The sequence below is a fragment of the Hyla sarda genome, chromosome 4 (assembly GCF_029499605.1).
Source record: "Hyla sarda isolate aHylSar1 chromosome 4, aHylSar1.hap1, whole genome shotgun sequence".
NCBI lineage: Eukaryota > Metazoa > Chordata > Amphibia > Anura > Hylidae > Hyla > Hyla sarda.
The window spans coordinates 362,225,333-362,513,690 of NC_079192.1; the positions used below are offsets into that span (position 1 = coordinate 362,225,333).

Consider the following 288,358-nt stretch of genomic DNA (forward strand, 5'->3'; position numbering starts at 1 on the left):
CATCCATCTTGGATCTCCGAATTCTCACTTGCACCACCGAACCAGCCAGAAAAACATCTTCCTTCAGCAGATATTAAGATCGAGACAGCGAAGGACCAGGCGACATAGCAAAGAAAGAACAGGTAAAGAAGAGGAGGATAAATGGTTAACACAATGCACCACACTGAGATTATCAGTCCAGAAATAAACCTTACAATTCTGGAACCGATCACCCCACAACTCCAGGGCCACTAGTATGGGGAAAAGCTCAAGCAAAGTTAAGTTCTGACAAAAACCATTCTCTCCTCATGAGACCGGCCATCACTCAGCACACCATTCCCCACCAAAGTAATCCCCAAAACCAACGTAGCCAGCCGCATTCCATGAACAGGGACAATTCCACACTAGAAGCCATTTGCTCTTGCTAACAAGTGCAACCGTTATATTGCCTGAGGAAGTCCAGCCAAACCGAGCGATACGCTTTCATTGACGAGAAGACACCTATCCGGTGCTCCGGCCTAGGGACGCCCCAGGTGGCAAGCGACAAGCGTCTGGAAAAATCCCGCCCCATGGGCATGATCACACAAAAACAAGCAAACCCAGCAAGTACTGCATCTGCAACAGGGTAACCTTACCAGAAGCACAAAACCCCTCCAGGAGATCTCAAAGCCGGGTCAGTTTATCCGCAGGCAAACGAAAGACCATGTCAACTGTGTCAATTTCAATACTTAGGAAGGACAACACACATAACCGAGCCCTCCATTTTGTCCGAGGACAAAGGAACTCCAAATGTGCTCATAAGTGAAATGAAACTGTCCAACTAGTAACGACACTGAGGGGAGCCCTCTGGAGCAACGAACAGGAAATCATCTAGGTAATGTATGATGGATTCAGGCCCAGTCTCAAAATGGACAGCCCATTCCAAGAAAGAGCTGGACAGTTCAAAGTAATGACAACAAATGGAGCAGCCCATAGGCAGACAAATGTCAAAATAATAGGACCCATCCTCCATACAACCCAACAGATGATAACACTGGGTGAACAGGCAGCAACCGAAAAGCCGATTCAATATCGGACTTAGCCAACAGGGCATTCTGGCCTGCCTGACTAACCAACATGACAGCCCAATCAAAGAACATGTAGGAAACTACATTTCACTCTTGGGGGTTTGAACTTTTGGGCGAACAGAGCGGTATGCTTGTTATCTTGTGTGTAAAATTTTAACCTGGATTTTTGCAGGGTAGATTCAAATTGGTAGAGTAGTAGTTGTCTGAGATGAGTGCGGGCCTGCATAAGTTGGGCAAAGAGCTCAGGAGTAGGGGCGGATTTATGTAAGGATTCCAACACAGCGATCTTGTCTGTAGCTTCCTGTACATCTTTCTGCCTTTGCTTTTTAAGAAAGGAGCCCAATCTTACAAATTCACCCCTGATTACCGCCTTGTGGGCCAGCCACAAGGAGGTATTGGATACATCCGAAGTCGAATTTAGAGTCAAATAATCTATTAAGCGGTTTTCTATTTCCTGGCTATGAATCGTATGTGCAATAATATGCTGGTTAGCCCTCCAGACAAAGTCGCTGTGTTGAGAATGGAAGTCCATCAAGGACAGGAAAGTGGGGGCGTGGTCAGACCATGTAATTTCCCCAATCCCTGAAGACTTAACCCCCTCCAGCAAGCCCCGGGACACCAGTATCAGGTCAATCCTAGAGTATGTATGGTACCTTGGGGAGAAATAGGTATAGTCGCGCTCTGATGTGTGGTATGTCCGCCACGCGTCAAATAGGTCATATTCGGTCAGTGGGTCCTGCAAGGCGCAATATCGTCGCCTAGACGAACCGGACAGGTCAAGGAACTGGTCTGGAACCGAATTAAAGTCACCACAGACGACAAGCTCCCCAGAGCGGACACTGTGCATCCTTCTAAGGACCCGTTTCAGAAAACGGCCTTGTCCACTATTTGGGGCATACAAATTGACAAATGTAAATGGGACATTGTCAACTGTGGCCACCAAAATTATATAGCGACTCTGGGGGTCAACAATTTGATGGGAAATATTAACCGCTAAATCATTCCTAAACGCGATCAGGACTCCCCTTTTCTTTTTACGGAAAGATGAGGAAACAATCGTGGAGAAATTCCTGTGTGAGAGAGGAGGCGGGTTATCAACAGCTATATGGGTCGCTTGAAGGCAAATCACCAAAGTTGCACGCCGCTCCACCTCCCTCCAGAGGAAGTGTCGTTTTTGGGGGCTATTGAGGCCTTTTACATTTAGGGACAATACATCTAACCCCATCTTTGGTAGTGCCAGGGGGGGGGGGGGGGGAGTTAGAAGCCCAGGCTAAAAACTCGACTGATCCCCAGGGGAATCAGACGAGGATGTCACAATTATAAACAATGTGGGTACTTACTATGGTAATGGCCGAGGAATGACTAGACTTGGCCCAGGAGAACACAGGTGAGGAGTGCACACCACCACCAAGCAGCTGGCTAAGACCAGGAATAGACTGAACAGAAAATTTGAAAACCCGACTGAGCTCCGGGAGCCCTAGACGGGGATGTCACACAGGCAGACTATATCCGGAGGACAGAATGTAAAACAGGCGGTGATGAATACAGCCCCAGCCAGTAAACAGCCAGTCAGCAGGAGGGAGAGATAGTAAGGAGCCAAAGAAGGGATAGAGGTAAGTAGGAGAAAGAGTAGGGGAAAAAAGTGAGGGGAGAGGAAGCAAAAGCAGAAGTCTCACAAGATTCGGTGAAAACCAGAGTTGGAGTCACCGGTAATATGGGGGCAGGAACAAGAAACTATGCAAAAAATCAAAACAGTATCACTCAGCGCCAACATGAGCTCCAACACTCGAAACAGCAGACAAGTCTGTCAAGTTCACAAGGCAGGCGTCCATCAATCAGGGTCTGCATCGGCGGTCTCGCTCCGCTCCGGGGGACGTACACAGGAGCTCAACACATCTTCGGCTGACGAGATCATCCCCCACTCCTGCAGGGTGGCAAGGCCATGAGCAGTGTTGAGAAGGGCATGCACTCTGCCCTGACGGGCGATGAGAACTTTGGCCGGGAACCCCCAGCAATATGGAACCCCCAGATCCCGCAAAGTTCCAGTAAGCGGTCCAAAAGTGCGTCTAGCCCGCAGATTGTCCGCAGAGAGATCAACATACATCTTTACTTCACCATACGGGTCGGGCAAGATCGGTTGTCTGCGGGAATACTGAAGCAGTTGTTCTTTGATACGAAAGAAAGTAAAACGTGCCAACACATCACGAGGCATGGCCTTCTGGCAGTGCTCGGGGCTTGGGTACCTTATGCGCCCTGTCTATGCAGTACTCATAAGCTTCTAAATCGGGGAGCAAGTGTTTAGTCAGATGCTGTACATAATGAAGTAGCTGAGGACCTGGCACGTCCTCGGGGATGCCCCGGAACTTCACATTATTACGCCTGTTGCGGTCTTCATAATCAAACAGCTTAACATGCAAAGCGTCCACTTTCTCATCCAAGGCGTTATGGGCCTCCTGAAGGTCATTGTGGGCTCGGGCGAAGGAGACTAGTTTAGCCTCCGCTCTCCCTCTGCTCCAAGACAACCGCGGACTGCTGGATGGGGGAGAGTAACTTGGCAAAGTCCTTCTGGAGAGAGCTCCGGAGCACCAGTAGCATGTCCTTTAGGACCGTGTCAGACACCGCCGTGTCATTGGTTTTGTATTCCGTAAACAGGTCAGTTGTGAGTGGCACATCTACGGCTGCGGAGGCCTCCACGTCTCCGTATGGGGCAGCCAGACGGGACCGTTGCTTGAGGGGACTGACCTGTGGTGATGCAGTGCGGGAGTGCGGGAACTCTCCGGAGCCTGCATCTGCGAAAAAAGTAGGTAAGGTGATGCGATCCACCCGCCCTGTTATTTATTTTCCTGCCCGGAGTCGTCATGGTCCTTTGCTGAGCTATTAGCAGTAAGCTCGGAGTCGCTGGCAGGTTAAAGCAGTCCGCTATCTCTTAGTCAGAGCAGGAGCGCTCGCTTCACGCGGCCATTTCGTTCAGTGGCCAGGCCACGCCCCCCAACATGTAGGAAACTGGCGCATCCTCCTTTGAGATGTCATCATTAACCGACGTGCCCCTAGGATAAGACAAATGATGTATCAACCGGAAACTGCCTACCTCCTTTTTTGGGACCACTCCAAGAGGGGACACCCGCAGATTCTCAAAAGGAGGGACACAAAAGGGGTCCATAAATCAGCCCAAATTCACCTCCTTCTGCACCTTGTCCCTGAGAACCTGAGGGTGCTCCCTCACCGACTTCAAGTTGTTAGCAGTTTGGGGGACCTGGTAGGAACAAAAGGAACGAAAAAACCATAATAAAAACCATCAAACTACTGAGAAGCTTCCTCCCGATCAGGGTACCGATTTAACCACAACAGCATCCCGTCCACCGACACTGGAGTTCTTGCCCTCAACCGAACCCGGGGGCCTAGTGGCTGACTTATTTTGTTTTGTGCATCGGACATGTGTGGAGCACTCGTGCTTAAATTTGCGGAGGCCAAAGAATTTACAGTGGCCCTCATTGAACAACCAGCAGGCTCCCGGGCGCCGCACAGCCACTGAACCCTGGGAAGCCTGCTGCCCTCCAGTGGCCCCGGACAGAAAGGGAGGAACCCTCTGATACATCATTAGCTGCAACCAGACATCCATGGCCTTAACCCCCCACCCCAAGTCAGGCTGCGGTGCAAGGAGGAGGCAGAACTCCTCATCATATCACCACCATGCGCTGCCCCCATAAGATTTATGAGCATTGTAAATCATGTCCAAATACATGAACAGCTCAGAACAACCCTCTGGATGTCGTTGTCCCATAATGCAATCCAAAACCGCAAAAGCCTGTAGCCAGTTACCCATAGTCTTAGCCACTGGCCATTTCTGGTCCACTACCCTTGTCCACAGACACCAGAGACCAAATGTCCACATATTGGTTAGCCCAAACCTTCTCCCTTACCCCCTCCTCAATATGAGCCCCCCAAGGACTGATGCCACAAAAGACAGACTTTATGCAAGCCGGCCCGTACGGACGAAACGTTATAAGAATGCAAAAACTCACTCCAAATCAGCTTTCATGGCTCTGGAGACCCGAATGTAGTGGTTGGCCCGCAGGGTGCCCCTCATGGCAGGAGACAACCTGCAGGAAAAACCCTGCCCATAGGCATAATATGGCATGCAAAATTAAGCAAACCCAACAGGGACTGCAGCTGAAGCAAAGTAACCTTGCGAGAGAACAAAAAACCCGTCAATCAAGGCCATCAACTGTTCAACCTTGTCTAAGGGAAGATGGCAAACCATCACAGACATATCAATTTCAATGCCCAAAAAGGACAAAACAGAACAAGTTTTGACCGTCTTTTCCTCGGACAAGGTGACGCCGAAGCAACCTGCAAAAAAGTTTTTGACAATGCACCACCCATTCCAAAAAGGAGCCAAAAAGCTTGAAATAGTGGCAAGAAATCGAACACCCCATTGGGAGGCAGGCATCATAATAATACCTCCCGTCAAAACAGCAACCCAAAAGATGGTAACAGTCAGGGTGTACGGAAAGGATGCGAAAGGCCGACTCAACATCAGATTTAGCAAGCAGCGGCCCGCTTGGCAAACTTAGTGGACGACCCTATCAAAGGATGCATAGGATACAGAGGAGTCCTCCACAGGGATCCCATCATTCACCGAAGATCCCTCCGGATACGATAAATGATGGCTCAGGCGACCTTCCCCGCCTCCTTCTTAGGCACCAAACCGAAAGGGAAAACCCGCAAATTATAAAAGGGCAACTCAGGGAAGACACCTCCTGCTCCAATTTAACTCTGAACTGCAAAAACGGAAAGAGATAAAAAATAAATAAACTAAACAAATGTAAAACCAAATCTCAATTGCCCTGCCGCCTCCTTATCAGGGTAAAGGTCTGGCCACGGCCCCATCTCATCGGATGCACCTGGCTTGGTGGGCAACTTAGAGGAAGGGCAGGGGCTTTTGACTGCTGCATGGGAACCTCCGCAAGCTCTCATGCTTATACTTACAAAGACTGAAGAAATGACAGAGCCAACAGGCCCCTGGGCATCGCATGGCTGCTGCCCCCTGCCCAACAGCAGCTCCACCGACAGCGGCCACGGACTGAAAGGGAGGTGGCCTAGGAGACATCATCAAATGGAGCCAAACATCAGTGGCCTTAACTTCCCACCGACATTAGGCTGCAGCGCCAGATGCCTGCGGAACTCCTCATCGTACCTCCACCAGGCGGAACCACCGTGGGATTTAAAGGAGAAGTACATGGCATCCTGATATACAAACAACTCCGAACACCGTTCCGCATGCTTCTGGCCCATAGCACAGCCCAATACACTAAATGCCTGTAACCAGTTAGAAATGGTCTTAGCCACCCTGGGCCTCCTATCAAATGGCTTATCGCCGTCCCTGCACTCATCAATTGTGTGCTTATCCGTGGAGACCAGGGACCAGATATCCACGTATTTATTGTCCCAAATCGTCTGTCTAGTGTCCTCGTCCAAATGAGACCCTAGAGGACTAACCCCACAAAAGAAAAATTCATTGTGATTGCTAGCCCGGGCGAGAGGGGACTGTCGAGGGGGTTAACGGGACCAGAGAGGCTAACTGATCCGCTAAGGCTCTAAGGGCAGGAACCAAACAAGGACCCAAACCCGCCCCCCCAAACCCCTGAATAAGAAGACTCACCAAATCCAGAAGCGTACAGCTGAGATGAGGAAGGAATGCCAGTGGCGTGGGGAACGGCTAAACTCGCGGCCGGCTGAACAGGAACACGCTCACATCTTCTGTGGTGATGATTGTAACGCCCACTGGAGCAGCTGGAGGCACGGTTGGACCCCAAAGTGGAGGGGGATCGCCATCTGGATGAACGGGAATGCCGACAACGCTGGGTTAATAAAATCTCTTGGATTGCCACCTAGACCGCCTGCGAGACCCACCAGCGGAATGTCAGCTGCTATAACCGCGACCACTGGAAGACATTGAGGAGGATAGCGGGCAAGCCCCAGAACGGGACCGCTTCCTGCTTAGTCTGGGAACCACAGGAGGAGGAAAAGGGGCAACTGGAGCAGCAGATGGTGGAGGAAGGCTAGGAGGAGGCATAAGGAAAGGAGAGACTTGTGAGAGATGAGAGACCGGAGCTGGACCTTCCTGGGGAGCAGGCATGTCAGAAAGGCCTGGGAACAGAAGGGGAGAGAGGGACCCAGGGGGAGGGGGGGGGGGGCGCTGCGGCCAAGATTGGAGCTGCTGCAGGAGGCTGTGAGGAGGGAATCACAGACTCACCAGAGGAGCCTGAGCACCCATCTCAGTATGGGGAAGCGCAGGCTGGAAAGCAGGAGCTGGAGCTGAAGCAGGATCACCTGACACCCGACCCCCCACCTGGCCCGCTCGCCACAGCAACAATGTTAATGACAGGACCAGGGCTGTAATGGGAGGGAGGGCAGGTGCTCCAGGCTGAGCGTCGGACTGCAGCGTCCTGTGGAGCAGCAGTACTGAACGCAGGAGGGGAGCTGATATAGCCAGCCAGAACCCTCCTGCACGATCTGGGAGCATACCCGGGCATCCAAATCCATCTACAGCCAGAAAGAAAACCTCCGGCTCCCAGTGGGAGAGTGAGGTGAAGAATGGAGGGGGGGGGGGGGGGGGGTTAATACAGTGAGGAACTTGGAGCGTGGGAAAAACTAAAGATGTGAATTGGCCTGCTCCTTTGTAATGCCCAGTAGATGACCCAGGACCCCAGGAAAGGGGGGGGGGGGGAGGGTGAGGTGCCTCACTGTCTGTTTGCTGAAGCTATGGCATACACTGTGTATAGTATGTACATATGTATAGTTGTACACTGCTTGCCCCTTCAGACACACACACACACAGCTCTGCTTCATAACCGAAAGACACACACACACACCTCTGCTTCATCACACATCAAGATCTCTCCTGCTTCCCCTACATTTGACACTTCCTCCAAACATAGCATCCTCTTCTGTCTCTCCCCTGCTCAGCTAAAGATTTCTGCAGCCAAGACCCAGGCCACTAAGCTCACTCCCTCAGAGTTATCAGATCTTTCTTCTGTGCAGATGCTTCTAGGTGGTGTGGCTTACATGGACTCAGACAAAACTGCAAGCCAGGCCCTATAGACAGAATAAAAGTCACATTGTCTCTGTCTCCAAGGGTGGAGGCCAGAGGCAAATAGGGGAAGAAAACTGAGACAGAGGGAATGCAGAATAGCTCATTTTGCTGCATTTCGCCTGATTAGTGCTTTATGAAGCTCTGCAACGGTGTATTACTTTTAAATACTTGCTTGGGAAGATATATTTATCATTACATGAGGGAATTAAATAAATTATATTTTACTTAACTTGACTACCCCTTTACCATGTATCTGTCCACTGTGTTCTCTCTCCTGAAGAGAAATGGGGGGATTTTTCAAAACTTGTGGTGGAGTTGCCCATAGCAAATCAAAAATCATGTTGATCTTAAGGCTGCATTTTAGCAGTTTCTTGTAAATTGACAGGTGACCTGCGGGAATAATGTCTAAGTCTCTAACAGAAGTATAAAAGTAAGAATTCAAGTCACATTTGCAGTGGCCAGAAACATGAATTTGGCAATTAATCATGTCAGGTGAAAGCATTTTGTAGGTCATTTACCATTCGCTATGCTAATATCAGGCTCATTGGTCAGACAGCAATAGTTATCTTCACACGCTATCGTTAGAAGCGGGTTTCGGGAGTTACGCTATCATTGATTTGAATGGGTCTACAGACAGTCCGCAATAGTGTCAGATTTCTGGACTGTCCACGGACCCATTCAAAACAATATAAGGGTGCGTTCACACGCAAGGAAACCTGCTGCTAGCTACTAGCATGTGAACACACACTTATACAGTGGTCCTTCAACATACGATGGTAATTCGTTCCAAATGAACCATCGTTTGTTGAAACCATTGTATGTTGAGGGATCTGTGCAATGTTAAACATAGGAAGGTATACTCACCTGTCCCCGCCACTCCGGACCGTCACTGCTGCCCTGGATGTCGCCATCCAGCGCTGTTGCTGTGTCCCCATGGTGTCCCTGCCGCTCCAGACCGTCTCCAGTGCCCGGGATCGTCGTTCCTTATCGCAGTCATCACGTCACGGCGACGTGATGACGACGATGATGAGCGACGGCGATGCAGGGGATCCCGAAGAGGATGGTCCGGAGCACCGGGGACATGTAAGTAATCATCACCGGACCACACGGGGCACCGTAAACGGCTATCCGGCGGCAGCTGAAGCAGTCTGCGCTGCCGGATAGCCATTTATGCAATGGCCCCAACATACAAAAGCATGGTATGTTAATGCTGCCTTCAACATGCGATGGCCTCTGAGAGAAATTATCGTATGTTGGGGCCATCTTAGGTCGGGGGGGGGGGGGGGTCACTGTATTGTTTTCAACAGAAAGTATTTCTGCTTCATTCCCTTATTTAAACTAATCTTGCTGACATTTGCAAATACTGCCTAGAAGGGAGTCACGTATGCTGGCATTAAGCCAGCACTCAGCATAGTTAATTTAGCAACGTGTCCTAAATAAACTTACATAGAAACTGCTTTGTCAGATGTAATATTATCTTACCTGAAAACTGTACAAATGGAAATGTTTTTTAATGTTTTGAAGATTATCTTAAAATATTTATATATATTAACATTATTATCTCAAATCATCAATGTGAATAGAATGGTTGGAGATACTATAATTTACATTGTAATTGAAAGGGTTAAAGTGCATTAATAAAAATGTTTTAAATAAAAGATGGCCAGGTGACTAGCTGATCGTCAAAGCGCCTGTCCATTGAGCAACAACCCCTTTGGCCTGATGTGTGGTCAATCCAAAAAAAATTATAGTTTGTTCAATCACGTTGTAGCCTTTGGTCCTCTCATTTTAAAACAGTGTTTGTGCTTTCTTGTTTCGCTCCTGGTTTCCGAGTGGCTTTAGGGGTTTTACTATTTGGTTTACTATATATACTTTTCACAGAATTATCAGATGGGTGGTAACTTTATTAAGTAAAATAAGGTGCAAATACTAGGCTCTGTGGGTGTGATTAAGAGCTTTATAACCTTACACTCTCAGCCTTCTAATCATACCCCTTTTTACATTAAAGTTTCCGCCCATATAACTATTCAAAGAAAAGTACATGTATTATTATTATTATTATATTTTTGGAACGAGTAGGGTGTCATAGCAAGAAAGTAAAAAAAACTGAGGGCAACTGAGGCTACAAAGTTGAATAAAAACAAAAATTTAATGGGCTGTCCACAGGCCGCTTTTAACCTCTTAAGGACCCATGACGTATGCGTACGTCATGAGTCCCGGTCCTGCGATATAACGCGGGGTCACACGGTGACCCCGCATCATATCGCGGCGGGCCCGGCGTCATAGTGAAGCCGGGACCCGCCTCTAATAGCGAGCGGCACTGATCGCTGTGCCGCGCGCTAGTAACCCTTTAGCCGCGCGCTCAAAGCTGAGCCGCGCGGCTAAAAACGAAAGTAAAATGTGCCGGTTAGCTCAGGGAGCTGTTCGGGATCGCCGCGGTATAATCAGCTGTGCTGTAGCACAGGAGGAGGTCTTCTTACCTTCTCCTGTGCTGTCCGATCGCCGAATGAATGCTTCAAGCCTGAGATCCATGCTTGAGCATTCAATCGCCGAAAACACTGATTGATCCATTCCTATGGAGATGGATCAATCAGTGTAAAAGATCAGTACATGCAATGTTATAGCCCCCTATAGGAGCTATAATATTGCATAAGAAAAATGTAAAAAAAATCATTAACCCTTTCAATTATCCCTTCCCCTAATAAAAGTTTGAATCACCCGGCATTTCCAAAAATAAAAAAAACATTATGTAAATAATAATAAAAATAAACATATGTGGTATCGCCACGTGCGGAAATGTCCGAATTATAAAAATATACCACTTTTTAAACCGCTCGTTCAATGGCGTACGCACAAAAAAATTCCAAAGTCACAAATAGCGCATTTTTGATCACTTTATATACCACAAAAAAGTGAATAAAAAGTGATCAAAAAGTCTGATCAGAACAAAAATGGTACTGCTAAAAACTTCAGATGACGGCGCAAAAAATGAGTCCTCAAAGCGCCCTGAACACAGAAAAATAAAAAAGTTATAGGGGTCAAAAGATTACCATTTTAAACATATAAATTTTCCTGCAAGTATTCATGATTTTTTTCGGAAGTGATACAAATTCAAACCTATACAAGTAGGGTATCATTTTAACCGTATGGACCTACAGAATAAAGATAAGGTGTCATTTTTGACAAAAAATGTACTGCGTAAAAACAGAAGCCCCCAAAACTTACAAAATAGTGTTTTTTCATCAATTTTGTCGCACATTGATTTTTTTTCCCGTTTCACTGTAGATTTTTGGGTAAAATGACTAATGTCATTACAAAGTAGAATTAGTGACGCAAAAATTAAGCCATTATATATAATATTAGGTGAAAATTTTTAGGAGTTATGATTTTTTAAAGTTAAGGAGGAAAAATTTAAAATGAAAAAACGGAAAAAGATCGGGTCCTTACGGGGTTAACCTACACTGTTATGACACAAATAGCCCCAAATGTTGCTGCAATAAGATGTATATATACAGTCTCTTCATCAAAGCAATGGCAACACTGAGGAACACTGCATATATAAACTAAAATTGGCTCCCACTTTCGTAGTCATGGCATGTCCAAGTATTACATGCCTTGCCGTTCATTTGAAAGTCAATGATAGCAAAGTATTAGTGGGAGAATACCTGAGGACATCCAAGGTTCAATGCTTTAGGCCACAGTTTCTTATGGAATTTGACAAACAAACCCTGTGCATACCTTTGTAAAAAATCAAAACCATATAAAATACACAACAAAAATTGTATAGTTAGCGCCTTGCTCCTCTGTACTGGTGGTCCAGATTCACATAAAATGAGCAAAGCAAGATGTCTACAAAGAAAATATTCAAAATATGCAATATTCCACTTTGATGCTGAACCTCTTAGCAGTGGCACATAGAGGTATAGTGGACAGCTCAAGAACTTCTTTGGAAACAATATTTAGGTTTTCAGCGCTCCAATGTGAAGGACTTTTGGACATGTAGGAAGCCTTTAGGTTGAATTTGTGCAGGGGGGGGGGGGGGGCGTGAATTCCCACGCCCCCCCTGCACCTACAGGCGGGGTCATGCAGGAGGCACCGCTATATAACGCCCCCGCAACTTACAGGCGAGGCGTACGTGGTTTTCAGGTAGAACGGCGGTTGTCCAGTGTGTAGAGGTCCCACCACGGTAAACCCGGTCTCTGGCCTCATGTCCTTTAATCATGTTCCCACCCGCGCACCAGGTCCCTCCCCGCCACACTCCACTGCACAGCGGCTCGGGCAGAGGATCGGAGCACTCCGTCCCCGGTTTCCCCCATCCCGGACTCCCCGCTCCCCTACAGTTGCTGTTGCATTCAATACACATGCCCAGTCGCACACAGTGGGTCCAGTTGTAGTATCACACACAGTACACACGCTCATACTGTTACATACAGGGAGTACAGTCACATTGTTGCATACAGCACACACGCTCATAATGTTATATGCAGCGAGTTCAGCTATAGTACTGTTACAGTTCATATGATAGTTTCCATGCAGTGGGTACAGTTCCATTATTACACATAGTACATACGGGCATCACGCCACATACTGGGAGTACAGTCATAGTACAGAACGCTCATACCTTTAGCACCGCATTGTGCCCGTCATGGTCATATCGCACTCACATGTGCCGCTGCATCAATACATGTGCGCATACGGGTTGCACTGAATGTACACTCACAACTGTCGTCGTATCTAGCTCCTCACCGTGTTACCGCACACTTGCTCATAGTTAGTACAGTTCACATGCATAACCTTACTCTGCATACCATACACACGCTCGTAACTTTTCACTGTACAGATATTCTCAGGTTGTACGGTACAATCACAAATAGTTACCCTGCACACACGTCGGTACTGGCGGTTGGTCCCTGTAGCTGACATACCACACTCACGTTACCATAGTAATTGCGCAGTCACAGATTAAGCATCCATATCTTGCCATACGCTCACCAGTTACCTAACTTGTCCTACAGCATGCACTATATTGTTTTCTCTGACACGTCATTCTGCACATTCATACCACGACACAAGTGGTGTACACCCACTCCACCTGCCACGTCCTGCAGGGAGACGCGCTACTTATTCGTTGTTACTGACTTGTCTTCTGAATAACAACATCACGACACATAGGTGGTTGTTTCCCCATCATACCTGCCAGGTCTGCAGGGGGCAGCACTGCGTAGTTGTTGCTACTGACACTTCTTCAGAGCTACGACATCACGAAACACAGATGGTTAGCGTAACCCTCATATGCCATGCACAGTGGATTACACAGAGTAACTGTGGTTCTAGACTCCTTCAGATCTTACACATAAATAAAAAAATAACAGTTAATGTACACGCTTATGTATGTACTTCACAACACGTGCCCACTGTTCCATGTTACTTTCACCACTCTTGTTTGCTTACCACAGTTACTCGTTTCACACACCGACGCTGCTACTGACATGTCTTCAGAGCCTCACGCGTCCTCTCACCCACCAAGTTCCTCAGGTCGGACTCGCTCCAGTCGGGGTCCTAGGGAAGTCTGTTGTTCCTGACTCTGCTTCAGCGCAATATGGCTCGATACACATAGGCAGTGGATCAGCCGTCTGGCTGACGCGTCTTCAGTGGGGGCCCCTGCGTATGCTGTTCTGACTCTTCTTCAGCGCCACAGCATACACTTAGTCTCATCTCACGACACCATGCATACATCATGTCAGGCACTCAGCTGCCATTCACTCCCGCATTACCGAGAAAAAATAAATAAAAATTTATGGAAAATATGCACACTCTTATGCATGCACTTCACAACGCGTACCCAATGATCCATGTCACTTTCACCACTTTGTTTGCTTACCACAGTTACTCGCTTCACACACTGACGCTGCTACTAACACGGCTTCAGAGCCTCGCGTGTCCTCTCACCCACCAAGTTCCTCATGTCGGACTCGCTTCAGTCGGGGTCCTGGTGAAGTCTGTTGTTCCTGACTCTGCTTCAGTGCAATATGACTCGATGCAGTGGGTCAACTGTCTGGCTGACACGTCTTCAGTGGGGGCCCCTGCGTATGCTGTTCTGACTCTTCTTCAGCGCAACAGCATACACTTAGTCTCATCTCACGACACCACGCATACATTATGTCAGGCACTCCGCTGCCATTTACTCCCGCATTACCGAGAGAGAAAAAAAATAATAATAATAATAAAAAAAATTATTATTATGAACCCAGGGGTTGCATACCATCTCCACCTGCCACGCCTGCAGGGAGATTCACAGCTTAGTCATCATTTCCCTAACACAGGTCATAGAGTTACAATTTCACGACTCATAGGCGGTTATTTCACGCATTAATCTGTCTTGTCCACTCTTGTCAGCGTCACGCTAACAGCTATCACTTCCACAGACACGAGGGTTACTCAAAAACCTGTCACGCCTACAGGTACGAGGTTTGAGTCAGACTGCCATTCCAGGCACAGCGGTTATGCAAAGACCTGTCACATCCACAGGCACAAGGGTATGCGAGACCTGTCAGTCTACAGGTACGTTAGTCACATAGAGGCCTTCCACATCCACAGGCATGAGGGCATGCAAGACCTTTCAGAACCTACAGACTCGATAGTCACGGAGAGGTCGGTCATGTCTGCTGACACAGTGGTTCTGTTGATGCCTGTCTGCAAGCATGATAGTCCTTTGGCTTAATTTGTTACTGAGATCTGTCGAGTCTTCAGGCATGGTCAGGATGAGGAGCTACCACAAGCTCGAATGTAAGCCCTGAGCACTAATAGTAATAGGATAAAACTCACTGGATAATTTTGTGCAATCCAAAAGGCACAACGCTCAGAAGGCTTACTTGGAGGAAGTAGTCGTTCCCCAGCAGACTGCAGCTCTATCGCTTGTTCACTGGACTTGCGAGCAATACAATGGTGAAAGGAGATTTTACAATAATTAGTGCACAAATAGGGATATAAATAGTGCTATCATAAACCAGGATGTTGTTTAAACAGCGGTCTCCTGCTTCTGTATGTACAGTACACAAATTGTATGCATAATGTACATAGTTACATATAGTTCTTAACCCCTTACGGACCCTTGACCTACGCGTACGTCATGACACCCTGGTACTTAAGGACCCATGACGTATGCGTACGTCATGGAGAATTCCGGTCTGCGCCAGGCGGGGATCGGACTGGGATGCCTGCTGAAATCATTCAGCAGGCATGCAGTGCAAACGCCCAGGGGGATCATTAGACCCCCCTATGTCGGCGATCACGGCAAATCGCAAGTGAATTCACACTTGCGATTTGCGCGTTTACGGGCCATTACGGGTCTATGGTGACCCGGAATATAAAGGGGATCACGGTTGTCTAAGTCACCCACGATCCCCCTGTAGGCATAGGAGTGAGGTGGCAGGGGTGCCACCCCTCCTATCCCTGCTATTGGTGGTCTAGACGCGACCACCAATAGCAGATCGGGGGCGGGGGGTTAACTTCCGTTTTCCCCATCCTGCCCACCCATAGTAGGGGCGGCAGAACGGGGAACGTAAGGAGACCGGCGCCGAAGATCCACTTACCGATCCGGGCGGGCGTCTGAGGCTGTGGGCGACGGAGATCGGCAGGCGGCGATGATGTGCGTCTGGATCCGACGTAAGACGGTGAGTTGCCTAGCAACATCCGGAGGGTACAGTTTGAGACCATTATACAGTGGTCTCTAACTGTAGCCCTCCAAATGTTGCAAAACTACAACTCCCAGCATGCCCAGGCAGCTGTTTGGTCATGCTGGAATATGTAGTTTTGCAACAGCTGGAGGGCTATGACGTGCGGCTGGATCCGACGGAAGCCGGTGAGTTGCCTAGCAACATCCGGAGGGTACAGTTTGAGACCACTATACAGTGATCTCTAAACTGTATTCCTCCAGATCTTGCAAAACTACAACTCCTAGCATGCCCAAACAACTGTTTGCTGTTTGGGCATGCTGGGATTTGTAGTTTTGCAACAGCTGGAGGACCACAGTTTTGAGATCACTTTGCAGTGTTCTCTAAAACTGTAGCCCTCTAGATGTTGCAAAACTGCAAATCCCAGCATGCACAGACAGCAAACAGCTGTCTCAACATGCTGGGAGTTGTAGTTGCGTACCTCCAGCTATTGCATAACTACATCTCCCAGCATGCCCTTCGGCAATCAGTACATGCTCGGAGTTGTAGTTTTGCAACAGCTGGAGGCACACTGGTTGGAAAATACTGAGTTTGGTTGGAAAACCTTCAGTTAGGTTCTGTTACCTGTGTGCCTCCAGCTGTTGCAAAAGTACAACTCCCAGCATGCACGGTCTGTCAGTACATGGGAGTTGTAGTTTTGAAACAGCTGGAGGTTTGCCCCCCCAGGTGAATGTACAGGGTACATTCACACGGGCAGGTTTACAGTAAGTTTCCTGCTTCAAGTTTGGGCTGCGGGACTCCTAGCGGGAAACTCACCGTAACACGCCAGTGCGAATGTACCTTAAAAACACTACACTACACTACACTAACACATAATAAAGAGTAAAACACAACATATATACCCCTTTACACTGTCCCCCCCCCCAATAAAAATTAAAAACATATTGTATGGCAGTGTTTCCAAAACAGAGCCTCCAGCTGTTGCAAAACAACAGCTCAAAGCATTTCCGGACAGCCACTGAGTGTCCAGGCATGTTTGGAATTTAGCAACAGCTGGAGGCACCCTGTTTGGGAATCACTGGCGTAGAATACCCCTGTCCACCCCTATGCAATCCCTAATTTAGTCCTCAAATGCGCATGGCTCTCTCTCAATTCAGAGCCCTGTCGTATTTCAAGGAAACAGTTTAGGGCCACATATAGGGCCACATACTCGGGAGAAATTGCACTACAAATTTTGGGGGGCTTTTACTCCTTTTACCCCTTATCAAAAGGAAAAGTTGGGGGTTGCACCAGCTTGTTAGTGTAAAAAAAAAAAAACATTTTACACTAACATGCTGGTGTTGCCCCATACTTTTTATTTTCACAAGCGGTAAAAGGAAAAAAAGACCCCCAAAATTTGTAACGCAATTTCTCGTGAGTATGGAAATACCCCATATGTGGGCGTAAAATGCTCGGCGGGCGCACAACAAGGCTCAGGAGTGAGAGCGCACCATGTAAATTTGAGGCCTAAATTGGTGATTTGCACAGGGGTGGCTGATTTTACAGCGGTTCTGACAGACGCAAAAAAAGAAATACCCACATGTGACCCCATTTTGGAAACTACACCCCTCATGTAATGTAATAAGGGGTACAGTGAGCATTTACGCCCCATAGGGGTCTGACAGATTTTTGAAACAGTGGTCCGTGAAAATGAAAAATGTAATGGGGGGTGTAAATACTCACTGCACCCCTTATTAAATTCTGTGAGGGGTGTAGTTTCCAAAATGGGGTCACATGTGGGGGGTCCACTGTTATGGCACCATGGGGGGCTTTGTAAAAAAAAATGTCCCAGAAGCTCAATGGCGCTCCTTCTCTTCTGAGCATTGTAGTGCGCCCGCAGTGCACTTGACATCCACACATGGGGTATTTCCATACTCAGAAGAGATGGGGTTACAAATTTTGGGGGGCATTTTGTCCTATTACCCCTTGTAAAAAAAAATATTTGAGGGAAAACTAGAATTTTAGTGAAAAATATAAAAATAATTTACACATCCAACTTTCACGAAAAGTCGTCAAACACCTGTGGGGGGTTAAGGCTCACTGGACCCCTTGTTACGTGCCTTGAGGGGTGTAGTTTCCAAAAAAGTATGCCATGTGGGCTTTCCTGGCACCATAGTGGCTTCTTAAATGGGACATGCCCCTAAAAAAACCATTTGAGAAAAACTCACTCTCCAAAATCCCACTGTCGCTCCTTCCCTTCTGAGCCCTCTACTGCGCCCGCCGAACACTTGACATACACATATGAGGTATTTTATTACTCGAGAGAAATTGGGTTACACATTTTAGGAAGATTTCTCTCCTTTTACCCCTTGTAAAAATTCAATAACTGGGTCTACAAGAACATGCAAATGTAAAAAATGAAGATTTTGAATTTTCTCCTTCAATTTGCTGCTATTCCTGTGAAACACCTAAAGGGTTAACAAACCTTTTGAATGCTTTGAGGGGTGCAGTTTTTATAATGGGGTCATTTGTTGGGTGTTTCTAATAAGAAGGCCCTTCAAATCCACTTCAAAACAGAACTGGTCCCTGACAAATTTCGATTTTGAAAATTTGGAGGAAAAATTGGAAAATTGCTGCTGAACTTTGAAGCCCTCTGGTGTCTTCCAAAAGTAAAAACATGTCAACTTTATGATGCAAACATAAAGTAGACATATTGTATATGTGAATCAATATATAATTTATTTGGAATATTCATTTTCCTTGTAAGTAGAGAGTTTCAAAGTAAAAAAAAAAATGCAAAATTTTCAATTTTTTCATCAAATTTTGGAATTTTTCACCAAGAAATGATGCAAGTTCCTGACTATCTTTTCTCTTTATTTTCCCTAATTGCCGCTTAAAGTTATGTATTACGTTTTACTGGGTTGTGTAAAAACTTATGTGTACGAGTTCACTGTTTATTTCTTGATGATTAAGGCACTCCTCTCACTACGAGATCCCAGAACTTTCTCCCAGACTAGCCATGGAGCTAGACTTTTCCTAAGAGGAGTGGAGTTGTGATACTCTGGACTACAGTTGCTCACCTTCAACCTCAAGGGCTTGTATTAAGTGTTCCCTTAAAGTGAATTTCTTTTTGTTCTGATGTGCTTTTCTGACGAAAACAATAAAAAAATTTGAATTGAAAAAAAAAAAAAAAAAAAAAAGAAATGATGCAAGTATCGACAAAATTTTACCACTAACATAAAGTAGAAAATGTCATGAAAAAACTGTCTCAGAATCAGAATGAAAGGTAAAAGCATCCCAGAGTTATTAATGCTTAAAGTGAAAGTGGTCAGATGTGCAAAAAATGGCCTTGTCCTACAGTGAAAATTAGCTGGGTCCTTAAGGGGTTAAGGTTGAAAAAAGACCAGAGTCCACCAAGTTGAACCCATAACCCTATTTGTCCCTACTGTGTTGATCCAGAAAAAGGCAAACATTGCTCCATTAAAGGGGTATTCCAGGAAAAAAACTTTTTTATATATATCAACTGGCTCCAGAAAGTTAAACAGATTTGTTCTTTTCTGTCTAAATCCTCTCTGATGACACCTGTCTCGGGAAACGCCCAGTTTAGAAGAGGTTTGCTATGGGGATTTGCTTCTAAACTGGGCATTTCCCGAGACAGGGGTCATCAGAGAGGATTTAGACAGAAAAGAACAACCTTAACTTCAGAAGCTCATAAGTACTGAAAGGATTAAGATTTTTTAATAGAAGTAATTTACAAATCTGTTTAACTTTCTGGAGCCAGTTGATATATAAAAAAAAAGCTTTTTCCTGGAATATTTATTCATCCACGTTTTCCCTTATTCCTGAATTTATTTTCCCATACAATATGTACTGTACCTTTCACGTTGAGAATTTAAGATATTTTTAAAAGTCTTCCATTTAGTGTCATTACTCGTTTTTTTTTTTTTTTTAGAAAATGTTTCCAATAGATAGTGTTAAGGGCTTGAGCTGATCAAACTTTGCCTACCTAAAGTTCTTTGTTCTTGTGGCTCCTAGAGAGGGGCCCAAAATTTCTGATAGAAGCCCTGTTTCTGGCATCCTCAAATAAAAGGTGTGTGGGTGTGTGGGGGGGAGAATCTCTAACATCAACCAGCTCCATGATGTCATTAAAGGAAATCTGTCATCAGTATCGCCCGCACTAACAGGCTTGTAGTGCGGGTGATACTGATCTAAACGATACTTACCATATCCCGAACCGTCCAGCCGTTCCGCCATTATTTAGCTTTTTCATATGTAAATGAGGTCCTTGGGGCATGGGCGGAACTACGACAGGAGATCCGGGCACCCCTACTTCATCTTCAGCCGAATGGGTGCTCTGCCCGGCTTATCCATATGCATAATCCCCCTCCCTCCTTGCATGCGCCACTTCCAGGGTAAAGCGGCACATGCGCTATAGAGTAAACCTGCTGTGCGAGCAGGAAGGAAGATTATGCATATGGCTGAGCCAGGCGGAGCGTCCGCCCAGACGAAGGTGACGTATGGGTGCCCAGAGCTCCGGTCGTAGCTCATGCTTCAAGGACTTCTTTAACATATGAAGAAAAAGCTAAATAACGGCGGAACGGCTGGACGGTTCAGGACATGGTAAATATAATTTTGATCAGTATCCCCCACACTACAAGCCCATATAACAGGTTAGTGCAGGTTATACTGTTGACAGATTTCCTTTAAAGAGAAGTGGAAGAGAAATTGGCAACCTGTGAAGCTCAGGTGAACTCCATGCCTTAAGTCTTCAGGCAGTGCTGTAAAATAATGGCAGCCACACAAACACTTTGCATTTAATTTTGACACTTCCACTTGTACTCACTTTGTTGCCAAGGTTTTGACAAGTGTTGGTGTTTTTTTAAGTTGACTGCAACATTAATCACTGTTATACCGACTGTGCAGTTACTACTTAACATTGGAGCAGAGTGTCATTTCTTCAGTGTGGGCACATGAAAAAATAAAATAAAATTATATATTTTTTTTTAAATGTGAGAGGTGTACTCACTTGTGAGATACTAGAGGGTGGGCCATTTATATGGATACACCTTAATAAAATGGGAATGGTTGGTGATATTAACTTCCTGTTTGTGGCACATTAGTATATGTGAGGGGGGAAACTTTTCAAGATGGGTGGTGACCATGGCGGCCATTTTGAAGTTGGCCATTTTGAATCCAACTTTTGTTTTTTCAATAGGAAGAGGGTCATGTGACACATCAAACTTATTGGGAATTTCACAAAAAAAAAAAAACTATGATGTGCTTGGTTTTAACGTAACTTTATTCTTTCATGAGTTATTTACAAGTTTCTGACCACTTATAAAATGTGTTCAATGTGCTGCCCATTGTGTTGGATTGTCAATGCAACCCTATTCTCCCACTCTTCACACACTGAAAGCAACACCGCAGGAGAAATGCTAGCACAGGCTTCCAGTATCCATAGTTTGAGGTGCTGCAGAATGGGAAAAACAAAAATTGGAACAAGACCCTCAGTTTACGCTTACGATTTTGTTCGGTGATGAGGCAAACTTTTATGCGAATGGTGAAGTTAACAAACAAAACCACCGCTATTGGTCGGACACTAACCCAAATTGGATACATCCCTCCAAGACTGTTGGAACACAAAAATTGATGGTATGGTGTGGTTTATGGGGTACGAAGATAGTGGGGCCATTCTTCATCAATGGAAACCTCAAGGCAACTGTATATGCGAAATTGCTACATGATTATGTGTTTCCCTCTTTATGCACTGAAGCTGGCACATTCCCTGAGTTTTTCCAGCAAGATGGTGCACCACCACATTATGGGTGTCAGGTTCGAGCATTCCTAGATGAACAGTTTCCTGGAAAGTGGATTGGTCATCATGGGCCAGTTGAATGGCCCCCAAGGTCTCCCGATCTGACCCCCTTAGACTTTTATCTTTGGGGTCATCTGAAGGCAATTGTCTATGCTGTGAAGATACAACATGTGCAGCACCTGAAACTACTGATACTGGAAGTTTGTGCTAGCATTTCTCCTTCGGTGTTGCTATCAGTGTGTGAAGAGTGGGAGAAGAGGGTTGCATTGACAATCCAACACATTGGGCAGCACATTGAACACATTTTATAAGTGGTGAGAAACTTGTAAATAACTCATGAAAGAATAAAGTTATGTTAAGACCAAGCACATCATTGTTTTTCCTTGTGAAATTCCCAATAAGTTTGATGTGTTACATGACCCTCTTCCTATTGAAAAAACAAAAGTTGGGTTCAAAATGGCCGACTTCAAAATGGCCACCATGGTCACTACCCATCTTGAAAAGTTTCCCCCCTCACATATACTGATGTGCCACAAACAGGAAGTTAATATCACCAACCATTCCCATTTTATTAAGGTGTATCCATATAAATGGCCCCCTGTACATGCACACACATACATACATACATACATACATACATACATACACACATCATACATGCTTACACACACATCATCATACATGCATACACACATAATACATGCATACACTCATCACACACCATGCATGCACACATCATACATGCATACACACATCATACATGCACACACACACTCACACACCCAACATACACACACATCATACATGCATATTCACATCATCATACATGCATACAGACATCATCATACATGCATACACACATCATCATCAGGGGCGTGGAAATAAAAAAAAAAACTACTTGTCCAAGGGACTAAAGCGGAAAACAATCTACTTATCTACTTGTCCCTCTAGAAAATCCACTTGTCCTGGTAGATAAAATAATTTCACCCAAAATAGTACGATCCCCCCCACTAGACCACCAAGGATGGATATAAGATCCCTTTAGACACTGCTGTCAACTTTGACAGCAGTGATCTAATGGTTTAATAGAGGCCACGGCGATCGCAGCATGCCAGGCTATTAGCGGCGGGAGAGCTGTAGCTCCTTTTACGCCCGAGGCAAGCCCAGAAAAGTCCAGATGTAACTTTTTGATCACCTTATAAAAAATTTCTCATATGAAGTGACCAAAAATGAGCAATTCTGGACTATTTGTTACATTTACATCGTTCACCGTACGGTTTAATTAACATTATATTTTAATAGTCTGGATATTTCCACATGCAGTTATACCACTTATGTTTATTTTTGTACATTATGTTTATTTAAAGCAAATCGGAAACTTTTATTAGGAAAGGGGCTTATTCACATATATATGCACTTTTTTAAAATATTTTAATCACTATTTTTCAGTCTCAATAGGGACTGTATAGTAGTACACTTAAGGTTATTGTGTAACATGCTGGGAGTTGTAGTTTTGGTTTGTGTCAGCTGCAGAGCCATAGGATGTGTCAAGGAATACTGGGAATTGCAGTTAGTAACTACAACTCCCAGCATGCCCTGATGCAGCCTATAGCTCTGCAGCTGACCCGAACCAAAACTACAACTCCCAGCATGTTGCACTTTATAGTTCTACAGTTACAGTTTAGGTTATGGTGTAACATGCTGGAAGTTGTAGTTTTGGTTCGGCATGTTTGCGTGCATCTGTGGGGCTCTTGGTCGGAGGGTGAGTATGAAGGGAGGTGGAATTCTGGGGGTACAATTTAGTGCGGGAGGCTAGAAGCCACTTAAAATAAATAAAATTAGATGGCACAACTGGCGGCAGCAGCAGATTTCCGTCCTCCCCCTCACCCCCCCCCCACTGCTCTATGTTTTCCCCATGCAAACTTGCAACCTCCCCGTGGTAGATCAGGTCCTGTGGAGACAGAGCAGGGGGAGGGGATGGAGCTGTGTACAGGGGAGGGAAGGAGCTGTGTACCGAGCTGTGGACGTCTCTCCCCCTGTCTTCTTGTGTAATGTACAGCTGCGTCCTCCATCCCGGAGATAAGGGGGCGTGGCTTAATTGTGTCATGCAAACGTGCGACCTCGGGCTCTGCGGTCAGCTGGTGGCCGCCACCCCCTCCATACACTCTGAGCGCCGGTGTGAGGTGCAGACTTGCATCGGCTCCTGCTCCTCACACCGGCATTAAAGAAAAAGAAGGGGGAAGTCCGTCTGTCCCTGCTAGCCCGATACAGGGCTAAATCATTGACAAATTCACCTGCCCGGCGCCCAAAACTACTTGTCCTGGGCGTCGGGCGAAAGGATTTCCACATCCCTGATCATACATACACACACACATCATCATACATGCATACACACATCATCATACATACATGCATACACACATCATCATATATGCATACACACATCATCATACATGCATGCACACATCATCCCCGACACCCCAACCATCCACCCCCTGCAGAGCCCTGCTGCCTGTCGCTGCCAGTCCACCACAGCCACACACAGCTGAGACACACACCCCCTCCAGCCGCCCCTTCCTGGCTCAGCAGTGTTGGCGCCTAATGGACTGGTTCTGTCTATCATACACACACTCATTATACATGCACACACATACATACATAGAAACACATCATCATACATGCATACACACATCATCATACATGCATACCCACATCAACATACATGCATACACACACATCATACTTCTACATACACACATCATACTTGAATACACACATCATACACCATGCATGCACACATCATACATGAATACACACACATCATACATGCGCACACACACCCAACATACACACATCATACATGCATACACACAGCATCCCGGACACCCCAACCACCGCCTCCCCCCCCCCCATGCAGAGCCCTGCTGCCTGTCGCTGCCAGTCCACCAAAGCCACACACAGCTGCGATGTCCCCCCTTCAGCCGCGCCTTCCTGGCTCGGTAGCGTTGTTGCCTAAGGGACCGGTCCTGTTTATCATACACACACACTCATTGTAGATGCACACACATACATACACACACATCATACATGCATACACACATCATACACCATGCACGCACACATCATACATGAATACACACATCATACATGCACACACACTCAAAATACACACACATCATACATCCATACACACGTCATCATACATGCATACACACACATCATCATACATATACATACACACATCATACATGCATACACACACATAATACATGCACACACATCCAACATACCCACACACATCATACAAGCATACACACACATCATACATGCATACACACATCGTACATGTATACACATCATACATGCATTCACACATCATCATACATGCAAACACACATCATCATACATGCATACACACATCATCATACCACCGCCCCCCCCCCAGCCACTCACCAGGAGCCGAGAATGCGAGTCGGAGGCTGCTGCAGACATTAGGTCAGGTGTATGAGTTCTCACAGGGGTGAAAGAAGCTAGCTGGGTCGGAGGCAAGGATGCGTCAGGGGCTTTACATGCGTGCCTGTGTGGGGCACGGTCTGCTCCCATCAGCCCCTGACCTTTCCAGTCTGGTACTGACTGAAAGGGGCTGGGCCAGCATGAAAACAATCTGAAGAAAAGGGCATGCAGCAATGGGCCTCCAGCTCAAGCCTGGGCCCTCGGACAATGCCCGAGGGCCCTCCTGTCGGCTTGCCTGCAGTAGTGCATAGCCCCCCAGGCTATAATGCCCGGTCGCGGCTGCAACCTTTGCGACCTCTATAGCTACGCCACTGGATAGTGGTCTAATGGTCAGATGGACCCATTGAGGCGCCAGGCAATTCAAGACCAGTGGCTGGTTTAGCCCCACAAGAAACACCCTTGTAGACTGTGGCAAAGGGTAGCCTTCCAGAGACTCACAGCTGCACCGGTGGTATAAGAAGAAGCCAGCAGCCATCATGGGCACAACCTGGCCCTCTGGGGACTAGTGAAATTTCTCACAGCCCACTGGGCCCAATAAGATCCCAGCAAGTCAGCACTTTTGCAAATTTCAACCAATAAGTTTGCTGTGAAAACCTCTAAAAACTGGAAATGGAATGGAAATGGAAAGTGTATCCCAGCATGGAGCTAACCCCTCACACTGCTTAGATTGGCAGCAATAATTGAATGAAAGGTTCATATTACACCAACATAACCAGAAAGTACTAAAGCCTGCAAACTGTTCTAGGATTACCTTGATTTGTGTAACAACATGTTTCCTAGGCAATACATTACATAGATAATCATATGTTTGCACCTAGCCTGAAGGCTTTCATATTATTGTGTAATAACTCAAAAACTTTTTATATATCAAGCTTCTTTAATGTAAAATTACAGTCTTTATAGAAGACTGTGTAGGGTAAACTATTGAAATATGTATTTTTTTTCCGGATAAAAGGAAACATCAAAATATTCACAATAATAAATTATAAGTGTGACTATATCTTGCGTTTGATGTTGTCATGACAGGTACGGCAGATAACTTCAGGGCATTAAATGTATAGAATATTTTTAATAAGCCTGGTTCTATTACCAAATACAAGTCAAAATATTTTAGGGAAAAAAATCAAGTATCAAGACAAGACAGTACCCGTGTCCTTTGTAAGGCTTCAGGCTTTCAATGCATACAGCCAAATGTACAGACTAAAAATATAAAGGGAGACCCATCTCTTTGTTGATATGGCTAATGTATAACTACTATGCTTACCCTCCAGGCTTTAAGGTCTGAGGTCTCCTTTTAAGTATTTTGCTTGTTTTCCCCCTAGGGGATGGGAGGGTATCTCACTGCCTGTATGTCTGGACACTACTATGTGTTGCTGGTCTAAATTAGCTACCCATAAACCTTTTGGTTTTAGGAGAAAGAAGCATTTGGTCACTAGCCACTGTCCATTTAAGGATTGTGCGTGATATGCAAAGTTTGCAGTTCTGGCACTTTTAGTTCTGCTTTGGTACTTTTTTGGTACTTATTTTTCTTATGTTTCTTGTGAATGTCTACTCCAGTACTCTCTCTGTACCTGGACCTAGGTATGTAGACTAAGGATGTAGACTGACTGGTCCGCTGTGTTGGGACACCTCACACTCCTTAAAGGGGTACTCCGGTGGTCAACGTGTTTTTCCGTTTTTGACTTACCCTATTTGTTTTGTTTCATTTCTATTCTTGTTGTTTAGGCTACTCTATTTCTGTTATTTGTTGTCTTTTTATCCCCCACTTTGTTTTCCTATCTTTGCTTCTATTTACTGTTTCTTGCTTTGCTGAAAACTACAAATCCCAGCATGCCACATGCCTTGCTGGTTTGGGGTGGCTCCTTTTTTTTGTTTTTTTTGTTCCACCCTTTACCCACCCTACTATTTTCCCGGGTCAGCCCCCTTATACACAGCACACTAATATAATCAGCCCTGGTTGGGATACACTGGCATACAAACACAAAAGGGACTACAACTCCCAGCATGTGTCATTCAGGAGTCTTCAGTCTGTGGTATAACACCAGCATGCTGCCTCTGTAGTCTCCTGGGGGTTGTAGTTCACCACACCTCTATAGGGCATACACCAGTGTTTCCCAACCAGGGTGCCTCCAGGTGTTGCAAAACTACTACTACCAGCATGCCTGGACAGTCAAAAGCTGTCCAAGCATGCTGGGAGTTGTAGTTTTGATACAGCTGAAGACACCCTGGTTGGGAAACAATGCACTTTGTTTATAATATACTGAATAGGCTAGGCCAGTGTTTCTGAATCAGTGTGCCTCCAGCTGTTGCAAAACTACAATTCCCAGCATGCCCTGACAGCCTTTGGGCATGCTGGGAATTGTAGTTTTACAACAGCTGGAGGCACACTGGTTTGGAAACACTGGTGTAACGTGATGTGTATGCTGAATAAGCTAGGACAGTGTTTGCCAACCAGTGTGCATTCAGCTGTTGCAAAACTACAACTCCCAGCATGCCCAAAGTCTGTCCAGGCATGCTGGGAGTTGTAGTTTTGCAACAGCTGGAGGCGCACTGGTTTGTAAACACTAGCATACACACACATAATAGGGGCTACAACTCCCAGCATGTCATTCAGGAGTCCCCCCCCCCCCCCCCTTCACACATAGAAATCATCCCCAGTCCGAGATTTATTCCCTTGCAGTCTATACAACCCCAGCCCGTGCACTTTGTTGTCCTCCCCTTCAGATAACACTCTTATCTTCTCTGTCTTCTTTCAGTGCAGACCTGCGTCCTCAGAAGTATGTCCTTTCTCTCCCCCTGCTCTGGCTTCTTTCTCTCATGCACACCTGCTTCCTCCAGGAGGGGGAGATGAGGGGCGTGGCTTCTTTCTCTCATGCAGTTCTGAAAGAACAGAGAAAAAAAAAAGCCATGACATGTTGTCCACAGCCTAATCCAAACATGGCCAACGTTGTGGACAAGACAACAGTAAGAGATCCAACACAGAACTACAGAACTTCCTGGCCCACAAACAGGTAAGAAAAAAAGACACATGCTACACAAACATATAATACATGTCAATTGCAAAAAACATGAACATTAAAAGAAGATGCAATATAACCAAAAATCTTAACCACCGGAGTACCCCTTTAAGGGCAGGACTGTTTGTCTTTTTTCGTTTCACCCAATGACTGCTGCCCCAACTTTATCCTGTGCTGTGATATACCTTTGAATTTAGTGATTGCAGGGTGTCCAGACCCTAAGTAGAATACAGTTAGGATAAGGTTTTTGGTGTTGGAGTGCAGTGTTTTATTTCAGCCAAACATAGCCTTGTGCATTTGTGCTAAAAAGTGTTTGTCTCTTTTTCCAGAGAGCATAGTAAAAGCATTGGAAAGCATACAAGTGGTCTCAAGTAAACTCAAGATAAGCTGCAATGAAAACAGCACACAGCTCTAGCCTCCACCAGATCTCTACTTTACAAATAAAGCAGTGCACACTTGATACAGCTGTATTGCTTTCCTGCTGGGAATGACAGGAAAGTGTTTGTCCTGTTAAAATCTTTATACTGTAAAATAATGAAATCAAGTATTGGGATTTCTGAGGAAATCCTGAATTTTTTTTTTTATCTGAGCATGAATCACAGATTTTGGTCTAAAAGGTAGGCTGTCAAAGTACTGGGTGGGCCATTTATATGGATACACCTTAATAAAATGGGAATGGTTGGTGATATTAACTTCCTGTTTGTGTCACATTAGTATATATGAGGGGGGAAACTTTTCAAGATGGGTGGTGGCCATGGCGGCCATTTTGAAGTCGGACATTTTGAATCCAACTTTTGTTTTTGCAATAGGGAATTTAGGCAATATTGGGAATTTCACAAGAAAAACAATGATGTGCTTGGTTTTAACGTAACTTTATTCTTTCATGAGTTATTTACAAGTGACCACTTATAAAATGTGTTCAATGTGCTGCCCATTGTATTGGATTGTCAATGCAACCCTCTTCTCCCAATCTTCACACACTGATAGCAACACTGCAGGAGAAATGCTAGCACAGGCTTCCTGTATCCATTGTTTCAGGTGCTGCACATGTTGTATCTTCACAGCATAGACAATTGCCTTCAAATGACCCCAAAGATAAAAGTCTAAGGGGGTCAGATCGGGAGACCTTGGGGGCCATTCAACTGGCCCACAACAACCAATCCACTTTCCAGGAAACTGTTCATCTAGGAATGCTCGGACCTGACACCCGTAATGAGGACACCCATAACCTGCTACTACCTAATGTGGGGAACCTGCTACTACCTAATGTGGGGAACCTGCTACTACCTAATGTGGGGAACCTGCTGCCTACCTAATGTGGGGAACCTGCTGCCTACCTAATGTGGGGAACCCCCAGAAGTAGCACCCCCATCATCTGTCAGCTCATGCTATTACCACGCGGGGTAGGTGGAATGGGGGGGGGTTGCTGGTGGATGATGGGGGTGCTACTGCTGGTGGTGGGTGTTGCTGGTGGATGATGAGGGGCATTATATGTAATGGGCGCATGCTGCCCAGCCTCACCCAGCTGCTACCTCCAGTGTCCCCCGGATAATTTGAGTTTGAGAACCCTGCCTTAAGGGGTTAAAACATGTGTTTTGAGTTCTTCTAAAAGTTGATCTAATCAAGGCATTCACTTTCAGAAGTCTTGTTTGAGAAAAACAAATTTGTCAGTAACCATGCTTTATGTGTCTTTATTTAATGGACAATGCATAAAAAACCCATTTCCAAACTCATCTCCTTAATTGAAATCCTTGTTGCCAATTACCAAAATCCCAAATCATGTGTAAGACAAGCCACTTCACTTGTTTCATGCTAAAATGGTCAGGCTTCACCCTCACAGAGCTGCGACTTGCAGTAACCTGGACCAGTTATGTGACATGTCTTGCAGCCCAAGCGTGCAAGGAAGCAGTGTTGTCTGATATCAGTGGGCCTTCCACAAGTGCAACTACTCAAAAAAAATTTAATTCATTATCAATATTTTTTTATTTAATATTACATAATTCTTTAAATTTATACCGAACATATTGGACATTCCACAGGGCCTATGTTGTAATTTGGCACTGTTTACACCACTTGTACTGTGGAATTAATATTGACACTTCTGACACACTTCTGAGTGAGCTTTAAAAATATGTAGCAGAATGCACACAATTATAGACCATGTCCCTTTTTTGAGATTAGGTAGCATGGGGCAAAGAAAACAGCATTTGAGAGCAATCTATTTAACCCCTTAGGGACTCAGCCTATTTCCGTTTTTGCATTTTCGTTTTTTGCTCCTTGCCTTTAAAAAATCATAACTCTTTCAATTTTGCACCAAAAAATCCATATGATGGCTTATTTTTTGCGCCACCAATTCTACTTTGTAATGACATCAGTCATTTTGCCCAAAAATCTACGGTGAAATGGAAAAAAAAATCATTGTGCGACAAAATTGAAAACAAACCGCCATTTTGTAAATTTTGGGGGCTTCCGTTTCTACGTAGTACATTTTTCGGTAAAAATGACACCTTATCTTTATTTTGTAGGTCCATACAATTAAAATGATACCCTATTTATATAGGTTTGATTTTGTTGGACTTCTGGAAAAAATCATAACTACATGCAGGAAAATTAATACGTTTAAAATTGTCATCTTCTGACCCACTATAACTTTTTATTTTTCCGTGTATGGGGCGCTATGAGGGCTAATTTTTTGCGCCGTGATCTGAAGTTTTTAACGGTACCATTTTTGCATTGATAGGACTTATTGATCATTTTATAAATGATATAAAAAGTGACCAAAAATGCACAATTTTGGACTTTGGAATTTTTTTGCGCGCACGCCATTGACCGAGCGGTTTAATTAATGATATATTTTTATAATTCGGACATTTCGGCACGCGGTGATACCATATATGTTTATTTTTATTTTTATTTACACTGTTTTTTTTTTATGGGAAAAGGTGGGTGATTCAAACTTTTAATAGGGGAGGAGTTAAATGATCTTTATTCACTTTTTTTTTTCACTTTTTTTTTGCAGTGTTATAGGTGTTTTTGCAGTGTTATAGATTCTGCCGCATGACCGCTCATGCCTGGATCTCAGGCAATAACAACCTATAAGGGGTGACCCCCTTATGGGGACAACCCTCACTAGAACCCTCCCTATAAAATATTTACTTTATTGGTATTGGTTAAAATATGTGACCCCAAAGAAAAAGTTAAAATCTGCAGTGGAAGGGGAATGTATATGATCAAGTGTGAAGGAATTCACACACTAGAGGGTGTTCGGGGCAGCTGCGCATGTATTCAACTCCACTCTATGGACCACTGGTGATTCCAGTGTCCACTGGTGCTCAGCTGTCCCTCACTCCTTTATTCCTAAAGATGCCACGCTAACTAAAACTCGGACCGTAGGCCTCCCCGACGTTTCGGTGACGAATCACCTTTGTCAAGGGTTGTGAGGCTACTGTGCTTCCAAACGCCCGACAGGTATTTATAAAAGCTCTGGTGGCCGGTACTTCCTGTCCCTGGAGTGGCCAATCGGCGAGCGGGACGTCATAGTCGCGCTTCTCGCGATATTACCGCGGCCAATCCCATGCCAATCTTGGCATGTGGCCGTTGTTTACCTCCTAATTATCGCGGGAGCTCAATGCTTAGTCCCGTACTTGCGCATTATTTCGCGCATGCGGGAAAACTTCACCGATAGCCAAAGTTCCAACCCTCTCTGCGCATGTCAGAGGGCCCCACTCCCGTGACGAGGTGAGTAGATCTGGGTTGTTTACTGTTACCATGTGAACCTGCTAAGTTGCCTCTATGTGTGCCGATCGCGCTGATCTCTAAGGCTATGTCTGATGTAGGGTGGTGGTCAGTTCTATATGTGACTGTCTGGCTGTTGTTGAAACCTGTAACTAATGCAGGGTGGTAACTGTAGGCATCCGAGTAAAGATCATCAGGAGGATACTCCATAACTCAGCCCTTTGGCTTGTTTTAACACAGGAAAAGCCAGTGTATAGTGTTGTAATAGTGATATGGGAGGGAAATGGGGTATATATATTACTGTTCTACAAACAGAATATGAAATGTAGTCAGCGGGCTCCTGGTATCTAAACAGGCTACACTCATTTGTTGTTCACACGGTTGAATCAGATGGGTACGTGGTCCTGATGATATGTCCTCACGATAAGTGTATACCTACATATGTCTCCTGTTTATATAATAGGTTGCCAGTCTATCAATTTTAAATCCTTGATTCTTATGGTGATCCAAGATTGCTAATCTCCTACGTGCTCTTTTCCTTACAGTCTACCTAATGCTCCGGCGGACTCCATCTCCACCCCATCCCCCAGCGTCCCACCCCCAAGGACAACCAGGGTAAATATTAATCAGCCATTATTAGGCTCCTTTATTCGCTCCAAGATTCTTTAGCCAGTCGGTGATATTGTCTCTACAAGTATAAGAGCAGCCAACTATGTTCTAACCACGACACTTCACTCCAACCCGCCACACTACCACACGGACAGCCACCCCCAGGTAAGTAACTACATTGTTATCAATGTCATGAGGTTTATTTGACTAAAAGAGAATTTTATCCATTAAGGTTATCCAACCTATATACCCAAGCATTGTTGGGGCGTCTGGAAGCATCCATCAGATGGGGTTCCTAAATAATACAGTGTAATACATTATCACTCAAGGAACGCAGTATATGTAAAGTCCTCATTTAAACCACGTGGGTTCTTAGTATTGAGGCGATAAATCCACCTTGCCTCCTCTTGTAACAATAGTCTGTCTATGTTCCCCTTGCGTGGGCCCAACGTAAGTTGGCGAAGGCCCCAAAATTTCACTATGTCAGGTTTGTTCGCATGTCTCAGCCTGATGTGGCGGGCTAATGGGGTATCAGCCTCCGTCCTAATTGTATTTATGTGTTTGCCGACTCTTTTTCTTAGCTCTTGTGTAGTTTTCCCTACATATAACATGGGGCAAGTGCACGTGGCTACATAGATAACATTGCGGCTACTGCAATTTAAAAACTGCCTTACATCATATTCTCTACCATCGCTTGGGTTGCGAAATTTCTTAATCCTGGGCATATATCTGCACATGGTACAATGGCCACATGGGTATGAACCGGGGGCGGACTTGGTAGCCAGGTTTGACCTGTTGTTGTCTCCTCTTTTTTGTGATGACTGTGTACTAATATGTCCTTGATGTTAGCCCCTCTCCTATACGTAATACTAGGTCTACTGCCAATGACCTATTGTAGGTCGGCATCGAGCCTTAGTACATGCCAGTGCCGATTGAGTATCTCTGTTACCCGTGAGGCGTAGCCATCAAAGGTGCCAATGCATCTTATGACTTTGTCTGTCCGATCAGCATTCTTCTGTGAGTTTAACAGTTCAGTCCTGTCCAGAGCTCTGACTCTATTATATGCTCGTCGCATGTGTTTCTTGGGATAACCCCTATCAACGAACCGTTGCATAAGGTTCCTGCTCTCAGCCTGAAAGTCTGCCTCTCGTGAGCAGTTCCTTTTTGCTCGTAAGTACTGGCCATACGGTATACTCCGCTTAAGAGGTCCCGGATGCCAGCTATTCCACTGAAGGAAACTGTTGGTTGAGGTAGGCTTCCTATATATGTTAGTCTTGATCTTCCAATTGTCATCAATGGATATCGTAATGTCCAAAAAATTTATACTTTTGCCACCCTCCTCTGAGGTGAACCTCATTCCAATGTTGTTCTCATTGAGTTTGCTTACAAATTCCCTAAACAAAGTAATGTCCCCATACCAAAAAATCAAAATATCATCACTATACCTCCCCCAAAATAATATGTGCTCAGTGTAATGTTGGTGAAGTTCCCCAAAAACAATGGTGCGTTCCCACCACCCCAAAAAAAGGTTAGCAAAAGAAGGTGCACACGTGGTCCCCATGGCGGTACCCTTCACCTGACGGTAAAGGGTACCCCCAAAGAGAAAAAAGTTGAGTGAGTACAAAATCTAGAAGTGAAGGGACAAAATCATTATGCCTCTGAAAGTGAGTACTACGTGTGGTTAGGAAAGTGCTAACTGCTGTGATACCTAATTGGTGCTCAATATTAGTGTATAAACTTTCAACGTCGAGGCTCATTAATAAGGTGCCTGGTGTGACACTCAAACCATTAATCTTAGTCACTGTGTCCTTCGTGTCCTTCAGATACGATGGGAGGATCCTGTCTACATAAACACTGGCTCCCTGTGTAAGATTGTTCGTGCCCGAGACTATCGGGCGTCCTTTTACTGGATTAATTGGTTTATGGGTTTTAGGGAGGGCGTAAAAAGTAGAGATCACAGGATGAGGATTAAAGATGTATTTCATCTCCTTCTCAGTGATCAGTTGCTCAGCTCTGGCTCTATCGAGCAAGGACTTCAGGTCCAAAAGGTATAGTTGTGACGGATCACTGGGTAGAATTTTATATGTATCCCGATCGTCTAACAGACGATGGACCATGTCCTCATAGGTCTCTCTATCTAGCAATACAACATTACCGCCCTTATCCGATGATTTAATAATCAGATTATCATTCCTTTGCAGGTTCTGCAGGGCTTCCTGTTCTTCAAAGGTAAGGTTGGAATTAATGCGTCTACTCTGTGGTCTAATACACTGAATCATTGGTCACTAGGTTAACAAACGTGGCAATGTTGGGGTATTGTGCCAGAGATGGAGTCATCGCTGATCTCGGTCTCAAATTTGTAAATGGTGCATTTACCGACACCTCTTCTCCTTCGTTCTCACATAAGAGATCATACAAGGTCTCAACCGTGGCTGAATCTCTTCTTCTCTCTTCACTAAGAGGATTCTCATGTCCCAAATGCCACTTGTGGAGGGCCAATTTCCTCGCGAAGAGGTTAATATCCTTCACCCACCCAAATTCATCGAACCTGGGTGTGGGGGTGAAGGACAATCCCCTCAACAGGAGGCTCATCTCTGCTGCTGATAAGATGTGGGTTGATAGATTGAAAATCTGCATCCCCATAGTGTTATTAACTATGGTCGTGACCTGGGATGTTATAGCATCTGTGGTTGGGGGGGAGGTTGGTGAGAGGGTGGTGGTGTGGGAGCTCCTGATACCACATGTGGGAGTGTGTGCATACCCACTGGTGGTTGCAGCCCCACTAGTTTACCTCCCATAGTCCCCATCTGTGGTCCTAAAAAAGGCGGAGTAGAGGTTGAAACCTGCATTGGTGTCATATGTCTCAAAAGGCCCGATTGGGTCTCCATGTGAGGACCCTGTGACTGTCCTAAACACATATTTCTGTGCGTCGGACCACCCTGTGTGGCAGGGCCAGATCCTCCCTGCAAGTGTGGTCTCTGTATTATATTGGCAGAAATGTGTGGCCCTGATGCTGTCTGGGTGACTCCCCCCTGATGTGAGGAGGCTGCAGAGAAGGAAGAACCATGTCCAGGGTTCATTTCCCATCCTTGTGTATGTTTATTAGGTCTAGGATTATGTGGGCGTTGGTAGGGATTTTTCTTGTTGCCTGTACTGTTGTAATTACCCTTTTTGAATTTCCTTTTGGTACCAGCACCCCGGTTACTGGAGTCTGACAAGTATCCCTCTGTTCCTGAAGTATCTGTTTCTGAGTTATCCCTCATCTCTATGTTGTACGGTGAATACCTAGTTCTAAGGTTCCGTTCTTTATATATATAAATCTTCCCTGTGGAAAAGTCGGTATAATCCCGAATATACTTTTTGTGTTTCCTTTCCTTAATCTCGTTCTTATAGGTTTCTAAATTCTTCTGTAGTTTGACTTCCAGGTTTTGGTACTCCTGGTTACTCGTGAACCTTTGGATCTGTTGTATTTCTGATTCTAACTGGGTACTCGTTTTTTGCAGAAAACCTTTTTCGTATTCTAATAGATATCTGATGAGACGTAGGGAATTCTCTGTCTGGAGGGCCTCCCACCCTCTCATAAAAATCTCATCCTCTCTATGGGAGTTAGGGATTAACGGGGACCTCAGACCCCTGTACACCAGGTTCTGTTGTACGTATGTCTCAAGGCTAGAAACCTCCCACCATGGATCTCAGGCACTGAGCAGTCATTCGGCGATCGGACAGCGAGGAGGCAAGTAGGGGCCCTCCCGCTGTCCTGTAAGCTGTTCGGGATGCTGCGATTTCGCCGCGGCTATCCCGAACAGCCCACTGAGTTAACCGGCAGCTTTCACTTTCTGTTTTAGGCGCGCGGCTCAGCTCTGAGCGCGCGGCTAAAGGGTTAATAGCGTGCGGCGCCGCAATCGGCGCTGCGCGCTATTAGAGGCGGGTCCCGGCTTCACTATGACGCCGGGCCCGCCGTGATATGATGTGGGGTTACCGTGTAACCCCGCGTTATATCAGGAGAGCAGGACCAAGGACATACCGGTACGTCCTTGGTCCTTAAGGGGTTAAGGACTCAGCGTTTTTCCATTTTTGCATTTTCATTTTTTCCTCATCACCTTCTAAAAATCATAACGCTTTCAACTTTGAACATAAAATTCCATATGATGGCTTATTTGTTGCGCCACCAATTCTACTTTGCAGTGACTTTAGTCATTTTACCCAAAAATCCACGGCGAAACGTAAAAAAAAATTAATTGTGCGACGAAATTGAAGAAAAAATTTCATTTTGTAACTTTTGGGGGCTTCCGTTTCTACGCAGTGCATTTCTCGGTAAAAATAACACCTTATCTTTATTCTGTATGTCCATACGGTTAAAATGGTAACCTACTTATATTGGTTGGATATTGTCGTGCTTCGGAAAAAAAATCACAACTACATGCAGGAAAATTTATATGTTAAAAATTCTCATCTTCTAACCCCTATAACTTTTTTCTTTTTAAAACGAGTTTTATTAGAAGGTCATAGAAATAGTACACAATACCAAAGCGGTGGTACATGAGGTATACATAGGTTGTCTACATCAAGAACAAATAACGGAAAATGCAGCACAATAATGAAATATAAGAAGATAGACAATCTCGTAGTAACTGAAGAGGGCGCTGGCTGCAAGCTATGACCCTCGCTGTGGAGACCGTCTAACAGTATTGAGCATGAGGGATAAAAAGGTCTAGAAACAGATATAGAGGAAACAGGAAGGAGTGGGAGCAGGAAAATAGAGACAAGAGGGAGAAATAAAAAGGAGGGGGAGGGGGAGAGAGGGGAGAGTTAGGGGCAAGGGGTGTAGATGGTAGGAAGAAAACAAAGAAGAGAAGGAGCACTCACCTCAAGACCTCCGAACGCCTCCTCCCCCGCATCCCTGCCATCCTCCACCGAGTTGTCCAGTAGTCAGGTCAATATATCACTAAGCCAGCCGTCAGTAGGGAGAGGGGGGCGTAGGGACGAGTACAGACAGGAGTCAGGGCCGGGGGGGAGCACAATGGTCAATCCGTCCTATAAAGGGGCATCTCGATAAAAGTCAACCAGGGTTGCCAAATGGCCACAAACTTATCATTACGTCCCGAGGAGTCGGCCATCAATTCCTCCATTCGAAAAAGGAAAAGAATCTCTGCATACCAGTCAGTGAGGGTGGGAGGGTGTATGTCTTTCCACCTACTCGGTATAACCGTTCGGGCTGCCATCAACAGGAAATTGGCCAGCAATCTAGAGGGGTTCCTACGGGAAACCGGGAGTATGGAGAGGAGAAGAACCTTTGGGTCATTGTGAAATGATACTCCTGTAATGGTCTCAATTCGGGAAACAACCGTTGCCCAGAAGGAGGCAAGACTGGGACAAGACCACCAAACATGGGTCATGGTGCCCACCTCCGTCCCACCATGCCAGCACAGGTTCGAAGTTGTGGGGTAAATCTTGTGTAACAAGGAGGGCACCCTGTACCATCTGGAGAGAATTTTGAAGTTAGTCTCTTGAGATCTGCATGAGATGGACAGCTTATGACACATGCTGAAGGCCATGACCCAGTCCGCCGGGGTGATGGTCGTATGCAGTTCCCTCTCCCACGCCCTGGTATATGTCGGTAACTCTCCAGCCATCTCTGTTTGCAGCAGGCCATAGATTTGGGACACAGGTTTGATGGGCGGGGAGGAGGATGCGTATAATTCCTCAAATGGGAGGAGAGGTCTATGTAAATGAAGGTGTCTACCCTCTGTTTCCACAAAATGTTTAAGCTGCAGGTATTGAAGGTATTTGGTCGCAGTGCGGAGGGGGGGAGAGACCAACTCTTCATATGGTTGGAGTAGTGTCCCTTCTAGAAGGCCTCGCAGGGGCAGGGCGGGAGGGTGGGAGAGGCCTAAGAAGGAGGAGCATGCCATTCCCGGGGGGAATCTGGGATTGTTTAGTACTGGCATCAAAGGACAGTCAGGGGAGAAGAGAGTTGTGCTACGAAGATATCTCTTGAACACAACTAAAAGCTCCCTAGACACCCAGGGGAGTTTATGTGCGTCCCACCCAGCCAGAGCAGTCGGCGACAACCAGGGCAGTGACAATATCTCAGAGTCCGTATGAATGAGGTCCAAAAACCGCGCCAGAGAGAACGCAACATAATATGCTTTACAATCAGGGACCGCCAGACCTCCTGACTGTTTTAGCCTGGTCAGTATCCGTTTGGCCGTCCTCGATGGCCGCCCCGCCCACACGAAGAATCAAATTTTTTGAAAAAGGACAAGGGTAGGGCCAGGGGGATAGTTTGGAAAAGGTAAAGCAAGCGGGGCAGCACATTCATTTTTAGGATGTTAGCCCTACCCAACCAGGAAAAGGTCCCCTTAGACCATTTAGCTAAATCTCTTTCTATAGTCGACAGCAAGGGCTTAAAGTTAAGGGAGTACATGTCAGTCAGAACGGCTGGTTATTTGACGGAGGAAGAGCAGGACCATTTAAAAGGATGGGTGCTACGTATAACCTGCAGCTCCTCTGGGGGGAGGGTGATGTTCACTGCAACACTCTTTTCCATGTTCACTTGATGGTTGCTTAGATAGGAGTATCTACGAAGGGGGTCATCGAGTGCGGGTAGGGAGGAAGTGGGAGAGGTGAGAAACAATAATAGGTCGTCAGCAAACGCAGAACAGAGGTGCTCGCTACTCCCCACCGGGAAACCCTGAATATTAGGGTCGTTCCTCAAGGTGATCAGAAGATGTTCCATGCATAAAACATAGAGTAGGGGGGAGAGCGGGCACCCCTGTCTCGTTCCGTTACGGATGGGGATTGGGGAGGAAAGGGACCCATTAATCTTTATTTGCGCACTAGGGTTATTATATAAGGGTTTAATTCTACCCAACATCAGTGGGCCCAGTCCAACCTGCTTCAAGGCGGCCTCCATGAACCCCCAGCTCACCCGGTCGAAAACCTTTTCGGCATCCAGAGATAGCAGCATCAGCGGTTGATTCCGAGAGATCGCACGATGCACTATGGAAAAGCCTGGACAGTATTGTCACGGGTCTCCCGGAAGCGTATAAAACCTGACTGATCCGGGTGAACCAGGGGCCCAAGGACCACCACCAGCCTCTCCGCTAAGAGCTTAGCAAACAACTTGGTGTCTACGTTAATCAGTGAGATGGGTCGGTAACTCGCACAAAGATTGGGGTCACGACCCTCCTTCGGGATCACCGTAATATGTGCACGCAGGGAATCAATGGGAAAGGTTATGTCCTGCGTGATAACGTTAAACGAGCGGCATAAGAGTGGGGTCAGCTCAGCCTTCAGGGTTTTGAAGAACTTCCCTGTATACCCATCCGGGCCTGGGCTCTTGCCTGCGGGCAAGAGGCCTATGACTCTCTCCACCTCCTCTACAGAGAATGGGGCCTCCAGAGATTCAATGGTTTCTGAAGAAAGGCAAGGCAGTGCCGTCTGTGCAATATAGTCACGTAGTGAGGGTGGGGTGGGGGGGAGAAGAGTGGGGACCAGGTGGTGGGGTGGGGATGTTGTATAAATCAGTATAGTAATGCTCAAAGGCCTTCAAAATGTCCTCTGTGAGGAAGCTCCTCCCACCCCCTGGACTAGAGATAGATGGGATATATGAGGTGGCACAGGTATCCCTAAGAGCGCTGGCTAAATATTTACCCGGCTTATTGCCCCACTCATAAAAGGTTTTGGAACACTTTTGTTTGTAGCAGCGGTATGAGTCGTTCAAAAGTGAGCAGATATCATATCGCGTTTTGACGAGGTCTCTCAGAGTGGATTCATAGTTACATAGTTACATAGTTAGTATGGTTGAAAAAAGACATACGTCCATCAAGTCCAACCAGGGGATTGAAGGGAAGGATGTAAGGGGATAAGGGAAAGGGATGTAGTTTTATAATTCTGCATAAGCATTAATGTTATTTTGTTCCAGGAATGTATCTAACCCTGTTTTAAAGCTGTTAATTGTTCCTGCTGTGACCACTTCCTGAGTTAGACCGTTCCATAAATTCACAGTCCTCACGGTAAAGAAGGCGTGCCGCCCCTTTAGACTAAACCTTTTCTTCTCCAGACGGAGGGAGTGCCCCCTCGTCCTTTGGGGGGGGGTTTAACCTGGAACAGTTTTTCTCCATATTTTTTGTATGGGCCATTTATATACTTATATACGTTTATCATATCCCCCCTTAAACGTCTCTTCTCAAGACTAAACAATTGTAACTCCTTTAATCGCTCCTCATAGCTAAGATGTTCCATGCCCCATATTAGTTTAGTCGCGCGTCTCTGCACCCTTTCCAACTCCGCAGTGTCCCTTTTATGAACAGGCGACCAAAACTGAACAGCATATTCCAGGTGAGGCCGTACCAATGCTTTATAAAGGGGGAGTATTATGTCCCTGTCCCTTGAGTCCATGCCTCTTTTGATACATGACAATATCCTGCCGGCTTTGGAAGCAGCAAAGTTTTCTTGTGCAGAGCCTCTAATGACTGCAGAGTGTCAAGGAGGCGGCTCAAGTTAACTCGTTTCTCTTTTTTGAGGCGCGAGCCGTGTTTAATTAACACTCCCCGAAAAACACATTTGAGCGCTTCCCATTGATAAGGGAGAGGGGTTAGATCAGCAGCATGATCAGTCTGAAATTGGGCGATCGTGGATTTCAACTCTGAGAGACACAACACATTGAGAAGAAGTGACTCGTTCAAACGCCACTGAAATCTAGGGCATAGTCTGAGAGATACAAGTTCCCGATTTTAGTGGAAGAAAGCCTGGGAAGGTAAAAGTGTGGTATGAATATATAGTCCAGTCTACTATACATCCTATGTGGGCTCGAGAAAAAGGTATAATCCCTATCTGCAGGGTGCTGGAGCCGCCACACATCGCAAAGCTGCATGGAGTGGAGAGAGCGACGTAAATTACTAAGTTGCCGGTACGGGATTGCAGTTCGCTGTGTGGTCGTTTCCAGCAGGGGCTGCAGCGGGATGTTGAAGTCCCCACAGAGTAGTAACATAGTTACATAGTTAGTACGGTCGAAAAAAGACATATGTCCATCAAGTTCAACCAGGGAATTAAGGGGTAGGGGTGTGGCGCGATATTGGGGAAGGGATGAGATTTTATATTTCTTCATAAGCATTAATGTTATTTTGTTCCAGGAATGTATCTAATCCTGTTTTAAAGCCCTAGGAAAAGTCAGATAACCTCTCCAACGTGTGGGTCAGAAAGGGGATCTGGGCCTTGTTGGGCATGTAGATGGTAGCTACCGTCACCACCTGGTCCAGGACCCGACCACTGACAAACAGGAAGCGTGCCTCGGTCGGAGCAGACCTCCTGCATCTCAAATGGCAGAGAGCGATGAAAGACGATCGAGACCCCTCTAGAGCGGGAGTCCGGGTTGGGGCAATGGAACCAGGTGGGGAAGTATCGGCTAAGTCTGTCAGGAATGTGGTCAGTTTTGAAGTGCGTTTCCTGTAGGCAGAGGATGTGGGTTTTCAATTTGTGCATATGATAAAGGATTTTAGACTGTTTTTCAGGGACGTTAAAGCCTTGAACATTGAGCGTGGCAAGGGTTATGGCAGTCATACTCACAGTCAGTCGGGAGGAGGACCGGTGAAGTGATGGGGTATGCGGTGGCAGAGAGACGGCCAGAGGATTCCCGTAGCGGAGAGCGCACACTAGAAAAGAGAAAGAGAAAGGAAATCAATAGGAATACACACAAAAAATCTAATCAGAACAGGATAACTGAAAAAGCAAGAAAAAAAACTTGCTAGGGGAATCTACGTGCAGGTAACAATCTGCAGAAGGGGCGTACAGAACGCACACCCGCCCTAATCGGGGGTAGGCAAAACAATTAACAGTACAATCAGAAAGGTCTGAGCCAACTAAGTAACTAAGGGGTCGGATCGCTGGATCCGCTCACGGTCATGGTATCACATGTAGAAACCTGGATCCCCCTTGGCGGTCAGGAATCAGCAGCAGTACTAGGGGAGTCAAAATGGAAAACAAGGAGCCATGTCTAACTGGAACAATGTCCTAGGAAAGTCTCCTTTCGGAGGCCCAGAAGACAAAAATTAGAAACTAGTCCAGGACTTATGACCGTCAGCCCTGGGGACTATCAGGAGAACAGTGGGGCGGTCAGTTCTCAGCAGAGGTGCCATCCGAGCGTCGCCTCGGTCTGCGTTGTCTCTGCGGCATTGGCCAGTCCGGATGAGGACGTCTGACCGCCTGCCTTTGGGATCCGGCTCCAGCCGGAGCAGAAGCGTAGGGGGCTTGTAGGAAAGCAGTCCATTTCGGGAGGTCCATCTGTGGAAGTTCAAGTGAGGCAAGAAACCGTGGCAGGTCATCTGGGGATCTCAGGGTTGCAGTAGTGTCACCCTGAGACACATGCAGGGCGAACGGGAAGCCCCAGCGGTAGGGCACCCGTCGATCTTGAAGGACTCGGAGCAAGGGTCTCAGCAAGGCACGTTGGCGCAGGGTACACCTAGACAGGTCAGGGTAGATCTGAATATTCGCCCCATCAAAATCAAAGTCGCCCCTCTGGCGTACTTTCATCATCAACTGTTCCTTTAAGACATAACGGTGGATCCTACAGATGACATCCCGCGGGCGTGACGGGTCAGTGCTGGGAGCCCGAAGGGCCCTATGGACTCTGTCTATTTCAATAGAGGAGCCAGGAGGGTGACCTAAAATCAGATTGAAGATGTCCGTGACCGTCGGGAGGAGGTCTGGCGTACGGGTAGCTTCTGGAAGCCCTCTCAGTCTCACATTGTTACGGCGATTCCTATTCTCTATATCGTCCATGTGATCAGCAAGGGCTCGATGAGTATGGGAATGAGAGGAGACAGTGGACTACAGGTCAGTGATAGTATGAAGAACCGTAGACTTGAACTCCTCTAGTGCACCAACCCTCTCCTGCAGGGTAGAAATGTCATCCTTGACCGGCTGTAGGTCCTGTCGCCAGCTATATTTCATATCAAGGGCCAGGGCCGCCATGTCCGCTTTGGTGGGAAGTAGCGCCAGAAGGGCCTGTAATTCTGGATGACCCTTCAACAGAGCCACAGCCTGAGCAGGAGGAGGCAAGTCAGGAGCGAGCATGGCTGGTGTCATAGTTGGACCCTTTTCAGTGGCAGGCGCTCGCCCAGGTGAGGTGTTAGGCCCCACAGGTAATATCCCTCCTCCCCTGCTCGCTGGTGAGGGAGAGGGCAGGGTATGAGTTGAGCAGTGGGAAAACCCATGGCCAGTACCAGACAGTGCATGCTGGGCAGATGGGAGAACAGGGGTGGTTGTCCCGTTAAACAGGTCCTCCACAGCGTGCTCCCCCTCTGAGGAAGATATATACAGTCCCGGAGAGTCTGGGGGGCTTCTGAGGATCGGGGGGAAGCTCTGTGATAATGTGGGCGACAAGGCCCCTCCTCCGGTCCCAGAGATGGTGGGGAGGGCCCCCCAAGAGGCTGCCCCGCAGAGAGGTCCCCTACACCTCCTACCTCAGTTGACATGGCCGTCTGCGTTGAGGGCTGCTCCAGGGTCGCGGCGGCAGTGGGAGAGTGTGCTGCACGGAGCTGCGTCTGTGAGGGAGCTGACGGCAGAGACGGGACTCCTCCACCAGACTCTGGTGCAGAGCTGTGTGGGCCTTCCATTCCGGGGCGCAGAGAGGATGGGTCCCCTCTTGCCGAGATTCCAGCCGCAGCAGGGGAAGAGGGCTCACTCAGCTGGGATCTCCTGGGTAAGTCCAATAGTGCCGGGAGATGGTTCAGGTGCGGTCCGGCAGTGGTACCGCTCCCTTTCTTGTCAGCACGAGGGGGTTGGTGGGCGGGCGTCTTGTCCGGGTGAGGCGTCCGCGCCATCTTGGAAAGACCCGCCATCTCCCCGTGCGGTTCTTCAAGCTCCTGTAGAGGGCTAAAAAAGTTGGAGATGGTCACCGTAGGTTGCTGGGGTGATCCCCTGTTCTTGCGGTTCCTCCCCGACCTCCGTGTGCTCATGGGTGCAGAATAATTCCCCTAGAATAGCGGCCGTGTAGCGGAGCTCAGTAATCCTGCTGCTGGCGTCTCACATGGCTAGCCACGCCCCCCCCGTGTTCTGAAGTTTTTATCGGTACCATTTCTGTATTGATAGGACTTTTTTTTATCGCTTTTTATTTATTTTTTCATTATATAAAAAGTGACCAAAAATACGCTATTTTGGATTTTGGAATTTTTTGCGCGTACGCCATTGACTGTGCGATTTAATTAACGATATATATTTTTATAGTTCGGACATTTCCGGCGATACCACATATGTTAATTTATTTTATTTTTTTATGGGAAAACGGGGGTGATTCAAACTTTTATTAGGGATGGGGTTAAATGACCTTTGTTACCTTTTTTTTCACTTTTTTTTGCAGTGCTATAGCTCCCATAGGGACCTATAGCACTGCACACACTGATCTCTTATGCTGATCCCTGCAAAGCCATAGCTTTGCACGGATCAGTGAGATAGGGGCTCGATTGCTCAAGTCTGTAGCTCAGGCTTGGAGCAATCTAACCCCAATCGGACGCTGCGGAGAGAGGTAAGGAGACCTCCGCCTGCGTCCCAGCTGATCGGAACATCACGATTTTATCGCAATGTCCTGATCAGCCCGACTGAGCTGCCGGGAACCGTTTACTTTCACTTTCAGACACGTCTGAAGGGTTAATAGAGCGCGGCACAACGATCGGTGCCGCGCACTGTTAGCCCAGGGTCCCGTCTTTGACTAGCAGCCGGGACTGACCCGGTGTGATGCGGGGTCACGGCGTGACCCCGTTTTAAACACCGGTACCGGGCTCAGGGCGTACAGGTACGCCCTGAGTCCTTAAGGATCGGGGTTGCAGGGCGTATGCATACGCCATGCGTCCCCAAGAGGTTAAAAATGTGGTGTAAACAGCATGTTTCATTTTTTAATCAAATTTTGTGGAAAATTCACCAAACAATATGCTAAATCCTATGATTATCTCCATCTATGGGCTCAATATAACTATTTATGCATTAGTTTTGTAAGATTGTGCTTGTCTATAATCAGAAAAACACCAAAAACTCATGGAGTCATTCAATTGTAGTTTAAAAATTATTATTTATTTTTGACATGATTAAAACAATGTGCAGCAAAAATATTAAAAAAGGGGAAAGGGAGAGAAAACCAATACGGGGGGGGGGGGGGGGGGGGGAATTGAGACAAAGAGGCATCACCACCTGCAAACACTGATATTATCATACAATATTAATGTAAACAAAGGACTATAATGGAAAGTGCATAGCATAGTACATAAAGGCATCAGCCTAAAAATATGACTCAAAGCAGTTCCCTATCATTCTCTGATACCTACATCACAAAGTGCAAACAGTGCAGACAGCAGGAGTGACTCCACCCTAACGTACGTTTCGGTATGGTCCTTCGTCCTGGGGGTCCTGTTTTTTTTTTAAATATTTTTGCTACACATTGTTTTAATCATGTCAAAAATAAATAATAATTTTTAAACTACAATTGAATGACTCCATGAGTTTTTGGTGTTTTTGTGAAATAACAAAGGAGTTCATTATGAAGCTCATATAGTTGGTATGAACCATTCTCCTCCATTTTTACGTGGTACACATATTTATGTATAGAAGATTTTCCTTTCATGTAACTATTTATTAATATATTGAGTACCTTTTAGATGGAGGTTTAACACAGTTTTATTGCTATCTATGTTAATATTTGTCTATAATCAGGCCTGGACTGGGACCAAAAATAGGCCTGGGCATTTTAGATTAAGCAGCCCATTTTTTATGTAGGGATTTGTTTGCTTGGACCTCCACCAATCACCTTGGTTCAAGTGGCACCCCATCTGTTGCAATCGCTCTGCACGTAATGACGGGCAATACAGGGGCCGGAGCATCGTTACGTCACGGCTCCGCCCCTCGTTACGTAACAAGGGGTACAGTGGGAAATAACACTTCACAGGTTTTTTGAAAAGTGGGCCATAAATTGAAAAATTTTATTTTTTTACACTAAAATGCTGGGGTTACCCAATTTTTAACATTTTCACATGGGGTAATATGAGGAATTGGGTTACAAATTTTGGAGGACTTTTTCCCCTGACTATAAAAATACATCCACATATGGGGTAACATGCTGGGCAGGCGCACAACAAGGCTCAGAAGTCATAGAGGTCACTTTGTATTTGTGGCCTATGGCATATCAGTAGCTGACGGTTACATACATTCCGAGGAAAATACAAAAATGAAACACCCACATGTGACACCATTACAGAAAGTACCCACCCTGAGGAATGGGTTTAGGGGTAAAGAGGACATTTTGAACGCACAGGTGTTTCCTAAATTTATTTTCCAGCAATGGATGAAGGGTAGCTTTTTGAAAATTGCAATTTTCAACCTAAGCAACTGCAAACCTCCAATGCTGTTGACTCTGTGTCCCATGACCCATTTTTTAGGGGGAAGAAGAAAAAAAAAAGATATTGGGGTATTGGGAAAAAGGTTTTGTTTTTTGGGAGGGTGTTTTGGTTTAAAATTTGGAAGTCAATGTACCCTGGACTGGTACATTGGAGCCAAATTCTGGGGAATGAAAATTAGGGCAAAGGATGGAAAATGTAGTACTCCATGGAAGTGTGATACTCTCTAAAGCAGCCTATGCAGAGGCCCGGATGATTGGGGCAAGTGTCACATTGGTACGTGGTGTCCTTCCGTCTCCCCTTCTTGTGACGCATTCTGCATTTCTTCAGGGTTCGTCCCGTCCTTCCAGTGTTGGGGATCACACCTGGAAAGTGTTGGCCGGGGACGATCCGGGGACCTAAAGTTCCAGAGGTGCTCTGACCTGCTCTTTGGCGGTCACCATAGATGAGGGCCTTTAGAACTACCTCTTGGAACTCCAGGTATGTCCCTGTGTTGCCAGCGTACTTGTACAGTATAAAAGAGTTGTACATGGCAACCTGTACCATGTAGAATGCAACCTTTTTATACCATACACATGTTTTCCGCATGGCATTATATGGCTTGAGGACTTGATCAGAAAGATCAACTCCCCCATATACCGATTGTAGTCCAGAATACAATCAGGCTTGAGGACCGGTTCCGCGGTACCTCACTCAGGGACAGGGGTGCTGCCATTCCCATGAATTGTGGTGAGCATAAGGACATCCCTCTTGTCCTTATACCGGACCAACAACAGGTTCTCATGGGAAAAGGCACGGGACTCCCCCCGGGGGATAGGAGCATGTAGGGGAGGGGGCGGAAGGCCTCTTTGATTCTTCCGGACTGTCCCACAAGTGACCGTGGATCTGGCGGTGAGGGATGTGAAGAGAGGGATACTAGTATAAAAGTTATCCACGTAAAGGTGGTAACCTTTATCTAGCAATGGGTGCAAAAGGCCCCAAACGATTTTCCCGCTAACACCCAGAGTGGGGGGACATTCTGAGGGTTCAAAACGGGAATCTCGTCCCTCATACACTATAAACTTGCAAGTGTACCTGTAGGTACTCTCGCAAAGTTTATACATCTTCACGCCATACCGCGCCCGCTTGGTAGGGATGTATTGCCGGAAGCTGAGTCTCCCCTTGAAGCTGATGAGAGACTCATCAATAGCGACCTCCCACCCGGGACATAGGCTTCCATATGCAGGATCAGTTCGGGGGGGGACATGCCGCATTATCAGCATAATGCAAACATCTCCGAATGGCCTCGAACCGGAAACGTGCCATGGCCATACTGTAGAGGGGTGTCTGGTAAAAGACGTCCCCACTCCAATATTGCCTGACACTGGATTTTTTAACTATACCCATATGCAGCACGAGGCCCCAAAAGGTCCTCATTTCGGCTGCATCGACTGGAATCCAGCCGCCGGGTCTAGCTAAAAGTGAGCCCGGGTTAGCGGCGACGAACTGTTGGGCATACAGATTCGTCTGTGTAACCATCAAATTAACAAAGTCGTCACTGAAAAAATTACCAAAAAAGTCCTTTTCAGTGAACCCGGCGATGTTAATTTTGATTCCTGAGTCGCCAACAAACTCAGGAATCACGAGCTCGTGGTCCGCTGGCTGAGTCCAGACAAGTTCTCCGGTACGATGTACCAGTGATCTTGGCTGGGGGGCTTCACTAGTATGAGCGCCAGGGGGACTCATACTAGCATGGGGCACAGGGTCAAGGACAGAGGAGGTTCGCGGCGCCGCAAGGCGGCGTCTCTGCCGCCTTGGTGGCTCATCATCAGAACTAGATGATGAGGAGGACGATGAAATAAGGAAGGTGGGGTCTTCATCGTTCTCTGAGCCGCTCTTGGTGTCGGAGGCAATTATGTCATATGCCTCCTCCGCCGAAAACACTCTGCGGGCCATTTCCCTACTCTAATGGGGATACGGGTATGTGTGTGTGGGGGGGGAAACTTTATTGAAGCGTGTGCTGTGTGTGGTGTGGTGCGAGACTACCTCCCTAACCCGCCCTAACCCTCCCTAACCTAACTTAACTAACCCGCCCTAACAGAAAAAAATATAAAATAAAAAGGGGACTTTTTTTTTTTTAAAAAGGGGACTTCTAGCGCAAAAAAGCCCTGCGCCAAAAAAAGGTGTTTATCTAATCAGTGGTGTGCGCACTGATTAGCGCTTGTGGCGGCAGGGGGTGCAGAAGTCAGTGGGGGGTCTGGCCACTCAGCCCAGAACAGTGGCTGTTGGCTTGTACACAGACCCCCACACAAGAAAAACCCGAAAAATAAAATAAAAAAACGCTTTACCCCCAAAAAATGCACCCACCTGAACCTCCAAAAAAACGCTGATAAGTGATAAATCACTGACAGCGGTGGGACAGGCTGCACTCACAGGTACGGTCCGTCCACACAGTACTCGCCTGCTACTTGTGGCACGGACCGCCTATGGGTGCAAAAAAAAAAAAAAACACGTTAACCGAAAAAAATGCCTTTACCACAAAAAAAAACGCTGATCAGTGATAAATTACTTACTGACAGCGGTGAGGCACGCCGCACACACACAGGTAAGGTCCGGCCACACAGTACATTACTGCTACTGGTGACACGGACCGCCTATGGGTGCAAAAAAAAACTAGAAAACGCGAAAAAAAAGCACAGGCACCACAAAAAAAACGCTGATCAGTACTACGGGACTGAGCAGCGGCAGGTGGGCTTTAATAAATGGTGGTGGACCGCTCTTTTATAACTAAGAAGGTCCGCACACACGCTTAGGTGAAAAGAAGAAAAAAAAAAAGATCTGCGCCAAAAAAAAAACGCTGGCGACAGACCGCAGCGACCCAGCAGGGCCGGGGTCACACAGCTAAAGGTGCTACGGACCCACGGACACCCACTGAGGTACGCTGGAAAAATAAAAAATAAAACTTTTTTTTTTTAACCCTAACCTGTCCCTACCTAATCTAAAGCTATCCCTGGGGATTTCTGTGGCCCACAGAAAGGGGGCAAGGGGCACTTTTTTTTTACTGAGGGGATGGTGGGCAGCACGGGGCTCCGTCCTGCTCGCCAGATCTATGTGGAATGGTGGGCAGAACCTAGCCCCCACCATCCCCTCCCATTACACTGTGATTGGTGTGGCCACTTTGGCCACCCAATCACAAATGTACTGAGAGGGGTGGCCACAATGCCAGCCCCCAGTACAGCACGGATGGTGATTGGTGGTGTATACTACACCACCAGTCACCATCTATATCCGGGTCACAGGGTCACACTTGACCCTTATGACCCGGAACCGCTGCAGAACGCCGGTAAGTAGTTACCGGCGTCCTGCAGCGATCGCAGGTATAGGAGGTCCTCCGGACCTCCTCCTGCACACTGCCGGAATGTCTACTGATTGAAATCAGTAGACATCCGGCTCCGATCCCCGCCCGGCGAGCAGCGGGAAACGGAATCGCAGCACAACGCTCGTCTGAATTGACGAGCGATGCACTGCCATCGCCGACATGGGGGGTCATCATGACCCCCCTGGGCGATATGCCGCGATGCCTGCTGAACGATTTCAGCAGGCATCGCATACCGGCTCCCCTCCGGCTAGCGGCGGGGGGCCGGGAATGGACAGGACGTACTCCTACGTCCTCGGTCCTTAAGGACTCGGAAACGGGGGCGTAGGAGTACGTCCATTGTCCTTAAGGGGTTAACAAAAAGTCGTCAAACACCTGTGAGGTGTTAAAGCAAAGGTTTTTTCTACTGTTCTGGCACCATAGGGGCTTCCTAAATGTGACATGCCCCCAAAAACCATTTCAGAAAAACTCACTCTCCAAAATCCCATTGTTGCTCCTTTCCTTCTGAGCCCTTTACTGCGCCCACCAAACACTTGACTTACACATGAGGTATTTCCTTACTCGAGAGAAATTGGGTTACAAATTTTGAGAGGATTTTTCTTCTTTTACCCCTTGTAAAAATTCAAAAACTGGGTCTACAAGAACATGCGAGTGTAAAAAATGAAGATTTTGAATTTTCTCCTTCACTTTGCTGCTGTTCCTGTGAAACACCTAAAGAGTTAACACACTTACTGAATGCCATTTTGAATACTTTGATACTTTCTAATATAACGGCCCTTCAAATCTACTTCAAAACTGAACTGGTCCCTGAAAAATTCCTATTTCAAATATTTGGTGAAAAATTTGAAAATGCTGCTGAACTTTGAAGCCCTCTGATGTCTTCCAAAAGTAAAAACATGTCAACTTTATGATGCAGTCATAAAGTAGACATGTTGTATATGTGAATCAAAATATAATTCATTTGGGAATGTCTATTTTCCTTACAAGCAGAGAGGTTCAAAGTTAGAAAAATGCTAAATTTTCAATTATTTCATCAGATTTTGGAATTTTTCACCAAGAAAAGATGCAAAATTTACCACTATCATACAGTAGAATATGTCATGAAAAAACAATCTCGGAATCCAAATGAAAAGTAAAAGCATGCCAGAGTTATTAATGCTTAAAGTGACAGTGTTCAGATGTGCAAAAAATGCTCTGGTCCTTAAAGGGGTATTCTAGGAAAAACTTATTTTTTACATATCAACTGGCTCCAGAAAGTTAAACAGATTTGTAAATTACTTCTATTAAAAAATCTTAATCCTTTCAATAGTTATTAGCTTCTGAAGTTTTCTGTCTAACTGCTCAATGATGATGTCACGTCCCGGGAGCTGTGCATGAAGGGAGAATATCCCCATAGGAACTGCACAGCTCCCGGGACGTGAGTCATCAGAAAGCAGTTAGACAGAAAAAAACAACTCAACTTGAGAAGCTAATAACTATTGCAAGGATTAAGATTTTTTAATCAAAGTAATTTACAAATTTTGTTAACTTTCCGAAGCCAGTTAATATATAAAAAAAAGTTTTGGCCTGGAATACCACTTTAATGTGAAAATAGGCTTGGTCCTTAAGGGGTTAAACTCCATTTAGTGCGGTCCAGGCTCCATGGCATCTAAAATGGCAGATCCACATGTGAGGACATGGGGCAAGGAACTCTGGGAAGGCAGCAAGGCGGGATGACCCTGAATCTCATGCAGCATGCATCCTATCAGCAGCCAGCCACCCCTGTGATGACACAGACCTATATAATGGGCAGCCATCTTGCTGCCAGTCACTTAAGCGTTTTATTTGAGAGAGATTGTTTCATGGCAGGGAGAGATAGAGCAGTATGTGCGTTGCACAGAAAGGCAGGTTGACAGCAGCGATTCACCACAAGCCCAATTCACTGCATAAAAGCACTGACAGAGAGAGAGAGAGAGAGAGAGAAAGTACACTTTTGAGTGTAATACACAGCGACCCCACTGCTGCAGTGGTGTACAGCAACTCTAAAGCTCATAGAGGCCAGTTAGGCAGAGCACTAAAAGCAATTGTCACCTGCTATTAGTGCCTAATAATACTGTCCTGGGCTCTACTACAAAGCGATTCTGTACTGCTGCAGTTGGTTGTACAACAACTCTAAAGCTAACAGGGGCCAGTTAGGGTGAGCACAAAAAGCCATAGTCACCTGAATACAGTGCCTAACACAGGTTGCATAGCGGAGCTTATTGTCCTCTAATAAGTGTAACCTGTGCTTACATAGGTGGTTCATGTTTTTTTTTTCCTGAAAAACTAATTTGGGCCAAGTTAGTGTGAAAGGCCAGCCAAAGCTACACCCTTGTTTCTGTAGCCTTATACAGTTTCAAGCGGAGCGTATTGTCCAGCTCTCACAGTTGTAAACTGTATGTGCACCTACGTTGTGTACCGTATATCCCGGCGTATAAGACGACTTTTTAACCCCGAATTTTCTTCTGAAAAGTCGGGGGTCGTCTTATACGCCAGGTATTGAGGTCCGGGATAGGAAAACTTCTGATTATCTGCCCAGGCCGACTTCCGTGTGTGGCTGCAGGCGGGGGCCGGCCAGAGCAAGTAAAAACGAATACTGTATACTAAAAACCAGGGTGCCTCCAGCTGTTGTGAAACTACAACTCCCAGCACGGCAAAGGCTGTCCGGGCATGCTGGGAGTTGTAGTTTTACAACAGCTGGAGGCCTCCTGATTTTTAGTATACAGTATTAGTTTTTACTTGCTCTTGCCGGCCCCCGCCTGCAGCCACACACGGGAGCCGTCCCAGGCAGATAATCATAGTTATTCCTATGCCGGACATCCCTGTGTCCCGAAAAATCTTTTCGGGACATGAGGATGTCCGCGGGTCACTTACCATTCCCCGGCGTCCTCCTGCGATCCTCCTTCGGTCCTCCTGAGGTCTGGTCCTCCGTCTCTATGGTTGTACGCACGGGACGTCAGTGACATCACGTGCCTACAACCATAGAGGCAGAGGAGCGCAGGACCAGGAGGACCGCAGGAGGACGTGCCGGCCGGGGCCTGGTGAGTGACCGGCCGTGCTATCTTAAGTGATCTGGTCACCGCTCCCCGGTCCCGGCACCTACTGCTATGGTCCATAGGCCATAGCAGTAGATGGTGACCCGGGCCGGAGGAGCGGTGATCGGAACACTGTGGGGGCAGTACAGACATACAGCCTGCAGCCATACACTCTATATGGCTGGAAGCTGTATGTCTGTTGGGGGGAGCTGCCTACTATTGTGGGGGAACTGCTGACCTAATGTGGGGGGAGCTGCCTACAAATGTGGGGGGAGCTGCCTACAAATGTGGGGGGAGCTGCCTACTATTGTGGGGGAGCTGCCTACTGTTGTGGGGGAGCTGCCTACAAATGTGGGGGGAGCTGCCTACTATTGTGGGGGAACTGCATACTATTGTGGGGGAAATGCTGACCTAATGTGGGGGAATTGCCTACAAATGTGGGGGGAGCTTCCTTCTATTGTGGGGGAACTGCTGATCTAATGTGGGGGGAGCTGCCTACAAATGTGGGGGGAGCTGCATACAAATGTGGGGGAGCTGCCTACTATTGTGGGGGAACTGCTACTAATGTGGGGGAGCTGCCTATTAATGTGGGGTAACTGCTGACCTAAAGTGAGGTAACTCCCGACCTATTGTGGGGGAACTGCCGACCTAATGTGGGGGAACTGCCGACCTAATGTGGGGGAGCTGGCAATCTAATGTGGGGGAACTGGCAACCTAATGTGGGGGAACTGCCAATTTAATGTGGGGGGAACTATACTGCCTACCTAATGTGGGGGGGGGGGGGACTATACTGCCTACCTAATGTGGGGGGAACTATACTGCCTACCTAATGTGGGGGAACATGATGCCTACCTAATGTGGGGGGAACTACAAGGTACCGTACATCGCGGTAGGAGGGGTAGTCTTATATGGCGAGTATATCCCAAACTCTATATTTTAACTGTAAAAGTTGGGGGTCGTCTTATACACCAAGTCGTCTTATACGCCGGCATATACGGTAGGTTTTATTTTCTTCCTGAAAAACTAATTTGGGCCTAATTACTTTGAAAGGCCAGCCAAAGCTACCCACTTGTTTCTGTAGCCTTATATAGTTTGTAGTGGAGCACATAGTCCTCTTATAAGTTTAAACTGTACGTACACCTACACGGTGTCCTTTATATATTTTCCTGTTAAACTAATTTGGGCCTAGTTATTGTGAAAAGCCAGCCAAAGCTACACACTTGTTTCTGTAGTCTAATACAGTTTTAAGGGTAGTGGAGTGTATTGTCCTTCTCTCATAAGTGTAACATATACGCATTCAGCTTGTGTAAAACTGTGCACGCCTGGTACTTCTCTGCTTGGCATAGAGGAGTGGCAGAGGCCTAAATTCATCAGGCAGAGATCGCAGCAGACTAGGGGCGAGTGGCAGCAGGAGTCACAGCAAGAGGCCTGAGGCCCCAGTATCAGCTAACGGTCATGTTGTCAAGGATGGCTTGAGGTGAGGCCTTAAACTGTGAGTGATTGCTGCTGTATACTGCTGAGTGTCCACATAAGCAAATTCACACCAGACAATGTTGGTATAAATCCCCTTCTCAGCACTGGCTCCCAAGGAGTTCTGCCCAAGCAGTGATATGTTTATAAAAAAAATCACATTAGTTTTTACACATGACAAATGAGGAGGTTTAGTTATTATGTGAAAATCATCATGCTACATTTTGATTGGTTGTTTGAGTATTGCATCTGTATATATTAGCATATCTAGCATCCATTTCTTTCTTGGCAGAAGTTCTTCTACCAGGAAATTCCAGAGTTCTCTGTCCTTCAGATATTTTATCTTTTGACTTCTTATCTTGGTCCTCCTGACATCATCTCAAGGTTTCCATCTTAGTGACGAGCAAATTGCAAGCTGATTCATGGGTTAAGGGTAGTTAACAAATATCTTTCTCCAGCATCAGCAATGGCATATCAGTATTTATATATTGATCAGTCATCAGAAACATAAGGGTCATCCTTATCAGTGCCTCGACCAGCAACCCATCTGCCATCATCGATTGGTTAGCTCGGTCATCCACTTCATCACAAGGGACATCCAACACCCCCAGTCTACAGTCAGTGGGTTCCTCAGACACAACACTCAGTTGGCATGGCCTGGGAGCAGTCCCTGTCCTCCCATTGCCTCTGTCCTATGCTGTTCCCTCACTCCCTCCCCCACAGAAGTATTGTATGCTGTGGGTTCAGCTCCACTATTTAGTGAGGACAATCTACTAGAGGACAGTCAGCAGCTACTGCCCAGCCAAGAAGTGGAGGAGACATCCGCTGCTTCCTCCGCTAGGCAGGCAAGTAGTGATGAGGAGAGTGGCGTGGGAGGTGGTGTTGCGAGTGTTCAGGCTCCTGAAGCAAACACTGTTGAGGAACCTGAGGAGGGCATCAGTGATGTGATGTGTGAGACAAATCGATGATGATGAAGCGAATCGCACTTGGGAGCCGGATGCAGAAGGGGCTTCATCATCATCATCATCAGGAGAAGAGGGTTACAGGTTGCCCAGTGAGGCAGCAGCTGAGCCAGCAAGGGGGTAGCATGGTTGGCAGTCGGCAGTGGCAGAAGTGGAAAGTCTGGAGCCAAACGTGCCCGGGGTAGACTACCTGCTTCTCAGCAGCCTACGTTACAGAGAGGTAGAGGAACAGGGGTTCCTGGAGTCAGTGGCAGTAGCAGTCAATCAGTGACTGTTGGGGGGAAAATCAGCTACTTGGCGGTGTGGCAGTTTTTCATCAATTATCTGGAGGATGTTAACCTGTTGGCAATGTTGGCACCATGGCCCTGCGTCAATATATGCAGCGTCGCCATAAAACAGCCTGGGAGAACTGTGGCTATGATGCGGTGGACCAGCCTGCTGCATCACCCAGTGGCACGCTGCTCCCTGTTTCAGCCATCCAAGGCTCCACCACCTCAGCCGAAGGGAGCTGTCTGTCATACCCATCTTCTGTCCCTCCAGATGCTCCTGCTGCTCCAACTTTTAGTTAGTCATTCCGCCAGAAATCCGTCAGCGATGCCATGTCCAAAAGACAACACTATGCGCCCACTCATCCAACGGCACAGAAGCTGAATGTGCTCCTGTCAAAGTTGCTGGTGCTGCAGTCCTTCCCTTTTCAAGTAGTGGACTCTGCACCTTTCAGAGAACTGATGGCTGGTGCCGAGCCGAGGTGGAGAGTCCCAAGCCGTCATTTCTTTGCAAAAAAGGCAGTACCAGCTCTGCACAATTTTGTGAAACAGAAGGTGGGCTAGTCCTTGAGCCTGTCGGTGTGCACCAAAGTGTGGAGCTGTAACTACGGTCAGGGAAAATACATGTCCTTTACAACCCACTGGGTAAATGTGGTTCCTGCACAGCAACAACAGCAACTTGGACAGGTCACGCCGTTTCCGCCTCCACGCTCTCAGGCCGTTGGTCCTATGACAGTGTGTGACTCCGCCTCCTCATCCTCCACCGTGTCCTCAGCCTCCACTGCACGGACAAGTCTCAGTGCCCCTCCAGCATACCATGTGTGCAGGGCACGGCGGGTGTCACGCTGTTCTTCACACGGTTTGCCTTGGCAAATGGAGTCACACAGGGGAGGAACTTCCAAAAATCAAATCATGGCTTACTCCACAAAAACTGGAATGGGGAACCATGGTGACTGACAATGGAAAGAACATCTTGTCTGCGCTGCAACAAGGAAGCCTGAGCCATGAGGCCCTATGGTCTTGTTAAGCTGTTGCAGCTGTGTCATTAAACCAGTATTTGGACTCATCAGGCTGTTGCCAACTCCAGGCTGTGTCATTCTGCCAGATTATGGTCTCTTCATGCTGCTGCCACCTCCAGGCTGTGTCACTGTGCCGCCATGTGGTCTGCTCATGCTGCTGGCACATTAAATAAAACTTTTTAGGTTCATCTATTTGTAATCTTCAATTTAAATGTTAAAAAATATCTTTAATCTTTTCAATTGTGAGGCCCTATAGTCTCGCCAGGCTGTTGCCACCTCCAGGCTGGGTCATTCAGTCACTACATGGTCTTCTCATGCTTCCGCCACTTCCAGGCTGTGTCATTCAGCCACCATATGGTCTCCTCATGCTGCCGCCACCTTCACGCTGTGTCATCCAGCCACTATATGGTCTCCTCATGCTTCCGCCACCTCTAAGCTGTGTCATTCAGCTACTATATGGTCTCCTCATGCTGCCGCCACCTCCAGGCTGTGTCATTCTGCCACCATATGGTCTCCTCATACTGATGCCACCTCCAGGCTTTGTCATTGTGCCGCTCTACGACAGTGATTCTAATAGCTACACCTGTAATCTGCATGTAATACTAAATAACAGTATTGTTTTACTAACACAGCACACTCCCTATGAGTGTTACAACAAGGCATAGTGTTCAACACCCCTATTGAGGCTCTCTGTAGCCCAGAAATAACCGTTTTTAATAGCGATTCGCCATGAATAATTTTGGACAAAACCGATTTTTTTCAAAAAATTCAGTGAATCGGTCGAATCGAATTTTTCAAAAATTTGCTCATCTCTAATTGTAACATCAGGAGAGCCACTTGAGCCAAGGTCATCAGTGGAGGTCCCAGCAGAGAGATACAGTTAGGATACAGTTTTACCCATCATCCCTGCAGAACTTACAGCAGTGATGGGTCAGTCAGGCAGAATACACAATGATATTAGTGACTCGCAGGTGACGTCTTGTCTGTAGTCTTCATATTGTCCAAGGACCATGACTTCTTCCAGTTACATCTTCCCTCTGCAGAATTAGATGCTCAGACATCACTGGCTTGATAAAATGACAATAATCATTATAACCCTACCAGACATTGTGCCCTGAAAATAATACTACTACACACGATGCCCCTGAAAATAACTCTGCCACACACTGTGCACTGAAAATAATACTGCTACCCTTATATGGTCCTCCTTCACATCCCTCTGTCATTGTCCACCCCAGACCCCTATGTCCTTCTCCAGACCCCTCTGTCCTCCTCCTCCAGACACCTGTGCCCCCCCCAGATACCTCTTTCCTCTATGCCCTCCCGTAACCCTTCTGCCTCCTCCTCCTCCAGATCCCTATGCCCCCTGACCTCTCTGTCCTTTCCTCAAGACCCTTATGCCCCTCCTCAGACCCCTTTGTCCTCCTCTTTAAGGTCTCTCAGTCCTCCTCCTCCAAGTCCCTCCGACCCCAGTGCTGTAAGTACACACAAGCATGGTGGGTTGTAGACTACCGACAATATTCTTCTGGCCAAGGTGTTGAGTTGTAGACTACCGACAATATTCTATGGCGTATAAAGGGAGACGCTTCTGTGCGGAAGAGCTCTTAAAATGGCAATTGCCAGTCCTTCTGTCTATAATTGTCCCTTTTATCACAACCAGACACCATTTCATTAGTAATCACTGCAGAAATCTAAATAAATTATTTACTTTTCCTTGAAGCTGTATATGTGCACACAAGTATGTCTGTATATTTTTATAACCAGGACAACACATTCATACTAACAGCATCAGAACAAATATATAGTTAAGACTATAAAACTATTTCTATTAATAATGTGCGATAATGTAGAGTCGATAATGTAGATATCAGTCTTCTGACCTATTTTGTTAGTACAGTAATGCAAAAAAATGTTGTTAACATTCACCTGGGTGTTCCCAAAAGCCGGAGGCCATGCTGACAAATTGTGTACATTTTAAACGCCTACACACACACAGAGGATTTCTATGCTTTGTCAAGACACATTATTGAAGCTTTTAAGAGTAGTAGGAATCACTCATAAGTGGGTCATGATGGGATTGAGTTTCTAAGTATTTATTCTCAGTGTCTTAAACACTGACGTCAAGGATTACTATATGGCTTTACATTTTTATATCTTAGGAAATGAGTGCAACAATATCTACTTTTGTATCTCTGAGAACACTTTTTTTTCAAATTGTCCTGTGTGGAAAAAATGGTTAGTGTAAAAAAAAGATTTGGGTCACTGAATCACCATGGTAATCTTTTCTCTAAGTAGGTGAATCATCTAATTACTTTGGTTTTTACAGATGTAAAGAGCTATAAAGTTATCTAAAGTCAACTATAAATTGTATAGTCAGTATATAAACTCCACTACAGGATCAAATTCCACTGGGGACCTGTGGCTAAAACTGATCATATTTGTATCTCTGACATCTGTATTACTGTATTTGGTGGCACAGAAAAGCATCCACAGGCAATGTTTTGTTTAGGTGCACCTGATGCTTCTCTCTACTACCGCATGCAGTGACAAGACATCACAGGAACAGAGGATGACATACCAGGATACTTATTTTTGGCTAAATGTCTGTCCACACTTAAACCCTAGGCTGCCTAACTTTTACAGTAAGAGTTTTCACAAATTGTTCTGGCTGGTAAGTGGTAGCAAATCAGTGGAGGGTGCAGAACATACAATTCTAGTGTACCCACAAGTGAAACAGGAATGTCATAACTAAATATGAGCAAGCCGAATCCGGTGAGCCCAGATTTGACCCGAACTTTAGGATTTTTCTGTCTCATGGAGATGGTAAATTGCATGGAAAACCTGAAAGCAGTTTTTTGGCAGACGGAAAAAGCAGGGTGTGCAGGGGCAGTGAGATGACGTAGGGAAAGCAGCAGGTCTATCATGTGATTTGCTGCTTACTGTGGCAATGAAGTACAAAGGCCAATAGGACACAGCCAGGGACACAGATAAAAGGGCAGTGATGTCATCCACAGCATTCAGAGAGATGGAACTTGTGCAGAGAGCAGACAGAGAGAGGGAGAGAGCCAGACATAGGGACATGTAGTAATAGACATTGGGACAAAGCGTAATCGCCTATGCCTTTCGGCAGCAGTCAAGGGCACTGCAGCCCGAAAGGCGTAGGCGACTATGCTTTGCCTGTATGAAGTCTTTTATTCCTCAAAAAAGTCTGATGTTTTACCTGCTAACATGGTGCTGGGCATATCTATTGCTATCTGTGCATGTGGAGGGGAACGCTACCTGTTAGCCCGGGCTCTGGTGCAGTGGAAAGGATTTAAGCGGTCTGCTACGGCTTGTGAGTGACTAGGAACAGTAAGTGGTTAGAAAGATAGAGACTGAGATACAGATTACAAAAAAGAGGAGAAATAGGGACAGATATTGATGAGAAAGAGAGCGATAAAGATTAGAATGAGAAACTGTTTGTGTATGTGTGTGAACAGGATTCAATTTCTATACAAGAAGAATCCTATAGGGGCTACTATACAACAAATCAGCATATAAGGGGGGGGGGGGGGCATCCAAATCACAGCCTCTGAAGGAAGGGCTCATCTTTTTCTTCCACAAATCCACAGCCTTTTTCATGGCTCATACCTGCATATACCTGAATTGAATAGTGTTCCTGAACCAGCTTCGGTGAGGTGTATTGATCGGTGACACCCACAAAGCGAATTCAAGTGGCACCTATATACCTATAGGGCCTGTCAACACAGTAGTGAATATAACAGAATTCCACAAACACCGTCAGTACACATTGTGCTTTCATCCCTGCCACCCAAAAAGCGTGTTGAAGTTACACGTATCTAGCCTGTAGTGTTATATGGTTCTGGTGCATTTAATATTGTTCCGCAAACACCTTTAGTACTCATTGTGCTGTCTCCTCTGCCACCCAAAAAGCGTGTTGAAGTTACACATTTCTAGCCTGTAGTATTATATGGTTCTGGTGTATTTGATATTGTTCCGCAAACATCTTTAGTACTCATTGTGCTGTCATCTCTGCAAGTCAAAAAGCATGTTAAAGTTATACATATCGAGCCTCTGGTGTCAATACAGTTGTGGAGCATTTCATATTGTTCCGCAAATATCTTTTTCAGAACCCGTAGGTTTAATCTGCATTGAGAGCCTTTTGTTTTCATAGTTGCTGTGGTTACGCGTAGCTCTCTGGAAAAGTCAGCTGACCTTGTTGGCTTTTCACCTGTCCAGCTGGCTATTTAAAGGGGTTATCCACCATAAGGTGATTTTAGTACGTACCTGCCAGACAGTACGTAACTGCCGGACATGCTTAGGAAGTATCTGCGCTTGTCTTGGGGCTAAATGGCTATGTTGTGAAATTACCATAATACTGTGGCTAGCTTTTTGTGAACTGGTATTTCCTGTTTGAGTTTTCTTCGTTTGCCTACAAATTCCATAATTCCATTTCCCTCCCTCCCACACATCAGCCACCCCACCCATTGAAACATAAATGAGCTGCATTCATTCAAAAGACCTGTGGTTTTCAATCAGGGTGCCTACAGCTGTGGCATTAGTTGCAGTTTTATCTCTCTCTCACCAAGCGATCGCTCCATTGAAGCAGGACAGGCTGTCTGTCATCAGCTGACTAGTGAGTCAGGTCTCGGCCGCATTGCAACCTGGGAAAAATCTGAGACAACAGTAATTTTGTATGCTGTTAAATATTGGGGTGAAAAATCCCATAATAATTGTGAGAAAACCGTCACACACAGGTACAGAAACTAAATTATGAACTACACTAACTTTACAGCCCCTGTAGCATAGTCAATTAAAAATAATTCCTGGAATACCCCTTTAAGCCTGCACGGTACTATCAGACTTCTCCTGCAAAAGGAGAGTTCAACCTATATCCCTAATGAGTCCCTACCGATGTTGATCCAGAGGAAGGCAAAAAACCCTCATACTAGATAGATACCTTCCCGACTCCAAATATGGCAGTCAGAATAAATCCCTGGATTAACTTTCTGTGCCTATAAATCTAGTATCCATAACCTGTAATGTTATTACTCTCCAAAAATGCTTCCACCTTCCCCGGGAGAGAGTTCCACAGTGTCACTGTTCTTACAGTAAAGAACCCCCATCTCTGCTGGTGTAGAAACCTTTTTTCCTCTGCCCTCTTATTATAGATACAGTCCTGGGTATAAATAGATCATGGGAGAGATCTCTGTACTGCCCCTGATATCTTATATATAAAAGGAGAAGACCTGACTCACTGGCTCATCAACGCCCAGCCTAAACCCTTGGACCTAGAAACCTGAATTTTTACACAGGTGTTGTTTTTAAGACGTAGACAAGGAATAAGAAAGGATTTTTCGAAATTCCACCCTAAAGGGGGTGAAAAAGGTTTTTTTTTTTTTTTTTTAACGTCCCATACAAGTCTATGGGAAATATATGTTACTGCATAACTTCCAAACGGCTGGAGATATTTTGATAATACTTGGTCACATGTTACTTATATGTCCACCTAAAATATAGGATAGTTAATTTAACCTTTAACTAACCCCATTTGTGAGGGTCAGGGTTTTTGTTTAAAGTCCCATGCAAATCAATGGGGAATGTTCATACATAACTTCCGTACGGCTGGGGATATTTCTATACCTGGTACACATATTACAGGTCGGGATATTCAGACAGGATAGGAGGTCGGGATAGGAGGTCGAGATAGTAGGTCGAAATAGGAGTTCGAGATAGGAGGATGGGATGATCGGGATAGGAGGTCGGGATAGGAGATCAAGATAGGAGGTCGAGTTAGGAGGATGGGATATGAGGTAGAGATAGGAGGACAGGATAGGAGGTCGGGATAGGAGGTAGAGATATGAGGACGGGATAGGAGGTCGGGATAGGAGGACGGGATAGGAGGTCGGGATAGGAGGTCGAGATAGGAGGACGGGATAGGAAGTCGGGATAGGAGGTCGAGATAGGAGGACAGGATAGGAGGACGGGATAGGAGGTCGAGATAGGAGATCGGGATAGGAGGTCGGGATAGGAGGACGGGATAGGAGGTCAGGATAGGAGGTCGAGATAGGAGGACGGGATAGGAGGTCAAGATAGGAAGATTGGGATAGGAGGACGGGATAGGAGGTCGAGATAGGAGGTCGGGATAGGAGGACGGTGTAGGAGGTCGAGATAGGAGGTCGGGATAGAAAGTCAGGATAGGAGGTAAAGATAGGAGGTCGAGATAGGAGGAAGGGATAGGAGGTCGTGGTAGGAGGTCGGGATATGAGGAGGGGATAGGAGGAAGGGATAGGAGGTCAGGATAGGAGGTAAAGATAGAAGGTCGAGATAGGAGGGCGGGATAAGAGGTCGAGATAGGAGGACGGGATATTAGGATGGGATATGAGGACTGTTGGCGGTATATAAGTAGCGCGAGAAGGCAGGTTCGCCTCAAAGGATGTCGATCTTCAATTCCATGAAACAGCAGATGTAATGTTTTGGGTTGTTTGGATGCCCGTAGACTTTACCCAGAGCGGCCTCATTACTATAGGATCGTAAAAGGTAAATCTATGTTACCCCAAATTTAACGTTAGCGAAGCCGCGGGCAAAAGCTAGTATTTATATATAGTTATTAGGTCTCCCCTAAGCCTTCTTTTTTCTAAACTAAATAACCCTAATTCTGATAATCTTTCTGGGTACTGTTGTCCTCCCATTCCCCTTATTATTCTGGTTGCCCATCTTTGAACCCTCTCCAGCTCCACTATATCTTTCTTGTACACTGGTGCCCAGTACTGTACACAGTATTCCATGTGTGGTCTGACTAGTGATTTGTACAGTGGTGGAATTATTTCCTTGTCGCGGGCATCTATGCCCCTATTGATGCACCCCATGATTTTATTTGCCTTAGCAGCTGCCTGACACTGGTCAAAACAGCTAAATTTACTGTTAACTAAGACCCCTAAATCCTTTTCCATTTCAGTCGTCCAAAGTGTTCTCCCATTTAATACATAATCCCAGCCTGGATTTTTCCTCCCCATGTGCATTATCTTACATTTATCAGTGTTAAACCTCATCTGCCACTTCCCAGCCTAAACCTCCAACCTATCCAGATCCATTTGTAACAGTGCACAGTCCTCTATTGTGTTGACCACTTTACAGAATTTTGTATCATCTGCAAAGATTGCTACTTTACTATTCAACCCCTCTACAAGGTCATTAATGAATATATTAAAGGGTACCTCTCATCAAATAAACTTTTGATATATTTTAGATTAATGAATGTTGAATAACTTTCCAATAGCATGTTAATGAAAAATATGCTTCTTTCTATTGTATTTTTCCCTATCAGTCCTGCCAGCAAACATTTCTGACTCATGCTGGAGTCCTAAACACTCAGAGCTGCCAGCCTGCTTTGTTCACAGCCAAACAGGCTGTGAACAAAGCAGGCTGGCAGCTCTGAGTGTTCTCCTTTGTGAACAAAGCAGACTGGCAGCTCGTAGTGTTTAGGACTCCAGCATGAGTCTGAAATGCTTGCTCCCAGGACTGGTAGGGAGACCCCTAGTGGTCATTTCTTCAAAGTGGAAAATTAAATAGAAAGAAGCATATTTTTTTAATAACATGCAATTGTAAAGTTATTCTGCATACATTAATCTATAATATATCAAAAGTTTTTTTATGAGCGGTACCCTTTAAATAGAATAGAACCCAAGACTGACCCCTGTGGTACCCCACTAGTAACAGTCACCCAACCAGAATAAGTACCATTAATAACCACCCTCTGTTTCTTATCACTGAGCCAGTAACTTACCCACTTGCACACATTTTCCGCCAGCCCCATCCTTCTAATTTTATGCATCAACCTTTTATGTGGCACTGTCTCAAATGCTTTGGAAAAATCAAGATATACAACATCCAGCTGTTCCCCCTGGTCAAGTCTGTTCCCCCTGGTCAGGAGCTCACCTCCCCATAAAAGATGATCAGCTTAGTTTGACAGGACTGATCCCTCATAAATCCATGATGATATGGGGTCATACATTTATTTTTATCAAGATACTCCAAAATAGCATCTCTTAGAAAACCCTCAAACAATTTACATGCAACGGAGGTTAAACTAACAGGCTTATAATTCCCGGGTCGCTTTTTGACCCCTTTTTAAATATTGGCAGTGGCACCACATTTGCTATTCGTCAGTCATGGGGAACAGACCCTTTCACTATAGAGTCCTTGAATATTGATCCCTTGCCGCAAATGGACGTTCAGTAACGTTCATTTGTGGCTCCTGAGGTATGATGCGCGCTCAGCAGGTGAGCGCGCATCATGGCAACCAGGACCCACGGCTAATGCCGGACATTGCCGATCCGACTGATGTCCGGCATTAACCTGTAACACTAACGGAGGTAGTGGATCCGCTGTACCTGTGTGAAAGATGACGTGGGCCGTACCAGGGAGCGGAGTCTAAGGTGCCACTGGTTTTCACCTGAGCCTTCCGCAAAGCAGGATGGACTTTATGTGGCAGGCGGCTCCCAGGTCGTTAACCCTGGTATGACTCGTCCACACAGGCTGCTGAGATAAAATGTAGCACAATCCAACTTGGAGAAGACCTTGGCACCCCGTAGACGATCAAATAGTTCAGAAATTAAAGGAAGAGGATAGCGATTTTTGATCGTAATGTTGTTTAGACCCATGTAGTCAGTACAAGGATGGAGAGAACCATCCTTCTTCCCTACAAAGAAGAATCCAGCTCCGGCAGGAGAGGAGGACTTTCGGATAAAGCCCTTTTTGGAGGTTCTCTTGGATATATTTTGCCATGGCTTGTGTCTCAGTAACAGACAATGGATAGATTCTTCCATGGGGAGGAGTGGTCCCAGGCTATAAGTCAATAGGACAGTCGTAGGGACAATGTGGTGGAAGAGTCTCAGCCTGCTTTTCGCTGAATACATCTGAAAAATCTTGATATGGAAGAGGCAGGTTTGGCATAGAAGGAGGTGAAGAGACAGCCTTAGACTGGATAGGCACAAGACAGTGGTTTTGGCAAAACAATCCCCAGCGTATTACTTCACCAGTTTTCCAGTTGCGATGCGGAGAGTGACGTTGAAGCCAAGGAAGACCGAGAAGAAGCTCCGAAGTACAATGTGGAAGCACATAGAACTCAATTTTTTCCTTCTGCAATACTCCTACTTGCATGATGAGAGGTTCTGTGCGGAATAACACTGTACAATTCAGATTTTCTCCATTGACAGAGGAAATGAATAATGGCTTAGCAAGCCGAGTCACAGGAAGACGGTATTTATGGACCAAAGAGGCATCAAAAAAATCTCCTGCGGAACCAGAGTCCAAAAAGCCAGAAGAAGGAAGTCTTGATAGGAGTGTAGACTTGGACCATCAAGGTCAAATGAGGAGAGCTAACCCAGGGATGCCTCTCTCACATACCCTAGGTGCGAGTGTTTCCCTGAGGCTGTGGACGTAAAGGACAATCTTTGAGAAAATGCGCTAGACTGGCACAATAGAGGCACAAGTTCCCATTGCGTCGACATGATCTCTCCTGCTGAGTCAGCCAAGAACGATCCACCTGCATAGCTTCTTCGGCAGGAGACAAAGGAGGTGGCAGAAGAGAATATTGGAACACAGGTGCCAGACGAGGTAGTAACCGTGTGCGGACAGAATCTCTTTCCTGGCAAAGTTCTTCCCGTCTCTCAGTAAAACGCACGACAATACGAGTGGCCAAGTGGATAAGGTCACTCAGGGTAGAAGGAGGATCACGTGCAGCAAGAACATCCTTAATTCCATTCGAAATACCTTTTTTGAAAGTAGCACACAAAGCTTCATCATTCCAGGCCAATTCAGAAGCCAAGGTGCAGAACTGAACCACGTACTCACCAACAGAAGAATCCCCCTGGCGGACATTCAGCAGAGCCGTCTCGGCTGAGGAAGACCATGCGGGTTCTTCAAAGACACTGCGGAGCTCCACAAGGAAGGCCTGCAAGTTAGAGGAGAAGGGGTCATTATGATCCCAGTGAGAAGTAGCCCATGCCAGAGTTTTATCACTTTACCAGACAGTAAACTGACCACGATCGCCACTTTAGCTCGCTCCGTCGGGAAATGATCCGCCATGAGTTCTAAATGTATAGAACACTGTGTCATGAAGCCTCTACACAGCTTGGGATTTCCCTCATACTGCGAAGGTAAGGATAAGCAAAGCTTGGACCCAGAAGAAGCTGCTGGTACCTGGAGGAGACACTGGAGCTGGTTGTGGCTGCTCTTGCTGTTGTCGCTGCTGAGCAGCAAGAAGCTGTTGCATCATGGCTGACAACTGGTTCAACTGTTGAGCCTGACGTGCCAACTGTTGTGACTGTTGAGCCACGATGGTGGAAAGGTCAGAGAAATCAGGTAGAGGCACCCAGCGGGATCTATGGCCGGATCTTACTGTAACACTCACGGAGGTAGTGGATCCGCTGTACATGTGTGGAAGGTTTTCACCAGAGCCCGCCGCAAAGCGGGATGGACTAGCTGCAGCAGGTGGCACCCAGTTCGCTACCCTGGTATGACTCGTCCACACAGGCTGCTGACACTGGAAGGATGAGGCAACTCGTAGTCAGAACTAGCAAAAGGTCAGGGCAGGTGGCACAAATGCGGTCAGGAAACGTAACAGGAGGTCAACAGGCAGGCGCCACAGAAGCAAGGTCAGGTCATGGAGCGTTAGGTCAGAACACAAGTTAGGCTATACACAGTAGTGCTTTCTATTGGGCACAGAGCACACAAAGATCCGGCACAGGAAATAGGAAGTGCTGACATTATAGAGTCAGTACAGGTGGAAAACAATTAAGGGCGTACTGGCCCTTTAATTGACAAGGTGTCGGCGCACCCTGGAAGACGGTGGCGTGCACCGGGGAACAGAACCAGTGGAGAGGCCAGCAGGTGCAAAGGTGACGGCCCGAGATTCGCATGCGGGTGTGTCCAGCGATGCGAATCCCGGATTGTATGCATTAAAATACACCAAAGGAAATACCGTAAATGTGATTCCCAAATAAACATATAAATTAAATTTGCCATGTCTCACATGTAATAATGTGATACGAAACTTCCACAATTCGTCCTGCGAAGCTCACATAGCAAGATGCTATTATGCAGTATGTATCAGAACATGAAATATACAGCATCCGTGTGATAAGATGCCACCATATAGTATTTCCTCAAAAAAGCCTATAAGTATACCGTGCAGTATAATGGTGATCACACCAAAGCAATATTAATATAGAATATCCCAACGTGCGTTTCTGTCCACCTGTGCAATACCTGCACCCAGGGGATGTCCTCAGGGGATCCAATAATATTAGATAATAAGATCTCATGTATGGGGTATACCAATAATAGTAATCAATACAGTCACTATGAAGTATCATGCCTCGTCATCATAGCGATACTGTGATAAGACGCAATATTGAAACAGAAATCAATAAAAGCACCCTGATGCCATACAATTCACCGTAATCATCAGGTAGGCTCCAATCTGTAAACAAAACACACATATAGGGACGTATTCATTTTGGTGCATGTAGTTATAATTTTTTTTTAGTAATAAAATAAAATCAAACCTGCATAAATTTGGTATCCTTGTGACTGTATGGACCTACAGAATAAATATAAGGTGCAATTTTTACCGAAAACTGCACTACGCAGAAACGGAAGCCGCTAAAATTACAAAATGTCTTCTTTTTTTTATACTTTGCCCCACAAATAAAAAACGTTCCGACTTCCCTTAGATTTAATTGTGAAATTGTTAATTGTATTACAAAGTAAAATTGTTGGCGCAAAGATCAAGCCCTCATATGGATTTTTAGGCGAAAAATTTAAAGTGTTATGATTTTTAGAAGGTGAGGAGGAAAAAGCAAAAGGGCAAAAATGAAAAATCGCCAAGGGGGAAAAGAATTAAAAATAGGGGACTGTCTATTACATTGCTTAATTCCTTTAGAACATGGGGATGAATGCCATCTGGACCTGGTGATTTATCTTTTTTGATTTTTTGTATGCGGCACTGTACTTCTTCCTGGGTTAGACAGGTGACCTGTACTGGGGAGTTTACCATATCTCGCTGTATTTCACCTGGCATTTCATTTTCCTCTATGAATATAGTGGAGAAGAATGTGTTTAATATATTTGCTTTTTCCTGATCCTCTTCTATAATTTCTTCCACATCATTTTTTAAAGGGCCAACATTTTCATTTTTAACCTTTTTGTTATTTATATAGTTAAAGAACATTATGGGGTTATTTTTACTCTCTTTGGAAATGGGACTTTGTCTCTAATTTTGCCGCTTTTATCTGTTGTTTACATATTCTACTTTTTTCTCTCTGTCTTTTTAATGCTTCTTCACTGCTGTCCTGTTTTTTGTAGTTTAAATTATTTATTTTTGTCATTTATTGCCCCCTTAACATTCTTATTCATCCACATTGGTTTTCTTCTATTCTTTACCCTTTTATTTCCATAAGGTATATGTGGCGTTGGAGTGTGAGGTGCAGGGTAGATGTTATATCCCAAGGGTAAAATGGTAAGGGGGAGTGAGCTAAAACTTAACTTTTAATAAATATGCTGTTAAGAAACATAGATAATAGTGCAAGATATATTACCGTATTTATCGGCATATAACACGCACTTTTTAGGCTAAAATTTTTAGCCTAAAGTCTATGTGAGTGTTATACGCCGATGCACTCCCAGGAAAGGCAGGGGGAGAGAGGCCGTCGCTGCCCGCTTCTCTCCCCCTGCCTTTCCTGGGGTCTAGAGCGCTTCTGCCGGCCCTTCTCTTCCCCCTAGCTATCGGCGCCGCTGCCCGTTCTGTCCCCCTGACTATCGGTACCGGCGCCCCATTGCCGGCGCCGATAGCCAGGGGGAGAGAAGCGTCGCCGACAGCCAGGGGGAGAGAAGGGGCAGCGGCACCCATTGCCGGCGCCGCTGCCCCGTTGCCTCCCCCCATCCCTGGTGGCATAGTTACCTGGGTCGGATCCGCGCTGCTGCAGGCCTCCGGCGTGCGTCCCCTGCGTCGTTGCTATGCACGGCGCGGCGCACTGACGTCATGCGCCGCGCAGTGCAGCGCATAGCAACGACGCCGGGGACGCACGCCGGAGGCCTGCAGCAGCGCGGACCCGACCCAGGTAATTATGCCACCGGGGATGGGGGGAGGCAACAGGGCAGCGGCGCCGGCAATCGGTGCCGCTGCCCCTTCTCTCCGCCTGGCTATCGGCGCCGGCAATGGGGCACCGGCACCGATAGTCAGGGGGACAGAATGACCAGCGGTGCCGATAGCTAGGGGGAGAGAAGGGCCGGCAGCAGTGCTCTAGACCCCAGGAAAGGCAGGGGGAGAGAAGCCGGCAGCGACGGCCTCTCTCCCCCTGCCTTTCCTGGGGGTATATATCGGGGTATACACGCGCACACACGCACCCTCATTTTACCATGGATATTTGGGTAAAAAACTTTTTTTACCCAAATATCCTTGGTAAAATGAGGGTGCGTGTTATAGGCTGGTTCGTGGTATACCCCGATAAATACGGTATATACAGTCATATCACAGGCCGTCAAGCATATCAATTATGCAAAATGCCCTGCCCCTCCACCTGAATAGGTGACCTCATCAGGGGCTGTTTAAAAATGCGTGCACAGAAACATAGGACCGTATGCCTTCATATCCAGACAATAATACAGTACTGGGGTTGCAGATACATTTGCAGCCCCATTATAAATGCTGACAGTATATAATGTATTCCACAGTCAAGTTTACTTTTCTCAATCCTGTAGAAAAAAGGTTCAGGAAAACATCTGATGGTCCCTGCAATAAAACACAAAACAGACAGACATCAGCCTGTGGTCCAAACTAGGAGCAGTACCTATAAAGAGAAAGGACAATCCACTTATGTTACAGATGTCCTGACAGTTTCACCATGTGCGCCCCCACAGTGGCGGCGAGCCGTGCGATACTGCCAGCTACCAGCGCACATGTGGAACAGTAGCGGTGTCTGTTGACATATCCGGTTCCGGGAGCAGTGGGCGGCGCTGTGTGACAGTTGCCTCAACCAACCCGGACACTCAGGTAAGGAGGCATGCCCGCTCGCATCATATTCACATTGCGTCGCGGTGAGCACAGCGCATTAACCCCCACTGCCCCGTACCATTAGTCCTAAGGAAACCCATTGACAAAATGATTTAAATATATAAAAAGGCTTTAGAAGGCTAAAGTTTGTGGCACATTCAGATGACTGGCTCCCTTTATGGCAGTGACAATCTCATTTAAAAATCTCGAATGAATAAAGGCTTACAGGTATTAGATATTTATAAACCCAAGTAAATATCAATTTTTAACCTTAGAGTCTATTCATAATTTGTAGGTCTGGGTCGGAGAACCCAGGGGTTATTGATCTCAGGGTAAGAGAGGGGAAGGGGGGGGGGGGGCTTAGCTGTGATGAGATAGATATAATAAGGGTAATGAGATTCTGTCTTTTCACATCTGACAAAGGATGGGGGTAACTGGTCAGGGAGGGAGCAGAAAAAAATTTCATGGGCCTAGTGAGCCTACATGCCACCCTAGACCACCCTAGGTTAAGCCCTATTCCTAGACGAGGTGGCCGCCCTAAAAAGTGCGGTCCTGCTCTGGAACCTAGCCTAGATACCACTGAAATTCCCTATCTAGAGGGTGAGCTGACTGAAGAGCTGACTACAGCTCCCACTAGCTGCCAATCTAGCACCCTTGTCGGATGAACACTACAAGAAACTAGTGAAACACAGTTGTTCATTCATTCCCTTCGGAGTTACAGTATCCAGCAAATATATCCATCTCGCCTCATGCTGTAATAAGAATCAATCCACGTTCCCACCTCGTATGGAGGGCTTGATCTGTTCAATCCCTTAAAAAAAATATTTGTTGTGTATCCCCTCCATGCTTCTCATTAATATGCCATGCCACTGCCGTGTCCCGTTGGTTTCTTATGTCGCCTATGTGCTCAAGCACCCTTCTCCGCACTTCGCGGATTGTTTTTCCTACTAAGGTTGCACGAGCACTCCGCGACATAGATTACCGCCCCCGAACTACAGTTGATAAATCCCTTGATGTTATGTTTGCGGGCGGGAGTGTCAATATCAATGTTCATTGCTTTCTTCATGAACGCACATGCACGGCAGTGGCCACATTTATGTGAGCCTGTGATCCTGTTTCTGTCTAGCCACGTGCCTGGTGTTTGGGGTGCTGGAAGGTGGCTGCTCATAACCATGTCCCCAATGCTCCTCCCTTTCCGGTGTGTTACCTGGGGGTAGTCTCCAACTAGGGGGCCCAGGTCCTTGTCCATTTGAAGGATGCTCCAATATCTTTGGAGTATCTGCCTCACAGGGCCCAACATATTGTCAAACTTATCTATCACTCTACACTGCATGATCTCAGTGTTTCATTGCTTTGGTACCAAAAGGTTGTCCCTTGGGGTGGATTTGGCATTTTTGAAAGCTGGAATAAGGCTCCGATCTAGGTAGCCCCTCTCCCTGAATCTCGCCCTGAGATCAACAGGCCTGGGTTATTAAAGTCTCCTCCTTCGAACAGTTTCTCCTGAGGCAGAAATGTTGCCCATTGGGATCCCCCCTTTCAGGGGTCCCGGGTGGCAACTCTCCCACCTCAGGAGACTGTTCGTTGATGTTGGCTTCCTGAAAACATTAGTGGCAAGGCCCCCGTGTCCATCCTTGAAGATGGTGACATCAAGGAAGTCCAGGGATGTCTTATCGTTAATATTAATAGAATTTATGAACTCTCTAAACTCCTCAGGGGTCCCTGTCCATAAGATAAAGACATTGTCAATATAACGTGCCCAAAGGGGGATCATGTCGCTGAACTTTTCTCTCTCTTCGAGGAACGCTATTATCTATGTTTCTTAACAGCATATTTATTAAAAGTTAATAAATATTACCATTCTATTATAATTTCCTTGGGAGTCTGTATCATTTTAGTGAGTAGACACTTAATATATCTACCCCATTTCTATTTAATTATTTCTTTGGCTATGGCGAGCTTGGTAACAGGCACTCCTAATGTGGATGACTGGCTGAGTGAAGCATGTGATGTAGTTTCCAATAAAACACTCATTCAAGCCAAGTATACGCCGTCCCTCAAAGCTTCCTTTCGCAAGCTAATTCAGTGTCACAATCTCTATATTACCATCAACGAGACTCCGCTGCCCTGAGGTCCTAAAGAGGTGGGAAGAGGAAGCAACCTCTTGCTTGGTTAGATTCCTCCAGGTGTTACTTGAGGAGGAGATCTCTGGCAAAAAATGTAAGGAACAACAAGAAATTTTAGCTAGATTCAAAAGTTACCCTGAGTTTGCTACAAAAGAATCTCAGTTGCAGGGCACTATTGATAGATTTTGCTACTACCTTAAAGAGCGTAAGCATACACTATTTGTGAGAGATCTCCAGGAATTCCTTGATAACAGAGCATATTTGGTCTTAGAAAAAGGCTACCCCCCTAAAGAGATGGAAACAGAGCCATTGTCCTTGGAAATTGATTTCTTAGATAGAGAAAGAACAAAAGGGGAAAGAGGCAGGGGACACATATACAGAGGAAGGGCTAGAGCGAGAGCCAGAGTGAGAAACCAAGGACAGACACAAACATGTGTAAACTCCTCAGTACGATACTCCACTGCGGCCTCTGCATCAGCACCTACTCCTTTTTTAGATGGAGAGAACACATACCTCCTGCGACCGACAGTGGGCCGGCGAAAATCATAACGCCTATAAATACATCTGTAAGTGCATCACAAATCATCAATCTGACAGATTTTATGCTCTCTGATGCTCAGAAGCTTGCTTTAGGTAAGGGCCTCTACTTTGTTCCCACAGTGAAATATGACCCCTTCATGTGGACCAAAGATATTTACTTATTCACACGGAAGTTGGGTTGGCATAAGTTTCATAAAGAGCAGGAAAGAAGGAGATGCCAAGACACTGGGATATCACTAGACAATTTGTTTGTTATTAGGGACTTGACAGAGCTTCTTGAAACTAATGAGAGAGATAGGGGTGAAGGGCCTTTCACCGACCTTAAACCCAAGAGCAAAGCTCAACCCCCTGTAAGTGAATTTTCATGCATTGAGGTATTTTGACAATTTGTCACGAGGGATCTAAGAGAACTGACGAAGCAAGATAGCTGTATGAGGGACAATCTGTCACGCAATGAGAGATTAGCCATTAAAGAACTAGAGAGCAATAACAACTTGGTAATAAAACCCTCCGATAAAGGGAGAAACATGGTGATCATGGGCCGTGATCAGAGAAATGTGCTACAAGATCTTACGGGACAGAAAGTCTTATGATGTCCTATCAGGAGACCCCACTAGCAGCTATAGACAGACCCCTGTGATAATTCTGGAGAATTCCAGAGCTAATAAACTCATTAATGATAAGGAATTGGAATTTCTTACTCCCATAACTCCAACTAACCCCACGCTTTGCCCAAGATACATAAGGGGACGGTTCCCCTTATGGGACGTCCCATTGTCTCGGGCATCTGGAGTATTACGCAGAACGTGGGGGTATATGTGGACAAAGTATTGAGACAATTTGTTACATCCTTGCCAGCCTACATACAAGATACCATGGACCTTTTGTCCAAATTGAATGGCATTGAGATTGAAGAAAACATGCTACTGTGTGGGATAGATACTATCCCACATTATAATTATAGGGGCCTGAGAGCCGTCTCATACTACCTGTCCACAAGGGGGACCTTTATGCGGAATCACAATGCCTTTGTCCTGACCTTATTAGAGTTTATACTCAATCATAATTATTTTCCCTTTCTCCTCTTCCCTGTGTGCCTACCTATGCGAACATCTGTTTGGGCTGGTGGGAATCCACCATAGTGTTCGTCGAAGAGAGAGAAACGTTCAGCGACATGATCCCCCTTTGGGCACGTTATATTGACGTTGTCTTTTTCTTCTGGACAGGGACCCCTGAGGAGTTTAGAGTTCATAAATTCTATTAATGTTAACGAAATTGGCCTCAAATTCACATTCACTATGGATAAGAGATCCCTGGACTTCCTTGATGTCACCATCTTCAAGGATGGAGAGGGGTCTTGCCATTAATGTTTTCAGGAAGCCAACATCAACGAACAGTCTCCTGAGGTGGGAGAGTTGCCACCCGGGACCCCTGAAAGGGGGATCCCCAAGGGGCAATATCTCCGCCTCAGGAGAAACTGTTCGTGGGAGGAGACTTTTATAACCCAGGCTGGCTATCTAATTGCGGGATTCAAGGAGAGGGGCTACCCAGATCGGGTCCTTATTCCAGCTTTCAAAAATGCTCAATCCACCCCAATGGACAACTTTTTGGTACCAAAGCAACGAAACACTCAGATCATGCAGTGTAGAGTGATAGGTACATTTGACAATATGTCGGGCCCTGTGAGGCAGATACTCCAAAGATATTGGAGCATCCTTCAAATGGACAAGGACCTGGGCCACCTAGTTGGAGACTACCCCCAGGTAACACAACAGAAAGGTAGGAGCATTGGGGACATGGTTATGAGCAGCCACCTTCAAGCGCCCCAAACACCAGGCACGTGGCTAGACAGAAACAGGATCACAGGCTCAAATAAATGTGGCCACTGCTGTGCATGTGCATTCATGAAGAAAGCATTGAACATTGATATAGACACGCCCGCCCGCAAACATAACATCAAGGTATTTATCAACTGTAGTTCAAGGGCAGTCATCTATGTCGCGGAGTGCTCGTGCAACCTTAGATACGTAGGAAAAACAATCCGCGAATTGCGGAGAAGGGTGCTCGAGCACATAGGCAACATAAGAAACCAACGGGACATGGCAGTGGCATGGCATATTAATGAGAAGCATGGAGAGGATACACAACAAATATTTTTGCTAGGGATTGAACAGATCAAGCCCTCCATACGAGGTGGGGACCTGGCTAAATTTATATTACAGCGTGAGGCGAGATGGATATATTTGCTGGATACTGTAACTCCGAAGGGAATGAATGAACAACTGTGTTTCACTAGCTTTTTGTAGTGTTCATCTGACGAGGGATTGTAAACGAAGGTGCCAGTTGGGCAGCTAGTGGGAGCTGTAGTCAGCTCTCCAGTCAGCTCACCCTCTAGTTAGGGAATTTCAGGGGTATCTAGGCTAGGTTCCAGAGCGGGACCACCCTTTTTAGGGCGGCCACCCCACCTAGGAATAGAGCTTAACCTAGGGTGGTCTAGGGTGCAATGTAGGCTCACTAGGCCCATGTCATTTTCCCTCCCTCCCTGACTAGTTACCCCCTATCCCTTGTCTGATGTGAAAGCACAGAATCTCATTCCCCTTTTATATCTATCTCATCACAGTCACCTGGTCACTAGTGCCTCCTGGGTAACAATCAAATGGTATAACTGTTACGCCGAGCGCGCCGGGACCCCCTCATCCTATGGAGCGCTCGCTGCATCTTCTGCCCTGCAGCGCTCCGGTCAGCAGCGCTGACCGGAGACGCTGCTCTGTTGTGCCCGGCGGGGATGCGATCCGCCTAGCGGGACGTACCCGTCCGTGGATCGCATCCCTTCCCACTCACGTGTCCCAATCGCCTGCTGGGTCCCGCTGGGTCCCCCGCTCTCTTGGGCGCGCGCGCCGGGGCTCTCAGATTTAAAGGGCCAGAGCACCGCTAATTGGTGCCTGGCCCAGTCTAATCAGCTTCCATCTGTTCCATGTGCATAAAAGTCTGCTTCCCCTTCTGTTCCGTGCCGGATCTTGTTGCCTTGTGCCCTGTGAAAGCATTATAGTGTGTTCCCAAGCCTGTGTACCCAGACATTCTGCTGTTGCCCCTGACTACGAACCTCGCTGCCTGCCCTGACCTTCTTCTACGTCTGACCTCGCCTCTGTCTAGTCCTTGTGTACCGCGCCTTTCTCAGCTGTCAGTGAGGTTGAGTCGCTATCGGGTGGAACGACCTGGGGGTTACCTGCCGCTGCAAGTCCATCCCGCTTTGCGGCGGGCTCTGGTGAAAACCAGTAACCCCTTAGATTCCATTCCCCTGGTACGGCCCACGCCATCACCTCACTGACACAGAGGATCCACCACCAGTGTCCTCTCTGCATTCCAGTCCAGATCCTGACAATAACAATTAAAGAAACAGTACATTATTAATATCACAATTTATATACACAGTGGATAATACATAAAGGGGGCCCTGGGGACATGGAGAGACTCTGCCTGACAGGGCAGGAGAAGTATGGGAAAACACCGTCCCGTACTGGGACACCACAGTATATACATCTTACAGTGAGAATTTAAGATATTTTTTAAAGTCTCCCATTTAGTGTCAGTATTCTTGTTTTTCAGGACATTCTCCCAATTTATGTTGTTAAGGGCTTCTCTGAGTTGATCAAACTTTGCCTTCATCATTTTAGTGACCCCTCAAGAGATTCCTTTTTTGCAGGACGAGTTATAGTGTATTATATTATGATCACTATTTCCTAGGTATTCTTCTACCTGCACATTAGTTACTCTATCAGATCTGTTGGGTAATATTAACCCCTTGGGGATGGAGCCCATTATAATCCTAAGGACGGGAGCATTTTCTGCACATCTGACCACTGTCACTTTAAGCATTAATAACTCTGAGATGCTTTTACTTTCATTCTGATTCCCAGATTGTTTTTTCGTGACATATTCTACTTTATGTTAGTGGTAAATTTTCGGCGTTACTTGCATCATTTCTTGGTGAAAAATTCCAAACCCCATTATGAAAAGTGCTCCCCTCAAAGTATTCAAAATGACATTTAGAAACTTTGTTAACCATTTAGGTGTCTCACATGAATAGCAGCAAAGTGGAGGAAAAAATTTAAATCTAATTTTTTTACACTAACATGTTCTTGTAGCCCCATTTTTTGACTTTTTACAAGGGGTAAAAGGAGAAAAAGACTCCTAAAATGTGTAGGCCAATTTCTCTCGAGTATGGCAATACCTCATATGTGGATGTTAAGTGCTCTGCGGACGCACAACATGGCTAAGAAGGGAAGGAGCAGCTTTGCGATTTTGGAGAGAGAATTTAGTTGGAATGGTTTTTGGGTGGCATGTCGCATTTAGGAAGCCCCCATGGTGCCAGAACAGCAAAGAAAACCCACATGGCATACTATTTTGGAAACTACACCCCTCAATGAATGTAACAAGGGGTATAGTGAGCCTTAACACCTCACGGGTGATTGACGACTTTGCGTTGAAGTTGGACATGAAAATGGAAAATTAGATTTTTAACACTAAAATGATTGTGTTACCCAAAATTTTTCTTTTTCACAAGGGGTAATAGAAGAAAATGGACCCCAAAATGTAAAGCCCAATTTCTCCCGATTAAGAAAACACCCCATATGTGGACGTTAAATGCTCTAATGGCGCACTACAATGCTCAGAAGACAAGGAGCAAAATTTGGCTTTTTGAAAGAGAATTTAGCTGAAATGGTTTTTGGGGGGCATGTTGCATTTAGGAAGCCCCCATGGTACCAGAACAGCAAAAAAAAAAAAAAAAAAAAAGAAAAACACATGGCACACTATTTTGGAAACTACACCCCTCAAGGAACATAATAAACATTACAGCAAGAACTTATACCCCACAGATTTATTGAACAGTGGGTTGTAAAAGGGAAATATTTGATTTTTAACACTAACATTTTTGTGTTTCCCCAAATTTTTCACTTTAACAAGGTGTAATTGAACAAAAATCCCCCCCAAAATTTGTAGTCCAATTTCTCATGAATAAGTAAATACCTCTTATGTGGACGTAAGAGAAGGAGCGCTGTTTGGCTGTAGGAGAGAGAATTTTGCTGTAATTGAAGTTGGGGGCCATGTGCATTTACAAAGCCCCCATGGTGCCAGAACAGCGGAAACGCCCCACATGTGACACCATTTTGGAAACTGCACCCCTCAAGGAACGTAATAAGCATTACAGTAAGAACTTATACCTCACAGGTTTATTGAACAGTGGGTTGTAAAAGTGAAAAATTTAATTTTTAACACAAAAATTCTTGTGTTACCCCAAATTTTTCAATTTGTAGCCCAATTTCTCATGAATAAGTAAATACTTCATATGTGGACGTAAATTGCTCGGCGAGCGCACTACAGGTCTCAGAAGAGAAGGAGCGCTGTTTGGCTGTAGGAGAGAGAATTTTGCTGGAATTGAAGTTTGGGGCCATGTGCATTTATAAAGCCCCCATGGTGCCAGAACAGCGGAAACCCCCCACATGTGACACCATTTTGGAAACTACACCCCTCAAGGAACGTAATAAGCATTACAGTAAGAACTTATACCTCACTGGTTTATTGAACAGTGGGTTGTAAAAGTGAAAAATTTTATTTTTAACACTAAAATTCTTGTGTTACCCCAAATTTTTCATTTTAACAAGGTGTAATTGAACAATATTTGTAGCCCAATTTCTCATGATTAAGTAAATACCTTTATATGTTGACGTAAATTGCTTTGTGACCGCACTTCAGGTCTCTGAAGAGAAGGAGCTCTGTTTTGGCTGGAATTGTGGTTGGGGGTCATGTGCATTTTCAAAGCCCCCATGGGGGCAGAACAGAGGATCCCCCCAACTGTGCCATCTTTTTGGAAAGTACACCCCTAAAGGAACGTAAAAAGGGGTACAGTGAGTATTTACAATTCACTTTTTTTGAACAGTGGGCCGTAATAATAAAAAATCTGATTTTTAATAGTGAATTGCTACTGTTACACAAAATTTTTCATTTTTAACTGGGATTATAGGAGAAAAAAAAAAGTTTGGAGCCCAATTTGTCCCGAGTAAGGAAATACCACATATGTAGATGTAACGTGCTGTGCGGGTGCACAACTGGGCTAATGAGTGAGAGAGCACCGAGCACCTTTGAGGCCTAAGGTGGGGATTTGCCCTGCAATAGCAGAGGTTAAAAAAAATAAAAATAATATGGCAAGTGACCTGAATTTTCAGATGATACCCCTCAAGGAACGTAACAAGGGGTACAGTGAGTATTTACACCTCATAGGTTTTTGGATCAGTGGGCTGTAAAACCGAAAGGTGTGTTATTTTTCACAAAAATGCTGTTGTTACCAAAAATGTTGCTAATTTACAAGGGTTAATCGGAGAAAAATCCCCCAAAAAATGTAACCCAATTTCTCCTGAGTAAAAAAATACCCCATATGTGGACGTAACATGCTGTGCAGGCACATAACAGAGATCAAGACTCATAGATCTATGTTCACATTTGAGGCCTATGGCAAATCAGTAGCTGATGGTTACATACATTCAGAGGAATATAAAAGAAAGGAACACCCACATGTGACACCATTAAATAAAGTACAACCCCTGAGGAATCTTTATAGGGGTAAAGTGGACATTTGGAACGGTCGGGTGTTTCTTAAATTTATTTTCCAGGTATGGATGAAATGTATTTTTTTGGAAAAATGAAAATTGCAATTTTCCAACTGATATGCCCTCCCCAAACCCTATGTATGAAGTATGATGACCCAGAGCATATGCAAAAGTAAAGCGTGTGCCCGCCACAAACCCTATGCTCTGCTTCATCATTATGGGAATGTTTTTTTTGGGTGGCCATCCCTAAACTGTTACCAGAAAATGCGCACACCGCTCAGGGGAGGAGAGAGCACTGCGCATTTGAGGCCTGACGGTTACATACATTCAGAGGAGAATAAAAAAAAAAAAGAAACAGCCATATGTGACCATATTTTGAATGGACGGGCGTTTCCTAGATTTATTTTCCAGGAATGGATGAAGGGTAGTTTTTTGAAAAACAAAAATTGCAATTTTCATGATAATTAGCAAATTGGGTACCCAGAATGATGCCCCAGTGTAGTCAAAAGTAAAAAATTATGCCCTCCCCTATACTCTGATTCATCATTCTGGGAATGTGATGTGTGTGTGGCCCTATTCTGTTACCCCAAATGCATACCCCGCTCAGGTGTAGAGAGAGTGCTGCGCATTTGAGGCAACCTGAAAACCCTGATGCTTATGACTTTGACACATTACCCAATACCACCAGAGGTCTTATCAGGGGTATTATGTTATTGGGTTTGTTTTTTTTGTGGGGGGGGGGGGTAAAATTTGGAGGACAATGTACTCTGGACAGGTACATTGGGGTTAAATCAAGGGGAATTAAAATGGGGAAAAATTATTTTAAAATTTAGCACTCCATGGAAGTGTGATACTCCCTGAAGCAGTTTCTATTGCAGAGGCCCGGATGATCGGGGCAAGTGTCCTTCCTAATCCCCCTCCTGCGACACACTCTGCACTTTTTCTGGGATTGTCCCTTATTTCCAGTGTGTGGGATCTCACCTGGAACGTGTTGGCCAGGGACGATCCTGGCACCTCCAGTTCCGGAAGTGCTCGGGGCTGCTCCCCCCCCCCCCCCCCCCCCCGACAGCCAAAGATCAGGGCCTTTATGAGCACCTCCTGGAACTTGAAAAATCTCCCTGTGTTGCCAGCGCTCCGGTATAGTACAAATGCATTGTACATGGAAACCTGGACCATGTAGATTGCAACCTTTTTGTACCATGCCCGAGTTTTGCGCATGGCATTATATGGCTTGAGGACTTGATCAGAAAGATCAACTCCCCCCCATATACTGATTGTAGTCCAATCAGGCTTGCACAAAGACAGATGTGCTGCTGTTCCCATGAATTGTGGGGACCATACGGACATCCCTCTTGTCCTTATACCTGACTAGCAACAGGTTTTCATGGGAAAAGGCATGGGACTCACCCCTGGGGATTGGTGCCTGGAGGGGACAGGTCGGGAGGCCTCTTCTGATTTTTCCGCACGGTCCCACAAGCGGACGTAGATCTGGCGGCGAGGGATTTGAACAGAGGGATACTAGAATATAAGTTATCCACGTAAAGGTGATAACTCCTATCTAGTAGTGGGTGCAAAAGGTCCCACGCGATCTTCCCGTTGACACACAGAATGGGGGGACATTATGGGGGTTCAATACGGGAATCTCGACCCTCATATATTCTAAACTTGTAAGTGTGCCCGGAGGTACTCTCATAGAGTTTATACATCTTCACGCCATATCTTGCACGCTTGGATGGGATGTATTGGCAGAACATGAGTCTCCCCTTAAAACTGATAAGAGACTCATCATTTGAGACCTCCATTTTGGGAACGTAGGCCTCCAAAAACTTGGCCCCAAAGTGATCTATGACCAGCCGTATCTTATTCAGGCAGTCTGAGCACAATCAACTTGGGGAGGACATGCTGCATTGTCATTGAAATGCAAACCTTTCCTTATTGCCTCAAAACGTTCCTGTGCCATGGCCATACTGTAGAGCGTGGTCTGGTAGAGGACGTCCCCGCTCCAGTACTGCCTGACACTAGGCTTTTTGACCAGGTCCATATGCAGCACGTGGCCCCAAAAGGTCCTCATTTCGGCTGCATCGACTGGAGACCAGCCATTGGGCCTGGCCAAAATCGAGCCCGGGTAAGCGCTGACAAACTGTTTGGCATACAGATTTGTCTTTGTCACCATCATGTTTACAAAGTCGGCACTGAAATATTGACTAAAAAAGTCTATTTCAGTGAATCCGGCGATGTCAATTTGGATTCCTGGATTGCCAACAAACCCAGGAATCACGGGCTCAAAGTTCTCTGGGGTAGTCCAGACAGGTTCTCCGGTAGATGGTACCGGTGGACTTGCCTGGTGGTCTGCCATACTAGTACTGGCGACAGGATAGCTAGTACTAGTATGGGGCACAGGGTCAGTTGCATGGGGGGTTGTGGTCTCGCACGGCAGCGGCTCCGCCGCCTTGGGGGCTCATCATCAGAAAGCAGGAAAGTGGGGTGTTCCTCGCTCTCACTGACACTTTCAGAGTCGGAGGCAAGTAAGGCATATGCCTCCTCCGCTGAAAACGCCCTGCGAGCCATTGCCTAACACTTATGGGAAGGGGGGGGGGGGAGTGTATATGTGTGTGTGAGTGTTTTACTTTGTGTATATGTGTGGGGGGGGTTCTACTTTATACCAAACCTAACAAAGAAAAGAAAAAAAAATGGTGTGCTTCTAACGCAAAAAAACCTGCGCCAAAGAGAGTATACCTAATCAGTTCTGTGCACCACTGATTAGGGCTCAGTGGCAGCAGGGGGCGCAGAAGACACCAAAAAGGGGCGGGGAATAAAAAAGCACCTGCCTGAACCCTAAAAAAAATGCTGATCAGTTATATATTACTGTCAGCGGTCAGTGCAGGCGCACACAGCGGTACGGTCTGTCCACACAGCACGGACCTGCTGCTGGTGGCGCGGACCGCAAATCCCCAAAAAAGGTGCTGAATTGACCGGCGATTTGCAGTGATCGCCGATATGGGGTGGTCTCATGACCCCCTGGGCGATGTCACGGGATGCCTGCTGAATGATTTCAGCAGGCATCCCATTCCGATCACTCCCCGGTGAGCTGCGGTGATCGGAAATGCGGAGGGCTTACAGGTATGCCCTCCATCCTTAAGTGATAAGACGCGAGGGCGTATCCATATGCCCTCCGTCCCCAACAAGTTAAGTCCAGTAGGGCGCCCCCTCTGGTCGGGCCCTGCACCATTTGGGACAGATAATTGTCTTTAGCTATAGTCAGAAACCGGTTTCCTTTGTGAGATTCACATGTCTCAGTCTCCCAGTTTATATCAGGATAGTTAAAGCCTCCCATTATTATTACATCCTTTTGATTTGCTGCCTTGTCTATTTGCCTCAGTAATTGATCTTCTGCCTCTTCCATTATGTTTGGTGGCTTATAGCAAACCTCTATCAGAATTTTTTTTTTAATCTCCATATAATTCTTCCCATAATGACTCCACATTATCGATTCCCTCCCGTATATCCTCCCGCAGTGCGGCCTTCAGGCTTTACTTTACATAAAGACAAACTCCTCCCCCTTTAGGTTTTGTCCAATTCTTCCTGAATTGACTATAACCCTGTATGTTGACCACCCAATCATAGCTATCATCCAACCAAGTCTCTGTTATACCCACTTTGTCATAATTCTCCTCAGACATTATCAACTCCAGTTCCTCAGTTTTATTGGTGTATGTTTTTTTCCCCTATGAAGCCTATCCCTATTAACTGTTCTAACCCCTCCCTCCGCTCCACCCCAATGTACAATAACCCCTTCCTGACCCATCCCGGCACTAGCAACGGACAGGACCCATGGCTAATAGCGTGCGGCACTGATCGCTGTGCCAAGCGCTAGTAACAGGTTCAAAGTTGATCATCGCATCTAATGTGAAAGCTAATAAGTACCAGTTAGCTCAATGGGCTGTTCGGGACCGCCGCGGTGAAATCGCAGCGTTCAGAACAGTTGGAGGACACGAGGAGGGTGCCTTCCTCCGTGTCTGATCGCCAAATGATTGCTATGTGCCTTAGATCCAGGCATGAGCAGTCAAGCGGCAGAAACACTGACCAATGCAATACTACCCTGTTTCCCCGAAAATACACCCTACCCCGAAAATAAGCCCTAGCTGGATTATCGGGGTGGGCTGCAATATAAGCCCTACCCGAAAATAAGACCTAGGCCAGGGGTACTCAACTGGTGGTCCAGATCCGGACCGTGGCCGCCAGTAATGCGGACCGGAACGCTGTGTGAAGGATGGGGGGCAGCAGAAGTGTGGAGGATGGGGGGCTGCGGGAGAGTGGAGGATGGGGGGCTGTGGCAGGATGGGGGGCTGTAGCAGTGTGCAAGATGGGGGGGTGCAGCATCCTCCACACTGCTACAGCCCCCCATCCTCCACAGCCCCCCATCCTCCACACTGCTACAGCCCCCCATCCTCCCACAGCCCCCCATCCTCCACACTGTTACAGCCCCCCATCCTCCCACAGCCCCCCATCCTCCACACTGCTACAGCCCCCCATCCTCCCACAGCCCCCCATCCTCCACACTCCCACAGCCCCCCATAAATAAATAAGCCCTACCCTGTAAATTAGCCCTAGTGTGTTTTTTGTGACTAAAATTAATATAAGACCCTGTCTCATTTTCGGAGAAACACGGTATGTCGCATGCGGAAATGTCCAAATTATAAAAATGTATCGTTAATTAAACTGCGCGGTCAATACCGTACGTGCAAAAAAATTCCAAAGTACAAAATAGCGTATTTTTGGTCACTTTTTATGTCATGAAAGGCGATCAGAAAAGTCCAATCAATTCAAAAAGAAGGGTATCATTTTAATCGTATGGACAAAATAAAATGAAGGTGTCATTTTTACCGAAAAATGTACTGCGTAGAAATGGAAGCCCCAAAATTACAAAATTGTGTTTTTTCTTCAATTTCGTCGCACAATGATTTTTTTTTCCATTTCACCTTAGATTTTTGGGTAAATTGACTGATGTCATTACAAAGTAGAATTGGTGGCGCAAGAAATAAGCCATCATATGGATTTTTAGGTGCAAAATTGAAAGAGTGAAAAAACCCAGGTCATGAAGGGGTTAATAAGTCCGACCTCTCTATCTACACTATCTTCCCCCTCTCTGTTGTATGTTCCCTCCCCCCCTGTCCCTAGTATAAACACTCCTAAACCCTTCTGGCCATCTTCTCCTCAAGCACAGCTGCACCCTCCCCATTGAGGTCCAGCCCGTCCCTACCGGAGACCCGGCATCCGACAGAGAAATCAGCCCAGGTCTCCATGAACCCAAACCCCTCCTTCCTACACCAGCTTCTGAGCACCTTGTTTACCTCACTAATCTCCCACTGCCTCTATGGTGGGGCTCGTGGTACAGGTAATATTTCAGAAAATATTACATTGGAGGTCTTTGCCTTAAACTTTTAGCCTAAGTCCCTGAAATCATTTTTAAGGACACTCCACCTACCTCTTACTTTTTCATTGGTGCCAATATGTACCATGACTGCTTGGTTTTCACCAGCCCCACCCAGCAACCTGTCAACCCGATCCGCGATGTGCCAAACTCAAGCACCAGGAAGACAACACACTGTTCGATAATCCCAGTCTTCGTGACAGATTGCCCTGTCTCTACCCCTAATAATAGTGTCTCCCACTACCAGTACCTGTCTTTCCTGCCCTGCACTCCTCCTTCCCTCCTTACTGGAGCAGACACCCCCCTGGCAGTTAGAGGCAGAGTCCTGCTGCAGTACTACTAGCTCTGAAATGGGATCCCCCTCATCTGCCAATTGGGTAAACTTGTTGGGGTGTGCCCATTCAGGACTAGCCTCCCTGACACTTTTCCCTCTACCTCGTTTCTAACTGTAATCCAGCTAGCTGCCTGACTGTCCTGCACCTCCGTCCCACTATCCTCCCCCACCTCTACCCTCGAGAGTGCTTGCTCAGTGAGCAGGAGAATCCTCTCCAAGTTGTTAATGCATCTCAGTGTTGCCAGTTGCTCCTCTAGATCTGGGATCTGGGCTCGCACACATCTCTCACAACAATATGCACCCTCAATCTGCTGTTCAAGGATTGCATACATCATGCAAGATGTACATTGGACTCTGCATTTTCCAACATGGAGGCCATCTTGGTTTTGGATATTGTAAAAATAAATTGTAAAAAACAGAAGCAAAAATGTCAATTAAACTTCCTGATTTTAAAGTCCCTTAATTTTAAGTCCCACTCACTTTTATACTTACACCCACTTGTATACTTTCACATAATTGTATACTTTCATACTATCGCTAGCTCACAAAATCACTTAGGCCCAGATTTATCAAACTGTATGAGAGAAAAAAAGGAGGGATTTTCCCACAGCAGCCAATCACAGCTCAGCTCTCACTTTACCAGCGATCATTAGCTGAGCTGTGATTGGCTGCTATGGGAAAATCCCTCCACTTTTTCTCTCACACAGTTTGATAAATCTGGGCCTTATTGTACTTGCTTTTATAGTTACCAACTCTCTGTTGCACTGCCTGGAAGTGAATGCAAACAGCTGCAATTTATCAGCTGCTAATTACTACTCCACCTGTATTCCTCCTAGACAGAAAAAGAGAGAAGAAAGAACTTCTAAACTTTCTGTGAGAGCTGCAAATTGTACTTTAGGTTAAGGCCTTACACATCTTGTACTGAGACCCAGAGAGTGGGTATTATTATGTCTCTTTTGCAAGGGGGACCCCAGGAATGGGTATTTTCCGTTAATCCCGATGCTCCGGAGTTGTCCTCAGTTGACGCCTTATTTTCGGGATTGGGTCTCTTGTACGCTGAACCACTGCGTATGCTGTGTCTCAAGTGCGTACATTACAGCAAGGTCGGAGACCAGTAGAGGAGTACTGTGCAGATTTTAGAAAGTGGTGTGTGGCCAAACAAGAGTGTTCTTCATCCTCCATCTCTCCTTTCCTGCTTGATTCCTTTCCTGTCTCTAAATCTGTGGATGAACCTTTGCAGATAGGGTCCATTCATACCCCAGAAGAACGCTGGAGATTTTACTGTGGAGAGGACACTCATTTAACTTGATCCTGTGTCAAGTGTTCGCATCCAAGTGGTAATCGGGGAGGCCACTTGGGCGCACAGGTATGCCATGTCACTCAGAGAACTACGACTGGCAAAGTTCTTCCAGGGGGCATTGTTCCATCTACAGTCCAATCTGATTTAAAATCTAACAATGTCTCAAGGCAAGTTTTGCAGCAGCCTCTGACTGATTCTGGTTGTTTTGATGGCATGGGAAATAAGTGTTTGGAGAGTGTGCATGCGGACTTGGGAGTCAGAAAGGAGTAGGGAAGATCTGGAGGATGATTGTGAGGACACTATTGAGTGGTGTGACATAGAGGACGAGGATACTGATGAGGATATTGATTTTCCATCTGTGTCCAAGCCCGTACCTCTGTACTCTCGGGTGGTTAAGGGTCCAGTGGCCCCTCTTAAAAGGGGTGGGGGGATACTGTCAGAACCCGTAGGGTCAATCTGCATTGAAAGTCTTTTGTTTTCATGGTTTCTGTGGTTACCCCTAGCTCTCTGGGATGGTCAGCTGACCTCATTGACTTTTCACCTGTCCAGCTGGCTATTTAAGCCTGCACTGTGCTATCAAACTTCACCTGCAAAAGAAGTTTCCTCCTGTAGCTAGCGTATTTACCCTGTATTCCGTTTTCCTGGTATTTGTGACTTTCTGGCTTGGTTTCTTGACTCTTCTCTTGTATTTGCGACTTGGCTAGTGGACTTTGACTAATTGTGTGAGTTTATTTAGTATATTATTTCTGTCAGTTTGTGTGCTTCCTGACTGTTTCCTGACCTGTGTATATTTAGTAGTTTATTTTGTTGACAGTGACTTCCATCACTTATTCAGGAAGGGACCGTCACTGTGGTTGTAGATCCGATGTTTAGGGCGGATAGACAAGTAGGCAGGGTCAGAGAGAGTAGGTGAGATCAGGGCTGCACTCCTTCCCTGCCCATACGTGACAATCTTCATTACTGATTGTGCTGTCATCTCCTGCCACGCAAAAAGTCTTGCCACGCAAACTTAGAATTGACAAGTAGTTTGGTGAAAAATCATCCAAAAAGGATAAAAATAACCCAAAAACATGTCTGGAAAAGGAGTTGGTGGACAGGGTAGAGGACAGAAGAATCCCCCCCCCCATGACATGTTCTCTGCCAGTAAGAATAGTCGTGAAGTCCTAGTAAAGGTAGTGGCAACAGCAGGCAGGTGTCATTTGGTAGTAGTGGCAGCCGTGTTAGCCATTCCAAGTTCTCACTGCCTAAGAGAGGTGATGTGGTTTCACAGGATGATCCAGCGTTATTGGAATATTTCTGTCATACGACTTCTGAGGAGGAATACTCTGACAATATGAAGGTGAGCCACCGGTCAGTGGATTCCTTCGTGTCTACCTCATCTCTTCCTAATCTCTGGGTTTGCCTCCCCCACCCCCTACTGCTACATAGAAGGATAGCACTAGACATGAGGAGGTGTTGAGTGGGGACAGCCAAGCTTTGGAGTGTGTTGGCGAGTTGGTGACGGTCAACAGTGGTCAAGTCCAACACAAGCGGGACTGGTGGGAGTGGGCATAGTGTGGAAACTGTAAGGTGTCAAAGTACCTATGCTGATGGGGAGCAAGGAGCCCAAGAAGTCCATGCAGAAAGTAGTGGCGTGGAGGATGAGGTGTTTGACATTGACGATGATGTGGTGTTGAATAGTATGTGGGAACCACCTGGGCATGAGCTGACGTGTTCAGAGAATGAGAGTAGTGGCAGTGTCATCGAAGAAGAGCGTAGCCGAGGTAGGGGAAGAAAACCTGTGAAACATAACAGGCGTAGGGCAGTTGGTCTGATGGGCTCGGGTGACAACGATGCTTCTGCATGTTCGGGTTCTGATAAAAAACCAACCCTTCCCAAGGAGGGGCACAGTCAGGTGATGCAGTCTCTGTCCGATATTCTGACGTGTGGAACTTCTCCCCATTACGTGATGCAGAGAACGTGGCAATATGTCATCTCTGCAAACAGAAAGTAAGCTGTGGCAAGGGTCCGAATGTAGGGATTACGTCTATACGCAGGCATATGGAGCATCACCACAAGGCTACATGGGACAGTTGAGATGCCCCACAACATGAGGAAAACACTGCTACTTCCACTGTTGCTGCTACTGATGATCCTCCAGATCATCCCAACTGTCTAACAACATATCATTCTTCCACAGGCAGCAGAGTTTTCGGGATTTGCCTCATCTGTGTTGTGTCCTCCTCCCCAATACCATCAATTATCCATTGGGGAATCCATATCCTCCAGACAACAGTATTCTCACAGTCACCCTGTTGAAGTGCGCCTCAATTCCTATCTGGCCAAGTTGTTGGTAGCATAGGCCCTCCCATACCATCTTGTGGACTCCACAGCCTTCAGGCAACTAATGGGGTGTGGCTAGCCCAGGTGACGCCATTATTTAGCAAAGAAAGCCTTCCCTGCTTTGAACAAATCATATGGCAGACAGGTGGGACACTCTATGAACTTGTCTGTGTGCAGAACGGTGCATGCCATGGTTGATACCTATGGCCAGGGGCAATACATGTATTTTATGGCCCACTGGGTCAACATCCTGCAGAATGAGGCCCCACCGCAATGAGGCCAGAAAATTGTTGTTACACCTCTAAGGTTGCAACGACCGGGTTCAACTGCTGACACCCCCCCCCCCCCCCCCCCAGTCTATCATCCTCCACCACAGACATCTTGCACCCCATGGGGAGGAGCTTAGCTTATTCTCCTCATCCCCTTCTTCCATGGCTGCAAAATCAAGATCTGCCATGCTGTGTTACACCTGCTGAGCCTGGGCAAGAAAAGCCACACAGCAGAGGAGCTGCTGCCCTGTCTGCAAAAAGAGGTTTCACACTGGTTCACAGGTCGTGAGCTGAAACTGCGTGAAGGTGGCATGACAAACTCTCCATGTTTGGAACATGTGCTAAACCTTGTGCTCAAATGCTTCTTGACAACTTGTCCAGGTATCAAGCCAGTGGTGTCTACGTGCCAGAAAATTTGCGTTCAGCTTAGCCGTTCGTATGCTTTAAAACATGACTGAAATGGTCTTCCCCAACACCGCCTTATTTGTGACCTTCCAACACGGTGGAACGGTTGTCAACACATGTTTGATCACCAGTCTCCGCAGAGTCAACACTCCACTATCTCTGTTAGCACTTCTCTAGCAATAGGCAGAAGGGAAAGCAGCAGAAGTGGTGGCATCTTAACGTTTGAGCACATGATGGCAACGTTTCTGCATCCTGAATGCTCCCTTGACCTGAGCCATGAAAGAGATGTAAACCACCACCTTAACAACTAGGTTGAGGCCTCTCTCAGCAGTGCCCTTTCTCTGACAGACACCATGAGCCCAGGCACCATGGTCTTCTGTCTCACCAGGTTAGACCCAGTTTGCCATGAGTGTTCTGTCTTGTCCACCCTCCAGTGTAGCTTCCAGTGACATCTGTCTGCCATCTAATGCTGTACAATAATAACACCAGCCCACCACCTTCCTGCCACTACTATGGTGACAAGGGGTTGCAAGGTATCCTTGCCAATTCGTGACACCAGTCCACCATTAGCCTATACACGGTACAAGGTGGAGAGCTTCTCCTGGACCAGATGATGAGAAACACACCGATGTTGGGTTACGGACAACTGTCTTTTACTGAGCAGGTGTAGATGGTACAACACACAGTACGCAGCAGAGTAGGGATGCAGTGTAACCCTTGGGAACACTGTTGCCTTGCTGGGATTTATGGTGCTTTTCACCCACTTGAATTTTATAGATTTGAGACTTTAAGATATCCATCACTGACCAGGGCTCTGACAAGGTCCAAGGTTTGACTCCCCAACTGTTGGGGGAACACTTGCAGAATGGCGGGGCTGACTTGAGAAGATACGTTCTTTAGGCTTCCCTCAGTATTCACCACACACGTCTTCCACCACCTTTCCACACTGTAGCTCAGCATAAACTAAAATCTGAACACAGTAAGCATTTTAAGTGGGCCCAGCACTAGAGCAGCAGGCATGCTCGAGGAGATCCGCAGCCCACAGGACAGCCTTTGGTGCTGGGACACCACACTACCAGTCCACCATGTTATGCTGTATGCTAGTGACATCTGTCCGCCATCTCATGCTGTACACTGGTGACATTTGTCTGCCATCTCATGCTGTATGCTAGTTTCATCTGTCCGCCATCTCATGCTGTACGCTGGTGACAACTGTCTGCCATCTCATGCTGTACGCAATAAACATCTGTCTTCCATCGCATGCTGTACACTATTAACATCAGTCAGCCACCAACTGCTGTACGCGGGCTACTACTTGTAATCCACCATCACCCTACTTCTAGACAGAACTACACATACACAAACCATCAACCCTTGAAAAGGGATAATTTTTTTTGGCTTTTCATACAAGAGCTCTTTCTTCTCCAGTCTTCATTATTTTAGAATGCCAATTCTGTACTACTTCCAAAAAAAGGGATCATTTTTGGAAAACTTGTAATAATCTATGCCATCTTCTTCATTTGCTAGACTAAGTACCTGTTACTACTAACAAAAAATTGATAGTTTGATAACGCTTGGAGAAATCTTTGCCATCTTCTTCACTTGCTAGACTAAGAACCTGCTGCTACTCCCAAACAACGGATAATTTTATGAATGCTTGGAATAATCAATGCCGTCTTTTTCACTTGCTAGATTAAGAACCTGTTACTGCTCCCAAAAAGGGATAATATTCAGAATGCTGGAAGAAATCCATGCAGTCTTCTTCACTTGCTAGACTAAGAACCTGTTACTACTCCCAAAAAAGGGATGATTTTTTGAACGCTTGGAATAATCCATGCCGTCTTCTTCACTTGCTAGACTAAGAATCTGTTGCTACTACAAAAAAAGGGATAATTTTTGGCAAGCTGGGATAAAACCAAGGTGTCTTCCCATGCCTCCCTGTAAATAATAACACTGGCAGGAATCTACTGACAAACAGGGATACTTTATGCCACTTTATTTTGGTGTGAATAAGCCTAAAAAATGTGCAAGCTGAAATATTTACCATGGGTTACCACATGTCATCATAACTGAGCCGTAAAAACATTTTACAACTACTTGAATACACTCCTAACAGTGTTAGATAGGGGTTTAGATGTGTTAGGCAGTGTTATAAACGTGTTTAGGTGCTTATTTCATTACCGGTTCGAGACGAACAAAGCCGAACCAAACTCTTGATTTCCGAAAAGTTTGACGAGTCCGGCGAACCGAACTTTTAAAAAGTTCGCTCAACTCTAGTCATAACTAAATAATGAGAAGACACATTGGGATGCATTAGACCACCTAAGGACATGTTCTTGTTAATGCCAATATCGACAGAATTCTATGAGGGTTTGTTTTATTGAAAGATGACTACTGAATTGTCAATAATAAAGCATTGCATTTCCCAGTAATTTTTGCCAAAATGTTATCTTTTTTTTTATAATTGAGCAAAATATTTACGCAAAAACTAACTGCACAAAAATTTTGCACCAAATTTCAGCCAATAAAATGTCACGAAGGCAATGATAGTGTTCATGTTGCTCAGCATGCAGAGCAGATTCAATCAATGTGCATCCCTGGCCTTTACACATACCCTGTTACTTCCACTTTTTATTTTTGGTGGGGACAAAAACGAGTAGCAGGTATTTTGCAAGCAGTGGAAAATATCCTTTGGTGACTTTTTACTTCCTTACTGATAGATTAACCTTTTGGGGATCAAGAGCATACCTGTATGCCCTAGTCCCGCTCTCCTTCTATGACGTGGGGTCACGGGCTGACCCTGCATCAAAGCGGGCTGGTCCCGGCAGCTATCAATGGCCAGGACCTGTGTCTAATGCCGGGCATCACCATCACCAATGTTGCAGGGCATTAACCCCTTAGACTTTGATCGTTGCGTCTAAAATGGAAAAAAAAAAAAAAGCATCCCCGGCAAAACCTCTGTGTCCCAATGAGCTTACAGGTACCCTCCGTACCTTCCTCCTCGCCGTCTTATCCCTTCTACGATCCTCTAGCCTGGCTCACCAGGCTGGAGCAATCAAGCTCAGATAACACTTAGCAATGCTATGCTACAGCATAGCATTGAACAGTGTATGCAATCAGAAGATTGCATGTAATAGTTCCCTGTGGGGACCAAAAAATTGTGTAAAAAAGTTAATGAATATGAATTAACCACTTCCATAATAAAAGTTTTAATCAACCCCCTTTTCCCAAATTACATATAAAAATATGTAAACATAATAAAAATAAACATATGTGATATAAATGTCTGAACTATAAAAATATTATATTTTTGTTCATTTTGTATACACTAAAAAACTAATAAAAAGGGATCAAAAAGTCCCATTAAAACAAAAATGGTACCGATAAAAACTTCAGATCACAGTGCAAAAAATTAGCCCCCATGCATCCCCTTATGCTGAAAAATAAAAAAGTTATAGGGGTCAGAAGATGGCTATTTTAAACAAACTAATTTTGGTGCATGTAGTTATAATTTTTAAAAGTAGTAAAAATAAATAAAATAAAACCTATATAAGGCTGGGTGTACACGATGTTTGTGTGAACATTTTTTCGATTTTCTGACTGGACCTAAAACCACGGTTAGAGAATGTATACGGGTCAAAAATTAGCTGACCGGAGTCAGTGTTTCACTCTGGTTGGCTCATTGAAATGAATGGGGTTACGGCGGGATCCGGCTGGGGTACGGGAGCAGCCGGTTTTCGCTCCTCCCAACCGGATCCGGCACCCGTAGTTTAAACCTGCCCTAAATTAGGTATCCTTGTGACTGTATGGACCTACAAAATAAAGATACAATATCATTTTTACCAAAAAGTTACAAAATGAATGTTTGCCCCACAAATATTTTTTTTTTCTGCTTTTGCTGTAGATTTTGTGGTGAAATGATTAATGGTATTACAAAGTAAAATTGGTGGGGCAAAAACAAGCCCTCATATGGCTTTGTAGGGGGAAAATTGAAAGTGCAAAAATGAGAAAACCTGAAAAAGGGTTAAAGTTGCTGTGGAGTATCATGTTTCCGACAATTAAGGCTGAAATATGGACAAGAGGTCTTATTGAAAATGAGCATGCTCAACTTGACCACTTTGAAGCTTTCTTAGTATCTGTGAGCCAAATATTTGATGTTTCTAAATGGCAAAAGCAAAATGACCTAGCCTTGTTACATAGTTACATAGTTTATAAGGGTGAAAAAAATACAAAAGTCTATATACCAGTACAAGAGTCTATAATACAAGTTAAGCCTATATACCTATTGTGTTGATCCAGAGGAAGGCAATAAAACTCTTATGAGGCAGATGTCAATTGCCCCATACTAGGGAAAAAAATCAGAATAAATCTCAAGATCAATGCTCTATCCCATAAATTCTTAACTTGCAATATTATTACCCTGAAACAAAGCATCCAGGCCTCTTTTGAACTCTGTTTTTGTGTACACTATGATAACTTCCTCTGTCAGAGAAGTCCATAGTGTCACTGCTCTTACAGTAAAGAACCTCTGTCTGTTCCACTTGTAGAAACCTTTTTTCCTCTAGACGTAGAGGATGCCCCCTTTGTAATATATACAGTCTTGGGTACAAATAGATTATAGGAAGTATCTTTGTACTGCCCCCCTGATATATTTATACATAGTTGTTTTTTTTTTTTGTTTTTTTTTTAGCATGGAAGTGGTGCAGCTTGATGCTTTATCCTTATAATTTACAAATCTGTTTAACTTTCCGGAGCCAGTTGATTTAAAAGAAAAAAGGTTTTCACCGGAGTACCCCTTTAAGGTTGGTTCACACAGTGTAAAATTTGCTGGCATATTTTATTTGAATTTATTTTTAAGCCTGTAATCAACAAAAATTAGTTTAAAATAAAATTTATGCTGTGTATTCTTATAGTGATAATTGTATTCCCTTAAAAAAAAATTCCCTCAGTAGTGAAGGTATCCCTCTCTATATACTCTTTTTTTGAGAATGGTAACTCATCTATGGATATGGAATGGGGAAACTATTTGGAAAACAACTGAAAACCAACCATTTGGAGAAAATGTTAATCAATATTGCAAAAATATGAAAAACGACACATTTTCCACTAGCTAGTTTTAATATAAAAGGCTCATAAAAGAGTTAATGTGAAAACAAAAAATTACTTTAAATTACTAAAATATTATGCAATTCGAGGGAGCAAACAATTAGACAATTGGCTACAATATATATTTTTTATTAATCCAAATTTATGAATTCTTACTCTTGGACAGGAAAAGTATAGGAAAAGAAGTTTGCTAATCATAAACAGATGGCCCAACATAATATGTTACAACTTTAGAAGAAGACTGGCCAAGAATGTCCAGGAAAACACACAGTAGTCTAGTCTCGTCTGCATGGAATTTTATCAGTAAATTCCTGCACTATTTAGGTCGACTAAAGGAAATTGTATAATGGTTGGGACGTCAACATGTAATCATCAACAGACAATGTCATATGGTAGGTATGCACTGTTCATGGCGTAACATTCAGCTGTTCTAATTGTCTCTTTTGGGAGGTCATTTGCAGAGGTCACTGAGAATGAACTTTTCATGGTGACATGGTAAGATATATTTTAATTAAAACAACAAAAATGGATTTCCCTAGCTGACGTTATTTCTTGAAAGTACAGAGATCAGTTTTCAGAAATATAGTATTATTAAAATTCCACATTTACCGTAAACCTCACATCACCTAGCTCATTCTGTAATTTTTTTCCCCAAAAAGCTTGTGCTGGGTTATGGTTTTGGTTCTAGACAAAATAACTACATAGTAAAATTATTATCTCTGAAGCTCTGGAGTTTAGAGTATTATGTAGTCATATTATGTAAAGGATAAGGATAATGTCTACTGCCATTTAACAGATATTGTCATTTCTATATCGGTATTGGATGTAATGATAAACTTCTAAAATAATATCAGAACTAAATATAAAGCATTATTTATCTGGAAAATATCTGGACACTGTAGATAACTATTTCATAAAAGTTTACCATTTTGTATGTACCCATTTTTTATCTTTGCATTGCATTAACTAGTTATTAGGCAATCATATTTCTATTGTTTATTCAATTTATTTTATGAAACTTTTTAGGCACTGTATGACAATTTAAAGATAGGTTATGGATAGATTTTTATCTGGGCACTGCATGACACAATCTGGTAGTAATATATCTCTGTATTATTCATCTGCTCCATGCTTGACATTATCTAGCAACATATTAGGGTATATCCTCAGGAAAATTCCGCAGCAGCAGAGTCCCATAGATTTTAATGGGATTCTGCTCCGCTGTGCACATGGTAGAATTCCTGCAGAAGATGTTTCTGCTGCGGAAATTCCGATTCTGGAGTCTGCAAGGAAATGCATTGCTGTCTATGATCTGCCGGCTCTCCATTGTTGGGAAAATGTCTGCACACAAATTTTCCATGCAGACATTTTCCCGTGTGAACATAGCTTGATAGTGGTATGAAAAAGTATTCGCCCCTTCATCATTCACCTTTTAAAGAATCACTCCATTTATTAAAGATAATGCATATTAGATCTTTTAGAAAAGTACTACTTCTAAGCCTAATAACTATATGTAAAAAGACAAGAAGTGCTCCATAGTGCATTAAAAGCCGATATTAGCGGATGCGCTTACCCAATAGGTTGTGCAAAGTCAGGCACAACACTGTAAAAGGTATTCCACAATGCAGCCAGTCCCACCACCGCAACGGTGTAGCAAATGTAGCAAAAACCTCCAAACTCCACAAGGACTTGAATCGGCGCAGAATGGATGAGGAACAAGAAGATCACTAGGCGATTTCTTTGGAACAACGCGTTTCGACGCCAGGACAGGCGTCTTTTTCAAGTTCACAGACGCCTGTCCTGGCGTCGAAACACGTTGTTCCAAATAAATCGCCTAGTGATCTTCTTGTTCCTCATCCATTCTGCGCCGATAAAGTCCTTGTGGAGTTTGTTTTTTTTTGCTACAAGCCTAATAACTAGAGATGAGCGAATCGATGCAGACGAACCCGAATTCTTTACGAATTTCAGGATTTATTGGATTCGCAATGAATGTGAATATCGCCGCGATTCTATCGCTTCATTATACTCCATTTTACAGCGTTCCAGGCTCCAGGACACCTAAAATGGTGGATCCAGATGTCTGTACATGGGGCAGGGGATGCTGGGAAGGCAGGAAGGGAGGTATGCGGGATGACCCTGAATCACATGCAAGATGCAGCCTATCAGCATTCATTGACCCCTGTGATGTCACAGCCCTATATAATCGGCAGCAATTTTGTCTGTAGATGGTATAATAATTAGCAGTTCACACCATTCTTAATACTCTGTGACAGAGTGTAATTTTGTGTTTAATACACAATTCATTTTTTTTGGTGCTGCACTGCTGTGTCCTGCTGCTGTGCAAAAATACTTTTTTCAGCGGACTGTAGTGCATTTTTCTGCCCTCATATGTGCATACCACATACCCACATCAAAGCAGTCTACTATTTTGTATCTGTAAATTTGTAACAAGTCTAGATACTGGGAAAGTCCAGGCAAAAGTAATCACCCACTGGTGTTTTACGAAAATACGTTTTCCAAGTGTACTGTGTAAGACTCACCGCAGATGACAGGTACCCAGGGAGTAGTAGATCCATAGTTCCACGGTAGTCTGGAGTGGGTGATGTAGTGCATCCGCTGGACCTGTGTGGCAGATGACGCGGACCTTGCCAGGGAGTCCAAGGTGCCGCTGGTTTTCACCAGAGCCCGCCGAAAAGCGGGTTGGACTTGCTGCGGCAGGCGACACCCAGATCGCTACCCCTGGCATGACTCGACCACACAGGCGGCTGAGGTGATGCGTGGCACCGAAGGAATAGGCAGGACATAGTCAGGCTGGCTAGAGGTCAGGGCAGGCGTCACAGGAGCGTAGTCAGTAGGGTAGGAGAAGGTCAATAGGGTGGCGGCTAGAAACACGGTCGGGTTACGGAATACAAAGGTCTGGTATACAGTAAGGAAACACTAGGACTGCTTTCTCTAAGGCGCAAGGCAAAACAAAGATCCGGCAAGGATACTAGGGAGGTGCTAAAACTTATAATAATGGTGCAGGTGTTAATACTAATTACGGGCGCACTTGTCCTTTAAATTTTAAAGCTCCGGCGCGCGCGCTAGGAGGCGGAGGCGTGCGCATCGGAGCTGAGAGACAGAGGCCCGGGGTCGGAAGTGAGTGACAGGCTGGGACTCGCATGCGGGCGCGTCCCGCGATGCGAATCCCAGCCCCGCCGGGAGCCGACATACGGGGAGAGATGCGCTCACAGCCGCTATGTCTGGCCGGAGCGCTTGCAAACCACATACCTACATCTAAGTAGTGCACTTTTTTGTACCTGTTAATCTGTATCAAGCCTACATACAGTGAAAGGCCAGGGAAAACTAAACACTGGCTGTTGTTTTATGAAAATACGTTTTCCAAGTGTACTGTAGCGCATACGTGCATACCACATACCTGCATCTAAGTAGTGTACCATATTGTACCTGTTAATCTGTCAAGGGCCTACATACTGTGAAAGTCAAAGCAAAAGTACTCACAAGTACTCACCGGCTGGTGTTTTAAAAAAATATAGAGTTTTTAGGCGTATTGTAGTGAATTTTTCTGCCCTCATCAGTGCATACCGCATACATACATCTGTGTAGGGTACCATTTTGTGCCTATTAATCTGTCAAGGGCCTACATACTGTGAAAATCCAAGCAATAGCACTCACCGGCTGGTGTTTTACAAAAATACAGAGTTTTTAGGCGTATTGTAGCTAGAGATGAGCGAACTTTTCAAAAATTCGGTTCGGCAGATTCGCAGAATTTTTCTGAAAAGTTAATTTTGGGTTGATAAATTTGCGGCAAAACTGTATTAAAAATGGATATTTCTGGCCTAAAGAGAGCCCCAATAGGGGTGTAGAACACTTTGCCTTGCTGTAACATGCATAGGGAGTGTGCTAGGTTAGTGAAATCATACTGTTATTCACTTTCGCATGCAGAGTACAGGCATTGCCATTAGAATCATTGCTGCAGAGCGTCTATGTGGTAGCAGGGAGACCATAAGGTGTCAAAATTGAAAGGATAAAGAGATCTTTTATGTCATATTTGTTGTAATTTGATGTGAAGATAAAATTTTTACATTACCCATTCTGGCGAGTATCGAGCTGGCGGTCCTCCGCCAGGCAAGATACCACATGTTCCAACCCCTGCCTCTCAGTGCCCCCCAGATTATGAAGGTACGAATGTTTCATTTAATCAGTTATGGTTCATTGCTGTTGCTCCAACATGTTTCATTGGATTCTTGTGATAATTCCACAGGTCATATGACGTCGAGGGTCAAAGGGCCTCAGTCTTGAAAAAATTACAACCCCTCAGATTAAAAGATGAATGTTGAAATCTCTATTGAAGATGAATGTTAGCTAGTGCTACCATCAAAACATGTTTTGGCCCAGGCCAGCAGCAACAGTAAGCCAACTAGTTCCTGAAACACACAGAGTGGAGCAGGAAGCAGCATGAGTTCACAAGAGGGGTTCACAACCCATAACATTCAAAGGTGAATGTTGAAATCTCTATTGAAGATGCATGTTAGCTAGTGCTACCATCCGAAAATTTAAGGCCCAAGCCCAGAAGCATCAGTAAGCCAAGTAGTTCCTGAAAGACACAGGAGCAGTCAGGTGCAGGCATCAGCAGTACACCCAGGGTTTCATAACCCCTTACATTGAAATATCAATGTTGAAATCTCAATTAAGCATTTATGTTAGCTAGTGCCACCGTAACATATATTGAGTTAATGTCCCAGCAGCATCAGAAAACGATATATTGACTGAATGACACAGCCTGGAGGTGGGGAAAGCATAAGTAGCCCATATAGTGTCTGAATGGTACAGCCTGAAGGTGACTGAAGCATGAGGAGACCATATAGTGGCTGAATGGCACAGCCAGGAGTTGACACTAGGTCTTCACAATCCTTAAGATTAAAAGATGAATTCAGAAATTGAAACCAAAGATTTTGGATAGCTAGTGCTACCTACCATAACAAAATTTTTATTCCCAGACCCAGGCCAAGCAGTGGTATCAGTAAACCATATATTGCCTGAATGACACAGCCTGGAGTTGGCTGAAGCATGAAGAGACCCCAGGGCTTCACAATCCCCAAGAAAAAACACAAGAATTTTTGAAATTTAAAATGAAGATTTTGGATAGCTGGTGCTACCTACCATAACAACATTTTTATTCCCAGACTCAGGCCCAGCAGTGGTATCAGTAAACCATATATTACCTGAATGACACAGCCTGGAGTTGGCTGAAGCATGAAGAGACCCCAGGGCTTCACAATCCCCAAGAAAAAACACAAGAATTTTTGAAATTTAAAATGAAGATTTTAGATAACTAGTGCTACCTACCATAACAAAATGTTTATTCCCAGAACCAGGCCCAGTAGCGGTATCAGTAAACCATATATTGCCTGAATGACACAGACTGGAGTTGGCTTAAGCATGAGAACACACCAGGGCTTCACAAGCCCCAAGAAAAAAAACAAGAATTTTTTAAATTTAAAAGGAAGATTTTGGATAGCTAGTGCTACCTACCATAACACATTTTTATTCCCAGGCCCAGCAGCAGTATCAGTAAACCATATATTGCCTGAATGATAGCCTGGAGTTGGCTGAAGCACGAGTACTCACCAGGGCTTCACAATCCCCAAGAAAAAACACAAGAATTTTTGAAATTTTTGAAAGCATGAGGAGACCATTGAATGTATGATTTTTTTATTTAAATTTAAGATTTTGAAATTTAAACTAATGATTTTGAAATTGAACTTTTAACTTCCAAGTTTTAGTGTCCCGGACCCCGGCGTGTGGGTATAAAGGGCCAAATTTAAGAAGCCCCCACAGGGCTTATGTGGACGTGAGATGTAGGCGCAACATCTCCATTGCCCTGACCAGCTATTGTTTCTAACACTTTTCGCCAAGGCATACTATGTGAAGAACAGCGTGACACCGCCTTGCCCTGCACACATTGTATGCTGAAGGGCCACTGAGACTTGTCCGGGCAGTGGAGGCTGAGGACATGGTGGACTATGAGTAGGCGGAGTTGTACACTGTCACAGGACCAAGGGGCTGATAGAGTGGAGCAGGAAGCAGCATGAGTACACAAGAGGGCTTCACAACCCCTAAAATTAAAAGGTGAATGTTGAAATCTCTTTTGAAGATGCATGTTAGGTAGTGTTACCATCCAAAAATTTAAGGCCCAAGTCCAGAAGCATCAGTAAGCCAAGTAGTTCCTGAAAAACACAGTCAGGAAAAGGCATCAGCAGAACACTAGAGGATTTCATAACCCCTAAGATTGAAAGATCACTGTTGAAATCTCAATTAACCCTTTAACGACAATGGACGTAAATGTACGTCATGGTGACGTGGTACTTAGCGCACCATGACGTACATTTACACACCGCAATGATCGCAAGCACCGGAGCGGTGCTCACGTCATGCCTGGCAGGTCCCGGCTGCTATCAGCCAGGGACCCGCAGGTAATAGCGGACATCAGCAATCACGTGGATGTCCCCCATTAACCCTTCAGATGCAATCATCAATATAGATCACGGCACCTGCGGCAGTGCGGTACTTTGAATGGATGATCGGATCGCCCGCAGTGTTGCCGCGGGGATCCGATCATCCAGCACGGCGGCCGGAGGTCCCCTCACCTTGCTCCGGCCGTCTCCTGGGGTCTTCTGCTCTGGTCTGAGATCGAGCAGACCAGAGCAGAAGATCACCGATAATACTGAGCAGTGCAGTGTCCTATACATAGTACTGAACAGTATTAGCAATTAACTGATTGCAATGAATAGTCCCCTATGGGGACATAAAAAGTGGAAAAAAAATGTAAAAAAAATTTAAATGAAAAGTAAAAAAATGTGAAAAATCCCCTCCCCCAATAAAAAAGTAAAACGGCCGTTTTTCCCATTTACCCCCCAAAAAGCGTAAAAAAAAATAATGAATACACATATTTGGTATCGCCGCGTACGTAAAAGTCTGAAGGCAAAAAAACTGGATGTCCAGCGCCAAGATTCGTGCAAAACAGATTATTTAATGCTTAAAATGCCATAGCAGGGGTCATAAGGTGACGCGTTTCAGGTGCGTTAGCACCCTAAATCGTACATAAGATAAAACCACATTTGTCTAGGTATATATAGAGGAAATGACATGGTTCTCCCAGGTGGAAGGATGGGGTGATTGCTCACATGACCAACCTCCTGGAGTCCAGGCATTAACCCCTTACAACCACAAACTAAAATATACATAGTATAACATACAAAAGTATCAGTTAAGACAAAAAGTACACATTTGAGGGCATACATATATTGCAAGGAGTAAAGAACTTATTTAATGTGGAAAAATTATTCAATTCTTAAATATGCATTCATATGTATGCAACCTAAAGTGTGTAAAAACACACACATGTCAAGGAAACCTGTGTGAATAGGTCACAATCACTTCAAAAAGGATTTTGAGGAAAGATATGCATGGTTATATAGATGTATTAAATAGAATTTCTGTTAAATTAACAAAATCTATATATAGAAAAAATATATTTTATATAATACAAAAATAAACACAGATGCATCTCCCACTATTATTTAAGCCCGATTTTTGGACTCCAAAATGCTGCTATATTAGACATGGTATGTCTGTAGTGTATGTAGAAAATTATCTATTAAATTGTAGCAAAAAAGTATAGCAAAAATAGTAACAGATGAATAACGAAACCATATATGAATATATGGATACAGATATAATATCTGCTACTTCCAAAATTGTAAGGGTAAAAACTGCAGAAAACTATAGCAAAAAGAACTATCAACAAAAGATTGTCTAAATATAATATTTAATACTGATTTGATATTCAATAATATAGAATAACATCTTGTCTTTTGTTTAAACCCTGAGGCGCCCTGGTCCCCAATTTGATGATCCAGTATACCTCACGGTTCAACAATTTCTGTCTATGATTACCGCCGCGTTTGGGCAAGAAAACTTTTTCAATGGCAGATAAACTCCGGGGCCCCGATGGGCGCACGTTTCTCCCCCTCCATAGCTAATATATACATGGCATACTGGGAAAGTATGTATTTATATTCATCTACTAATGTGTTCAAGTCCAATATATATTGGTATGGCAGGTATATTGATGATTTGCTATTTATATGGAGGGGTGATGCTAAAGATTTAGACTGTTTTAAAGATTTTTTGAACTCCAATATGCTGAACTTACGCTTTACAGTCAATCATTGTATTTTTAACATGTCTTTTTTGGATGTGACCATGAGGGGTGACACGGATTCTCAAAAAATTATATCTACCACCTATCGCAAAGATACTGCTGTAAATTCCATCTTACATGCACGTTCGTGTCACCCCCCACATGTCATCCATAACCTCCCAATTGGAGAAGCTATTCGAACCAGACGGAATTGCACTAGGGATATGGATTTTTCTGTTGAAATGAATGCGTTATCTGAACGCCTTCGCCATAGAGGGTATCCGCAGTGGTCACTGGATCGTGCAGACAACATTGCCCGATCCAGGAACCGAGATCGTCTTCTTAAAAGCCAACACCCCAGAATAACAGATAATAGCACCTCTAAACCAATAGTTTTTTCCACGCAATATAGTCTTCAATTTCCACAGATTTGTAACATCATAAAAAAATACATCCCATTGATTTCATCTGACCCTCAGCTTTCAGATACTATGCATGCAGGTTTTCGGTGTGTGGCTAAACGTGCTCCCACACTCGGCCAGACTATTTCACCATCACTTTTTTCCTCCCAAAATACAATCTCACCTACCTGGTTGAAAACTGTAGGTATTTACAGATGCGGGCACATCCGTTGCATCTGCTGTAACATTTTGTCCCCCACATCTGTAGTTACGTCATACGCGACAGGAGCGACATATAATATCAGACAATATATCAACTGTAATACTAAATACGTGGTGTATCTCCTGTCGTGTGTGACGTGCAAAGTACAGTATGTGGGGTGCACTACTAATAGTCTCAAAACCCGTATCAGGAAACATTTATCAGATATACCTCACTTTAATTCTAGAAGTGTTTCATCTGTATCACTGCATTGTGCCCAACACCACAATGGAGATTGTTCCTCTATTAGTTTATCTGCCATTGAAAAAGTTTTCTTGCCCAAACGCGGCGGTAATCATAGACAGAAATTGTTGAACCGTGAGGTATACTGGATCATCAAATTGGGGACCAGGGCGCTTCAGGGTTTAAACAAAAGACAAGATGTTATTCTATATTATTGAATATCAAATCAGTATTAAATATTATATTTAGACAATCTTTTGTTGATAGTTCTTTTTGCTATAGTTTTCTGCAGTTTTTGCCCTTACGATTTTGGAAGTAGCAGATATTATATCTGTATCCATATATTCATATATGGTTTTGTTATTCATCTGTTACTATTTTTGCTATACTTTTTTGCTACAATTTAATAGATAATTTTCTACATACACTACAGACATACCATGTCTAATATAGCAGCATTTTGGAGTCCAAAATTCGGGCTTAAATAATAGTGGGAAATGCATCTGTGTTTATTTTTGTATTATATAAAATATATTTTTTCTATATATAGATTTTGTTAATTTAACAGAAATTCTATTTAATACATCTATATAACCATGCATATCTTTCCTCAAAATCCTTTTTGAAGTGATTGTGACCTATTCACACAGGTTTCCTTGACATGTGTGCGTTTTTACACACTTTAGGTTGCATACATATGAATGCATATTTAAGAATTGAATAATTTTTCCACATTAAATAAGTTCTTTACTCCTTTCAATATATGTATGCCCTCAAATGTGTACTTTTTGTCTTAACTAATACTTTTGTATGTTATACTATGTATATTTTAGTTTGTGGTTGTAAGGGGTTAATGCCTGGACTCCAGGAGGTTGGTCATGTGAGCAATCACCCCATCCTTCCACCTGGGAGAACCATGTCATTTCCTCTATATATACCTAGACAAATGTGGTTTTATCTTATGTACGATTAAGGGTGCTAACGCACCTGAAACGCGTCACCTTATGACCCCTGCTATGGCATTTTAAGCATTAAAGAATCTGTTTTGCACGAATCTTGGCGCTGGACATCCAGTTTTTTTGTTTTGCTAAAGTGGTGCTGCCTCGCACAGTCCGTGCGCCTGGGGCCCTGGAGGGTGAGCTGAGAATTCCATTACTTCTTCTGTAAAAGTCTGAACTATTAAATATATTGTTAATTATCCCATATGGTGAACGGCGTAAACGTAAAAAATTTCCAAAAGTGCAGCTTTTTGTCACATTTTATTCCAAAAAAATTAATAAAAAATTAATAAAAAGTAAAACCTAAGCAAAAGTGGTACTGATAAAAACTACAGATCATGGCGCAAAAAATGAGCTCTCATATACCCCATATAGGGAAAAATTTGAAAGTTATAGGTGGTCAAAATAGGGCAATTTCAAACATACTAATTTTGTTAAAATGGTTCGAGATTTTTTTTTAAACGGTACAATTATAGAAAAGCATATAACATGGTTATCATTTTAATCGTATTGACCCACAGAATAAAGAAAACATGTAATGTTACCAGAAAGTGTACAGCGTGAAAACAAAACCTTCCAAAATTTGCTAAATTGCGGTTTTCGTTTAATTTTTCCCACATAAATAATATTTGTTTGGTTGTGCCGTACATTTTATGGTAAAATAAGTAATGATATTACAAAGTACAATTGGTGAAGCAAAAAACAATCCCTCATATGGGTCTGTGGATGGAAATATAAGAGAGTTATGATTTTTAGAAGGCGAGGAGGAAAAAACCGAAAATGCAAAAATAAAATTGGTCTGGTCCTTAACCTCTTAAGGACGGCTGGCGTATGCATAGGCCCCCGTTTTAAAGTCCATAAGGACTGAGGGCGTATGGATACGCCTGTGGGAATTCTGGTCCCCGCCGGGCGGGGACCGGACCGGGGTGACTGCTGATATCTATCCTGGGACCCCCCCATGTCAGACCAACGATTTGCAGCTTTTCCGGGTCAATCAGGTCTCTGGTGACCCGGAAAAAAATGGTGAATGGGGCTGTCCGAGACAGCCCCATTCACCATTATCCAGGAGGAGTGAGGTGGCACAGGTGCCGCCTCACGATCACGTGATTGATCGGTCGGAACAACAGATCAATCACGACCCTGCTGGGCGGCGATCGGGGCGGCGGAGATCGGTGTCGGCAGGGGTCTCCTACCTTGCCCTGGTCCGGCGGGGGTCCCCTCGGGATCGGTGGCGGTGACAGGAGCAGCAGGATTCGCGGCAGCAACGGGGGCGGTCCCAGCGGAAGTATACAGCAGGCAGTGAAGCCTGATCACTTCCTGCTGTTGCTTAGCAACAAATCGCAGCATGCACAGGCAAAGGGCATGCTGGGAGTTGTAGTTTTGCAACAGCTGTAGTTCCAAATACAACTCCCAGCATGCCCTTTGGTAGTCTGTGCATACTGGGGGTTGTAGTTTTGCAACAGATGGAGACACTTTTTTTCCATGAAAAAGTGTGCAGCCAGCTGTTGCAAAACTACAACTCCCGGCATGCAGAGACTACCAAAGGGCATGCTGGGAGTTGTAGCAGTGTGCCTCCAGCTGTTGCAAAACTACAACTCCCAGCATGTCCTTCGGCTGTCAATGCATGCTGATTGTTGCAGTTTTGCAACAGCTGGACACACATTGGTTGTGAAACTGAGTTTGTTAGCTAACTCAGTGTTTTGCAACCAGTGGGCCTCCATCTGTTGCAAAAATACAACTCCAAGCATGCACTGAGAGATTGTACATGCTGGGAGTTCTAGTTTTGCAACAGCTGGAGGCACACTGGTTGCGAAACACTGAGTTAAGTAACAAACTCTGTGATTTGCAACCAACGTGCCACCATCCACCATCCGTTGCATAACTACAACTCCCAGAATGTATGGTCTGTCAGTGCATGCTGGGAGTTGTAGTTTTGCAACAACTGAAGGTTTGCCCCCCCCCCCCAAGTGAATGTACAGGGTAAAAGGTAAAAGGAAAAAAAGATCCCCAAAATTTGTAACACAATTTCTCCTGAGTACAGAACTTCCCCATATGTGGGCGTTAAGTGCTCTGCGAGCGCACAACATGGCTCAGAAGTGAGAGCGTGCCATTTGAGGTCTAAATTGGTGATTTGCACAGGGGTGGCTGATTTTACAGCGGTTCTGACATAAACGCAAAACAAAAAATACCCAGATGTTACCCCAGTTTGGAAACTACACCCCTCACGGAATGTAACAAGGTGTATAGTGAGCCCTAACACCCCACAGGTGTTTGACAAATTTCCGTTTAAGTTGGATGTGAAAATGAGAAAAAAAAAATTCACAAAAATGCTGGTGTTACCCTACATTTTTCATTTTCACAAGGGAGAATAGGAAAAAACAGCCCCCCGAAATGTGTAGCCCCATTTCTTCTGAGTAAGAACATACCCCATATGTGGATGTAAAGTGCTCTCCGGGCGAACTACAATGCTCAGAAGAGAATGAGCGCCATTGGGCTTTGTAAACGCACATGGCCCCTGACTTCCAAACAAACAAATTATCTCGCCATAAGTTCAATGGCGCTCCTTCGCTTCTGAGCATTGTAGTTCGCCCACAGAACTCTTTACATCCATATATAAGGTATTTCCATACTCAGAAGAAATGGGGTTACAAATTTTGGGAGGCTTTTTCTCCAATTACCCCTTGTGAAAATGAAAAAATTTGGGGTAAAACCAGCATTTCAGTGAAAAAAATCAAATTTTTCATTTTCAGGTCCAATTTTAGCGGAAATTTGTCAAGCATCTGTGGGGTGTTAAGGCTCACTGTACCCCTTGTTACGTTCCTTGAGCGGTGTAGTTTCCAAAATAGTATGCCATGTGTGGTTTTTTTTTTTTTGCAGTTCTGGCAACATAGGGGCTTCCTAAATGTGACATGCCCCCCCAAAACCATTTCAGCAAAATTTGCTTTCCAAAAGCCAAATGTGACTTTTTCTCTTCTGAGCATTGTAGTGCGCCCGCAGTGCACTTGACGTCCACACATGGGGTATGTCCATACTCAGAAGAGATGGGGTTACAAATTTTGGGGGGCATTTTCTCCTATAACCCCTTGTAAAAATTTAAAAGTTGGGGGAAAACCAGCATTTTTGTGAAAAAAAAAATTCAATTACACATCCAACTTTAACGAAAAGTCGCCAAACACCTGTGGGATGTTAAGGCTCACTGGACCCCTTGTTACGTGCCTTGAGGGTTGTAGTTTCCAAAATGGTATGCCATGTGTGGTTTTCTGCAGTTCTGGCACCATCGGGGCTTCCTAAATGTGACATGCCCCCCAAAAACCATTTCAGCAAAATTCACTCTGCAAAATCCCATTGTTGCTCCTTCCCTTCTGAGCCCTCTACTGCGCCCGCCGAACACTTGACATACACATATGAGGTATTTCCTTACTCGAGAGAAATTGGGTTACAAATTTTGAGGGAAGAACAGGGACCAGCAAGCCTGACAAGGATTGAGACGATGAGCAGACTGAAGATAAAGCAAGATCTTGAGATCCGTATAGATGGTTATTGGATGCACAGAGCCCTCTAAGAGATGACACCATTCTTCCAAGGCCAACTTATTAGCCAGGAGCTCTCGATCTCGTATAGTATAATTTCTCTCCGCTGGAAAGAAGGTGTTCGAGAAGAATCCGCAAGTAACAGTCTTACCCTTGCAAGATTTTTGTTTCAAGACTGCTCCTGCACCAACGGAAGACGCATCCACCTCTCAAGTAAAAGGTGTGTTTGGATCAGGTCTTGACAACACCTTTGCAGATGCAAAGGCAGACTTTAACTTTTGAAGGCTTCTTCGGCCTCTGAAGACCAGATCTTAGGATTGGCAGCTTTTTTGCTTAAAGACACGATGGGGGCAAGCAAGGTGGAGTAGTGGGGAATAAACTGTCGATAGTAGTTGGTAAAGCCAAGGAAGCGCTGAACCGCCTTCAGTCCAGTTTGGTTGAGGCCACACCAGTACAGCGAATAACTTGTTAGGACCTATTAGTAGTCCTTGGCTGGTAACAATATATCCCAGAAACGGAAGGCTGGACTTTTCAAAGGTACACTTTTCTAGTTTTGCGTAGAGTTGGTTGTCTGGGAGACGCTGCAGAACTTGACGGAGATGGAGACGGTGAGTGTGGAAATCGGGTGAATAAATGAGGATGTCATCCAAATGGACAATGACACAGGAGTAAGAAGGTCCCGAAAAATGTCGTTGACAAACTCCTGGAAGACTGCTGGAGCATTACATAGTCCGAATGGCATAACAAGATATTCAAAACGTCCATCTCGAGTATTGAACGCGGTCTTCCACTTGTCCCCTTCTCTTATGCAAATTAAATTATAGGCACCACGAAGATCCAAGTTGGAGAAAATCCTGGCACCTCGCAGACGGTCAAACAACTCCAAGATTATAGGAAGGGGATAACGTTTATTAACTGTAATTTTACTCAGTCCCCGGTAGTCGATGCAAGGACGCAACAACCCATCTTTCTTTTACACGAAGAAGAACCCAGCTCCGGCAGGAGAAGAGGACTTCCTGACAAATCCTTTCTGTACCTTCTCCTGGATATAGGTTGACATGGCCTGGGTTTCTGGAACAGACAAAGGGTAGAGAGGGCTCATGGGAGGTTTGGTGCCGGGCAGCAAGTCAATTGGACAATCGTATGGACCATGTGGAGGCAAAACTTCAGCTTGTTTTTTGCTGAAGACATCAGCAAAATCCTGGAGAAAAGAAGGTAACCCGGATAGAGGTCTAGACGAAGGTTCGAATGCAAGATAGGTGAATGCAAGGATTGTTGCAGTGTGGACCCCAGCGAAGGACTTCTCCGGTTTTCCAATCCAGCTGTGGGGCATAGAGCTGCAGCCAAGGTCGACCAAGCAAGAGAGGTGAAGTACAGTGTGGGAGTACGTAGAAGGACAAGTTCTCCCTATGGGAAACTCTGACCTGCATCAACAGGGGTTCAGTGCGGTATAGCACAGTACAGTACAGTTTTTCTCCATTGACCGTAGAGATGAACAGTGGTTTCAGGTGGCGGAAAACTGGCAGATGATACTTATGCACTAGAGAAGCATCAATAAAGTTTCCAGCAGAGCCAGAGTCCAGGAAGGCCAGAACTGAGAGTTTCACTTTGGAGGGAAGAAGAAGCTGAACCGTCATATTTAAGCATGGAGAGGAAGAATTCACACCTAGGGAGGTCTCTTCAACAAACCCTAGGTGCGAGCGTTTCCCTGTGGCTGAGGACGCAGAGGACAGCCCTTAAGAAAGTGGTCTGCACTGGCACAGTATAGACAAAGATTTTCGGTTCGTCGGCGAGTCCTTTCCTGCTGGGTTAGGCGAGACCGATCCACTTGCATAGCCTCCACTGCGGGGGGCAATGTAGAAGATTGCTGTGGTTGCTGAAAGACTGACGCCAACCGAGGGAAGCGCCGAGGTCGTGAAGATTCCCTTTCTTGACGTAGCTCCTCTGGTCGCTCTGAGAAACGGATATTAATCCGGGATGCCAATTGTATAAGCTCATTCAAGGTAGATGCCAATTCCCGGGTAGCAAGGACATCCTTAATTTGACTCGATAATCCTCTCTTGAAGGTAGCGCAGAGAGGTTCATTATTCCAGGCCAACTCTGACGCCAGGGTTCGAAACCGATACTCGCCAACAGTGGAGTTGCCCTGAGACATGTGACTAGCAGTTGGCAGTGGAACGCTGCGGTATGATCAATTCAGCGTGTCTGTGTAACACACAGAGACGCAGTCGTCCTCTTTCTCTCTGCAGTGTATGGCATGAAATGAGCAGCCGCAAAATGGCTGCCGATTTAGGGCTGTGACATCACAGGGGTCAATGAATGTTGATAGGCTGCATCCCGCATGTGATTCAGGTTCATCACGCCTACCTCCCATACCTGCCTTGCCTTCCCAGCATCCCCAGCCCCATGTACTGACATGTGGATCCGCCATTTTAGGTGTCCTGGAGCCTGGAACGCTGTTAAATGGAGTTTATTGAAGTGACTCCAGCGATTGAATCGCGGCGATATTTGCATTAGTTGCAAATCGAATAAATCATGAAATTCGTAACGAACTTGGGTTCGTCTGCTTCGATTCGCTCATGTGGCGCATTTTTCTGCCCTCATTAGTGCATATCGCATACGTCCATCTAAGTAGTGTACTATTTTGTACCTGTTAATTAGTGTTGCTCGCGAATATTCGCAATGCAAATTTTATTTGCGAATATCGCATATTCGCAAATATTCGGGAATATAGCACTATATATTCGCAATTACGAATATTCTTTTTTTTTTCACAGTACATGTCACAGTGATCATCCCTCTCTTCTTCCAGCATGTGTGGTGTAAAGAAGGCTCTAATACTACTGTGTGAACCTGGCGTGCGAATTTTCGCATATGCGAAAATTTGCAAATGCAAATTTTCACATTCAAATTTTCGCATATGCGATTTTTTGTATATGCTAATTTTCTCTTACGCAAATTTTCGCATATGCGAATTTTAGCATATGCGAAAAAAACGAAATATTGCGAATTCGAATATGGCCTATGCCGCTCAACACTACTGTTAAATCTGGCAAGGGCCTACATACTGTGAAAGGAAAGCCGAAAGTAATCGCCGACTGGTGTTTTACAAAAATTACAGAGTTTTTAGGCTTATTGTAGCACATTTTTCTGCCCTAATCAGTGCTGCATACGTACATCTAAATAGTGTACTATTTTGTACGTGTTAATCTGTCAAGGGCCTAGATACTGTGAAAGGGCAGCCAATAGTACACACCTGCTGCTGTTCTAGACAAATATTGTTTTAAGTGTAGTGAAGTGTATTGTACTCCCCTCATATACGCAATAAGTATGTCAGGAAGAGTATTGCCAGGACGTGCACAGAGGAGTGGAAGAGGCTAAAATTCATCAGGCGCAGGCAGAGGTCGCAGCAGAGTAGGTGTGTGTGACAGCCGGAGTCGCAGCGAGAGGTCTGAGCTCCCGGTGTCAGCTAGCAGTCGTGTCGCTACCAGCAACCCAGCAGCCGTAATTGATTGGTCCACTCGGTCATCCGACACCCCCAGTCAACAGTCGGTGGGTTCCTCACACTCAACCCTCAGTTGGCATGGCCACCATGCTGCTGCTGCCACCTCCAGGCTCTGTCATTGTGCTTCTCTAGGGTCTTCTCATGCTATTGCTACCACCTCCAGGCTCTGTCATTGTGCCGCAATATGGTCTCCTCATGCTGATGCTGCCACCTCCAGGCTCTCTAATTCTGCTGCTCTATGGTCTCCTCATGCTAATGCTACCACCTCCACGCTCTGTCATTGTGCCACCATATGGTCCCTCATGCTAATGCTACCCCCTCCAGGCTTTGTCGTTGTGCCACCATATGGTCTCCTCATGTTGATGCTCCCACCTCCAGGCACTGTCATTGTGCCGACATATGTTCTCCTCATGTTGATGCTGCCACCTCCAGGCTCTATAATTGTGCTGCTCTATGGTCTCATGCTGATGCTGCCACCTCCAGGCTCTATAATTGTGCTGTTCTATGGTCTCCTCATGCTGATGCTACCACCTCTAGGCTCTGTCATTGTGCTGCCATGGATACCGCAAAACATAATTAAGGTGCTGGTCCCCAGTTTCTGAAATTCCTTGCATTAGGGTCACTTTCAGGACTCCTGGTGCAACCTCCAGGCTGTGCCATTCAGCCACTATATGGTATCCTCATGCTTCAGCCACCTCCAGGCTGTGTCATTCAGACACTATGGCCCTCATTTACTAACATGATTCCGACTCTTTTTGTCGGGTTTTGCGCACGGAATGTGTGACAGAATGTGCGACAGAGAAAACCCAACAGAATCTGAATCACTCAGAGTGAAAAAAAGACCCCTACAAAATGGGCATTGATTTCAGGAAAAGGGGGTGTGTTCCCTACATTTCAGACAAAATCACTCGTCTTTTCCTAAAACCACTCTGAAATGCATGTGAATTATCTGGGAAGAAACCCGACACTTTAAAGCATGTATAAAGTTTCAGAAAGTGGAGTAAATTCTCTGGCTGTTGGCTCCTTTGCCTGCCTCGTCTTTTTCAAGCAATACTTACTTGTAATTTTACATTTTTTTTGCATAATTAACAAGGTTTTAGCTTTATTAACACATTTTTTATTCAACACTTTTTTTTTCCTATCGTTTTAGTAATGATTGTGATTAGAGATAAGCGAATCAAAGCTGACGAACCCGAATTTGTTACGAATTTCATGAAATATTCGATTTGCAACGAATGTGAATATCGCCGTGATTCGATCGCGCAAATCGCTTCTTTAAACTTTATTTTACAGCGTTTCAGGCTATTGGAGACCTAAAATTGTGGATCCACGTGTGAGTACATGGGGCAGGGGATTATGGGAGGGCGGGAAACAGCGGCGGGAATGAAGGTAGGTGGGATGACCCTGAATCACATGTGAGATGCAGTCTATAAGCATTCATTGACCCCTGTGATGTCACAGCCCTATATAATCGGCAGCCATCTAGCCTCTCTTCATTTCGTCTATGCACTCAGAGATAGAGAGAACGGGACTGCGTGTGTCTGACTAGCTTGTACCACAGCGTTACACTGCAACTGCTAGTCACATCAGCATCGGGGAAAGACAGGAGTGCAGAGTGCTTTGCTGTTCACACTGAGAAGGATCATTGATAGCTAAACCTCCTATTCACATTATTGAACATTGCAGCAGAGAGGGGCAGATAGCTGTTAGCTGCCTCATACAGATCAACAAGCTGCCTGAACTTTATCAACCATCTTACCACATAATTTTTCAGCGCATTTCAGTAATTTTTTTGCTCCACAAATCATCTGCTGCTCAGAATTGTGTGACAGAGTGCAATTTAGGGTTTAATCTCTGTATTTTTTTTTATTGTGGTGCTGCACTGTTGGGTCGTGCTGCTGTTCACAAATACGTTATTTTTCAGCAGACTGTAGTGCATTTGTCTGCCCTCATACGTTCTTAACACACGGCTACATCAAAGCAGTCTACTATTCTGTATCTGTAACAAGTCTAGATACAGGGAAAGACCTGACTCCTGGCAAAAGTAATCACCTGCTGGTGTTTTTAAAAAGAATACTTATTTTTTCTGCGTATTGTTGCGCATATTATTGCCCTCATCAGTGCATACCGCATAGGGACATCCAAGTATTGTACCATTTTTTACCTCTTAATCTGTCAAGGGGCTACATACTGTCAAAGTCCAAACAATAGTATTCACCGGCTGGTGTTTTACAAAAATACAGAGTTTTTTCTGCATATAGTTGCGCATATTACTGCCCTCATCAGTGCAAACCGCATAGGTACATCCAAGTATTGTACCATTTTTTACCTGTTAATCTGTCAAGGGACTACATACTGTCAAAGTCCAAACAATAGTATTCACCGGCTGGTGTTTTAAAAAAAAAAAAAAAAGTTTTTTTTCTGCGTATAGTTGCGCATATTACTGCCCTCATCAGTGCATACCGCATAGGTACATCCAAGTATTGTACCATTTTTTACCTGTTAATCTGTCAAAGGGCTACATACTGTCAAAGTCCAAACAATAGTATTCACTGGCTGGTGTTTAAAAAAATAAACAGTTTTTTCTGCATATGGTTGCGCATATTACTGCACTCATCAGTGCATACCGCATATGTACATCCAAGTATTGTACCATTTTGTACCTGTTAATCGGTCAAGGGGCTAGGTACTGTCAAAGTCCAAACAATAGTATTCACCGGCTGTTGTATTAAAAAAAATAATAATACAGAGTTTTTTCTGCTAATAGTTAGGCATATTACTGCCCTCACCAGTGCATACCGCATACGTACATCCAAGTAGTGTACCATCTTGTACCTGTTAATCTGTCAAGGGCCTACATACTGTGAAAGGACAGCCATAAGTAATCACCTGCTGCTGTTCTAGACAAATACTGTTTAAAGAGTAGTGTAGCGTATTGTAATACCTACCATCATATATGCACTAAGTATGTCAGGCAGATAAGTGCCAGGACGTGCACAGAGGAGTGCCAGAGGCCTAAATACTTCAGGCAGAGTTGGCAGAAGACTAGGGGCGAGTGGCAGCAGGAGTCGCAGCGAGAGGCCTGAGCTCCTGTTATCAGCCAGCGGTTGTGTCTCGACCAGCAACCCATCTGCCGTCGTCGATTGGTTAACACGCTCATCCACATCATCACAATTGACATCTGACACCCGGCAGCAGTCCCTGTCCTCCCATTGCCTTTGTCCTATGCTGTTCCCTCTCCTAGAGAAGTATCTTACGCTGTGTGTTCAGCTCCACTATTTACTGAGGACGATCTAATAGAGGACAGTCAGCAGCTACTGCCCAGCCAAGAAGGGGAGGAGACATGTGCCGCTTGCTCTGCTAGGCGGCCAAGTAGTGATGCGGAGAGTGACGTGGGAGGTGGTGTTGCAAGGGTTCAGGGTCCTGAAGCAGACACTGTTGGGGAACCTGAGGAGGACATCAGTGACGTGCACACACCTATTTATGATGATGAAGCCGATCGCAATTGGGAGCCGGGTGCAGAAGGGGCTTCATCATCATCAGGGGAAGAGAGTTGCAGGTTGCCCTTGAGGCAGCAAGGCGGTAGCACGGTTGGCAGTCAGCGTGGTGGCATGAGTGGAAATTCAGGAGCCAAACGTGCCCAGGGGAGACCACCTGCTTTGCTGCAGCGTTCCCCAGGTAGTGGAACAGGGGTTCCTGGAGACGGCGCCAGTAGCAGTCAATTCGGCGGTGTGGAAGTTTTTCATCAGGCATCCGGAGGAGGTTCACATAGCCACATGCAAGATCTGTCGGCAGAAGGTGAAGCGTGCCAGGGTCCCAATGTCGGCACCACATCCCTGTGTCAACACATGCTTCACCACCATAAAGCGGCCTGGGAGAACCGTGGCTCTCATGTAGTGGTCCAGCCTGCTGCATCACCCAGTGGCCATCCGCTCCCTCCTTCATCCAGCCAAGGCTCAACCACCTCAGCTGGAGGGAGCTGTGTGTCAAACCCTCCTTCTGTCGCTCCTGCTTCTCCCGCTTTTAATCAGCCATTCCGCCAACAATCCATTGGCGAAGTCATGTCCAAGAGACAACAGTATGCGCCCACTCATCCAATGGCACAGAGGTTGAATGTGCTCCTGTCCAAGTTGCTGGTGTTGCAGTCCCTCCCTTTTCAAGTGGTGGACTCTGCACCTTTCAGAGAATTGATGGCTTTTGCCGAGCCGAGGTGGAGAGTCCCAAGCAGTCATTTCTTTGCGAAAAAGGCAGCACCAGCCCTGCATAAGTTTGTACAAGAGAAGGTGGGCCAGTCCTTGAGCCTGTCGGTGTGTTCAACAGTGCACGGCATTGCCGACGTGTGGAGCTGTAACTACGGGCAGGGACACTGGGTAAATGTGGTTCCTGCACAGCCACAACAGCAACTTGGACCGGTCACACCGCTTCCTCCTCCACGCTCTCGCTCTCAGGCAGTTGGTCCTGTTACAGTGTGCGACGCCGCCTCCTCATCCTCCACCGTGTCTTCGGCCTCCACTGCACGTCCAAATCTTGGTGGTCCTTCATCGTACCATGTGTGTAAGGCACGGCAGTGTCAAGCTGTTCTTCACATGGTTTGCCTTGGTGAACGGAGTCACACAGGGGAGTAACTGCTAAAGTTCATTCGTAAAGAAATCCGAGTATGGCTTAGGCTGGGTTCACACTACGCTTTCTCCCATACGGGAGCGCATACGGCAGGGGAGAGCTAAAAGCCACGGTTTTAGGTCCGGTTGTAAAAGCGCATACGGCGCAAAAATGAGCCGACCGGACCGAACGTTTCACTCCGGTCGGCTCATTGAAATGAATGACATACGGGAGCGCATACGGTGACATACGGGAGCGCGAGCTTTTAGCTCTCCCCTGCCGTATGCGCTCCCGTATGGGAGAAAACGTAGTGTGAACCCAGCCTTACTCCACGAAATCTGGAAATGGGAACCATGGGGACCGACAACAGGAAGAACATTGTGTCCGCGCTGCGACAAGAAAGTGTGAGACATGCGCCCTGCATGGCACACATGTTGAATCTGGTTGTCAAGCACTTCCTCAAGTCTTCACCCCATTTGCAAAGCATCCTGAAAATGGCAAGGAAACTGTGCATGCACTTCAGCCATTCATACACCGCCAAGCACACCTTCCTTGAGCTGCAGCGTCAGAACGGTATCCCACAACATAGTCTTACTTGTGACGTTGCCACACGTTGGAATTCCACCCTCCATATGTTGGACAGACTATACGAACAAAGAAAAGCCATCACCGATTTCTTGATGATCCAAGCAGATAGGAGTACTCCCCTGTGTAACTTCAATGTGAACCAGTGGTAGCTCATGCGTAACACCTGCTGTTTGCTGAGGCCCTTTGAGGAACCCACATTATTTGTAAGTCACCTGGATTACGCCATGAACAACGCAATTCCACTCCTACATTTCCTACAACAAATGATTGAAACCATGGCTGGTCATGGCAATGGAGACGTTGCGCCTACATCTCAAGGCTACATGAGCCCTGTGGGGGCTGAACTGGAGGAGGAGGAGGATGAGGGGCAGAGCGGAGCACAGTTTAGGTTGGATGAGATGGCCGGTTTTTCTAGTCATCGGACTCTAGAGGAGGAGCAGGAGCAGTCAGAGGAGCTTTATGGAGGGTTATGAGGAAGGCGAGACAGAGGACCCAGACACACCGTGGCAGTATGCAGTGGAGATGCAGGTAGTCCAAGTCACTGGCGCAAATGGCACGATGCATGCTCAGTTGCTTGCGTAGTGACCACCCGAATTGTCAAAATTCGTCAGCGGGAGGACTTCTGGATCTCCACCTTATTAGACCCTCGCTACCGTCCCAGAATGGGGGCCTTTTTACACCCACTGAGAGGGAGGACAAACTGACCTGCTACAGAGAGATTCTACGTAGTCAGAGAGAGTCTGAGAGACTGACGTTTGTCAAGATGAATCAGGGATGGATCAGCCAGGATTTCCAGCCACCAATGCCAGATGCTTCAGAGTAGATTGACCATGCTGCTACACCAACACTTCCCAATTATGGTTGGTTATGAAACCCACTTGGGTTATCAATTAGGGTTATGAAACCCTCTGGTACTGTGATTGCCTGCTCCTGGCTCATCCTGTGTCTTTCAGGAACTACTTGCCTCACTGATGCTTCTGGCCTTGAGCCTTTAATTTTTGGAAGTTTAGCAGTAGCTAAATACATGCTTAATGCAAATTTCAACATTGATCTTTTAAATGTAATAGGTTATGAAACCCTCTTGGGTACTGCGAATGTCTGCTCCTGGCTCATCCTGTGTCTTTCAGGAACTACTTGCCTTACTGATGCTTCTGGCCTTGGGCCTTTAATTTTTGGATATTTAGCAGTAGCTTAATATATGCTTAATGCAAATGTCAACATTGATCTTTAAATGTAAGGGGTTATGAAACCCTCTTGGGTACTGCGAATGCCTGCTCCTGACTCATCCTGTGTCTTTCAGGAACTACTTGCCTCACGAGTGCTTCTGGCCTTGAGCCTTTAATTTTGAATGTTTAGCACTAGCTAAATACATGCTTTATGCAAATTTCAACATTGATCTTTAAATGTAAGGGGTTATGAAACCCTCTTGGGTAATGCGAATGCCTGCTCCTGACTCATTCTGTGTCTTTCCAGAACTACTTGCCTCCCTGATGCTTCTGGCCTTGGGCCTTTAATTTTTGGATGTTTAGCAGTAGCTAAATACATGCTTAATGTAAATTTCAACATTGATCTTTAAATGTAAGGGGTTATGAAACCCTCTTGGGTACTGCGAATGACTGCTCCTGACTCATTCTGTTTCTTTCCGGAACAACTTGCCTCCCTGATGCCTCGGGCCTTTAATTTTTGGATGTTTAGCAGTAGCTAAATACATGCTTAATATAAATTTCAACATTGATCTTTAAATGTAAGGGGTTATGAAACCCTCTTAGGTACTGCGAATGACTGCTCCTTACTCATTCTGTGTCTTTCCGGAACTACTTGCCTTTCTGATGCATTGGACCTTGGGCCTTTAATTTTTGGATGTTTAGCAGTAGCTGAATATATGCTTAATGCAAATGTCAACATTGATCTTTAAATTTAAGGGGTTATGAAACTCTCTTGGGTACTGCGAATGCCTGCTCCTGACTCATCCTGTGTCTTTCAGGAAGTACTTGCCTCACGTGTGCTTCTGGCCTTGGGCCTTTAATTTTTGGATGTTTAGCACTAGCTAAATAGATGCTTAATGTAAATTTCAACATTGATCTTTAAATGTAAGGGGCTATGAAACCCTCTTGGGTACTGCGAATGCCTGCTCCTGGCTCATACTGTGTCTTTCCAGAACTACTTGCCTCCCTGATGCTTCTGGCCTTGGGCCTTTAATTTTTGGATGTTTAGCAGTAGCTAAATACATGCTTAATGTAAATTTCAACATTGATCTTTAAATGTAAGGGGTTATGAAACCCTCTTGGGTACTGCGAATGCCTGCTCCTGACTCATCCTGTATCTTTCAGGAACTACTTGCCTCACGGGTGCTTCTGGCCTTGGGCCTTTAATTTTTGGATGTTTAGCACTAGCTAAATACATGCTTAATGTAAATTTCAACATTGATCTTTAAATGTAAGGGGTTATGAAACCCTCTTGGGTACTGCGAATGACTGCTCCTGACTCATTCTCTGTCTTTTCGGAACTACTTGCCTTTCTGATGCATTGGGCCTTGGGCCTTTAATTTTTGGATGTTTAGCAGTAGCTAAATATATGCTTAATGCAAATTTCAACATTGATCTTTAAATGTAAGGGTTATGAAACCCTTTTGGGTACAGCGAATGCTTGCTCCTGACTCATCCTGTGTCTTTCAGGAACTTCTTGCCTTACTGATGCTTCTGGCCTTGGGCCTTTAATTTTTGGATGTTTAGCAGAAGCTAAATATATGCTTAATGCAAATGTCAACATTGATCTTTAAATGTAAGGGGTTATGAAACCCTCTTGGGTACAGTGAATGCCTGCTCCTGACTCATCCTGTGTCTTTCAGGAACTACTTGCCTCACGGGTGCTTCTGGCCTTGGGCCTTAAATTTTTGGATGTTTAGCACTAGCTAAATACATGCTTAATGCAAATTTCAACACTGATCTTTAAATGTAAGGGGTTATGAAATCCTCTTGGGTACTGCGAATGACTGCTCCTGACTCATTCTGTTTCTTTCCGGAAAACTTGCCTCCCTGATGCCTCGGGCCTTTAATTTTTGGATGTTTAGCAGTAGCTAAATACATGCTTAATATAAATTTCAACATTGATCTTTAAATGTAAGGGGTTATGAAACCCTCTTGGGTACTGCGAATGACTGCTCCTTACTCATTCTGTGTCCTTCCAGAACTACTTGCCTTTCTGATGCATTGGACCTTGGGCCTTTAATTTTTGGATGTTTAGCAGTAGCTAAATATATGCTTAATGCAAATGTCAACATTGATCTTTAAATGTAAGGGGTTATGAAACTCTCTTGGGTACTGCGAATGCCTGCTCCTGGCTCATACTGTGTCTTTCAGGAACTACTTGCCTCACTGATGCTTCTGGCCTTTTGGGCCTTTAATTTTTGGATGTTTAGCAGTAGCTACATACGTTCTTAATGCAAATTTCAACATTGATCTTTAAATGTAAGGGTTTATGAAACCCTCTTGGGTACTGCGAATGCCTGCTCCTGACTCATCCTGTGTCTTTCAGGAACTACTTGCCTCACGTGTGCTTCTGGCCTTGGGCCTTTAATTTTTTGATGTTTAGCACTAGCTAAATACATGCTTAATGTAAATTTCAACATTGATCTTTAAATGTAAGGGGTTATGAAACCCTCTTGGGTACAGCGAATGCTTGCTCCTGACTCATCCTGTGTCTTTCAGGAACGTCTTGCCTTACTGATGCTTCTGGCCTTGGGCCTTTAATTTTTGGATGTTTAGCAGTAGCTAAATACATGCTTAATGCAAATTTCAACAATGATCTTTAAATTCTCGGCACTCTGTCAGGGCCTTCTCCTACCCTGCCGGGGCCGATCCGAGGACCTCACTATACCATCCAATCGGTAGTAGAGACATGCGGTGTGTACAAAGGGCAGGGACTTAATGAACCTGAGCTTATGAACCGCACTTAGTTGGGATTCTTCTTTCCTGGCAAATAATTGCAATCCTCTATCCCTATCACGAACGGGGTTCAGCGGGTTACCCGCACCTGTCGGTGAAGGATAGACACACGCTGGTCAGTTCAGTGTAGCGCGCGTGCAGCCCCGGACATCTGAGGGCATAACACACCTGTTATTGCTTGATCTTGCGATTGATCGTGCAATGTAAGGGGTTATGATAGCCTCTTGGGTACTGCTGATGCCTACTCCTGACTGCTCCTGTGTCTTTCAGGAACTACTTGACTTCATGATGCTTCTGGGCTTGGGCCTTTAATTTTTGGATTTTTGAAATACATACATACATGCTTAATGAAAATTTCAACATTTATGAAGCAATGTATGGGGTTATTGAACACTCTTGGGTAGCGTTTTTTTAAAATTTTCTGATAATTTTCACAGTAATAAACTTGAATTTTCCAGAATAATAACCATTACACCATTGAACGCTTGTTGTGTGTGATTTTTTTAATTAAAATTTTCAAAAATAATACGGAGAGGGATGAACTCTACTTCTTTATATCAGAAAAAAATATTTTAGAGAAGAATATCTTTTGGTGGTCCACCGTCCTGCATTATGGAGTCTTCTCGACTCTTGGATATACACTTGTTCTTAAACAAAGGTACAAAAACAAAAAATGGCCGGTCAGGGCTATGGAGACGTTGCGCCTACATCTCATTTGTAACCACACGGCGAGGTCCGGGACACAAATTTTGATTTAAATTTCAAATAAAAAAAATCAGACATTTCAATGGTCTCCTCATGCTGCAGCCAACTCCAGGCTGAGTCATTCAGGTAATATATAGGTAGCACCCGTTGTCCGAAATTTTCACCAAAATTTTTGTCAAAAATGTTTGTCTTTTTTATTAGGGATTGTGAAGCTTTGGTGCGTACTCATGCATCAGCCAACTCCAGGCTGCGTCATTCAGGCAGTATATGGTTTACTGATGGTGCTACTGGGTCAGGGTCTGGGAATTTCAAATTTTCTCATAGGTAGCACCTGCTATCCAAAAGTCTTCTTCATAAATTTCTACAATTGTTGTGTTTTTTTGGAGGGATTTTGAAGCCCTGGTGTGTACTCATGCATCAGCCAACTACAGGCTGTGTCATTCAGGCAATATATGGTTTACTGATGCCGCTGCTGGGCCTGGGAATGTAAAATGTTCTCATAGGTAGCACCCGCTATCCAAAATCTTCATAAATTTCTACAATTGTTGTGTTTTTTCTTAGGGATTGTGAAGCCCTGGTGTGTACTTATGCATCAGCCAACTCCTGGCTGTGTCATTCAGGCAATATATGGTTTACTGATGGCACTGCTGGGCCAGGATCAGGGAATTTCAAATTTTCTCATAGGTAGCACCTGCTATCCAAAAGTCTTCTTCATAAATTTCTACAATTGTTGTGTTTTTTTGGTGGGATTGTGAAGCCCTGGTGTGTACTCATGCATCAGCCAACTCCAGGCTGTGTCATTCAGGCAATATATAGGTAGCACCCGCTGTCCTAAATCTTCTTCAAAAATTTAAAAAATGGTTGTTTTTTCTTTGGGATTGTGAAGCCCTGGTGTGTACTCCATGCTGCTTCCTGCTACACTCTGTCAGCCCATTGGTCCTGTGACAGTGTGCTACTCCGCCTCCACATACTCCACTGTGTCTTAAGCCTCCACTGCCCGGACAAGTCTCAGTGGCCCTTCAGCATACCATGTGTGCAGGGCACAGCGGTGTCACGCTGTTCTTCACATGGTTTGCCTTGGCAAAAAGTCTTGGAAACAATGGCCAGTCAGGGCAATGGAGACGTTGCGCCTACATCTCACGGCCACATGAGCCCTGTGGGGGCTTGTTATATTTGATCCTTCTTACCCACACACTGGGGTCTGGGACACTCAAAGTGTGATTTCAATTTCAAATCAAAAAATCATGGCGCTGCTGGGTCTGGGAATATCAAATTTTCTCATAGGTAGCACCTGCTATCCAAAATTTTTTTCAAAAATTTCTAAAATTGTTGTGTTTTTTTTTTTGGGGGGGGGGGGGGATTGTGAAGCCCTGCTGTGTACTCGTGCATCAGCCAACTCCAGGCTGTGTCATCCAGGCAATATATGGTTTACTGATGCTGCTGTGGGGCCTGGGTCGGGAATTTCAAATTTTCTCATAGGTAGCACCCGCTACCCAAAATCCTTTTCAAAAATTTCTAAAATTGTGGTGTTTTGGGGGGGGGGGGGGATTGTGAATAGAGATGTCGTGAATTATTCGCCGGCGAACAGTTCCCGGCAAACTTAGCATGTTCACATTCGCATCGCCGGGCGAACATATGTGAAGTTCGATTCGCCCCCTATACTTTAACATTGCAAGTAAACTTTGACCCTTTGAGTCAGGAGACACTTTACAGCCAATCAGCAGCAGTCCCTCACTTCCAGACCCTCCTACCTCTTGCACGGATGCCATTTTACCCTCATTCGGCATGCTGCAGGCTTAGGAAGTGGAGGGACAGAGAAGCTGCCCCTGCTGTATAGGGAAAGCGATAGCTAGGTTGCTGCTAAGTGGTGTATTCAAGGTCCAGTTTACTCCTTAAGCACTAGTGTAACATCTGCTTTAAGGATAGCACCCAAAAAGCCCTTTTTAGGGCTCAAATATCAGCCCGTGTGTCTTGCAACAGCTGGAGGCACCCTGGTTGCGAGGGAATCGCTGGTTAAAAGGGGTAGTCCAGTGTAAAACTTAAGTTCCTTCAAGCAACTAACTACAGTATTAAAAGGGCTATAAGTTTAGTCCATGTGTCTTGCAACTGCTGGAGGTACCCTGGTTGGGGACCTCTGCTTAAAAGGGGAACTCCGCTGGCAACCTTTTTTGCTCATTGTCACACTAGTGCAAATCACATTTGGTGTGACAGTTGTTCAAATAAAATAAAAAATACCTTTTTTGGCTGTGAAATAAAACCAGTGCTGCCTAAAGAGGGGCTCTAACTATGTGCTGCCTAATATGGGGGAATCTATGTGCTGCCTAAAGGGGGTTCTAACTATTTGCTGCCTAATATGGGGGAATCTATGTGCTGCTTAAAGGGGGATCTAAATATGTGCTGCCTAAAGGGGGGCTCTAACTATGTGCTGCCTTATATGGGGGAATCTATGGGCTGCCTAAAGGGGGGCTCTAACTATGTGCTGCCTAACATGGGGGAATCTATGTGCTGCCTAAAGGGGGGATCTAAATATGTGATGCCTAAAGGGGCTCTATATGCTGCCTAAAGGGGGGCTCTAACTATGTGCTGCCTAACATGGGGGAATCTATGTGCTGCCTAAAGGGGGATCTAACTATGTGCTGCCTAAAGGGGGCTCTATGTGCTGCCTAAAGGGAGGCTCTAACTATGTGCTGCCTAAAGGGGGGCTCTAACTATGTGCTGCCTAAAGGAGGGCTCTATGTGCTGCCTAAAGGGGGGCTCTATGTGCTGCCTAAATGGGGCTCTGTGCTGCCTAAAGGGAGGCTCTAACTATGTTCTGCCTAATATGGGGGAATCTATGTGCTGCCTAAAGGGGGGATCTAACTATGTGATGCCTAAAGGGGGGCTGTATGTGCTGCTGAAAGGGGGCTAAAGCATGTTATTCCAAAGAATTTAGGAATAATAGGTGTTTTATGTCCTTTATGGATTAAAACCAGACTCTGCATCAACTATGTAATTTTCCATGGGAGTTTTGCCAAGGATCCCCCTCCAGCCCACCACAGTCCAGGTATTAGTCCCCTTGAAACAACTTTTAAATCACTATTGTGGCCAGAAAGAGTCCCTGTGGGTTTTTAAATTCGCCTGCCTATTGAAGTCAATGGTGGTTCGCCCTGTTCGCCGGTTCGCGAACATTTTATGTTCGCAACATCACTAATTGTGAAGCCCTGCTGTGTACTTGTGCATCAGCCAACTACAGGCTGTGCCATTCAGGCAATATATGGTTTACTGATGCCGCTGCTGGGCCTGGGTCTGGGAATTTCAAATTTTCTCATAGGTAGCACCCGCTATCCAAAATCTTCTTCAAAAATTTCAAAAATTGTTGTGTTTTTTCTTAGGGATTGTGAAGCCCTGGTGTGTACTCATGCATCAGCCAACTCCAGCCTGTGTCATTCAGGCAATATATGGTTTACTGATATCGCTGCTTGGCTTGGGTCTGGGAAATTCTAATTTTATCATAGGTAGCACCCGCTATCCAAAATCTTCGGTTTAAATTTCTTAATTCATCTTTAAATCTTAGGGATTGTGAAGGCCTAGTGCCTATCCATGCGGCTGGCAACTCCGGGCTGTGCCATTCATCCACTATATGGTCTCCTCATACTGCCAACATGTCCACACTGTGTCATTCAGCCACTATATGGTGTCCTCATGCGGCCAACACCTCCACGCTGTGCCATTCAGCCACTATATGGTCTCCTCATGCTTCCAACACCTCCATGCGGTGCCATTCAGCCACTATATGGTGTCCTCATGCTGCCACCACCTCCACCCTGTGCCATTCAGCCAGTATATGGTCTCCTCATGCTGCCAACACCTCCACGCTGTGTCATTCGGTCACTATATGGTCTCCTCACACTGATGCCACCACCAGGCTCTGTCATTGTGCGGCAGTGATTCTAAAAGCGATGCCGGTAATCTGCATGTTATTCTGAATAACAGTATTATTTCACTACCCCAGCACACTCCATATGCGTTTTAGAACACAGCAAAGTGTTCTATACCCCTATAGAGGCTGTATGTAGGTTAGAAATAGCCTTTTTTTTATTATAGATTCGCCGCGAAAAAATTCGGATCCAAGCAAACTTTTTCGGAAAATTCAGCAAATCGGCCGAATCGAATTTTTGAAAAGTTCGCTCATCTCTAATAGTGATTCAATATATATATATATATATATATATATATATATATATATATACATATATATATATATATATATGTATATATATATATATGTGTGTATATATATATATATATATATATATATATATATATATATACTCATTTAATACATCTATATGTGTCTCCCTCCTTCCTCAGGTCCGAGTTACAGTGTTTGGATACAGTACTTTATATATACATATTTCCATGAGTACAGTAACCCATTAAACATTAGAAGTTTGCCGGGTCTGAATGCCATTGGAGGTTGAGTATGACGTCAGCCTCCAGGGTCTATTGGGGGTGTATAGGAATCAATGGGCTAGATCTATAACATTGTGATTTTTTGCTCATTGAAAGCAATGGCCCATTGTGGTCTATGGAGATCTTGCTGCAAATGGGGTTGAAAGCTAAACAGCAGGGTCCTGGTAGTAATGTGGATGGGAGTCCCTGGTGTGGGTTTAATTCCTGGGTTGATACACAGTGTTGGCATTATACTTTAATTAGGATAGACATATATGGGTCAATTGAGTTAAGAAAGTGTTTGAAGCGTGGGAACTAGGTCAATTGGATACCATTAGAGATGAGCGAACTTACAGTAAATTCGATTTGTCATGAACTTCTCGGCTCGGCAGTTGATGACTTATCCTGCGTAAATTAGTTCAGCCTTCAGGTGCTCCGGTGGGCTGGAAAAGGTGGATACATTCCTAGGAAAGAGTCTCCTAGGACTGTATCCACCTTTTCCAGCCCACCGGAGCACCTGAAAGCTGAACTCATTTATGCAGGAAAAGTCATCAACTGCCGAGCCGAGAAGTTTGTGACAAATCAAATTTACTGTAAGTTCGCTCATCTCTAGATACCATAAATGGGCAACTATGTTAATTGAAACAGGAGGTATCCAATTGATCTAGTTCCCACAGTTCAAAAAATCATGTCTATTCTAATTAAACTATAACCCCAACACTGTGTATCAACCCGGGAATTAAACCTACACCAGGGTCTCCCATCCACATTACTATCAGGATGCTGCTGTTTAGCTTTCTACCCCATTTGTTACAAGATCTTCATAGACCACAATGGGCAAAAAATCACAATGTTATAGATCTAGCCCATTCATTCCAATAGACCCTGGAGGCTGACGTTATACTCGGCCTCCAATGGCATTCAGAGCCGGCAAACTTCAAATGTTTAATGGGTTAATGTATTCATGGAAATATGTATATATAAAGTACTGCATCCACACACTGTAACTCGGACCTGAAGAAGGAGGGAGCCTCAGAAACCCGTCCTACCATGTATTGCCATTTTTTATGATTTTCAATAAAAAGCATTTATGAATCTATACCAGACTTTTGTGTCACCACGCCGGTATAGCGCTCCAGGGCCTAAGTCAGATATTCACTGGAAGGTCAAGGAAACCCCTGCTGGGATTCCCACCTCCCACATCTGTACTTCTGTAGAAGAAACCCTGCGACAGAAATAAACCTGCCTGCGACAGAATTTACAGTTTGACAGAAAACCCTGCAACAGAATTTCCCTGCGGCTAAAAAAATCTGGAAAAGTGCGACAGATTAGTAAATACCACAAAAAAGAAATGCAAACCGACACTCCACTCTTTGTTAATGAGGGCCTATATGGGCTCCTTATGCTTCCCCCCACCTCCAAGCTGTGTCAATCAGCCAATATATTGTTTTCTGATACTGCTGGGACTTTCTTGGATATTACCTACAATTTTGTATGGTAGCACTAGCAAACATACATGCTCAATAAAGATTTCAACATTGATCTTTTAATGTTAGAGGTTGTGAAGCCCTCTTATGTACATATCCTGATGCCTGATCCAGGCTGTCTGTTTCTAGAATTACTTCGCTTACTGATGCTGCTGGCCCTGTGCCTACATTTTTTAGATGTTAGCACCTGCTAACATACATGTTCTATACAGATTTCAATATTCACCTTTTAATGTTAGGGCCCATTATGACCCTAAGGACGGGAATTTTTTTTGCAAATCTGACCAGTGTCACTTTAAGCATTAATAACTCTGGGATGCTTTTACTTATAAATTTGATTCCGAGAATGTTTTTTGTGACATATTCTACTTTATGGTAGAGGTAAATTTTTGTCGATACTTGCATAATTTCTTGGAAAAAATCTAAAATTTGATGAAAAATATAAAAAATTTAGCATTTTTCTAACTTTGAAGCTCTCTGCTTGTAAGGAAAATAGACATTCCAAATAAATTATATATTGATTCACAAAAACAATATGTCTAGTTTATATTTACATCATAAAGTTGACATGTTTTTACTTTTGGAAGACATCAGAGGGCGTCAAAGTTCAGCAGCAATTTACCAATTTTTCACAACATTTTCAAAATCAGAATTTTTCAGGGGCCAGTTCAGTTTTGAAGTGGATTTGAAGGGCCTTCAAATGAGAAATGCCCCACAAATGACCCAATTATAAAAACTGCACCCCTCAAAGTATCCAAAATGACATTCAGTGTGTTAACCCTTTAGGTGTTTCACAGGAATAGCAGCAAAGTGAAGGAGAAATGCTCTGCGGGCGAAATACAATGCTCAGAAGAGAATGAGCGCCATTGAGCTTTTGGAAAGAGAATTTGTTTGGAATGGTAGTCAGGGGCCATGTGCGTTTACATGTGACCCCATTTTGGAAACATATTCCGGACATATTTTCTCTTCAAAATCTCAATGGCGCTCCTTCTCTTCTGAGCATTGTAGTTTGCCCGCAGAGCACTTTACATCCACATATGGGGTATGTTCTTACTCGGAAGAAATGGGGTTACAAATTTTGGGGGCTTTTTTCCAATTTTCTCTTGTGAAAATGAAAAATTTAGGGTAACACCAGCATGTTAGTGAAAACTTTTTTTTTTTCATTTTCCCATCCAAATTTAATGAAAATTCGTCTGTTCAGGCTCACTATACCCCTTTTTACATTCCGTGGGGGTGTAGTTTCCAAAATGGGGTCACATGGGGGTATTTATGTTTTTGCGTTTATGTCAGAACCACTGTAAAATCAGCCAGCCACCCCTGTGCAAATCACCAATTTAGGCCTCAAATGTACATGGTGCGCTCTCACTCCTGAGCCTTGTTGTGTGCCAGCAGAGAATTTTACGCCCACATATGGGGTATTTCCGTACTCCGGAGAAATTGCGTTACAAATTTTGGGGGTCTTTTTTTTCCTTTTACTGCTTGTGAAAATAAAAAGTATGGGGCAACACCAGCATGTTAGTGTAAACATTTTAATTTTTTTACACTAACAGGCTGGTGTAGCCCCCAACTTTTCCTTTTCATAAGGGGTAAAAGGAGAAAAAGCCCCCCGAAAATTTGTAGTGCAATTTCTCCCGATTACGGAAATACCCCATATGTGGCCCTAAACTGTTTCCTTGAAATACGACAGGGCTCCGAAATGAGAGAGCTCCATGCGCATTTGAGGACTAACTTAGGTATTGCATAGGGGTGGACATAGGGGAATTCTACGCCAGTGATTCCCAAACAGGGTGCCTCCAGCTGTTGATAAACTCCCAGCATGCCTGGACAGTCAGTGGCTGTCCAGAAATGCTGGGAGTTGTTGTTTTGCAACAGCTGGAGGCTATGTTTTGGAAACACTGCCGTACAATACGTTTTTCATTTTTATTGGGGGGGGGGGCAGTGTAAGGGGGTGTATATTAAGTGTTTTACCCTTTATTATGTGTTAGTGTAGTGTAGTGTAGTGGTTTTAGGGTATATTCACACTGGCTTGTTACGGTGAGTTTCCCGCTACGAGTTTGAGCTGCGGCGAAAAATTTGCCGCAGCCCAAACTTGAAGCAGGAAACTTACTGTAAACCTGCCTGTGTGAATGTACCCTGTACATTCACATGGGGGGGGGGGGGGGGGGGCAAACCTCCAGCTGTTTCAAAACCACAACTCCCAGTATGTACTGACATCTCCCAGCATGCCCTTCGGCGATTAGTACATGCTGGGAGTTGTACTTTTGCAACAACTGGAGGAACACTGGTTGGAAAACCTTCAGTTAGGTTCTGTTACTTAACTCCGTATTTTCCAACCAGTGTGCCTCCAGCTGTTGCAAAACTACAACTCCCAGCATGTACTAATCGCCGAAGGGCATGCTGGGAGATGTAGTTATGCAACAGCTGGAGGTTACGCAACTACAACTCCCAGCATGCCGAGACAGCTGTTTGCTGTTTGGGCATGCTGGGATTTGCAGTTTTGCAACATCTGGAGGGCTACAGATTATAGACCACTGCACGGTGATCTCCAAACTGTGACTCTCCAGATGTTGCAAAACTACACATCCCAGCATGCCCAGACAGCAAAGAGCTGTTTGAGCATGCTAGGAGTTGTACTTTTGCAAGATCTGGATGGATACAGTTTAGAGACCACTGTATAGTGGTCTCAAACTGCAGCCCTCCAGCTGTTTCAAAACTACATATTCCAGCATGCACAAACAGCTGTCTAGGCATGCTGGGAGTTGTATTTTTGCCACATCTGGAGGGCTACAGTCTCAGACTGTAGCCTTCCAGATGTTGCTAGGCAACTTACCGGCTTCCGTAGGATCCAGGGAGCCGTCCTCTTCTGCCGCACGACGTCACCGCCCGCCGAACTCCGTCGCTGCCCGCCGATCACCATCGCCCGCAGCCTCCGGACGGGTAAGTGGATCGTCGGCGCCTGGTCCTCTTCGGTTCCCCGTTCTGCCCCGCCTATTGTGGGTGGGCAGGACCGGGAAAACGAAAGTTAACCCCCCCGCCCACGATCTGCTATTGGTGGTCGCGTCTAGACCACCAATAGCAGGGATAGGAGGGGTGGCACCCCTGCCACCTCACTCCTATCCCTTCAGAGGGATCGTAGGTGTCTTAGACAAACGTAACCCCCTTTATATTCCGGGTCACCAGGTCACCAGAGATCCGTATGACCCGAAATCAGATAGATATCAGCAGCCACCCCCGTCCGGTCCCAGCCCGGCGCGCGGCTGGGACCGAAATTCCCACGGGCGTATGGATACACCCTTCATCCTTAAGTACCAGAACGCAAGGGCGTATGCATACGCCCTTCTTCCCCAACAGGTTAAGCCCTCTTGTGTACTTCTGCTGCTGCCTGATCCAGGCTGTGTGTTTCAGCAACTATATGGTTTAGGGATTCTGCTGGGCCTGTGCTAACATACATCTTCTGTACAGATTTCAACATTTACATAATGTTAGGGGTTGTGAAGCCCTCTTGTAAACTTATGCTGATGCCTGCTCAAGGCTGTGTGTTTTAGGAATTACTTGGCTGAGTGATGCTGCTCGGCTTGGGCCTTAAATTTTTGGATGTTTAGCACAAGCTAAATACATGCTTAATAGAAATTTCAACATTGATTTTTCAATTTTAGGGGTTATGAAACCCTCTTGTCCACTCCTGCTGCTGACTGCTCTTGTCTGTGTCATTCAGCAACTACATGGTTTAGTGATGCTGCTGGGCCTAGGACATTACCTATATATGTTTATGGTAGCACTAGGTACCATACATCTTCAATGGAAATTTCAAATTCTTATTCTGAGAGATTGTGAGGCCCTATTGTCTCCTTATCTGTCTCCAGGCTGTGCCATTCAGACACTATATGTTTATTTCCAAAAGATTTCCGGGGAATCCTATAACACCCTAGTTTCCCATATACTTCTTGTTAAAATTCCCATAAGCTTTATTCTTTTTTTACACAGTTTAAAAACCAATAGCGCTATATGCCCTTGTTATGCTACTGTCAAAGCTGCCTATCTCTGCACAGATGTCTCTGTTGCTTTATGCTGGTTCACGTTGTAGAAACTGAGCGTGCCTGCAGGTCAACACTCAGTTATATTACGGGGCAGCAGTGCTATTCTTAGTTAAAATATACGTCCCTTCTCAAAGTCAGAAACCTCCTGGCACAACTACTTATAGACAGTTCAGATAGGTGCGTTAATCAGTAAGCCTCGTTCCGTACTGTCAATTCAGGTGGTGTTTCTCCTGTAAGATAGACAGCAAGCATAAATTCCATTAAGAAAAAAAATAACGGAGCACTGTTGCGCTTCTTCGGGCCCCTGTCACACGCCAGGAGAATATCAAAACACCTTAGCACAATAAGGACAGGCGTAGACACCCCTCTGGCAAGGCACATTCATGAGGTACATTGGGGAGATATGTTAAATTAGAAATTTTGGGGTTTCATCAAACCCCGCTTGGGTCCAAGAGGGGGTAATCTGAATAGAAAATTGTTGAGAGAGGAAGCAACATGGATTTACAGATTAAAAACCCTCAGTCCACATGGACTTAAAGGAGAACTACGGGATTGAAAAATGTATCCCCTATCCTAAGGATAGGGGATAAGTTTCAAATCGCGGGGTGTCTGACCGCTGGGGCCCCCAACAATCTCCCGTACGGGGCCGCGGCTCTCTGCATAGAGAGCGTGTGTCGACCACCGCACGAGGCGGTGGCTGACACGCGCCCTCCATTTACTGCTATGGGAGAGCTGAATTGCTGCCTTCGGCAATTTCCGGCTCTCCCATAGCAGTGTATGGAGGGGGGGTGTCGGCCGCTGCTTCGTGCGGTGGTCAACACACCCTCTCTAACCATAGAGGCGGGGCCCCCGTACGGGAAATCGCGGGGGGCCCCAGCGGTCGCACCCCCCGCGATCTGAAACTTACCCCCTATCCTTAGGATAGGGGATACATTTTTCAATCCCGTAGTTCTTCTTTAATGAAGGCTTTACGTTTTCTGCCTTCCTTTAAAAATATGCCTGCCAAGTATTAAAAACATAAAAACAAATGAAATCAACACAACAATATTAATCTACACAAGAGAGCACGTGTTGAGCCTTCAATGATAAAGCAAGAATGGGGAAAACAAAAAGAAAAGAAATGATTGTATATAAAAAAAAAAACCAATGAATTCTAGTTGTAGTTTTACTCCAAATTATATAGGCCCTAAAAGATAGAGATGCATATCTGATTGGATGAAAAATATAATAATAGTCAAATATTGACAATACATAAAAATAATGAACACTGGTTAGATTACATATGCACATTACATATAAGCACAGGAAGATCTTTATAGCAACCCAACATCGTTACCATAATCCGAAAAAGGTAGGTGCCCGAGAGGGTCATGGAGTTACCCCCAAAAAGAGAAGGAATAAGAAAGAAAAAAGGGAAAAAGAAACAATATGTGCTGTCAAAATAAAATAATATTCCGTAACAAATTTTTACCTTGGGTTGAGAAAAGAGGCGGTCAAGATGGCCAATAGTGTCATCCTGGGGAGAAATGGAGAAATGAAAACATAAATAATGAAGATGGTTGTTTAAACCTAATACAAATATTGTGAATTACAATATGTACCTACCTTTACCCCTCCCCTCCTATATTCCTCATTCCCTGCGCTTTTCTCACCTTCTTTTCCCCCTTCACCCCCTTCCCCCCTTGCCCTTTTCCCTCCCACCCCCCCTCCCCACCTTTTTCTATCCCCTCAATACTGAATAAACAATATAAATAGAAGTATAGTGAAGAAAAATAAAATATATTATTCCTAAAGATATTAGGAGTAAAGAAGACAATTAACATCAGAGATAGAGATACACAGTCATCAATAAAATATGTGATCATTCTTATATTAATAAAAAAAAGTTGGCCGGCGTGACGTAAGCATGCAGGACGGGGAGAGGAGCTGAGCAGAGTTCTGATTGGCTCAAACATATGACCATGAAAAGGAATGGTCCAAGTGAATAGCGGAGGGATCAACTACCCCATTGGACAGGAATGCATCCTTTTACATGCCAGTGACGTAATAAACAGAGTTTATAAGAACGGCAGACACGGCATCCACACTCAGATGCCCGCCACCTCTTGATAAAGCTACGTTGTAGCGAAACATGTAGAGGGGGCAGAGTAGGATATTTTAACTAAGAATAGCGCTGCTGCCCCGTAATATAACTGAGTGTTGACCTGCAGGCATGCTTAGTTTCTACTACGTGAAACAACATAAAGCAACAGAGACATCTGTGCAGGGATAGGCAGCTTTGACAGTAGCATAACAAGGGCATACAGCGCTATTGGTTTTTAAACTGTGTAGAAAATAATAAAGCTTATGGAATTTTAACAATAACAAAATAAGTATATGGGAAACTAGGGCGTTATTGGATTCCCCGGAAAGGGGAATCTTTTGGAAATAAACAGTTAAGTTAACCCTCCATATACTGGTCTAGACCAGTTATGGTAAATTCAGACACTCTATGGGCTCCTCATGCTGCCAAAACCTCCAGGCTGTGTCATTCATCCACTATATAGTCTTCATATATTGACTGTGTATTGTAGGAAACATGTGGCTATCCTTGAGTTACTCTCCCAGCATTATTGCCATGTTGATACCAGAGTAGTAATAAAAGGAAAATTGCCAAGGACTAGCAGAAACAGGGAATTGTGGATACTGACCACCGGATGTTGAAATTGACTGACTATCCCAGGTGGTAGATTTACCATTTTTAAGTTGCTCAGTTTTGGTAGGCCTTAAGTCTTTCATTCTTTGTTGTGGTTCTTCAGTTGCAGAATTAAGTTGCATCATGTTTTCCTGTTCCTCCGATGAGCTAATGTCACTGGAACACACAATACTCCTATTTTCATCTAATGAAGGATCCTTTTCTTCAGAGAATGTATCTATCATTTTATTATTTTAAATGTCAGGTGATATTCTGACAATTTCTGATTATGAAGGAATTTTGTAATCTGGGACACAAGTAAAAATAAGTATTTTTAAGCGTAATGTAGCACATTTTTCTACCCTCATTAGTGCATACCACATACCTACATCTAAGTAGTGTACTATTTTGTACCTGTTAATCTGTGAACGGTCTATATACTGTGAAAGGACAGCCAATAGTACACACCTGCTGCTGTTTTAGACAAATACTGTTTTAAGCGAAGTGAAGCGTATTGTACTCCCCTTATATACGCAATAAGTATGTCAGGCAGAGTAGGGAAATTTCAATTACTAAATCCATGATATCTATTTCTAAATCTTAAATTTAAATTGAAAAATCATAGATTTCAATGGTCTCGTCAAGCTGCTGCCAACTCCAGGCTGTACCATTCAGACACTATATGGTCTCCTCATGCTTCAGCCAACTCCAGGCTGTGACATTCAGCCAATATATGGTTTACTGATACTGCTGGGTTTGGGCCTAAGAATAGCACTACTGATGCCACCTCCAGGCTCTGTCATTGTGCTGACATGGGACATGGGACTCCTTGTTAGATTAGGTCCTTTGTACCCAGACACTAAACCTTGGGAGTTAAAAGTACAATTTCAAAATCCTCAATTTCAATTTCAAAAATGTTTTATTTAAAATTTTAGTATTTCAATAGTCTCCTCATGCTTCAGCCACCTTCAGGCTGTACCATTCAGATAATACATGGGCTCCTTATGCTTTCCCCACCTCCACGCTGTGTCATTCAGCCAATATATTGTTTTCTGATGCTACTGGGACTGGGATATTAACTTAAAATATGTTCTGATAGCACTAGCTAACATAAATGCTTAATTGAGATTTCAAGCTTGATCTTTCAATGTAAGGGGTTATGAAACCCTCTTGGGTACTGCTGATGCCTGCTCCTGACTGCTCCTGTGTCTTTCAGGAAATACTTGGCTTACTGATGTTTCTTGGCTTGGGCCTTACATTTTTTGGATATTAAGCACTAGCTAAATACATGCTTAATAGAAATTTCAACATTGATCTCTCAATGTAAGGGGTTATGAAACCCTCGGGTGTACTGTTGATGTCTGCTCCTGACTGTGTTTCAGGAACTACTTGGCTTATTGATGCTTCTGGGCTTGGGCCTTACATTTTTGGATGTTTATCACAAGCTAGATACATGCTTAATAGAAATTTCAACATTGATCTTTCAATGTAAGGGGTTATGAATCCCTCGGGTGTACTGCTGATGCCTGCTCCTGACTGCTTCTGTGTCTTTCAGGAACTACTTGGCTTACTGATGCTTCTGGGCTTGGGCCTTACATTTTTGGATGTTTAGCACTAGCTCAATAAATGCTTAATAGAAATTTCAACATTGATCTTTCAATGTAAGGGGTTATGAAGCCACTATATGGTCGCTATATGGTCTCCTCATGCTGCCAACACCTCCATGTTGTGTCATTCAGCCACTATATGGTCTCCTCATGCTTTAGCCTCATCCAAGCTGTGTCATCAAGCCACTATATGGTCTCATCATGCTGCCACCACCTCCACACTGTGTCATTCAGCCACTATATGGTCTCCTCATGCTGCCAACACCTCCACTCTGTGTCATTCAGCCACTATATGGTCTCCTCATGATGCCAATACCTCCACGCTGTGTCATTCAACAACTATATGGTCTCCTCATGCTTCAGCCACATCCAAGCTGTGTCATTCAGCCACTATATGGTCTCCTCATGCTGCCAACATCTCCACGGTGTGTCATTCTGACACTATATGGTCACCTCATGCTGCCAACACCTCCACGCTGTGTCATTCAGCCACTATATGGTCTCCTCATGCTTCAGCTTCATCCAAACTGTGTCATTCAGCCACTATATGGTCTCCTCATGATTCAGCCTCATCCAAGCTGTGTCATCCAGCCACTATATGGTCTCATGTTGCTACCACTTCCACGCTGTGTCATTCAGCCACTATATGGTCTCCTCATGCTGCCAACACCTCCACAGTGTGTCATTCAGCCACTATATTGCCTCCTCATGCTGCCAACACCTCCACACTGTGTCATTCAGCCACTATATGGTCTCATGCTGCCAACACCTCCATACTGTGTCATTCAGCTACTATATGGTCTCCTCATGCTGTCAACACCTCCACGCTGTGTCATTCAGCCACTATATGGTCTCCTCATGCTTCAGCCACATCCAAGCTGTGTCATTCAACCACTATATGGTCTCTTCATGCTGCCAACACCTCCACGCTGAGTCATTCTGCCACTATATGGTCTCCTCATGCTTCAGCTTTATCCAAGCTGCGTCATTCAGCCACTATATGGTCTCCTCATGCTGCCACCACCACCACGCTGTGTCATTCAGCCACTATATGGTCTCCTAATACTGCCAAAACCTCCACGCTGTGTCATTCAGCCACTATATGGTCTCCTCATGCTGCCACCACCACCACGCTGTGTCATTCAGCCACTATATGGTCTCCTCATGCTGCCAAAACCTCCACCTCCCTCTTGGGTACTGCTGATGCCTGCTCCTGACTGCTCCTGTGTTTTTCAGGAAATACTTGGCTTACTGATGTTTCTTGGCTTGGGCCTTACATTTTTTGGATATTTAGCACTAGCTAAATACATGCTTAATAGAAATTTCAACATTGATCTCTCAATGTAAGGGGTTATGAAACCCTCGGGTGTACTGTTGATGTCTGCTCCTGACTGTGTTTCAGGAACTACTTGGCTTATTGATGCTTCTGGGCTTGGGCCTTACATTTTTGGATGTTTAGCACAAGCTAAATACATGCTTAATAGAAATTTCAACATTGATCTTTCAATGTAAGGGGTTATGAATCCCTCGGGTGTACTGCTGATGCCTGCTCCTGACTGCTTCTGTGTCTTTCAGGAACTACTTGGCTTACTGATGCTTCTGGGCTTGGGCCTTACATTTTTGGATGTTTAGCACTAGCTCAATAAATGCTTAATAGAAATTTCAACATTGATCTTTCAATGTAAGGGGTTATGAAGCCACTATATGGTCGCTATATGGTCTCCTCATGCTGCCAACACCTCCATGTTGTGTCATTCAGCCACTATATGGTCTCCTCATGCTTCAGCCCCATCCAAGCTGTGTCATCAAGCCACTATATGGTCTCATCATGCTGCCACCACCTCCACACTGTGTCATTCAGCCACCATATGGTCTCCTCATGCTGCCAACACCTCCACTCTGTGTCATTCAGCCACTATATGGTCTCCTCATGATGCCAATACCTCCACGCTGTGTCATTCAGCCACTATATGGTCTCCTCATGCTTCAGCCACATCCAAGCTGTGTCATTCAGCCACTATATGGTCTCCTCATGCTGCCAACATCTCCACGGTGTGTCATTCTGACACTATGGTCACCTCACTCATGCTGCCAACACCTCCACGCTGTGTCATTCAGCCACTATATGGTCTCCTCATGCTTCAGCTTCATCCAAACTGTTTCATTCAGCCACTATATGGTCTCCTCATGATTCAGCCTCATCCAAGCTGTGTCATCCAGCCACTATATGGTCTCATCATGTTGCTACCACCTCCACGCTGTGTCATTCAGCCACTATATGGTCTCCTCATGCTGCCAACACCTCCACAGTGTGTCATTCAGCCACTATATTGCCTCCTCATGCTGCCAACACCTCCACACTGTGTCATTCAGCCACTATATGGTCTCATGCTGCCAACACCTCCATACTGTGTCATTCAGCTACTATATGGTCTCCTCATGCTGTCAACACCTCCACGCTGTGTCATTCAGCCACTATATGGTCTCCTCATGCTTCAGCCACATCCAAGCTGTGTCATTCAACCACTATATGGTCTCTTCATGCTGCCAACACCTCCACGCTGAGTCATTCTGCCACTATATGGTCTCCTCATGCTTCAGCTTTATCCAAGCTGCGTCATTCAGCCACTATATGGTCTCCTCATGCTGCCACCACCACCACGCTGTGTCATTCAGCCACTATATGGTCTCCTCATGCTGCCAAAACCTCCACGCTCTGTCATTGTGCCACTCTGCGGCAGTGATTCTAAAAGTAATGCCAGTAATCTAGATGTTATTCTGAATAACTGTATTATTTCACTACGCCAGAACACTCCATATGTGTGTTAGAAAACAGCAAAGTGTTCTACACCCCTATTGAGGCTCTCTGTAGGCCAGAAATAGCCGTTTTTAATATACATTCGCCGCAAATAAATTCAGATTGAAACAAATTTCAAAAAATTCAGCGAATCGGCTGAATCGAATTTTTCTAAAGTTCACTCATCTCTACTAATAACCCTTTTTCACCCTTGGCAGTAACAATTTCAATTAAATGTTTGCTTGTAATTAGTCTTTAAAGGGGTTATTCAATGAGACAGGGATAACCTCAAGTGTTTCTGCTGTGCCTCCGATGTCCTTCTCTGGTCCCTGGCTGCAATACTCTTCCTGTCAGAAACAGCCAAAAGAATTAACTTGTTCAATGTTTTGGCAGAATCCTCTCAGAAATGCATCTATTGCATATTTGACAGTGGTCCTGGTGCCTGCTTGATCTGACAGTGCCTATTACCCAGAGTCTTTGCCTAGAATTTCTCCAGGGCAGATATTCTGTAGTGTGAATGGGCTCTGATTAAAAATTTCTAAAAATAAATTTAAACACGAGAATAACAGCAGCACACTGCTAGCGCTAAGCTATATGTGAAATATGACATGTCTCACGTTACAATACTGCTATGGTGAAAAAAACAGGCAGCATCAACATACAATGCTTCTGTGTGTGTTGGGACTATCACAAAAACGGTTATTCGGCAGCGCTGACTGCTTCAGCAGCTGTCGGATAGCTGCTTAACCCGTTGACGTCTAAAGAAATGGTAAACACTGTATGGCGCTGACTCCTGACTCAAGCCCACGCCATACTGGCCGGCCCCCAGCTTATTCCTGTAGCTAGGGGCCATTGTTAAAGGGTTAACCTACACTTTCCAGCAGGGTTAACCTACACTGTCCAGCAGTGTAAGTTAACCTTTCCTTGCTGGGCTGGCGCATAGTGCACAGCTCAGCAAATGGTTAAGTGAGGCAGCAATGTGTATACTGTATACACATTGCAGGCTCACTGTAAGTTCTTTCTGAGCAGTAGATATATGATGTATATCTACTGCTCAGCATCAGCTGTTCTCCATGAGCACAGCTGAGTCCCGAAATGCACTTCAATAGGATTGCAGCGTGTGTCAGGAGGAGTGACATCCACTGTGATCTGTCCCTTACTGCAGGTACTACTGCTCCCCACATGAAGCACATTCTGCTCCAAGCTGGGAGCTGTAGTACCTGCATTAATAAACAGATCGCAGCGAGTGTCACTTCTGACACCCAATGCGATCCTCCTGTATAATGTATAGATGCGGCCAGCTGCTCTTCTATGGTCCCCTGCACTGCCGTATATATACACCTATTCATATTTCCCACAGAGTTGTGATTGGCTGGAACCATCTGGCCAATCACAGCTCTCTGTGGGAAATATGAATAGGTGTATACATACGGCAGCGCAGGGGACCATAGAAGAGCGGCCAGCCGCATTTATACATTATACAGAAGGATTGCAACAGACCCGGGTGATCTGTCAATTAGTGCAGGTACTACTACTCCCATCATGGAACAGTGTGATCCATGTTGGGAGTAGTAGTACCACTTAAAATGTTTTTTTAAAAGTGAAAAACACACACACACACTACATTTTTATTATTGTCGGCTAAATTTTTAGTGCCCTGCCCGCCCACATAAATTGATCCCTGTTTGAAAAGTAATAAAAATTTTGTAATAAAAAAGAAAAATTTTGTTAAATAAAAATTTTTCCATCACCACTGTATCTTTTTTATTATTATTTTTTAATGATGAAATTTTAATAAAAAGGGTATCTCCATTACTTTTTGGGATCGATAAAGTCCAAAAGGGAATAAAAACCGCCTGCATAAACGCCAAATATAAAACCCACATGGCGTTTTTCTAGCGTTTTTTCACTCCCATAGACTTCTGTGGGAGGAAAACGCTAAGATTTTCCAGAAAAAACGCCAAAGTCTCAACAAGCGGTTGTTTTTTAAAAACTAACAAGGAGCCCAAAAACACCACCATTTAAAAAATGCCAAACTGAAAAATGCCAAGTGGATATGGCATTTTGCAGTTAACTATTGACTTGCAGCTAACATCTGGCCGCAGCATTTTTTCACAAAGGAAAACGCCATGCGGCAGAATGGGCGTTTTTATTGGCATTTTTTACAACAAAAAAAAACAAGTGGAAACCTAACCTAAGTTAAAAAAAAAAACACACATTAACCCCTTCCATATTAAAAGTTTAAATCACCCCCCTTTTCCCAAATCCCATATAAATATATGTAAACATAAAAAAAATAAACCTATGTGGTATCGCCGCGTGTGCAAATGTCCAAACTATAAAAATAAAACATTAATTAAACCTTCACGGTCAATAGCGGATACATAAAAAAATACCAAAGTTCAAAATTGTGTATTTTTGTTCACTTTTTGAGATGAGCGAATCGAAGCTGACGAACCCGAATAAGTTACGAATTTCATGAAATATTCGAATGTGAATATCGCCTCTATTCTATCGCGTGAATCGCTTAAACTCCATTTACTCCGGTCCAGGCTCCAGGGCATCTAAAATGGCGGATCCACATGTCATTACATGGGGCAAGGAATGCTGGGAAGGGAAGTAGGGGGGATGACCCTGAATCACATGCAGGATGCAGCCTATCAGCAGCCAGTCATCCCTGTAATGTAACAGCCCTATATAATCGGCAGCCATTTTGCGGCCCGTCATATCATGTATTACACTGCAGAGAGATAGGACGGACATCGCTGTGTGTGTTACACAGAAAAGCTCATTCCAGCAGCAATGAAAAGAAAGTGAGGTGTAGTCCAGCTCCCAGGTGAAGATGGTGGTTAAAACTTAACCTTTACTAGGTCCATTAAAAATGAATGGAAAAAAAGACAAAAATATGTGACATGTCACATTAAAATAGTGAAAGAACGCCGACGTGTTTCGAGACATAGCTCTTAATCATGGCATGGCTTCACACCCTAGTAACATCAGTGTTCTGGTGGACAGAGAGCAGTGTTTTTTTCACTGTTTTACTGCAGCCATAAAGCTCCCAGTTACTTTCTTCAGCATTGTATTACAGAGAGGGACAGATAGTTGTGTTGCCTCATACACTTCAACAAGCTGCCTCAACTTCATAAACCTTAGCAGAGGAGGCAGAAATGATTTTTCAGCGCAATTCTGTGTCTTTGTTCCACAACCAATCATCTGCTGGTTATACTAGTGTGTAGATGGTATAATACCCAGCAGTCCATTCCTAATGGTCTTTGAAAGAGTGAAATTTTGTGTTTAGTATACATCTTTTTTGTGCTGCAGCACTGTTGTGTTCTACTGGTGTTGTGCAAAAATCCTTTTTTTTTTTCAAGGGCCTAGATACTGTGAAAGTCCAGGTAAAAGTAATTACCCACTGGTGTTTTACTAAAATAAGTTTTTTAAGTGTACAGTAGCGCATTTTTCTGCCCTCATAAGTGCATAACACATACCTACATCTAAGTGGGGTACTATTTGTATCTGTTAATCTGTAAAGGGCCTACATACTGTGAAAGGACAGCCAAAAGTAATCACCTGCTGGTGTTTTACTCCAATACGTTTATTAAGCTTATGGTAGCGCATTTTTCTGCCCTCATAAGTGCATACCACATACCTACCTCTAAGTAGTATACTATTTTAAACCTGTTAATCTGTCAAAGGCCTAGATACTGTGAAAGTCCAGGCAAAGCACCTCACCGTTTGTGTTGTTATTCAGATACTTTTTTAAGTGTACTGTAGCAAATTTTTCTACCCTCACAAGTGCATATCACATTCCCTGAAACGCGTTGTGTGTGTGATAAATAAATGTTTAGACCTAACGGAGCTGTCATCCTTATCCACAATACAGCAGCGTGATATCTTGCTTCCAGTCTCCTGTTCCTTTTTTGAAATTTTTTGAAAAATTTGGCAAATCGGTGAATAGAATTTTTCAAAAAGTTGGCTCATCACTAGTCACTTTGTACACCCAAATTTTTTTTTATAAAAAACGATCAAAAAGTTGCATCAAACTAAAATGGTACCAATAAAAACTACAGACAAAAAATGAGCCCTCATATATCCCTGTATATGGTAAAATAAAAAAAGTTTTAGGGGCCAGAAGTTGAAATTTTAAACATACTAATTTTCCAGGAAACAGCTATAATTTTTTTTAACAGAAGTAAAACAAAATAAAACCTATATAAGTTGGGTATCATTTTAATTGTATGGACCTACACACACTCAACATACAATGGTCGTCCAGAACCAATTACTAGTTTTCCATAGACATATGTACTCAACATACGATGGTTTCAACATACAATGGTCCTCATGAAACCAATTAATATTGTATGTTGAGGGAACATTGTATGACATTTTAATATTGTTTTATGTTTTTAATTTTTTATTGCAAACTCGTGTATGCCACTATTTACATTATCCCTGAAAAAAATAGCCTAATTAATGCGATATTTAAAGGGGTACTCAGGTAGGAAGCGTTAATTTTTAACGTAAATTTGTTTTCCCTTAGTCCTAACAGCAGCACAAGTGGGGTGTTCTGCCCCTGTGAAGCTGGCAGGACGGTGGAATTTTTAATTCCGCCCAAGTAATTAGCATTATAATTAACTCCCCCATAAAAGGCCACATTGCTTAGATAACAAGTAACAAAACAAATAAGGGGGTGGAATTTGTGTGCTGCTGTTAGGACTAAGGGAAAACAAATTTACGTAAAAAATTTACGCTTCCCTTACGTCCTAACCAGCAGCACAAGTGGGGACTTAGCAAGTAACAACACAAATAGGGAGGGACTACGGCAGAGCGGCACTTAGGATAGACTGCCCAAAGGCCAATTCTTCCGAATGTTTGGCATTAACCCTGTAATGACTGATAAACGTGTTATGGGTGCCCCAAGAGGCAGCAGCACAGATTTGTTCCAGAGGAACAGACTTCCTTTCGGCAAAGGAAGTAGACACTGCCCGGGTAGAATGGGCAGTAAAAAAGGCAGGAGGAGTTAACTCCTGGACTACAAAAGCCTCACGGATTGCCTCTTTAATCCATCTACTCAGAGAGGGTTTAGAGGCTTTAAAACCTTTGTTCTTTCCAGAAAAATAGATGAGAAGGTGTTCTGATCTTCTGAAATTTCCAGTTCTTGCAATTTAGATTTTAAGGATTCTTGAAATGTCCAGTGTGTGATTTGCAGCTTCTTCAGGAGAAGATGGGTTAGGACACAGAACTGGGAGAGATATGACCTGGTTGATGTTTGAGAAGGTCGGGACCTTAGGAACAAAGGTAGGCAGATATCTCAACAGGACTCTATCCTGGAGAAAAAGTGTATAAGGCTCAAAAGCCGAAATAGCCTGAAGCTCACCAACTCTTTTGGCTGAGGTTATGGCCAGCAAAAAAAGTGACTTTAAGGATTAAATACCTAAAGGCAGCTTCTTTCAGAGGCTCAAAGGAGGAGAGCATAACCCCTTTAGAAGAGTGGATAAATCCCATCTGGGAATAGGTCTAAGAACCCTTGGATTAAGTCTTTCAGCTCCCTTGAGGAATCTTTTGATTAGGGGTTCTTGTAACAGAGATCTGCCTAAAAAGGCAGAGAGTGCTGAGACTTGAGCCTTTAGAGTAGATGGGCTTAGACCCTTGTCAAGGCCATCTTGGAGAAAACGTAGTAATGCAGAAAGAGGAGGATCTGAGGCTACTACCTCTTTCATAGTACACCACTGATGAAAGATCCGTTTTATCCGGGAATAAACTTTGTTTGTTGATTGTGCTCTGGAATGAGCAATGGTTCTCAAAACCTCTGCAGGAAGCCCACTATCTAGTAGGGCCTGTCAATCTCCAGGCTGTCAGATTGAGTCTCCTCAGATCTAGGCAGGAGCCTGTGTTGTGAGACACTAGGTTCTGCATGGGGGGAAGCCTCCAATAACACCCTTGACTCATCCTCATGAGCTGGGTGAACCAGGACCTCTTGGGCCAGAATGGTATGATGGCTATCACAGAGTCCTGGTCTTGCCTGACTTTCATCAATACCCTCGGTCGGTATCATGGAAAGTGGAGGGAATATGTAGGCCAGCCTGAACCTCCATGGTATGGACAGAGCGTCTATTGACACAGGATTGTCCTCTGTAAAGAGAGCAAAACTTGCTCACTTTGGCGTTCAGACGTGTTGCCATGAGATCTATCTCTGGCACTCCCCACCGCAGAGTTATCTTCTTGAAAACTTCTTTGTTGATGGACCATTTGCCCTGGACTGGAAGGCCGTGACTTAGACAATCTGCTACTGTGTTGAGATGTGTATCGCTGAAAGGTGGGTCAAGTTGGTCTCTGCCCAAGACAGAATTAGTCCGGACTCCTTAAGTCGTTAAGATGGGCTCCCCAACCCAGAAGGGAGGCGTCCGTTGTCAAAATGATCCAACGAGGTTGAATCAAGGACTTCCTATCCGTCAGATCCCTCCACCATGTGAGAGATGCTCGGACTTCGGGAGACAGGGTGCATCTCTTGTCCAACCCTTTGGGGTTGCGATTCCAAACCGACAAGACCTTATCTTGAAGTGGTCAGAGATGTCAAGGGGCCCAGGGAACTGCCTCTGCAGATGCTGACATGTGCCCCAACATCTTCATCAGAGTTCGGATGGAGACTTTGCGAGGACTCCTCAGAAACTCTGCGGCTCTTATCACTGGACTCTTTCTCTCTGGAGTCAGAGATAAAGTCATGTGAGAAGAAGTGACTATGAAGCCGAGAAACTTCCTGGATGTGGAAGGAATGATCTCGGACTTCTCCCAGTTTATAATCCAGCCCAGACGCTGAAGGAAATCTAGAGCCAGATGAAGATGAGATTGTAAGACTTCTGGAGAAGCGGCTTTTAGAAGCCAGTCATCCAGGTAAGGAATAATCTCTAGACCTCTTAGTCTGAGGGCAGCAACAACTGGAGCCACAACCTTTGTAAAAGTGTGGGGAGCAGAAGTAATGCCGAAAGGCATGACAGCAAACTGGAGGTGTCTTACCACTCCTTTTATGGTGACAGCAACCCTCAAGAATTTCCTGTGAGCAGGATAAATGGGAACGTGAAGGTAGGTGTCCTTCAGATCGATGGTGACCATAAGATCTCGAGGGTCCAGTATGCTGGTGACTGACCGGATGGTTTCCATTCTGAACCGCCTTTTCTTTATGAAGCAGTTTAGGAAACGGAGGTCGATAATCATGCGCCAGTCTCCTGACGGCTTTGGGACTAGGAAGATAGGGGAGTAGACCCCTAATCCTCTTTGGTGGAAGGGTACTTCCTCTAGGGCTTGTTTCTCTATATATTGGAGAACCGAATCCTCCAGAAACAATTGCTATGTTTGGGGTAATAGCTTTGTTAACACAAATTTTCTGGGGGGGGGGGGGGGGGGCGATGAAACAAAATCTATTTTGTAGCCTGCCATGACTACTTCTAGGACCCAAGGATCCTGGATTTCTTGCATCCTGGTGTCTATAAACAAACTTAAGCGGCCTCCTACAGGAGGAGATCTGTAAAAACTTTGCAACTGAAGTTCTTGAAGGGAAGGGAGAGGGAAAACGTGGGTGGATCTCTCGGGACCGTCACGAGTCAGACTTCTGGTCTTTACCCCGACCGCGTCCTCCACCACGCCTTGGGTTATATTGGCGCTTCTGAGTCTTGGAAGAGGCCTGATTTCTGTTTCCTCTGCCTTTACTGAGGCCGCGAAAATTTTGGACAGGAAGGCATTTGCCCTTCTTGTCAGCAAAGCCTTCAATTATCTCATCCAACTGAGACCCGAATAGTCTAGCGGGCTCAAAAGAAAGCCCACATAGATTAATCTTAGAAGAGTTATCCACCTGCCAGGAGCGGAGCCACAAGGGGTGTCTACTGGCTGAAGCAAGGCCCATGGATTTTGAAGCCAGCTTTAGGTGTTGTTGAGACGCCTCGCAAAGGAAATCTAGACTAAGAAGAAGGGTCTTAAATGAGTCCAGAATTTCCCCTCTGGGAACATTTCCTTCTATGTCGGACTGGATACGGAGAATACGGTCTTTGGCGAAGTCAGAAACTTCTGCTGATGCAATAGCCACATTAGCAGAGGCAGAAGCAGCAGAATAGCAACGTCTCCGTAGAGAATCTACTTTCCTGTCAAGGGGATCTTGGAGATTACTTTCGTCGTCCGCAGGAACCAGTACTCGCTTTGACAGTTTGGTGACTGCCATATCCACCTTAGGGGGTGGGAGCCAGGAATCCGATTCCTTTTCCGGAAGGGGGTACATAAGCTTAAATCTCAGAGAGAACCAGAGATTTATCAGGATGTTTCCATTCAGTAACTATCAGTTTCTTTAAATTGTTATCCACTTTGAAGGCCCACGGCCCTCTAGAGGTGGACGTTGAGGCTTCCCCCTGTTCAACATCCTGGTCCCTTGGAAGTACAACCTCCTCGACAGACTGATCAGATCGCGCATCCACCGACATAACGGAATCTTCAGGTATGGAAGTGGGGCTTGTAGAAATCCTGGGTTTCTTAGCAGAAAAAGACGATTTCAATTCATTGATGGAATTCCCCATGAACTCTTTCATCCAAATAAACATGTCTTGAACAGTGGGTTCCGCCGGATTAGGGGTTGGCCTACAGCCGGGACACGTGTTAAACTCATAAGAGTCTGGAAGCGGAGTACCACAATCCGCACAGGTGAGGTGTTTCCTCTTGGAAGATGTTTTGTGGCTTCCAAGGTGGGACTCACCACTAGGGGGAGTAGACATTCTGGAAAAACAAAAATGGCATTTAGAAATCAAGCCGCAAAGTAATGCAAGAGCAAAAAAAATAGGTAGGCACTACCTAAAGAGAATGAGAGAGAGAGTGCATAGAATACACAAAGACTACTAGCAACCAGCAAGCAGTGCTTGTAACAAGTCACTCCAGCAGCAGTGCAGCAAGAGACCTGCTGCCTGGGGAAGCTGCTTTAAATAGAGGAGCGGGAGGAATCTAAAATAAGCCCCTCCCCCCAGGATCTGACATCACTAGGTAATGTTGAGGGAAGTACACCTTAGAATATATGCATATTATTAAACCTGCGCTCATTCCCAGTAGAGGAAAGGTCAAGGAAAGTACACCCAACTGGAAAAAATTTGAAAATGCATGCAAACAGCGCTTAGAAGCGCAAACGCCGGACCGGAAGTCGTCAAATGACGTACTTCTGGTACGCGACTCCGCCGGGACACAGATGGAGAGACACAGACAGCGCTGCTGCCCGGACCTACCTAGGTATGTCACTACATCGGAGGGGAGGGGAAGGAGACCGCCCGTATAAGCAGGGACACTGCGGGAGGCAATGTCCGCAAAGCTAGCATCTAGACACAGGCAGCATAGCCGCCCGTGTCAGAGTGTAATAATAAATCCTGGCAGTGTTAGACGCCGCACAGGAGAAATATAAGCAGCTAGGCTGCAAACGGTATATTCACGTAGGCTCAGTGGAACAACTCCACAGAGCCTGACCGTCCTGCTGTCCGCACAGGACAGAAAAAAAGCAATGTGGCCTAAGGGAGGAGGCCTTTTATGGGGGAGTTAATTAGAATGCTAATTACTTGGGCAGAATTAAAAATTCCACCGTCCTGCCAGCTTCACAGGGGCAGAACACCCCACTTGTGCTGCTGGTTAGGACGTAAGGGAAACAAATATTTTCAAACAAATTGGTGCCAAAAAGTTAAACAGATTTGTAAACTACTTCTGTTTAAAAATCCTAACCCTTCCAGTACTTATCAGATGCTATATATTCCAGAGGAAGCTGTGTAGTTCTTTTCTGTCTGACCTTCTATAATTGCCAGTAATGGGCCTGAGTGTGAACACTGGCCTAAATGCGATGGAGTGTAGCCAATTTGACATGGACAGAGATGGCAGCAGAGAGCACTGTGGTCAGACAAAAAAGAATCATACAACTTGTTCTGTAGCATACAGCATCTGATAAGTACCGGAAGGATTACGATTTTTAAATAGAAGTAATTTACAAATCTGTATAACTTTCTGGAACCAGTTGATTTGATTTTTTTTTTCCACCGGAGTACCCCTTTAAATGTTTTTTTGACTGCCATAATATCTTGTTCTTCACTCAGTATTCCATCTCAATTGCTGGATAGCAGACTCTGTAAACTTATCATATCCAGATACTTCAATTCAAAGTAGTCACAGCTAGTGTTGAGCGGCATAGGCCATATTCGAATTCGCGAATATTCGCGAATATATGGACGAATATTCGTCATATATTCGCGAATATTCGCATATTCGTTATATCCTCGTTTTATTTTCGCATATGCGACAATTCGCGTATGCGAAAATTTGCGGATGTGAAAATTAGCATATACAAAAGTAGCATAAGGTAAAATTCGCATATACGAAAATTCGCATATGCTAATTTTCGCATATGCTAATTTTCGCATATGCTAATTTTCGCACGGCAGTCTCACACAGTAGTATTAGAGCCTTCTTTACACCACACAAGCTGGAAGCAGAGAGGGGTGATCACTGTGATGTGTACTGTGAAGAAAAAAAACAAAAAAAAAAAAACGAATATTCGTAATTACGAATATATAGCGCTATATTCGCGAAATTCGCGAATTCGCGAATATGCGATATTCGCGAATAATATTCGAATTGCGAATATTCGCGAGCAACACTAGTCACAGCTTAACTTTTCATATTTATGCCAGTGTTCACACATAAGTCCACTCAAAAACTATGGAATTATTGTTTTGCCCCACTAGAATAATGCATACATATTAGTGGCAGTTGGGCATTTAATATATTTATATTTAGCTTTACTCACATTCACATTAGCTGAACTTCATCACGTTTAAGCCAGTATTCACACTTGAGCCTGTTGCTAAATTACAGTCACATTAGCTGAACTTTATCTAATTTAACCCCTTAACCACCACGAGAGTAAACTTACACTCGTGGCCGGCTCCCGTTATAGAAAGCACGCTCAGGAGCTTAGCGTGCTTCATACCCGGCAGGTCCCGGTTGCTATCAGCAGCCAGGACCCACGGCTAATATCGGACATCGCCGATCGCGCTGATGTCCGGTATTAACCTTTTAGACGCCACGATCAAAGTTGACCGCGGCGTCTAAAACGGGAGAAAATTGTTGTCGGTTAGCTCAGTGGGCTGTTTGGGACTGCGGAGGTGAAATAGGGCATCCCAAACAGCTGAGAGGACAGAGAGGGTGCTTACCTTGTCTCTAGCCGTCCGATTGTCACTCTGCTGCTCCATGCCTGAGATCCAGGCTGGAGCAGCAGAGCACCGATATCACTGATCAATGCAATGCTATGGCTTTGCATTGATCAGTGTCTGCAATCAAGGTATGGCATGTTATAGTCCCCTATGGGGGCTCTAACATTGCAAAAAAAAAGTGTTAAAAAAAAGTTAATGAATGTAATTTAACCCCTTCCCTAATAAAAGTTGGAATCACCCCCCTTTTCCCATAAAAAAAATGTTAATAAAAAATAAAAATAAACATATGTGGTATCACCACGTGTGTAAATGTCCAAACTATGAAAATATAATGTTGATTAAACTGCACGGTTAATGGCGTACACGTAATATAATTCCAAAGTCCAAAATTGTGTATTTTTGGTCACTTTGTATACCCTAAAAAAAATGTATAAAAGGAGATCAAAAAGTCCCATCAGCACCCGCATTCTATGCCATACTGCGTCTCGAGTTTCAGAAACCTCCCATACCCCCTTGTGCGGTCACGCCATGCCCCTCCCATAGACATGAATGGAGGGGGCATAGTGTGACGTCACGTGTCCAGTCCCGGAAACCCGGAGGTTCCTAAACTGGAGAAGCAAAACCGCATAGAATGCTGCAGGGAGATCATGGGGGTTCCCAGCAGCCACCCCACTGCCCCCCCGTGATCAGACATCTTATCCTCTATCCTTTGGATAGAAGGACATATGCAAGTCAGTAAGTCTGGTGCTGGGCTTAGCCAGAACATCCCTAAATTTTGCTCTCAAAACCTAGATTTGCTGAAGTAAAAGGCATATTTAACATGTAGGTTGCACATCTGTCATGTCACCAGTCTAATCCACAAGCATAGATTTCCTGAAAATTGTTTCAGCTCCACTGCGAGGATATGTTTAACATGTCTTAATCTCAAGAGGGAGAATTTTGGCTTTCAAGACAAAAAAATAAAATGTTGCTATTTTACTTTGGGACCATAGATGGGTCAGTGCTGTCTTTGAAGTAAAAAGAACTTCCCTGCATGCGCCTTTCCAAGTGATGTGTCTCCACTAAAGAGTGAGCAGCATTTCAGTGATTTAGACTATGGACAAGAGTGAACTTTTAGGTGGGGTTCACACTACGGAATTTCCAAGTCTAATTCCTCTTAGAAGTCACACTCGGAAATTCATGTGCAGCAGAATCCCATTGCTGTCAATAGGTTTCTGCTGCACACTGTACATTGCAGAATTTTCACTGCTGAAATTCGGAGTGAAGTGCGGAGCTCAGTGGGAAATTTGACAGGGCGAAGAGCCATTGGCTCCTCACCCTGTAAATCATTATTGTGCCAGTCACTGCAGACACACCTATGTTATGGGGGAAAATACCTAAAAGAACCTGTTTACCCGCTAAAGTGACCTACCTATGCAGTGGGAGTGACTTACCAACTCTTTCTTAACCCACCTCTACTTAAAGGGGTACTCCGCCCCTAGACATCTTATCCCCTATCCAAAGGATAGGGGATAAGATGTCAGATCGCCAGGGTCCCGCTGCTGGGGACCCCGGGGATCGCTGCTGCAGCACCCCGCTATCATTACTGCGCAGAGCGAGATCGCTCTGCATGTAATGACGGGCAATACAGGGGCCGGAGCATCATTACGTCACGGCTCCGCCACCTCGTGACGTCACGGCCCGCCCTCGTCAATACAAGTCTATGGGAGGGGGCATGGTGGTCGTCACGCCCCCTGCCATAGACTTGCATTAAGGCCGTGATGTCATGAGGGGCGGAGCCATGACGTCACGCTGCTCCGGCCCCTGTATCGCCCGTCATTACGCACAGAGCGAACTCGCTCTGTGCAGTAATAATGGCGGGGTTCCGCAGCGGTGAAAGTGAACAACTCCGATCAGAGAAGACGTCGCCTGTCAACATTCTGCAGGTGCAGGTGAGGTTAGGGCATGATTGAGGGCATGGCAAGGGGTGTGGCTGTGTGCGGCTAGTGGGTGTGGCTTGTCCCTCTTTTCTCTTATCAAAAGTTGGGAGTTTTGTCATACTGATTCAGTCAGTGCTGGTGAAGAATCCACAGTGTGAAGCAAGACCTAACACCTGCACATACAGTGCTTAAAGCACCTCAAGAATCCTATAGCTAAGCTGCTAAAATATCCTTATTAAATGGACAGTGACTAGATTTCTATTCCCCTGACTCCTAATCTGTATCATCTACAACTGTATTCATGAAATTGTATTTTACAGGAATTGTGAAAGGAGTTCTGTAAAGTTTACATGTTTTTTCATAGAATCACAGTGTCAGAAGTCTCATTTCTGTGCTTTGTATGTGTAAACAGCTCTATTTAAAAAAAGACATTTGTGGAGTTCAGCAAGAAACATTTGGATTGGTCCACCACTCTGTCACTTGATATGTACAACAGGGGCTACTACGTTCCAAATCACCCTCTACATTGCCCATAACCACCACAATATTCCATTAATAAAAATCAGGATCAAGAATTGGTAGAAATTACAAAAGTGATTGAACTAGAATACTACCTTTCCTGGCAAGAGTTTAAAAGGTGTCCCTGTATTATAGAAGTCTCCTTGAGTTCTTAACTAAGGGTGCAAAACGTATGCAACCGTTTCAAAAACGTATTCATTGACATCCCATACAAAAATGTACACAACTAGATGTATACAGTGGTCCCTCAAGTTACAATATTAATTGGTTCCTGGACGACCATTGTATGTTGAAACCATTGTATGTTGAGACCATAACTCTATGGAAACTTGGTAATTGGTTTTAAAGCCACCAAAATGTCATCCAAAAATAGGAAAAAGTGAGGATTAAAGAAAAATAAGTAGATAACTAATACAGAAAAAGCAAGTCCTTGCATATAAAAGTAAGAAAGAGCTGCTGGAATCTGTAAATCACTGTCTGTGTAGAGGACAGGAGCTTCTTCAGGGTCCTGTACAGTACACACAATGTCCTAAAATTAATCAGTGTTGTTTCCTGAGTGGACAGTGTGATTTCACAAAAGTGTGATTGACTTGGAGTTACATTGTGTTGTTTAAGTGTTCCCTTTATTTTTTTTAGCGGTGTATGTTGAGTCTGTCTGTTATGTCTCTTCTGGACCATTTTATGTTGAAACTATTGTATGTTGAGGCCATTGTAAATTGAGGGACCACTGTACTATTGTGTACGTTTTTGTTCTTATAGATTTTTTTTTCCCATGCGTAAAACCGTGATCTACCATGGTTTTGGGCACGGATCTGCCCAGTTTTACATAGTTACATATTTCATAAGGTTAACAAAAGACCAGAGACCATCGAAACCCTCGAACTAGAGGTAAAAATTCCTTCCCGACTCCAAATATGCCATCAGAATAAATCCCTGGATACACCTTCTGTCCCTATAAATCTAGTATACATAACCAGTGATGTTATTATTCTCCAAAAATGCATCTAGACCCCATTTGAACTCTTTTACAGAGTTCCCCATGACCACCTCCTCTGGCAGAGAATTCCACAGTCTCACTGCTCTCACAGTAAAGAACCCCTGTCTGTGCTGGTGTAGAAACTTTCTTTCTTCTAGACCATAGATCATGGTAGAGATCTCTGTACGGTCCCCTGATATAGGCCCCCTAAGCCTTCTTTTTTCTAAACTAAATAACCTTTACTCTGATAATCTTTCTGGGTACTGTAGTCCTCCCATTCCCCGTATTACCCTGGTTGCTCGTCTTTAAACCCTTTCCAGCTTCACTATATCTTTCTTGTACACTGGTGCACAGTATTCTATATGTGGTCTGACTAGTGATTTGTAGTGGTAGGACTATTTCCTTTTCATGTGCAACTGTGCCCCTATTGACGCACCCCATGATTTTATTTGCCTTGGCAGCAGCTGCCAGACACTGGTCACTACAGCTAAATTTACTATTAACTTAGACTCCCAAGTCCTTTTCCACGTCAGTGGTCCTAAGTGTTCTCCCATTTAATACATAATCACAGGCTGGATTTTTCCTCCCCATGTGCATTTATCAGTGTTGAACCTCATCTGCCACTTCTCCGCCCAAACCTCCTATCCAGATCCATTTGTAATAGTGCACTGTCTTCTATAGTGTTTACCGCTTTGCAGAGTTTAGTAATCTGCAAAGATTGCTACTTTACTATGCAACCCCTCTACAAAGTAATTAATGAATACAGTGACGCCCCGACCTACGATGGCCCCGACATACGATAATTTCAACATACGATGGCCTCTCAGAGGCCATCGCCTGTTGAAGGCAGCATCAACATATGATGCTTTTGTATGTCAGGGCCATCGCATAAATGGCTATCCGGCAGTGCAGACTGCTTCAGCTGCCGTCAGATAGCCGTTTACGGTGCCCAGTGTGCTCCAGTGATGGTCTCTTACCTGTCCCCGGCGCTCCAGACCGTCCTCTTTGGGATCCCCTGCATCGCCGTCGCTCTCCATCGTCGTCATCACGTCGCTGCGCATGCAGTCCCGTCATCCAATAAGAGCAACGTGCGTAGCGACGCGATAAGGAACCATGATCCTGGGCAGAGGAGACGGTCTGGAACTGCGGGGACACCACATGGACGCGGCGACAGCGATGGAAGGGGACATTCAGGGCAGCGGTGACGGTCCGGAGCGGCGGGGACAGGTGAGTATACCTTCCTATATTTAACATTGCACGGATCCCTCAACATACGATGGTTTCAACAAAGGATGGTTCATATGGAACGAATTACCATCGTATGTTGAGGGACCACTGTATATTAAATAGAACAGGACTAGAGATGAGCGAATAGAAGCTGAAGAACCCAAATTCCTTACAAATTTCATGAAGTATTCGATTTGCAGAGAATGCGAATATCACCACGATAATATCGCACAAATCGCTTCATTAAACTCCATTTACTGCGGTCGAGGCTCCAGGGCATCTAAAATGGTGGATCCACATGTCAGTACATGGGGCAAGGAATGCTGGGAAGGTGGGAAGGCAAGGCGGGAAGGGAAGTAGGGGGGATGACCCTTAATCACATGCAGGATGCAGCCTATCAGCAGCCAGTCACCGCTGTGATATCACAGCCCTATATATATGGCAGCCATTTTAAGGATCGTCATATCATTCATTACACTTCATACAGATATGACGGCCATCGCTGTGTGTGTGTTATACAGAAAAGCTCATTCCAGCAGCATTTCACATCCCAGTCACATGAGCGTTCTGGTGGACAGAGAGCAGTGTTTTTTTTCACTGAAAAGCATTTTTACTGCAGCCATTAACCTCCCTGTTACTTTCTTCAGCATTGTATTACAGAGAGGGGCAGATAGCTGTGTGTTGCCTTATACATTTCAACGAGCTGCCTCAACTTCATAAACCTTAGCAGAGGAGGCAGTAATAATTTTTCAGTGCAATTCCGTGTCTTTGTTCCACAACAAATCATCTGCCGGTTATACTAGTGTGTAGACGGTATCATACCCAGCAGTCCATTCCTAATAGTCTTTGACAGAGTGCAATTTTGTGTTTAGTAGACAGCCTTTTTGTGCTGCAGCACTGTTGTGTACTGCTGGTGTTGTGCAAAAATATGTTTTTTTTTTAAGTGTACTATACCGTATTTTTCTGCCCTCTTAAGTGTATACCACATACGTACATCTAATTAGTGTACTATTTTGTACCTGTTAATCTGTCAAGGGCCTAGATACTGTGAAAGCTGATACCGGGAGGCCTGAACTCTCGGTATCAGCTAGCGGTCTTGCCTCGACCAGCAACCCATCTGCTGTCATCGATTGGTTAATGCGGTCATACACTTCATCACAATTGACATCTGATACCCCCAGTCAAATGTTGATGGGTCCCTCAGTCCCTGTCCTCCCATTGCCTCTGTCCTATGCTGTTCGTTCCCTACAGAAGTTTCTTATGCTGTGGGTTCAGGTCCAATATTCACTGAGGACAATCTAATAGAGGACAGTCAGCAGCTACTGCCAAGCCGCTGCCTCTGCTAGGCGGGCAAGTAGTGATGAGGAGAGTGACGTGGGAGGCGGTGTTGTCAGGGTACAGGGTCCTGAAGCAGACACTGTTGAGGAACCTGAGGAGGATATCAGTAACGTGCACACACTTGTTGATGATGATGATGAAGCCGATCGCAATTGGGAACCTGGTGCAGAAGGGGCTTCATCATCATCAGGAGAAGAGAGTTGCAGGTTGCTCGTGAGGCAGCAGCTGAGCCAGCAAGGTGGTAACATGGTTGGCAGTCAGCATGGTGGCAGAAGTGGAAATTCTGGAGCCAAACGTGTCTGGGGGAGACCTCCTGCTTTGTGGCTGCCTACCTTCCCGGGAGGTAGTGGAACAGGGGTTCCTGGAGACAGCGGTAGTAGCAGTCAATTAGTGTGGACTGTTGGTGGGAAAATCAGCTACTTGGCGGTGTGGCAGTTTTTCATCAAGCATCCAGAGGAGGTTCACATAGCCACATGCAAGATGTGACAGCAGAAAGTGAAGTGTGGCAGGGGTCCCAATGTTGGCACCACGGCCCTGAGTCAACATATCCGCCAACAATCCATCGGCGAAGCCATGTCCAAGAGACAACAGTATGCACTCACTCATCCAATGGTGCAGAAGCTGAATGTGCTCCTGTCCAAGTTGCTGGTGCTGCATTACCTCCCTTTTCAAGTGGTGGACTCTGCACCTTTCAGAGAACTGATGGCTTGTGCCGAGCCGAGGTGGAGAGTGCCAAGCCGTCATTTCTTTGAGAAGAAGGCAGTACCAGCCCTACACAATTTTGTGGGAGAGAAGGTGGACCAGTCCTTGAGCCTGTCGGTGTGCACTAAAGTGAATGGCAGCGCCCACGTCTGGAGCTGTAACTATGGTCAGGGTCAATAAGTGTCCTTTACAGCTCACTGGGTGAATGTGTTTCCTGCACAGCCATACCAACTTGGACAGGTCATTCAGCTTCCTCCTCCTAGCTCTCTTGCCACTGGTCCTGTGACAGTGTGCGACTCTGCCTCCTCGTCCTCCACCGTGTTCTCAGCCTCCACTGCCCAAACAAATCTCAGTGACCCTTCAGCATACCATGTGTGCAGGGCATGGCGGTGTCACACTGTTCCCAGACATGGTTTTGGCGAAAAGAGTCCCCCAGGGGAGGAACTGCTAAAAGTCATTCGTAAAGAAATCGTAGCACGTCTTACTCCATGAAAACTGGAAATGGGAACCATGGTGACTGACAACGGGAAGAACATCTTGCATGCGCTGTAATTGGAAAGGCTGAGCAATGTGTCCTGCATAGCACACGTGTTCAATCTGGTTGTGAAGCAGTTCCTGAAGTGTTCCCCCCATTTGCAAGACATCCTAAAAATGTGAAGGAAACTTTGCATGCACTTCAGCCACTCGTACACGCAAAGCACACCCTCCTTGAGCTGCAGCGTCAGAACCGTATCCCACAACATTGTCTGATTCGTGATGTTGCCACACGTTGGAATTCCACCCTCCATATGTTGGACCGACTATTCGAACAGAGAAAAGCCATCACCGATTTCTTGATGATCCAAGCAGATAGGAGTACTCCCCTGTCTAACTTCAATGTGAACCAGTGGCAGCTCATACGTGACACCTGCCGTCTGCTCAGTCCCTTTGAGGAAGCCACATTATTAGTAGTGTTGCTCGCGAATATTCGCAATGCAAATTTTATTCGCGAATATCGCATATTCGCGAATTCGCGAATATTTGCGAATATAGCACTATATATTCGTAATGACTAATATTGTTTTTTTTTTCGCATATGCTAATTTTCACATTTGCGAATTTTCGCTTATGCGAATTATGGTTTATGCTAATTTTCGCATACGCGAATTTTTGCGTATGCGAAAATATCATGCGAATATTACGAATATGCGAATTTAGCGAATATATGACGAATATTCGTCCATATATTCGCGAAATATCGCGAATTCGAATATGGCCTATGCCGCTCAACACTAATTATTAGTAAGTTGCCAGGATTACAGTATGAACGATGTCATTCCACTGCTTCATTTCTTACAACATGTGGAAAGGATGGTTGGGGGCTAAACTGGTGGAGGAGGAGGGGCACAGTGGAGCACAGTTTAGGTTTTGCCAAATCGGCGCTTTTTCTAGTAATCTGACTGGAGAGGAGGAGCAGGAGCAGCCAGAGGAGCTTGAGGGTTATGAGGAAGGCGAGACAGAGTACCCAGACACACCGAGATTGTGAGGCCCTATTGTCTCCTTATCTGCCGCCAACTCCAGGCTGTGCCATTCAGACACTATATGGTATCCTCATGCTGCCACAAACTCCAGGCTGTCCCATTCAGCCACTACATGTTCTCCTCATGGTTCAGCTATCTCCAGGGTGTGCCATTCAGACACTATATGGTCTCCTCATTGTCAGGATTTGGCAGCGGCGGTAGCAACCAGGTCGTATCCACCGGCAACGGCTCAACCTCTCTGACTGCTGAGATAGGCGCGGTACAAGGGATTAGGCAAGAGCAAGGTCGGACGTAGCAGAAGGTCAGAGCAGGCAGCAAGAATCGTAGTCAGGGGCAACAGCAAGAGGTCTGGAACACTGGCTTGGGACTTCTTACAAGGAACGCTTTCACTGGCACAATGGCAACAAGATCCGGCAAGGAAGGGAAGGGGAAGTGAGGTTATATAGGGAAGTGCACAGGTGAACACACTAATTAGAACCAGGCGCCAATCAGTGGCGCACCGGCCCTTTAAATCGCAGAGAGACGGCGCGCGCACGCCCGAGTCTGGTAAGCAGGCCGGGATGCGAATCGCGAGCGGGCTCGTCCCGCATCGCGGATCGCATCCCGGCTAGGGACATTATCGCAGCGCTCCCGGTCAGCGGATCTGACCGGGGCGCTGCGAACAGGAAAACGCTGCGAGCGCTCCGGGGAGGAGCGGGGACCCGGAGCGCTCGGCGTAACACTCATGCTTTAGCCAAATCCTTGCTGTGCCATTTAGCCACTATATGGTCTCCTCATGCTTCAGCTACCTTTAGGCTGTGCCATTCAGACACTAAATGGTCTTCTAATGCTGCCCACACCTCCACGCTGTATCATTCAGCCACTATATGGTCTCCTCATGCTTCAGCCACATCCAAGCTTTGTCATTCAGCCACTATATGGTCGCCTCATGCTGCCAACACCTCCACTCTGTGTCATTTAGCCACTATATTGTCTTTTCATGCTGCCAACACCTCCACGCTGTGTAATTCAGCCACTATATGGTCTCCTCATGCTCCCAACACTTCCACGCTGTGTCATTCAGCCACTATATGATCTCCTCATGCTGCCAACACCTCCACGCTGTGTCATTCAGCCACTATATGGTCTCCTCATACTGATGCCACCTCTAGGTTTTGCACTCAGACGGATCCCTCCAAGGAACAGCCCAGGATAAAAGCAGCGCACAAGACTTCAAAGGTAAAATGGTTTATTTACCCGGCATGCAACGCGTTTCGTTGGACAACCAGCTTCATCAGGCATCATGCGGCTGCCGATCTTCGCCCGTTGAAGGGTTATTCCACGCTTTCACCATAGTTGTACTTGGTTGCAGTACAACTATACTCGGTGAGCATTTTTGCTTTTCTCCATCTCCTTTTTATAATACGTTATCACACTAGGAGCGCTCTTCTTGTCTATATTTACCTCTAGGTTCTGTCATTGTGCCACTCTGCGGCATTGATTCTAAAATCGATGCCTGTAATCTGCATGTCATAATGAATAACAATATTATTTCACTACCCCAGCACACTCCATATGCGAGTTAGAACAAAGCAAGGTGTTCTACACCCCAAATGAGGCTCTCTGTAGTCCAAAAATAGCCGATTTTAATATAGATTCGCTGCAAATAAATTCGGATCTAAACACTTTTCGAAAAATTCGGCAAATCGTCCGAATCAAATTTTTCAAGTTAGCTCATCTCTAAACAGGACCCAAGACTGACCCTGTGATACCCCACAGTCACCCAACCAGAATAAGTACCATTAATAACCACCCTCTGTTTCCTATTACTGAGCCAGTTACTTACCCACTTACACACATTCTCCCCCAGCCCAATCCTTCTAATTTTATGCACCAATCTTTTATGTGGCACCGTATCATATGCTTTGGAAAAATCCAGATATACGACATCCAGCGATTCGCCCTGGTCCAGTCTGGAGCTCACTTCCTCATAAAAGCTGATCAGGTTAGTTTGACAGGACTGATCCCACATAAAGCCATGCTAATATGGGGTCATACACTTATTTTTATCAAGATACTCCAAAATAGCATCTCTTAGAAAACCCTCAAACAATGCACATACAACGGAGGTTAAACTTACAGGTCTTTAATTCCCAGGGTCACCTTTTGACCCCTTTTTTAATATTGGCACCACATTTGCCATGCGCAATTCCTGGGGAACAGTCCTTGTTACTATAGAGTCCCTGAATATTAAAAATAGGGGTACGTCTATTACATTATTTAATTCCTTTAGAACACGGGGGTGAATGCCATTTGGACCTGGTGATTTGTCTATTTAGATTTTTTGGGTTCTTTCATGATATTATAAAACCATATATGGTTTTTATAACATTGTACTCAATAAAATGCATTGAGCATTAAAATACATATGGTTGTGTCCATTCTTTGTTTCCCGTTTAGGGAAATAAAAAACTGATATAAAAGCATATGTAAAAAATGTGATGTGAATGTAGCCTAAGATAAGGCAAAAACAGTGTTATATAGAAAAGAAAGTACATATGCAAGTAGGGTAAAGGCCACAATAAAACCCCATCTTGAGCATGATATAAAAACCTCTAAAACCACAGCAGATTATAAACTGTAATTTTAATTACAGTATTTATCGGCGTATAACACGTACTTTTAAAACTTAAATTTAAGGCAAAAAGCCGATAAATCTTCTGGTCATTGATTTAAAGTTTCCACAGCAGCGGCTGCTTGTTAAGTTTTAGCAGCATGGCCGCGGCCACTTTAAATTTGTGACCAGCGGCGTCTCCTCCCCGCTCACTTGTTTTCTCCTGCACTATCCACAGGTACTGATGGATAGTGCGGGAGACGCTGATTAAAATGAGCCCTACCTTGTCCGGATCTGCCCTACCTTTTAATCAGCGTCTCCCGCACTATCCACCAGTACCTGTGGATAGTGCGGGAGAAAACAAGTGACAGTTTTACTTTTCATTTTTCTTACCTCCCCCTCCCTCATCATTCCCCCTTTTCCCTGCTCTTTATAGTTTTTTATTTTCCTTACCTGGCTGCACTTCGGCAGGTCAGGTCACTCGTGGGGTCTCGCGGGTTCGGTCAGTGAAGCAGATGAATTATGTCCTCTCCCGGCTTCTCTGCGTGGCATCAGTGACATCACTTTTCATTTCCTGTCACCGCCGAAAAGTGAAATCCCAGATGCCACGCAGAGAAGCCGGGAGAGGACATCACTCATCTGCTTCACTGACCGCAGCCCGCAAGACCCCGCGAGTGACCTGACCTTCCGAAGCGCAGCCAGGTAAGGAAAATAAAAAAACTAAGCATGGGTAAGGGGGTATGATGAGGGAGGGGAAAAATAGCATACAGTGGTCTTCATCCTGCGGACCTCCAGATGTTGCAACATTACAACTCCCAGCATGCCTGGACAGCCGTTGGCTGCCCGGGCATTCTGGGAGTTGTAGTTTTGCAACATCTGGAGGTCCGCAGGTTGAAGACCACTGGTAGAAGGAACATGATGGGGGATGATGAGACAGGGGGAAATGATGAGGGGGGGGATTATGGGGGGCATGATGAGACAGGTTGGGGGGATGATGAGACTGGGTGGGGGGGTGATGAGGGACATGATGAGACAGGGTGGGGGGATGATGAGACAGGGGGAAATGATGGGGGGGCATGATGAGACAGGTTTGGGGGGATGATGAGAAAGGGTGGGGGGATGATAAGGGACATGATGAGACAGGGTGGTGGGATGATGAGGGGGGAATGATGGGGGACATGATGAGACAGGGTGGGGGGATGATGAGACAGGGGGAAATGATGAGGGGGGAATGATGGGGGGCATGATGAGACAGGTTGGGGGGATGATGAGACAGGGTGGGGGGTGATGAGGGGGGATTATGGGGGGCATGATGAGACAGGTTGGAGGGATGATGAGACAGGGTGGGGGGGATGGGGGACATGATGAGACAGGGTGGGGGGATGATGAGGGGGGAATGATGGGGGACATGATGAGACAGGGTGGGGGGATGATGAGACAGGGGGAAATGATGGGGGAGCATGATGAGACAGGTTGGGGGGGATGATGAGAAAGGGTGGGGGGGATGATGAGGGACATGATGAGACAGGGTGGTTGGATGATGAGGGGGGAATGATGGGGAACATGATGAGACAGGGGGAAATGATGAGGGGGAAATGATGGGGGGCATGATGAGATAGGGTGGGGGATGATGAGACAGGGGGGAATGATGGGTGAAATGATGAGACAGGGTGGGGGATGATGAGACAGGGGGAAATGATGAGGGGGGAATGATTGGGGACATGATGAGACAGGGTGAGCGATGATGAGGCGGGGAAATGATGGTGGGGGGAGGCACTAAATGCTTAATGTCTGTATGGCTAGTGGTGTTCTATGACAGGGGGAAATGATGAGACATGGAGGGATGATGAGACATGGGAGGTGGCAATGAGAGGGGTTAATGTGACACAGGGACTGATAAAAGAGAAGGAATGATGTGGCACTGAGGGGACGGGACCAAACTGAGGTGCAGAAGAAAACAAAGTTGGGGGATGATGTGGCATTTAGTCAAAGTCATTTATTTTACTTTTTTTTTGCTTAAATTTCCCTGTTATAATGGGGGTGCGTGTTATACGCCGATAAATACGGTATTTTAAATCTAATAGTATGCGTTGTCTATATGATGACGAAGACACAAATCTATGACACGGCTTAATTTTCTAAATTTGGTCATCTTGGCCATCTGACCATATTAAAGCTTTACATTTTATACTTTAAATGCACATACGATTGTATTTGCTGTCTGATATGCTATATAGTAAATGTTATGTGACTTAAGGTATGTGGGGCAAAGGGTAAATACATTTTCATTCCTATCATATTTTTCCAATTAAGTTTAAATGTCAAGTTATACTTTAAAAGAAAAAACCTCATGACTGGTTTGACAATAATGTTGTGTTTCTTGTTTTAACATTTCAAAATATTTTTCAAACCTTAAGATGTTTTTTTGGCAGATTCTGCACAGACGAGTCATGGTTGCAATAAGTCTTCATTAGAGTCTGAGTCAGATAGAGAAGAAAAAGAAAAGAAAATGACTCCAAGAAGATGCCACCTGTGAGTCAGAGAACAAAGAGGAGTGCTAGCCCACCCTCACTTTCTCGATGCCTGTGCTTCAGCTTGGACAAAGTCATGATTTTATAAGCCATGATTTCTATAAAGGAAGTAAGCTTTTCTTATGAATTATATTAGAAAAGTTAATGTTTATGCCAAGATGTACAACATATAAAAAGTTTTTTGAATATCAGTGCCCAATTGCATGACGTGTCTTGGGAACCGCCCAGTTTAGAAGCAAATCCCCATAGCAAATCTCTTCTAAACTGGGCGGTTCCTGAGACACGTGTCATCAGAGAGCACTTAGACAGAAAAGAACAACCTTAACTTCAGAAGCTCATAAGTACTGAAAGGATTAAGATTTTTTAATAGAAGTAATTTACAAATCTGTTTAACTTTCTATATAAAAAAAAGTTTTTTCCTGGATAACCCCTTTAAGAAGCAATATGATTTGTAAAGGAAACGAACCAGCTCATCGCCAGTTGTATAACAATTCCTGGCACTTGTATTCAGATGGGGAAGCACAGGATGCAGAACGCCAAGCCGTCTCCTCAGTTGAGTCAATACAAGAAAAATAGCAAATTGTCCGGTGCCCAAAATTATTAAGTAAAAAATCCAAAGTTTAAAAGAGCATCTTAAAATGTGAATAAATCATGAGGGAGTACTAAAAAAAAAAGCTGCAGAAATGCCAACTCCTTTCAAACTAACTGGTTCTTAGTCACGGAGATTAAAAAAATCAAATAATGGAATCTTAAATACTGTCTAGTGATACCGTTTAACAACAAGGAAACAATATACACACCCAGGCTGCAAATGTACATTTCAGAAAAAAAGCATCCGAATAGATCCACAACATATACAAAATAATAATAAACTAAATAATAAACAGTTTGCAAAAGGATGAGACACAATGCAGTAATTACTTTTAAGGACCAAATAATGGAATCTTAAATATTGTCTAGTGATACCGTTCAACAACAAGGGAACAATATGCACACCTAGGCTGCAAATGTACATTTCAGAAAAAAGCATCCGAATAGATCCACAACATATACAAAATAATAATAAACAAAATAATAAACAGTTTGCAAAAGGATGTGAAACAATGCAGTAATTACTTAAGGACCACACCTACTTACGCACCATAAAATCAATGAATGGGAATGACTGACCTAGTTAGTAGACTAAATCATTATGAAAATTCAGGTCTTGTGGGAAGCGCGAGTCCAGTTGGAGTATCCAGTATGCCTTGCGCATGAACACTGCTCCTAGAGGGGGTGAGGGGACTCATTCAATGCCACAATGTGCCTACTAAAACCGGACATGAATCGAGTGGAGAAAGACACATCAGTCTGAACGCGTAAATGTTCATACATGCACTTTTTCAATTTACGGGAGGTACAGCCTATATATTATAAAGACATTTTTTTACAGGTGGCAGAATAACCTAGGTGAGTGGCCTCACCATTAATGAAAGCATTGATCGGGTATACCTTGCTTTTGGCTTGAGAACAAAGGTTTTAAACATGACCATATATTTACATAAATTATATCTCGGCCGAGAACACTTGTAATTTCCATTAGTCTGAAGCCAACTGACAGTACGATTGTGGACACGAAAGTCACTGGGTGACAACCAACTTTGCAAAGACTTTCCTTTTTTAGACACAATTCTTACCCCCATCACTCAAAATCTTGATCAAGACATCACTTTTGTACAGTACAGGGAGATGTCTCAAAATAATCTCTGGATGCCGGGTCTTCTCTGTGTGAACTCCTGACTGTTGGTATCCTTTTGACTGGATTGTACTTGGGCCATCGTTGATGTGGATACCATGAGATACTCTTCTGCTCCTGTGATACAAGCCCAGCCATTTTATTGATCAAACTATTGAATCAGTGTGCAGGGAAGATGTACGACTATCCTTGGAATTGCTTTTTTTTGACTTTTTATATGCTTTACCATTGGCGTACTGTACCTCGCAATCTAGATGACAAAGGACTTGCATTTATCCCATCATTAGTATTTTGGGGCCTCTTTGGATGAATGTATGCCATATTGGCATGTTGGACTCTTTTTAGTCCCTCAAATCTATCTAATATGTTTCACCACTATGACCTGAGAGGATCTATAGTGATTAATATCAATACTCTTGTCTCATTCTGATGAATGCCAAGGGACTAATGTGTTGCTAAAATCTGTGATCATTTTGTTTGACTCAGAATTAGCCTTGACTCATTAATATGCTTTAAAGTAAAATGGAGCCTTCTTGTTGGGAGGGATTGGGTGGGGTGTGAAGATGGCCTTTTTGTTATGGGAGGGATCTAAGGTTTTTTACTCCTATGTTTATCCTTACATTATACCATGAGTTGTAAGCTAGACTAGGGGGCTGGCAGATGTGGCACTGTGTGCTTTTTCCTACCCGTATTGGGTTGGTTGGGTCGATATTTGCTGCGTTGAAATTTTCCTGCACTGGGATAACGAGCTGAGTTCTGTATTGTATACCTTCCCAGGATCACATAAATATCAGAATGAATAAATTAGTGTTTTTCATAATTATATATAGTCATATTTATGGACATTTATCAACGGGTTTAGTCAGGTTTTCTTTACTATAATTGTCGCAAAATTGTCGCAACTGCGACTATGCGATTTTTCGTCCAACATTTTGACTGGAAAGCGAGAAAAGCAAGTTTTCCAAAAATTAACTATGTAGTAATAATTTTAAAATGGACTACGGGTAGTCAGGTATTTATTAACTGCGACAGTCGCAACTGCGCAAAAAAAAGTCGCAACAGCGTTAAAAATTGACTAAATTTACTCCAGCTCAAACATGGAGCAGAAAAAGCTACTACCAAAGTAAAAAAGGAAAAATTGCTTACGTGAATGAAAATTATCAACAGGCTGAAACCAGTTGATAAATACGTCGCACATAAGCAAAAAAAAAGGAAGGAAAAAATTACTTAAAAAAAGAATACATAAGCAAACATTGATAAATGTCCCTCATTGTGGATACTGTGCATACCAAGATTCCTAAATACTAGCACACTTATTCATCTTCAATATTTGTGGTGCGGTTAAGACCTTCAGTAATCATGTATACCATTAAACTTACCTTACATGTATCACCATACTTACCCCGTATACATCATTATACTCACCTTATATACATTACCATACTTACCTTACATCCATATCCCCCCCCCCCAAAAAAAAAGGGGTGATATAAGCCATCCTACAAAACTGTAACTCTTTTATTTTTTTATCTTTAGTTATCCTGTACAATACTCAACCACTATAATGGTCACAAGTCTTCTACATTCATAACTATTAAAATTTTCATACACTTTATCACTTCATTGTATATCTCATTTATTGTACCTTCACACTTATATATAATATATATTTCTTTACTGTTTATTTAATAAGGATACAGGAAGGGGCAGGCTAAGTACACCAATCTATGTGAATTCTTGTTATTGGTGACCATATTCAAAATGGTCACATATTTATGTATGTATGTAGGTTACGGAGTAGACAATTGGTCACGTGATTATATGATCAGATGGGAGTTTTGACATATTGTTTGCGGCGCTGTTTGTATTATGTGTAACCTATGATATGGACCGTGAATCATGGACAATTAATCACATGATATGGACCGCAAGTTATGTGGCAATCAATCACATGATTGAACGCTTGTCTATCTTCAATTGAAGTGCCGTGTATGTTGTATATTTGGTTGTCTGTGCCTTATTTTCATACTAACTATGGGATGTGATTGCCCTTGCAACTGTATTTTAACTAAGATTTTGATGTATTCAAACTGATTGTAGGTCACGTGACTGTGTCAGTCATGTGATGATTTGCTATGTGGGCGGATATCAGCTCCAGATTTCAGCGGTGCAGTTGAAAACAAGACTTATGCACTATATTCAGAGCTCATATACTAAGTATTTTGGAACAAGTGTGAATGGATATGAATATTATGGTCCATCTGAATAAATCGCGGGTCATGTGACTGTACAAGTCGCGTGACTTGCGCGACCCCCGTGACCTATGTAACATAGTTATATAGTTCATAACGTTGAAAAAAGACCAGAGTCCATCAAGTTCAACCTATAACCATATTGAGTCCCTACTGAGTTGATTCAGAGGAAGGCAAAAAACCCTCATACTAGAGGTAAAAATTCCTTCCCTACTCCAAATATGGCAGTCAGAATAAATCCCTGGATCAACGTTCTGTCCCTATAAATCTAGTATACATAACCAGTGATGTTATTATTCTCCAAAAATGATTCCAGATCCCTTTTGAACTATTTCACCTCCTCCTCTGGCAGAGAGTTCCACAGTCTCACTGCTCTTACAGTAAAGAATCCCCATCTGTGCTTTCCTCTAAATGTAGAGGATGACCCTTGTTATAGAAACAGTCCTGGGTATAAATAGATCATGGGAGAGATCTCTGTGCAGTCCCCTGATATATTTATACATAGTTATTAGGTCTCCCCTAAGCCTTCTTTTTTCTAAACTAAATAACCCTAATACTGATAATCTTTCTGGGTACTGTAGTCCTCCCATTCCCCGTATTACCCTGGTTGCCTGTCTTTGAACCCTCTCCAGCTCCACTATATCTTTCTTGTACACTGGTGCCCAGTACTGTACACAGTATTCCATGTGTGGTCTAACTAGTGATTTGTACAGCTGTAGAATTATTTCCTTGACATGGGCATCTATGCCCCTATTGATGCACCCCATGATTTTATTTGTCTTTGGCAGCAGCTTCCCGACACTGGTCACTACAGCTAAATTTACTGTTAACTGAGTCTCCTAAGTCCTTTTCCACGTCAGTCGTCCCAAGTGTTCTCCCATTTATTACATGATCCCAGCCTGGATTTTTCTTCCCCATATGCATAACCTTACATTTATCAGTATTGAACCTCATCTGCCACTTCCCAGCCCAAACCTCCAACCTATCCAGATCCATTTGTAACAGTTCACTGTCCTCTATTGTGTTTACTGCTTTACAGAGTTTAGTATAATCACAAAGATTGCTACTTTATTATTCAACCCCTCTTCAAGGTCATTAATGAATATATTAAATAGGACAGGACCCAAGACGGACCCCTGTGATACCCTACTAGTAACAGTCACCCAAACAGAATAAGTAACATTAATAACCACCCTCTGTTTCCTATCACTGAGCCAGTTACTTACCCACTTACACACATTTTCCCCCAGCCCAATCCTTCTCATTTTATGCACCAACCTTTTATGTGGAAATGTATCAAATGCTTTGGAAAAATCCAGATATACCACATCCAGCGATTCACCCTGGTCCAGTCTGGAGCTCACCTCCTCGTAAAAGCTGATCAGATTAGTTTGACAGGATCGATCCCTCATAAAGCCATGCTGATATGGAGTCATACATTTATTTTTATCAAGATACTCCAAAATAGCATCTCTTAGAAAACCCTCAAACAATTTACATACATTGGAGGTTAAACTTACAGGTCTATAATTCCCAGGGTCACCATTTGACCCCTTTTTAAATATTGACACCACATTTGCCATGCGCCATTCCTGGAGAACAGTCCCTGTTACTATAGAGTCCCTGAATATTAAAAATAGGGGTATGTCTATTACATTACTTAATTCCTTTAGAACACGGGAGTGAATGCCATTTGAACCAGGTGATTACTGCATATTTACACTGATAACTTTTTACAGTTCAGAAAAAAGGGCCTGAATAGCGTATAGTGTCAACTCTGTGGAAGTAGAGGGGGTATATTCCTTTTGCCACTGTGCATATATTGCTACTACATTTCCACAGAATTGCTTTCTTTACATCTCTTATTTTCTTGATACAGTGGGAGTGTTTTACATAAATATTGTTGTTACCGGATAGTGGGTGTCCATAGGTGGGTGTGCCGTTTTTTGCCCCCCACCACCTAGTATCTTGGGTTGCCCAAGATGTTTGGGTGTTTTAAATGTTTCTAAACTGTGTGTCCCTTGTATTTTTTGTAACATTTTATGTTCAGTAAAGGGACATATACTTATTGTCAAAGACATTTCTTATGAGAGGTGTGTTATTGCATTCAGGTGTATTACTTTTTTCTTTTGTGGTGTTTCATGTGCTTTTCACACCTATAGTAGCTCCCTGCCAGATTTGAAAGAGCTACATAAAGCTGAGCCCCCCCCCCCCCATGTTTTTCTTAGTTTCCAAAATAATCTCCTTGATTTGGGTAAACTGTATGGTGTTGAAATATGTACAAGATTTTTCTTCTTAATAGTAGAAGTTGGAGTGGGGGGATTATTATTAATATTTGTGTGCAAATGGTGACTTCTTTGTTTATGATTAACAATACAATGGCTATTCTGTAGAGTTTTTAGTACTCCCGCATGATTTATTTCCAATTTAAGATGTTCTTTTAAACTTTCGATTTTTAACTTTATAATTTTGCCAGCCTGATAATTTTCTGTTTTTCTTTTATTAAGAAACACTTTTTTTTTCTAATCTGTGTTTATTTTCTAATTATATTTCTTAATTTTATTTTTAGTACATTATTATAGGGACAGTCATCATGGCTCAGCTGTTTTTAATAGCATTTAGTGATATGCTTTACGGCAAGCCCCATAGACATAGATACAACGAACATCTCCAATCACTATACTTTGTGTTTGGGAGGTTTGCAAGCATGCTCTGTGACCTCTGCAGAGAACATTCTACAGGAGAGGTGAGACTAAGCTCCTATTGTCTGATACATCTACTGGTGTCACCTATGAGAGGAGAAGTCTCTGTGGATTGGATGTTTTAACCAACATTTTCCATGGATACTTGATCACATTGAGATCTGCAGAATTTGGAAGCCAAGTCAACATCTTTTAAATGTCCTTGAAGCATGCTTTACACCTGCTTTGCACTAGAGAGGTGCCATTATAAGTCTATATTATGAGAGCAGCTGGACAGAAATCATAGGCAGTGCTTCTCTTGGGCAGGGCTTCTCATGTGCAGTGCTTCACTTGGAGAGTTCAGACTGAGTCTAAACACTCAGTTACTGAATGATCAAAACCATTGACATGTCTGTCATCAAACCCAATTTCACAAATAGGACTGCACCACTTCACTTGCTCCGGAGTGAGACCAATGTATGGACAAAAACCGTATGGATACACTTCCAGTAGACATAGTAGATCAAGGAGATAAGCCCAGCATCCTATTCAGTGCATCAAAAAGGAGTTGCTGGGCAAACAGTTTTTTTTTTTAACAAACATGCCCAAGCTGGCAAAAAACAATCAAACAAAAACAAAAAAATAACAATTCTTACCTCTCTATCGGTATCTGTAGCCTCCAGTAACACTGCTTTGCCATGCTGCAATTCCTCGTGCTGGGATCCAATATGTCAGTGCTGCTCAGCTAATCCCTGTGGCCAGTGATGGGCTATGTGGCAATGTGACACATTCAACCCCAATACCAGGAAGTGAAGTTTACTGTAAACCAGATGTAGGGGTCTGAGTGACACTAGTGTTGAGTGCGAATATTCAAAATGTGAATTTTTATTGCGAATATCGGCACTTTGCAATTTCGCAAATATTTAGAATATAGCGATATATATTCGTAATGATGAATATTTGTTTTTCTTCTTCTTTACAGTACACATCACAACAATGAGGTGTACTGTGTAAAAAAAAGTGATTATCCCTCCCTGCTTCCAGCTTGCGGTCGAAAGAAGGCTCCAATATTATTTACTGTGAGGAGCGGAGCACGAATATTTCGTAAATGCGAATATTCAAATATATCGGCACTTCCAGAGGACACTGATCCCTCCCTTCTATAAGGTGAAAGATATAATCATGCATGCGCACTATGCAAATTTCATTAAAATTTGAAAAAAAAACGAACATAGTGAATGTGCAAATTTTGTGAACATAGGACGAATATTCGTCCATATATTCGCAAAATATTGCAAATTCCAATATGGCCCCTGCCGCTCATCACTACGTAACACATTTCCACTCAGCAAATCCTGCAAGAACTGACTAAAGAGTTTCAGGACTACTATGGATTTTTACCATTTTGGTGCATTGTGAATAAAAAATCTGGACTGCATGCATGTGAGCCAGCACTCTTTTCACTTATGGAATTGGATCCGGCTTGCTTAAGCCATCTATGCTCTGAGGGGAGTGAATTTTTCCAGGTGCGTTGAAGTTCATTTTATCTGGTTTGCACAACATCTTTAGCTTTGCATATGCAGATTAACAACAAACCTGTCTTCCATTTATTATATAAAAGATTTTGTTAATTTCAATTTTATTAATAAAAACTGGGATTAATGTCAGAACTGTTGTACAATCACACAGCCTCACGATCCTATTCCGTGTAAGTTAACATACAGTACATGTTTTATATCTTTAAAGCGTTCCAGAAGGTTAGGAAGAAAGCAGATACTGGAATTTACGGTTTCATTAAAAACTTCTTTACTTATGATATTTCCATTTACTAGAAACTCCAGTAGCAAATCTCTGAAACTACACCACACAGAAGCCAGCCACCCCAAATGCTTGAATTCCTACAGAAAATTGCAAGAGGAAACTGTGTGGGAGTCAAACAAAACAAAAAAAAAATAAGCTTGTGAATTCAGTATTGGCATGTTCTGTTATTTTAGAGTGGGAGAGAATCTGAACTATTTTGCTTGCGAAATAAATAAGTGACTTAAAGGGGTACTCCGGTGGAAACCTTTTTTTTTTTAAATCAACTGGTGCCAGAAAGTTAAACAGATTTGTAAATTACTTCTATTAAAAAATCTTAATCCTTCCAGTACTTATTAGCTGCTGAATACTACAGAGGAAATTCTTTTCTTTTTGGAACACAGAGCTCTCTGCTGAATGAGGAGCACAATAATCTCTGCTGATACCTCTGTCCATTTTAAGAACTGACCAGAGCAGCATATGTTTTCTATGGGGATTTTCTGGACAATTCTAAAAAATGGACAGAGATGTCAGCAGAGAGTGCTGTGCTCGTGATGTCAGCAGAGAGATCTGTGTTCCAAAAAGAAAATAATTTCTTCTGTAGTATTCAGTAGCTAATAAGTACTGGAAGGATTAATATTTTTTAATAGAAGTAATTTACAAATCTGTTTAACTTTCTGGCACCAGTTGATTTAAAAAAAAAAGTTTTTCACTGGAGTACCCCTTTAACCCCTTAAACTGTTGGGGACAGAGGGCATATGGATACGCCCTCGCGTTCCGGTACTTAAGGACGGAGGGTGTACCTGTACGCCCTCCGCATTTCCGATCACCGCTGGGCGGTGATCAGACCGGGATGACTGCTGATATCTATCAGCAGGCATCCCTTTGCAATGCCTAGGGGGGTCCTGAGAATACTTAGTGGTCTCCAAAATGTTCTCCCCCAGTTGTTGCATAACTACAACTCCTAGCATGCCCAGACTGTCCGGGCATGCTGGGAGTTGTAGTTCTGCAACATCTGAAGGGCCAGATATTGCAGAACTACACGCCAAGCATCCCTGACTGTCTGGGCATTCTGGGAATTGTAGTTTTGCAACAGCTGTAGACACACTGAGCTAGAATCTGTTTCCTAACTCCAACCCGTGTGCCTCCAGCTGTTGCAAAGCTACAACTCCCAGAATGCACTGACAGACCGTACATGCTGGGAGTTGGAGTTTTGCAACAGCTGGAGGCACCAGGCTCAGAATCACTGAGCTAGAGTCTGTTTTCTAACTCAGTGGGTCCCCACCAGTGTGCCTACAGCTGTTCTAAAACTACAACTCCCAGCATGTATGGTCTGTCAGGGCATTCTGGGAGTTGTAGTTTTGCCACAGCTGAAGGTTTGGGGCGCCCCCCCCTCCCATGTGAATGTACAGGGTACATTCATACGGGCGGGTTTACAGTGGATTTCCTTCTACAAGTTTGAGCTGCAGCTAATTTTCTGCCGCAGCTCAAACTCCCAGCGGAAGACTTGCCGTGAGCCTGTGTGAATGTACCCTAAAAACACTACACTAACAAATAATAAAAAGTAAAACACTACATATACACCCCCTTACATGTGCCCCCCCCCCCCCCCCAATAAAAATGTAAAATGTCTCATATGGCAGTGTTTCCTAAACGGAGCCTCCAGCTGTTGAAAAACCACAACCCCCAGTCCTGGCAGGCTGGGAGTCTTGCAACAGCTGGAGGCACCCTGTTTGGTAAACACTGCTGTAGGGTTTTGGGGGAGACAAGCCCCATCCTTGTATCTGGGTCGGCCCCTATTGCAAATTCCTTATTCAGGCCTCAAATGCGCATTGCGCTCTCCCTCTTCAGAGCCTTGTCGTATTTCAAGGCAACAGTTTAGGGCCATATATGGGGTATGTCCGCACTCAGGAGAAATTGCGTAACAAATTTTGGGGGTATTTTTCTCCATTTACCCCTTATGAAAAGGTAAAGTTGGGGGCTACCCCAGCATGTTAGTGTAAAAAAATTAAAATTTTTACACTAACATGCTGGTGTTGCCCCATACTTTTAATTTTCACAAGAGGTAAAAGGAGAAAAGACCCCAAAATTTCTAACGCAATTTCTACCCCATATGTGTTTGTAAAATGCTCTGGGGATAAACTACATGGCTCAGGATTGAGAGAGCGCCATGTACATTTGAGGCCTAAATTGGTGATTTGCACAGAGGTGGCTGATCGTTACAGCGGTTTTGAATTTTGGAAACTACACCCCTCACGAAATGTAACAAGGGGTATAATGAGCCTTAGCACGCCACAGGCAAATTTTGACAAATTTTCGTTAAAGTTGGACATGAAAATTAAAAATTTGTTTTTTTTTTCTCTGAAATGCTGGTGTTAGCCCAATGTTTTCATTTTCACAAGGGGTATTAGGAAAAATGCCCCCCAAAATGTGTAACCCCATTTCTTCTGAGAATATAAATACCCCATATGTGGATGTAAAGTGCTCTGCAGGCGAACTACAATGCTCAGAAGAGAAGGAGCGCCATTGGTCTTTTTGAGAGAGAATTAGGCTGGAATTTAAGGCTATGTGTGTTTACAAAGCCCCCATGGTGCCAGAACAGTGGACCACCTCCACATGTGACCCCATTTTGGAAACTACACCCCTCATGGATTGTAACAATGGGTATAGTGAGCATTTACACCCCACAGGTGTCTGACGGATTTTTTGAACAGTCGTCTGTAAAAATGAAAAATTTAATTTTTCATTTGCACAGCCCACTGTTCCAAAGATCTGTCAAATGCCAGTGGGGTGTAAATGCTCACTGCACCCCTTATTAAATTATGTGAGGGGTATAGTTTCCAAAATAATATGCCATGTGTTTTTTTGGGGGGGCATTTTTGGGGCATTTTCTCCTATTACTCCTTGTGAAAATGAAAAGTTTGGGGTAACACCAGCATTTTAGTGTTAAAATCAAATTTTTCATTTTCACGTCCCACTTTAACGAAAGTTCGTCAATCACCTGTGGGATGTTAAGGCTCACTGTACCCCTTGTTATGTTCCTTGAGGGGTGTAGTTTCCAAAATAGTAGGCCATGTGTTTTTTTTGCTGCTCTGGCACCATAGGGGCTTCCTAAATGCGACATGCCCCCCCCCCAAAAACCATTTCAGCAAAATTTGCTTTCTAAAGCCAAATGTGACTCCTTCTCTTCTGAGCATTGTAGTTCGCCCGCAGAGCATTTTACGTCCTAACATGGGGTATTTCCATACTCAAAAGAGATGGGGTTACAAATTTTGGGGGGGAAATTTTTGTGAAATTTAGTGAATTTTTTTTTTTTCATTTACACATCCGAATTTAACGAAAAGTCGCCAAACACCTGTGGTGTGTTAAGGCTCACTGGACCACTTGTTACGTGCCTTGAGGGGTGTAGTTTCCAAAATAGTATGCCATGTGTTTTTTTTTTTTTTTTTTGCTGTTCTGGCACCATAGGGGCTTCCTAAATGTGTAAATGTGACATGCCCCTCAAAAACCATTTCATAAAAAATGACTCTCCAAAATCCCATTGTTGCTCCTTCCCTTCTGAGCCCTCTACTGCGCTCTCCAAGCACTTCACATACACATATGAGGTATTTCCTTATTCAAGAGAAATTGGGTACAAATTGTGTGGGGCTTTTTCTTCTATTACCCCTTGTAAAAATTCCCTCTCCTTCACTTTGCTGCTATTCCTGTGAAACACCTAAAGGGTTAACAAACTTTCTTAATGTCATTTTGAATACTTTGAGGGGTGCAGTTTTTATAATGGGGTCATGTATGGGGTATTTTTAATAAGAAAGCCCTTCAAATCCACTTCAAAACTGAACTGGTCCCTGAAAAATTCCGATTTTGAAAATTTTGAGAAAAATTTGAAAATTGCTGCTGAATTTCGAAGCCCTCTGATGTCTTCCAAAAGTAAAAACATGTTAACTTTATGATGCAAACATAAAGTAGACATATTGTATATGTGAATCAATATATCATTTATTTGGAATGTCTATTTTCCTTACAAGCAGAGAACTTCAAAGTTAGAAAAATGCAAAATTTTAAATTTTTTCATAAAATGTAGCAATTTTTCACCAAGAACTGATGCAAGTATCGACACACCGGCGATTTGCACGATTCCATGTCATACGGGTCTATGGTGACCCGGAAAATAAGGGGGATCAGGGGTGTCCAAGACACCCACGATCCCCCTGAAGGGATAGGAGTGAGGTGGCAGGGGTGCCACCCGTCCTATCCCTGCTATTGGTCGTCTATAAGCGACGACCAATAGCAGATCGGGGGTGGGGAGGTTAACTTTCGGTTTCCCCGTTCTGCCCACCCATAATAGGTGGGGCAGAATGGGGAAACCGAAGGGGACCAGTGTTGAAGTCCACTTACCCATCGGCGGAGGTGACGATCGGCGGCGGGGATTGGCGGCAGCAGAGGACGGCGATGCGGCTCCCTCTATCCTATGGAAGCCGGTGAGTTGCCTAGCAACATCTGGAGGGCTACAGTTTGAAACCACTATACAGTACTGATGTCGTGAACATAAAATTTTAAACCGGGCGAACCGCCATTGACTTCAATGGGCAGGCAAATTTTAAAACCCACAGGGACTCTTTCTGGCCACAATAGTGATTTAAAAGTTGTTTCAAGGGGACTAATACCTGGACTGTGGTGTCCTGGAGAGGGATCCATGGCAAATTACATAGTTGATGCAGAGTCTGGTTTTAATCCATAAAGGGCATAAATCACCTATTATTCCTAAATTCTTTGGAATAACGAGCTTTAGGCCCCTTTAGGCAGCACATAGAGCCCTCCTTTAGGCATCACATAGTTAGATCCCCACTTTAGGCAGCACATAGATTCCCCCATATTAGGCAGCACATAGAGCCCCCTTTAGGCATCACATAGTTAGATCCCCCCTTTAGGCAGCACATAGTTAGATCCCCCCTTTAGGCAGCACATTGAACCCAAGGCCTCAGCGCTGCAAGTCAGCAGTGCTAACCTCTGAGTCACCATGCTACCCTTACCATACATCTAATATGCACGGTTGCTAAAATGGACAGAGATGTCCGCAGAGAGTACCAGAAAGATTAGGCATGTACACATGGCTGAAAAATAAGAACAAGCGCATATCCAAGAGTCCAGAAGACTCTATAATGGAGGATGGAGAAACAGACAAAGAAATTCTTTTCTAAATAAAATTTTTCATCAAATAAAGAAACAGAGTTCATCCCTCTCTGTATTTTATTTTTGAAAATGTAAGTTTAAAAATCACACGCAACAAGCGTTCCTTGGTGTAATGGTTAGTACTCTGGAAAATTCAGGTTTAAATGATCAGAAAGTCCAGAAGACTCTATGATGCAGGACGGTGAAAATCACAGAGAAATCCTTTTCAAAATAAAAATTTTCATCAAATCAAGATGAAAGCAGCGGCCAGAAAAATTGCAGCAGCAGAAAAAGTGCAGCACCAGAGGACAGAAAAATTAGGCATGTACACGTGGCTGAAATATAAGAACAAGCTCATATCCAAAAGTCCAGAAGACTCTATAATACAGGACGGAGAAACGGACAAAGAAATTATTTTCTAAATAACATTTTTCATCAAATAAAGAAACAGAGTTCTTCTCTCTCTCTCTCTGTATTTTACTTTTGAAAATGTAAGTTAAAAAATCACAAGCAACAAGCGTTCCTTTGTGTAATGGTTAGTGCTCTTGAAAATTCAAGTTTAAATTATCACAAAGTCCAGAAGACTCTATAATGCAGGAAGTCCTTTTCAAAAGTGCGCCATGGCCATGTAAGAACTCCTGAAATGGCCACACATCTTCCTGGACTGCTTCAGGACATCATGTAAGCCTGGGTACTTGAGCACAAAGCGTTGTACAATCAGATTACACACATGTGCCATGCACGGCACATGTGTCAACTTGCCCAACCTCAATGCCGCCAACAAATTTGTTCCGTTGTCACAAACCACCTTGCCGATCTCCAGTTGGTGTGGAATCAGCCACTGGTCCACCTGTGTGTTCAGGGCCGACAGGAGTGCTGGTGCGGTGTAACTCTCCGCTTTGAGGCCCCAAGATGGCGTGACACTGCCGTATCCGGGATGTGGAATAGCACCTGGGGGGGGTGCCGGTGATGTGGAGCAAGACGCAGCAGTGGAAGAAGACTCGGCCGAGGAGGTTATGGAAGACGATGGAGTAGGAGGAGTAGAGGAGGTGGCAGCAGGCCTGCCTGCAAGTCATGGCAGTGCCACCAACTACTCTGCAGAGCCACGCATTCCATGCTTGGCAGCCGTCACCAGGTTTACCCAATGCGCAGTGTAGGTGATATACCTGCCCTGACCATGCTTTGCAGACCAGGTATCAGTGGTCAGATGGACCCTTGCCCCTACACTGTGTGCCAGACATGCCATAATTTCCTTTTGCACAGTGGAGTAAAGGTTGGGGATTGCCTTTTGTGCAAAAAAATTTCGGCCGGGTACCTTCCACTGCGGTGTCCCAATGGCTACACATTTTTTAAAGGCCTCTGACTCCACCAGCTTGTATGGTAAAAGCTGGCGGGCTAGCAGTTCTGACAAGCCAGCTGTCAGACGCCCTGCTAGGAGGTGACTTTGAGACATTGTCTTCTTGAGCTCAAACATCTCCTTGACAGACACCTGACTGTGGGCAGATGAGCAGGAACTGCTCAAGGCGAGAGATGGAGAGGCGGATGGTTGAGAGGGGGCAAGGAGGGCAGCAGTGGTTGACCTGGCTGAAGATGCTGGACTAGGAGGAGGTGCTGGACTTCCCACAACTCAGTTTCTTCTGGCACAGGTTGCAAATGGCCTTGCTGTTGTCAGAGGCAGACACAAAAAAATGCCACACTGCTGAGCTCTGCGATAATGGCACTCTGGTGGTGGCAACAGCATGCGTTGATTGGTGTCCCGTCTGGCTGACCCCGGGTTCTGATGCATGCTGTCTGACTGTGCCACTAGCTCCTTGCGACGACCTCCCCCTGCTTCCAACTCGTCTCCTCCTCCTCTCTGTCTCCCCATCTGAACTTTCCCCCTCTTCTTCTCTTCTAGCGGGCACCCACGTGGCATCCACGGACACATCGTCATCATCAACACCTTCACCGCTATCTGACACCTCAAGAAAGGAAGCAGCAGCGGGTACAACATCATCATCACACCGTACGTCCATGTGTGTAATGCTGCCTGACTGAGACATATCCCTGTTAACTACATCCTCTGGCAATAATGGTTGCGCATCACTCATGTCTTCAAACTGATGTGTAAATAACTCCTCTGATGGATCAAGTAAAGCTGCTGTGGTGCTAGTGTTGGTGGTGGCGGCAGGCGGGCAAGTGGTAGCATGAGAGATGCCCGAAGCTAAGCTAGAGGAGGAGAAGGATGGTGCCGAGCGGAATCTGTAGTAGATTGGGTGTCTTGTGATAGCCAGTCAACTAAGTCCTCAGAACTTTGGGGGTTCAGGGTACGTGGCCTTTGAACACTGGCCATTCTAGGGCCAAAGGAAATCCCAGTACCACGACGGCCCCTGCGGGGTAGCCTTCCTCTGCCTGTCATTTTTTTTTTGTTAAATTTGCACAAGTGTCACACCAAATGCGATTGCACTAGGGTGACACAATTTGCCCTGCAAGCAAAAAAAACTGGTAACTTTGAACTGACAGTTACGACTGGTTTTATTTAACAGCCCAAATTTTGTATTTTTTTTTTAATTTGCACAACTGTCACACCTAATGTGATTTGCACTAGGGTGAAACAATTTGCCCTGCAGGCAAAAAAACTGGCAACTGTGGCGTGAACTGACAGTGACGACTGGTTTTATTTAACAGACAAAAAAGGTTTTTTATTTTTTATTTGCACAATTGTCACACCTAATGTGATTTTCACTAGGGTGACAAAATTTGCCCTGCAGGCAAAAAAAAACTGGCAACTATGACGTGAACTGACAGTGATGACTGGTTTTATTTAACAGCCAAAAAAGGTTTTTTATTTTTATTTGCACAACTGTCACACCAAATGTGATTTGCACTAGTGGGACAATGAGCAAAAAAGCTTGCCAGCGGAGTTCCCCTTTTAAGCAGTGGTCCCCAACCAGGGTGCCTCCAGCTGTTGCAAAACACACGGACTGATATATTTCAGCCCTTTGAATACTGTAGTAGTTAGTTGCTTTAAAGAAAAAAAGCTTTCCAGCGGAGTTCCCCTTTTATGCAGTGGTCCCCAACCAGGGGGCCTCCAGCTGTTGCAAGAAACACGGACTGATATCTTTCAGCCCTTTGAATACTGTAGTAGTTAGTTGCTTGAAGGAACTTAAGTTTGATTCTGGAGTACCCCTTTTAACCAGCGGTTCCCTCTCAACCAGGGTGCCTCCAGCTGTTGCAAGACACACAGACTGATATCTTTCAGCCCTAAAAAGGGCTTTTTTGGGTGTTGTCCTTAAAGCAGATGTTACACTAGTGCTTTAGAAGTAAACTGGACCCTGAATACACCACCTAGCAGCAACCTAGCTATCGCTTTCCCTATACAGCAGGAGCAGCTTCTCTGACCCTCCACTTCCTAAGCCAGCAGCATGCTGAATGAGTGTAAAATGGCGTCCGTGCAAGAGGTGGGAGGGTCTGGAAAGGAGGGACTGCTGCTGATTGGCTGTAATGTGTCCGCTGACTCTGACTCACAGGGTCAAAGTTTACTGCAATGTTAAAGTATAGGGGGCGGATCGAACTTCACATATGTTCGCCCGGCAATGCGAACGCGAACATACTAAATTCGCCGGCGAACAATTCGCGACATCTCTACTATACAGTGGTCTCTAAACATTAGCCCTCCAAATGTTGCAAAACTACAACTCCCAGCATGCCGAGACAGCTGTTTGCTGTGTGGGCATGCTGGGATTTGCAGTTTTGCAACAGCTAGAGAGCACTTTGGAGATCACTGTGCCCCTGATCTGCTATTGGTCGTCACAGTGATCTCTAAACTGTGGCCCTCTAGATCTTGCAAAACTACAACTCCTAGCATGCTCACACAGCAGTTTGCTGTCTTGGCATGCTGGTATTTGTAGTTTTGCAACATCTGGAGGGCCACAGTTTGAAGATCACTGTGCAGTGGTCTCTAAACTGTAGCCCTCCAGATGTTTGAAAACTGCAAATCCCAGCATGCCCAAACAGCAAACAGCTGTCTTGGCATGCTGGTATTTGTAGTTGCGTACCTCCAGCTGTTGCATAACTACATCTCCCAGCATGCCCTTCGGCGATCAGTATATGCTGGGAGTTATAGTTTTGCAACAGCTGGAGGCACACTGGTTGGAAAGTACTGAGTTAAGTAAAAGAACCTAACTGAAGGTTTTCCAACCAGTGTGCCTCCAGCTATTGCAAAAGTACAACTCCCAACATGCATGGCCTGTCAGTACTTGCTGGGAGTTGTAGTTTTGAAACAGCTGGAGGTTTTCCCCCCACGTGAATGTACAGGGTACATTCACACGAATGGGTTCACAGTAAGTTTTCTGCTTCAAGTATGAGCTGCAGCAAACTCCTATCGGGTAACTCACTGTTAACCTCTGCCTGTTTGAATGTACCCCCTTACACTGCCCCCCCCCCCCCCCCCAACAAAAATGAAAAAAGTATTGTACGGCAGTGTTTCCAACACGGAGTGTCCAGCTGTTTGAAAATTTTGAGAAATATTGGAAAATTGCTGCTGAACTTTGAAGCCCTCTGATGTCTTCCAAAAGTAAAAACATGGCAATTTTCTGATGCAATCATAAAGTAGACATATTGTATTCGTGAATCAAAATATAATTCATTTGGAATGTCTATTTTCCTTACAAGCAGAGAGCGTCAAAGTTAGAAAAATGCAACATTTTCAATTTTTTCATTAAATTTTTAAATTTTTCACCAAGAATGTATGCATGTATCGACAAAATTTTAACACTAACATAAAGATGAATATGCCACACAAAAAAAAGGCTCGGAATCAGAATGAAAGGTAATAGCATCCCAGAGTTATTAATGCTTAAAGTGACAGTGGTCAGATGTGCAAAATACGCTCTGGTCCTACAGTGAAAATAATGCCTGATCCTTAAGGGGTTAATTTTCAAAAGTGAATAACACCGCACCTGCCGCGAGGTACAGGAGCCCGGGGTTTATATAGTGTCCAGCCCCTCCCACAAATACAGCCCATTGGGCTTTAATACTTGTGGTCAAGGCTTCCCATAGTGGATATGAACTTACCTAACCTTATACTAACAGCGGTCTGAGGTGTGCCATAACCGCATGAGATGAGGGCCCGCCTATAGAGGGCAAAAGACAAGCCAGAATAGATAAATATAATGACCTTTATTAATTCACAGAACTAACAACTTAAACACATATGACACTTCTTTCTCGGGGTTTGGAATGTATCGAGCGTCACAAGACGACTTCCATCTACCCAACCTCTTTATGACATGGGCGGGCACCTTGTGTTTCGAAGCGGCCGACGCTGCACCTATCCTGAAGGAATGGCCAGAAAATTTCTGCGAATCTAGGCCTAGCATGGTGAGAAGAGAGCGAATAGAACTAGTGAAAAGACTAGTTGACAGAGGCAAACTACCTACCGCCAGCAAAGGCACCTCAGGGCCCACTCCGCATGTGATAGCCATGAAATGATCCAAGACCCTAACTGGGCACCACTTGTTGCCCGAGGTAAAATAGGTAATTAAAACCTCCGATTTGGATGTCTTGGTACTTAGCAGAGATAAAACATATCTGTCTCCAACTCGAGACAACTGTTGTCTCAAAACTGGCCTGCCCTTAGCTGAACTAGCTGTCACTTCTTCTGGCCTGAGAAAACCATAAAAAATCAAGTACATGGCCGTTTTAATCAAAATACTACGTGAAAAACCCAAAGGTGCTGTGTCCAACAAATCCGATAGGCTAGGGAATATCTCACCTGAAATGGGCCACCTAACCCCTGCCCTGTCAGTTGGGGTGCTGCGAATACCGCGCAGCACCAACTTTATCGCATGTACAGAAAAAAGTGAAGGCCTGCTTGGGTATTCCATGGACAGGAAGTGCTGAATACCCGCCAAGTATACTTTGATAGTATTAAACGAAAACTTCTTGGTATTATGACAAAATGTAATAGAACAAACTAAATTAGAAACATAATCTTCTGCAGAATTAGATAACTCTGCTACAAATTTGTTATATGTGTCCCACGCAAGATTGTATACTCGAGCAGTGCTAGGTGCTAACGAGCTCATCATTAGCTTCCGAGCCAGTTGTTTATAAAAACCTAATCCATGCTGAGTAGTTGGAATTGTGGTACCGGACACCCTTGCGTATCTGCCCCCGGCATTACCTGAAAGAAAACATCAAATTTAAGCCTAGATAACGGAACTTGCTGAGGGGGCTCTAACAACAGAAAATCATCAAGATAATGAATAATGTAGCTACAGCCGACAGAGTGCTGTAATATCCACTGCAAAGTGCAAGCTAACTGATCGAAGAGCCAGGGACTGGATTTTGAACCGAATGTAAGTTTTACCGCAAAATAATACAGTTGCCACTTCACCCCATACCACTGCCAAAGATCCTTTTTAACTGGCAACAGCTTAAAAGCGTCCATTATGGCTACCTTGGACAACCATGCACCTGTACCCAACGTTAGCAACATCTGGATTGCTTGGTCAACGGAAGAATATTTCATAGCAAACTCATCTGACGGGATCAAAGATTTAATGCTGGGTATGACAGAGCCGTGAGGTGCTGATAGATCGAAGATCAACCGTTTTTTGTTACTGAACTTTCCTAAGACAATACCAATGGGGCTAACCCGCCAAGCTTGAAATGGAGGTACTGGAAAAGGACCAATCATATAACCTTTTTCTAATTCCCTATCCAGCAACTCTGATACTGACATAGGGTCATTGGCCGCTGATAATAAATTATTACATTAATGTGTGGATTGCGGTAGTGCTACTAGTCCCGTGTGGAAACCGCTGCTGAAACCATCCAAGAGCCAATTTACCCATTCTGTGTTGGGATGAAGTTCAAGATACCCCCTCAAGACATGCATCTGTATGACACCTAAATATGATGAACCACCTTTTATTGAGCACAGTGAACGGGGATGAGCCCGAAAACACTTAAGACAAACATGTAACAGTCTACACTGATTGTAATTGCATGTAGCTAAATTGTAATTATTACAAATTTGGTTTTTACCCAAAAACCTCACTGGTCTGCCCAATTTGTCAACCGATTCTGTGGCTCTATTACCAGCATGTGAAGTACCTGGTTTACCACCTGAAACCTCCTCCTGCGCTAAATTGCACCATGCCGTGGCATGTGATATAGATTGACATAGAGCGCATGACGGGGCCCTAAGACCAGCAAAGTGCTGGCAAAACAGCTCCGTGTCCAGTTTGGACCAGTCGTACGAGTAACCATGTTGCGCAAATGCCGCCGCTGCCTTTGCTGAAAACGACTTGTGATAATCGTAAAAGTAGGTCCCTCCATATTTGTTACATAGGTCTGCCATATTGAATAAGTAAATATCCAATTCCTCCCTCCTTAGAGGTTTTGCCGAGCAGATTACATCCCTGAACATGCTAAACGCCACAATGAATTCAGGAAAAGATAATTTCCTATTCAACCTGGCGTCCTTGCTCCTCAGCACCACTGACAATTCCCCACAGGCAATGGTTCTAGTATCTATCATGTCCTGCGTGGCAATGACCAATGACGCCAAATTGACATCCCTTCCCTCCAAAATGTCCTTACGCACATTGGAAGGAACGAAATATGCTGGAGCCACCCTAGGTGGCAACATCCCCCTACCTGAATCAGAACTAGACCCTGGTACAGGCACTGCCATCTGCATGCTGGCAGCAGCTAGATCAGGGACTACGGCAGGCACCAGGACACCTGTTGCTGGCTTTTGAGCATTGTTGCTCTCGAGACTGTCCAATCTAGCCTGTACAGTTGATAAAGAGTCCACCATAGACGCCATTAAGGCATGCAACTGTCCCATGGAAGCAGTTACAGGATCCTGCTGTTGACTCGGCCCTGGCAACGGGTCAGCCATCAGTAGCTTATATAATTCGGCTTTTTGTGCGGAAGCAGGAAAAGGAACCCCTCGTTTCTTGAGTTCCTCCATCAGCTTAGGGATGGTCCATGTTCGATACGAGGGAGCGTCGCCCCCCTCAGATGCCCTGGATGGGGTATCCAAGACGGATAAAGACTCCTCGATATCTGACCCATGAGACATGCTTGAGTAGGTACCTTTCCAGGCCAAAGGGTACCGGTGGGAAATAAAATGTAACAATTAAACCCAATCCAGCATATATCATGGACTTCTCTCACTTTTTTTTTTAACCCACCTAGGTGACGCTGATGTAATTGTGTAACCACCAACGACACTGGACCTGCAATTACTAAGGAGAAAACCTTATCGTAAATGGAAATATGCGTAAAACGTAATGCTAATAAATAAAGAGATTGTAATTGATCTGAAAAACGTGTCAGATCGCCAACCAGAACATGCCGAAATGAGGTTGCTCTGAAGATGAGTCAGTAACAACAAACCAAGTAAACAACCCTCGAGCTGAAGGAACGAGTCAGGCAACAGGGTACTGTAATATTTGACTACATAACCACATAACGTGCATAGCTAAGAAATGACATATCACTCGTGGCAGTTACTAAGGATAACTGCTGGTATACAGACATGAATACACCAAACGAGATTTCGTCTGACCCAAAAAAAAGTGTCAGGTCATTGTCAAGATATAACCAATTTATCTAAAACGAGTCAGAAAAAACAACGTATCGAACCTGAAGAAGAGTCAGGTGACCGAGTAGGTATAAAACATATACATACGCATACACATATACACTTGCCCTACTATTCACATGATTATAATTTTTTTTATATCCATATATATATACATACACACACATATATATATATACATACACATATGCACCTACATATACATACGCATATACCTGCCTGACCCATACCCATACATATACCCCCACATTTGTATACCCATACATATACACCCACACGAGCATATTATTATTATTATATATATTTTTTTTTTTATATAAATATATTGCTTGCTCTGAAGACGTGTCAGCAACAACAATACGTAAGCCCGACAGATACCAAATGTAACCTATAAACCATATAAACCTACCCGAGGTAACCTGTAGCTGAACCAACAAGGATGAACCACCTCAACGTAGCACCTGAATCCAGGACCAACCGACACTATATGTATATACACAAACTGAATTAGCAAACAGAAATAAACACAAACACATGTGCTTGCTCTGAAGAATGTGTCAGTAACAATGCGGAGTAACATTGTCCCCGCCTTTAAGCAATCCATAGTCCTCAAGTAACCCCTACAACAGTGTACTAAAGTGAATTTGCAGAATCTAACACAGGCCTGCTTAGACCGACCTGGTGGATATTCCTATACAGATTAACCCCTGTTTAACCCAACGTAAGAGCTGTAGCAAGAGCAGCATTGACGTGACATAATATCGGTCTGACTATGTGACCCCGGCTGCGGGTGCCGAAAGCCATCTCTCATATGGCAGTAGCGCAAAACCCCTAAATAAGGCCCACCTATATTGGGGCGCGCAAATGAACCGCAGCTATGCGGTGACAAGCAATGAAAACGTGAACCAAAAACAATGCATTACTATATCCACCTTTTAATGAAATAACCCCCCGACCTGCCATGTATCACACCACATGACTTACAACGGACTACACCGAGTAAAATGCAGAGAAAAGCGTGGCATATCCGGCACATAGGGAGCGGGACACGGATCCCGGTGCCTACCTAACAAGGCCCGTAACAAACAACTAAAAAACTCCGGCCAGCCAGCACTTACCCTCCACGCGCTGCCTCGCAACTGACGCGAACACAGAAGCCGAACACCGTAAGCAGGAAAACAGGAAGTGACGAGACGAGTGAGCTCACTTGCAGCCACATGAGGAAAAACTGCAATAACGCCGCACCCGCCCCGAGGTACAGGAGCCCGGGGTTTATATAGTGTCTAGCCCCTCCCAAAATATACCTGAGGCCCCGCAAGCGCGATAAAAAAGAAGAAAAAAAGAAAGTTAAAAAAAATATTTTTATTTTTACGCGGGGCTCCCCTACCGAGGTTGACGAGCAAAAAAAAAAAAAAAGGATAAAATGGTAAAAAATGTATCAGTGGGTATGTAGTTTAAAGTGCTGCTCGAGACAGCAATTCACCAATGACGTCTTCTCTAATTTGCTTTGTTGCCTTCTCTTCTCCATCTGGTCTGGGCTATCATCACGATTTCTTCCACCCACAATCCTTCACCGTTAAACCTGCAAAACAAACCTATTAGGCTCCGCACTTTTTTCCCCCATGGGTGACAGAGGGGCGTAGAGGAGTGTACATGGGTAACAGAGGGGTGTACAGAGGGATGTAGAGGAGTGTGCATGGGTGGCAGAGGGGTGTAGAGGAGTGTACATGGGTAACCGAGGGGTGGAGAGGAGTGTACATGGGTGACATAGGGGTGTAGAGGAGTGTACATGGGTGACAGAGGGGTGTAGAGGAGTGTACATGGGTGGCAGAGGGGTGTAGAGGAGTGTACATGGTTGGCAGAGGGGTGTACATAGGTGACAGAGGGGTGTAGAGGAGTGTACATGGGTGACAGAGGGGTATAGAGGAGTGTACATAGGTGACAGAGGGGTGTAGAGGAGTGTACATGGGTGACAGAGGGGTGTAGAGGAGTGTACTTGGATGACAGAGGGGTGTAGAGGAGTGTACATGGGTGACAGAGGGGTGTAGAGGAGTGAACATGGATGACAGAGGGGTGTAGAGGAGTGTACATGGGTGACAGAGAGGTGTAGAGGAGTGTACATGGGTGACAGAGGAGTGTACATGGGTGACAGAGGGGTGTACATGGGTGACAGAGGGGTGTACATGGATGACAGAGGGGTGTAGAGGAGTGTACATGGATGACAGAGGGGTGTAGAGGAGTGTACATGAGTGACAGAGGGGTGTACATGGGTGACAGAGGGGTGTACATGGATGACAGGGGTGTAGAGGAGTGTACATGGATGAAAGAGGGGTGTAGAGGAGTGTACATGGATGAAAGAGGGGTGTAGAGGAGTGGACATGGGTTACAGGGGGTGGACATGGGTGACAGGGGGGTGGACAGGGGTGACAGGATGGTGGACATGGGTGACAGGAGGGTGGACATGGGTGACAGGAGGGTGGACAGGGGTGGCAAGAGGGTGAACAGGGGTGGCAGGAGGGTGGACAGGGGTGACAGAAGGGTGAACAGGGTGGACATGGGTGACAGGAGGGTGGACATGGGTGACAGGGGGGTGGACAGGGGTGACAGGAGGGTGAACAGGGGTGACAGGAGGGTGAACAGGGATGACAGGAGGGTGGACATGGGTGACAGGAGTGTGAACAGGGGTGACAGGGGGTGGACATGGGTGACAGGAGGGTGGACAGGGGTGACAGGAGGGTGAATAGGGGTGACAGGAGGGTGAACAGGGGGTGGACATGGGTGACAGGAGGGTGAACAGGGGTCACAGGGGGTGGACATGGGTGACAGGGGGGTGTACATGGGTGACAGGGGGGTGAACAGGGGTGGCAGGAGGGTGAACAGGGATGGCAGGAGGGTGGCAGGAGGGTGGACATGGGTGACAGGGGGTGGACATGGGTGACAGGAGGGTGGACATGGGTGATGGGGGTGGACAGGGGTGACAGGAGGGTGAACAGGGGGTGGACATGGGTGACAGGAGAGTGAACAGGGGTGGCAGGAGGGTGGACATGGGTGACAGGAGGGTAAACAGGGGTGACAGGGGGTGGACATGGGTGACAGGGGGTGGACATGGGTGACAGGAGGGTGGACAGGAGTGACAGGAGGGTGAATAGGGGTGACAGGAGGGTGAACAGGGGGTGGACATGGGTGACAGGAGGGTGAACAGGGGTCACAGGGGGTGGACATGGGTGACAGGGGGGTGTACATGGGTGACAGGGGGGTGAACAGGGGTGGCAGGAGGGTGAACAGGGATGGCAGGAGGGTGGACATGGGTGACAGGGGGTGGACATGGGTGACAGGAGGGTGGACATGGGTGATGGGGGTGGACAGGGGTGACAGGAGGGTGAACAGGGGGTGGACATGGGTGACAGGAGAGTGAACAGGGGTGGCAGGAGGGTGGACATGGGTGACAGGAGGGTAAACAGGGGTGACAGGGGGTGGACATGGGTGACAGGAGGGTGGACATGGGTGACAGGGGGGTGGACATGGGTGACAGGGGGTGGACATGGGTGACAGGAGGGTGGACAGGGGGTGGACATGGTGACAGGAGAGTGAACAGGGGTGGCAGGAGGGTGGACATGGGTGACAGGAGGGTAGACAGGGGGTGGATATGGGTGACAGGAGGGTGGACATGGGTGACAGGGGGGTGGACAGGGGTGACAGGAGGGTGAACAGGGGTCACAGGGGGGTGAACATGGGTGACGGGGGTGGACATGGGTGACAGGGGGGTGGACATGGGTGACAGGGGGGTGGACATGGGTGACAGGAGGGTGAACAGGGGTGGCAGGAGGGTGAATAGGGGTGGCAGGAGGGTGAATATGGGTGACAGGGTGTGGAAATGGGTGACAGGAGGGTGAACATGGGTGACAGGGGGGTGGACAGGGGTGGCAGGGGATGAACAGGGGTGACAGGGGGTGGACATGGGTGACACGAGGGTGAACAGGGGTCACAGGGGGGTGAACAGGGGTCACAGGGGGGTGAGCATGGGTGACATGGGGGTGGACATGGGTGACATGGGGGTGGACATGGGTGACAGGGGGGTGAACAGGGGTCACAGGGGGTGAACATGGGTGACATGGGGGTGGACATGGGTGACAGGGGGGAGGACATGGGTGACAGGGGGTGGACATGGATGACAGGGGGGAGGACATGGGTGAACAGGGATGACAGGGGGTGGACATGGGTGACAGGCGGGAGGACATGGGTGACAGGAGGGTGGACATGGGTGACAGGAGGGTGAACATGGGTGACAGGGGGTGGACATGGGTGACGGGGTGGACAGGGGTGACAGGAGGGTGAATGGGTGACGGGGTGGACATGGGTGACAGGAGGGTAAACAGGGATGGCAGGAGGGTGAACAGGGGTGACAGGAGGGTGAACAGGGGTGGCAGGAGGGTGGAGAGGGGTGAAAGGAGGGTGAACAGGGGTGGCAGGAGGGTGAACAGGGGTCACAGGGGGGTGAACATGGGTGACATGGGGGTGGACAGGGGTGACGGGGGTGGACATGTTTTATAACATTATTACGGACAGTGTACACACCTGATATCCTAACTGGCCATGGTGTGGGATGAGTATGGACTGGATCGGTGTTTCCCGACCAGGGTGCCTCCAGCTGTTGCAAAACTACAACTCCCAGCATGCCTGGACAAATTTAGGCTGTCTGGGCATGCTGGGAGTTGTAGTTTTATAACAGCTGGAGGCACCCTGGTTGGGAAACACTTGACTGGCGGGGGTTTGAGGGGGGCTAGACATGGGTGACAGGGGGGGTGGAGGGGGTAGACATGGGTGACAGGAGGGTGGACATGGGTGACAGGGGGGTGGACATGGATGACAGGAGGGAAGACATGGGTGAACAGGGATGACAGGGGGGTGGACATGGGTGACAGGCGGGAGGACATGGGTGACAGGGGGTGGACATGGGTGACAGGAGGGTGGACATGGGTGACAGGAGGGTGGACATGGGTGACAGGGGGTGGACAGGGGTGTCAGGAGGGTGAACAGGGGTGACAGGGGGTGAACAGGGGTGGCAGGGGGTGGACATGGGTGACAGGAGGGTGAACATGGGTGACAGGGGGGTGGACATGGGTGACAGGGGTAACAGGAGGGTGAACAGGGGTGGCAGGAGGGTGAACAGGGGTGACAGGAGGGTGGACAGGGGTGATGAGGGTGGACATGGGTGACAGGAGGGTGAACATGTGTGACAGGGGGGTGGATATGGGTGACAGGGGGGTGGATATGGGTGACAGGGGGGGACATGGGTAACAGGGGCTGAACAGCGGTGACAGGAGGGTGGACATGGGTGACAGGGGGTGGACAGGGGTCACAGGGGGGTGGACATGGGTCACAGGGGGGTGGACATGGGTGACAGAAGGGTGGACATGGGTGACAGGGGGGTGGACATGGGTGACAGGAGGGTGGACATGGGTGACAGGAGGGTGAACATGGGTGACAGGGGGGTGGACATGGGTGACAGGGGGTGGACATGGGTGACAGGAGGGTGAACAGGGGTGGCAGGAGGGTGAACAGGGGTGGCAGGAGGGTCGACATGGGTGACAGGTGGAGGGGAGGGGGGAGTCACGCAGGAGGACGCCCTGCGCGCAGGCCGGGCGGGACATTTGAAAAAAAAAATGTCGCCAAAATCACTGCTCTAACTACACGTTTTAGGCGGCCGCGAGGCCCCTTTCAGTGCGAGGCCTTAGGCGGCTGCCTAAATCGCCTAATTAGAGAGTCGCCTCTGTGTATAAGCATGTGTGTGTGGATATATATATATGTGTGTACATATGTGTATGTCTATATACTGTGCCTGTGTGTGTTACTACTGTGGATGACTATATGTAAAGTGTATGTGTGTATCTATACCAGTGTTTCCTAACCAGGGTGCCTCCAGTTGTTGAAAAAACTACAACTCCCAGCATGCCCGGACAGCCAAAGGCTGTCTGGGCATGCTGGGAGTTGTAGTTTTGCAACCTCTGTAGACATCATATTTGGGAAACACTGATCTATTCTATCTGTCTGTATGATGCATGTACAGTATGTAATGTGTACAGTATGTGTGTATGAAGCATGTACAGTATGTAATGTGTAAAGTGTGTGTATAATGCATGTACAGTATGTAATGTGTACAGTGTGTGTGTATATAATGCATGTACAGTATGTAATGTGTACAGTATGTGTGTGTATGATGCATGTACAGTATGTAATGTGTACAGTATGTGTGTATGAAGCATGTACAGTATGTAATGTGTACAGTGTGTTGTGTGTATGATGCATGCACAGTATGCAATGTGTACAGTATGTTTGTTTATATGATGCATGTACAGTATGTAATGTGTCCAGTATGTGTGTTGTGTATATGAAGCATGTACAGTATGTAATGTGTACAGTGTGTTGTGTGTATGATGCATGCACAGTATGTAATGTGTACAGTATGTGTGTGTATGATGCATGTACAGTATGTAATGTGTACAGTATATTGTGTGTATAATGCATGTACAGTATTTAATGTGTACAGTATGTGTGTTGTGTGTATGATGCATGTATAGTATGTAATGTGTACAGTATGTGTGTATATGATGCATGTACAGTATGTAATGTGTACAGTATGTGTGTGTATGATGCATGTACAATATGTAATGTGTACAGTATGTGTGTGTATGATGCATGTACAGTATGTAATGTGTATAGTGTGTGTGTATATAATGCATGTACAGTTTGTAATGTGTACAGTATGTGTGTGTATATAATGCATGTACAGTATGTAGTGTGTACAGTATGTGTGTTTAATGCATGTACAGTATGTAATGTGTACAGTATGTGTGCTGTGTATATAATGCATGTACAGTATGTAATGTGTACAGTATGTGTGTTGTGTTTATGATGCATGTACAGTATGTAATGTGTTCAGTATGTGTGTTGTGTGTATGATGCATGTACAGTATGTAATGTGTACAGTATGTGGGTTGTGTGTATAATGCATGTACAGTATGTAATGTGTACAGTGTGTTGTGTGTGTATGATGCATGTACAGTATGTAATGTGTACAGTATGTGTGTTTATATGATGCATGTACAGTATGTAATGTGTACAGTATGTGTGTTGTGTGTATGATGCATGTACAGTATGTAATGCATACAGTATGTGTGTATGATGCATGCACAGTATGTAATGTGTACAGTATGTGTGTTTATATGATGCATGTACAGTATTTAATGTGTACAGTATGTGTGTTGTGTGTATGACGCATGTACAGTATGTAATGCGTACAGTATGTGTGTGTATGATGCATGTACAGTATGTAATGTGTATAGTATGTGTGTTGTGTGTATGATGCATGTAAAGTATGTAATGTGTACAGTATGTGTGTCTATGATGCATGTACAGTATGTAATGTGTACAGTATGTGTGTGTATATGATGCATGTACGGTATGTTATGTGTACAGTATGTGTGTGTATGATGCATTTACAGTATGTGTGTGTATATGATGCATGTACAGTATGTAATGTGTTCAGTATGTGCTGTGTGTATGATGCATGTACAGTATGTAATGTGTACAGTTTGTTGTGTATATGATGCATGTATAGTATGTAATGTGTACAGTATGTGTGTATGATGCATGTACAGTATGTGATGTGTACAGTATGTGTGTTGTGTGTATGATGCATGTACAGTATGTAATGTGTACAGTATGTGTGTGTATGATGCATGTACAGTATGTAATGTGTACAGTGTGTGTGTATATGATGCATGTACAGTATGTAATATGTACAGTGTGTTGTGTGTGTATGAAGCATGTACATTATGTAATATGTACAGTGTGTTGTGTATAATGCATGTACAGTATGTAATGTGTACAGTGTGTTGTGTGTGTATATAATGCATGCAGTGGCGGATCCAGGGGGGGGGGGGGACGGGGAAATTGCTCCCCCCCCCCCCCCGATTAATTTCCCCATCACTTTTAAGGACATCCCTATTAAGGACATTCCATGTCCCTGTTAGCCCACTGACGTCCCGTGCGTGCGCCCATTGGAAAATAACGCGGAGGAGCGGAACAGCGAACAGGACATGCACTGGCCAGCATGGTAAGTGACCAGCAGCACATCAGCTTCAGTGCTCCGACCACTGCTCCTTCAGTCCCGGGACCTACTGCTATGGTGGCCGGACCAGAGGAGCAGTGGTCGGAGCACTAAAGTAGGGCAGTAATCAGGCATACAGCCTCCAGCCATACACTGTATGGCTGGAGGCTGTATGTCTGTGGGGGAACATACTACACCTAATGTGGGGGAGCTATACTGCACCTAATGTGGGGGAAATACAGCCTAATGTGGGGGACTGTACTGCATCTATGGTGGGGAACTATACTGCACCTAATGTGGGGAACAATACTGCCTGATGTGGGGGAACTATACTGCACCTAATGTGGGGAACTATACTGCCTAATGTGGGGGAATTATACTGCACATAATGTGGGGACTATACTGCACCTAATGTGGGGGAACTATACTGCACCTAATGTGGGGAGAACTCTGCTAGCCTAATGTGGGGAGAACTCTGCTGCACCTACTGTGGGGGAGAACTCTGCTGCACCTAATGTGGGGGGAACTCTGCTGCACCTAATGTGGGGGGAAGTGTGCCGCACCTAACGTGGAGGGAACTGTGCCGCACCTAACGTGGGGAGAACTGTGCCGCACCTAACGTGGGGGGAACTGTGCCGCACCTAACGTGGGGGGAACTGTGCTGCACCTAACGTGGGGGGAACTGTGCTGCACCTATTGTGGGGGCCTCGTATCTACGTTCGCTCACGTCGCACTCCCAGAACTCAGGGGCCGGCGTTACTACGTCCTGACGCCGGCCCTAGAGCGTGACGTGCGTGAACATCGGGGTGTGAAGACCAGTTAGGAGCTGTGGACGGGTGACGCTGAGCAGGGCCGCGCGCGCCAGGACTGAACAGACGGAGGACGGGGCAGGTGAGGAGATTGGGATGCGAGCCGAGGGCGGGTCAGACCGGGGCGCTGCATGGAGGTGAACGCCGCGAGCGCTCCGGGGAGGAGCAGGGACCCGGAGCGCTCGTAACAGTACCCCCCCCCCCTTTGGTCTCCCCTCTTTTTTTCTGCCTGTCTCTTCATACGAGACAAGGCCAGTGGAAGCGACTCTTGAGTCTCCCTCCAGATAACGGAGAAATCCCGGGTTACTTCATCTACGGCAGGAACTCCAGAAGAAGTGGGAAAGGGGAGGGGGGGGGGGCAGAGGGTGAATCCTGCCACGGGGCAGATTGGTATCAGGAAGGAGGCTATGAGGAGGTAAGATCTCTGCTTGCCTTTTGCAGAAAACATCAGAAAAGTCCTGGTAAGCCTTGGGAGGGCCCGGTAAAGGTGGAACCTCAGGGGTTAGACAAGTGGGAGCAGATGTGAGGCACCGTTTGTGAAAAGAAGGACCCCAATTTTTGATCTCCCTGGTGGTCCAGTCGAGGGTTGGAGCATGACGTTGGAGCCACGGCAGGCCGAGAAGAACTTCAGAGGTGCAGTTAGGCCGAACGAAAAATTCAATTTTTTCATGGTGAAGTCCAATGCTCATGGGCAGGGGTTCAGTGCGGTAGCGCACAGTGCAGTCCAATTTTTCTCCGTTAACAGAAGAGATAGAGAGCGGTTTGACAAGACGGGTTACTGGGATGCTGAACCTATTAACAAAACAGGCCAAAATAAAATTTCCTGCAGAACCAGAGTCCAAGAAGGCCACAGCTGAGAAGGAGGAGTTGGCGGAAGGAGAAATCCGCACATGCACAGTGAGACGTGGAGAAGCAGAATTCACACCAAGAGAAGGCACTCCCACGTGGACAGGGTGCGTGCGTTACCCAGACGTGGGGGACGAATTGGGCAGTCCACTAGGAAATGTTCGGTACTAGCGCAGTACAGGCATAAATTTTCATTTCTGCAACGAGACCTCTCTTCATGGGTCAGGCGAGACCGATCCACTTGCATAGCCTCCTCAGCGGGAGGCACAGGGGTAGATTGCAGAGGATTCTGGGAGAGAGGTACCCAGAGATCAGGGTCCTTTTCCTGGCAGAGCTCCTGGTGTCTTTCAGAAAAACGCATGTCGATGCGGGTGGCCAAATGGATAAGTTCAGACAGATTAGCAGGAATTTCTCGTGCGGCCAGTACATCTTTGATATTGCTGGATAAGCCTTTCTTGAAGGTCGCGCCGAGGGCCTCATTGTTCCAGGATAGCTCTGAGGCGAGGGTACGAAACTGGATGGCGTATTCGCCTACGGAAGAACTCCCTTGGACGAGGTTCAGCAAAGCAGTCTCGGCTGAGGAGGCCCGGGCTGGCTCCTCAAAGACACTACGAACTTGTCAGGTAGGGACAAGCGGAGTCTGGAAGTGGCAGCTTGGTGCGGAGAAGAAGCAGGAGCTGGCGTAGGAGATGGTTGCTGCTGTAGGTTGCTTGGCGTAACAATTTGCATATATGTAGGAAAACTAAGATTGCGGGCGAACGGATCCGGGCAAGGTAGGGATCACATGAATCAGTGTCCACCGCACTATCCGTATGTACTTGTGGCTAGTGAGGGAGTGAACATTCGACAGTTTTCCTTTAAGCATTTTAGTCAACAGTAAAATTGACTGTAGTGACCAGTGTCAGGCAGCTGCTGCTAAGGCAAGAGGACTACAGTACATAGAAATATTATCAGAATTATCGGGCTGCTGATCTGCGCCGCCGCTCACAGGTGTGTATTAAATAGATGATCACGGGGTTACCATGGAGACATCTAAACAAAAATACAAGCAGCAGTACAAAGCAAGGTAAAACCAATCACAGGAATGGACTGAGGTCATTCCGATCATTAAGACCGGCTGGTCCCAGAGCTTCCAGTTTGAGTATCCAGCATGCTTCACACTGAAGCAGCTGTCTAGGTCTATCCCCTCCATTTAGAGGACACTCCACTTTTTCCAGCCCAGCAAACTTTAAAACTTTGCCATCGCCACCGTGTACTTCGTTTATGTGGGAAATAAGCCGTGGGGCACCTTTGCCAGTTTGAATGGATCTAAGGTGCTCCCGAACTCGTATGAAGAGACTTCTGATGGTCTTCCACACATAGACGAATCCACAGGGACATCCTAGTGCATAGACTAGATATGAAGTTCTGCATGTAATAAACTGGTTAACTACATGACTATAACCGCCCAAGATAATATTCCTGCTTGCCAAGTTCAAAGTACAAAATGAACATTGTCTACATGCAAAGTTCCCTTTTGGAAGGTTGCCAGTTAGCCAACTTTTGTTCTTTTCATTAGCACCTTTATTATTTTGTTTTGCATTTTTCCTAAAGATATCTCCTAAAGTGGTGCTCTTCCTGAAGGTGATAAGTGGTGGACTGGTGGCTACTTTTCCTAGGATAGGGTCTCTCTGAAGAATGTACCAATTGCGTTTAATAGCAGCACTGATCGTTTCATTCATGTTGCTATTAGCAAAAGCAAACGTAAACCGTTGCTGGCCAGAATATGTACTTTCTCTTTTTTTTAGATCTAAGTAAGGAGGATCTGTCTACTTTTTCTGCTGTTTCAAAGCAGTGATTAATAAGATCTCTAGGATAACCACGTTGCAAGAATCTATCCTTCATTTCTTCAGCTTGTTCCAAATATTTGGTACTGTCACTGTTAATCCCCTTTAGCCGTAAAAATTGACTGTAGGGAATGCCCCTACGAGTGTGAAGTGGATGTGAGCTGTCGAAATGAAGGATAGAATTCCTAGCAATAGATTTTCTATAGCCGGACGTGACAAATTTATCGTGGACAATCTGGATTTTTACGTCCAGGAAATCGATCTCCTGACCTCCAAAGAGGGAGGTGAAGAACATGGGGGAGGTGAAGACGACCAGGATATCATCCACATATCGCAGAAGAAGTTTGATATTCGTGCAGAAGGGATTTTTATTAGAAAATACAAACCTCCTCTCAAAAATAGAGAGAAAGAGGTTTGCAGAAGTACATGAGACTGGAGTCCCCATGGCTGTACCACCTATCTGCTTGTACCATCTCTCATTGTAGGTGAACATGTTGTTGTTGAGGATCAGCCATAGGGACTCACAGATGAAATCATTCAGTTGAGTTGAATTTTCGGTGTGGGAGAGGGATGCGGGTGTACAGGCTTTCAACATCTACAGAGGCTAGTCGGTAGCCAGGCTGCCAGTCAAATGAGGACAGATGCTGCAGCAAATGGTTAGTATCTTTTAAGCATGTTGGTACACTTGAGGGTACATGAGGGGGTCGGCTCTGTGACTTATGGACTTTGGTAAAAGATACCACTTGGTAAATTTGGGGAAGGCAGGAAACAGTTTTCCAGCAGTTTTTTTTTTACAGTATTTCTTTTTCTACTTGAACACGAAGGAAAGAGCGGAGCTGTTCCTGAATTTTGGCAGTATGATTAGATTTTAAATGGGCATATACAGTAGAATCACTGAGAAGGCGCAAGGCCTTTTCTTCATAATAAGAAGAGGATAAAACAACCGTGCCACCTTCTTTCTAAAGGCTCCAGTTTTGGATTAAATGATGGTTTTGATGCAGTGCAATTTGAGGTTGATTTGTTTGTGTCTTTAAGAAAAATTAATCTCTATAAGTTTTTTAATAGAGTGGACACTGTTACACCAACTTGTACAGATATTAAAGAGGGTGAAAAACCAAGTATCATTGGACCGTTGGGGTTCTGTCTTGTAGAGAACTTCACCGCAGCTGATAATGAATATGTAGAGCTCCTAGCAGGTCTAGCTAGTGGCACATGTCCAGGGAATGTCGAATGTACGACTCAGTTGCCCCCCTTTAAGGGTGGGAATAAGTCCACTTTCGCTCCCCCAGTCACTCCAGGTAGCTTCATAGATCTTTTCAATAAAGCGGTATTTAAAGAAGTTATGTCCCTACTGTATCCACCCAACAGTTCTAATTTATCTGGGAAAGAACGGGCAGCTATGAAATGGTTGAAGAGCAGAGCTGACCTGAGAATTGGTAAAGCAGATAAAGGAGGTGGCACGGTTGTTTTATCCTCTTCTTATTATGAAGAAGAGGCCTTGCGCCTTCTCAGTGATTCTACTGTATATGCCCCTATAAAATCTAATCCTACTGCCAAAATTCAGGAACAGCTCAGCTCTTTCCTTTGTGTTCAAGTAGAAAAAGGAATACTGTCCAAAAAAAACTGCTGAAAAACTGTTTCCTGCCTTCCCCAAATTTCCCAAGGGGTATTTTTTACTCAAAGTCCGTAAGTCACAGAGCAGACCCCCTGGTCGCCCGATTGTGGCGGGGATCGGCTCTGTGACTGAACTTCTTTCTCAGTATATTGACTGGAGTTTAAGATCTCTCCTAGACAGTGTACCCACATACATAAAAGATACTAACCATTTGCTGCAGCATCTGTCCTCATTTGACTGGCAGTCTGGCTACCATCTAGCCTCTGTAGATGTTGAAAGCCTGTACACCCGCATCCCTCATGATGAGGGTGTACAGGCCATTAGAGACTTCCTCTCCCGCACCGGAAATTCGTCTCAACTGAATGATTTCATCTATGAGTCCCTATGGCTGATCCTCAACAACAACACGTTCACCTACAATGAGAGATGGTACAAACAGATAGGTGGTACAGACATGGGGACTCCAGTCTCGTGTACTTATGCAAACCTCTTTCTATTTTTGAGAGGAGGTTTGTGTTTTCCAATAAAAATCCCTTCTGCACGAATATCAAACTTCTTCTGCGATATGTGGATGATATCCTGGTCATCTGGGAGGGAGGTGAGGACCTGTTCCATGGATTTGCTGAGTATCTCAACATGTTCAATGATGTTAACATATTCTTCACCTCCCTCTTTGGAGATCAGGAGATCGATTTCCTGGACTTAAAAATCCAGATTGTCCACGATAGACTTGTCACGTCCGGCTATAGAAAATCTAATGCTAGGAATTCTATCCTTCATTTCGACAGCTCACATCCACTTCACATTCGTAGGGGCATTCCCTACAGCCAATTTTTATGGCTAAAGAGGATTAACAGTGACAATACCAAATATTTGGAACAAGCTGAAGAAATGAAGGATAGATTCTTGCAACGTGGTTATCCTAGAGATCTTATTAACCACTGCTTTGAAAGAGCAGAAAAAGTAGACAGATCCTCCTTATTTAGATCTAAAAAAAAAGAGAGAGTACACATTCTGGCCAGCAACGGTTTACGTTTGCTTTTGCTAATGGCAACATGAATGAAACAATCAGTGCTGCTATTAAACGCAATTGGTACATGCTTCAGAAGGACTCTATCCTAGGTAAAGTAGCCACCAATCCACCACTTATCACCTTCAGGAAGAGCACCACTTTAGGAGATATCTTTAGGAAAAATGCAAAACAAAATAATAAAGCTGCTAATGAAAAGAACAAAAGTTGGCTAACTGGCAACCTTCCAAAAGGGAACTTTGCATGTAGACAATGTTCATTTTGTACTTTGAACTTGACAAGCAGGAATATTATGGTGGGCGGTTATAGTCATGTAGTTAACCAGTTTATTACATGCAGAACTTCATATCTAGTCTATGTACTAGTATGTCCCTGTGAATTCGTCTATGTGGGGAAGACCATCAGAAGTCTCTTCATACGAGTTCGGGAGCACCATAGATCCATTCAAACTGGCAAAGGTGCCCCACGGCTTATTTACCACATAAACGAAGTACACGGTGGCGATGGCATAATTTTAAAGTTTGCTGGGCTGGAAAAATTGGAGGGGATAGACATAGACAGCTGCTCCAGTGTGAAGCACGCTGGATACTCAAACTGGAAGCTCTGGGACCAGCCGGTCTTAATGATCAGAATGACCTCAGTCCATTTCTGTGATTGGTTTTACCTTGCTTTGTAATGCTGCTTGTATTTTTGTTTAGATGCCTCCATGGTAACCCTGTGATCATCTATTTAATACACATCTGTGAGTGGCAGCTCAGATCAGCAGCCCGAAGAAGTGCGCCTTGTGCGCAGGATACAGCCTGTCGCTGCGAGGTTGCTCCTCTGCGCCTATCCACCTGTGTGCTGTACCGATGTATTAATAAAGTGATCTGCTATCAAGACTCCCGGGTGAGTGCATCCTTTCGTTTTCTACCATTCTGGATATTACCTGTCTATGGTTTGTGGATTGCACTCTGGGACCGCACGAGTTGTGTGAATAGTCATTGACTTTCTATCTGGGATAGGTCTCATTTGGACAGCAGTGCCGGACTTCTTCGTCTGTTCGTATTCATTATCAGAATTAAGGTTATTTAGTTTAGAAAAAAAGATGGCTTAGAGGATGACCTAATAACCATGAAAAAATATATCAGGGGACTGTACAGAGATCTCTCCCATGATCTATTTATACCCAGGTCTGTATCTATAACAAGGGGGCATCCTCCACATCTAGAGGAAAAAATATTTCTACACCAGCACAGATGGGGGTTCTCTACTGTAAGAGCAGTTAGACTATAAAACTTTCTGCCAGAAAGTGGTTACATAGTTACATAGTTAGTACTGTCGAAAAAAGACATATGTCCATCAAGTTCAACCAGGGAATTAAGGGGTAGGGGTGTGGCGCGATATTGGGGAAGGGATGGGATTTTATATTTCTTCATAAGCATTAATGTTATTTTGTTCCATGAATTTATCTAATCCTGTTTTAAAGCTGTTAATTGTTCCTGCTGTGACCAGTTCCTGAGGTAGACCGTTCCATAAATTCACAGTCCTCACGGCAAAGAAGGCGTGTCGCCCCTTGAGACTAAACTTTTTCTTCTCCAGACAGAGGGAGTGCCCCCTCGTCCTTTGGGGGGGGTTTAACCTGGAACAGTTTTTCTCCATATTTTTTGTATGGGCCATTAATATACTTATATACGTTTATCATATCCCCCCTTAAACGTCTCTTCTCAAGACTAAACAATTGTAACTCCTTTAATCTCTTCTCATAGCTAAGATGTTCCATGCCCCATATTAGTTTAGTCGCGCGTCTCTGCACCCTTTCCAACTCCGCAGTGTCCCTTTTATGGACAGGCGACCAAAACTGAACAGCATATTCCAGGTGAGGCCGTACCAATGCTTTATAAAGGGGGAGTATTATGTCCCTGTCCCTTGAGTCCATGCCTCTTTTGATACATGACAATATCCTGCCGGCTTTGGAAGCAGCAGCCTGACATTGCATGCTATTCTGTAGTCTGTGATCTACAAGTACATCCAGATCCTTCTCTACCAGTGACTCTGACAGTTTAATCCCCCCTAAGACATACGATGCATGCAGGTTATTAGTACCCAGATGCATAACTTTACATTTATCCACATTGAACCTCACTTGCCAAGTGGATGCCCAGACACTTAGTCTATCCAAGTCATCTTGTAACTTATTCACATCCTCTATAGACTGTACCGTGCTACAAAGCTTGGTGTCATCTGCAAAGATAGAAACAGAGCTGTTAATACCATCCTCTATATCATTGATAAATAAATTAAACAACAGCGGGCCCAGTACTGAACCTTGGGGTACACCACTAATAACCGGGGACCAATCAGAGTACGAATCATTGACCACCACTCTCTGGGTACGATCCATGAGCCAGTGTTCAATCCAGTTACAAACTAAAATTTCCAAACCCAAAGACCTTAACTTACCTGTCAGACGTCTGTGAGGGACAGTATCAAACGCTTTAGCAAAATCCAGAAACACTATATCCACAGCCATTCCTCTGTCAAGGCTTCTACTCACCTCTTCATAAAAGCAAATTAGATTGGTTTGACAACTCCTATCCTTAGTAAACCCATGCTGGCTATCACTTATAATACAATTATCCCCTGTGTATTCCTGTATGTAATCCCTTATAAGTCCTTCAAACAATTTACCCACAATGCACGTTAAACTTACCAGTCTTTTTGAAGATTGGCACCACATTCGCCTTGCGCCAGTCCCTTGGCACAATACCAGACACCAGAGAATCTCTAAATATCATGAACAGGGGTACAGATATTACTGAACTTACCTCTCTAAGAACTCTTGGATGTAGTCCATCCGGCCCTGGGGATTTGCTTACATTTATATCACTTAACTTACCTTGTACCATCTCTACATTAAGCCAGGTCAGTACATTACATGATGTGTTACCAGCACTGACCTGGCCAATGTCAGCTCCTTCTTCCATTGTGTATACAGAACTAAAGAACCCATTCAGTAGCTCCGCTTTCTCTTGATCGCCCGTGACAACCTCCCCATTATCATTATTAAGGGGTCCTACATGCTCTGTCCTTGCATTTATATATCTAAAAAAATATTTAGGATTAGTTTTGCTTTCTTTGGCCACCTGTCTCTCCTTTTGAATTTTTGCTGTTTTTATTACATTTTTACAGATTTTATTAAGCTCCTTGTACTGTTTAAATGTTATAGCTGACCCATCAGATTTGTATTTTTTGAAGGCTATTTTTTTGTTGTTTATTGCTCTTTTAACATCATGTGTCAGCCATGTAGGATTTAGTTTTAATCGTTTATATTTGTTCCCCTTTGGTATATATTTAGATGTATAGTTATTTAGAGTTGATTTAAAGATGTCCCATTTACCTTCTGTATCAGTATTTGAGAACACCTCCCCCCAGTCTATGTCCTGTAATGCAGCCCTCAGCCCAGGGAAATTTGCCTTTTTAAAGTTATATGTTTTTGCCTTCCCCGCCTGTCTTTGTTTTCTACATTTTAAGTCAAAAGTAACTATATTGTGGTCGCTATTACCAAGGTTTTCCCGCACAGTTACATTACCAACCAGCTCTGCGTTGTTGGAAATGATCAGATCCAACAAGGCATCACTTCTTGTTGGGTCCTCCACAAACTGGCCCATAAAATTATCCTGCAATAAATTTAGGAATTGTCGCCCCTTTGTAGTTTTAGCCAACCCCGGACCCCAATCTATATCTGGATAGTTAAAATCTCCCATTATTACCACTGTACCTGTCCGGGCGGCCCTCTCTATTTGTTTATGAAGCCGAACTTCTATCTCTTCAGTGATATTAGGGGGTCTGTAGATTACCCCAAATATTATTTTTTCAGTATTTCCCTCCTTTTGTAATTCTACCCACAGTGATTCCACCTCCTCAAAATCATCACACACTATGGCATCGTTCACACTGACTTTCATACCACTTCTTACATACAGACAGACTCCACCACCTTTTCTGTTCATTCTATCCTTGCGAAACAATGTAAACCCCTGCAGATTGACAGCCCAGTCATGCGAGGAGTCCAGCCATGTCTCAGTGACCCCAACTATATCAATATGTTCCTCCAGTATCAAGGCCTCAAGCTCCCCCATTTTATTTGCTAGGCTTCTGGCATTTGTGAACATACACTTTACATTTCCATCCTTTATGTTATTGGGGTTAATGGGATTCTAGGGTGTAAGTTTTATTTTCCTATGAAGCCTATTCCTATTAACTATTCTAACCCCTCCCTCCGCTCCACCCCCAGGTACATTTATAATTCCCACCTCTCTATCTACACTATCTTCCCCCTCTTTGCTGTAGGTTCCCTCCCCCCAAGTCCCTAGTTTAAATACTCCTCCACCCTTCTAGCCATCTTCTCCCCAAGCAAAGCTGCACCCTCCCCATTGAGGTGCAGCCCGTCCGTACAGTAGAGCCGGTAACCGACAGCGAAGTCAGCCCAGTTCTCCATGAACCCAAACCCTTCCTTCCTACACCAGCTTCTGAGCCACTTGTTTACCTCCCTGATCTCCCGCTGCCTCTCTGGTGCGGCTCGTGTTACAGGTAATATTTCAGAAAATACTACCTTGGAGGTCCTTGCCTTAAGCTTGCGGCCAAGTCCCTGAAATCATTTTTAAGGACACTCCACCTACCTCTTACTTTGTCATTGGTGCCAATATGTACCATGACTGCTGGGTCCTCTCCAGCCCCGCCCAGCAACCTGTCAACCCGATCCGCGATGTGCCAAACTCGTGCGCCAGGCAGACAACACACTGTTCGGCGATCCCGGTCTTTGTGACAGATTGCCCTGTCTGTCCCCCTAATAATTGAGTCCCCCACCACTAGTACCTGTCTGTCCTGCCCTGTACTCCTCCCTCCCTCCTTACTGGAGCAGACACCCCCCTGGCGGTCAGGGGAGGTATCCTGCTGCAGTTCTGCTAGCTCTGTAATGACATCCCCCTCATCTGCCAAGCGGGCAAACTTGTTGGGGTGTGCCAGTTCAGGACTAGCCTCCCTGACACTTTTTCCCCTACCCCTCTTTCTAACTGTAACCCAGCTAACTGCCTGACTGTCCTGCAACTCCGTCCCACTGTCCTCCCCCACCTCTATTCCCGAGAGTGCCTGCTCAGTGAGCAGGAGACTCCTCTCCATGTTGTTAATGCTTCTCATTGTTGCCAGTCGCCCCTCTAGATGCAGGATCTGGGCTTCCAAACGGACAACTAGCACACATCTCGCACAACAATATGCACCCTCAAACTGTTGTTCAAGGATTGCATACATTGAACAGGATGTACATTGGACTGCATTTTCCAACATGGAGGCCATCTAGTTATGGGGATTTCACAAATGTATAGGAAAAAACAGACAGTCAAAATTACACTTAAAATTTTTTGTAGACCTTGTGGGTTTAGAAATTAACACTCACAGCGATCTCAACCTCCTGCTTTCAAACTCCTGTTTTTGAAACTCCTCTTTCACGCCCCCTCTTACACAGCAACACTCAGAAGAGCAAGCTCTCAATAAGAGTCCCAAGCTAAGATTTATACACCTGTGCCCAATCTACTCCTCCTCCCCCTAGAGGTGGAACAGAGAAAAAAAAAAAAAATTTGGTCATGGTGAACAGAATAAAAGAGTTCAAAGAGGGACAGAATATTGATTCAGGGATTCTTTCTAATATTTATTCTCCATATTTGGAGTCAAGAAGAAAATTGTTAATATTAGGTTATTGTTTTTGAATGTAACATTATAATAATTGATTGTATTTAATAATTACTCTAAATACAATATTTTAATTCCATTACAATAAAGCCACGTCTATGCATAATACATAGACACTATGGTATGGTACCATCATAACAATAATCAATTGTCAATTGATTACACGTAGCCTGAGAACCAGGCTTGAGCAATCGACCGCCGATAATACTGATCAATGCAATGCTATGGCATAGCATTGATCAATGTGGGAAATCAATGTACTGCATGTATAGCCCCCTATGGGACTATAACAAAAGTGAAAAAAAAAGTTAATAAAGATGATTTTACCCCTTCCCTAATAAAAGATTGAATCACCCCCCTTTTCCCATTTATAAAAGAAACTGCGTAAATGTCCAAACTATAAAAATATATAGTTAATCAAACAACACGGGCAATGGCGTAAAATTCCAAAATCCAAAATAGCGTATTTTTGGTCCCTTTTTATACCATAAAAAATGAATAAAAAGTGATCAAAATGTTCGATCAAAACAAAAATGGTACAGATAAAAACTTCAGATCATGGCGTAAAAAGTGAGTACTCAAACATCCCCGTATGCCGAAAAATAAAAAAAAGTTATAGGGGTCAGAAGAGAACATAAGTAGGGTATCATGTTAATCTTATGGACCTACAGAATAAAGATAAGGTGTAATTTTTACCAAAAAACGGAAGCCCATAAAATTTACAAAATGGCGTATTTTCTTCGATTTTGTCACACAATGATTTTCTTTTCCGTTTCATCGTAGATTTTTGGGTAAAATGACTGATGTCATTACAAAGTAGAATTGGTGGCGCAAAAAATAAGGATCATCATATGGATTTTTAGGTGCAAAATTGAAAGAGTTATGATTTTTAAAAGGTAAGGAGGATAAAACGAAAGTGGAAAACCCTCCTTCCCCAAGGGGTTAAAGCACCAGCCCCTGTCTGGTAATCTAACCTGTCTGGCAGGTTCCTGGTGGGCCAGTTGGTTCCCAAGTATCAAGTAAAGTACAGGTAAGTTGAAACACTTCTACAAGATTGTGTACATAAGTTTTTTTTTATTACTATTCAATCAATGTCAAACTGTGTAGAGGTGCTCCATATTTACTAAGGATTGGTAACACATAGTTGTCAATTCATTCATACATTTGTCTGTGGGGCAGCTAAAGATAGTCGAATGCTGTATTCAGCTAACTTCACCAGTGTCCAAAAAAGAAGGTTGCAGCAGCTCTCTCTTGGTCAAAAAACGGATGCTCTTAGCACACTTTTTGATCAAAATATTTCCCCCATCCACCACGTGTAGGTGGCCTCACGTTGGATGGGACCCTAACACGCTCATTCCACTCACCTCTGACTAGGTGACATGTAGGATTCACGAGTGTCATGAACACTAAATAGAACAACAGTACATAAAGGTCCACAGCCTGCATCAGTCAGGAGCTGGTGTAAAAGTTAGCAGAATCCAGTGGGAATGACCTATGCTTGCCAGTTTGCCTGTACAGGAGGTATACAGTGCATACCTCCAGCCTAGCCTGGAAAGAGTTAAAGAGGGATGCTCTGCATCCCTTCATAACTCTTTGGGGATACTATACAGCAATGTCTATACATCACTGGACAGTCTGCTGGGCTGAGCGCCCTGCAGTGGCATGCTGAGCATTGCTAGTTAACCGCATCTTTCCTATACAGTCATACAATATATACCCATAGGCGTGCGCATAATGCGGGGGAACTGTACTGCACCTAATGTGGGGGAACTGTACTGGTACAGTATAGTTCCCCCACATTAGGTGCAGTACAGTTCCCCCACATTAGGTGCAGTACAGTTCCCCCACATTAGGTGAAGTATAGTTCCCGACATTACATTGGCTGTATAGTTCCCCCACATTAGGTGCAGTACAGTTCCCCCACATTAGGTGCATTACAGTTCCCCCACATTAGGTGCATTATAGTTCCCCCACATTAGGTGCATTATAGTTCCCCCACATTAGGTGCAGTATAGTTCCCCACATTCGGTGCAGTATAGTTCCCCCCACATAAGGTGCAGTATAGTTCTCCACATTAGGTGCAGCATAGTTCTCCTCATTACGTGCAGTATAGTTCTTCCACATTAGGTGCAGTATAGTTCTTCCACATTCGGTGCAGTACCGTTACCCCACATTACGTGCAGTATAGTTCTCCACATTAGGTGTAGTATAGTTTCTCACATTAGGTGCAGTATAGTTCCCCACATTAGGTGCAGTATAGTTCCTCACATTAGGTGCAGTATAGTTCCCCACATTAGGTGCAGCCCTAATGCTGGGCTGAGCGCTCTGCAGTGGCATGCTGAGCATTGCTAGTTAACCGCATCTTTCCTATACAGTATGCAGTCATACAATATATACCCATAGGCGTGCGCATAATGCGGGGGAATTGTACTGCACCTAATGTGGGGGAACTGTACTGCACCTAATGTGGGGGAACTGTACTGGTGCAGTATAGTTCCCCCACATTAGGTGTAGTACAGTTCCCCCACATTAGGTGCAGTATAGTCCCCCCACTTAAGGTGCAGTACAGTCCCCCATATTAGGTGCAGTACAGTTCCTCACATTAGGTGCAGTATAGTTCCCCCACATTAGGTGCAGTATAGTTCCCCCACATTAGGTGCAGTACAGTTCCCCCACATTAGGTGCAGTATAGTTCTCCACATTAGGTGCAGTATAGTTCCCCCCACATTAGGTGCAGTACAGTTCCCCCACATTAGGTGCAGTATAGTTCTTCACATTAGGTGCAGTATAGTTCCTCACATTAGGTGCAGTATAGCTCCCCACATTAGGTGCAGTATAGTTCCCCACATTAGGTGCAGTATAGTTCCCCACATTAGTTGCAGTATAGTTCCTCCACATTAGGTGCAGTATAGTTCCTCCACATTAGGGGCAGTATAGTTCCCCCACATTAGGTACAGTATAGTTCCCCACATTAGGTGCAGTATAGTTCCCCCCACATTGGGTGCCATATGGTTCCCCCACAGCCATACAGCCTTCAGCCATATACAGTGTATGGCTGGAGGCTGTATGTCTGTGTAATGACCCACTTCAGTGTTCTGACCACCACTCTTCTGGTCCGGGGTCACGATCTACTGCTATGGCCTATACACCATAGCAGTAGGTCCCAGGACCGGAGGAGCGGAGGTCGGAATACTGAAGATGACATGCTGCCAGCTGATGCTGGTAACTTACCATGCCGGCCGGCGCACGTCCTCCTAGTCGATGCTCCGCTCCTCCGTTGCTATGGGCGCATGCACGGGATGTCAGTGATGTCCCTGTGTGCGCTACCTCCTGGCGGCCCCTGCGTTTTTATAGTTGACGCGAGGGCCACCGTAGAAAGGTAACCGAGACATCCTTGGGATATCCACAGGGATATCCAGAATGTGACGGGGGCCCCTGGGCTTGATTAGGGTGTGCGTAGGTACACCCGGCACACTCCGTGCGCACGCCTACGTATATACCTCCTGCCCAGCTTAGAACCAAAGTTATTGCTCTGAGATGGCCCACTGCAAGCTAAGTGCAGGGACTCCGGGACAGCTGAAAGTATGGGCCCAAGTACACTATACAGCGCTGTGCTGGACAGTGCTGTATAGAGTAAACCCGCCACTTTAATCAAGTTTATGCCCAAGTGTGTTTGGATCACCTGCAGCGCAAATATATGCGCTGCAGATGATCCAAAAGTCGCAGTCTAAACACGAGCTTGCATGTATTAAGAGATGCAGCTTCTTGATAGATGCTGGCCAGCTGTGCCAGCAAAAATCATGGTCCACGAGTCCCACGACCATGGTACAAAACACCACAATTTGCAGACATAAAGTTAATAATACACAGTTATAATGGGACTCCCTTACTAGTGCATTAGCACCCTATTGTTACTTCTGTATGCTTCTAGTTTCTTACCTCTATACACAGAAAGTAATAAACTAGCAAGGATCGGCATACATTTTACTTTTGTAACAACAACATTTTCAAAACTTCTTGCTGTCTGTGTCCTTTATTTCTTTTTATTTTATTGTCTTTATAGCTTCTAACTTATCCATTAATATGCTACAGCGTTAATGATTTTTTTGACCAGTACAAAAATAATCTTAAGAAGGAAAGTGCTTATCAGCTTTAGACAGAACAAAATTAAACAAAGACGCTTAAGCTTAATTCTCAGATTGCCTAATAAAAGTTGTATTAATGCATGAATAATTTTGTTTGCCTTTTTAATAAGATAATTGTTCTAATTTTCCTATTGATGCAAAGAATTTAATTACATCAAGCTAAAATTTTAGTTAAGAAACGTTGTGCGCGCCCTTATGAAAAAGGATTATAGTACAGCCTTGTCTACAATAGTAATTTTTTTAAATCACTTTCATTTTTCAATTGACCACAGAATATTGTCACTGTGGGCCCATTTTCCCCAATTCTCACCATGTGTGCATTAGGAGCTAAAGCTTCCGGCTCCACCTCCATAGTACCTGTCTCCAGTGGGAGATCCGGCAATGTAGAACCACAGAGCTCGCCTGCACTATGGTTCTTGCATGTAAGGTTTTTTCTCTGTTAAAATCATGTAAAATAATGGGCAACTAACGGAACTCTGAAGGACCCCATTCAAAATGAATGGGAACTGCCAGGTTCCTTTGATGTCCGCTGTCACAACCTCCGTCTCAGCAGCATTATCAGCTGTAACGGAGCTCACAACGCTGATGTGAACATAGCCATACTGAATTTTGCAGCAATCTGACATTTCTATCTGGGTGTGTTATTTTTTGTGTAAATGTGTAAGACAGCCCTATAGCATATTTTCTCAGCATTCCATAGGTTTACTTCACAAAGTGGACCCTTGTTGCTACACATTTATAAGTTGTCAGCATTTTTGGAAATATTTTATTACATTTGCCACTCTGTTACCATGTAAAGTAGTGAGTGTACAGCCTGTATAACAGTGTTTAATGCTGTATTCCCTCAAATTAACTTAAAGGGGTACTCCAGTGGAAAACAAATATTTTAAAATCAACTGCTGGTAGAAAGTTAAACAGATTTGTAAGTTACTTCTATTTAAAAATCATAATCCTTCCAGTACTTATCAGCTGCTATATGCTCCAGAGAAAGTTGAGTAGTTCTTTTCAGATTGACCACAGAGCTCCCTGCTGACACCTCTGTCCGCATCAGGAACTGTCCAGAACAGGAGAGGCTTGCTGTGGAGATTTGCTTGTATAGTTCCTGACACAGAGAGAGGTGTCAGCAGAAAGCACTGTGGTCAGACAGAAAAGAACTATATCACTTCCTCTGTAGTATACAGCAGCTGATGAGTACTGGAAGGATCTGTTTAACTTTCTGGCACCAGCTGATTAGAAAAAAATAGTTTTCCACTGGAGAATCCATTTTAAGACACCTTTTTCCCATTCACCTTGTAACACTTACAAGTCACACAACATCAGGGAGGGAAAATGGTTAAATGGGCCCAATTTGAACATTACCACTTAACGGTGTACTCACTTCTGTTGCCAAGGTTTAGACATTAATTGCTGTATTGTACGTTTTTTTTTTAAGGAGACAGCATCAACGCTGTTATAGATGCTGTACACTTACTACATTAAAGTAGAGCAGTGGTCCCCAAACTGTGGCCCTCCAGATGTTGCAAAACTACAATTCCCACCATACCTGGACAGCCGTCGGCTGTCCAGGCGTGCTGGGAGTTGTAGTTTTGCAACATCTGGAGGGCCACAGTTTGGAGACCACTGAAGTAGAGTGTCATTCCCTTCACATTTGTAAATGATCCCTCACACGCTCTTTACAAATATGTGAGGGGTATACTCAGTTGTGAGATAGTGTGTGTATATATATATATATATATATATATATATACAGTCATGGCCGTAAATGTTTCTAGAAAATGAAGTATTTCTCACAGAAAAGGATTGCAGTAACACATGTTTTGCTATACACATGTTTATTCCCTTTGTGTGTATTGGAACTAAACTAAAAAAGGGAGGAAAAAAAGCTAATTGGACAAAATGTCACACCAAACTCCAAAAAATGTGCTGGACAAAATTATTGGCACCTGTAACTTAATATTTGGTTGCACACCCTTTGGAAAAAATAACTGAAATCAGTGGCTTCCTATAACCATCAATAAGCTTCTTACACCTCTCAGCTGCAATGTTCGACCACTCTTCCTTTGCAAACTGCTCGAGGTCTCTCTTATTGGAAGGGCACCTTTTCCCAACAGCAATTTTAAGATCTCTCCACATGTGTTCAGTGCGATTTAGATCTGGACTCATTGCTGGCCACTTCAGAACTCTCCAGTGCTTTGCCGCCATCCATTTCTGGGTGCTTTTTACATATGTTTGGAGGCATTGTCCTGATGGAAGACCCAAGATCTCGGACGCAAACCCAGCTTTCTGACACTGGGGTATACAGTGCGACCCAAAATCCGTTTGTAATCCTCAGATTTCATGATGCCTTGCACACATTCAAGGCACCCAGTGCCAGAGGCAGTAAAACAGCCTCAAAACATAATTGAACCTCCACCATTTTTCACTGTAGGTACTGTGTTCTTTTCTTTGTAGGCCTCATTCCGTTTTCAGTAAACAGTAGAATGATGTCCTTTACCAAAATGCTCTATCTTGGTCTCATCTGTCCACAAGATGTTTTCCCAGAAGGATTTTGGCTTACTCAAGTTCCTTTTGGCAAAATGTTGTCTTGTTTTTTATGTCTCTGTGTCAGCAGTGGGGTCCTCCTGGGTCTCCTGCCATAGCGTTTAACTTCATTTAAATGTTGACGGATCATTCGTGCTGACACTGATGCTCCCTGAGCCTGCAGGACAGCTTGAATATATTTGGAACTTCTTTGGAGCTGCTTATCCACCATCCAGACTATCCTGCATTGACACCTTTCATAAATTTTTCTCTTCCATCCATGCCCAGGGAGATTAGCTACATGCCATGGGTTGCAAATTTTTTGATAATGTTGCGCACTGTGGACAAAGGCAAATCAATATCTCTGGAGATGGACTTATAACCTTGAGATTGTTGATATTTTTCCACAATTTTGGTTCTCAAGTACTCAGACAGTTCTCTTCTCCTCTTTCTGTTGTCCATGCTTAGTGTGGCACACACAGACACACAATGCAAAGACTAAGTTAACTTCTCTCCTTTTTATCTGCTTTCAAGTGTGATTTTTATATTGCCCACACCTGTTACTTGCCCCAGGTGAGTTTAAAGGAGCATCACATGCTTGAAACAATCTTATTTTTCCACAATTTTGAAAGGATGCCAGTCATTTTGTCCAGTCCATTTTTGGAGTTTGGTGTGACATTATGTCCAAGTTGCTTTTTTCCCCCTCCCTTTTTGGGTTTAGTTCCAATATACACAAAGAGAATAATAATGTGTATAGCAAAGCATGTGTTATTGCAATCCTGTTCTGTGAGAAATACTTCAATTTCTTGAAAAATTTCAGGGTTGCCAACATTTATGGCCATGACTGTATATATATATATATATATATATATATATATTCACAAGGCTTCATAACAGAAAGTGAAGTGCTGGCATTGCTCTCCCTCTATATATTCTCCCTTAAGTGGTCTATATGTGCACTCTAGCTTGCAGCGTATCTTCATGTGGTGGTGCTCATGAACTGCGATAGTGATGAGATAAATGCAAATCCATAAAGTTAAGAAGAAAGTACAGGCAACTCACCACGTTGTAGTAACTTCGTGTTTATTACTGGGACATGCAGGTAAAGCGGCTCCCCGCCACACCGGGATGCCGAACACTAGTGCGTTAACCGATGACAGCTGTTTCTTTCCTTTCAGGAACTTCAACAGATCGTCTCTATATATATATATATATATATATATATATATATATATATATATATATATATATCAACAGGAGAATACAGCAGCACACTGCTAGCACAAAGATATAGATAAAAAATGAGTGTATAGATGAAACATGAGTATATAGATAAAACATGAAAAGCTATACAGCTGTAGTGCAACAAATGAAAATATGAAATTATGAAACAGTGAGGTACTTAGCTTGCAAATTTGGCGGCCAAATAGCTTGGATCATCCCACCACGGTAAGGTGACCTCATTTTGGGACGGACCCTACACTATGCATATGCCTCTGTGTGAACAGTTCAACAGGCATTGCAGGATCTGAAACATCCAAGGCACCTTATATACACCTGATAGAGGTAGGTGGGGTGCAAGAGCCAACATGGAGGGAGCCACTCCCCCGTATGTGTAATACAACCAAAGAATAAGTTGGCCAGCACTATTGATTCAAAACTATTATATGGACCTGGCTTACAGGTGCAGGCTGCTGGGCTAAATATGCAGCAACAGGAGAATACAGCAGCACACTGCTAGCACAAAGATATAGATAAAACATGAGTATATAGATGAAACATGAGTATATAGATAAAACATGAAAAGCTATACAGCTGTAGTGCAACAAATGAAAATATGAAATTATGAAACAGTGAAATACTTAGCTTGCAAATTTGGCGGCCAAATAGCTTGGACCTTCCCACCACGGTAAGGTGACCCCATTTTGGGAAGGACCCTACACTATGAATATGCCTCTGTGTGAACATTTCAACAGGCATTGCAGGATCTGAAACATCCAAGGCACCTTATATACACCTGATAGAGGTGGGTGGGGTGCAAGAGCCAACATGGAGGTAGCCACCTTACCGTGGTGGTACGGTCCAAGCTATTTGGCCGCCAAATTTGCAAGCTAAGTACCTCACTGTTTCATAATTTCATATTTTCATTTGTTGCACTACAGCTGTATAGCTTTTCATGTTTTATCTATATACTCATGTTTCATCTATATACTCATGTTTTATCTATATCTTTGTGCTAGCAGTGTGCTGCTGTATTCTCCTGTTGCTGTATATTTAGCCCAGCAGCCTGCACCTGTAAGCCAGGTCCATATAATAGTTTTGAATCAATAGTGCTGGCCAACTTATTCTTTGGTTTTATATACATATATATATATATATATATATATATATAGACACACACACACACATATATATATATATATATATATATATATATACACCTATATCCCTGCAGCATATTACAATACTATATTTTAACCCTTTAAGAACGCAGACCATTTTAACCTTAAGGATACAGCCATTTTTTTGGAAATCAGACCACTGTCACTTTAAGCATAAATAACTCTGGGATGCTTTAACTTATCAATTTGATTCTGAGATAGTTTTTTCGTGACATATTCTACTTTATGTTAGTGGTACATTTTTTTCGATATTTGCATAATTTCTTGGTGAAAAAATCTGAAATTTCATGAGAAATTTGAAAATTTAGCTTTTTTCAAACTTTGAAGCTCTCTGCTTGTAAGGAAAGTGGACATTCCAAATAAATGATATGTCGATTCAAACATACAATATGTCTAGTTTGTGTTTGCATCATAAAGTTGACAAGTTTTTACTTTTTGAAGAAATCTGAGGGCTTTTTAGTTTAGCAGCAATTTTCCAATTTTTCATGAAAATTTTAAAATCGCAATCTTTCAGGGACCAGTTCAGTTTCAAAGTGAATTTAAGGGTCTTTATGTTAGAAATACCCTATAATGGACCCAATTATGAAAACTGCACCCCTTAAAGTATTCAAAATTACATTCAGAAAGTTTGTTAACCCTTTAGGTGTTTCACAGGAATAGAAGCAAAGTGGAGGAGAAAACTCTAAATCTTTATTTTTTACAAAAAGATGTTCTTGTTCATTTTACAAGGGGAAATAGGTAAAAATTTCCCCCAGAATTTGTAACCCTATTTCCCTTGAGTAACGAAATACCTCATATGTGGATGTAAAGTGTTCTACGGGCGCAGTAGAGGGCTCAGAAGGTATGGAACAACAATGGGATTTTGGAGAGCGAATTTTGCTGAAATGGTTTTTGGGGGGCATGTCTCATTTAGGAAGCTCCCATGGTGCCAGAACAGCAAGAAAACCCCACATGGCACAATATTTGGGAAACTACACCATTCAAGGAACGTAACAAGGGATACAGTGAGCTGTAACACCCCACAGGTGTTTGACGAATTTTCACTATAGTTGGACATGAAAAGGAAAAAAATTATTTTTTTCACTAAAATGCTGGTGCAACCCCAAATTTTTCATTTTCACAAGGGGTAATAGGTAACATGTCCCCTAAAATTTGTAACCCCATTTCTCTCGGGTAAGGAAATACCTCATATGTGGATGTAAAGTGATCTGTGGGTGCACTAGAGGGCTCAGAAGGGAAGGAGTGACAATGGGATTTTGGAGAGCGAATTTTGCTGAAATGGTTGTTGGGGGACATGTCTCATTTAGGAAGCCCCCATGGTGCCATAATAGCAAAAAAAAAAAAAACACATGGCACACTATTTTGAAAACTAAACCTCTCAAGGAACGTAACAAGGGGTATAGTGAGCCTTAACACCCCACAGGTGATTGAGGAATTGTCGCTAATGTTGGACGTGAGAATGAAAAAATTCATTTTTTTCACAAAAATGCTGGTGTTATCCCAAATTTTTCATTTTTACAAGGGTAAAAGAGAAAAGCCCCCAGAAATTTGTAACACAAGTTCTTCTGAGCATGGAAATACCCCATATGTGGATGTAAAGTGCTCTGCGGGCGAACTGCAGTGCTCAGAAGAAAAGGTGCGCCATTGGGCTTTTGGAAAGAGAATTTGCTTGGAATAGAAGTCAGGGGCATTGTGCGTTTACAAAGCCCCCGTGCTACCAGAACAGTGGATCCCTCCATGTGACCACATTTTGGAAAATACACCCCTCACAGAATTTAATAAGGTGTGCAGTTAGCATTTACACCCCACTGGTGTTTGACAGATTTTTTGAACAGTGGGCTGTGCAAATGAAAAATTTCCAAAATGGTGTCACTTGTGGGTGATTTTTTTTTTGCGTTTATGCCAGAACCGCTATAACTATCAACCACCCCTGTGCAAATCACCAATTTAGACCTCAAATGCACATAAAGGGCTCTCACTTCTGAGCCATGTTTTGCGCCCGCAGAGCACTTTACACCCGCAAATGGGGTATTTCTGTACTCAGGAGAAATTACATTACAAATTTTGGGGGTCTTTTTTTCTTTTACCTCTTGTAAAAATGAAAAGTATGGGGCAACACCAACATGTTAGTGTAAAAAAAAATTTTTTTTCACTATCATGCTGGTGTAGACCCCAACTTTCCCTTTTCATACGGGGTAAAAGGAGAAATTTGTTAAGCAATTTCTCCTGAGTACGGAAATACCCCATATGTGGCCATAAACTGTTTCCTTGAAATACGACAGGGCTCTGAAGTGAGAGAGCGCCATGTGCATTTGAGGCCTAAATTAGCGGTTTGCATAGGGACGGACACAGCAGTGTTCCCCAAACAGGGTGCCTCCAGCCGTTGCAGTCAATGGCTGTCCAGCAATACTGGGAGTTTTTTTTTTGCAACATCTGGAGGCTCCGTTTTGGAAACAATTTTTTATTGGGGGGGGGGGCAGTGTAGGGGGGTGTATATATGCAGTGTTTTACCCTTTATTTTGTGGTAGTGTAGTGTTTTTAGGGTACATTCACATGGGCGGGGGTTCACAGCAAGTTTCCCGCTGGGAGTTTGAGCTGCGGCGGAAAATTTGCTGCAGCTCAAACTTAAAGCGGGAAACTCGCTGTAGACTCACCCGTGTGAATGTACCCTGTATATTCACATGGGGGGGCAAAACTACAACTCCCAGTATGCCATGCACTGACAGACCATGCATGCTGGGAGTTGTAGTTATGCAACAGCTGGAGGCACACTGGTTGGGAAACACTAAGTTAGGTAATACCGCAGTGTTGTAGTTGTAGTTTTGCAACAGCTGGAGGCACACAGGTTGAGAAACACTGAGTTAGGAAACAAACAGTGTTTCCCAGCCAGTGTGCCTCCAGTTGTTGCAAAACTACAACTCCCAGCATGTCCGGAGAGCCAAAGGGCATGCTGGGAGTTGTAGTTTTGCAACATCTGGTCCTAAGAATGTTGCCAAACTACAATGCTCAGCATGCCTGGACAGTCTTGGCATGTTGGGAGTTGTAGTTTTGCAACATCTGGAAGTGCACAGTTTGGAGACCACTATATATAGGGTTTCTCATAGGAAATTATTGATCAATGATTCTGGCGCTTGACTGCTCATGCCTGGATCTCAGGCACTGAACAGTCATTAGGTGATCGGACACCAGGAGGCAGGTAAAGGGACCCTCCTTGTGTCCGCTGTGGCCCCGCGTTATAGAATGGTAGCGGACTCAGGACGTACAGGTACGCCCTGAGTCCTTAAGGGGTTAAGAGCTCCGCAGAGAGAGAGAGAGAGGCCTAATGTCCTCCCTCCTCAGTGATCACGGAGATGACAGAGAGGAGAGACAGCCCGCCGCTGAGGAAACAAGGCTGTGAGTTATGTCAGTCACTTATCTTAAAGAGGTCCTCCGGTGCTTACATATCTTATACCCTATCCAAAGGATAGGGGATAAGATGCCTGATCGTGGGAGGACCCCCGGGTTCTTGCACACGGCACCCCGTTTGTAATCAGTCCCGTGTTCGCTCCGGGTCTGATTACGGACGACAACCGGGACGGCGGCGTGTGACGTCATGCCTCCGCCCCCATGTGACGTCACGCTCCGCCCCGCTCTGACTGACTACAAACAGGGTGCCGCGTACAAGATCCCGGGGGTCCCCAGCGGCGGGACTCCCGCGATCAGGCATCTTATCCCCTATCCTTTGGATAAGGGATAAGAAGTGTAAGCACCGGAGAACCCCTTTAATTTATCTTCCACTTGGAGAGAGTCTCCTGTGATCCTGGCCAGGCTGTGAGGTGAAATAATCATCATTATTATCAGGGCCCAGGTCGTTTCTCCTCTCTGGCTGCTCATCTGGAAGATTTGTTTATACCAGCAAGTTTAACACTTACACTGCCTGGCAGAGCAGTAAGTGAGGAGGGAGGGGAAACTTATAGTGCCATCAATGACACAGTATGTCTCTTCTAAAGCCTTTTGTTCACCTTCCCAAGCCCCTCTTGTCCTCTCCAGACCACTCTGCCCATCCTTTATCTATCCATCCCTAGTCCTTCTGTCCATCCCTGGTCCCTCTGTCCATTCCTGATCCCTCCGTCCATCCATCCCTGATCCCTCCATCCATCTCTGATCCCTCTGTCCATCCCTGATCCCCCATTCATCCCTGATCCTTCTGTCCATCCCTGGTCCCTCCGTCCATCCATGATCCCCTCATACATCCCTGATCCCTCCATCCATCCCTGGTCCCTCCATCCATCCCTGATCCCTCCATCCCTGATCTCTCCGTCTATTCCTGATCCCTCCGTCCATCTCTGATCCCTCTGTCCATCTCTGATCCCTCAGTCCATCCCTGATCCCTCTGTCCATCCCTGATCCCTCCGTCCATCCCTGAACTCTCCATCCATCTTTGATCCCTCCGTCCATCCGTGGTCCCTCCGTCCATCCCTGATCCCTCTGTCCATCCCTGATCTCTCTGTCCATCCCTGATCCCTCGGTCCATCCCTGATCCCTCCATCCATCCCTTGGCCCTCCATCCATCCCTGATCCCTCCGTCCCTCCCTGATCTCTTTGTCCATCCCTGATCTCTTTGTCCATTCCTGATCCCTCCATCCATTCATGATCCCTTTGTCCATCCCTGGTCCCCCATCCATCCCTGATCCATCCATCCATCCCTGGTCCCTCCATCCATCCATGATCGCTCCATCCATCCCTTTTCCCTCTGTCCATCCCTGATCCCTCCGTCCGTCCATCCCTGATCCCCATCCATCCCTGATCTCTCCGTCCATCCCTGGTCCCTCGGTCCATCCATGATCCCTCCGTCCATCCCTGGTCCCTCCGTCCATCCCTGATCCCTCTGTCTGTCCATCTCTGATCCCTCCATCTATCCCTGATCTCTCTGTCCATCCCTGATCCCTCCGTCCCTCCATCCATCCATGATCCATCCATCCCTGATCCCTCCATCCATCCCTGGTCCCTCTGTCCATCCCTGGTCCCTCCGTCCATTCCTGGTCCCTCCGTCCATTCCTGGTCCCTCCGTCCATCCCTGATCCCTCCGTCCATCCCTGATCCCTCTGTCCATCCCTGATCCCTCCGTCCATCCCTGATCCCTCTGTCCATCCCTGATCCCTCTGTCCATCCCTGATCCCTCGGTCCATCCCTGATCCCTCCATCCATCCCTTGGCCCTCCGTCCATCCCTGATCCCTCCGTCCCTCCCTGATCTCTTTGTCCATCCCTGATCTCTCTGTCCATCTCTGATCCCCCATCCATCCCTGATCCCTCCGTCCATCCCTGATCCCTCCGTCCATCCCTGGTCCCTCCATCCATCATCGCTCCATCCATCCCTTTTCCCTCTGTCCATCCCTGATCCCTCCATCTGTCCATCCCTGATCCCTCCGTCCATCCCTGATCCCCATCCATCCCTGATCTCTCCGTCCATCCCTGGTCCCTCGGTCTATCCATGATTCCTTCCTCCATCCCTGGTCCCTCTGTCAATCCCTGATCTCTCTGTCCATCCCTGATCCCCCATCCATCCCTGATCCCTCCGTCGCTCCATCCATCCATTATCCCTCATCCATCCCTGATCCCTCTATCCATCCCTGGTCCCTCCGTCCATCCCTGGTCCCTCTGTCCATACCTGGTCCCTCCGTCCATCCCTGATCCCTCTGTCCATCCCTGGTCCCTCCATCCATCCATGATTGCTCCATCCATGCCTTTTCCCTCTGTCCTTCACTGATCCCTCCGTCCATCCATCCCTGATCTCCATCCATCCCTGACCTCTCCATCCATTCCTGGTCCCTCGGTCCATCCATGATCCCTCCGTCCATCTCTGGTCCCTCCGTCCATCCCTGATCCCTCCGTCTGTCCATCTCTGATCCCTCCATCTATCCCTGATCTCTCTGTTCATCAATGATCCCCCATCCATCCCTGATCCCTCTATCCATCCCTGATCCCTCCGTCCATCCCTGATCCCTCCGTCCATCCCTGGTCCCTCTTTCCATCCCTGATCCCCTATTCTGCTGGTGAAGTCACTGGGGGGAGTTATCATTGGTTTTACCCTGGTTTTGTGTTATACCATTGTTGCATAGTTTGTCTCACATGCTGGTCGGAGACATTTCATTGCAACTTTTGCTTTAGAACGTTTTTTTCATAAAAAATATACCAAGTGGTGATTTCAGTTGATATCATTCAGTGATCAGGAATTTATCATGTGCACCTTTTTCGTTCATCACATCTTTTGTTGTAACTGCACTAACTGAGGCGCAAATCTACACCAGCCCTGACTTGGCTTATAAAACTAACTGCAAACAGCATAATTAAAAAGTCGCACAGGGGGAACCATGCAAAGTGGCGTACTGAAGTCAAGGATGTGATCAGGTGCATGTCTTTTTACCCCATTAATTTGTGTAGTAAGAACTGTGTACCTGCATCAAATTTATCAAATGGCACAGGACATGTGATAAATCTGGTGCTGATCACATTTCTTACAACAGTACTCCACTCTGTAAGGTGATTCCTCTACAATTTGTAAGCTAAGTCAGGGCTGGTGTAGATTTGCGCCTCAGTTAGTGCATTGGTGCCAAAAGATGCAACAAACTGAAAAGGCGCACATCATACTTTCTGACTACTGCATGATATGAACTGAAATCATGACTTGGTATGTTCTTTAAAAAAAAAAAAAAAAACTTCTAAATGAATTGTTGCTAAACTTTGGCACAAAAAATGACTGACAAAATGGAGGCTCTTAGCGCACTTTTTGATCAAAACGTGTCCCCCATCCACCACGTGGAGGTGGCCTCATGTAAGATGGGACCCTAACATTCACTCACCTCAGGCTGGGTGACATGCTGGATCCACTAACAACTTATAACCACCTCCTGTGAAATAGGGGAGGGGATGCACGGCTACAGAGGGTTAGGGTCCCATCCTATATGAGGCCACCTCCACGTGGTGGATGGGTGACACGTTTTGATCAAAAAGTGCGCTAAGAGCCTCCATTTTTTGACCAAGTGTGCTGCTGCCATTTTCCTTTTTTTTTACATGTCTTGTACTTGTATTGGGCTAGGTGCTGGCTACATTTTTGTTTCATTTTGTTTTTGCTGTGCAATATGGGGGGGAGTGGCTCCCTCTGTACCGTGCATCCCCTTCCCTATTTCACAGGAGGTGGTTTTAGGTTGTTAGTTGATCCAGCATGTTGCCCAGCCTGAGGTGAGTGAATGTTAGGGTCCCATCCTATATGAGGCCACCTCCACGTGGTGGATGGGGGACACGTTTTGATCAAAAAGTGCTCTAAAAGCCTCCATTTTGTTGACGTGTGCTGCTGCCATTTTCTTTTTTTACATGTCTTGTACTTGCCACAGTAGCGTGCATCCGTGTATTGGGCTAGGTGCTGGCTACATTTTTGTTTCATTTTGTTTTTGCTGTAAAAAAAAAATGACTGTGCCACAGAAAAGCACCAAAGAACAGCAAAAAAAGTGGTAAAAATATTCACAAATTTCCCCCAGTATGTACATATTTTTCATTACTTATCCTGTACTGGTCCTGAGTTATATCCTGTAGATCTTTTATTTAAAAATATAAAACATTACAATAATTATAAACGACACCATAACAGTTATACAAACAAGTGATAGTAGTGGATGAGATCTCAAGGACTGGGGAATAAAGGGTGTGAAGTGGCTGGAATGAAAGAAGATGCAGGGAGTTGAATGGATGAATAGATACAAAGTAATGGATGCGAATATAAATAGTATGGCTTAGAGAATGATTCAAAGTATGTGTGGTGCTTATTGAATGCAAGGCTGGTGATCAAGTATGGAAAGATAGAGAGGTAGATGTATAGTGTATATGCAAATGAATGGTGACTGTTGTGTGTATGTATACTATGTTGCAAAATGTATCAGGTGTTGCTGAAATAACTACTGCAATAGATGTGTAAATAAAATTGATGTAATAAATGTCCAGGGTACAACACATTTATTAATCAAATAAAAACAAAATAATTGTTAAGTCAATTTAAACAGTTATGTAGAAATGTGGAGTAAGAGTGCAGGGCCCTTGCACTCTTTCCCACCTGTTATATTTAAAATGTACAGATGAATATATAAAAAGATGTGAAATAAAACACACAGTATATGTGATTAGATGACAACACACTCTCAGTTTGAAAGTTCAGTGGTGGTTAGAGGCAGATCCACTTATGTGTACTTGCAACCTCTGGAGACCCCCAGTCTGGGGCCCACCGTTGCAGGAAAAACAAAGTTACGGCTCGGCCGTTTTTAAATAAAGTACAGTGGTGGGGATAAATAACAAGTCACTTAATCACTTAACACTATATAACATGGCATCAGAGCTGCAATCCACATCACTGAGGAAGGACTATGATAGTCCAAAACGTGTCTATTCACTCTCACACTGCCTGACACACGTCTCTAGAGACCACCACCAGATACCCCACGTTCACAATCTCAAGTCACCACCCACAGCTATCGCAGAGCGCTCTACGGCTATCACCAAGGAGCATGGAGCATTACCACAAAGACCGAGACCCCTTCAGAGACAGAGACCGACAAATCCAGCGCACGGACTAGGTGACTGGCCTGTCAGCAGACAGACCGCACCGCCAGGACATCCCAGCGCCACGGACATCGGGACCCCATCTTGCAGAGCCTCTCTCCACTTACCCACAGGACGGGTAATCGGTACATAGTACCGGAGACTTTCTTTTTACGGCCGCCAAGCTGCCAATTCATTTGCAATATTGCACAGCCGCCGCGCTGTGTATGCAGGAACCATCTAACTATACCTTCAGTAGAGACATTGTTTTCTATACCCCTGAACCTACAGATTAAGTGACTTGTTATTTATCCCCACCACTGTACTTTTTTTTAAAAACGGCCGAGCCGTACCTCTGTTTTTCCTGCAACGGTGGGCCCCAGACTGGGGGTCTCCAGAGGTTGCAAGTACACATAAGTGGATCTGCCTCTAACCACCACTGAACTTTCAAACTGAGAGTGTGTTGTCATCTAATCACATATACTGTGTGGTTTTATTTAACATCTTTTTATATATTCATCTGTACCTTTTAAATATAACAGGTGGGAAAGAGTTCAAGGGCCCTGAACTCTTACTCCTCATTTCTACATAACTTTTTACTTTTTAAATTGACTTAACAATTATTTTGTTTTTATTTGATTAATAAATTTGTTGTACCCTGGACATTTAGTACATCAATTTTATTTACACGTCTATTGCAGTAGTTATTTCAGCAACACCTGATACATTTTGCAACATAGTATACATACACACAACAGTCACCATTCATTTGCATATACACTATACATCTACCTCTCTATCTTTCCATACTTGATCACCAGCCTTGCATTCAATAAGCACCACACATCCTTTGAGTCATTCTCAAAGCCATACTATCTATATTCGAATCCATTACTTTGTATCTATTCATCCATTCAACTCCCTGCATCTTCTTTCATTCCAGCCATTTCACACCCTTTATTCCCCAGTCCTTGAGATCTCTTCCACTACTATCACTACTTTTCCTTCAATTTCAAGGTGGTATGAGGATTCCACCAGGATAGAGATCTCGGACAATACATACTAAGCAGATTGAGTACCTTCAACTACGCTTTTTCAATAATACAAACAACATACAATACATACAAGCAATGAGTCCATATAAGTCCTTAAAGGGAACCAATCATCAGATTTTACCCTAAATAACGCTTGTTAAAGCGTTATATAGGGTAAAATCTTTATTTTCACCATTCCCGGGGGACGCTCCTGCCCCCAGGGATGGTGAAGATATGAAGTTATAAACTAGTCACCGCCGCCGCCATAAGTAGTCACCTGGGCGGGGAGCTCTTCTCCCCTACTCCCATTCTTCGGCCGGCAGAGACACCCCCTCTGCTTGATTGACGGGTCGCGTCATCACTCTGCTCCGTCTGTTCAGTGAGCTGAACGATGACGCGGCCCATCAATCAAGCAGAGGGGGCGTCGCTGCCGGCCGAAGAACCGGAGTAGATGAGAAGAGCTCCCCGCCCAGGTGACTACTTACGGCAGCGGCGGTGACTAGTTTATAACTTCATATCTTCACCATCCCTGGAGGCAGGAGCGTCCCCCGAGAATGGTGAAAATAAAGATTTTACCCTATATAACGCTTTACCAAGCGTTATATAGGGTAAAATCTGATGATTGGTTCCCTTTAAATGTCCATCAAAGTATTTCCTGGTCCAACCACATTCTCACCAAACACACCACTATATGAAAACAATCCCACAAATGTAAACTACTAAACACTACAAAACAATAATAATAATAATATTAATAACAACAAATAATAATCAGAATAATTATAACCTTAATGCTAATAATTAAACTAAAAACCCCTGGCTCGGTTGCATTTCTCTCACCCAAAATAAATAAATAATTAATTTGTGTCACAAGCCACCAAACATCACAAAAGAAAAATGCTATTTTTTTTTTTTTTTCATTACTGTACTGGCCATGAGTTATATCCTGTAAATCTTTTATTAGAAAAATATAAATCATAAGAAAAACAAAACCAGCACAACTTTGCCATAACGGAAAACAACAGAATGAAATAACATAAACCCAAACTTTACATTTAAATAAAAGAACAAACATCCTGCCTAACCGGCCAGCCCTGCTTTCCTACTAGAATTAGAAATATTACAACTACACCTTTCATAGCCAAACAATACACTCATAAGAAACATAAAAATAGCACTTTTTCGCTTTAACTCAAAAACACCTAAACTCGGAAAAAATCATACATTACAAATAGAAAACACAGCAAGCACTGCACACCATGTTTTATTTATTTATTTTCTTCTTTCTTTCTTTAGAATAATAATATTAATAATAATATACTAACACTATACCACACACATGCACACATATATATATATATCAACGTATTAACTACATTTTACCAAGAAACCAACAAAGAAAATTAAAACTACAACTCAAAACACCCAAACTCGGGAAAATATCACAGAAAACACAATACACACATGCTTACATACATCTTTACTACATACTACATATAACCTACAAGACCTAAACCAAAGAAAATAAATCCACAACGGGATACTAAAGAAACATTACTACAAAATAAAAACTGGTTCGACTGCCATATCAATCTCCACTATAAATACTATAGAATATAAACAAAAAAAAATATTATTATAATAATATAACATATATTATACATACTATATACATAACTATAAACACTATATACACTACTATATACAATACTATACACATAAACCATATACACCTATAAATATACAGAAAACACACCTACAAATATAATAGAACATTCTACACTAAACTGTCCCTTCACCCACACCACCCGCCCTCCTGTACATGGGTCAGAGTTCCATACAGTTCATAGTCCTCAATGTCCAGTCCACAACTGACCCATGCCAGGTCCACCAAAAGAAACGACCACCACCACCCACAAATATACCCTCCCAAACTAGAACTCATTATGAGCATTATAACATAGTTACATAGTTAGTATGGTTGAAAAAAGACATACGTCCATCAAGTCCAACCAGGGAATTGAAGTGAAGGATGTAAGAGGATAAGGGAAAGGGATGTAGTTTTATAATTCTGCATAAGCATTAATGTGATTTTGTTCCAGTAATGTATCTAACCCTGTTTTAAAGCTGTTAATTGTTCCTGCTGTGACCAGTTCCTGAGGTAGACCGTTCCATAAATTCACAGTCCTCACGGTAAAGAAGGCGTGTCGCCCCTTTAGACTAAACCTTTTCTTCTCCAGATGGAGGGAGTGCCCCCTCGTCCTTTGGGGGGGGGGGGGGGGGGTTTAACCTGGAACAGTTTTTCTCCATATTTTTTGTATGGGCCATTTATATACTTATATACATTTATCATATCCCCCCTTAAACGTCTCTTCTCAAGACTAAATAATTATAACTCCTTTAATCACTCCTCCTAGCTAAAATGTTCCATGCCCCATATTAGTTTAGTCGCACGTCTCTGCACCCTTTCCAACTCCGCAGTGCCCCTTTTATGAAAAGGCGACCAAAACTGAACAGCATATACCAGGTGAGGCCGTACCAATGCTTTATAAAGGGGGAGTATTATGTCCCTGTCCCTTGAGTCCATGCCTCTTTTTATACATGACAATATCCTGCCGGCTTTGGAAGCAGCAGCCTGACATTGCATGCTATTCTGTAGTCTGTGATCTACAAGTACACCCAGATCCTTCTCTACCAGTGACTCTGCCAGTTTAATCCCCCCTAAGACATACGATGCATGCATATTCTTAGTACCCAGATGCATAACTTTACATTTATCCACATTGAACCTCATTTGCCAAGTGGATGCCCAGACACTTAGTCTATCAAAGTCATCTTGTAACTTATGCACATCCTCTATAGACTGTACCGTGCTACAAAGCTTGGTGTCATCTGCAAAGATAGAAACAGAGCTGTTAATACCATCCTCTATATCATTGATAAATAAATTAAACAACAGCGGGCCCAGTACTGAACCTTGGGGTACACCACTAATTACCGGGGACCAATCAGAGTACGAATCATTGACCACCACTCTCTGGGTACGATCCATGAGCCAGTGTTCAATCCAGTTAAAAACTAAAGTTTCCAAGCCCAAAGACCTTAACTTACCTGTCAGACGTCTGTGAGGGACATCAAACGCTTTGGCAAAATCCAGAAACACTATATCCACAGCCATTCCTCTGTCAAGGCTTCTACTCACCTCTTCATAAAAGCAAATTAGATTGGTTTGACAACTTCTATCCTTAGTAAACCCATGCTGGCTATCACTTATAATACTATTATCCCCTGTGTATTCCTGTATGTAATCCCTTATAAGTCCTTCAAACAATTTACCCACAATGCACGTTAGACTTACCGGTCTATAATTGCCTGGCGAAGACCTAGAGCCCTTCTTGAAGATTGGTACCACATTAGCCTTGCGCCAGTCCCTTGGCACAATACCAGACACCAGAGAATCTCTAAATATCATGAACAAGGGTACAGATATTACTGAACTTACCTCTCTAAGAACTCTTGGGTATAATCCATCTGGTCCTGGAGATTTGCTTACATTTACTTTAATTAACTTACCTTGAACCATCTCTACATTAAGCCAGTTCAGTACATTACATGATGTGTTACCAGCACTGACCTGGCCAATGTCAGCTCCTTTTTCCATAGTGTATACAGAACTAAAGAACCCATTCAGTAGCTCCGCCTTCTCTTGATCGCCCGTGACAACCTCCCCATTATCATTATTAAGGGGTCCTACATGCTCTGTCCTTGTTTTTTTTGTATTTATATATCTAAAAAAATATTTAGGATTAGTTTTTCTTTCTTTGGCCACCTGTCTCTCATTTTGAATTTTTGCTGTTTTTATTACATTTTTACAGATTTTATTAAGCTCCTTGTACTGTTTAAATGTTATAGCTGACCCATCAGATTTGAATTTTTGAAGGCTATTTTTGTGTTGTTTATTGCTCTTTTAACATCATTTGTCAGCCATGTAGGATTTAGTTTTAATTGTTTATATTTGTTCCCCTTTGGTATATATTTAGCTGTATAGTTATTTAGAGTTGATTTAAAGATGTCCCATTTACCTTCTGTATCAGTATTTGAGAACACCTCCCCCCAGTCTATGTCCTGTAGTGCAGCTCTCAGCCCAGGGAAATTTGCCTTTTTAAAGTTATATGTTTTTGCCTTCCCCGTCTGTCTTTGTTTTCTACATTTTAAGTCAAAAGTAACTATATTGTGGACGCTATTACCAAGGTTTTCCCGCACAGTTACATTACCAACCAGCTCTGCGTTGTTGGAAATGATCAGAATCAACAAGGCATCACTTCTTGTTGGGTCCTCCACAAACTGGCCCATAAAATTATCCTGCATTAAATTTAGGAATTTTCTCCCCTTTGTAGTTTTAGCCAGCCCCCGGCCCCAATCTATATCTGGATAGTTAAAATCTCCCATTATTACCACTGTACCTCCCCGGGCGGCCCTCTCTATTTGTTTATACAGCTGACCTTCTATCTCTTCAGTGATATTAGGGGGTCTGTAGATTACACCAAATACTATTTTTTCAATATTTCCCTCCTTTTGTAATTCTACCCACAGTGATTCCACATCCTCAGAATCATCACACACTATGGCATCATTCACACTGGCTTTCATACCACTTCTTACATACAGACAGACTCCACCACCTTTTCTGTTCATTCTATCCTTGCGAAACAATGTAAACCCCTGCAGATTAACAGCCCAGTCATGCGAGGAGTCCAGCCATGTCTCAGTGACCCCAACTATATCAATATGTTCCTCCAATATCAAGGCCTCAAGCTCCCCCATTTTATTTGCTAGGCTTCTAGCATTTGTGAACATACACTTTACATTTCCATTAAGTTTTACACATATAGTCTCACTAATGGGATTTTCAGAGTTATTGGGGTTAATGTTATTATTTGAGTTATAAGAGCTAATTGTACTTTTTAAGTTATTGGGGCTAATGGGATTTTTTGCGTTATTGGGTCTAACGTTGTTATTTAAGTTATAGGGGCTAATGGTATTTTTTGAGTTAATGGGGCTTATTGTAGTTATTGAGTTATCGGGGTTAATGGAATTTTTTGAATTATTGGGATTACAATTTTTCGGGCTACATTTATTTTTATGGCTGGTTTGTAACCCATGGATCTCCTTATCCACTGCTCTTAACCTCCCCCCACAGAACTCCCCTCCACCCACCATTATGTCCTGACCCCTCTCTAACCTATCCATCCCACTGTCTGCTTTCTTTGCTTTATTATCCTCCCCCCACTCACCTAGTTTAAATACTCAGCCACCCCTTCCAGGATTCTCTCCCCCAGCACAGCGGACCCCCTTCCATTCAGGTGCAAATTATCCGTAGAATAGAGTTTGTACCCCAATGAAAAGTCAGCCCAGTGCTCTAAAAACCCAAACCATTCCCCCTCACACCACGACTTAAGCCATGCATTTAACTCCCTAAGCTCCCGCTGTCTTTCCTGCAATGCGCATGGCACAGGAAGTATTCCAGAGAACACAACCTTAGAGGTCCTTCCCTTCAGCTTGGCACCTAGTTCCTTGTAATTATTCTTCAAGGACCTCCACCTACCATGTATTCTGTCGTTGGTTCCCACATGGACCACGACAGCTGGGTGATCCCCAGCCCCCCCTAGTTATTTGTCCACCCTGTCCACCACATGCCGAATCCTGGCACCAGGGAGACAGCAAACCATTCGGTTGAGGTGGTCTTGGCGACAAATTATTCTATCCGTCTTCCTGATTATAGAATCCCCTACCACAACTAACTGTCTTGGCCTACCTGCGTTACCATCCCCCACACTACTAGTTGAGCTGTTCCCCCGGCTGTTAGGGAGACCAGTATCCACTAGGGTTGCCATCTCTGATACTGAGGCCCTCGCATCATCGCCCAACTTGGCAATTTTACTTGGGAGATCAGAAGCAGAAGTGACCTTCCTTTTCCTTGCCCCCTTTGCAGTCCCTCTAACATACATAAACAAACAATACAACCCACTTTAGGCCCAAGTTCAGTGCCTGTAAGCCCTTCATAACCATAACATCTGAAGACAAAACAAAAAGCTATTGTGCACATGCATTAGCCCACCACCAGGAAGAAGGATGGCAATCCTGATATATACAAAATTTACATTCTTTCCATAACTCCCGCCTACCTCGCACCCTACCATTATCCCTAAAAATAAACTGACCCTACTATCACCCTAACCCTGTCCCTACATCACTGTCCCTAACCAAAACAAGGGTACTCTACCCAAGAGGTCTAGTACCTAGGGCATATCAAAAGAAAATCCTCTCCATAGGAGAGAAACCCTATTGGTACCAATACTGCCATACTCCAAAGACCTGATCTTCCTGAGGTCACCGGTGATATTCCTACAGACCTCCACCACGGAGAGGACTTTCCGCTGTGTAGACACTAAACACTGTGCATTCCACGTGTAGTACCTAACCACTAAGCTGACTAAAAACAAAGTGCCCCGATCACGGCCACCCAGGTTCCTGAATGCCCCATAAGCCCCGCTCCGAATAGGTAAGGCCGACAAGTTGACTCCAGCCGATGGAAGCCCCACCCGGTTGTAAACCCCTATATTAAAGGGACAATGAAGCAGGAAATGGTCCATGCTTTCCAGCATGTCCACACACTCTTCTCTGGGACATCCCCGGTTATCAGATCTCCTATACTTCAAATTGTCCCTCACATATAGCTTCCCCTGAAAGCAGCACCAGGCCAAGTCCCAAAACTTCTGGGGGATCCTTTTCATGTTTAAAAGATACAACCCCACCCTCAGATCCTGACCTGGGCAGTCCCTGAGCACCAGAGGCTTCTGGAAGTGGGTCAACAGAACCCATTTGTCAAGGAACTGCGTTGACTAGGTGCTGATCTCCCACACTCCCAGACCCCACCGACGTGTCGCCTTCAGAGTCGGGTAGCGTAAGCCAGAAGATGCCCATGGGACGTACGGAGGTCCTTCACTTGCCCTCCTGTCTCCCATTCCTGGAAGAAAGGCTGAAACCATTCCCTGCAGGAGAGTACCCACGGAGGAGCCCTCTCTGACCAGAGGTTTGGGATGTTAGCTTTCAAGAAGAGAAGGTGTTCGTTAAGAACACCACTGGGTTTACCATAGATAAACCCCCTAGTCTCCTCGTGCGGTACGTAACCTCCCTCTTGACTAGGTTTATCCTGTTCCTCCATAACAGTTGGAAAAACAGGCTGTAAATCCTAGTATAGTAAGCCTCTGGCAAGATACATACGCTGCCCAGATAGATAAACAAGGGGAGCAGGTACGATTTGATCAGGTGTACCCTTTCCCTGAGGGTCATAGACCAACCCTTCCACTGGTCCACCTTCTGAGTGGCATCCTGGAGCTTACCATCCCAGTTTTTGGTGGGATAATCATCCTGGCCGAATGTGATGCCTAACACCATTGCTGATTCTTGGGGCCCTCCCTGGAAGGGTGTCCAGGAGATCAAACGTGGGATCTCCCCCTCCCAGCCATAGACTTTCACACTTATCCCAGTTGATCTTAGACCCGGATGCCTCAGAGTAGCGTTCCACCTCTGACATAACCACATCGACCTTCCCTCTCGAGGACACGAAAATGTGATATCATCAGCGTACGCCACCACTCTCTGGGTGACATCCAGCTCCACCAGACTCATCCCAACTCCCGCCAACGGCCCACAATCTACCCTCTGGACGAAGGGATCGATTGCGAACACGTATAAAAGCGGGCTCAAAGGACAACCCTGACGGACTCCGGACCCCACCTCAAAAGAGCGGCCAGACCACCCGTTTACCAGAGGGAAACTCTCTGCCCCTGCATACAAGATCTTAAGCCAATTAACAAAAGTACTCGGTAAGCCATATCTCAGGAGGACAGACCAGAGGTACTCGTGGTTCACCCGATCAAATGCTTTGGCCTGATCCAGGGACAGCAAATACCCCTTCCAGAGACCTGCACTACTCCGCTCCACTTCCTCCCTGACTCTAAGGACAGCAGTTAAGGTGCTTCGGCCTGGAACCGAGCAATGCTGGGCCCCGGAAAGGAGCCGGGGTGCAAACTTCACCAGCCGATTAAACAGTATCTTGGCCAGAAGCATCCTGTCCGTATTGAGAAGAGCTATGGGCCTCCAATTCTCAATACGGCTGGAATCTTTACCCTTTGAGAGAAGAATCAGGGCTGACCTCCTCATTGACTTCGGCAGAGTGCCCGAGGACAGACACTCATTGAATACCTCAGTCAAGGGGGGAGCTAAAGACTCCTTAAAGGTCCTGTACCACTCGGATGTTAAGCCATCCGGACCTGGCAACTTGTTACGCCGAGCGCTCCGGGTCCCCGCTCCTCCCCGGAGGGCTCGCAGCATCCTCTCATTCGCAGCGCCCCGGTCAGACCTGCTGACCGGGTGCGCTGCAATATCACTCCCAGCCGGGATGCGATTCGCGATGCGGGAGGCGCCCGCTCGCGATGCGCATCCCGGCTCCCGTACCTGACCCGTTTCCCGTCTGTCTTGTCCCGGCGCGCGCGGCCTGGCTCCTTAGGGCGCGCGAGCGCCAGGTCTCTGCAATTTAAAGGGCCACTGCGCCACTGATTGGCGCAGCAGGCTTAATCAGTATGTTCACCTGTGCACTCCCTACTTATACCTCACTTCCCCTGCACTCCCTCGCCGGATCTTGTTGCCATTGTGCCAGTGAAAGCGTTTCCTTGTATGTTCCTAGCCTGTGTTCCAGACCTCCTGCTGTTGCCCCTGACTACGATCCTTGCTGCCTGCCCTGACCTTCTGCTAAGTCCGACCTTGCTCTTGTCTACTCCCTTGTACCGCGCTTATCTTCAGCAGTCAGAGAGGTTGAGCCGTTGCTGGTGGATACGACCTGGTTGCTACCGCCATTGCAAGACCATCCCACTTTGCGGCGGGCTCTGGTGAATACCAGTAGCAACTTAGAACCGGTCCACCAACACGGTCCACGTCAATCCCTCTCTGGCACAGAGGATCCACCTCCTGCCAGCCGAATCGTGACAGTAGATCCGGCCATGGATCCCGCTGAAGTCCCACTGCCAGTTGTCGCCGACCTCACCACGGTGGTCGCCCAGCAGTCGCAACAGATAGCGCAACAAGGCCACCAGCTGTCTCAACTGACCGTGATGCTACAGCAGCTATTACCACAGCTTCAGCAACAATCTCCTCCGCCAGCTCCTGCACCTCCTCCGCAGTGAGTGGCCGCTTCCGGCCTACGATTATCCTTGCCGGATAAATTTGATGGGGACTCTAAGTTTTGCCGTGGCTTTCTTTCGCTATGTTCCCTGCACTTGGAGATGGTGTCGGACCAGTTTCCTACTGAAAGGTCTAAGGTGGCTTTCGTAGTCAGCCTTCTGTCTGGGAAAGCTCTGTCATGGGCCACACCGCTCTGGGACCGCAATGACCCTGTCACTGCCTCTGTACACTCCTTCTTCACAGAGATTCGAAGTGTCTTTGAGGACATATGGAGTTTACACGCCTCCAAGTATACATTTTAAACAAACAACAAAAACGAGGTCTCAAATGGCTGGAGGTGCTCAACCCCAAATGCGGTTGAGCATTTATACTTGGAGGTGTGTAAACTCCATATGTTAATGCACCTTGAATATCTTCCAGGCAGCATTAGGGTAGCACCTGTGAGGCCATGCACCTATGTTAGCCAACTTAGGTGGGGCTTGCAGCTTGCCTCTCTCCTCCCATTGTATGTGTGTGCTTGTAGCCACGCTGGAGAGTACCTGGGAGGACGCTGTGAGTCGACCGAATGCTGCCGTAATTGCTCACTGGCCCCTGTTTTGCTTATCACACACAGGTAGGTTTAGCGTTAAGTCCCGTGCCATTTGAGAAACCTTGGCGTTGGTGTGCGGGCTTTGGTATGTCCTTCATATAAGGATATTCTGGCGAATGTCTCAATTGTAACATCAGTGTTTAGGGATAGCCAATGTCATTGTATACATCTACCACAGTAGTGCACCCATATTCCTGTATTGTATTATTTTAATTGTTACACATCCACACCGTCTATCTGGTGTAGGATTCTATTGTGGCACTTGTAGTCCACTGCAAGCATCCTCCCTTGTATGCATTTTTATGCTGGGGATCGCCCCTAGCAATGGACTACAAGGGCAGGATCTGCTCCCCCAGTATAAATGCACAACCGCATTTGGGGTTGAGCACCTCCAGCCATTTGAGACCACGTTTTTGTTGTTTATCTTTCACACTCCCCGCCGGCCTAGAACGGGGAGTGCAAGATGAAGCCCCAGCGGGGGAGGGGCGGACGAAATCCCTGCTTCACTGGAAGACTTAGGAGCTCAGCAGAACACACCCTCTTTCCAGAGCTGGACTCACTATTCTGCTGGTGGAGTCACTGTGTACATACATTACATTACTTATCCTGTTCTGATCCTGAGTTATATCCTGTAGATCTTTTATTAAAAAATATAAAACATTACAAAAAGAACAAACATCACCATAACAATAATACAAACAACATACACCTGTATAATATATACAAAAATGAGTCCATATTAGTCCAAAAATGTCCAACCAAGTATCTTCTGGTCCAGCCTCATTCTCACCAAACACAACGCTATAATAACAACAACTACTAAACACTCTACAATAATAATAATAATACTTACAGTAATAATAATAACAACAATAATAACTAAAAACTGGTCCGGTTGCATTTCCCCACCCAAAATAATAAATATGTCAAACCCCCAACAAACACCGCAAACAGAAAAACAGAAAGAATATACAATGTATTTTTTTATTTTTTTTGGCCCTGAGCTGGTCCCGCATCCCATGCCCCCAGTACATGATAACAGACGTCCATGAACCAGTCCAGGATTTTTTTTTTTTATAAAAAGTCCCACACAGAAACCCCCCTCCCCCCATCTACCCACCACCCAACCTAACACTGAACCCCAACACAACACAACCCCTAGAAAAAAAAATACAATATATATATACATATATACACATATACATAAATGTACAAACAAAACAAATATATACAAAATAATACAAACTATACAAACCAAACAACAAACAACAATAAGGCTTTTCAATCACACAAACCCCTAAAGCTCAAGTTCAGTGCCTGCAAGCCCTATATCACCATATATCTACAGCACAAAACAAAAAGACTAATGTGCCAGCATCAGCCCACCACCAGGGGGAGACAACAGGCTAAGGCACTTTAAAGGCAGAGCCCCTCCACAGACGAGAGGCCCTGCCAGCACCCAGCCTCTCGTACTCCAGAGAACGCACCTTCACCAGGTCGCCAAGAATGTTCCTAACCACCTCACCCACATGGAGGATTTTACGCTGCGTCGACACTAAACACCGTGCGTTCCACGTGTAATACCTGACCACTGAGCTGACTAGGAAAAAAGTGCACCAGTCCCAGCCTCCAAGGTTTCTGAATGCCCCATAGGCCCATTCCGCATAGGAGAGACTGGCCAGCCGAGGCCAACCAATGGAAGCGCCCACCCTGTTGTAAACCTCTGTGTTAAAGGGACAATGAAGCAGAAAATGCTCCATGCTTTCCAGCATGCCTCCACACTCTTTGCGGGGACATCCCCGGTCATCAGAGCTCCTGCACTTCAGATTGTCCCTCACACACAGTTTCCCATGGAAGCAGCGCCAAGTCAAGTCCCAAAACTTCAAGGGGATCCTGATAGAATTCAAAAGCTCTAAACCCACCTCCAGATCCCGACTTGGGCAGTCCTTGAGCGCCAATGGCCTCTGGAAATGAGAAGACAGGACCCTCTTGTCAAGGAATTTCCTCGACAGAGTCCTAATCTCCCACATCCCCAGACCCCACCGACGAATAACCTTCAGAACCAGGGTAGCATAAGCCGGGAGATGCCCGTGTGGTGTGCGAAGATCCTTCACTTGCCCTCCTGTCTCCCATTCCTGGAAGAAAGGCCGAAACCATCCCCTACAGGAGGATACCCACGGAGGAGCCCTCTCTGACCAGAGGTTTGCTATATTGGTCTTAAGAAAGGTATTCACTAGGAACACCACAGGGTTGACCATACACAACCCCCCTAGTCTCCTCGTACGGTAAGTAACCTCCCTCTTCACTAGGTTCAGTCTATTCCCCCATAACATTTGGAAGAACACACTGTAGACCCGGGTCCAAAGAGGTTCTGGCAACATGCATACACTGCCCAGATATATCAGCAAAGGGAGCAGGAAAGTTTTCATCAGGTTAACCCTTTCCCGGAGGGTCAAAGACCAACCCTTCCACTGATCCACCTTCTGAGCAGCGATCTTAAGCCTGCTTTCCCAGTTTTGTTTGGGGTAATCCCCTTTACCAAATTCGATGCCGAGGACCTTTGCGGATTCCTGGGGCTCTGGAAGGGCATCCGGGAGATCAAAATCAGGATCTCCCCCTCCCAGCCAGAGACTCTCACACTTATCCTGATTGATCTTGGACCCGGATGCCTCCGAGTAGCGGTCCACCTCTGACATCACCCATCTGCCCTCCTCTTGTGAGGAGACAAACACGGTGACATCATCAGCGTACGCTACCGCCCTCAGAGCCGAATCCGGCACCACCAGGTCCATTCTCACCCCCGCCAACAGTCCACAATCAATTCTTCTAAGGAAAGGATCGATTGCAAACACGTACAGCAAAGGGCTCAAAGGACAACCCCGATGGACACCAGACCCAACCTCAAAAGAGCGGCCAATCCAACCATTCACAAGCGGGAAACTCTCTGCCCCTACATACAAGGTCTTAAGCCAATCAACAAATCCCCCTGGCAGACCATATCTCAGAAGGACAGACCAGAGGTACTCATGGTTAACCCGATCAAACGCTTTTGCCTGATCCAAGGACATCAAGTACCCCTTCCAGTGGCCAGCCCTACCCTGCTCCACAGCCTCTCGGACACTGAGCACAGCACTAAATGTACTGCGGCCCGGAACAGAGCAATACTGAGCCCCCGAAAGGAGCCGGGGTGCAAACTCCACCAACCGGTTAAACAGCACTTTTGCCAGAATCTTTCTGTCCGCATTGAGAAGTGCTATGGGACGCCAATTCTCAATGTGGGACGGGTCTTTACCCTTTGACAGGATGATCAGCGCTGACCTCCTCATTGACTTTGGCAGAGTGCCCGAGGATAGACACTCATTAAAAACCGCGGTCAAGAGGGGAACCAAAGTGTCCTTAAAGGTCTTATAGAACTCAGATGTTAAGCCATCCGGACCGGGTGACTTCTTGAGGGCAAGCCCATCAATAGCCATCCTGACTTCCTCTTCCCGGATCATCTCTGTCAAAATGTCAAGAGAGGGGTCTACTCCTGGTTCAGGGACGGTTTCAGCCAAGAAAGCTGATACCTTATCTCGATCTTGATCCTTCCTTCCCAAGAGGTGCGAGTAGAAGGATCTGACGACCTCCAGGATCCCTGATCTGGACCTTTTCAAGGATCCCGTACTATCAATCAGTCCTGAGACTACTTTACTATTCACTGACATCTTGCAGTTTCTGTAAGGGTCGGGCGAGCGGTACTTCCCGTAATCCCTCTCAAAAACCAAAGATGCGTGCCTATCGTACTGGCACTTCATCAGCAAGGACTTCACTCTGGAGATATCATCACGACTACCTCCAGTCGAGACAAGGTGCTCAAGTTTCTTCCTCAGGCCCTGGTACAAGCGGTACCTGTTTAGGCTTCTGAGGCCCGAGAGCTGGCGGAAGAATCTCGCAACCCTTTCCTTGAAGATCTCCCACCACTCTGACTTACTGCTACAAAGGCCCAGCAATGGTACCTGGCTCTGAAGAAAATCCTCCAAGGACTGTCTTATCTCCGCTTCTTCCAAGAGAGACAAATTCAGCTTCCAATAGCCTCTGCCCATCCGGGGGGTCTCTGTGACATTCAGAGAAAACAAAATTAAACATCGGTGAACTCCACCTCAACAACAGACACTGCTGAAGAGACGGCTTCCTCCTTTAAATAAAACCTGTCTATCCTAGACCTACAACTACCCCTATGATAGGTGAATCCCGCGTGGCCTGGGGTGTGCCGGATGTGGACATCCACCAGGCGAGCCTCACTCGCTATGCTATTAAGGGCGACGCTATCATAAGTCAGCTTGTCTCTGGCACCTCCCCTGTCTTGGGGCCTCGTGACAGCATTAAAGTCCCCTCCAAAGACCACCTGCCAACTTGTAAAAAGATAGGGCTTGATCCTCATAAAGAGACACTTCCGGTCCCACTTAGACTGTGGGCCGTAGATGTTAATAAGGCGAAGTTCTTGTCCCCTCATGAGGACATCTAAGATCAGGCACCTCCCCATTTCTAACTCGATAACCCGTCGGCATTCTACCGCTGCGGTAAAAAGGACCGCCACTCCGCTATACGGCTCGGCCCCAAGAGACCAGTAGGAGGGCCCATTCCTCCACTCTCTTTTAGCCTTGTAGATAGATGACATATCTGTTAGCCTGGTCTCCTGCAAAAATAAAATATCAGCATTAATATGGGCAATAAAATCATAGGCAGCAAAACGAGCTGTATCTGACTTAATGCTGGCGACATTAATGGACGCCAGCGTCAATGGAGAGGGTGCCGCCATCGAGGGTGATTGAGTTAAACAGCTTTCTTTTTCCCACTCCCCTTCTCACCCTCCACATAAGAAGAACTCTTCACCCTTTTTAGAGAAATAGAAGTGTCCATCTCACCAGACGTCGTTTTACTTTCCTCATCTCCGGATTCTAGGCCAGTCCCTTCCCCTGAGGACATAACCTCCCCAGGGGAAGATGACTTGGCGCCCCCTGGAAGCCCCTCTGCCACCTCCCCCTCATCCTCCCCTTCCGAAGAAGAGGAGGAGATGTCCCTGAGGGGTCGGAATCGATTGGAAAGGCCAACCAGAGGGGAGTCAGTTTTGCCTTCCTTTGGCACCTGGACCAGGGTGGGAGAAGATCTTAAATCTCCCTTTTTTCTACTTGTACCCCGCTTTCGTGTCTCCTTCTGCCATCCCCCATCATCCTCCTCCACGCTATCTGAGGAGATGGCACCTTCCTCATTCTGGATCCTCCTGACCTCCTCATTCAACTCGCCATCCCTCGGGGTCTCAGCAGCAAGGTTGGCCTCTGGGACAGAATGAGAGGTCGTCCTGGTGACCCAGGCTTTCCCCATCACCCTATCCCTTTGGCGTTTATCAAGACGTCTTAGTTGGGCTGGTGTCTTTCTCTTGCTGTTCCTCACTGACCCCTCAGTTCCTGCACCCCTGCTAGTCCCCTCCCCAGCAGATTCCGGCTCGTGATCTTCACCCGCTGGGGACAAGACCGCATTAGCGAAAGAACGAGGACAACGACTGAATGGGTGACCTAAGTCACCACACAGGTGACACCTAATCTCTGCACAAGATGCGGCAAGATGGCCTACACCCCCACACAAGGCACATTTCTGCACCGTACAGTTTGCACTGAAGTGTGTGGGGTCACCACATCTGTGACAGAGCTTCGGCTGACCCCGGTAGAAAATCTGGATACGATCCCTACCGAGAAAGGCAGAGGATGGAATATGAGTAACTGTATTTCCTGAACGCTTAAGTTTTACCAAAAACGTCCAGGCTCCTGACCAGATGCCAAACTCGTCCCTGTTCTTCTGCGGGACCCCCATTGCCTCGCCATACCGTCCTAACCAGGTGATGATGTCAACACAAGAGAGTGATTAGTTACGGGTCAAAACGGTCACTTTTTATTTCGTTTTGACGAGACAATGCCTGTACGGCAAAGTCTCGCCAGCCGGGCTCATTCTTTACCAATTCATAATTCGACCAGAAAAGCTCAAGCCCCTCTGGCCGAACAAAACTGATATTGAATTCAGGAGTACCGTAGGGATCTATCAAGGCTAAGATATCGACTGCCTTGAAGCCCATCTTTAGCAAGAGCTCAACCACTTTGGTCCTTGAAGGACACATATCTTCGCCCTGCCACTGAAGACGAACCACATTCCTACGGTTACTACCTGCCCCGGCTGTTGGGAGGGACTACACAGTATCGCCCCCTCTTTCCTCTCGGAAGGCAGAGAGACCGTGTCTCTCTATCCAGAAAGACAGATCAACTGCTCTACCCTCTACATTAATTGACCTTTCCCCCTTTTTCAGAGCTTCCAGGAGACGTTGCTGCAATAAACCGTCCCTAGAGTCAGGAGACGAGGAAAATATTCTACTTCCCCCAGCAGTGACATTGGCATAACTCCTATGGTCTGTCACCACTGGGGGGGCAACCGGACCAGACCCTACACCTACACCACTGCCAATGACAACATCCCCACCACCCCCAATGACAACATTAGCACTTCCCCCAACAACATTGTTTCCAATAGCCTCATCTGTAGTCCCATCACCACCACCCCCAATTACAGCAACAGCAAAATCACCTTCTCCAATAGCATTAACCTCCATCCTCTCCCCAGTCATACACCCCGCACCCCCATTTACCTTCTCATTCACTCTAGCTGGACCAGAAATAGCAAATCCGGGAAACGAGGATGATGATGATGTTTTTCCCGTTTTGCCTCAGCATCACGGGGCACTGGGGCTGGGACAACCTCCGCTGGCCCTTTAAGGGACCGGGCAGCATGCTTGCCCGGTCTAGAGGAGGCCCCAGCCCTGTTCTTATTAGTGCCCTCCGCCTCATCAGCATCATCTCCAGTCTTCTCATGGCACCGCTGATCAATGGGATCAGCGGCACCAATGCAAAATAAACGTTTTTCTTTACTTTTAGGAGTGTCTGTTATGCCCTTTGTTACCTCCGGCACTGAGTCACCCCCCTCTCCCACAGGGGAGCGAACTACAGCACCGGAGTCTGCCTCTCTGCCCACCGCTGGGCCGCCCTCACTGTATAGCCTTGCGGCCGATGCCTTCTCTGCTCCATCCCTGCTACTGCAAACAGGCATGGAGCTCTGCGCCCTTTTAGTATCTGTACTCTCCCCGCACCTTTGCACCGAGTCCACCACAGAACACGGGCTGGGCTGGGTAACGGGGCTTGCACAATGAGCTGACCCTGCGGCCCACTCAGGGTTTACAGGGAGGGGGGTGTAGATGTAACTCACCACTTCTTGCTGCTTTGGCTTGGTCTTCTTTTTCTTCTTACTCCCAGGTGCCTCATTTGGGAGCTCATCTCCAAACACCAGATTCTGAGGACACACTGGGGATTCCAGCATGCGGATCTGGGCCATTAGCGCCCCTCCCTGGTAGCTGCTGTCACTGTCCTCTCCTGAGTCGGCAGGTGATACTGCTGGTTGCTGTGCAGGGGGCCCACTGTACGGGGCCTGCTGCTGTTGCCGCAGGCCACCAGGTGGATCTGGCTGTAGTTCTTCCTCCATCTCCTCCGCATCATCCACCTGGCTCTCAGGTTGCAGCCCCATCAACCTTTTATTTTTTTCTTCTTCTGTCACCCTGAAGCGCTCCTCATTTTCCAATTTTTCTTTAAATGGACCACTCTTCTCCAGTAATGCTGCTCTCCTCTCCTCCAAAACTTGCATGTCAGCCATAAGTCTTTTTATCTCTGCCTTGATCTCATTTTTTTTCCGTTTAGGAGATACCTTGGCTCTGGCACGGGCACAGCGCAGTTCCTCTCGGAGCCTCCTGATGGTCTTACAGGCGTCTTCATACTCACGGAGGTGACTTTTTACCCGGGAGGTATAGGTGGAAATAGACTCCCGGGTCCTCAGCACTCCCCAGCCTTCCTCACTGAGGTCGGCTTCACCTCCGTGAGCACTCTGCCTTCTTCCGGACGAACCCAGCTTTCCACTGGCAGCACCCAGCTTTCCCAAGGAGGATCCCACCTTGGAGCTTCTCGCCTCTGTGGGGGGAGTTGGAGCAGCATTGCTGCGACTCCTGGTGGAACGCCTCACCCCCAAATCCTCCGATGTTCCGGCCGCTTGCTGGCTTCTACTGCTCCCCTGCGGCCTAGTCCGAGGAGCAGAAGCCTGGGCCTCACCTCCCTCACTCATGCCTGGAAACCCACTCCCTCCCTGGGGAGGAGGAAGCAGGCCCCAGGTGGAACAGATGGAAATCCCTGGAGCTCAGGAGGCACAGCAGACACACACAGCACAGCTGAAGCACGACCACACCCGCAACTAATTGGTCAGCACTCCAGAGCTGTACTCACTATTCTGCTGGTGGATTCACTGTGTACATACATTACATTACGATCCTGTACTGATCCTGAGTTATATCCTGTAAATCTTTTATTAGAAAAATATAAATCATAACAAAACATAAACCAGCACAACTTTGCCATAACGGAAAACAACAACATGAAATAACATAAACCCAAACTTTACATTTAAATAAAAGAACAAAAATCCTGCCTAACCGGCCAGCCCAGCTTTCCTACTAGAACTAGAAATATTATAACTACACCTTTCATAGCCAAACAACACACTCATAAGAAACATAAATATAGCACTATTTCGCTTTAACTCAAAACACCCAAACTCGGGAAAAATCATACATAGAAAACACAACAAGCACTCACACTGCACACCATGGTTTTTTTTTTTAAATAATATTAATAACAACACTATACCACACTCACACATGCACACATATATATCAATATATTAACTACATTTAACCAAGAAACCAAAAATAAATAAATAAATAAATTTAAATTCAACTCAAAATACCCAAACTTGGGAAAATATCACAGAAAACACAATACACACATGCTTACACACATCTTTACTACATACTACATATATAAACCAAAGAAAATAAATCCACAACGGGATACTAAAGAAACATTACTACAAAAACAAAACTGGTTCGACTGCCATGTCTATCTCTACTATAAATACTATATACTTAAAAAATAAATAAATTTTTATTTTTTTTTTATAATAATATAACATACATTATACATACTATATACATTACTGACTATATACACTACTATGTACAATACTATACACAAACTATATACACCTATAAATAAACAGAAAACACACCTACAAATATAAAAGAACATTCTACACTAAACTGACCCTTCACCCACACCACCCGCCCTCCTGTACATGGGTCAGAGTTTTTTCCATACAGTTCATAGTCCTCAATGTCCAGTCCACAACTGACCCATGCCAGGTCCACCAAAAGAAAAGACCACCACCACCCACAAATATACCCTCCCAACCTAGAACTCCTCCCAACCAACTTAACCATTACCAGCTTTAACATACATAAACAAACAATACAACCCACTTTAGGCCCAAGTTCGGTGCCTGTAAGCCCTTCATAACCATAGCATCTGAAAACAAAACAAAAAGCTAGGGTGCACATGCATTAGCCCACCACCAGGAAGAAGGATGGCAATCCTGATACATACAAAATGTATATTCTTTCCCTAACTGCACCCTACCTCTCACCCTACCATTATCCTTAAAAATAAACTGACCCTACTATCACCCTAACCCTGTCCCTACATCACTGTCCCTAACAAAAACAAGGGTACTCTACCCAAAAGGTCTAGTACCTAGGGCACATCAAAAGAAAACCCTCTCCATAGGAGAGAAGCCCTACTGGTACCAAGACTGCCATACTCCAAAGACCTGATCTTCCCGAGGTCACCGGTGATGTTCCTACAGACCTCCACCTCGGAGAGGACTTTGCGCTGTGTAGACACTAAACACCGTGCATTCCACGTGTAGTACCTAACCACTAAGCTGACTAAAAACAAAGTGCCCCGATCTCGGCCACCCAGGTTCCTGAATGCCCCATAAGCCCACTCTGGATAGGTAAGGCCGGCAAGTTGACTCCAGCCGATGGAAGCACCCACCCGGTTGTTGACCCTTATATTAAAGGGACAATGAAGCAGGAAATGGTCCATGCTTTCCAGCATGTTCCCACACTCTTCTCGGGGACATCCCCGGTCATCAGATCTCCTGCACTTCAAATTGTCCCTCACATATAGCTTCCCCTGAAAGCAGCGCCAGGCCAAGTCCCAAAACTTCTGGGGGATCCTTTTCATATTTAAGAGATACAACCCCACCCTCAGATCCCGATCTGGGCAGACCCTGAGCGCCAGAGGCTTCTGGAAGTGGGTCAACAGAACCCGTTTGTCAAGGAACTGCCTTGACTGGGTCCTGATCTCCCACACTCCGAGACCCCACCGACGTATCGCCTTCAGAGTCGGGGTAGCGTAAGCCGGAAGATGCCCATGGGGCGTACGGAGGTCCTTCACTTGCCCTCCTGTCTCCCATTCCTGGAAGAAAGGCCGAAACCATTCCCTGCAGGAGAGTACCCACGGAGGAGCCCTCTCTGACCAGAGGTTTGAGATGTTGGCTTTCAAGAAGGTGTTTGTTAAGAACACCACAGGGTTTACCATAGATAAACCCCCTAGTCTCCTTGTGCGGTATGTAACCTCTCTCTTGACTAGGTTCATCCTGTTCCCCCATAACAGTTGGAAAAACAGGCTGTAGATCCTAGTGTAGTAGGCATCTGGCAAGATACATACACTGCCCAGATAGATAAACAAGGGGAGCAGGTACGATTTGATCAGGTGTACCCTTTCCCTGAGGGTCATAGACCAACCCTTCCACTGATCCACCCTATGAGTGGCATCCTGTAGCTTACCGTTCCAGTTTTTGGTGGGATAATCATCCTGGCCGAATGTGATGCCCAGAATTTTTGCTGAGTCTTGGGGCCCTGGGAGGGTGTCCGGGAGATCAAAAGTGGGATCTCCCCCTCCCAGCCAGAGACTTTCACACTTATCCCGGTTGATCTTAGACCCGGATGCCTCCGAGTAGTGTTCCACCTCCGACATCACCACATCGACCTCCTCTCTCGAGCACACAAAAATGGTGACATCATCAGCGTACGCCACCACTCTCTGGGCAACATCCAGCTCCGCCAGACTCATCCCGACTCCCGCCAACGGCCTGACAGACTCCGGACCCCACCTCAAAAGAGCGGCCAGACCACCCGTTCACCAGCGGGAAACTCTCTGCCCCTACATATAAGGTCTTAAGCCAATTAATTAAAGCACACGGTAAGCCATATCTCAGGAGGACGGACCAGAGGTACTCGTGGTTCACCCGATCAAATGCTTTGGCCTGATCCAGGGACAGCAAGTACCCCTTCCAGAGACCTGCACTACTCCGCTCCACTGCCTCCCGGACACCGAGAACAGCACTTAAGGTGCGTCAGCCTGGAATAGAGCAGTGCTGGGCCCCCGAAAGGAGCCGGGATGCAAACTTCACCAACCGATTAAACAGTATCTTGGCCAGAAGCTTCCTGTCCGTATTGAGAAGAGCTATGGGCCTCCAATTCTCAATATGGCTGGGATCTTTACCCTTTGAGAGAAGAATCAGGGCTGACCTCCTCATTGACTTCGGCAGAGTGTCCAAGGAGAGACACTCATTGAATACCTCAGTCAAGAGGGGAGCTAAAGACTCCTTAAAGGTCTTGTACCACTCGGATGTTAAGCCATCCGGACCTGGTGACTTCTTGGGGGCAAGCCCCTCAATCGCCAGTCTCACTTCCTCTTCCCTGATTTCTTCTGCCAAAACATCAAGAGAGGGTTCTACCCCTGGCTCAGGAATGGTTTCAGCCAGGAAAGCCGACATCCCGTCTCGATCTAGATCCTTCCTTCCCAAGAGATGAGAGTAGAAGGATCTGACGACCTCCAAAATCCCTGATCTGGACCGATTCAGAGATCCTGTACTATCAATCAGTCCTGAAATGACTTTACTACTCACTGACATCTTACAGTTTCTGTACTTCCCGAAATCCCTCTCAAAAACCAAAGATGCGTGCCTATCGTACTGACACCTCATCAGTAAGGACTTCACTCTGGAGATATCCTCCCGGCTACCTCCAGTCGAGACGAGAAGCTCGAGTTTCCTCCTCAGTCCCTGATACAGGCGATACCTATTCAGGGACCTGAGGCTCGAGAGCTGGCGGAAGAACCCCGCAACCCGCTTCTTGAACATCTCCCACCACTCTGACTTACTACTACATAGGCCCAGTAAAGGTACCTGACTCTGAAGAAAATCCTCAAAGGACTGTCTTATCTCCGCTTCCTCCAGGAGGGACGAATTCAGCTTCCAATAACCTTTACCCATCCGAGGGGTCTCTGAAACATTCAAGGAAAACAAAATCATACAGTGATCGGAGAACTCCACCTCAACCACGGACACTGCAGAAGAGACAGCTTCCTCCTTCAAATAAAACCTGTCTATTCTAGACCTGCAGCTACCTCGATGATAGGTGAAACCCGCGTGGCCTGAGGGGCTCCGGATGTGGGCATCCTCTAGGCGAGCTTCCCTAACTATACTATTGAGAGCTATGCTATCATAAGCCAACCGATCATTGGAGCCTCTCCTATCTTGGGATCTCGTGACAGTATTGAAATCCCCTCCAAAGATCACCTGTCGGCTTGTAAAAAGAAAGGGCTAAATCCTCATAAAGAGATCTTTTCGTCCCCACTTGGTTTGTGGGGCGTAGATGTTAATAAGCCGGAGCTCTTGCCCCTTCATGAGGACATCTAAGATCAGGCACCTACCCATTTCTAACTCAATAACCCGTCTGCATTCAACAGGAGCGGTAAAAAGGACCGCCACCCCACTATACGGCTCAGCCGCAAGAGACCAGTGGGAGGGGCCGCGCCTCCACTCTCTCCTGGCTTTTACCAGAGAGGCAAGATCTAACAACCTGGTCTCCTGCAGATACAAAATATCGGCTTCAACACGGCCGAGAAAATCAATGGCTGCGAATCTAGCCGTATCAGACTTTATACTGGCACAGTTAATAGATGCCAGCGTCAATGGGGTGAGTGCCGCCATCATGGGTGATTGAGATAGACGGCCCTAACCCCCTCATTTCTTCTTTACCCCCTCATCCCCAGATGAGGAGGCTTCCTTCTCTTTGGAACGTTTTTTAGACTCTGACTGGTCCATTTTAGAATCCCCATCTCCGCCTGGCTCTGATTTGGCCCCATCCCCTGAGGAAATTGCCCCATCAGGACAGGGCCCAGTTCCCCCTGGAGGCTCCCCCACTTCAGGCACCCCATCCCTGACCCCCCCCTCCAAGGAGGGGGAGGAGATGTCTTCAAGGACAGAGAACCGGTTAGACAGATCAATCAGAGGGGGGGCAGGTAAGCTTCCGCTTGGGACCTGGTCCACAGCACGGGGACTAGAGGGCTCCGACCTCTTCTTTCTCCCTTTACTGCCCTTCTTTTTTGGCCGCTCTTCACCCTCCTCATCCACACTTTCACAGTGGGAGGAATCGGAAAGATTGGCCTTGCTGCCCTCTTCTTTACAGATTCTCCCCATTTCCTCATCCAGCACATTCTCCCCCAGGGTCTCAGCAGTTTCAGGACTAACCTCTGGAGCAGGGTCAGAAGCTACCCCTGCCACATGGGAACTCTCCAGTTCCCTGCTCCTTCTCCGATTAGCCTCCCGCCTCAGCTTGGCGGGACTTTTCCTCTTCACTGACCCTGTTGCACCTTCACCCGCACTCGTGCCCTCCCCAGCTGAGGCAACATTACTACTCTCCCCAGCCAAGGTGACCGTCGCACGGGCAAAGGCGCTAGGACAACGGCTGAAAGGGTGTCCTAAGACACCACACAGATGACACCGGATCTGCCTACAGGATGCGGCAAGATGACCTACCCCACCGCACAGTGCACAGACCTGCACGGTACAGGCTGCGCTAAAGTGGGTGGGGCTGCCACACCTGTGACAGACCTTGGGCTGCCCCTGGTAGAAAACTTGGATTCTGTCTCTCCCAAGGAAAGCAGCTGATGGGATGTGGGCAACAGTGCTCCCCGAACGCTTCAGTTTGACGGAAAACGTCCAGGCCCCAGACCAGATCCCATGTTCGTCATAGTTCTTTTTTGGCATGTCCGTCACATCCCCATATCGGCTAAGCCAGGTCATAATGTCATAGCAAGATAGTGACTCGTTACGTGTCAAAACGGTCACTTTCTTGGCCAGATTCTGACGGGATATCGCCTTTACGGAGAAATCCCGCCAGCCTCATAATTCGACCAGAAAAGTTCCAAACCCTCTGGCCGAACAAAGCTAATGTCAAACTCGGAAGTACCATAGGGGTGGATCAGGGCAAAGATGTCACTTGCCCTGAATTCCATCCGGAGGAGGAGCTCAACCACCTTACCCCGAGGCGGACACGCATCTTTGCCCCTCCACACTAAACGGACCACATTCCTACGGCCACTTTCCTGCCCGGATGTCGGGAGGGACCAGACCACCTCCCCGTTTTGTTCTCGGAAGGCGCCTAAGCCATGTCTTTCTATCCAAAAAGACAGGTCAACCTCACCCCTCCCCTCTACATGGATTGACCTGTCTCCCCTACGTAGAGCCTCCAGGAGGCGCTGTTGCAAGTGACCCCCAGAGCCAGACGGAGATGGGGATCCCCCTGATCCCCCGGCAGTGACGCTGGCATAGCTTCTGGGAGAAGCAGCCACTACCGGGGGGGCAGTCGAACCAGGAACTGACCCAGAGGCCAAACCTGGACCCTTACTCTTAACAGAATCATCAGCCATAACACCTCTCTCTGCCATTCCACTACCGCTCCTCACCTGTATTTCACTTGCACCCCTCTCTTGAACTCCACTTGCACCCCTCTCTTGCACACTACTTGCACCCCTTTCTTGCACTCCGCTTGCACCCCCCTCATCCACACTGCTACTACAACTCCTCCCATGCACACCACCATAACTCACATTCTGCACATTACCATTTTTATTCACATTTTTCCTTTCACTTTCACTCTTGCGTTCACTCTCCCTTGGTGTGTTACAGACTGGGCTGGCTGGGTCTTTTGCTTCATGTTTAAGGGTTGCCGGTTTCAGGATTGGTGCTGCATAGTTCTTTCTTCCTGTGTCTTGGGGTGCAGACACAGGCTCCGCCTCTGACATGGGTGGCCACGCCCCCTCACAAAAAGACTGTCCCTCCGGACTAACTCCCGCTATAGCTGATGTGCAGGGAACCTCCCCCTTTATAGTGGAGTGCCCCCTGGCGCCAGAACCAGTACCAACCACGCCACCTAGGGGACCGCCCCCTGAACCAACAAGGTCCGGCACCCGGACACTCCCCCCCCTCACAGGAGAGTGCCCTGCAGTGCCAGGACCTGTACCGCCCACTTTAACCAGGGGACCGCCCCCCGAACGGGTGAATCTGCCGCCATTTTCCGGTGCCTGGACACCCTCCCCCCTCACAGGAGGCGATTTTGGGTGCACTACTGTATCCCCCATGCTGGCCCCGCTCCACTACAGAAACGGGGTCTGGCAGATTGGGGGACCCAGCACCCTGAACCGACTTTTCAGCCGACCCAGACTGCTGGAAGGGAGAAAAGACAAACTTAACTCCTTGTGTCTTCTTCCTCTTCTTGCCCTTTCCTTTCTTCTTCTTTCCCTTCTCCTCTGGGCCCAAATCATCCCCAAAGGAAAAGTTTTCCAGACGGGTGGGGGACTCCTGCATAACAATTTCCCGCAGGAGACCCCCATCTGCCAAGCCGCTGCTATCACTGCAGTCACTGACGTCATCATCATCATCATCATCATCCTCACTGGAGGGAGGTAAGGCCACCTGAGCCGGGTTTACATAGTCCTCACTGAGGGTAAGTGGGGGGTCTGGGGTAACAGTGGTGGTGGTACACACAGGTCCAGTATCCATATCCCCCTCACTCACATCCCCCTCCTCACCTCCCTCCATCTCCTCCTCCTCACTCTGGCAGTCATCTTGGTTACTCACTTGTCCTGAGACCTTCATGCTGGAGAAATGATCCTTGTTCACAAGTCTCTTGCTGAGTATACCACCTCCCTCCACAATGTCCGATCTCAGCCTCACAATCTCATCCACCTGTTTCTTCAGAGCTCTCACCTTGGTGGAAAATGCTGCCCTCTTGGTCTTTGCTGCATTGTTTGCTTGGTAGCTTGCAAACTTCAGCTCCTCTCTGAGGCCTCTTAGTTGTTTGCCGAGCTGTTCATACTGAGCCATCTTGGCCTGGATTCTGGACCCAAAGCTGGCCAGGGATTCTCTGGGCCCCTTTACTTTCCACTCCGCTGCCTGGATGAGCTTCTGCTGGAAGCTTTGCAGCTCCCAGCTGAGGTCGGGGGAGGGGGCCCCACATGGCTGTGGACCCTGGTGGATCTCCTCACCCCTTCCTGACTACTGGCTGTTGCATGTTCCTTTGCACACCCCGCCAGCCGAGAACGGGGGGTGCAAGATGAAGCCCCAGCTTCCCGGGGCTCCATAGCAGGAAAACCTACCCAGGTGTCTGCCACACACCTGGGGAGGGGTGGAAGAAAATCACTGCTTCTCTGGGAAACTCAGGAGCTCAGCAGAACACAACCTCTCTCCAGAGCTGTACTCACTATTCTGCTGGTGGGGTCACTGTGTACATATTTTTCATTACTTATCCAGTACTGGTCCTGAGTTATATCCTGTATTATACTCCAGAGCTGTACTCACTATTTTGCTGGTGGGGTCACTGTGTACATATTTTTCATTACTTATCCAGTACTGGTCCTGAGTTATATCCTGTATTATACTACAGAGCTGTACTCACTATTCTGCTGGTGGAGTCACTCTGTGTACATACATTACATTAATTATCCTGTACTGATCCTGAGTTATATCCTGTATTATACTCCAGAGATGTACTCAATATTCTGCTGGTGGATTCACTGAAGAGATAGGTCGGCTGCATAAACAAATAGAGAGGGCCGCCCGGACAGGTACAGTGGTAATAATGGGACATTTTAACTATCCAGATATAGATTGGGGTCCGGGGTTGGCTAAAACTACAAAGGGGCGACAATTCCTACATTTATTGCAGGATAATTTTATGGGCCAGTTTGTGGAGGACCCAACAAGAAGTGATGCCTTGTTGGATCTGATCATTTCCAACAACGCAGAGCTGGTTGGTAATGTAACTGTGAGGGAAAACCTTGGTAATAGCGACCATAATATAGTTACTTTTGACTTAAAATGTAGAAAACAAAGACAGGTGGGAAAGGCAAAAACATATAACTTTAAAAAGGCAAACTTCCCTGGGCTGAGGGCTGCACTACAGGACATAGACTGGGGGGGGAGGTGTTCTCAAATACTGATACAGAAGATAAATGGGACATCTTTAAATCAACTCTAAATAACTATACAGCTAAATATATACCAAAGGGGAACAAATATAAATGATTAAAACTAAATCCTACATGGCTGACAAATGATGTTAAAAGAGCAATAAACAACAAAAAATAGCCTTCAAAAAATACAAATCTGATGGGTCAGCTATAACATTTAAACAGTACAAAGAGCTTAATAAAATCTGTAGAAATGTAATAAAAACAGCAAAAATTCAAAATGAGAGACAGGTGGCCAAATAAAGCAAAACTAATCCTAAATATTTTTTTTAGATATATAAAGGCAAAAAAACCAAGGACAGAGCATGTAGGACCCCTTAATAATGATAATGGGGAGGTTGTCACAGGCGATAAAGAGAAAGCGGAGCTACTGAATGGGTTCTTTAGTTCTGTATATACTAAGGAGGAAGGAGCTGACATTGGACAGGTCAGTGCTGGTCACACATCATGTAATGTACTGAACTGGCTTAATGTAGAGATGGTACAAGGTAAGTTAAGTAATATCAATGTAAGCAAATCTCCAGGGCCAGATGGTGTACTTGTCTCGGTGTACTTGTAGATCACAGACTAAAGAATAGCATGCACTCAAGGGACAAGGACATAATACTCCCCCTTTATAAAGCATTGGTACGGCCTCACCTGGAATATGCTGTTCAGTTTTGGTCACCTGTCCATAAAAGGGACACTGTGGAGCTGGAAAGGGTTCAGAGACACGCGACTAAACTAATATGGGGCATGGAACATCTTAGCTATGAGGAGCGATTAAAGGAGTTACAATTGTTTAGTCTTGAGAAGAGACGTTTAAGGGGGGATATGATAAACGTATATAAGTATATTAATGGCCCATACAAAAAAAATAAGGACGAGGGGGCACTCCCTCCGTCTGGTGAAGAAAAAGTTTAGTCTCAAGGGGCGACATGCCTTCTTTACCATGATAACTGTGAACTTATGGAACAGTCTACCTCAGGAACTGGTCACAGCAGGAAAAATTAACAGCTTTAAAACAGGATTAGATACATTCCTGGAACAAAATAACATTAATGCTTATGAAGAAATATAAAATACCATCCCTTCCACAATATCGCGCCACACCCCTACCCTTCAATTCCCTGGTTGAACTTGATGGACATGTCTTTTTTCGACCGTACTAACTATGTAACTGTGTACATACATTACTATCCTGTACTGATCCTGAGTTATATCCTGTAAATCTTTTATAAAAATTTTAAACATAACAATAAATAAGTACAAAACATAAAAATACCATATCTGACAGAACAAATCAATAAAACGAAGCATAAAACCAACACCGTAGCATAAAATACAACACCGGTCCACCCCACACTCATTCCTCCACACAAACAAATATATACAGTTTACAAGACATTTTCCTATAATATCCATAACATACTAATAAACTATATACACTACTATTAAATGTGAATTCCCTGGCCCAGTTGCAATACCAAAAACCAAGTCCCATAGAAACCACCTCTCCCTTTTAACCCACCACCCTACCTAAACTAAACCCAAACCCCCAAGTGGCATCACACAATATATACAATATTTACAGTACATAAAATATACACAGACTAACCATATATACAGTACATAAGTATACATTACAACAATAAATACCATGACAAATACATATAACACTAAAAACCAAACAACAAAGAGGCTTTTCAGCCACACAAAACCCTAAAGCTCAAGTTCAGTGCCTGCAAGCCCTATATTATCATATACCTAAAGCACAAAGCAAAAAGACTAATGTGCCAGCATTAGCCCACCACCAGGGGGAGACAACAGGCTAAGGCACTTTAAAGGCAGAGCCCCTTCACAGACGAGAAGCCCCGCCAACACCCAGGCTCTCGTACTCCAGAGAACGCACCTTCACTAGGTCACCCAGTATGTTCCTAACCACCTCATCCACTGGGAGGATTTTACACTGCGTCGACACTAAACACCATGAGTTCCATGTGTAGTACCTGACCACTGAGCTAACTAGGAATAAAGTGCACCGGTCCCAGCCTCCAAGGTTTCTGAATGCCCCATAGGCCCATTCCGCATAGGAGAGACTGGACAACTTAGGCCAACCATATGGAAGCGCCCCCCTGTTGTAAACCTCTGTGCTAAAGGAACAATGAAGCAGAAAATGCTCCATGCTTTCCAGCATGCCTCTACATTCTTCGTGGGGACATCCCTGGTCCTCAGAGCTCCTGCACTTCAGATTGTCCCTCACACACAGTTTCCCATGGAAGCAGCACCAAGTCAAGTCCCAAAACTTCAAGGGTATCCTGATAGAATTCAAAAGCCCTAAACCAACCTCCAGATCCCGACTTGGGCAATCCTTGAGCGCCAAAGGCCTCTGGAAATGAGAAGATGTGAGAAGGTGTAACAAGGGCGTCCGGAAGATCAAAACCAGGATCTCCCCCCTCCCAGCCAGAGACTCTCACACTTATCCCGGTTGATCTTGGACCCGGATGGCTCCGAGTAACGGTCCACTTCTGACATCACCCATCGGCCCTCCTCCTGTGAGGAGACAAACACGGTGACATCATCAGCATATGCTACCACCCTCAGAGCCGAATCCGGCACCGCCAGGTCCATTCTCACCCCCGCCAACGGTCCACAATCAATCCTCCTAAGGAAAGGATCAATTGCAAACACATACAGCAAAGGGCTCAAAGGACAACCCTGATGGACGCAACCTCAAAAGAGTGGCCAATCCAACCATTCACAAGTGGGAAACTCTCTGCCCCTGCATACAAGATCTTAAGCCAAGATCTTAAGCCCCCCCCCGGCAGGCCATATCTCAGAAGAACAGACCAGGGGTACTCATGGTTAACCCGATCAAACGCTTTCGCCTGATCAAAGGACAGCAAGTACCCCTTCCAGTGGCCAGCCCTACCCTGCTCCACAGCCTCTCGGACACTGAGCACAGGACTAAAGATACTGCAGCCCAGAACAGAGCAATGCTTAGCCCCTGAAAGGAGCTGGGGTGCAAACTCAACCAGCCGATTAAACAACACTTTTGCCAGAATCTTTCTGTCCGCAATGAGAAGCGCTATGGGACGCCAATTCTCAATGAGGGACGGGTCTTTACCCTTTAACAGAATGATCAGTGCCGACTTCCTCATTGACTTCAGCAGAGTACCCGAGGATAGACACTCATTAAATACCACAGTCAAGAGGGGAACCAAAGTGTCCTTAAAGGTCTTATAGAACTCAGATGTTAAGCCATCTGGACCGGGTGACTTCTTGAGGGCAGACATAGTTCATTGTTTTTAATAATTAGCTACTAGTCCCTCAGTGGTGACGCACTGCCGGTATCCTGTGACAAATACATATCCTACAGAGGATTGAATTACAGTACTATAGGGACTGTGCTACTGTTTTTAAGCACTGTATTGAACCTTTTAACTGGATATAATAAAAGTGATGTTTTAATATACCTATAGGTTATTACAAGAGAGGAATATTTTGGTTTAGGGTTTTTTTTACTCCATCACCCTAGGGTGATTGGGGTTTAGTTAATTATTCTTGAGGGCAAGCCCTTCAATCGCCATCTTGACTTCCTCTTTCCGGATCATCTCTGTCAAAACGTCAAGAGAGGGGTCTACTCCTGGTTCAGGGATGGTTTCAGCCAAGAAAGCTGACACCTTATCCTGATCTAGATCCTTCCTCCCCAAGAGGTGCGAGTAAAAGGATCTGACGACCTCCAGGATCCCTGATCTGGACATTTTCAAGGATCCCGTACTATCAATCAGTCCTGAAATGACTTTACTATTCACTGACGTCTTGCAGTTTCTGTAAGGGTCGGGCGAGCGGTACTTAGCGTAATCCCTCTCAAAAACCAAAGATACGTGCCTATCGTACTAACACCTCATCAGCAAGGACTTCACTCTGGAGATATCCTCTCGGCTACCTCCAGTCGAGACAAGGTGCTCAAGTTTCTTCCTCAGGCCCTGGTACAAGAGGTACCTTTTTAGGCTTCTGAGGCCCGAGAGCTGGCGGAAGAATCTCGCCACCCTTTTTTTTGAAGATCTCCCACCACTCTGACTTACTGCTACAAAGGCCCAGCAATGGTACCTGGCTCTGAAGAAAATCCTCAAAGGACTGTCTTATATCCGCTTCTTAAAAGAGAGACGAATTCAGCTTCCAATAGCCTCTGCCCATCCTGGGGTTCTCTGTAACATTCAGAGAAAATAAAATTAAAAAGTGGTCGGAGAATTAATCCACCTCCACAACAGACACTGCTGAAGAGACGGCTTCCTCATTTAAATAAAACCTGTCTATTCTGGACCTACAACTACCCCTATGATAGGTGAATCCCGTGTTGCCTGGGGTGTGCCGGATGTGGACATCCACCAGGCGAGCCTCACTCACTATGCTATTAAGGTTAACACTATCATAAGTCAGCTTGTCTCTGGAAACTCCCCTGTCTTGGGGCCTCGTGGCAGCATTAAAGTCCCCTCCAAAGGCCACCTGCCGACTTGTAAAAAGATAGGGCTTGATCCTCATATAGAGACACTTCCGGTCCCGCTTTGACTGTGGGCCGTAGATGTTAATAAGGCAAAGTTCTTGTCCCTTTATGAGGACATCTAAAATCAGGCACCTCCCCATTTCTAACTCGATAACCCATCTGCATTCTACCGCTGCAGTAAAAAGGAGCACCATTCCGCTATACGGCTCTGCCGCAAGAGACCAGTAGGAGGGCCCATGCCTCCACTCCCTTCTGTCTTTAAATATTGATGACATATCTGTTAACCTGGTCTCCTGCAAAAATAAAATGTCGGCATTCATATGGCAAAAAAAATCAAAGGCCGCAAATCGAGCCGTATCTGACTTAATGCTGGCGACATGAATGGACGCCAACGTCAATGAAGAGGGTGCCGCCATCGAGGGTGATAAAGTTAGAAGGCTTTCTTTTTCCCACTTCCCTTCTCACCCTCCACATCAGAAGATCTCTTCCCCCTCTTAAGAGATACTGAAGTATCCATCACACCAAACACATTTTTGCTTTCCTTGTTTCCGGACTCCAGGCCAGTCCCCTCCCCTGAGGACATAACCTCCTCAGGAGAAGAGGACTCCCCCTGGAACCCCACCGTCACCTTCAGAACCTCATCCTCAGCCTCCCCTTCTGAAGAAGAGGAAGAGATGTCCTTGAGGGGTCGGAATCAATTGGAAAGGCCAATCAGAGGGGAGTCAGTTTTGCCTTCTTTTGGCACCTGCACCAGGGTGGGAAAAGATCTTAAATCTCCCATTTTTCTACTTGTACCCAGCTTTCGTGTCTCCTTCTGCAATCCCTCATCATCCTCCTCCACGCTATCTGAGGAGATGGCACCTTCCTCATTCTCGATCCTCCTGACCTCCTTATCCAGCTTGTCATTCCTCAGGGTCTCAGCAGCAAGGTTAGCCTCTGGGACAGGATTAGAGGTCGTCCCGGTAAACCGGGCTTTCCCCATCACCCTATCTCTTTGGCGTTTATCAAGACGCCTTAGCTGGTGTCTTTTTCTTGCTGTTCCTCACTGACCTCTCAGTTCCCTCACCTCTTCTAGTCCCCTCCCCAGCAGATTCCGGCTCGTGATCTTCTTTCGCATTAGCGAAAGAAAAAGACAACGACTGAATGGGTGGCCTAAGTCCCCAACCAGGGGACACCTAATCTCTGCACAAGATGCGGCAAGAGGGCCTACCCCGGTAGAGCTTCGGCTGACCCCGGTAGAAAATCTGGATACGATCCCTACCGAGAAAGGCAGAGGATGGAATATGGGTAATTGTATTTCCTGAACGCTTAAGTTTTACCAAAAAAGTCCAGGCTCCTGACCAGATGCCAAAGTCATCCCTGTTCTTCTGGTGAATTCCCATGACCTCGCCATACTGTCCTAACCAGGTGATGATGTCTACACAAGAGAGTGATATGTTACGGGTCAAAACAGTCACTCTCTTGATTTCGTTTTGACGAGACAATGCCTGCACAGCAAAGTCTTGTCAGCCGGGCTCATTCTTTACCAATTCATAGTTCGACCAGAAAAGCTCAAGCCCCTACGGCCGAACAAAACTGATATCAAATTCAGGAGAACCATAGGGATGTATCAAGGCATAGATATCAACCGCCTTGAAGCCCATCTTTAGCAAGAGCTCAATCACTTTGGTCCTTGATGGAAACATATCTTTGCCCTGCCACCGAAGACAAGCCACATTCCTACTGTTAATACCTGTCCCAGCTGTTGGGAGGGACCACGCAGTATCCCCCCTCTTTCCTCTCGGAAGGCAGAGAGACCATGCCTCTCTATCCAGAATGACAAATCAACTGTTCTACCCTCTATATTGAACGACCTTTCCCCCTTTTTCAGAGCGTCCAGGAGACGTTGTTGCAATAAACCGTCCCTAGAGTCAGGAGAAGAGGAAAGCATCCTACTTTCCCCAGCAGTGACATTTGCATTATTCCTAGGGTCTGTCACCACTGGGGGGGGGGGCAACCGGACCATACCCTACACCACTAATGACAACATCCCCACCACCCCCAACAACAACATCTACACAAACCCCAATAACATGGTCCCCAACAACATTTTTCCTAGCCTCATCACCACCACATCGAACAAGAGCAACACCACCACCTCCCCCCAAAACACTTTCCCTGGTAACATCAATTTCCATCCTCTCCCCAGTCATACATGCCGCACCCCCATTTTCCTTCTCATTCACACTGGCTGGACCAGAAACAGCAGATGATGATGATGATGATGATGAAGAATTTTCAGTCTGTTTTGCCTCTGCATCACGGGGCACTAGGGCTGGGACAACCTCCGCTGGCCCTTTAAGGGACCGGGCAGCATACTTACCCGGTCTAGAGGAGGCCCCAGCCCTGTTCTTATTAGTGTCCTCCGCCTCATCAGCAATTTCTCCAGTCCTATCAGGGCACCGCTGATCAATGGAATCAGCGGCGCCAATGCAAAACAAAATTTTTCCCTCACTGTCCGACCTTTCAGCCGATGCCTTCTCTGCTCCATCCCTGCTACTGCAAACAGGCATGGAGCTCTGCGCCCTTTTAGTACCTGTACTCTCCCCGCACCTTTGCACTGTGTCCACTACAGAACACGGGCTGGGCTGGATAATGGGGCTCGCACAGTGAGCTGACCCGGCAGCCTACTCAGGGTTTACAGGGAGGGGGGTGTAGATGTAACTCACCACTTCTTGCTGCTTTGGCTTGGTCTTCTTCTTTTTATTCTTCTTACCCCCAGGTGCCTCATCTGGAAGCTCATCGCCGAAAACCAGGTTCTGAGGACACACTGGGGATTCCAGCATTTTGATCTAGGCCATCAGCGCCCCTCCCTGGTCGCTGCTGTCACTGTTCTCCCGTGAGTTGGCAGATGACACTGCTGGCTGCTGTGCAGGGGGCCCGCTGTACGGGGCCTTCTGGTCTTGTTGCAGGCTACCAGGTGGATCTGGCTGTTGGTCTCCATCCATTTCCTCCACATCATCCACCTGGCTCTCAGGTTGCAGCCCCACCAACCATCTCTTTGTTTTCAGCCCTCTCCCTGAAGCAGTCTTCATTTTCAAGTTTTTCTTTAAATGGGCCACTCATCTCCCGTAATATTGCTTTTCTCTCCTCCAACACTTCAATTTCAGACATTAGTCTTTTTATCTGTGCCTGAATTTCTGCTTTTTTCCTTTTGGGGGTAACATCTGCCCTGGAATGGGCACACCGCAGTTCCTCTCTGAGTCTCCTAGCAGCTTTACAGGCGTCTTCATACTCACGGAGGTGACTTATTACCCGGGTGCCATAGGTGGAAATAGACTCCCGGGTCCTCAGCACGCCCTAGCCTTCCTCTTTGAGGTCGGCTTCACCTCCGTGAGCACTCTCCCTTCTTTCCGAGGAACCCAGCTTTCCGCCGGCAGCACTCAGCTTTCCTGGGGTAGATTCATCCCTGCGGCTTCTCGCCTCAGTGGGAGTCGGAGCCACATTGCTGCGACTCCGTGTGGAACGTCTCACCCAAAAATCCTCAGATGTAAAGGCTGCTTGCTGTCCTCTCCTGCCCCCCTGTGGCCTATTCCGGGGAGCAGGTGCCTTGGCCTCGCCTCCCTCACTCATCCCTGGAAACCCACTCCCTCCCTAGGGAGGAGGAAGCAGGTTCCAGGGGTGGAAAAGATGGAAATCCCTGGAGCTCAGGAGACACAGCAGACACACAGCACAGCTGAAGCAGAACCACACCCACCACTAATTGGCCTGCACTCCAGAGCTGTACTCACTATTCTGCTGGTTGGGTCACCGTGTACATACATTTTGTTGCTTATCCTGTACTGATCCTGAATTATATCCTGTATTATACTCCAGAGCTGCACTCGCTATTCTCCTGGTGAGGTCACTGTCTACATATATTACATTACTTATCCGATACTGATCCTGAGTTATATTCTGTGTAATACATTAGAGCTGTACATATGCTACACTGTGGTCCATTGTGCTGTTACAGTGAGGCCGTTAACCACTGCCTGCCAGGGCTGCCACTGACGTAACAAGGAAGTTAGAGCCTGCAGCGAGTACAGATTTGGAGGTACCACTATTAGATTGAAGCATATTCCTCCTTGTAAACTGCTATTATTGCTAATTTTGGTCTCAGTATACAGAATTTGGTCAGTAACAGTACAATGATAATATGTTTGGTGATAATATTCCTTTTTGTATACTGGTATTATTGGTAATATTGGTCAGTATACAGGATTTGGTCAGTAACAGTATGATGGTAATATGAATGGTGATAATATTCCTCCTTGTATACTGGATTTTGGTAATATTGGTCTCAGTATACAGGATTTCGTCGCAGAAAGATTGAGTCCGTATTTTTAACATTAATGTGCTCTATGTATGTTTATGGGAAAATTATGTATTTTTTACATCCGTAACATGTCACTTTTTTACACAGTTATAGAAAATATGCCCTTTTTTTACATACTATGTGCACAGACACTACTTTCCCATAGACATAAAGCACATTAATTTTAAAAATACATACACAATCTTTGTGCAGTTTTGCGAATGCATTATTCACAATGAAATATGTCTAAAATATACTGTTTTACTCTAGCCTAATGTTTATATGGTATACATTTTCTGTTACGCACCAAGTTATGATTAATATTTGGCCCCTCCCAATTCTGCCTCCGCCTCTTTTTAGCCACTCCCACGATCAAAATGGGCTGCTTAATCTAAAATGCTTAGGCCTATTTTTGGTCCCAGTCCGACCCTGCGTGTTGGTATATTTTTTTTACCTTTAGTGTTCAGCAGTTAGACAGCAGTTATTTATTACCAAAGAGGTAATCTACTGTGTTAAATTACATGTAACCTTGTGCAAGGTGAATTAAATAGAAACATCATTTTAATTCAGCAAGCAGCAGCTATTATGATAGAAAAAACATGATTTTTGACAAGTGAATTCACAGATTAAAATAAAAAATAAAAAAGTCCACTCGATAAAACCATCCATCTCTGGACCATTGACGTCATTTGTTTCAGGTGCATATAAATCATTCTGAAGCCACCCAGCTGGTTTGTTTCAGCTACAGTGAAGATGAGAAATATTTTCAATTTATCCTGACATGTTGATTTCAAGGCAATTAGGACTCTTTTTTTCTAATTAGTATGTATGTATAAATGTGGACAAATACAATGTTGGATGGATTCACAAGAATATAAAACAGCTGAATTTTTGCTTCTGTTATACGGAAATGGTTTGACACAGCAGAAAATCTTTTGGTTTGACACTTTTAGGGCCAGCCAATTTACATTTTTTTCATCTTTTGTTTTATTTTTCCTTCATAAGTTCTAAGAGTCATAACAGAGTTATTTTTCCATCTACAGAGCCACATTAGGGCTTGTTTCTTTTGTTGGATTTCATGTGCTTTTAATGACATCCTTAATTTTACCTTAAAATGTACTGTGTAACAAAAAAAAAAAACATTTGTGGGTGAATTGAAAAAAAAAAATCTGCAACTTGTACAAGCATTAATTCAATTGCTAAGAAAGCATACAGCAAAACTGCTCCACTATTGTATTGCAGCAATGTTTACAAGTACTGATAAATATATATGATTAACATGTGGGAACATTTGCAGATGGTTCTGATATACATCTTTTATTGGTTACGTTTACACATTTACGCTAATATTACAGTACTTATATAAGTCTCAGGTGAGTAGTGAACAGGGAGAAATTATTTAAATGGAAGGAGGCCTGGTGGATAAATTTATCCTCATGGACTTAAAGAGGTACTCTGGTGGAAGTTTTTTGTTTTTTTTCCTCAAATCAACTGGTGCTAGAAAATCAAACAGATCTGTACATTACTTCTATCATAAATCTTAATTATTCCAGTACTTATAAGCTTTTGTATACTACAAAGGAAATGGAGTTGTTCTTTCTGTCTGACCACAGTGCTCTCTGCTGACACCTCTGTCCATGTCAGGAACTGTCCGGAGAAGGAAAAGTTTGGTTTCAGCAGAGTTTTGGTTTTGGGTGCAGCACTGTGGTCAGACACAAAAGAACAACTTTCTTGCGACTTTTGCTCTAGAGGATTTTTAGAACATGATGCATTCTAGTCTATTTAAGACTAACTTTGATAAATATCCCCCAATCAGTCTAAAACTCAGACCTGGTTGAATGACACTCGACCAAAGGGTAATTTCTGCTGTGGCAGTTGCAATTTCTGCAAACACAATTATAAAAGTAATTTTCTCAATTTAGGAGGCTATCATGTGCAGGTTTGGCATTTTGCCCCTTGTCGCACCCCCTTTGTGGTATATTGCCTGATCTGCAGATGTCGCCACTTTTATATCGGGAAAACAATCAGACCTTTGTTCCACCGAATAAGGGAGCATATTCGCTCCCTTTGTATGGGTATAGGAGCAAGTAGGTGGATATCCCACATGTAATCTTGCCAAAACAGTGACCGTAACCATTTCACCTTTGCATTCATTGAAAGAATAGAGTACAATGAACGAAACCTGAACAAGCATCAAATCCTGCTTCGAAACGAAGCTAGATGGATTACTCGCACTAACGCTACAGGCCCTTTATTACTGAACAATCTAGTACTTAGCAGTTTCACAGAAAAGGTATTTGTCTTTAATACACTGTTGTACCACATGCAATCTGTTGTTTGTTTCCTGTTTACCTGTGTAACCCTAGAAACCTGTTCTGTTTAAAACACACCTTTTCCTGTACGTCGTCTCACCTGGCCTGACGAAGCGCTCCGGCGTGAAAACGGCACGTCGCCATCCCATACTCCCGCGTCTCCACCATCTGCCTCCCTGCTTTGTATCCCGGTTTTCGTTCTGCCGAACGAATAAAGAAGTTTATACAGCATACTGGGTGAGTGCTCCGTGTCTACTACATTATCCAACATTAAACACTGTTATACAGGTTGTACACGCACTACTTTACATGGTAACTACTTTACATGGCAAATGTAATAAAATATTTACAAAAATTCTGCCAACTTATAAATGTGTAACAACAAGGTTTCACTTTCTGAAGTTTTCCACCGGAGTACCCCTTTAACGTGGATTTCTCTATTAAATGTTGTAGCTTCCCCCTTGTAGTCCAATCCTAATTTTATTAGGTTAATGTTTCATTAGTTAATGTATATATTTTCACATTATAATATGGTGAATCATTTATTTCTCATAAGAAAGATTTTTAATAACTTCCCTATTGTTCCTCTCTCTTTTAGAAACATATTGAGAATGGACAATGGGCACAGCAAAATATTTTTCTCTTATCCTGCATAAAGTCAGGGAACCATGGCGGTTTATGAATAATTTTTCTATCTGGTTATACCAGCCCTAATATTCTTTTACTTTTTACCTTCATGTATTATCTATGGGTGATGTAGCAGACATTATAGCCTAGTATGTATGCATATATGTACGAGTTGCTGACAAGTTATGAGGAGCGTATATGACTACGACAGTAGATATTGGATGAGGAGACATGGCCCATGATGCATTACATATGGGTCATGTGACATGTATCCTTCCTCTGGTAACCACCTTTTGGTTAGTGCTAAATTGAAGGTTGCCATACCTATAAGTGGGCTGCTATTGGTTAACAATGTAGTGCTCTGGAAATTATGGCTTATAAATCATTAAAAGTGATTATTTTTATTTGCCTTTATGCTATTGACTGTGGGATTCTTTCTGTGTAGCATTACTTAAAACTAATATGAAATTAGTTCTCCCAATATTCTTTATGGTTTAGTCTAATTGATAGGTCCTTACAATATTATGTTACTGGATGTTATCGATTTCCAACATAACTTTGATTCCTGTGGTATGGTATAGTGTTTATCCTTTTCCTAAAGTAAGATGGCTGCTGTGGCTATAACACAGTTTAAATGCTTCCGCCGCTGTTACATAGTTAGTACGGTCGAAAAAAGACATATGTCCATCAAGTTCAACCAGGGAATTAAGGGGTAGGGGTGTGGCGCGATATTGGGGAAGGGATGGGATTTTATATTTCTTCATAAGCATTAATGTTATTTTGTTCCATGAATTTATCTAATCCTTGTTACGCCGAGCGCTCCGGGTCCCCGCTCCTCCCCGGAGCGCTCGCTTCACTCTCCCCGCGGCAGCGCTCCGGTCACGTCCTCTGACCCGGGGCGCTGCGATTCCGCTGCCAGCCGGGATGCGATTCGCGATGCGGGTAGCGCCCGCTCGCGATGCGCACCCCGGCTCCCCTACCTGACTCGCTCTCCGTCTGTTCTGTCCCGGCGCGCGCGGCCCCGCTCCCTAGGGCGCGCGCGCGCCGGGTCTCTGCGATTTAAAGGGCCACTGCGCCGCTGATTGGCGCAGTGGTCCCAATTAGTATGTTCACCTGTGCACTTCCCTATATCACCTCACTTCCCCTGCACTCCCTTGCCGGATCTTGTTGCCTTAGTGCCAGTGAAAGCGTTCCTTGTGTGTTCCTTGCCTGTGTTTCCAGACCTTCTGCCGTTGCCCCTGACTACGATCCTTGCTGCCTGCCCCGACCTTCTGCTACGTCCGACCTTGCTTTTGCCTACTCCCTTGTACCGCGCCTATCTTCAGCAGCCAGAGAGGTGAGCCGTTGCTAGTGGATACGACCTGGTCACTACCGCCGCAGCAAGACCATCCCGCTTTGCGGCGGGCTCTGGTGAAAACCAGTAGTGGCTTAGAACCGGTCCACTAGCACGGTCCACGCCAATCCCTCTCTGGCACAGAGGATCCACTACCTGCCAGCCGGCATCGTGACAGTAGATCCGGCCATGGATCCCGCTGAAGTTCCTCTGCCAGTTGTCGCTGACCTCACCACGGTGGTCGCCCAGCAGTCACAACAGATAGCGCAACAAGGCCAACAGCTGTCTCAACTGACCGTTATGCTACAACAGTTACTACCACAGCTTCAGCAGTCATCTCCTCCGCCAGCTCCTGCACCTCCTCCGCAGCGAGTGGCCGCTCCTGGGATACGCTTATCCTTGCCGGATAAATTTGATGGGGACTCTAAGTTTTGCCGTGGCTTTCTTTCCCAATGTTCCCTGCATCTGGAGATGATGTCGGACCTGTTCCCCACTGAAAGGTCTAAGGTGGCTTTCGTAGTCAGCCTTCTGTCCGGAAAAGCCCTGTCATGGGCCACACCGCTCTGGGACCGCAATGACCCCGTCACTGCCTCTGTACACTCCTTCTTCTCGGAAATCCGAAGTGTCTTTGAGGAACCTGCCCGAGCCTCTTCTGCTGAGACTGCCCTGTTGAACCTGGTCCAGGGTAATTCTTCCGTTGGCGAGTATGCCGTACAATTCCGTACTCTTGCTTCAGAATTGTCCTGGAATAATGAGGCCCTCTGCGCGACCTTCAAAAAAGGCCTATCCAGCAACATTAAAGATGTTCTGGCCGCACGAGAAATTCCTGCTAATCTACATGAACTTATTCACCTAGCCACTCGCATTGACATGCGTTTTTCTGAAAGGCGTCAGGAACTCCGCCAAGATATGGACTCTGTTCGCACGAGGCGTTTCTTCTCCTCGGCTCCTCTCTCCTCTGGTCCCCTGCAATCTGTTCCTGTGCCTCCCGCCGTGGAGGCTATGCAGGTCGACCGGTCTCGCCTGACACCTCAAGAGAGGACACGACGCCGTATGGAGAACCTCTGCCTGTACTGTGCTAGTACCGAACACTTCCTGAGAGATTGTCCTATCCGTCCTCCTCGCCTGGAAAGACGTACGCTGACTCCGCACAATGGTGAGACAGTCCTTGATGTCTACTCTGCTTCTCCACGTCTTACTGTGCCTGTGCGGATGTCTGCCTCTGCCTTCTCCTTCTCTACAGTGGCCTTCTTGGACTCAGGATCTGCAGGAAATTTTATTTTGGCCTCTCTCGTCAACAGGTTCAACATCCCGGTGACCAGTCTCGCCAGACCCCTCTACATCAATTGTGTAAATAATGAAAGATTGGACTGTACCATACGTTTCCGCACGGAGCCCCTTCTTATGAGCATCGGATCTCATCATGAGAGGATTGAACTTTTGGTCCTCCCCAATTGCACCTCGGAAATTCTCCTTGGACTTCCCTGGCTTCAACTTCATTCCCCTACCCTGGATTGGTCCACTGGGGAGATCAAGAGTTGGGGGTCCTCTTGTTCCAAGAACTGTCTAAAACCGGTTCCCAGTAACCCTTGCCGTAACTTTGTGGTTCCTCCAGTAACCGGCCTCCCTAAGGCCTATATGGACTTCGCGGATGTTTTCTGCAAAAAACAAGCTGAGACTCTACCTCCTCACAGGCCTTATGATTGCCCTATCGACCTCCTCCCGGGCACTACTCCACCCCGGGGCAGAATTTATCCTCTCTCTGCCCCAGAGACTCTTGCCATGTCCGAATACGTCCAGGAGAATCTAAAAAAGGGCTTTATCCGTAAATCCTCCTCTCCTGCCGGAGCCGGATTTTTCTTTGTGTCCAAAAAAGATGGCTCCCTACGTCCTTGCATTGACTACCGCGGTCTTAATAAAATCACGGTTAAGAACCGCTACCCCTTACCCCTCATCTCTGAACTCTTTGATCGCCTCCAAGGTGCCCACATCTTCACTAAATTGGACTTAAGAGGCGCCTATAACCTCATCCGCATCAGAGAGGGGGACGAGTGGAAAACGGCATTTAACACCAGAGATGGACACTTTGAGTATCTGGTCATGCCCTTTGGACTGTGCAACGCCCCTGCCGTCTTCCAAGACTTTGTCAATGAAATTTTTCGTGATTTGTTATACTCCTGTGTTGTTGTATATCTGGACGATATCCTAATTTTTTCTGCCAATCTAGAAGAACACCGCCAGCATGTCCGTATGGTTCTTCAGAGACTTCGTGACAACCAACTCTATGCCAAAATTGAGAAATGTCTGTTTGAATGCCAATCTCTTCCTTTTCTAGGATATTTGGTCTCTGGCCAGGGACTACAGATGGATCCAGACAAACTCTCTGCCGTCTTAGATTGGCCACGCCCCTCCGGACTCCGTGCTATCCAACGCTTTTTGGGGTTCGCCATTTATTACAGGCAATTTATTCCACATTTTTCTACCATTGTGGCCCCTATCGTGGCTTTAACCAAAAAAAATGCTGATCCCAAGTCCTGGCCTCCTCAAGCAGAAGACGCCTTTAAACGACTCAAGTCTGCCTTTTCTTCGGCTCCCGTCCTCTCCAGACCTGACCCTTCCAAACCCTTCCTATTGGAGGTTGATGCCTCCTCAGTGGGAGCTGGAGCTGTTCTTCTACAAAAAAATTCTTCCGGGCATGCTGTCACTTGTGGTTTTTTCTCTAGGACCTTCTCTCCAGCGGAGAGGAACTACTCCATCGGGGATCGAGAGCTTCTAGCCATCAAATTAGCACTTGAGGAATGGAGGCATCTGCTGGAGGGATCAAGTTCTCCTGTTATTATCTACACCGACCACAAGAACCTCTCATACCTCCAGTCTGCCCAACGGCTGAATCCTCGCCAGGCCCGGTGGTCTCTGTTCTTTGCCCGATTTAATTTTGAGATTCACTTTCGTCCTGCCGATAAGAACATTAGGGCCGATGCTCTCTCTCGTTCCTCGGATGCCTCAGAAGTTGAACTCTCTCCGCAACTCATCATTCCACCTGACTGCCTGATCTCCACTTCTCCTGCCTCCATCAGGCAGACTCCTCCAGGAAAGACCTTTGTTTCTCCTCGCCAACGCCTCGGAATCCTCAAATGGGGTCACTCCTCCCATCTCGCAGGTCATGCGGGTATCAAGAAATCTGTGCAACTCATCTCCCGCTTCTATTGGTGGCCGACTCTGGAGACGGATGTTGTGGACTTTGTGCGAGCCTGCACTATCTGTGCCCGGGATAAGACTCCTCGCCAGAAGCCCGCTGGTTTTCTTCATCCTCTGCCTGTCCCCGAACAGCCTTGGTCTCTGATTGGTATGGATTTTATTACTGATTTACCCCCTTCCCGTGGCAACACTGTTATTTGGGTGGTCGTTGATCGATTCTCCAAAATGGCACATTTCATCCCTCTTCCTGGTCTTCCTTCTGCGCCTCAGTTGGCTAAACAATTTTTTGTACACATTTTTCGTCTTCACGGGTTGCCTACGCAGATTGTCTCGGATAGAGGCGTCCAATTCGTGTCTAAATTCTGGAGGGCTCTCTGTAAACAACTCAAGATTAAATTAAATTTTTCTTCTGCATATCATCCCCAGTCCAATGGACAAGTAGAAAGGATTAACCAGATCTTGGGTGATTATTTGCGACATTTTGTTTCCTCCCGCCAGGATGACTGGGCAGATCTCCTCCCATGGGCCGAATTCTCGTATAACTTCAGGGTCTCTGAGTCTTCCTCCAAATCCCCATTTTTCGTGGTGTACGGCCGTCACCCTCTTCCCCCCCTCCCTACTCCCTTGCCCTCTGGTCTGCCCGCTGTGGATGAAATTTCTCGTGACCTTTCCATCATATGGAGAGAGACCCAAAATTCTCTCTTACAGGCTTCATCACGCATGAAGAAGTTCGCGGATAAGAAAAGAAGAGCTCCCCCCGTTTTTTCCCCTGGAGACAAGGTATGGCTCTCCGCTAAATATGTCCGCTTCCGTGTCCCTAGCTACAAGTTGGGACCACGCTATCTTGGTCCTTTCAAAATTTTGTGTCAAATTAATCCTGTCTCTTATAAACTTCTTCTTCCTCCCTCTCTTCGTATCCCTAATGCCTTTCACGTCTCTCTTCTCAAACCACTCATCCTCAACCGTTTTTCTCCCAAATCTGTTCCTCCCACTCCTGTTTCTGGCTCCTCGGACATCTTCTCGGTCAAAGAAATTTTAGCTGCCAAAAAGGTCAGAGGGAAAAATTTTTTTTTAGTGGACTGGGAGGGTTGTGGTCCTGAAGAGAGATCCTGGGAACCTGAGGACAACATCCTAGACAAAAGTCTGCTCCTCAGGTTCTCAGGCTCCAAGAAGAGGGGGAGACCCAAGGGGGGGGGTACTGTTACGCCGAGCGCTCCGGGTCCCCGCTCCTCCCCGGAGCGCTCGCTTCACTCTCCCCGCGGCAGCGCTCCGGTCACGTCCTCTGACCCGGGGCGCTGCGATTCCGCTGCCAGCCGGGATGCGATTCGCGATGCGGGTAGCGCCCGCTCGCGATGCGCACCCCGGCTCCCCTACCTGACTCGCTCTCCGTCTGTTCTGTCCCGGCGCGCGCGGCCCCGCTCCCTAGGGCGCGCGCGCGCCGGGTCTCTGCGATTTAAAGGGCCACTGCGCCGCTGATTGGCGCAGTGGTCCCAATTAGTATGTTCACCTGTGCACTTCCCTATATCACCTCACTTCCCCTGCACTCCCTTGCCGGATCTTGTTGCCTTAGTGCCAGTGAAAGCGTTCCTTGTGTGTTCCTTGCCTGTGTTTCCAGACCTTCTGCCGTTGCCCCTGACTACGATCCTTGCTGCCTGCCCCGACCTTCTGCTACGTCCGACCTTGCTTTTGCCTACTCCCTTGTACCGCGCCTATCTTCAGCAGCCAGAGAGGTGAGCCGTTGCTAGTGGATACGACCTGGTCACTACCGCCGCAGCAAGACCATCCCGCTTTGCGGCGGGCTCTGGTGAAAACCAGTAGTGGCTTAGAACCGGTCCACTAGCACGGTCCACGCCAATCCCTCTCTGGCACAGAGGATCCACTACCTGCCAGCCGGCATCGTGACAATCCTGTTTTAAAGCTGTTAATTGTTCCTGCTGTGACCAGTTCCTGAGGTAGACCGTTCCATAAATTCACATTCCTCACGGTAAAGAAGGCGTGTCGCCCCTTGAGACTAAACTTTTTCTTCTCCAGACGGAGGGAGTGCCCCCTCGTCCTTTGGGGGGGTTTAACCTGGAACAGTTTTTCTCCATATTTTTTGTATGGGCCATTAATATACTTATATACGTTTATCATATCCCCCCTTAAACGTCTCTTCTCAAGACTAAACAATTGTAACTCCTTTAATCTCTCCTCATAGCTAAGATGTTCCATGCCCCATATTAGTTTAGTTGCACGTCTCTGCACCCTTTCCAACTCTGCAGTGTCCCTTTTATGGACAGGTGCCCAAAACTGAACAGCATATTCCAGGTGAGGCCGTACCAATGCTTTATAAAGGGGGAGTATTATGTCCCTGTCCCTTGAGTCCATGCCTCTTTTGATACATGACAATATCCTGCCGGCTTTGGAAGCAGCAGCCTGACATTGCATGCTATTCTGTATACATACGATGCATGCAGGTTATTAGTACCCAGATGCATAACTTTACATTTATCCACATTGAACCTCATTTGCCAAGTGGATGCCCAGACACTTAGTCTATCCAAGTCATCTTGTAACTTATGCACATCCTCTATAGACTGTACCGTGCTACAAAGCTTGGTGTCATCTGCAAAGATAGAAACAGAGCTGTTAATACCATCCTCTATATCATTGATAAATAAATTAAACAACAGCGGGCCCAGTACTGAACCTTGGGGTACACCACTAATAACCGGGGACCAATCAGAGTACGAATCATTAACCACCACTCTCTGGGTACGATCCATGAGCCAGTGTTCAATCCAGTTACAAACTAAAATTTCCAAACCCAAAGACCTTAACTTACCTATCAGACGTCTGTGAGGGACAGCATCAAACGCTTTAGCAAAATCCAGAAACACTATATCCACAGCCATTCCTCTGTCAAGGCTTCTACTCCCCTCTTCATAAAAGCAAATTAGATTGGTTTGACAACTTCTAACCTTAGTAAACCCATGCTGGCTATCACTTATAATACAATTATCCCCTATGTATTCCTGTATGTAATCCCTTATAAGTCCTTCAAACAATTTACCCACAATGCACGTTAAACTTACCGGTCTATAGTTTCCTGGGGAAGACCTAGAGCCCTTTTTGAAGATTGGCACCACATTCGCCTTGCGCCAGTCCCTTGGCACAATACCAGACACCAGAGAATCTCTAAATATCATGAACAGGGGTACAGATATTACTGAACTTACCTCTCTAAGAACTCTTGGGTGTAGTCCATCCGGCCCTGGGGATTTGCTTACATTTATATCACTTAACTTACCTTGTACCATCTCTACATTAAGCCAGTTCAGTACATTACATGATGTGTTACCAGCACTGACCTGGCCAATGTCAGCTTCTTCTTCCATAGTGTATACAGAACTAAAGAACCCATTCAGTAGCTCCGCCTTCTCTTGATCGCCTGTGATAACCTCCCCATTATCATTATTAAGGGGTCCTACATGCTCTGTCCTTGGTTTTTTTGCATTTATATATCTAAAAAAATATTTAGGATTAGTTTTGCTTTCTTTGGCCACCTGTCTCTCATTTTGAATTTTTGCTGTTTTTATTACATTTTTACAGATTTTATTAAGCTCCTTGTACTGTTTAAATGTTATAGCTGACCCATCAGATTTGTATTTTTTGAAGGCTATTTTTTTGTTGTTTATTGCTCTTTTAACATCATGTGTCAGCCATGTAGGATTTAGTTTTAATCGTTTATATTTGTTCCCCTTTGGTATATATTTAGATGTATAGTTATTTAGAGTTGATTTAAAGATGTCCCATTTACCTTCTGTATCAGTATTTGAGAACACCTCCCCCCAGTCTATGTCCTGTAGTGCAGCTCTCAGCCCAGGGAAGTTTGCCTTTTTAAAGTTATATGTTTTTGCCTTCCCCGCCTGTCTTTGTTTTCTACATTTTAAGTCAAAAGTAACTATATTGTGGTCGCTATTACCAAGGTTTTCCCGCACAGTTACATTACCAACCAGCTCTGCATTGTTGGAAATGATCAGATCCAACAAGGCATCACTTCTTGTTGGGTCCTCCACAAACTGGCCCATAAAATTATCCTGCAATAAATTTAGGAATTGTCGCCCCTTTGTAGTTTTAGCCAACCCCGGACCCCAATCTATATCTGGATAGTTAAAATGTCCCATTATTACCACTGTACCTGCCAGGGCGGCCCTCTCTATTTGTTTATGAAGCCGAACTTCTATCTCTTCAGTGATATTAGGGGGTCTGTAGATTACCCCAAATATTATTTTTTCAGTATTTCCCTCCTTTTGTAATTCTACCCACAGTGATTCCACCTCCTCAAAATCATCACACACTATGGCATCGTTCACACTGACTGGCTGTGTATTCTCCTGTTACTGTATGCCCATTTGCCCACAGTTTAGATGGCCAACGCTTCATGGAGTATTCTATGTGCGCATGTACTATCCATTAGAGCTGCAATTTTGTCCAATCCCGCCGGCTCCCACTAACCTAGGAATGTACATACACTATGGTGAGATGCTCTGTATATACTCCCCATATATAGTGGTGTGTGTAGTACACACACTGCTATACATGGTGGGTATGTGCAGAGCATCGCACTCTAGTATATGTACAGATGTGAATAGCAGTGACTATGCAGACTCAGAGGCCCTGGGTCACTGACCGATGCTATGCTCTGCACATACCTGGCCTACGGTAATGTGTGAGGGCTAATTTTTCTTGCACCGTGGTCTGTAGTTTAGGTACCATTTTTTGTTTAACCCCTTAAGGACACATGATGTTCTCATACGTCTCCATGTCCGAGTCCTTAAGGACACATGACGTATGAGAACATTATGTGCTTTCCCCTGCAGCCATCTGGAGCAGAGCCGGTGCCCGATGCCTGCTGAAATCGATCAGCAGGCATCGCGGCATATCACCCAGGGGGGTCATGATGACCCCCCATGTTGGCGATCGCAGGGTACCGCTCGTCAATTCAGACGAGCGATGCGCTGCGATTCCGTTCCCTGCCGCTCGCCGGGCGGGGATCGGAGCCGGATGTCTGCTGATTTCATTCATTAGGAGGACCTCCTATACCGGCTATCGCTGCAGGACGCCGGTAACTACTTACCGGCATTCTGCAGCGGTTCCGCATCATCAGGGTCACGTGTGACCCTGTGACCCGGATATAGATGGTGACTGGTGGTGTAATATACACCACCAATCACCATCCGTGCTGTACTGGGGGCTGGCATTGTGGCCACCCCCCTCAGTACAGTTGTGATTGGGTGGCCAAAGTGGCCACACCAATCACAGTGTAATGGGAGGGGATGGTGGGGGCACACCTCCTCTGCCCTTGACCCTGTGCCCCATGCTAGTATGAGTCCCCCCTGCCAAGGTCACTGGTACCTCGTACCGGAGAACTTGACTGGGCTGAGCCAGCGGACCACGAGCCCATGATTCCTGAGTTTGATGGCGACTCAGGAATCAAAATTAACATCGCCGGGTTCACGGAAAAGGACTTTTTCAGTCATTTTTTCAGTGAAGACTTTGTTAATTTGATGGTTACACAGACGAATCTGTATGCCCAACAGTTCGTCGCCGCTAACCCGAGCTCACTTTTAGCTAGACCCGGCGGCTGGACTCCAGTCGATGCAGCCGAAATGAGGACCTTTTGGGGCCTCGTGCTGCATATGGGTATAGTTAAAAAACCCAGTGTCAGGCAATATTGGAGTGGGGACGTCTTTTACCAGACACCCCTCTACAGTATGGCCATGGCACGTTCCCGGTTCGAGGCCATTCGGAAATGTTTGCATTATGCTGATAATGCGGCATGTCCTCCCCGAACTGATCCCGCGTATGACTGCTTGTATAAAATCAGGCCGGTCATCAATCACTTCGGGGCCAGATTTTGGGAGGTCTATGTCCCTGGGCAGGAGGTCTCTATTGATGAGTCTCTCATCAGCTTCAAAGGGAGACTCAGCTTCCGGAAATACATCCCTACCAAGCGAGCACGGTATGGCGTGAAGATGTAAAAACTTTGTGATAGTACCTCCAGGTACACTTGCAAGTTTATAGTGTATGAGGGACGAGATTCCCGTTTTGAACCCCCCAGAATGTCCCCCCACTCTGGGTGTTAGCGGGAAAATAGTTTGGGGCCTTTTGCACCCATTGCTAGATAAAGGTTACCACCTTTACGTGGATAACTTTTATACTAGTATCCCTCTCTTCACATCCCTCGCCGCCAGATCCACGGTCGCTTGTGGGACAGTCCGGAAGAATCAAAGAGGCCTTCCGCCCCATCATTCCCTACATGCTCCTATCCCCCGGTGTGAGTCCCGTGCCTCTTTCCATGAGAACCTGTTGTTGGTCCGGTATAAGGACAAGAGGGATGTCCTTATGCTCACCACTATTCATGGGAACGGCATCACCCCTGTCCCTGTGCGAGGTACCGCGGGATCGGTCCTCAAGCCCAATTGTATTTTGGACTACAATCGGTATATGGGGGGAGTTGATCTTTCTGATCAAGTCCTCAAACCATATAACGCCATGCGGAAAACATGCATATAGTATAAAAAGGTTGCGGTCTACATGGTACAGGTTGCCATGTACAACTCTTTTATACTGTACCAGAACGCTGGCAACACATGAACATACCTGCAGTTCCAAGAGGTAGTTCTAAAGACCCTCATCTATGGTGACTGCCAAAGAGCGGGTCAGAGCACCTCTGGAACTTTAGGTCCCCGGATCGTCCCTGGCCAACACTTTCCAGGTGTGATCCCCAACACTGGAAGGTCGGGACGAACCCAGAAAAGATGCAGAGTGTGTCACAGGAAGGGGAGACGGAGGGACACCACCATTCAGTGTGACACTTGCCCCGATCATCTGGGCCTCTGCATAGGCTGCTTCAGGGAGTATCACACTTCCATGGAGTACTACATTTTCCATCCTTTGCCCTAAATTTCATTCCCCTGAATTTGGCTCCAATGTACCAGTCCACGGTACATTGTCTTCCCACTTTTATACCAAAATACCCTACCCCCAAAAAATCAAACCCAAAATGCCCCTCATAATATCTTTGTCCCCAAAAAATGGGTCATGGGACACAGAGTCAACAGCATTGGAGGTTTGCAGTTGCCTCAAATGCGCATCGCTCTCTCCCCACCTGAGCGGGTTGTGCATTTGAGGTAACAGAATAGGGACGGCCCCACACATCCCCTTCCCAGAATGATGATTCAGAGTATAGGGTTTGGGGCGGGCATCATTTTTACTTTTGGCTGTGCTCTGGGTCATCATTCTGGGAAAATAATTGGCATATCAGTAAAATTGCAATTTTCTTCCCCCCATAGTACACTTCTTCCATTCTTGGAAAATAAATGAAGGGAACACCCGTCTGTTCCAAATCTCCACTTCACTCTATCCCCTTCCCTAGTGGGTGTACTGTTTGTAATAGCTTCACATGTGGGTGCTCATTTCTTGTATTTTCCTCTGAATGTATGTAACTGTTAGGTCCGTAACAAACATCCGCCTCAAATGTGAAGAGTTCTCGCTGAGCTCTGTCGTATTTCCAGGCAACAATTCGGAGTCACATGTTAGTTGTTCCCAGAAAAATGAAGCAGAGCATAGGTTGAAAATTGCAATTTTCCAAAGCTACCCTTCATCCATTCCTGGAAAATAAATTTAGGAAACACCTGTGCGTTAAAAATGTCCTCTTTACCCCTATACTCATTCCTCAGTGTGGGTACTTTCTGTAATGGTGTCACATGTGGGTGTTTCATTTTTGTATTTTCCTCGGAATGTATGTAACCGTCAGCTACTGATATGTCAAAGGCCACAAATACAAGGTGACCTCTATGACTTCTGAGCCTTGTTGTACGCCCGCCCAGCACGTTACCCCATATGTGGATGTATTTTTATAGTCAGGAGCAAAAGCCCTCCAAAATTTGTAACCCAATTTGTCATATTACTCCTTGTGAAAATGTAAAAAATTGGGTAACCCCAGCATTTTACTGTAAAAAAAATCAAATTTTTCAATTCATGGCCCACTTTTAAAAAAACCTGTGAGGTGTTATTTCCCACTGTACCCCTTGTTACGTTCATTGAGGGGTGTAGTTTCTAAAATGGTGTCACATTTGGGCTTTTCTTTGCTGTTATTGCACAATGGGGGCTTCATAAATGCACATGACCCCCGACTTCAATTACAACAAAATTTTCACTCCTATTCTGAGCATTGTAGGGCATTCACAGAGCAATTTACATCCACATATGGGGTATTTTTTTCTCAGACAAAATTGTTCTACAAATTTTGGGAGCCTTTTGCCCTATGACCCAATGTGAAAATGAAACATTTGGGGTAACACTATCAATATAGTGCAAAAAAATCAAATTTTTCACGTTTACGTCCCACTGTTCAAAAAACCTGTGAGGTGTAAGTACTCACTGTAACACTGTTATGTTCCCGGAGGGGTCTAGTTTCCAAAATGTAATGCCATGTGTTTTTTTTTTTACTGTCCTGGGACCATAGGGACTTCCTAAATGCGGCATGCCCCCAGAGCAAAATTTGTAACTCCTTCTCTTCTGAGACCTGTAGTGTGCCAGCAGAGCACTTTTCACCCCCATATGGAGTGTTTTCTGAATCGGGAGAAATTGGGCTTCAAATTTTGGGGGGTATTTTCTGCTTTAACCCTTTGTAAAAATGTAAAATTTTTGGGAAGCCAAGCATCGGTAATTTTTTTTTTTTTTTTACATATGAAAAGTCATGAAACCCCTGTGGGGTATTAAGGTTCACTTTACCCCTTGTTACGTTCCCCAAGGGGTCTAGTTTCCAAAATATAATGCCATGTGTTTTTTTTTTGCTGTCCAGGCACTATAGGGGCTTCCTAAATGCGGCATGCCCCCATAGCAAAATTTGCTTCAAAAAAGCCAAATGTGACTACTCCTCTTCTGAGACCTGTAGTGCGCCAGCAGAGCACTTTTCACCCCCATATGGGGTGTTTTCTGAATCGGGAGAAATTGGGCTTCAAATTTTGGGGGGTATTTTCTGCTTTAACCCTTTGTAAAAATGTAAAATTTTGGGGAAAACAAGCATTTTTGGTAAAAAAAATTTTTTTTACATATGCAAAAGTCGTGAAACCCCTTTGGGGTATTAAGGTTCACTTTACCCCTTGTTACGTTCCCCAAGGGGTCTAGTTTCCAAAATATAATGCCATGTGGGGTTTTTGCTTTGCTGTCCAGGCACCATAGGGGCTTCCTAAATGTGGCATGCCCCCAGAGCAAAATTTGCTTCCAAAAAGCCAAATGTGACTACTCCTCTTCTGAGACCTGTAGTGCGCCAGTAGAGCACTTTTCACCACCATATGGGGTGTTTTCTGAATTGGGAGAAATTGGGCTTCAAATTTTGTGGTGTATTTTCTGCTATTACCCTTTTTAAAAATGTAAATTTTTTGGGAATTATGTAAAAAAAAAATTTTTCTTTTTACATTTGCAAAAGTCATGAAACACCTGTGGGGTATTAAGGCTCACTTAATTCCTTGTTACGTTCCCCGAGGGGTCTAGTTTCCAAAATGGTATGCCATTTTTTTTTTTTTGCTGTTTTGGCACCTTAGGGGCTTCCTAAAGGTGACATGCCCCCCAAAAACCATTTCAGAAAAATGTTCTCTCCAAAATCCCCTTGTCGCTCCTTCCCTTCTGAGCCCTCTACTGCACCCACCGAACACTTTACATAGACATATGAGGTATGTGCTTACTTGAGAGAAATTTGGCTACAAATACAAGTAAAAATTTTCTCCTTTTACCACTTCATTTACACTTGGGTTCTTGTAGACCCACTACAAGAACCCAAGTGTAAAAAATGAAGATTTTGAATTTTCTCCTTCACTTTGCTGCTATTCCTATGAAACACCTAAAGGGTTAAAACACTTACTGAATGTCATTTTTAATACTTTGGGGGGTTTAGTTTTTATAATGGGGTCATTTATGGGGTATTTCTAATATGAAGACCCTTCAAATACACTTCAAAGTTGAACTGGTCACTGAAAAATAGTGAGTTTGAAAATTTTGTGAAAAATTTGAAAATTGCTGCTGAACTTTGAAGCCCTCTGATGTCTTCCAAAAGTAAAAACACGTCAATTTTATGATGCAAACATAAAGTAGACATATTGTATATGTGATCCCAAAAAAATGTACTTTGAATATCCATTTTCCTTACAAGCAGAGAGCTTCAAAGTTAGAAAAATGCAAAATTTTCATTTTTTTCATCAAATTTTGGGATTTTTCACCTCTAAAGGATGCAAGTTACCATAAAATTTTACCACTATGTTAATGTAGAATATGTCACGAAAAAACATTCTCGGAATCAGAATGATAACTAAAAGCATTCCAGAGTTCTTAATGTTTAAAGTGACAGTGGTCAGATGTTCAAAAAATGCTCTGGTCCTAAGGTGTAAAATGGCCTGGTCCTTACGGGGTTAAATGGGACTTTTTGATCACTTTTTATAAAAAAAAATTTGGCATATGAAGTGACCAAAAATACGCAATTTGTTTTACATGTACGCTATCGACTGTAAAATGTTATCACATTATTTTTTTAATAGTTCAGACATTTACGCACGTGGCAATATCACATAGTTTTTTAGTTTTTTTTTTCTTTTTAACATTATTTTAGTTAAAAAAATGGGAAAGGGGGGGATTTAAGCTTTTATTAGTGAAGGGATAAAAGGGAAGGGGTTAAAAAATGTTTACACTTTTTTTTTTTACACTTTTTTACTTTTTGTTATAGCTCCCATAGGGTATGTGCAGACTGCAGAGCATTGCACCCTAGGGTCTGTAGAAGATATAACAGTGTGTATAGCAGTGTTTGTGTATGTACATTCCTATACAGGTGGTGGTATGTGCAGAGCATTGCACCCTTGTGTGGTGTCCCGGTACTGTACTCGTACTGTACCTTGTATTAAAAGTCCCCAAAGTCAGAGTTCCTCCATACTGATAGGATGCCCTTAGTGGGATAACCCCTAGTTGCCTTTTCCTTCTTCCTTCTGTTGCTTCCAGGACTTTAGGTCACATGAGTGATAATTATCTTGTTCTGCTAAGGTTAATGTGATAGCCTGGGGGATGTAGGGTATGGGGAGTGTAGCTGCGTAGTGATTAAAGGGTGCTTGTTAACCCTTGCTATTCGTGATGCCATGATGAGGGCTCCTCAGTAATGCTTGTCCTACCGCCACCCTTCCCAAGAGCGATAGGGAGGTAGATAATAATCGAATGTCCACAACCGGAGAGTTTTCTGAAACAGGTATAACTTTTACTGAAGATTTTCTGCAAGCTTCATAAACTGAAAAGGCTCTATGCATACAACTGCTTTCTTTGGAGATTGACAAAAGTTGTGACTTTAGCAACTTAGAGTCTTTAAGTATTGTGCACTGTTCCACTGTATTTAGGGGATTTAGTTGCGGTCCAGTAGTCACGCTAGCATTAGCGGGGAAAGTTTAGAACTCACGGTTTTAGTTCAGCTGAGGCCGGTAGTTTTTCAGGCCTAGCGTGTCTTTGCAAGTTGCACAGATCCGTCTTGCTAGTGCGGCATCCACGAGAGCAGCAACCCAAGAGAGCGATAATTGGCTACAGCTCCCTTATATGGGCAGGGGCTGGACTAGTGCTAATTGGTCCATACTTGTGTCAATCACCATTACAAAGACTTGTGGGCAACACGTGACCCAAGGACCTCCAAAGGTCCTCCAACATACCATAGAGGATATTAACATGGTCACATGACCGAAGGTCCTGCGAGGCTAAACAAGGTAAGTACTTTACATTATATTAGATATACATTATTTATTAAATATATACATATATTAACAGTAGAGCATTAGACTTAACCTGTTAAGGATGGCGGGCGTATCCATACGCCCCCGTTTTAATGTCCTTAAGGACTGAGGGCATATGGATACGCCCGTGGGAATTCTGGTCCCCGCCGCTAGCCGGTTGGGGATCGGATCGGGATGCCTGCTGAAATCATTCAGCAGGCACCCCGGCACATCGCCCAGGGGCATCCTGAGACCCTCCAATGTCGGCGATCGGAGAAAATCGCATGTCAATTCAGACATGCGATTTTCTCCAATTCCGGGCTGATCGGGTCTTTGGTGACCCGATCACCCGGAAAATAGGGATGATCGGAATTGTCAGTGACAGCCCCGATCAGCCTAAGGGATAGGAGTGAGGTCGCAGTGCTGCGATCTCCTCCTATCCCCTGCCATTAGTCAGAACTGAGTTCTGACCAATGGCAGCGCAGGACAGGGGGTTGCCATGGAATCCCCCCATTCTGCCCACCCTTGGATGTCGGGCAGAATGGGGGGAGAAGATGGAGGCCTTTTCCTGAGGACCAGATGTGTGGGGCCTGGCGATCATCGCAGACATCCAGCGGAGATCACGGCTCAGGTAGGGAATCGACGGTGGGGGGGGGAGAAATTAAAGTGAAAGTAATGTGATCTTTACTGTGGCAACCACTAGGAAGGCTGGACTGCAACTCCCAGCATGCACAGACAGCCAAAGGCTGTCTGGGAATGCTGGGAGTTGTAACATCTGGAGGGTCACAGTTTGGAGACCACTGTTACAGTGGTGCCCAAACGGTAGCCCTCCAGATGTTGCCAAACTACAACTCTCATCATGCTTATACCACCCAGGCATGCTGGGAGTTGCAGTTCTGTAACATCTGTCCCTTTAGATTTTTTCAATTTTCATTACATTTTTTAAAATTGCTGCTCTACTTTGAAGCCCTCTAATTTTTTCAAAAAGTAAAAATATGTCCATTTTATGATGCCAACATAAAGTAGACATATTGTATTTGTGAATAAAAATAAAATTTATTGTGAATATCCATTTTCCTTACAAGCAGAGAGCTTCAAAGTTAGAAAAATGCAACATTTTCGAAATTTTCATGAAAGGATGCAAGTAAGGATGCAAGAAAGGATGCAAGTAACGCCGAAAATTTACCACCAAAATAAAGTAGAATATGTCACGAAAAAACAGTCTCAGAATCAGAATATTCGGTAAAAGCGTTTTAGAGTTATTAACGCTTAAAGTGACGGTGGTCAGAATTGCGAAAAAGAGCTCAGTCCTTAAGGTGAAAAAGGGCTCAGTCCTTAAGGGGTTAAGGAGAGGCGACTAGGGGCTGTCCCACCTGAGGGCCCCTACCTGAGCGTAGTTACTCTGACTTTGGGGACCTCTATACTAGGTACGGTATATACCACATTAAGGACCTTCCAGGTCAGGTGCTCATGTCACGTGTTGTACCACAATGCTTTGTATTAGGACTGACAGGTCTGGGGGACCAATAAGCTTGAAGCCTGTCCCTTTAGCTATAAGGGCGCTGTATCCACTTAATCGCTCTTTTGGTTCCTGTACTGCAAAGCAGTAACATTGCTCTTAGTTCCTGGCTGCAAAGCAAGCAGCAACTCTCTTGCTCAATCCTAGTAACATAGTTCATAAGGTTGAAAAAAGACCAGTCTATCATGTTGAACCTATATCCCTAATGAGTCCCTACTGAGTTAATCCAGAGGAAGGCAAAAAAAAAACTCATACCCGACTCCAAATATGGCAGTCAGAATAAATCCCTGGATCAACGTCCTGTCCCTATAATTCTAATATACATAACCAGCAATGTTCTTACTCTCCAAAAATGCATCCAGACCCTTTTTAAATTCTTTTACAGAGTTCCCCATGACCACCTCCTCCGGCAGAGAATTCCACAGTCTCGCTGCTCTTACAGTAAAGAACCCCCGTCTGTGCTGGTGTAGAAACCTTCTTTCCTCTAAACGGAGAGGATGCCCCCTTGTTATAGATACAGTCCTGGGTATAAATGGATCATGCGAGAGATCTCTGTACTGTCCCCTGATATATTTATACATAGTTATTAGGTCACCCCTAAGCCTTCTTTTTTCTAAACTAAATAACCCTAATTCTGATAATCTTTATGGGTACTGTAGTCCTCCCATTCCCCGTATTACCTGGGTTGCCCGTCTTTGAACCCTCTCCAGCTCCACTGTATCTTTCTTGTACACTGATGCCCAGTACTGTACACAGTGTGGTCTGACAAGTGATTTGTACAGCGGTAGAATTATTTCCTTTTCGTGGGCATCTATGCCCCTATTGATGCACCCCATGATTTTATTGGCCTTGGCAGCAGCTGCCCGACACTGGTCACTACAGCTAAATTTACTGTTAAGTAAAACTTCCAAGTCCTTTTCCACGTCAGTCGTCCCTAGTGTGCTCCCATTTAATACATAATCCCAGGCCGGATTTTTCCTCCCCATGTGCATTACCTTACATGTATCAGTGTTGAACCTCATCTGCCACTTCCCAGCCCAAGCCTCCAACCTATCCAGATCCATTTGTAACAGTGCCCTGTCCTCTATTGTGTTTACCGCTTTACAGAGTTTAGTATCATCTGCAAAGATTGGTTCTTTACTATTCAACCCCTCTACAAGGTCATTAATGAATATATTAAATAGGACAGGACCCAATACTGACCCCTGTGGTACCCCACTAGTTACAGTCACCCAATCAGAATAAGTACCATTAATAACCACCCTCTGTTTCCTATCACTGAGCCAGTTACTTACCCACTTACACACATTCTCCGCCAGCCCCATCCTTCTCATTTTATGCACCAACCGTTTATGTGGAACTGTATCAAATGCTTTGGAAAAATCCAGATATACGACATCCAGCGATTCCCCATGGTCCAGTCTGGAGCTCACCTCCTCATACAAGCTGATCAGGTTAGTTTGACAGGACCGATCCCTCATAAAGCCATGCTGATATGGAGTCATACATTTATTTGTATCAAGATTTTCCAAAATAGCATCTCTTAGAAAACCCTCAAACAATTTACATACAACAGAGGTTAAACTAACAGGCCTATAATTTCCGGGGTCACCTTTGTCCCCTTTTTAAATATTGGCACCACATTTACCATGCGCCAGTCCTGGGGAACAATCCCTGTTACTATAGAGTCCATGAATATTAAAAATAGAGGTCTGTCTATTACAATACTTAATTCCTTTAGAACACGGGGATGAATGCCATCTGGACCTGGTGATTTGTCTGTTTTTTTTTTTTTTGTAGGCAGCACAGTACTTCTTCCCAGGTTAGACAGGTGACCTGTAAAGGGGAGTTTGCCTTATCTCGCTGTATTTCACCTGGCATTTCATTTTCCTCGGTGAATACAGTGGAGAAGAATTTGTTTAATATATTTTCTTTTTCCTGATCCCAATTTATAATTTCTTCTTTATAATTTTTTAAAGGGCCTACACTTTCATTTTTGACCTTTTTGCTATTTATATAGTTAAAGAACATTTTGGGGTTAGTTTTACTCTCTTTGGCAATGAGTCTTTCTGTCTCTATTTTTGCAGCTTTTATCAGTTTTTACATATTTTCCATTTTTCTCTATAGCTTTGTAATGCTTCTTCACTGCCGTCATCTTTTAGTAGCTTAAATGCTTTATTTTTGTCATTTATTGCCCCCTTAACATTTTTATTCATCCATATTGGTTTTCTTTTATTTCTGACCCTTTTATTCCCATAAGGTATATACATCTTACAGTGAGAGTTTAAGATATTTTTAGAAGTCTCCCATTTAGTGTCAGTATTCTTGTTTTTGAGGACATTATCGCATTTTATATTGTTAAGGGCTTCTCTGAGTTGGTCAAACTTTGCTTTCCTAAAGTTCATTGTTTTTGTGGCCCCTCGAGAGATTCCCTTATTGAAGAACAAGTTATAATGTATTATATAATGATCACTATTTCCTAGGTGTCCTTCAACTTGCACATTAGTTACTCTGTCAGGTCTGTTGGTTAAAATTAAGTCTAGTACGGCACCCACTCTGGTCGGGCTCTGCACCATTTGGGACAGATAATTGTCTTTAGTTATAGTCATAAACCTGTTTCCTTTATGAGATTCGCAGAACTCAGTCTCCCAGTTTATATCAGGATAGTTAAAGTCCCCCATTATTATCACCTCATTCTGATTTGCTGCCTTGTTTATTTGCCTAATTAATTGATCTTCTGCTTCTTCCATTATGTTTGTTGGCTTATAGTAAACCCCTATCAGAATATAATTATTTTTATCTCCATATATTTCTACCCATAATGACTCCTAATCCTATGTGACTGCTGGACCTAAACAATACCCCTAAATCCAGTGGAACAACGTAAAGCAAATCCTTCAAGCTTATTACCTACAAGGTCCCAACCAAACCTGTGAGGAACCTAAAGTCCGGTCCTCTGTAAAGACTGTTACAACGTTTAACCTGCATAAAATCTGCTGTAAAGTTATCTTCAGTTTACTAAAATTCCAGTTGTGAACAATCCTTTATTCCTCCCTATACTTCCTGGGACAGGTGTTGGTAGGATATATACAGAGAGGAACTTTCACCCTGGCGTCACGACAGTTAAGGGTTAAACCAACACCCTTTCATCACTGCATAGCTACACCCTACCTACCCTATACCCCCAAGCTACCACATAGCTTTTTGGCGTGTTTCAAACAGGATATGGGTGTGTGCCTACAGCTGTTGCCACCATTTAAAGTGTACACCCCCATATAAACAACTGTGTTAATGTACTGTGAAAAGTCTTTGCACGCTGCCAATAGGTGTGCACACACAAGTGAACGGGACTGTGCTAGTATTACTGTGTGTAAGAAGTGCACCGAGGTCTCCGTAGCTGCGGTGGCCATTTTGGTGGAGCCTCAAACAGAAGACCTGCATAAAGGCACAGTTAGCACAGCGAAAAAACGCAGAGTGCTGAAACAAGCTAAAATTCTTAAAGAGCCAGCATACTATAAAGCTCTATGGTGCCAGATCGCTACGCTGAAGTCCTGCATCGACTCACTCAAGCGCCCGATCGTCGAACTCAAGTTCCAGCTCAACGCACTTCAGTTCCAGGTCACTGCTCTCAAGTTCGCGATTACCGCTCTCAAGTTCCAGATTAAAGAACAGCTGCATCTCTTAAAGGGTCCTGCATTTTCAAGCTTCATTTAACCCCTTAAGGACGCAGGACGTAAATGTACGTCCTGGTTGAGGTGGTACTTAACGCACCAGGACGTACATTTACGTCCTAAGCATAACCGCGGGCATCGGAGCGATGCCCGTGTCATGCGCGACTGATCCCGGCTGCTGATAGCAGCCAGGGACCCGCCGTCAATGGCCGACGCCCGCGATCTCGCGGGCGTCCGCCATTAACCCCTCAGGTGCCGGGATCAATACAGATCCCGGCATCTGCGGCAGTTCGCGATTTAAATGAACGATCGGATCGCCCGCAGCGCTGCTGCGGGGATCTGATCGTTCATAACGCCGCACGGAGGTCCCCTCTCCTTCCTCCGTGCGGCTCCCTGCGTCTCCTGCTCTGGTCTGTGATCGAGCAGACCAGAGCAGGAGATGACCGATAATACTGATCTGTTCTATGTCCTATACATAGAACAGATCAGTATTAGCAATCATGGTATTGCTATGAATAGTCCCCTATGGGGACTATTCAAGTGTAAAAAAAAATGTAAAAAAATGTAAAAGTAAAAGTAAAAAAAAAGTGAAAAATCCCCTCCCCCAATAAAAAAGTAAAACGTCCGTTTTTTCCTATTTTACCCCCAAAAAGCGTAAAATACATTTTTTATAGACATATTTGGTATCGCCGCGTGCGTAAATGTCCGAACTATTAAAATAAAATGTTAATGATCCCGTACCGTGAACGGCGTGAACGAAAAAAAATAAAGAAAAGTCAAAAATTCCTACTTTTTTAATACCTTTTATTAAAAAAAAAATTATAAAAAATATATTAAAAGTTTTTTACATGCAAATGTGGTATAAAAAAAAAGTACAGATCATGGCGCAAAAAATGAGCCCCCATACCGCCACTTATACGGAAAAATAAAAAAGTTAGAGGTCATCAAAATAAAGGGATTATAAACGTACTAATTTGGTTAAAAAGTTTGTGATTTTTTTTAAGCGCAACAATAATATAAAAGTATATAATAATGGGTATCATTTTAATCGTATTGACCCTCAGAATAAAGAACACATGTCATTTTTACCATAAATTGTACGGCGTGAAAACAAAACCTTCCAAAATTAGCAAAATTGCGTTTTTCGTTTTAATTTCCCCACAAAAATTGTGTTTTTTGGTTGCGCCATACATTTTATGATATAGTGAGTGATGTCATTACAAAGGACAACTGGTCGCGCAAAAAACAAGCCCTCATACTAGTCTGTGGATGAAAATATAAAAGAGTTATGATTTTTAGAAGGCGAGGAGGAAAAAATGAAAACGTAAAAATTAAATTGTCTGAGTCCTTAAGGCCAAAATGGGCTGAGTCCTTAAGGGGTTAAAGGGCCAACGCTGTAGGTCAAGATGTCCAAACCTACAACACCATTGCCACCTGCAGCACCCTCTCCCCGGCCTAACCAACAAGATGGTGGTGCTCCTGCGACCCCGCCAGAGGGTTCACCACAACAAGCAAGAAGGATGCTGCCTGCTTCACCTCCGTCCCAACGTCTTAACCTAGGAACTCCTGTTGCTGCACCTGTCTTCCTGGGGAATCCAGTTCTCCCCAACTACAATGGGGACCCCTTCACACTGAGGGACTTCAAGGAGAAGATCCAGAGTCTCTTTGTTTTCTATTCTTTTCCCCCTAATCAGCAGGTGCAGTTACTTATGGGACAACAACAGGGACCTGCATTGGAGGAGGTCTGCACCTGGCCAGCTGCCGACAGCTACAGTGGAGCAGATCTTCGAGGGGCTCTGTCAAGTGTTCGAGTCTCGCTCCCCCTCTGAGGTACGTCTAAGGCTATATGAACACCATCAGAAGCCAGGTGAGACCCTTCGGGCATATGCTGTGGCCTTACAAAATGCTTAGAAATCAGTGCAAAGACAAGATGGCATTACGCCCGAGCAGGGTAACAAGGTCCTGATGGACAGATTCATAGATGGGACACGTAATAAATGGGATAAGGCCCAACTTAGGATGCTGGTGGTGCAGAATCCTGACATGTCCTTTCCAGCCTTTAAAAGGTTAGCTACTAAAGTTGTTGAGTTGGGGCCCGAAGCAGAGGAAGTTGGTGCCCCTTCTGCAGAGCCACTGGGACCATCAACCCAGCCATTGTCCCCTGTACAGCCAATTGGTGCATCTGGCCCTTCTGGTCCATGGACTGCCGACCTACAGAATGTACGACAGGACATTGATCAATTGAGATGGTGGGCAGGTCTCATTCACCTAGGCCCAAGACACTACTATTCTACCTAAGAAGCCTGCCCCCCGTCCTGTCAATCCACCTAATGCCCCCCCTGTGAGGCCACCTGGGACTCAGCGACCTGTTTGTAGCCTTTGCAATAAAACTGGACACTGGAAGGGTCAATGTTGGGCTTTAAACGGGCATCACCTGGGGTCGAGGACCGCACCCCAGGAGTAACTACTGAAGGTCCAGCATCAATCGGCACTAAAACAGGTTTCTCATTGTATGTTGCCCTTGCCCTTATATGAAAATTGTAGTAGAGGGGGTCCAGTTAGAAGCCTTGATAGACACCGGGTCCCAAGTGTCCACTATTTCCCAAGATGTGTTTTATAAATATTGGGGCCCGAAATGTTGTGTGACCCCGATGATGTAGATTTTAAGGTGGTAATGGGGAATGGGAAACCAGTGCCCAGACATGGGTACTGGGAGCCCACGATACAGGTGAGGAGGTATCTCCTTAGAGGACAAGGTGTTATTGTTACTAATGTTAGTGATCAGAGTGCTGCAGAATTCATCTTAGGGATGAACATCATGAAACACTGTTTCGAGGAAATTGTCAGCTCATTATATGCATCTCTCCCTCACATGTCACCTTCAGGCCGGCGAGTCGCGCAACACCACCTGAGAACGCTCCAAGCTGAACAGAAGTTTGTCAACCACCAAGGAGAGATGTGTCGTGTAAGAATCCAAGATATACGGGCTGTTACTCTACGACCGCAGACAGAGACTATCATTTGGTGCCGTGCCCGACCAGGGGTGAAGAATCAAGATTATCAGGCATTATTGGA

The 288,358-nt window shown here is 45.2% G+C and overlaps 1 long non-coding RNA gene across 1 annotated transcript; it reads left to right on the forward strand.

Annotated features, from left to right (window-relative positions):
- Positions 1-59,541: 59,541 nt before the first annotated feature.
- Positions 59,542-172,339, forward strand: LOC130267235 (uncharacterized). The gene is made up of 3 exons (XR_008843114.1): positions 59,542-59,663; positions 163,883-164,090; positions 171,632-172,339. It is a non-coding gene; the product is annotated as an uncharacterized LOC130267235 (long non-coding RNA).
- Positions 172,340-288,358: the final 116,019 nt, after the last annotated feature.